This window comes from Pleurodeles waltl, chromosome 3_1 (assembly GCF_031143425.1).
Source record: "Pleurodeles waltl isolate 20211129_DDA chromosome 3_1, aPleWal1.hap1.20221129, whole genome shotgun sequence".
NCBI classification, from domain to species: Eukaryota; Metazoa; Chordata; class Amphibia; order Caudata; family Salamandridae; genus Pleurodeles; species Pleurodeles waltl.
In genome coordinates, this window is record NC_090440.1 from 983,976,815 (window position 1) to 984,265,172 (window position 288,358).

A 288,358-nucleotide genomic window follows, 5' to 3' on the forward strand; every position below is an offset into this window, starting at 1 on the left:
TGGAGGTACTGAAGTCCTTTATTAATGTTGATAACCGTAGCACAGCAAGAGATGAAGTAAACAAAGATGTAGAGGTCTGAACAGTGAGGACAGGCACGAGTAAAACAAGTCATCCACTCACTTGCCAAATGTTCAGCGCACATTTAGAATGAATAAAAGTAAAGTCATTAAGAAATTTGAAACACTGCTGGGTGATTCATCAGCAGTGCTGCAGATGGCTTCGGGGCTGACCTTTGTTCAATTAAAGTTCAGCAGGCCAATTCTTTGGTGCTTGCCAACCCTTAAGTGAAAATACAACATTCAGTAGAAACAGGTCCAATCAGGCAAGCAGGCACACACTTCTGACTTGAGTAGACTACAGGCTGTCAGAAGGGCTGTCCATCTCCTGCTTTGACAGAGATGTCAGAAGGCTCTGGATGGATGTGATGAAAAGAAACATGAATGCCCCAGACTGCAGGCTCTCAGATGGGCTGTCCATCTCCTGCATTAATTAAGATGTCAGATGGTTCAGAATGAATTTGATAAAAAGAAGCATGAATGCCCCAGACCGCAGGTTGTCAGCTTTTAAAGATACTGGTGGGCCCTTTAGGGTGTTTCAGTTCCTTCAGGTTGCACTAGTATAAGTTTAGTTTTCGGGGGTCATTATGACCCTGGCGGAAGGCGGAGAAGCGGCAGTAAGACCGCCAACAGGCTGGAGGTCTTATTTTTTGTATTATGACCATGGCGGTTACCGCCATGGTCATCCGCCGGTTCTCCGTTCTGCCCGCCAGGGTGTAGACGACCGCCGGGCTGGAGACCTGGGTCTCCAGCCCGGCGGCCGTCACTATACCACCGGCGGTATTTTGACCCGGCTTACCGCCGTGGATTTCCTGTGGTTGAAACCGCCATGAAATCCATGGCGGTAAGCACTATCAGTGCCATGGAATTCCTTCCCTGGCACTGATAGGGGTCTCTCCCACCCCCCACCCCCACCCCGACTCCCTCCCCTACACCCCCCACCACCCCTGCCACCCCCCAAAGGTGGCAGTGCCTCCCTCCCCATCCCGACCCCCAACATCACAGAACTCACACACACACGACACGCACGCAGGCACCACAAACACACACATGCACACACACCGACATACATGCCAACATCCACACACACAGTCAGACACGCACACCCACATACAAACATACACGCACACATCCATATAGACATACCCACAGACATACACGCACTCATTCCCAAAACACACAACACCCCCGCAAGCATACACGCACTCACACACCCCCTCTACATACACAGATGCACACCCCCATGCACCCACACAACACACAACACTCCCCCACCCCCCTCCCCTAAAGGACGATGACTTACCTGTTCCGTCGATCCTCCGGGAGGGGATGGGAGCCATGGGGGCTGCTCCGCCGATGCCACTCTGCCAACAGAATACCGCCATGCCGAATCACAGGACGTGATTCGGTGGGCGGTGTTCTGTTGGCGTGGCGGTGAAGGTGGAGCAACCTCCACTTCCCCGCCGCCCGCAAGTATGTTGTTACAGTCATAATACGCCAAGCGGCAAACCGCCACTACTGGCGGTCTTCGGGAAGGCGGTCCCTCAGCGGTCTTGTAAAAAGACCGCCAAGGTTGTAATGACCACCTTAGTGTTAGGTCTTGTGTATAGTTTCAGGTAATGTTCAGTTTGTATCTCCTTTCCTCTCATGTTCCTGCAGTAGCGCTGTACTCTTCACTCTAGGTAATTTTCCACTCATTGCCATTGTGGTAAACGATGGCGCACAGTAAACAGTAGTATTGGTGAAAGAGGATAAGATTTATTCACAAGGTAGGAGTCTCAGGTTGAGCCCTCACTCACACTGGCTGAGCAGCAGGGGACATATAACTAGGGAAAAAATTCATGGCATAGAAATGAGGATACCACGCAGATGTCAGATGAAAGTACCTGTACAAAGAATAAAAACAAGGAGTATAGGCGTGCAACCATACCTATGACTCAAGTCACATAGCAAGCAACTGGAAAAGAAGTAAATTGCAAGGAAACTGACACAAGCATAGCAAAATCATCAAGGTGGGGATGTGTCAAAAGTTATCTAATTCAGCAGCCTTTGGCTGCATATTGCAATCAGCTGCCTAGCTTTTTCCAAAACACTCAACTCCACGCATTCTCACAATTACAGTTCATTGGATAGTCTCAGTCATTGCATCACATGACATACTTACACTCATGAGAAGTAGTTGTTGATTATGTTCTCGCAAGTCAGCTCCTTCCTCTTCACCACTGTCATCCTCACTTGGCATTTCAGGATTCTCCCCCGGTGGCACTGCTGGCTCCCCCTCCTCTAGGATGCACCGGGTATTCCTCCGCAGGGCAATCTTCTGGTGCATGCAGCATGCCACAGCGATCTCACACACTTTCCAGGGTAAGTAGAGGAGGGATCTACCAGTCATGTCCAGACAGTGAAATCTGGTCTTCAAGTGCCCAAAAGCCCGCTCCACTGGCCACCATGTTCTTCCATGGGCCTCATTGAAACGGACTTCCCGTGGCGTCGTTGGATTCCTCACCGGAGTCAACAACCAAGGATTGTTTGGATATGCAGAGTCTCCTGTTAAGGAATGTGCATAAGTGCAATAATGAGTCACTCACTTCATGATTATAGCACCTGACATTGCACACACACAATAAGGACAGATGTGTCTTACCAACCAGCTAGGCCTTCTCTGGATGCAGTTGTGACATCAGCCTGGGTATGTGCTGTTCCACATTATGAAGGAATCATGGGCTGATCCTGGATAATGGGCACAGACGTTTAAGATGTAGAGATCCCCCAAAAAGGCAACTTGCAAGTTGATAGAATACCATTTTTTTCTGTTACAGTACACTTGTTCAGTGGCCTACGGTGGCACCAAGCCAACATGTATGCCATTAATGGCCTCCACCACATGTGGTAGTTGGACAAAATCATAAAAGTCAGCCTTCACATTGGCTAAATCCTAAAGTTGGGGGAAACTGATATAGCTGTCAATGTTTCAACATTGCTGAGAGGAAATCCTTCAACACCTGACTGAACATAGACTGAGACATTCGAAAAGATAGGGCCACTCTATGTTGGAAGGACCAAATAACCAGTAAGTGAAATACTGACATGACTTGTATAATGAGTGGTATGCAGGTTGGATAACTAATAGCTGGCGTCATATCTGGCTCCAACTGATAGTATAAGTCCACTATGTTTTACCTATCCAGGTATTTATAACTTAATTATATGCTGTTGCTCCATAATCTGAAGGTCTGGCAGAGGATGGTAGACAGTAGGTTGTAGCATCCTCCCTCTCCCAGGGTACCTATGTGTGACAAGTCATGATTTGTAACATTAATTAGCGTGCCTACAGCAACATACATGATGCATGCCACTAATATCATGTGACAACCCATTACTGACTGAATAGACATGACACCCACTAGACATCACAGCTGGCAACTGCACAAGGGTCACATGTGACTCTCATGGCTGTCAACACATGTGTCTACAACATGGATTTGGTCACAACTCAAAGATGTGCTACACAATTGCCCCTTGAAATGTAATTGTATTTTCTGACTGCCAAAAAGACAGTTGGCTGTGGTGTACCATGCACTCCCATCAAATGCCATCTGTGCCCTGTAACACATTACACTGGTGGTTGTGTAAAAGGACCTACACGACAAGATAAAATAAGGATGCTTGTGATGCTACAACATATATATTGTTGGTGTGAAACAGTTTACAAAGACAAATACAGTATTTCAGGCTGCCAAAATGGCAGATGCCTGACCACCAGTGGAAATCATCTGGACAGTAGGCAGTTCCAACCACGGTGGACACAGCCATAGGCTAACGTTGCCTGTGGTGGTCTCGGCCCAATGCCTGTGTCTGCCAGTGGTGATGACCGCATATATGGCAGACGTGAATTCTATGTTATGCACATTAACTCACTTGACTCCTGACACTGCTGTCAGCAACACCTCCAGTACATAAGCTGCTATGTGCCACCTCTGAAAGCAATCATATCACATCCAGCAGGTGAAAGGGCCCCTGCCATCTCTCCAAAGGAGTTGGAGAGGCTTTTTAATGAGTTCCTTCCTCTGTATGAACAGCTCTATGGCTCACCAGAGGTGCAGGAAAGTACCTAATTAGCACAATTGACTCTGTTTGACACAATCCTTTCCCTCCTCACAGGCTACAATGTGTCCGTGTGTGCTAGTTAGGCTTCTTGTGTGCCTGTTGTTGCAGTATGTGTAGTATCAACAGGATGTACATTGAGTAGGTATCATTGGCCAGTACTATATGTTACGTTCAGTCACATTGTGTTGTGTGAGGTTTTGGGGTCCTAGATCCTCCTGGTTTTGGATGTGTATAACTGGGTAAGGAGAATTTACAGCCATCCAATGACATCTCTTTCTTCATGATTATTGTAAATGTTGGACAACATGTATGTGCATGACAGCATGAGCTGTATATGCATCTTGTATGAGTCAATTGAGGAGCTTGTGAGCAATGTGTATAGTACCACAGATCTTTCAAACACATCTGGACTTGCAAAACTGTTCTCTGGAATCCATATCCTGACTCCCTTTGCCCTCCAAGTTACCATACAAACCACATGCTAAATTGCTGATGGTCACATGAGGTACTGTCATGCATGGAAGTGATGGAAATGTAGGTTCTGTCTGCTCAGGCTGCAGAGACCAGGGCCTGCCATTTGTGTTTCCCAGTAGGGGACCTAGTCCAGGCTGTGGGAGAGTTACTGTGGCTATGCAACTGTGGCACTGTGCCCACTCCCTGTACACCAACAGATCCTGGCATGTAGATGTTCTAATGTCAAAACTTGCTCTGAATCTCTCAGTCCATTAACGACATTAGGAATGGGTACTGAGGTACATCCCAGAAGTAGTCCATATGTGCATTTTGCATTGTTGTTAATGTGTGTCTTTGGAGTATGATAGACCCCTTAATCCCAGAGCTCTGTTGTCACTTTCACATAAATTATAGTTGTCCTGTATAGGTGTATTGCACTAATGACAGTCCTACAGTGCAGACAGTGTGTTGATTCCTCGGAGGCCATGATATGTGAATCAGTAGCTTGGTCACGTAGCAGAAACTGTATGCTTTTGTATGCTGGATGCCATCTCCGACACATATGTCCCATTGAGGTTTTGTGGAACACGTACATACCACAGAACCCACCCCCTGAAGTGGCATGACTCTGCATTTGTTAGACCACATGTCCACACATGCAAAAGGAATACACTTTCAGTACCCACATTGCCAGCGTCTCCATTGCCACTCAAGTGTAATGGTGAAGTCTAAACTATGGAAGTTGCCTGTAGGGACTCTATGCAGTGAGTCAATCTCGTAGAGTGTGAATATGGTGGTCCATTCAGGCCTAAGGAGTTTACCCTTCAGAAGCCACATTGGTGTGTAGTGTTTTATTTTGGCTTGAATCAGAGTATATGTTGCTGGTGCATGGCCTACCTGATGTGAGTAGGCTTGCTTAGTCATTGTAAGCCCTGAGCAAAATAGTGGGTTAGTCTGCTAATGGATACAAATGTCTGTAGTTATGTCCCTTTACTTATTGGCTTGTGTGCTTTACTCTTGTGATGTGCTGACAAATTGAGAAATTCTAGCTTAGTGTTTCTCACATGTGTGTGACTCAACCATTTGTGCAATAACTTGTTAATTATAATGTCTTGATTTGTCTCTTGCATTTATGCAGGTAAACACTCATCAGAAGAAGGAGATATGGAGAGCCATCTCCCAGAAGATGCAGACCCTGAGGGTCCACAACTGGCGGAGCGCTCACTGTTGCAAGAGGTGGGAGGACCTGAGGCGCTGGGCTCGGAAGATCGCAGAGGTCCTGCTGGGGCTGTCCTCCCAATGTGGGCGGGGTGTACGTCAGACCATGACCCCCCTAATGTCCTGCATCCTAGTGGTGGGGTGCCCAGACCTTGACGGGCATTTGAGGGGAGCACATCAGCCACAAGAGGGTGAGTACAGGGCATTGTCCTGCCTGTCACATTGCCAAGTTATTGTGTTAGTTTCTGACATCTCCCCCTGGTGATTAGGGATGAGCCATGTGTGACACAGGAGATGAGTGACTATTTGTATAGATATGTAATGTTGTGCATACTGATATGCCTTGCCCATTGGCCCAGCGAGCTGGAACACAAATGTGTGCAACCCACAAAGAATTTGTTCTCCAGGGACAACACTTGGCTGTGTGCATTGATCAATCAAGTAATCTTTCTTGTTGTAGTGGGTGTAAATTCTATGCAACAGACCGCTACTCCTCAAGTGTTACAAGCCAAAGGAAAGGAAATGATGGATCATTGTCCTCAGCCATGTGTCTGGTCAAATGAGTATATTGGCATCTGCCACCCAGAGGCTACTTATCTTCAGTGTGTGACAGGTGCTGGTGCCTCACTGCTGTCTGTATTATGAAGATGGCCATCATAAATGAAACAGAGCATACATTGTTCTTTGGGTGCAACTACAGATCAATACTTTCCCTTGGTAAGTGGGAAATGTCCATTGACATGATTTGTGTGCCATCCCTGTTGCCAACATTCCTTGTGCCTACATGTTAGCAGGTGTCCCTTTCTCTTTTGACAAAATATGGACACTGATGTTTCATGCATGTCTTCCTGTGTTAACGGGATGATTCCTGTATTCCGTTACATATATGTGCATGACAACCTGGGTGTGGAATAGGACATCGGCAATGGGGATACATTTTATGTGGTGCCACAGCCAGGAGTGTGTCACCCTTGACTGATGGCTGACACATACCCTTAACCTTCATTGCTTGTGATTTGGCATGTACAACTGCAGTAGCAATAAAGGACAAGAAGCGTGTGACTAGATCTTTTAGCCACAATGTGTAATTCTAGGCCATTTATTTGTCACCATGTAGCAAAGTGAAATGCACATGTGTAATTGGGAAGGTTTGTAAGCTGACTGTAGGCATGCATCATGGAGAGACTTGCAGTTATGTTGGAATCATATATGGTTGGGTACAACCATTCATCCACAGGCATCTTGGTTTGCAGGACCAAAATGGAGACAGTGATGTAACTTCCCATTGGGCAACATGTTGAGGGCCTTCTACAAGTACTTGTAAATCTCTGCACCTCTCTAACATACAAAAGACTAATGGTGCCTACTGATGCAATCTGAGTATGTCATAGTAAGAGGTGCCAGACATGAGTGGTGATTTCCCTGTGACTTGCTGTTTATTGTGTTGTGGATTTTAGGGACATATCTCCCTATCAATTTGCACATTATGTCTACGTGTACATTTCCATGACAAATGTTCGTCGTATCTGAGCAACATTAGTATTACCTCCATGGCTCCATTGGGACAAATTTCACTTGGTGAAGTGTGCATTGTTGAAATGTTTCCAGTGTGACATGAGTAAATTCCATGTCACCTTCTATAGGGTACTGTACTGTGTCAGCTACATGGCATGTTCTTGAAGCATCAATTCATATTGTTGTGTTTTTGTGTATGTGACAAATAAATGTCTGCGTGACCTTGTGTGGGATCTGTGGGAATTAACTTGGCATTGGTCTACTATTGTATGACAACAGGTAATTGAGGTATGCTCCACGAGGCAAAGCATTGAGGGTGATGTGGTCTCCTACTGGTTCAATAATTGCTGTGATTTCACAACTTCAGCCATGCAATTGTAGTTATATGAGATCCTGATTTTCCTGTGGGCAACTGTTGACAGTTCAGATGGCAAGCAGGCCTATGGCATGGTACATGTAGGGACCACTTTGGTGGAGGTTGTTGCTGGGGCCTGCTTGACATCATGATAATGTTTGCTAATCAGAGCTGTTCTTCATGTGTGATCGGGAACATGTGGGGACCTTTTTCCTCTTTGTATTTGCAGCATCATCCCAGGCAAGCGAAGGAGACAGGGGACAACCAAGTGGGGAAGCATCTAGCCACTGTATCTCTGGTCAAAACACCACCAAAACAGAGGGACCCACTGACCCAGAGGGTGAGTGGAGTGCCTCCATCCTCATCATCGGATTCAACTTCAGTGGCCACTCTCTAGGGGTGGTGGGCCCATTGCAACTCCTGTACATCCATGTCCACCACCCCCAGTTCTATCGCCACCCTCCCCGTTGCTTTCCACCAGTTGGCTGTGCCCGCCCACCCAAGAGGGTGGGCTTCTCCTTTGCCGCAGATATCTCCGCACCAACTCCTGGTGCCCCTACTGCTTTGAGTCAGGAGGTTATTGGCCTCCTGAAGAACATCTCTGTGGCTCAGACTGCCATTATGAATGGCATCCAGGGGTTGGCATGTCAACTTCAGCAGACCAGTGCTTTCCTGGAAGGCATTCATAGTGCCATGTCTGGCCTACAGAGGTCTTTCCAAGCTCTGCCCTCCTCACTGATGGCAGGCAGTCACTCCTCACATTCCGTTCCCTTTTCACCTCCCTCTTCCCAATCCAAATCCCCGTATCCCCTACCTACCCCAAGCACGCAGACATATCCAAATGAACCCACCTCAGCACACACAACCAGCGCACATGAGCAAACACCACAAGGCACACCGGCATGCAGGAACTCAACATATACCCACAAACATAACATCAACCACCACTTCCTCAGACACCCTCAACACCCCCACTGACCCACACACCACATCCAGCATACCCATAGGCACCACCACAACAGCCATTGACACATCCACCACACCCACCATACCCGCAGACACCACCCCAACAGACATACCGACATCCACCACATCCACCGTACCCACAGACACCACCGCAACAGACACACAAACATCCAACACTCCCATATCACCCAGCACCTCTACCTCCCAGCCCCTCAAGACATGCAAATGCCCACACTCACACATGCAACAGACACCACCCAAACAGGAGCATACCTCACACATGCACATACCCAAGACATCTGCACCCACAAACCAACCACTCCCTCAACCTCCAAATCCCCAAGCCCTTCTGATGACCATCCATGTGTTCCAACGGAGAGTTTCCTTTTCAAACTCTTAATTTCCCCTCTAACCTCTAAACCCCCCTCCCAAATCCAACGCCCCCACACACATCCCATCCCTTCCACATTGAAGTCCTAGCCTGCCTCACCTACTCCTACAAGCACCCATACTCCTCCCTCCAAGAAGAAGCCTACCCTTTCTAAGAAACAGTCCACCCCTCCCAAACCCATCCATCCTAAATCTGACCCCTCAAAGATGATCTCTGAGGTGTCTGCCTGCCCTCTTGATGCCCCTTCTTGTGGTGGTTCCCTGGCAGTGATTGGAGTCAAATGTGGGCCCAAGCATGTGCATGGATATTACTTGGACTGACCAATGGCCCTTGTTCTTATGCATTTTGCATTAATAAACCCAAGTAGTTGTTTTGTTGAGTGAACATTTGTCCTGCAATTTCCTTTCTACCTTTTTGTTGTTCATGGATAATGTGTGTTGTCTGCCTACGGTTGTGTGTGTTTTACTCTGAATGCTGATCCATTTGCTGTTGTTTGCAAAATCTGACTTTGGGGCAGCCCTGATGTCACCCAGGACAAGGGTAGATGTTGACTGTATGGATATGAGTTTGTTAATGGAATTGTGGTGTCATTGCATAGTGACATGTTTGGTATGGTTAAGTATTTCATCTTGTGTTTTCCAATATCAGCATTTATGGTGTTGGACTTGTTTCTCTGATATAGATTATAGATTTATCTCATGTGTGGCAGAATGAGTTTTGTTTGTCCAGATGTGGAGGGTGTTCAAATGTGCTAGCCTCATTTGCATTTGACTGTGCATGTGTCCATTCTGCTATGTGTACCTTGAAGCTACTTCATCTAGATGCATGTCCCATCCTGTTGCAGTTGCATTTGCTTTCTTGACTTGCACTTCCAAATTCTGAAGATAGGCATGCCACTTGGCTGTAGTATTTTTGTCCCTGAGATACATTTATGGCAGTTCCTGTGTAAATGTTGTTTTAGGGGTGTGAGAAAAGTGATATGTGTCATACTGCAGCATCTTTCCCTGAGTGCTCCCGATGCCCCTATCCCTATTGTGCACGTATTGTTTGCATAGTGAACTTTGGATATTAGTCTCTCTGACTGTTTTGCATCCCATTGTCTTTCCATTGTGTTGCAATGTGGGTGACGTGTGGTTCCATTACAGGGATGTTTAATCGGAGGGCTGTTTGTGTTCCATAACACATCCACACATATGTGTGTTGACTCTGTTGACAGTCCATGGCATGTGCGCAATGTGAGGGTGTCAGTTGTATTGGTAGGTGTGATGTTGCTGTGTTATTGCTGTTGTGTGACACAATGTTCTGTACACTACAATGTCCCTGTGTCCAAGATGTACAGATGTGTGGTTTGTCTGTTGTGGCAGTGTAGTGTGTGTAACCAGCCCAAAGGGGGGGTTTAATGTATGTGAATGTGTCATTTTTTGTGAATGACTCTGAGTGTGTACACAATGACAGGTGTACTTGGTGCCCATAGCATGACCCCCATATCATGTGTATGATGGCGCAATGATCTTTTGTTAAGGTTTATGACACAGGAAGGTGTGTATACTTACCATTGTTTGCATCCATGGCTGCGTGATTTTGTGCACCTTCGATGAGCAGCGGCAGGACATGTGTGATGGGCTCATGGCGGCACAGTGCGTGCAACACTGCCTCCAGTTTCGATGTTCCCTTTATACTCTCCGTTTCCACCTCCTAGGGCATGGTGGTTGGTCCATCATGGTCATATTGGCGGTGTGCAACATCATAATGTGTCCAATGGAAAGACAGGCTCTGCCGGCCTGTTTGTCCTGCCTTGTCACCACGGCGGTCTGCGCTGTCTGGCGGTGCTGGTGGAACCGCAGCAGGTTTTGCTCCATAGGGCCGCAAGGCTCATAATACAGTGGTCTGACCACCAAACCGATGGCGGTTGGACCACCGCCATGGCGGTGCACGAATCACCAAACTCGTAATGAGGTCCATAGAATCACGTATGAGATTGAAGTAGTGGAATCTGTGTAACATAAATTTACCACTCTTACTCTTCCAACTAGACTCTGAGTCATAACATATGCTTATGAATCTACTTGAAATGTGCAGATTGGGAAAAAACAAATTGAAGTAGACTGCAGATGTGGAAAAAGATGCTTTGTACATTTGGAAAGGTTATATGACACATAAAATTGTGTTCCCATATTTTAAAGCTGTCTGTAACACCTACAGTTCTTAAAACATTTTTAGAGAAATTTTGCTCAAACGTAGCATCGCCTATTTCTCACATATTTCTTGTTGAAGGTTAACTGCCAAGAACCCAGGGCAAAGTCAGTTTTGCTTTTCACACCACGAACATGTTAGACAATTGAATGAGTGCCACTTTAAGAAACTATGCACTTTTTGCCAATGTATTCGCAATTTGTGCTTTACAATGAACCTTTTTTAGCCTCATATTTGCAAAAATTTCTTGAGGTGGGAAGTCTTCCTCGGAAACACGAGGAACATTACACCTGCTTCTTTCTCTCACTCGCTTGGGACATCTTGGGCTGATATTAGCGCCTCACTACTTTCAAAGTTCAACAGCCATCACTCACTATTTGGCACCCTTGAAGAACCTTTCACAAGGCTCGTCTGCCCTCTTCCCTGCTCACCAGCACAGACGGCAGCCACTGCCAGGCACTTCCTGCAATCCCCTTTCCATTCACTTCAGGATAGCATGGAAATATTGTTGCCAGATCAGCTGTAGATTCAATAAGTCTTGAGCGTGTTAATAATGCAGACTGTGTCTCTCCTGTGGCTTTGAAACTGGAGATCAAGCAACACGATGAAACAAGAGTTCTTGACGTGCAAGCGAAGCGCCCCACGGAAGTGAGGCTGGCGCAGCTATCAACTCCGGAAAACACACAAACCGCTAAATGCTCCCCTTCCAGCTCTCTTCAGTACAAAGATGTAAGGGATGTGGGAGCCAGCAGAGAGTGGACCAGGAGCTCTGCTGGCCCAAACCTCGGGGGATCACTCGCAAACTTTAAATAATTTCACAAAATAAAACAAACACATTGGCAAAATCTTCCGCTGCCTCCTGTGTTCCCTCCGGCATCGGAGCATTAACAGTCCCGAAACACCACATGCCGGGCGGCTCCTCCATTAGGGTGGAGGAGCTTCACCCCCAAACCAGCAGCAGCAGAACAGAAGCTGCAACGCTTTCACCACCACCAAAGAATAATAAACCAGGGCCCATATTTATACTTTTTGACTCAAACCTGTGTTAGTGAAGGTTTGTGTCAAAAAGTATAGTGCCAGCTAGCGCCACTCCAAGACGCTGGCTGGGCGCCATATTTATGGAATGGTGCTAGTTGGTGCTAAGGCCCTGTTAGCGTCCTTGGAAAGGACGCTAACAGGGCTGGGAGGCGCAGGGGGAACCGGAGCTTGTGCACCAAATTATGGCGCTGCACTGTTTAGAGGCAAAAAAAATTGCCTCTAAGGAGTGTAGTGCCATTTTCTGGAACACAGCCCCCACGGACATGGATCCTGTCTTACTAAAGACAGGAGGAATCAAAAATCCCCAGTCGGCGGATGGTGGACTTCACCGATCTGGCAAAAGCACTTGTCTGTGATCTTTGTGGATGTGTTGTGTCCAGAACCGAGTCCCAAACCAGGTTGAAGTCTCCCATTAAAATTATTTCGCCCTCTGCATAGCCCTCCAGTTCTCTCAGGAACTGTAACAGAAATTGGGTTTGACCGCTGTTAGGTGCGTAAATAGTAGATATCGTACACATTTTCCCTTCTAGGCTGCCTTTTACCATTAAGTATCTTCCCTCTTTATCTTTTTTGGAACCTGTTTCCCTGAACTGGACTGATCTGTGAAACATCAAAGCCACCCCACAGTGCTTCATTGGTGCTGAAGCTAAAGAAATCTGAGTGTAGTGTTTGTGATGGAGACGATGTCCCTCCCCCCCTTCAAATGTGTTTCTTGTAGGGCCACAATGTCATAATGGTGATCATCAAAGTACTTTCTCAATTGTGACCACTTATTGGGGGGATTAAGTCCTTTCACATTCCATGAAAGTAGTTCCAGCATTATCTACCCGAAACAGAAACGCTCTCACCTAGACCCCTGATATTATCTCTAATACCATGCACCTTGACTCCAATCCTCCCCCCCTCGGAACTCCAAGCCTGCTTTGGGCTTTCCACATGACTTTTTGAATATCGAAAGGGATGGTAAACAATGAACAAACCTAAGGAACATCTCAGAAGAGATATAGAATCATAGACTTGACAGTATAGAACAACAAACTTCCTTACATACTTCATTTCGTGGACAGGGTCCAAATCTACCTCCTCTCCCCCCCAGGCCTCGTCAAACCAGAATACATTTCAGTGGAGGAGCCCCCTCAAACCTCCAGAGACCAAAAGGAGCAGAGTATGTCCGAATGTCAAGTAGAGCTGAGGCCTTTATCGTGCTTCTCACGTCCACACCTTCTCCCCAGGGGAAGGAGCTCCCCGTCATTCCATCTCCATCGAAGCCCCCATCTGGGGTTGCACCCCAGCTCTCTCCAGTGAACCGCCGGGGCCCTCCCCTAGGCCAGACCTCCAGGCAACATTATCTTCTGGGGGTCTTCCTACCCCTCCTCTGTTGTTTCCATTGGCCCGTTGACGTGGAAGGGATATCCTCTCCTCACCCAGCTCCAACCACGATGCCGGCGTCACCCCTCTCTCCTCCAGATTCTAGGCCCAACGCGGCTGCCGCATCATCCACAGCTGTGAAATGGCACACCCTATTGTGGAGTTCGAACGCCACACCAAAGGGAAAGGTCAAATGATATCTTATGTTCTTCTCTCTCAGAGCCTCGGTCACCGGGCTGAACTGTTGCCATCGTGCCAGGGTTGCTGGAGCTATATCCTGATAGAGGGAGCATCTTGCACCCTGGAAGGAGATAACATCTTGTTGTCTTGCCTTTAATAGAATTAGTTCCTTCACCTTGAACGAGCTAAGTTTAGCCAGAATGTCTCTAGGTCTTCTCCCTTCGCCTGCAGCTCTACTGCCTACGCGGTGCACTTGTTCCACCTGCACCTCTGGTTGATCCTCTCCCAGAAGGGTGGAAAATAGCCCAATCACAAAGGCCTCCAGATCAGTCCCCTCGGCTCCCTCCTCCTGACCTCCCACCCTTATGTTGTCTCTGCGTGCACAATTTTCCAAATCTTCACACTTTAATGTGGCGAGGTGTAGCTGCGCCTTAATATTCGTAATCTCATTCTCCACCGGGGCAACTTTCTGCAGTAAGTCCTGCAAATGCGTTTCCAAATCCATAGTACGGGCCCCTACCGAGTCTACATCTGTTTGAATTGCAGATAATTTCCCATTGACATCTGCTTGGAAAGCATCTAGCGTCGCTCTAATATCCGTCGTAAGCTCATCTCGCAGCTCAGCTTTGAAAGTGCGAAGGGAGGACAGAAGTTCCTCCTTTGTGAGCGTCATCTCTCCCCCCTGTGCCTGGTTAGCGCTCTCCACTCTGGCCAGAGAAAAGTAGCTGGAAACTCTGTTGGCCTGTAACATTCGCCACGGCATAGGTGTCTGTCAGGGACCGGGCCCCAGTGCTTGTTTGTAGGCTTTCTCTCCCCCACAGAACTGCTCTCCTTCTCATAAGGGCCCTCCTCTAGGCCTTTGCCCTCGTCTCACTGCCCACTTCTCAAGGGGGAGTTATGTGTCTCTCCTCTCCCCCCGCATCTCATTTGCTCCCACTCATTCCAGGTGTCTCTCGCCCCCTTGCGGGTGTGGCCCCCTCTTTGGAGTGCCCCGCCGCCAGTCGCCTGTGGTCGCACCGTTGGGCCCTATTGTCTCAGGACCCCGCTCGGTCGGATCTCCCCAGCTCAGCGCTCTTCAAATTGGCCTCCCTCTCCCTGTCTCGCCTCTTCATGCGCGGAGCTGCACCGTCCAAAAATGGACTTGCTCCAAAAATATTTTCCAGGGGAGACCGTCCAGTTGGTTCCCCGATTTCACCGGTGGACAAGGGGGTTATTTGTGGGGGGCAGCCGCCCTCTCCATTTCGGGCCGCCGCCCCAAGCTCTGCAAAAACGGTCCTTCCTGGGCCCAGCCTCGCCGCCGCTGTGCGCATTGGCGCTCCTCTTAATGGAGCTCTTCCTAGCTCCCACGCAGCTCTGCAGGGGGAGACACCTCTCTCCCCTGCTCCTCGGGGCCCGCAGCTCTCATCTCCATGTCGGGGCTCCAGCCCCCCGTCGTCTCCACTCGGCTCCGTCCCGGCTACCCCTAGGCCGCAAGGCCGCACTCCGAAGCGAGCCACGCACTCGGCCGGCGTGCTCCGCTTCGTGCAACACACCTCTCACGGCCCGCAATCTCGCCGGATTCTCCCCCTCCGGGGGCTTGGAGGCACACCACCAGGTCAGGGGGAATTCTTTTGCACCCCTTCACCTCCTCAATACATCGGGCCTAGGGGGGTTTAGACGGAGCCGACGGAGCTCACGTCCGATCGGCCATGTTGGTTGGCCCCCCCCCATTTTACAATTTTAAGATGAAGTCTTCTAGAGAGAGGATTTCTCAGGGTTATAAGTCACAACAGAGCTCAGTTTACTTCCAATACCATAAAAGCTTTTAATAATAGGAATGAGATTGTTCATAAATTCACTTCTTTTCATCATTACACTGGAAAAGGAGCTGGAAAATACTTAATTTATATGTTACTAGGTGGTATGTCGGTAGCCAATGGATGTAGGAAATGTTGGGAAAGAGAAATAAGGAAATTTATCTGGTCATGCGCATTACTCCTGCAGTAGCAGGGTATAGTCCTTTCAAAATTTTGTAAGAAAAGGATCCATTTACGAAAGATGTCACATCTTAGATGTTAGGTTAGAGGCTGAGTGTTTTTCTGAGGGTATGAAGGTGAACATAACTAAGGCTAAAATAGCTGTTAGGAGGTATTTTGATCATACATGTTGTACAGGTAGTAGTTAATCTTCAAGTAGGCCTTTGGTGAAAATAAAGAACAGTACCAAAACAAAAAATGATAGTACATTTATTCACCTCTTCAAGTGGTTAAGTTATACACTATAGTCATAGTTGAGTGATGTAATGCGTTGGCATTTTAATTGCATGACTAGTCAGTGTGATCACAGTGCTATGGCTGCTGGTTAAAATTCAGATAAATGTAGATCCCACTGTGAGTTTGTTCTAGGAAGGTCGTGAGTGTTGCAAGTAATCTAATTTTCAGAATGACATTGGTAGTAATTCTAGGAGTGAAAAACTTCCTAGTGGACAGGACTTAGAAGCTGTAGCTGTTAGCACTGAACTCTTAATTACTTGTGATGGAGGTTGTGATAACATCATCAGTTCAGTTGCTATCAAATCTGGATAGGTAATTTAACTTCCCAGAAAACTAGGTGTTATTATTGTGGGTTGATTGTTTTTGTAATCTACCGCTAAATTATGCTGTCCTCTTTGTGAGGAAAGAGTTTTTAAGAGAATATGGTATTGCTGCTCCTTATGGGAAAATAATAATATTAGGATGTGTTGTAATTTAAATATGTTTAACAACAGAATTGTCATAATGTTTTTTGTTGTGAAACTTGTGAAGGATCGGGATATGTTCTGTGTGCAGCTTTGTGTTAATATTTTATGTAACATATTGGAACAATAGTTAGTGGAGAGCTCTGTATGTTTGGCTGTCTAGATTAGAATAAAGCAGTAGAGCCTGCCGTAGCCAGCTATACCGGCCATTAAAGGTCCGCTCCAGCGTTAAAGGCCCGAGCCGAAGGCGACAACCTTTAACAAGGTAGCTGGACTTTAATGGCCGGTATAGCCCAGCTACAAGGGCTATAAGGCTATTAGAACATTCTGCCACTAGATGACAGAATGTTCTAATACATAAAAAAAAGTCTTAACGGAGCCCGAGGGGATTATAATCTGTTGCTGTGAACAAAGAACATTGGAATATTGATGATCCGGGCTTTTACCAACCAGTAAAAGCCCGTAGCACTCCATTATCTCCAATGGAGCCCCAACTATTCCAATGTTCTAATTTGAGTTAGATTCTGTTTTGTAAAGGTTGAAAACAGTATAACATGTACATACATTGATACCATTCTGTACATTATTTGTAATGTCATCAGTGCTGTCATCAATTACATTATTTAACATGTCATGAGTGATGTGATGTGTGAGGTCATAAGCAGTGCATGATGGGTGCATGTTATGGTTAATTTACTGAATCATAATTAGCAAATTTCAATCGTACTTAGGTTCTGTTTATAATCATAATTACACTTTAGCTGTGTTTTTTCCACTGAATTTCGCAGGATTTTTTAACATACATTATGGTGTTATAAGCAAAACTAACCATAACTTCACTTTAACACTCTAACCATTGTTTTTTTCAGTGAACTTCTGTTTTTTTTAACTATCTTGAATGTGCAAGTGTTTTTTCACCTCAACCTCAGTTAATATCTAACCACTGCTGTGGACACATTTTGGCTGCCACTAGTAGGGAATAGCTGCAGTCTCTACAGAAAACTTTAGTTGACAATTATCCAATACAGGATATGGGTTGTAGATAAATTCAGCAATGACTACATATCATGTTTTATTATAAGCCCTTGTATCCTAACCATACCAGGAACTGTGCATTCAAAAGCTGCTGTAAAACCTTCCAATTAGCTAATCTACATTACATATTTCTTTATATTGCACACACAAGTGGTAGAATGCAGGGTCTTGCAGGCTAGGCCCTGGGCACCAATTTTAAGGGATGGCCTTTGTGTGCAGTGGAGCATGAGGTTGATGGGTTTTGGGAAGTAATGAAATGTACCTAGGGATAGAATGTTCCTGGGGAATCTTGGGGGTGGCAATGGGATGTGAGGTTCCTGGATGGCAGTTGCTGCCTGAAGTCTGCAGTCGATGGTCCCAAGAAGCATCTGCTTCTACCTGTATTATTTCTTCATCTTTTCATGTGGCAACAAGCACCATCGATGCTGGACTCAACCACTGCACACTTCAGCCTTAATCAGTTGGAGACATTAGACACCTCGCAGACCAGTGTGAGTCTTTATGGGACAGTATGACGTCTGTAGCAGTGGATCGTGGGGGGTCACCAAAGCTGTTGAGGCAGGCAGCCAGCACATTGACAACTTGCAGAAGGCAGCATCAGCCAGAAGAGCAGGGGAGGGCAGCAGACGGTGACCAGGAGATCAGTGCAGTTGCCCTCTCACAGCGCTGCAGCCGCCATTAACCAGGGGAGGGGGCCGGGTGGAGGAGTCAGCTGGGTGGTGGGAGGGTGAGAAAGGTGTTTCACAGGGCAGGGGGGTGGGGCCACAGGGGCCGGAGCAGGGCAGGAGGGGGGCAGAGGAAAATGAAGAGAGACTGAAGATAGGAAAACAAAGTGAAAAAAGGCAGAGAAAGCAAGAGTGAAAAGAGAGTCAGGGAGAAAATACTTACTTGTGATGGCCACTAGATCACCAGGGATGAGGTGCAGGGACGGGCCTGCGGGTGGAGGAGGGCCTCGAACTGAGAGTCGAGAGGCTCTCAGTTCGTCCCACGCAGAAGGCAGCAGCCGCCAGAGGAGCTGGGGAGGGCTGCAGTTTATAGAGTGTGCACCAGTGTTCCTTACTTAGAATCTACAGAGTCGAAATGGTCCATGGGAGAAAATATTTCTTTGGCCAGTTTTTTTGTTTTTTTTGTTTTGGGATTCAGGGACATCCGCAGATCTTCAACTGTCAATATATCTCTAATATTTTCTGAGGGTTAACGCCTTCATGCCAAACCCAAGGCTCTTTTTAAATGCAAATTCCTCGAAAACTTCTGAAGGGACTTAGCCTTAACCAATAAAAGCACAAACCTTAAGAAATGTTTCATGCAATTCCGTCAACCTGTTTTTTCTATATCATAGAGCAAAAACTTCCTATGGGAATTAAAATGGATCCCTCCTACTTTTTCCCGTCCCCTCCTTGACAGATCAGACCAAAACTTTCCATGACTGAGCCACAGTGAATGAATCACTTGAAAGGTTTCCCTTCAGATTCCTCAAACAGCTGCAAAGTAATTAAGAAAATAAAACATACAAATTAATATCATGCTTTCCGACTTCATTTCCCCTGCTTCTCCCGACGTTTTATTTTCCTAATTGTTTCCTTGCTAGGTGTCCTTCTTGTACAGAAAAACATTTGTCATATTTTAAACTTGGAACAATGTTATATTTGAAAAATTATGAGTTTATGGTCAATATGGTCAGCGTTCGTATACAGGACTATCATGAAGGCACTTTGCGGTTGTTCATATAGGTTACATATATTAAGGTGAGCCATGCAAGATGGTTTTAGCCTTTTGCTGTTTCCATTCAATAAAAAGATTTAAACCTAAAAAATATAGGAAACGTGTTGGGGGATAGATGAAAGGTTCAGGGTAAGATTATGGTGAGGTGAAAAACATCATGCTGCAAGAGATAGTAGTCAGAAAAACGTGTCATAAAAAGACTCGACATGGAATATTCTTGTAGACGGATTCTCAATTGAGATAACTCTACACCTACGAACCGTGCAAGCGGGGGGGGGAGGGGGGGGGAATAGGCCCCGATAACTCAATTTTCAACCACTACCATCTCAGCAGACTTTGGCCCTGGCTGGCTGCAGCACAGAACGCACCTGCCCCGCTGACCCATCTAGCTGCCCTCGAACTGGCGCACAGTGGATGGCGCTCCCTCGAGCCAGGCGGACACTGGGCAGAGGAGCACAGCCTCGCAGGCCCTGAGTTGCACTTAGGGCGAGAAGCCTGGAAGGAAATTAATGGCTGTGAATCTCCCTTTCTGCCGCAGTAACGATGCCTGCCTGGAGGGCGAGCAAAAAGCATTCTCATGCACATTATTGAATCTTTACACAAATTCTATTTGAGCATAAAAGGCCCCGGGGCCGCGGCTCTGCGGGCTGCTGGCAGCGGCGGTTGGGGCTTGTGTCATTAGCAGGACTAAAAGCCCCGTATTCGAGGTGAGGCACAACCGGTTCTGATATTTTATGAAGGGCGGGTGGTGCTGCTTGACGATGTGCGAAATACTGAGCCTTGGTGGAGGTCAGACAGAGAAGGGGGATATGCATTGTTGTGTTGGCGACCACCTGCAGAGTAGACTCCTGATAGCCTCTTCGGGGCACCGACTGATGTGCTAACATTCCCTGCAATTTTTTAGGCGATATTCTGTTTTTAAGTAGTAGTATAAAATTAATTGATTGCATAAACGTCCTGTAACGATCCTATTCGCAGCTCTGCGATATATGTGAAAAAACATGATTTGGGTGCAGCCGGGCTAAAATTGCTAGCACTGGCACGGGGACTCAAGTTATTCCAGCCATTAGCTTTCCTTGTTTTAAGTCATTGTTTTCAGATGTGTTAGTCCACTGGGTTAAAATAATGTATATGCTTTCATGTAATAGAAGCACAATCATGGACATGAAACAAAATGAGTATTTTTAGGGGAATACGAAATACTGTAAATTTATACAAAATCCCATAATTTGTTAAATGAAAGCACAGAATGGGAGACAATTGGTCATCTGTTTACCCTAACGCAGGTAGACACACCCTGATTTATAATTTTTGGTGCAAAACTGCACTAACGCAGTTTTGCACCAAAAAGTTTAGCACTGGCTTGCACCATTTGTGTGTACCAGCCTGGCACCATATTTATGGAATAGTGCAAGCCGGTGCAAAGGGTAGGCTAGCGTAAAACAAATGAGGTTAGTCGGGTCAGGCTGGCGGTATGGAAGAAGGGGGATTTGCACCAAAAAATGACATTAGGCAGGTTAGAGTAAAAAAAAATGACTGTAACCTGCCTAGAGTCATTTTCTGATGCAAAACCATCCATACCACATGACTCCTGTCTTAGAAAAGACAGAAGTCATGCCTACCATCCCAATGGCCAGCACAGGCGACCAGGGTCCCCTCGGCATGGCCATGTAGGGAGCCCATTTCAGGGCCCACTTAAAAAAAATACTTACCTGTACTTACTTATACTTACCTGAGATGGGGGTCCCCCATCCTCTGCTGTCCGTCTATTGTGGGTGGGGGTGTCACTGGGGCCTGGGGAGGGCACCTGTGGGCTTATTCCATGGTGTTCCACCATGCAAATAGGCCCATAGGTCCCCTAACGCCTGCCCTGACCCAGGTGTCAAAAAATGGTGCAAAGCAGGCTTTGCACCATTTTTTGACCCCTACTCCCCCGTGCGTGAATTTGCACGGGAGGATACATAAGGCGCTAGGGCCTTAGACTCATTTTTTGCCTGGGAATGCCTACCTTGCATCTCATTGATGCAAGGTAGATTTCGACAAGCAAAAAATGACTTTAACTCCAATATGTTGGCGCTAGACATGTCTAGCGCCAAAATATAAATATGGAGTTAAGTTTGTGCTGGATTTGCATAAAAAAGTGACGCAAATCCTGTGCAAACAGAGTATAAATATGCCCCTAAGCTGTACTGTAAAAGTTGTAAACTTTTGTGTCTTATTTAGAATATAAAGATGTCATCCCTGCTCTCAGTATCCTCTTTCTCATAAAAATGTGTGGGTACTCTGAAGGAGGTGTCAACCTTGGAAGAACAGGGACCAGTCTGCTGTCCAAGATGGGTTAAAACAGCTTGTGGCTGTGACTCATTGGGAGCCAAGCAGCAGATTTTTACAAGCCCCTGCGGGGAGGGTGGGTGAAAGAATACCTAAAATTCAGGGGAGTGGGTCTAACAGGCAACTGGGTGTCATTTAAGGTTCATTCACACCCAATGTATGTCCCGGGGACATTTGTGTTTCTAGTATCTTGCAGGATAAACTGCCCGCACGGAGACGTCCAACAGAATACTTAGCTAAATACTATATGGCCATATTCCCTAAAATATTTAGGGGGTCATTCTGACCCTGGCGGCCGGTGACCGCCAGGGTCACCGACCACGGGAGCACCGGCAACAGGCTGGCGGTGCTCCCGAGGGCATTCTGACCGCAGCGGTTCAGCCGCGGCCAGAAAGGGTAAACCGGCGGTCTCCCGCCGGTTTACCACTGCCCTTGTGAATCCTCCATGGCTGCGGAGCGCGCTCCGCAGCCATGGGGATTCTGACACCCCCTACCGCCATCCTGTTCCTGGCGGGTCTCCCGCCAGGAACAGGATGGCGCGGGGCCCCCGTAAGAGGGCCCCGCAAAGTATTTCAGTGTCTGCTAAGCAGACACTGAAATACGCGACGGGTGCAACTGCACCCGTCGCACCCCTGCAACTACGCCGGCTCAATTCTGAGCCGGCGTCCTCGTTGCAGGGGCATTTCCTCTGGGCCGGCGGGCGCTCTTTTGGAGAGCGCCCGCCGGCCCAGAGGAAATGTCTGAATGGCCGCCGCGGTCTTTTGACCGCGGTGCGGTCATTCAGCGGCGGTACCTTGGCGGACGGCCTCCGCCGTCCGCCAAGGTCAAAATGACCCCCTTAGTTTCAATGTTCTATATATCATTTAGGGGGTCATTCCGACCCTGGCGGTTACCGCGGATGCACCGCCAACAGGCTGGCGGTGCATCCTTGGGCATTCTGACCTCTGCGGTACAGCCGCGGTCAGAATTGGGAAACCGGCGGTGTCCCGCCGGTTTCCTCCGCCCTAGGGAATCCTCCATGGCGGCGCTGCAGGCAGCGCCGCCATGGGGATTCCGACCCCCTTACCGCCAGCCTGGCTCTGGCGGTTTTGACCGCCAGAACCTGGCTGGCGGGTAACGGGTGTCGTGGGGCCCCTGGGGGGCCCTGCGGTGCCCATGCCAATGGCATGGGCACTGCAGGGGCCCCCTAACAGGGCCCCACCAAGATTTTCAGTGTCTGCCAAGCAGACACTGAAAATCGCAACGGGTGCAACTGCACCCGTCGCACCCCTTCCACTCCGCCGGCTCCATTCGGAGCCGGCATCCTCATGGAAGGGGGTTTCCCGCTGGGCTGGAGGGCGGCCTTCTGGCGGTCGCCCGCCAGCCCAGCGGGAAACTCAGAATTACCGCGGCGGTCTTTTGACCGCGCAACGGTATTCTGACGGCGGGACTTTGGCGGGCGGCCTCCGCCGCCCGCCAAAGTCAGAATGACCCCCTTAGTGTTAAAGACAAGTGATGAACAAATCCAGTTGACCGTTCACCTTTTTAATTTATCGTACACATTATTGCCACATTTGCAAACATTGGACATAACCTCGGTTTGTGTATGTGATCGTCTGATTAGGGTCTTGCCCATAAACACCTGGGCAGACTCCTTTAATAATAAAAACAGGAGGCATAGAATGCACAGCTGAGAGCGCATAGACCAGTGACATCCAAACTGCTCAGGAACTGGCCTCCAGCCCCCTGCTAGGTCTGTGAGGTTCAAACTTCATTAACCCTCCTGCGACTTTCAGGCCCCTCTCTAGGAATGGGGTGGAAATAAGGGTAACAAATCCAGTAGGCCTTTTCTGATTTAGGTTACATTCTTGACAAGACGGGATATATGTTAGTGGAGGTCAATGCTTCATTGCTCATTGCAGCAGTTTCACTGACCTATTTAGCCATTTCTGCGTTTTGTTTTGCAGGGAAAGCTGGGCTCAAAAGATGTCTGACTCAGTAGCGGCTAGGGAAATTTGAAACGAGTGGGGCATAAATCTTTGTCTAAAGTTGGACTGAGTGAGGGTCGTGGGGGAGGGGAAGGTCTTTCCTGAGAAAAAAAATAGTAAAAAAAGAAGTCAAATGATGCGTTTTAAACAGAGATGGGTGTATCTGAAGTATCCCTTGCCAGTGTAATTACTCGTAATTACCACAAAATTACTCATAATTATGCATAATTACATGAGAAGCAAATTCCAACACTTAGCACTATTTTCTTAGTGTCCGAGGATACACTTTGCAGTAAGAAAATAACACTAACAACCTCATTACGAGGCTGGCAGTCCTAGGACTGCCAGCCCTACAGTGGCGGTTGGACTGCAGCGGCTGTGGTGCTCCGACCGCCACATTACAAGATAGGTTGGTGGACCCGCCTACAGACCGCTGTCCTTGTCAGGATCAAAGATACCAGCGAGCTGACGACGGTCTTGGTTGTAGTCAGTCCCCGGCAGTGCAGGAATTCAGCAACGTTGTGCGGATTAAAACCTTGTTCTCTGCCAGCATTTTCATGGCAGTTTCCCCATCACGAAAAGCCTGGCAGGGGAACATGTGCATGGGGCCACAGGGAGGGTCCCTGCACTGCCTATGGCCATGGCATGGGCATTGCAGGGGTTCGCCTGCCCTGCACCCTTAAAATGCTGTGCAGACAGCGCTGGTGTACTCTTCGTGCGACGGCATTGCCGCCGACTCTGTTATGAGCCCGTAACAATGCTGCAGCACCTTTCTGACTGGGCTGATGAGTGGGAATCTTGGTCAGCCCAGTGGGAAAGATGTAATAGGCCCGTTGAGAAGCTCTCCATGTACGCAGTGGTCTTCTCACCAAAAGGCTGAAGGGCCGACAGTCAGTCTGTCAGTCACGTACTGAGGCCCTAAATGTTACAGCACATGAACAGCAGGAGCCAGCAGCAGCTTGCACTCTCTTAGTTCATTGTTCCTGTGTATCTGCAGTGGGACTTTTGCCCCAAATTTCTCTAAATTGCTCAAGCTGGAATAATTGTATAATTTCGGTAATTTCACATCACAAGAGTAATGTGCAATTATTGAAATTACTCCCATTACTCCGGCACCATTACATTTTTATTCAGGCCTGTTTTTAAAGCACAATTTTTCCACTAATTGAGTAAAACACAGAGAATCTAAGGATCCCTGACATAATATCGGACTCAACAATATTGCACAACAAAAATATTGTGTCATAAATATTGATTACAACAATGTGCATTCCCTATACTTATAATGGTAAATACAAAAATATGAAAACATAATTTTACACTAATATCATTAAAAACACACATAAATATCAGTTTTTTTTATATATATTGAGTTTAAAATAGTAAATCTTACGTATTTTATTATAAAACATTATTATAATGTAAATTAAATACATTTAAATAATTTTTTATATTATATAAAAATATATACTTATATAAACATAGACACACATATGTGTGCGTATATATTTATATATACATATATAAAGTAAAAATATAATGTAAAACATATATTTAATTATTTTACATTTTGTGAGTTATTTCTTTAAATGTCATACTATATAAGCATAGACTTTCAAAGAGGTTAAATTTGCTATTCCCAATCCAGTGTCTGCAATAGATGGGAAAGGGTTGGTCTTCAGAGGGATTACATTTACTATTCACCCTGCAGTCTATGCAACAGTAGGAAAAGCATTGGTTTTCAGAGGAGTTACATTTACTATTGCCACATTGCCACTCCAGTCTGTGCAACTGTATGGAAAATGTTAGACTTCAGAGGGGTAACATTTACTATTCCCATTCCAGTGTGTGTAACAGTAGGGAAAGTGTTGGACTTTGGAAGGGTAAAATTTACTATTCCCATTCCAGTGTGCATAACAGTGGGGAAAGTGTTGGACTTCGGAGGAGTAAAATGTACTATTCCCACTCCAGTCTGTGCAACGCTCAAGAAAACCTTAGACTTTGGAGGAATTACATTTACTATTCTCACTGAAGTCTGTGCAACAGTAGGGAAAGCGTTGAACTCTAGAGGAGTTAAATTTACTATGCCCATTCCAGTCTGTGCAACCGTAGGGTAAGTGTTGGACTTCGCAGGGGTAACATTTAGTAATTCCACTTCGATCTGTGCAACAGTAGGGAAGGTGTTGGACTTCAGAGGGGTAAAATTCCCACTCCAATGTGTTCAACAGTAAAGAAAACGTTGGACTTTGGGGGGATTACATTTACTATTCTCACTCCAGACTGTGAAACAGAAGGGAAAGTGTTGGACTTCGAAGAGGTTAAATTTACTATTCTTATTCCATTCTGTGCAACAGTAGCGAAAGCACTGGTTTCCAAAAGGGTTACATTTACTATTCCAACTCCAGACTGTGAAACAGAAGGGAAAGTGTTGGACTTCAAAGGGGTTAAATTTACTATCCCCAACAGTAGAGAAAGCATTGGACCTCGCGCTTCATCTAGGAAGGGACTCTGTGTCCCAGAATGCTGTGAGGAGGCAGAGGGCGGAGCCATCAACCGGTGAGCGCTTGAAAGCGCTGGACTGTTTACCACCGCGTGGGAAGTGCGCTGCATCTAGGAAGGGACTCTGTGTTCCAGAACGCTGAGAGGAGGTAGGGGGCGGAGCCATGAACCAGCGAGCGCTTGAAAGTGCTGGACTGTTTACCGCCGCGCGGGACGTGCGCTGGCTGCACCCAGGCAAAGCCCGGGCCAAGGGCGGGCCCGTCCTTTGCCCGTCATTGACCGGATGAGGCTGGGATGGGCCACCCCTCTTCGCTCCGGTATGGCGGGTGAGTGTTCTGACTCTAATAAGTGTTGTACAGTTTATTACTGGTTTTGACTCCTACACCCCATGAGAACCTACTATTTTTAAATCTGGTTGTAGTTGACCTGTTTCCTAGAGAGGCCCCCGGTATACTGTGAGGATGGGCAGGAGAAGGGCACTGCAAACGGGGGACCAGCATGGAGGAGGGAAGGGAAGTTCAAATACAACGCTGGACCCCTTTCTTGCCAGAGCAGTTGGGGTAGTCACAAAGGAGACTGACTTGGCAGAGAGGAGACCTTCACTGGGGATGGGTGACTGGCAGCCAGTCTCTCCAGAAAATGAGGCTCTGGGATCATAGGAAGATCATGGTGGACCCCATATGGAGAGAGCTGGGAGGGCTGCCCGAAACCCCACTACCAGCAGAAACAGGGGCAAGTGGTCTGACTGGGACAATGAGGAAGAATAAGAGGCTTCTGATGGTTTCCCCCCGGTTAGGAGCAGCCCTCCCTTGAAAAAGAAAAAGGCATCGAAGAGAGCTGGGATTACATCAAAACCGCCTTTGCCCGCATATTTGAATCCTATGGGTTTGGTGGATGGCACTGGCCTCAGTCAGACCCCGCGTTTCGGTGTTGATACCATACTGGTGAAGCTGAGGGAGTTGACTGAGGCTAGTTTGGCCCCGGTTTTGGAGAAATTGCAGGCGCTTGAAAATGCAGTTTTCCTGCTGTGTGGGCAGGAGAGGCCCAGCCCAGTCATAGCTGAGGGTGGCCCTTTGGATCTCAGTCATCAAAATCAACCATCCGCAGGGACGTTCCTATCTGAGGGACACCCTAGGGCCCTGGGTAGAGACTTGCGGTAACCCACAAGTTTCTCAATTTTGGGGGCTCCTGGAAACTGTAGCGAGGCTGCCTTGGCTGCCCTGGTTGTTTCATCAGCAGATGCAAGGGCAATTAACAGGCTGGGAGATGGAAGGATAACTGGTAGCAGACATATGGGGAATGGGAGGGAGCCTCAACAAAGTGGAGCCCAAGATCTGTATTCTCAGAAAAGCTCCCCACTTGTTTGTTTGGAGCTCCCTCCGGCCTGTTCCCCCTATGTGGTGGTGCTTACTGACGTTCCTTCTTTAGCACCAGATGCAAGTGAATCCAAGGACCAACTAAAAAACAAGACTTGTCACTGGCTGAGTGAAAACTGCGACTTTGCTTGTAAGGATCTTATGGATATTTTGTTTGTCAGAAGAATTGATTGGGTTGGGCCTTGAGAAAAAGTGGGAAACGGGGATTGTGTTATTGTAAATTGCAGATATCCATGTCTGGCCCAGCGGTTCCTATTCACACAAAGCCTGGCTTCCCAGAGGAAGGGAAAGATTGGTATGGTCCCCTTGGGCTTCTTTATAATCACACCCTGCCATCTGATGACTCTCCAATTAGGAATCCTAGAAATCCCCATCTAGAGCAGGGAGTCTTACAGCCAACTAGTACTGGGAATGGTTCTATTAGTATTCCTGATCTGGAGGGGGTGGACTGATTCTATGCAGGGAGATTCATAGTGGGCACGGTAGAACCCCCAAATGCTATTAGGATCATGGAAGATCAGGGCAGAAAGACCACAAAGTGTTGTCTTATTTCATGGAATGTAGCAGGGTATGACACTAAGCTATCAGATTATGAATGGATAAGGTTTTTGGCACAGTATGATTTTATTCTACTTCAAGAAACCTGGTCGGATGGGCTGGCAGCGTGGGATGGTTATCATAGGTTTGCAGTCCCGGCTGCTCGGCCCCAAGGAGGTCGCCCTAAAGGGGGTCTAGTTACCCTAATTCGATTCTCTAAAATAGCGAGAGCGTATCACATTATCTGCAACCATCAGGGTATATTGATTGTTTGGGTAGTTTTTCCAAACAAATTTAATGTCCTGTTGGTAAAAATTTTTAATACTGTCTGGGACTCCGGTTGCCAAATCACGGTCCTTTTTTCAGTTCTTCAGATTTTAAAGTGTAGATTGGAGGGGTTTGGTCTGGAGTTCTGTGCTGTCGTGTCAGGGGACCTTAATGCCAAAATAGGGCAGCATAGCACAATGGTGAATCCTTTTGAGGTGGATCATGAGGTATTTATAGCTGAGGGACCACAGGACCCAAAGGGCAAGGACCTGATTAAGGGCTTACGGAGCTTGGGCCTCTTGAATACTTGCGATATGGAAGATGCAGGTTTACATCAGGCCCCCAACTTTTGTAGGTAGAGGGGCTGAAACAACAATTGATTACATATCTGTGTCCCCATCTTTAAAAAATGTGGTTATACATGGTAAGGTGGTGGAGAAACACTTTAGTGACCATAACTCACTGTCAACATCAGGGCATTGCACACTCTACGGGCGACTAAAATGCAAAAACTCAGTCTTTATGCAAGAGCATAATTCATGCATTGTTTTAATATGCAGTTTGTTAACCTTTTGCATTGCAGAGTTTTACCTTGAAACCACTATTAATGATGTTTGCAAATAATTTTAATTTGAGAAAGTATTGCTGCAGGCTTACAGAGTGTATCAGGGTTTGGTCCCTTTCTAGGACCTTCTAGAAGATTTCCCTGCAGCATGACTGGGTGTGATTTGTGGGCTGGGCCAGACTCTATATAAGGGAGCCAGCCCAGCTTCACATGCTCACTATTCAGAGGTCCCGGTGCAGAGCAGCAGCAATTTCCTGAACTCCTGTTCCGGAGGCCTACCTTGACCTTCCAGGCCCTTGCCCTTCATTGTATTGGTGATCCTTGATCAGGGTGGTAAGAAGGAGTTCGGGCTGGGCCCCCAATCCCGTTTTCGAAGGCATTCAAGTTTTTGGGCCTAGTTTTCATGTTGAAAGATTTTTCCTTGTGCATGTGAATGTGCTTGTGGTTTCTGGCATTTACATGTTGATATTCGAATCGGCAAGACGCGCGATTCATTCTTGCCATTTGACTTTTGAGATTCGGGTCAGCAACAGTGTGCAAGACCATTTCTAAACATTTGCATATTGGCATTCGAATCGGCAAGACGCGCGATTCATTCCTTGCATTTAACTCTTGATACTCATTGTGCGCTACCATTTCTTGGCATTTACATGGTGGCATTCGAATCGGCAAGACGCGCAGTTCATTCCTTGCATTTAACTCTTGATACTCATTGTGCGCTACCATTTCTTGGCATTTGCATGGTGGCATTCGAATCGGCAAGACGCGCGATTCATTCCTTGCATTTAACTCTTGATATTAATTGTGCGCAACCATTTCTTGGCATCTGCATGGTGGCATTCGAATCGGCAAGACGCACGATTCATTCCTTGCATTTAACTCTTGATATTCTTTGTGCGAAACCATTTCTTGGCATTTGCATGGTGGCATTCGAATCGGCAAGACACGCAATTCATTTCCCGCATTTAAACCTTGATGTTCAGATCGCTTACAGAGTGCGCGATCATTCCGAGGAATTTGCATATACTTGTTGAAATCGGCAGTGTGTGCAGTTCATTTCCCACATTTAAATCTAGGTGTTCAGATCGCTTACAGTGTTCGCGATCATTTCATGGCAATTAAAAAACTTTTGATGTGTAGTGTTTCCTGAAGTGCACAAAACTATCCAGGGCTTTTGAATTTTCTGCAAAGGTGTTAAAATTCAAGATGTTACATTATATGTGCATATTAAGTCCTTAGTACAATTCCTATTGTTTTCCAGGAAATGTTCAGATTACTTTTTGTCCTCATGTAAAAGGACCATGTTTGTTCTGAAAACATAGGTGGTCATTACAACCCTGGCGGTCGATGTTAAAGCGGCGGTAAGACCGCCAACAGGCCGGCGGTAAAAATGTTGCCAACAAAGACAGCCACTTTAACACTCCGACCGCCACAGCGGTACATAAAAACAGCGCGGCGGTCACCGCCAACAGACAGGCGGAGGAAAAAGTACCGCCCACAGTATCACAACCTACCAATCCGCCACATTTTCCGGGGCGGATTCACCACAGACAAAAACACGGCGGAAACAGGATTCCAAAGGGAAAACACTCACCTCTACACCCCCCACGAGGAACTAGGACACCATGGAGCCGGAACTCCAAATTCTCCCTGCGATAGCTTCCTGCTCCTCTACCAGGAGCACGAACGCCGTCGGCGAAGACCACTGTGAGTACTGCGCCTACGACACAGGGGAAGGGGGAGGGAAGAAACAGGGACACACACACGCAACACCACCACCCCCACCCTCACCCACTACAACACACCCACTAATAATACATCATGATACATTATAGTTACACCCCTCAACCCCCCGGAAGAATGCAAAGACAAAAGAAAATGAGTGTAACCATTGTAATATATTAAAAGCAAGTAGGCAAAAATATATATATACACCATTAACAAAATATACACCAAGCATAGTAGTCCAGGTAGTGCTCCAATTAAGTCCCTGGAACACTGGGCCCACACGGTATGGGCGAGGCCCACACAAGATCCCTGACCATGACAGAGAGAACACTGCAGGGGCATTGGAGAGCAAGAAAACAGGCACCTCAGGGGGAGGGAAAGGGGGGCACCTCAACTGGTTGAGTGCACGACGCCAAATCCACGAGAAGGCCACATGCCCACTGTTACATCCTGGGGAGTGCAAAGCCACAGTCTCTCAAGTCTATACAGTGGGTGGTTTGCCCACTGTTTCATCCTGGGGAGTGCAAAGCCACAGTCTCTCAACTCTCTTCAGTGGGTGGTTTGCCCACTGTTCAATCCTGGGGAGTGCAAAGCCACAGTCTCTCAAGTCTCTACAGTGGGTGGTTTGCCCACTGTTCCATCCTGGGGAATGCAAAGCCACAGTCTCACAAGTCTCTCCAGTGGGTGGTTTGCCCACTGTTCAATCCTGGGGGTTGCAAAGCCACAGTCTCTCAAGTCTCTACAGTGGGTGGTTTGCCCACTGTTCCTTCCTGGGGAGTACAAAGCCACCGTCTCACAAGTCTCTCCAGTGGATGGTTTATCCACTGTTCAATACTGGGAAGTGCAAAGCCACAGTCTCTCAAGTGGATAACAGTCTCCACTGGTTCTGGAGGGGGCATTGTGCCTAGAGTGCTTCATCCTGCTAAGGACAGAGGTAGTGGATGGATCTCTCCACTGGTTCTGGAGGGGGCATTGTACCCAGAGTGCTTCATCCTGCTAAGGACAGAGGTAGTGGATGGATCTCTTCACTGGTTCTGGAGGGGGCATTGTGCCCAGAGTGCGTCATCCTGCTAAGGACAGAGGTAGTGGCTGGATCTCTCCACTGGTTCTGGAGGGGGCATGGTGCCCAGAGTGCTTCATTCTGCCCTTGACGGACTCAGTAGCGTCAGTGCCCTTGGCACTCATGGGCCAGCGGTGTTTGAGACGGCGGGTGCCCTGTTCAATGGTGCTTGATACGGCGGTGCCAGTTCAGCGGTGCTTCAGACGGCGGTGCCCTGTTCAGCGGTGCTTGAGACGGCGGTGCCCTGTTCAGCGGTGCTTGAGACGGCGGTGCCCTGTTCAGCGTTGCTTGAGACGGCAGTGCCCTGTTCAGCGGTGCTTGAGACGGCGGTGCCCTGTTCAGCGGTGCTTGAGATGGCGGTGCTGTGTTCAGTGGTGCTTGAGACGGCGCTGCCCTGTTCAGTGGTGCTTGGAGCGGCGGGCTCCTTTGCAGTGACTCAGCTGCTGGCGGTCTTTCATGGAACAGCGGGGCTTGTGCAGGCGGTCCTCCCTGTCCCAGCGGGGCTTGTGCTGGCGGTCCTCTCTGTCCCAGAGGGGCTTGTGCTGGCGGTCCTCTCTGTCCCAGGGGGGCTTGTGCTGGCGGTCCTCTCTAGCCCAGCGGGGCTTGTGCTTGGGGTCCTCTCTGTCCCAGCGGGGCTTGTGCTGGCGGTCCTCTCTAGCCCAGCGGGGCTTGTGCTGGCGGTCCTCTCTAGCCCAGCGGGGCTTGTGCTTGGGGTCCTCTCTGTCCCAGCGGGGCTTGTGCTGGCGGTCCTCTCTAGCCCAGCGGGGCTTGTGCTGGCGGTCCTCTCTAGCCCAGCGGGGCTTGTGCTGGCGGTCCTCTCTGTCCCAGCGGGACTTGTGCTGGCGGTCCTCTCTAGCCCAGCGGGGCTTGTGCTGGCGGTCCTCTCTGTGTCAGCGGGGATGATGGCTGTGGCCTCCTGGTCAGTGGGGATGATGGCTGTGGCCTCCTCGGCAGCGGGGATGATGACGGTCTCCTCCGCCGTGCTGCTCTTCCCAGACTTTCCTGGTTTCTTGTGGCCCTTCCCCACCTTGGAAGGTGTCGCAGCTGACTCCACACTCCCACCGGGACCCCTGGGAGCGGCTTTGGTGGCTCGAGTCTTCCCCCTCTCCCGCCGGTCACTGGCCAACTTCTGATGCTTCACAGGTGGCCGACTGTCTGTGCTGTGGCTCCGTGGCACACTGGCTGCCCTGGTGCCGGTGCACTCCAGATTCTGGTGACTACAGGCACCACTGATCCCAGAGATGTTGTGGCTGAGGTGCTAGTTCGGGACCTAGGAGACGGACGGGGTGGGGGAGGTGTGGGAAATAGGTCAAGGTTGGACAGGAAAAGTTTTTGGGAGACACTGGGACAGGTAGCTGGAGGGGGTTTGGGAGTGGTGGAAGAGGTTGTGGTTGTAGGAGGTGTTCGTTTGCTGACTTCGGGTGAAGGTGCATGCGCTGGAGGCTGTCATGAGGTGGATGGCTGTTGGGTGGGTGTGTGCCTGCGTTTGTGTATCTTGGGAGGGGGCGTCACAGACACACTGGGAGAGGACACAGGGGACGTGTGAATGGTAGTGGGGGTGGGGACTGCACGTGAGCGGGGTGTGGTGGTGGGTGTGCTGGTGATGGTAGTAGTGGCTGTAGAGGTAGTGCATGCAGGTGTGAGTGTAGACGAGACTGGGAGGGAGGAGGGAGACAAGGAGGAGGGGGACACAGTGGAGGCAGTGGATGTTGGTGTGTCTGCATGTGTGTGATGCTTGCATGAGTGTCTGTGGGATGTGTGGTGCTTATGTTTGCCTGAGTTTCCCTTGTGTGTTGACGTGTGTGCATGCTGGTCTAGAGGTGTGCTTGGGAGAGGCTGGGGTACAGGGGATTGGGTCTGGGTGGAGGAAGTTGGAGGGGGGAGGCTAGACACAGGGACAATGGCTGCCATCAGTGCTGAGGCCAGAGTCTGAAAAACTCGCTGAAGGGCCGCCTGACCAGAATGAATGCCCTCCAGGAATGCATTTGTTTGTTGCAACTGCCTTTCTACACCCTGGATGGCATTCAAAATGGTAGACTGCCCAACAGTGAGGGACCTGAGGAGGTCAATGGCCTCCTCACTGAGGGCAGCAGGGGTGACAGGGGCAGGGCCTGAGGTGCCTGGGGCGAAGGTGATGCCCACTCTCCCGGGTGAGCAGGCAGGGGGCAAAGGCTGAGGGGCTGCTGGGAGGGCGGTGCAGGAAGGGGGGGTGGCAGCTGTACCTGTAGATGGGGGGGGCACAGATGTTGCTGCCACCACAAGGGAGCTCCCATCAGAAGACGAGTCAGTGTCGCTGGTCTCAGCTCCTGTCCCCGCCGTGGAGCTCCCCTCGCCCTCCGTCCCACTGGTGAAGTCCGATTCCGTAGTGTGGCCCTCCATGGCCATGTGGGATGCAGTCCCCTTGTGCTCCGGTGCCACTGCTCCTCCGCATGATGATGTTAATGCACACAAGAACAGGGAGACCACAAAAAGGGTGGGACGACAGAAGAAAGACATGTTGAGTGCATGCATTACCGCTACCGTTGGCGGACACAACAGACACACAAGCCCCCTGCACTACGCCGCGCTCTTGGGCTCCACTGTTCAATTCCTGGGAAATGGCCTACTAGGCTATGGACCACATCTGCACACATGGATGACACAGGGGCATGACTAGGTGTACTTGACACTCTACAGAGGTGCGGTGGGGTGCCACATGGCCTGCCTTACGGAGGGACATTGCCTACGGAACTCGCCCTGGCCTAGGGAAACCCACAGCCCACCTCCCCCACCCAGACACCTCCACTGCACACAAAATCAGCAGAATGAGAGTGTACTCATCCCCTTGTGGCTGCTGTGATGCCCTCAAGTGCCCATCCAACTCCGGGTACGCCACCGCCAGGATCCTGAACATCAGGGGGACCATGGTGCGACGGGCACCCCTCCCACGTTGGGAGGCCATCCCCAGCTGAGCCTCCGCAGTCTTCTTGCTCCAGCGGCGAATGTCCTCCCATCTTTTCCGGCAGTGGGTGCTCCGTCTGTGGTAGACCCCCAAGGTCCGGACTTCCTTGGCGATGGCACGCCAAATATATTTTTTCTGTTCTGATGTGCGCTGACCTACATGATTTGTACAGGGGAAGAGAAACTTATTACCAACTGCACCGTCACAGTCATTGGCCCCCATCCCTACCCTTGTCATGTGGCACATGCACTCACCGTCGTTTCATGCACGCCGCACTCTCCCCCCTTCCTTCTTCCATCCACACGTCTCCACACAGGCATAGCCCATACAGCATGCTCCCAGTGTACTTACCTGTTTGTCTGGAGGACCGTAGAGTAGCGTGTACTGGGGGAGGACCACATCCACAAGTTTCTCCAACTCCTCCGATGTGAAGGCAGGGGCCCTTTCCCCAGACACTCCAGCCATTGTCTCTTCCAGACCGAGGTCACAGCAGCACTTGCAGTGTAGGTCCTCTCCTGTCAAAGATCAGGTATTGAGTGATTAAACAGATAGAAAATGGCGGTCACGTCCGCGGCGGTGCGTACCGTCACCGCCGGCGTACATCGTCATTGGCTCCTGGGACCCATAGGGTCCAATGTTAACCAATGCAGCATTGCACCGCGGTCTTAGACCGATTTTCGCGATGGTGTACAACGCCAGCGCAGTTACCTCACATCCCATTATCCCACTTTAGAGGTCAGGCAGCCGCCATTTCAGGGGCCCACATGGCTTAATTTTCAACTGCGTCACACATACCTAGGCCTAGACTCTACACACATACAGGCCACTTTTTAGATTATGATTTGTGTTCTGTGTAAGCTGTGGGTACGTTCCTCTGAGTTGTTTCACTCTGTGCTTGCTGTTGTCCTTCATAGGCACCGTCCACTGGGACCTGTGAGGAGATGGCGGCATCCTCCGATGTACCGACCATTGGTGGACCTGTCAACAAGGAGGAAAGACATGTGATCATCACATATAGGCTTGACTGCGCCACAATCCAGGAACTGTGTACCCAGTTGGAGCCAGACCTGATGTCAGCTATCCGCCATCCCACAGGAATCCCCCCTCAAGTGCAGGTGCTGTCAGTGCTCCATTTCCTAGCAAGTGGGTCATTTCAAACAACAGTGGCCATAGCATCAGGGATGTCCCAGCCTATGTTTTCCAACGTGTTGTCCAGAGTGTTGTCTGCCCTGCTGAAACACATGCGGAGCCACATCGTTTCCCTCAGGTCGAGGATTTGCCTACAGTGAAAGGTGATTTCTATGCCCTGGGACATATCCCCAACATCATAAGTGCCATTGATGGGACACATGTGGCTTTGGTCCCCCCCCCACAGGAGTGAACAGGTGTACAGAAACCGGAAGAGTTATCATTCTATGAATGTACAGATGGTATGTTTGGCAGACCAGTACATCTCCCATGTGAATGCCAAGTTCCCTGGCTCAGTGCATGACGCCTACATCCTGCGGAATAGCAGCATCCCTTATGTGATGGGTCATCTCCAGAGCCACTGTGTGTGGCTATTAGGTGAGCACCTGGAAGCAAGTCAGCGGGAATGGTTATGTGGGTCTGGGGATATCCCTACAGGTTAATGTGTGTCTAACAGTTGTCCCTCGCCATTTGCAGGTGACTCTGGTTACCCCAACCTGTCATGGCTACTGACCCCATTGAGGAATCCCAGGACAAGGGCAGAGGAATGCTACAATGAGGCCCATGGGCGAACTAGGAGGGTGATCGAGCGGACCTTCGGCCTCCTGAAGGCCAGGTTCAGGTGCCTCCATATGACAGGTGGATCCCTATTCTACTCACCAAAGAAGGTGTGCCAGATCATCGTGGCCTGCTGTATGTTTCACAACTTGGCTTTGGGACGACAGGTGCCTTTTCTGCAGGAGGATGGTCCAGATGGCGGTGTTGTTGCAGCTGTGGAGCCTGTGGACAGTGAAGACGAGGAAGCAGAAGAAGAAGACATGGACAACAGGGACTCAGTGATCCAGCAATATTTCCAGTGAAACACAGGTAAGAATACAAACCTGCCTACCACATGTACTTAAACAATACTACCTCTCTACTGTCCGTCGTTTTCACCCTGTGTATGGTCACTGAGTTGTCACTTTCCCTTACGATTTCACAGATGTGGGTCCCACAGTGTGACATCTGCTTTGATTCCTCATGGACTAGAGCTGTGTGACATAGGTATGTTGACATTACAAATGAAACAGCTTTTTGCCACAGTGACTGCTAATACAGTATTCCGAAATCACAGACTGACTCCAGATTGTTTTGTGCTTTAAGGGTGTTTATTTAAGTGCTCAATATTGGAGGGGGTAGCAAAATGGTGAGGGTTGATGGTGGAGGAATGTCCATGGCAGAGTCCAGTCTATTAGTCACACAGGTGCATTGCCCTAATGGGCATAGGAAGTGGAGCTGGGGCAGTTTAAGGATGGACAGGGTGACAAAGTGGGACAGTAGGATGACAAATCAGGGTGGTCTCATTTCTTGGCGGGGGTCTTGGCATCGTTCTCTGTCTTTGTCCTGGATCTCAGGGACCGTTTGCGAGGTTGTTCTCCCTCTGCAGGGGGTGGGGTGCTGGTGTGGTGGTCCTGTGGCGATGCCTCCTGTCCACTAGCGCCGGCTGAGGTGGTGGGCAGTTCATCGTCCATGCTAGTGTCAGGGGCCCCTTGTAGTGCCACAGTGTCCCTCCTAGTGTTGAGTACTTCCTTCAGCACCCCTACGATGGTGCCCAGGGTGGAATTGATGGCTCTGAGTTCCTCCCTGAATCCAGAATACTGTTCCTCCTGCAGGCGCTGGGTCTCCTGAAACTTGGCCAGTACCGTTGCCATCGTCTCCTGGGAGTGGTGGTAGGCTCCCATGATGTTGGAGAGGGCCTTGTGGAGAGTGGGTTCCCTGGGCCAGTCCTCCCCCTGTCGCACAGCAGCCCTCCCAGTTCCCCTGTGTTCCTGGGCCTCCGTCCCCTGGACCGTGTGCCCACTACCACTGCCCCCAGGTCCCTGTTGTTGTTGGGGTGGTGGGTTAGCCTGGGTTCCCTGTAGTGGTGGACACACTGCTGATTGATGTGTCCTGGGGGCGGAGGTATGGGCCCGCTGGGTGGGTGCTGTGCTGGTGTTTCCAGAGTGGGGAAGGTCTGTGGTGGCCTGTGACTGGGTGAAGGGAACCAACTGTCCAGAGGTCCCCGATGGGCCGGGCTGGTCATCTAGATCCAGTTGGACAGAGGTGCTGTCAATACTGTGGGCTTCTTCTGTTGGTGGTGTGGACCCTCCTGCCCGGTGACGTTGGGTAGGGGTCCCGCAGGGGTATAAAAGGATGTTTATTACATCTGTGTGTGGCATGGTGTGCAATGGGTGGGTGACCGTGTACCTCAGTGCTTGCATTCCTGTGTGGGACCTTGTGTGATGGTGGTTAAAGGGGGTGTGTGGGTATCTGTAGTGGACGTGCTTTGGTGATGGGTGTTCATGCTTTGTTGTTGCATGCAGGGCTTGGTGTTAGGATGTGTGGTTTGTGATGTTGGGACATTTGTGAGGAGTAAGAGTGATGGGGGTGAGGGTGAGGGTGGGGGTATGTGCTGGCATGCAGGTAGGGTGGGGGATGTAATAGTTAAGATTTGACTTACCAGAGTCCATTCCTCCACCTATTCCTGCGAGGCCCTCAGGACGCAGAATCGCCAAGACCTGCTCCTCCCATGTTGTTAGTTGTGGGGGAGGGGGTGGGGGTCCGCCGCCAGTCCGCTGAACCGCCAGGTGGTGTCTTGAGACCACGGAACGCACCTTCCCCCGTAGGTCGTTCCACCTCTTCCTGATGTCTTCCCGATTTCTTGGGTGCTGTCCCACTGCGTTCACCCTGTCCACTATTCTTCGCCATAGCTCCATCTTCCTAGCTATGGAGGTGTGCTGCACCTGTGCTCCGAATAGCTGTGGCTCTACCCGGACGATTTCCTCCACCATGACCCTGAGCTCCTCCTACGAGAACCTGGGGTGTCTTTGCCGTGCCATGGGGTGGTGTAGGTGATGTGTGGGGTGGTGTGTGGGGTGATAAGTGTGCTGATATGTAGTGGTGTGTAGTGTGAGGTGCGTAGAAGTTATGTGGGTGATGGTGTTGTGTGCCTGTGGATGCTAGTATTGTTGATGGTGGTGGCTCTCTCTGGCCTTCTCTCAGTAATTGTTGTCATAGGGGTTTGTGGGTGATGTGGGTTTGTGTTTTATATTGTATTGGGTGTGTGGGAGTGGTGTGTGTATGCGTATCAGGTGTCTGTATTTTGAATTGTCCAATGTGGTAGTGTTTTGTATATGTGTGTGTATTTTGAGCGCAGAGGTGTGTACCGCCAATGGAATACCGCGGTTGAAAGACCGGTGCGTGGATTCGTGTGTCGTGATAGTGTGGGCGTATTTCTGTTGGCGTGGCGGTGGAGGATTTGTTTTCGCCAGTTTATCACTGACCTTTGGTGTGGCGTACTGTGTGGCGTACTTGTGTGGGTGTCTGAATTTTGGCAGATTCCGTGCTGTGGGTCATAATAGCTGTGGCGGATTTCCGCTGCTGCGGCGATGTGTTGGCAGTCTTCTGCACGGCGGTAAGCGGCTTTTACCGCCAATGTTGTAATGAGGGCCATAATTCTAGAAGGTTCTTATATTCCTAGACAATATGTAACATTTCATGAAAAGTTTCATATGAGAAGTTGCATTAATCATTCTTGATTCCTTCCCAGGTACCCAGACATCTTGAGGCCTAGTTATTAGTAATTTCTTAAGTTATCCATGGTTACAGTATGACAATGCTTAGAATCATAGTCTAGTGAAAATCAATGTGATATAATCTTGATATTGTGTGGTTTAACCTTTTGCTTCCTACAGTTCTCCTTCCCAGCTGTTCCCATCCTAATCCCCTTTTCCCCCGCTTGGACTCTCTCAGGCTCTGTGATTTTATCTATCAGAGTCTTGGAGCTGTCTAGTGGTGGACATGTTGGGAACGTGCGCAGACCACGAGGATCTGGTCTCCCTGACACCCACTCACGATTTTCCTTGATTTTCCTGAGATTTTCCGCAAACCAGGGTGGGGAGGACCTGCTTCGGTGAGGACTAAAGATCAGGGTAGGAGACTTGTTTGGAGACAGGTAAATATTCGCAAGTAGTAGAGAAGGTGGTGGGTGAAAATCTAAATTTGATTACAGGCATACTTCTTGTCAGAAACACCCAGATCAGGGGAAGTCATGGATGCTATGCTTAGAGTAAACATAACTTTTAAAGATTGTTTGATGGTAGTGGCTCAGTCCTCCTGTAAGTATAAGAGTATAAGGGTGAATGGTTTAGTAAGCCCTGTTACGAGGCACAATTGACATAATAATCAAGTAAATAACTAATTAGTAACTAATTATTCATTAATTGTCACTTAAATAACTTCCCAGCCTATGTCCCAACAATCCTGGAAGCCCACATCTAATATATAACTAAAAATATATAAATATTACACAGTTGGCATAATTAATAATAAACTAAATAAATAATAATAAAATAATAATTCATGCTAATTATTACCTAATTAAATTCCCAGCCTACACCCCTACAAACCAAGCAGAGCACACCTATTATATAACAAAAAAATATAATTGTTACCCAGTATACATAATTAATAATCAATGAAATAGGTATTAATATATTTATAATTACTTGTTAATAAATATTACTTAATCAACTCCTCACCACATACCCTGACAAACTCAGCAGTCCACACCTAGTATATACATTAATAAATATCTTTTTACACACTTTACATTACTATTATTTAATTAAATAATAAACTAATAATTCATTGTCAATTAGACAAAGTTAAGTTCCCAACCTATACCCCTATAAACCTAGCAACTCACTACAACACTATACATTACTATTGGTAATTAAATTAAAATTAAAAATCACTTAAAATTACAAACTATATGTAGGAATACCATTAACAATTATACAAACAACAATAACACATATAATGAATATATGAACTAAACCCAAAGATAATAAAAAAACAATATTTTTATAACTAAAATATTGAAAACTATATAAAAAAAACCAACAAAAACAATACTCCTGACAATGATATTACTTACTTGAAAAAAATTAAATATTCTTCACAGATAGTGAATGAGATGGTGGATGCGATTCCCCTGGGGTACATGATACTGTATGACATGATCGAGAAAACAGACTAGGTAGAGGTCTTGCAATTATCCACAAAATAAGGTATCACTGTTTTATGGAACCTATACAGGCTTTGATTCTCTTTGACGCTTTACCCTTCACACTAAAAGTCCAGGTCACAAAATCCTTCTCTGGCATTCTAGTCTATAGACCGCCAGGCCCTAAATAGGTTTTCATACTCAAAATTGGCCAATTTATTAAACCATACCTAGAGAAAGGTAGTTTCACAATATTTAGGGATTTTAATTTTAAGTTAGAGGATGCCACATGCAAACAATCTGTGTCATTTCTTGACACTATGAGCCCTATCATGAGTTGGCGGTCTGAGGATCGCCAAGACTGAGGTGGCAGTCGGCCTGCTGCACTCTTGGCGGTCCCATCACCAGATTACAACCCTGGTGGTCGGACCACCAGGGTAATGCCACCACCACCACCACCACCACCAGGATCATGGATCCTTGCGGGGTGGCGACGGTCGGTCTTGTAACCAGCCATGGCGGCGCTGAACTCAGCGCCACCTGGCTGATTATAACCCTACTTTCCGCCAGCCTTTTCATGGTGTGGACTCCACCATGAAAAGACTGGTGGAAAGCCACTTCCGGGGGTCACAGGAGGCCCCTGCACTGCCCATGCCCAGGGCAGGGGCCCCCTGACCAGCATCATCCGAATGCTCACTGTCTGCACTGCAGGGGGGGGCCCCCTGTGTGACGACATTGCCTCGGCTCCAATGCCGCCACACAGTTTCCACTGGGTTGACAGGCCGAAACCTTGGTTTCCGCCGATCAGCCCAGTGGAAACCTTGTAATGGATCTTTTGGGGAGACAACCAACTCCTTGGCGGTCTCCTTACCGCGAGTCTAGCGGTCAGCTTTTCTGACTGGCTCAGGCAGCTTAGACAAGCATGTCAGTGGCAAGAGCGAGCCTGGCAAAAAAACTATGATGCCCACGAAAAAATTACACACAAAGCCCTAATTATGGATTAGAAATTAGCAGCCATAGAGGATAAATGGAAATTTTGCAGCAACAAAATTACCACCTACAACTCCACTAAAGAACTATTCAAAGTGGTAAACCTTATGTCCTCACCTAAAGATCCTATCAACCTGAACGGATCCCAGGAGTTGTGTGATGAACTGGCAAATTATTTTCAATCAAAGGTCCTTACCATCTATTCAGAATTTGATTCTCCTACTCATGATTCACAGAAATCTGCAAACTCTGATTCACAGGTGCAGTTAAACCCTAGAAAAAGTACGCTTTTGTAAATGTAACCAATTTTAATATGATTTCCTTAAAAAAATATTTTCCAGTCTGCTGGATTTGTAGACTTGTTTTCAATATTTAAACAGCACTTAAGGTAGATAATAAGCCTTGGGTTCCTGTCACCAATTTCGAACCATAAGTTATGATTGTGTTCTTTTCTAGAATATATAGATTTAATGAAAGGATCTCTGTGTCAAAGGAAATGAAACAACTGATTTGGCCTGGCCATAGAATTTCCATTTTGGTAGGTTTTGTAAAGCCTAAAATTTCTAAACTTGATACCTTTCTTAAAACAAATGAATGCCTGCTACAGTCTGATACACCTGTTAAATAATGCATACTAAGAAACCATTACATAACTTGACGTTGCTAAGTTTAAAGAATGCATTAAGAGATTGCAAAGGAAGTTAAGGGTACAAGATATGTTCTCAGCCTTTGTTTTATTTCCTTCGCAAAATTAGATTTCTGCTAAATTTTGTCAATTATTTATTTTCCTTTGATTTAAGTGGTAATAATCAGCTCTTAAACTCTTCTCATAAATTTGTCTTTAATATTATAGGTCTGTTCTTTTATGTGGATTTTCCTAAGATTTATCAGTCACAATGGGCCTTATTACAAGTGTGGTGGTCCATAGACCACCACACTCGCAGTGATGGTCTGGACCACTGCCAATGCAGCGCACCGACCACCACATTACAACCCTGGCGATCGGACCGCCAGGGAATCTTGAGCTCCACCAGGATCTTGGATCCCTGTGGTCTGGCGGTGGCGGAGATCCTAATCTGCCAGGGCAGTGCTGTAAGCAGCGCTGCCCTGAGGATTATGACCTTGTTCTCTGCCAGCAGTTTTATGGCAGAAAGGCTAGCGGAGAATAGGTGCAGGGGGCCACAGGGCAGCCCCTGCTGCACTGGCCATGCGCTAGGCATGGGCAGTGACGAGTCCCCCCTGGCTAGCACCATCACAAAGTTCACTGGCTAATCCCGGCAAAGACGGCGGTAGGTTGGCAGGGCTGCCCACCAACCTCGTAATGTGGCAGTCGGACCGCCACAACCACGGCGGTCCGACAGCCACTGGGAGTGTGGCAATCGGAGGACCGCCACACTCGTAATCAGGCCCTTGATCTTTGTCAGTGTATCCTTAATTAATAATCTAACCATTTCTGAAATATGAGCAATTTAAATTATTGATCATTCTCCAGTCATTTCTGATTTTTATACCCAGGTGGCATACGTTAGGAAGATAAGACAGACATTTCCCAGAATATTACAGGCAATGATAAATGTACTGACGCATATAGTAATTGCACGAATATTAATTTTTGTTAAATCCCATTACTGTGACATTCATACAGATCATCTGTATGCCTTTAAATCAATCTCTAGGGATTTTATTATGAATTAATTCTCTTTAAAGAAGAAGCTGAATGAAAAAAATATCAATTTGGTTGTGTTAACAATTAAAAGATTAGACACATTTGTTTCACATTCAAATGATAAAATCCTCCCTAATAACTAATCAGTGTCAACTTGTAATTTAATAAATGCTACATTTTTATGGTGGAATTAATAAAATAGGTACATTGTTACTAATTGTTTCTAACAATTAAAATGAAAAATATGCATACATGATTGAATACATGGCATAAAAGGAAAAGCAGTTCACACTAACTCCGAAATTATATCACTTTTCAAATGTTTATCAACATGTAGAGGTTTCAAATATTTGTACTTCCCAAGATAATTTTTATAAATCCTTTTCAGCAATACAACAACATACTGATTTAAACTGTGATTTGTTATCACTGAAAACTATTTCTCTACAAAATAAATTGCTGGTGCTATTATTATAAAAAAATCCAAACTCTCCATGTGCTGATGGACTTCTGAAGTTTTATTCCCACTTTGTTCATTTATTAATTCCAAAATACGTTCAAGTAACTTTTTGGAGGTTATAAATTGTGTAACTCCCATGATGGTAAATATCTAACCCCTTATACAATTTATCATTGTTGTGATAAAATTAGATTACAGAATTTTTGCTAAAATGATGCCAGCTAGCTTGAAATCACTTCTTTACAAATTAATTGATAATGAGCACTCTGAATTCATAAAGGGGCGTGTGTGTTTGCATGTAATTAGGAAAGCTTTTTTAAATTAGAATCCAATGGCTGCTGTTGATTTAAAGGCTCAAAAAGCCATAATAAAGTTGAATTTGATTTTATATTTAAAACTCTGAAGTGGTTTGGTCCAGTTCCTCAATTTTATGAGCTATGGTTCTCATAAATCCTTAGTTTTATGAATTGTGTTTCTTCTTCTAACTTCTTCTTTGAACTTTTCTCTCACTTGGGGGTATGAGGCAAGGCTTTCTTCATCACCATTGGAGTTTGTGTGGTGTTGAAACTTTGTATATTGTATTTTTAAAAGAATGCTGACATTTAAAGTTAAATGAATGCCATTTGCTGTAATCGTAGAATCTATATGGTTAACCATCTTCATCTAGTGATTAAAATAAAATTAAAATATAAAATAAAATCTAAGGCTAAATTATGGACCCCGTTCACAATGTTTCATTTAGGTACAAATAAACTTTTAGTCAAGTTCTCTTTGTTATTTTTAATTTTTTTGTCATAAAATCTATGTTATTGTTAACAGACCCAGAGTATTCAATTTTTGTAACTAATTGTACATAACGTACTAACATAACGTTGCCTTGTTATATTTTTTGATGTGTGCTGTTGTTTATTGGCATTTTATTATTTCTCAGATATTGAATTTTAAATCATATATTGAACCTTGCTAGTTGTCTTTATATTAAACTCAAGTAAAGCTTTTTAAACAGAAAGATACAACTCAGTGTTCTGGACATATATTTTATTAAAAAGAAAACTAGTCATCATATTTGTAGAAATTGATCATTCAAACGTATTCTTCATTGAGGACCATTCAAGGAGATCAGCAAATGCTGAAGAGAGTATTGCAATGTGACACAGGTTATTGTTTTGCATGTATTTTCATTTAGTCTATCTTCACATACATTATGAAAGACTATACCAAACATTCTTCCAACTTGTATGATTTGTGGGTTAGGAATGCTAGTTAGATAGTCCTGCTGACTAATGCATCCATTGTAGTAATCTGTGTGTAACCTCCATGTCACAGTTTCTATTTCCAGTTGGTTCACTCATCCTTTCATTTGTCTGAGATAGAAATATTGTGTCAATGAGATGGGTAATAATTAGCTACTGATATCAGGACCTAGATAAATATAAATGAAAGTGCACTATTGAAGCAAACTGGTTATTATATTTAGGAGTGTGTGCAGATGCAATGCCAGGAAACCTTTGATGGCTTATAGGGGTTCCAACTTTTTTGTCATTAATATTTGATAAAATGTCAGTGAGGAACATACCATCTTGAAGGAACAGCATAATCAATGTCCAAGCATTTAAGTTTAAAGACAATGACTACACACTTGCTCTGGGCTCATTTAACAACTTTACATCTTGGCCAAAAGTCTTGTAGAAGCTGTCTCAAAAAGATTAAATAATGAGTAGGATAATGAAAATGAAAAATGTATAGTGGATACATGTGTAGAAGACACACTGTTTTGGCTTTCTAATGCATTTGGTACACCAGATTAGTGGGTTAATGTGTACAGCCCTTATCCGAATACTTGTGAGGCAAAGAGGACTGGCAGGGATTGCTGTCTCCTATGTGTTTATCTTGACTGAGAGGAAATGGCATGAGAAGGACATTTGCCAGAGACTCTCTTGTTTCTGTTTTCGCACCACAAGCCCAGATTTAAGCCTACAAACTTAAATCTGCTTTGGTGCATTAAACTGCTTGGTGGAGAAAGCTGTAGTTTCTCACATGAACAGGAGCAAGCCCCTGACCGGGTAGATAGAAAAGCCAGTCCTGTTTACTTGAAGCCTTTGCAAAAGACATCTTGAAGAAGTGAGCCACAATGTAGCCATAAGAACTTTCCAGCTCCGTTTGCTGGCTAAAGGTGATCCCAGAATTGCTGCGCCGAGTGGAAAGCCTAATACTGCAACCTTTAATCCATTTCACAGCCATCTTTGGCGTTTCGAGACCCTGTTTTTTCCCATTTCAAATCTAAGGAGAGAGAGACTGTGACTCTTTGCCTTAAGTCCAAAGGTGGCATCATGCTGGCTGGGGCTGGTTGCCCTTATTTCGGAAACGGTGAACGACTTCCTTTGCCCTAGCGGATCTGGAGATATCCCAGGCTGGTATGCTGATTCGATCATAACCCTAAATCTGTTTTTTCTGTTCTGAGATGTGATTTTGTGGGTTGAGTGGCTGCAAAAGGCCATGTGATATCCCCACTCACCAAATATCCCATCTATGACTGGACAGTTTTGAAATATAGGGCCTGATTTAAACTTTGGTGGATGTGTTTCTCCATTACAAACATGACAGATATCCTGCTGGCCTTGTTATAAGTGACATAGGCTATAATGTGCTTAGAATGAGACAAAAAGGACGTCTGCTACTTCTGTGATAGAGTAATCTATCTGCCAAACTCTAAACCAGGCACAAAACCACTTAATACTTGGTACTCTTCGAAGACCTTTTGTTTGGGTGTCAGTGAAGCAGGATACTAGCTGTCCTTATTCGAAAATATTAGATTTCACATAGGAATGTGGAGACCAGCTAGGTGATTCTATGTGGTCATCTGAACTGTGCTCAGTACCCCTGGTCACCTTGTCAAGGAGACTTTGACCATTTCTGATGTAGCCCTAGCATCATGAAAGCGAATTGCATGGGACCTCCTGTTCCCAATGAATGTTGGATTTTCCCTTGATTTTCTTTTTGGACAGTTTATGGATTTGCAGAGAAGGAGCAGTAGATTCTTTCACAAGGGTAGTGGCAACAAGGTCCATGAATGAACCATTAGGTTGCCATCAACAATCAGTCATGATATGGCCAGGCGATGGCGAACAGTTTCCCTCCACTGTTGGTGGTAGTGAAATTTAAAGGTACTCTTTGTTGAACACAGCCTTGTGTTCTAGTAGAAAATTAAGATAAAAGCTAGGAACACCTCAGTAAATTTGAGCTTCTCTTGGTGAGCCAGGCAGTGGGAGTTCACAAAGAATGCCAAAAACAAAATATAAGACAACTTCCCTATCACTATAGGGGACTGTAGTGGATTTTGTCCCTGTAAAGTTGTTACTTATAATTACCTTTAACAATTGAACAATTTATCATGCTCCTCAAAAGACACAGGGCCTGATTCACAAAAACATGTAATAAATCTGCAGGTGGAGATATATGTCTACTTGTGGATGCAGATTTACTAACTTTTGCTATTCATCGTTATTCCCATGAGTACAGGCACAGGTTTTCAAGTACTCTACTGTGAATGTCAGATGACCCTTCTAATGGTGGCCTATTCCAGCTGTGAAGAGTACTGCATAAAGGGGAAGTGTGCACAAGGAGTTGGAGACCCCTCTGCATATGCATGTACCTTTTATTTTCCTCTACATAGAAAGGGTTTTCTCCATGGAGAAAGCCCTTCCCCTAGATCCACAACAGATGTTGGGATCATCCATTTCCCTTCCTGTCTTGAAGAGGAGTTAGTTCAAAACTTGAGTAGAGTAGATTTGTCACCATTTCAAGGATGGGTCAATGTGAAAGAGGAATTTGAGAATGGCCACAGACATCCATTTTATGGGGGTTCCCAAACTTCAAAGGTAAAACTCCTTTTGAAATGCTCTTCTCATCCCTTAAAGAGAATGTGTAGGCGATTATATTGCAACACGTGGTAAATATATAATTCTTGTAAATGCATATATGCCTGCCAGGAATTCCTCTATAAATTCCTGGTGGGCATTAAAAGCTGTGGTCAATCACAAACGTATGTTTAGGACTGGATTTACCTTTGTGAATTGGGTTCATTATTACTGCTCTCAAAGGCCCTCAAGTAAATTAAAGATAGTTCAGAATCAAAATAATTTACTTGTTCACAGAAGCAATGCACAGTGTCAGATTCAAGCATGAAACAAAAAGGCAAACCTTTTGTGCATTTTGTTTCAGGTTTTCTGCTAAATCTTTTCTATTTTATAGGTCAGCAGCACAGTGTTTTGGGAAAAATATGAGTCTGTTCATGTAGCTTACTATTGTCACAATACAATGCATATTCTAAAGTTATTTATTCGATCTTCTTTGTAGTTGTAGGCCATCTCACAATTACATTTCTAAAGTATACACCAATTAATGTCTTTAGTGTGGCTCTGTAACATTTATTCCCTTATTACTTTTTTTTAAATTGACAATGATGCATCAATTCACTTTGTCCTGAGGAACTGCAACATGGGCTGCCATTACCAGTTTGAATACTAGTTTCCCTCCTTTTTATTATCCTTTTTGTTTCACTCTTTTTTGGTACTGGGTTGCTTAAAGACATGTTTCTATTACGAGAGTGAAGTATTGCATAGATTACTATTATTGGGGAATCCATAGTTCATGAAGTGCCGTATGTATGAAAACTGGAGCTTGCGAATCGCAAATAGCGATTTTTAAGAAATCGCTATTTCCGAGTCGCAATTGGCCATGTAACAAAATTGCGATTCGGAAATAGCGATTTCTTAAAAATCGCTATTTGTGATTTGCGCGGCCCATTTGCTGAATCGTAATCTGCATTATCGCAAATTACAATTTTTTTGCGATTCGGTAAAAAATCGCAAATTGCAAGAAAGTTCGAGAATGCACACCTGGAGGAGCCTGATGACATCACCAGCAGGAAATGAATCATCCCAGGCAGTTTCAGGTGCCACACCCAAACCAGCATCCTGAGAGAGAGCAGCCCAGCCACACAGAGCAGCACTCAGAAGGATCAAGAACACCTGAGCAAGGATGGATACCCCAGGCCAAGCACAGGAGAAGGGTGAAAGGAAGCCAAGCTGCAATTCAGCGAGCAGGAGCTTGAGGTACTAACTGAGGAGGTGGTGAGGAGCCATGACCGCCTGTTTGGAAAAAGCTCACTCCAGGTGCCTGAGAGTGAAAAGAGGAGACTATGGTTGGACATACAGTCCAAAATCTGCGCAATTGGAGTGGCACAGCGCTCCATTGAAGAGATCAAAAAAAGGTGGTATGACCTGCGGTCCCGTGCAAAGGAGAGGGTGGCAAGGAGACGTGCGGAGGCCAGGGGCACAGGAGGCGGTCCACCCACAGAGGCACTATCAACGCTATTGGAGGACCTAGTGGAGTCCACACTCCTCCCTGAAGCTGTGACTGGGGTCACAGACATCGACACCTCCGGCACACCAAGTACCAGCCAAGGTAAGTGCAATATTGATTTGTAACCCTATATGTGTATGCACAAAAGCCCCTTAGGAATTAGCAAGTAATGTGAAACAGTGTGAGAAGTAGTCCAGTCCACATCTTAGAAGCAGCACTACAATGCATTATGGGAGTGGCAGTCCACAACCCAGAACTGAAAGTAGCACAACAATGTATTTAAGTAGAGTGACACCCAGAGGAACACAACACACACAACACCGTGTAGTACCTGTACCTTTATTGCCATTGTCTGACCGAAAATGTAACATACAGAACTGACATGCTGCATATTGTTGTTGCAGGTGGGCCAGGCCCAGCAGCCACAGCATCTGCAAAGGTAGGCGTCACAGACACCCATCTGGCTTCAGATTCGAACACCAGTGGGTCCCTCAACATAGCAACTGTACGACACAGGCCCAGGGCACTGCCACTGCCAGAGCTCAGCAACGACTCCAATGAGCAGCAGGAAGGGCCAAGTACGCCATCAGCACCAGACAGGCACAGCCAGATTCAGGAGGGCAGGTGTCATCCAACCACAGCACCACGCAGGATTGCGACAGAGTCCTGGGCACAGCAGCATGGGGCAGGTGAGGGTCCCTCCTTATTTGGTGGCCTGGAAGCTGCTATGTTACAGAAGCAGCGTCTGCAAAATAAGCGGATCCTTGCATTAGACAAAAACCTGCGCAAACATAACCGCAACATGATGGGCCTGCATCGCCAACTTGACTCCCTCAATAGTAACATTGTACAGCTGCGTCACGGACAGGTGCAGGCATCACAGGACACCAGGGACCTTACAAGTGCTGTCCGTGAACTCTGCCAGGAGCTGCGCCATGAGAGGGTGAGCCAGCGCAGACAGGAGCGCAGATTCTGTACCATGTTTGGCAGCTTCTGTCGTTCCTCTAACAGGATGGCAACTTCTACAGCACTGATTGCCCGTCATGCAGTGGCTGCGCAAGTGGAGGCAGCACACAGCAGCAGGGACGTTGTCAATGGACTTGTGCAGATCACAAATGTGATCGAACACATTATGGGACCAAGATCAGCCACTCTGAGTGAGCTAGCACTGGGGGACACTGAGGACAGTTCCAGCCTCAGCAGTGTTGCCGTACCTGCAGCAGACACCATACGGCGCAGTGCCAGGCACAGCACTGCCACTGAGGTTGACAATAGGGGTGCCAGTGACGTAACTGGGCACCCGAGTAGTGTGCGTGGGCAAAAAAAATGACTCTTGCTGCCACTGAACTGCTGTTGACACTATGAAATAATAGTGCATAACTCTGGTTCTTCATTGGTTTGCGTTTGTCACATTACGGGGTCATTCTGACCCTGACGGGCGGCGGAGGCCGCCCGCCAGAGTTCCTCCCTCCGAAAGACCGCGGAGGGTATTCTAAGTTTTTGCCTGGGCTGGCGGGCGGTCGCCAAAAGACCGCCCGCCAGCCCAGGGAAAAACTCCCTTCCCACGAGGATGCCGGCTCGTAATCGAGCCGGCGGAGTGGGAAGGTGCGACGGGTGCTGTTGCACCCGTCGCGTATTTCACTGTCTGCCAAGCAGACAGTGAAATACTTGTAGGGGCCCTCTTACGGGGGCCCCTGCAGTGCCCATGCCAGTGGCATGGGCACTGCAGGGGCCCCCAGGGGCCCCGCGACCCCCCCTACCGCCATCCGGTTCCCGGCGGGCGGACCGCCGGGAACTGGATGGCGGTAGGGGGGGTCGGAATCCCCTCGGCGGCGCAGCCAGCTGCGCCGCCTTGGAGGATTCCAAAGGGCGGCGGTAGACTGGCGGGAGACCGCCAGTGTTGCCAGTCCGACCGCGGCTTTACCGCCGCGGTCAGAATGCCCTGCGGGGCACCGCCGGCCTGTCGGCGGTGCTCCCGCCGACCCTGGCCCCGGCGGTCTAAGACCGCCGGGGTCAGAATGACCCCCTACATGTTTTGTTTATTACTCACATGTACATTACCTGATTTAAGGTAATCATTTTTTTCACTACAGGTACAGTTGTCAGGGGATTTGTGTCATTAATACTCACGTCTGAAATGGTTGTGTGTGATGTCGTCACGCCTTTGTCGTTCCTCTGCTGCACTGGTCCTATCTGCTGGCTGCAGAGGTGGTATGGGATCGTCATCCTCATCTGATTCAGTATCACTGATTTCTACAGGTATGCCCCTGGCGGTAGCTATATTGTGTAGGATTGCACAAGTAGCCACTATTCTACATGTTGGCTCTGGACTGTACTGTAGTGCCCCTCCACTTTTGTGGAGGCACCAGAAGCGACTCTTCAGCAGTCCAAATGTGCGCTCCACCACGTTGCGGGTTGCCCTGTGTGCTTCATTGTATCTCCGTTCAGCTGGTGTTGTTGGATTGAGGTAGGGCGTCATCATGTAGGTGCGCACTGCGTAAGCACTGTCTCCTGGAAGGGACAGAGGGTGTGATGAGTAACTGAGCCATCTGACATCAGTACGCCATCAATGCAGCACTGTACAGAGGGAAATTACCTAGTAGATATCCTTCTCCAAACTCCCCAGCTAGCAGTCTTGTGTGAATGCCGCTATGGCGAAAGATGTAAGAATCATGTGTGCTCCCTGGGTACCTGGCCACGAGATCAGTAATGATGTAGGAGGCATTGCATATCACCTGTATATTCATGGAATGTTGGTATTTACGGTTGCGGTACACATACTCTGTGGCTGATGGTGGACAGATTGCTACATGTGTCCCATCTATGGCACCTAGGACGTGGGGGAACTGTGCTATCTGATAAAACTCTATTTTTGTCTGCTGCAATTCCTGTGGGGCGTGGGGGAATCTGATATACTGGTGTAGTTTGCTCAGCATGGCGTTGATGAATGCATTGAAAAATCTGGAGAGGGTACTCTGTGTGACCCCTCCAGCTGCTGCTATGACCCCTTGATAGTTCCCTGAGGCGAGTAGGTGGAGGGAGCAAAATACCTGCACATGGGTGGGTATGCTGTGACTCCTTAGTGTTCTGCGCTGCAGTATGGGTTGTAGCTCAGCTATCAGATCAAGTATCATGGCTGAGTTCAACCTATACCTCTCAAATATTTCCTCCTCAGTCTGGTCAAAAAGTGTAATGCGCACTCTGAAAATGCGCTCCTGTCTCCTCCTCCCTCTCCTCAAACCTGCCAAGATCCTCATTCTCCTCGCCATGACGTAGAGTGCAGCCATTGTGGAAAAGAGTCTGAGGCATTCTGGGCCTCTTTATATAGGTTGCACCTGGTTACCACCTAGTTTCAGTTCATGGTATTTTGCATGTGCAAAATGCCATTCTGCGAAAAATCACAATTTGCGATTTTTTGATGCATCTCTTTGCGAATTGGATTTTGCGAATCGCAATTTGCGACTCGCAATTTCCTACTGGACATACCGAATCGCAAAATGCGACTCGCAAAACCAGGTCGCAACGCAAAAAAACGTAATTTTTGCAATTTCTTATTTTTGGTCTACGAATGCCTTTCAAGCATCGCAGACCACGTTTTTGCACTCGCAAACGGCCAAATTTTGCAATTCGCACCGTTTGCGAGTGCAAAAATATTTCATATATCTGGCCCGAAGTTTCCTGTGTTTAGTCTTCAACCTGGTATTTCCCGAAAAACTGGCAATATTTATTTGCCATTGTTGAAAATAAATGTGCCATTTTCTTGCATGTTAATGTTAAAGAAAATGTCATCATGATTTTGAAAAAGGACGAATGTTGGCAATTTATTTTTTCTCAAATCATGTTATAAGGGTCTTTTATGGAAAACACCAAAAGCACAAAACTCTACCGTTAGTAGAGGTAGGGCTGATGAGCATTACGGGACGTTCCCAAGAAAATAGCTTTTCACCATTGCATATACCTATTTACAAGATGTGGTTATTCCTTCAAAATTAGAAATGCTCTTGAATTTTGATAATGCCCTCGATAATGATACATTAACAACTGCAAAGTTAAAATAACGTAGCAAAATTAATTTCGATGCCTACAGTAAGAAGTTGACTATTTATGTGACATCTCTTCCTCATAGCTTTACGGTTACAGAAATGTTAGGGTTGCAGATCGCTCTGTAAAGGTGTACTCCTAATGAGCTTTTGCTCTTGACTCAAGTTCTGCTCCACGTTCAAGTAAGTTGGGTGATGTGAGAAGAAGCCAAAATGTTCATTTAATTAAAATTGACCTTACAGACACTCTCTGCCCTCAGGTACAACTTGATTTTCCTCTGGTAAGGATTTTCCTACAAACATTTTTGTTCTGTAGTTTGATATAGTGTGAAACTGGCCTGAGGGTATTAAAGCACTTTACACAAGCACCAGAATTTGTCACATATTTCGGACCAGATTTATTAAGATTTTGCATTAGAGTTTAATCAATTGTGTGGTGCAACCCCTGCGCAAAATCCATTTTAGCATTTACTAAGCAGCACAAAGTTGTTTTGCATGGCTCTTCATGGTTTAGTAAATACACAGTAACGCAATAAACGCTGCCTTGAGTTAGCATAGGGAAGTCATTACATGGGTGGAGAATGAGTGTTCCCATGCATGCACCCATGTATTTTAATGCAAACCCAGATGTACAAAGACTTGTAAACCCGGGCTTGCGCCAAAATGGTGTGCCTACTTAGCAGAGGGTGAAGAGGAGAAATATCTTTATTCCTCCTTATTACTTTCTCTTTTCATGTGTCTTGTATTCTTCAGCACACATAGAATGAGAAATATGTCTTCTTGGAATGTGGAGTATTGGCTGTAATTCAGGCACCCTTGGAGCAAGGGACGAGGCTGCGTGCACTGGCATTAATGGAGCATGCAGTATGATAGAGCCAGTGCCTAATTTGAGCCCGTGGTTTCATTTAATTGGCAGCACCGGCACTTATGACGGACTTCCGCATGGTGGCATTGTCTGTCTAGTTTTGGAATGAGTACAGCAACATTTGTTTTATAATTCGATTTACAAAACAAAGGGGCATATTTATACTTTGTTTGCCCTGAATTTCATCATTTTTAAAGCAAATTTAGCACAAACTTAACTCCATATTTATATTTTTATGCTAGACCCGTCCAGCGTTAAAATATCGGAGTTAATGTTATTTTTGGATGCATGAAGCCACCTTGGGTCAATGAGATGCAAGGTGGGCATTCCCGTCCGAAAAATAACTAAAGGTCCCTAGCGCCTTATTTATCTTCCCGTGCTAAAATGGTGCACAGGGGGGAGGCGGGCCTAAATAAGCAGGCTTAGCGCCATTATTTAACGCCTGGGTTAGGGCAGGCATTAGGGGACCTGTGGACCCATTGTCATGGTCAAATACCATGGAAGGAGTCCATAGGTGCCAACTCCAAGCCCCAGGAACACCCCCACCCACACCAGAGAGACACCAGAGAATGGGGGGACCCCATTCCAGGTAAGTAGGGTAAGTATAGGTAAATATTTTTTTTTTAATTAAAGTGCCATCGGAGGCCCAACTTGGGGCCCCCTGCATGGCACAGGGTGCAATGGCCATGCTCAGGGAACACTGGTCCCCTCAGCTGGCCATTGGGGTGGTGGGCATGACTCCTGTCTTCTGGAAGACAGGAGTCGTGATATGGATGGTTTTGACACAGAAAAAGAAGCTACGCTGGTTAGAGGCATTTTTTTGCCTCTAACCAGCCTAATGTCATTTTTGGGTGCAAAACACCCTCCTCCCATACCACTACCCCCACCGGGTTAACGTAATCTTTTTTTACACTAACGCACCCTTTGCGCCGTCTTGCGCCATTCCATAAATATGGTGCCTGGCTGGCACTCAGGAATGGTGCAAGCCGGTGCTGAACTTTTTGACTGCAGTTTTGCATTGAAAAGTATAAATATGCCCCTTATTCTTTTACAAATTAAGGACTGGATAGCGCTAGGAGAGAGCAGGAGTACACCATATCTTAGAGGTTATGGAGAATTTTCTGCTCTCTCCCTTTCATGCAATGCAGCAAGTTTTCTTGCTCTGCTGCATGAAATATTAGCAATTAGCACATTAGAATGTTGGAAGCTCCATTGAAAACAATGGAGTGCTCCAGGCTTCTACCCGCCATTAGAAGCGTGGAGCTCCAACATTCCAATGTGTGTTTTTCACAGTTCTTGCTGTAAATAAATGCCTAATTGAGCCCAGGGGATTTCATTCCCCTCAGGCTCCGTGAGTCCTTTGTTTTATTTATTAGATCATTCTGCCCTCTAATGGCAGAATGTTCTATTAGCCTTATAGCCCTCTGTAACTGGGCCATGCTGGTATTAAAGACCCGCTTCCTTGTTTAAAGCCCTCGCCTTCTGCTTGGGGCTTTAATGCTGGAACTGGCCTTTAACAGCCAGTATCGCCCACTGTGGCAGACTATAAGGCTATAATGTGCCCTTCCGTTTGCTTTTTTTCAGGAACCGGGTGATTAAGTGATTTGCCCAGAATCCCCAGATGTTGAGCTGATTCCAACCTGAGATCCCAGGTGCAAGGTTTACAGCTCTTGAGGCAAGGCCACATCTCCTGTAACAGAAGAAGAGCTGGTGTCTAATTTCCACTCTTTGTATGAAAAAAACTCCTTTTAATGCACTGGGCACTCCCATTAATATCTCGTTGACATGCGAACAGTCCCATTATTTATAGACTCTTTAAGAAACTGTCCTGCTTGCCAAGCGTATGTCGCAGGGCCACTTTTTTGGTGAGTGGGCCGTGTAAAAGGAAGTGCTTCCCTGTGTGTGTTTTTTTATGAACTATGGGAAGATTAGAAAGTCAAACTAAGGTATGCGAAGTTGTCTGCCTGCCGCCTCCCCTGCTGGCACATTTTAAATGGTTTGCAAAGCTTGTAAATCATCTACTTTATCCTCAGGTGATTCTTGTAAAATTAATCAAGCACTGACTCTTTACATTGTAAACGTTTCAATCAAGTGAGAAAGGCAGAGAGATGTGGAGAAGCTGGGGAGGTGAGCAAGTGAGGGGACATGAGAGGCTGAAATAGGACGCAAGAGAGTGATGGTGACAGTGTTCAACAGCGAAGGACTGCAGTATTGTGAAAGACTGCGGGAGCAAGGGAGGGAGCTATTGTGAGTGTGTAAACAAGTGATTGTGAGTCAGCTAGGAATAATGAAACGTTTCTGTGATGGTAGACGTGGGGATCAGTGAAAGACCAGATTAATGGGATAGTAAGTGGGCTGAGGGAAGGTGAGAAGTGAGCAAGTAATGGGGATGTTTGACAACAAAAATCTGAACAAGGTTTCAGTAGTTAATTGCTGTGCTGCCTGCTACATGGACTCAGGCCCAGCAGTGTAATGCAGGCACCTGTGACGTGGAGAAAGGTGGGCGTGAGGGGTCAACCCTTCGGAGGACCCCATTCAGCCCAAGGCCAATGAACATCTGTGAGATATAGGAGAGCCAGGGGACCTCAGCGGCCCCTCATCACATTCTGCAGCAGTCCCAACATTTTGTACACAGCACAGCTAAGGCCTTGTTGTCAGGCTTCTGTGTTGCAGAAACTACGGCATAGATCTGGCACCACCAGATCAACGGAAACTGATGATATAAACACATTTCCCCACCACCGGTTGCGCTTTACTGGTTCACTGCACGCCAATTATTTATCTTCAGTCCATGTGTGTAGTGCACAGTCCAGTCTATACTAAAGGTCCAGCTTTCTTCTAAACTCTGAATAAATTGGGACGGTTGAGGGCAGATGTGGTGTTGTTCATGCAGAAGGACTTCATGTGAAATATCATTGTCCTTTCAAAAAATATGCCAGCGTTATCAGCCAACAGAAAACGTGTTTCCTCTCAATAAACATGCCTTCCATATTAGCAGACACATTGTTATATCTGTTCTCATGTTACTTAGCACTGCCCTCTGTACATATTCTGTCACATGTCTTGTGTAGGAAAGTGCCACTGTTGGCATGGTTACTCCCCCACTTTTTGCCTAGTCCTGATGCCAGCTTTGATTGAAAGTGTGCTGGGACCCTGCTAACCAGGCCCCAGCACCAGTGTTCTTTCCCTAAAACTGTACCTTTGCCTCCACAATTGGCACAGCTCTGGTACACAGGTAAGTCCCTTGTAAAAGGTACCCATGGTCCCAAGAGCCCTGTAGCCAGGGAAGGTTCCTAAGGGCTGCAGAATATATTATGCCACCCTAGGGAACCCCTCACTCAGCACATGCACACTGCCTGGCAGCTTGTTTGTGCTAGTGGGGAGAAAAAGACAAAGTCGACATGGCACCCCACTCAGGGTGCCATGCCCACAAACCACTGCCTGTGGCATAGATAAATCACCCCTCTAGCAGGCCTTACAGCCATGAGGCAGAGTACACTATACCACTGGTGAGGGTATAGCTGCTTGAGCAATATGCCCCTACACTATCTAAGTCCATTCTTACACATTGTAAGTACAGTGTAGCCATATTGAGTATATGGTCTGGGAGTTTGTCATTACGAACTCCTCAGCACCATAATGGCTTCACTGAATACTGGGAAGTTTGGTATCAAACTCCTCAGCACAATAAACCCACAATGATGTCAGTGTGGGATTTATTGAAAAGCGCAGACAGAGGGTATCTTAGAGATGCCCCCTGTTTGTTGGCCCAACTGGTAGTGTAGGACTGACCGGTCTGTGCCAGCTTGACACTTTCAATCGAGTTTCTGACCACATGGGGTGAGTGCCTTTGTGCACTCTGTGGTCAGAAACAAAGCCTGTCCTGGGTGGAGGTGCTTCACACCTCCCTCTGCAGGGACTGTAACACCTGGCGGTGAGCCTTAAAGGCTCAAGCCTCGAGTTACAGTGCCCCAGGGCACTTCAGCTAGTGAAGATACCTACCCCCTTGACAAAGCCCCACTTATGGTGGCAAGTCTGGTGGGAATATTAAGAAAAACAGGGAGGAGTGACCACCCCAGGCAGGACCACCCCGAAGGTGTCCAGAGCTGAGGTGACCCCCCTCCCTGCAGAATCCTCCATCTTGTTTTGGAGGACAGGGACCAATAGGGATAGGAATGTGCCCCCCCTCTGCAAAGGGAGTGGGCACAAGGAGGGTGTAGGCACCCTCAGGGGCAGTAGCCATCGGCTATTGCCCCCTGACCCCTAACACGCCCCTAAATCTAGGATTTAAGGGCCTCCCTTCACCCAGCTCACAAGATTCCTGGGGACCTATGAGAAGAAGAAGGACTGCTAAGCTGAAACCCCAGCAGAGAAGAAAAGGAGACAAACATTGCTTTGGCCCCAAGCCTTACCTGCCTGTCTGCTGCTTCAGAGAACCTGCAAACCAACAGCAACGCATCGAGCGGGACCAGCCGCCCCTGTCCGAATACAGAGGACTGCCCTGCACCTAGATGGAACAAGAGCTCCCGAAGACAGCGGCACTGTCTACAAAAGAAGAACAGAAGACTCTGCTTCTAAGGATTTCCATCTTACTCCAAATGCGTGAGTCCTAACCACTCTGCACCCGAATCCCACGGGCTGTATCCAGGTGGCCCAACTATCCAGAGAGGATCCCCTGGTAATTCCGACCGAGTGTCCACCATGGGCTGACCTCTCCTCCCCTCCACAATGATGCCTGCAGAGGGAATCCCGAGGACCACCTGACCGCGGCTGCCCGGGACGAAGATATCCGGCGCCTGGAGAAGCACCGCACCCAGACTCAAGAGAAACCGACTACCGGTACAGCAACAATCAGCAGGTGGCCCTCCTCCCTATCCAGTCGATGGCTTGCCTGAGGAGCTCCCTTGTGCCTTGCCGGCAGCACCTGAGTGACCCCCGGGGCCCCCTCATAGAGTTTAATTGGAAACCCGATGCCCTCTTTGCACCCTGCACCCGGCTGCCCCTGTGCCGCTGAGGGTGTGGAATTGGTGTCTACTTGGGGACCTGCCAGTACTCCTCTAAACCCCCCTGGTCTGCCCTCCGACAACGCGGGTACTTACCTGCCAGCAGACCGCAATCAGAGTACTTCCCTGTCTCTACAGGGACCCACGTTATTTCGGCTCCTGTTTGACCTGCGCACCTAACCGGCTCCGTGTTGCTGGTGCTGGATGTTTGGGGTTATCTTGAACTCCCAACTGTGGCCTACCTATGCCCCAGAGACTAAATATGTCAGTTTGTTACTTACCTCAAAAACTGTACTTTATTTACCTCCCCCAGGAACTGTTGAAAATTGCACTGCCTACTTTTAAAATAGCTTTTTGTCATTTTAAAGAAAACTGTATGTACTGTCGATTTGATTAAAGGTCCTGAACTTACCTGTGCAAAGTACCTTTAATTTAATGTACTTACCTGCAAACGGAATCTTGTGGTTCTAGAAATAAATTAACAAAATATATTTTTCTATATAAAATCCTATTCGTCTGGAGTTAAGTCCTTGCGTGTGTGTTTCTTCTAATGTTTGTTTGCGTACAACAAATGCTTAACACTACCGTCTGATAAGCCTAACCGACCACACTACCACAAATAGAGCATTAGTATTATCTATTATTGCCTCTATCAAGCCTCTGTGCACACTATATCTCACTTTGATATAGTATATACAGAGCCAGCTTCCTACACCTTGTTATGCTATAAGTGGTGTTCTGCATTCTATTGAGAGGTTACCAATGGAATGCAGAGGGCCAGTCAGTTATAGCTGTACATCGTGTATGACGGTCGCTGTGCTGCTATAAATAAACCACTTTCACTAACTCTTTGGAATTGGAGTATATTAGAATGGTGAGGAGTAGAAGAGGGGAGTCTAACCACACCTAGCAGCATAGGAGTGGATTCACCTCTTAGGATGTTATGTTTTCTCGAGTGCCAGAGTGAGGATCCACAGGATTTGGTCACTGTCTGACACCAAGATTAATTGCTGCTAGATTTTCACCCTTGTTATTCACTTTTTACAGCAAGTTTGTGCCAGCGACTGCTTCGTTTTACTGCCTCTAGTGAGAAGTATCACGCTGCACGCTTCTATGGTTCAGCCTTCAGCTCACAACCCTGAAGAGAATTTCAAGTTATTGATGTACTTTTGTGAGGACATCGGTATGTAGAAGTCTTACGTTGTGTTCCTGCAATGCCATTTCAAAAATAAAGACTGCATGTGACTCACCTCGTGCCCGCTGCCTCTCTGCCCACGTGACCTTTTCTTCCCTACCGGAGGATTCTGATTTCCCCTGCGCTTTGTTATGCATAAATGTGCCGTATCTTCATCACAGTGTTGCTGCACTACCACGTAGTACGTAGTGGCCATTTTGGAGCAGGTCAATTTCGGCAGACTATGTAGTGCAGTGGTTCCCAACCTGTGGTCCGGGGACCCCTCGGGGTCCGCGAAGCCTTCTCAGGTGCTCCGCGAGAGCCTAGAAAATTAAAAAATATTAACAAATATTGACAAAATAGGTCCCCAGCTTTCAGTAATGATTCAGGCGGGGGTCCCCGGATTCCCATGATGATTCAGTGGGGGTCCCTGGGTTCCATTAATGTTAAAGTGGGAGTCCACAGAAATCAAAAGGTTGGGAACCACTGATGTAGTGAATTATTCTAGATGTCAATATACAGCACTTATGCTGCAGAAGAGTATTTACCTCTATTTATAACAATTGAAATTATTTTACCATTGTTGCAAAGTAGGTAATTGCATATAACTTTTATCTTCTATGTAACAGTTGTCTAAAGAGTACAATACATTATACCATTTATTCTACTGTACGTCCTACATTTTTCATATATTTAGCTGGCATTTGACAATGCAATTAGATCCATCAGCTAAGTCTCTACAAAGTAAAGGGGAATCACCTATACCGTGGGTAAGATGGAAAGGGGAATTTGTTACATAAATGTAGGAAATAGATGGCGAACGTATGGGGGCAGAGCGAAAAAAATATATATTTTTACATTGTCTGGGGTCAGAAGGACAAGTAATTTTCAGAACACTGCCCCAAGTTATGGCTCTGAAAGGTCAAGGTGACAACGATGTGTGTAAGGAAACACTTTTACAGAAGGAACTAAGGGCCAGATGTAGCAAAGGATTTGCGCTTCGCAAACGGCGAAAATCGCCGTTTGCGAGGCGCAAATGCCTCTTTGCTATGCAGAAATGCATATTGCGAGTCGGGACCGACTCGCAATATGCATTTCAGAATCGCAAATAGGAAGGGGTGTTCCCTTCCTATTTGCAATTCGGAGTGGCATGCAATACCATTTGCCACCGCATATGCGGTCGCCAAGGGTGTCGCAGTTACCATCCACTTCAAGTGGATGGTAACCCACTCGCAAATTGGAAGGGGTCCCCATGGGACCCCTTCCCCTTTGCGAATGGACCCAATACTATTTTTTCAGGGCAGATAGTGGTCCAAGGGACCACTACCTGCCCTGAAAAAATACCGAAACTAAAGGTTTCGGTTTTTTTTTAAGTGCAGCTCGTTTTCCTTTAAGGAAAACGGGCTACATTTTTTTAAAAAAACTGCTTTATTGAGAAAGCAGTCACGAACATGGAGGTCTGCTGACGACAGCAGGCCTCCATGTTTGCGAGTGCCTAGACTCGCTATGGGGCCGCAATTTGCGACCCACCTCATTAATATTAATGAGGTGGGTCATTGCGACCCCATAGCGACTCGCAGGCGGTGTCTGAGACACCGTACTGCATACCAATTTGCGAGTTGCAAATTGCGAGTCGCATGGACTCGCAATTTGCAACTCGCAAATTTTCTTTTTGCTACATCTGGCCCTAAGGTTCAAATCTACCACTAACATTGCACTTACCAGATTCAAGGTCTTCACCAGGGCACAGATTGAAGAAGAAACTTTTGACACATTTTTAGCAGCATTAAGAGCATTATCGATGAATTGCAATTTTGGTGACAGATGAAATGATTAGGGACCAAATTAAAGTGCATGTAAAGAATTAAAAAAAACAAGAGCAGTTATAAGATGCTATAGTCAATGAAAAGCTTTAGAACAATCTGAAAAGTGGGTGGCGATGGTGAAAAGCACCACTATGCACACTGAATCAGCTGAAGAAGTGTGTTTAATAAAACGTAGTGAAGGCCTTCAAAATGATGGGCCAAAATCTAGTAATGCACAGAGTGGTGAGAAGTCTGAAAGACGTGAAAAGAGTGGTGCATGCTACAGATGTGGAAGCACAGCGCATATTGCTTCATACGCATGGTGTCCTACCATTAAGAAAGAATGCAAAAAGTGTGGTCATATGGGGCATTTTGCCAGAGTGTGCAGAAAAATCTAAAGAAACTCTACTGTGGCAGCAAGGAAAGTATTGTGCATCACGGAAGTGAGTGAACATAAGTGTGAGTGTAACAATAGTAAAGGTAATGACATCAGGAGAGGATTTGTTGTATCTATTCTGGAAGGAAGACAGGGAGAAGTTGAACAAATAGTAAAGGTAGTCCCAGATGCAAAGCATGTATCATGGGAATTGAGTTAGATCTAATGGCAGACTCAGAATCTCCCTGGACTACTGTTACAAGAGAGTATTTCAATGAAAAATTAAGAGGGGTTTTGGAGGTTGATAATTTACAACCTTCTGATATCATTCCAGGGAGTTTTGGTGGGTCAACCATTGACATAGAGGAATACATAGAGGTGAGCATTGAATTCAAAGGGAGAAGTGCTAATATAAAATTATATGTAACTGTAAAAGGAGTAAAGGAACTAGGCTGAAGGGACCAGTGGACATTAGGCATAATTTTAAATCCCAGAGGGAAGGAACAAGTGTTGTTGTGCAATGAAATAAACACAGAACAAATAATGTATGTTGATAAAAGTCAGGGAGAAGACTGGATTAAAAAAAAGTTTTCCTACTGTGTTCACAGATAATCTTTGGAAATTGAGAGATTTTTTGCATCAAATTAAGATAAAAAATGCGGTACCATAGAAGCAGAAATTGAGAGGTGTACCCATCAATATTCTGAATAAACTAAAAGAAATGTTGAGTGAGTTGGTCAAAGATGGCATTATTGAAGAGAAGAGTCAGCAGAATGGGTATCTCCCATTGTTTTAGCACGGAAACCTGACAAAAAACTGAGGTTATGTGTTGATCGAAGGGCATTGATTTCCAAAATACTGGTAGACTGCCACCCATTACCCAACATTAACAAGGTTATAACTGTGTTGGAGGGAGCTAAAGTATTATCCACTCTAGACCGCAGGTTGGCTTACTTTCAAATTGTGCTAGCCTAAGAACCTAAACAATTGACAGCATTTATTACACCACTAGATTTATACTAGTTTACAAGAATGCCATTTGGTTTAGCTTCAGCGACCTCTGTTTTTCAGAGAGTGATGTTTCATATGTTCAGGGATATTGATTATTATGTAAAATGCTTTCAGGATGACATACTAGTACACTCGAAAAACTAAGAAGAACACTTACAGCATATAGGTGATGTGTGCAAAAGATTAGAAGACCATAGCCCTAACCTTAAGGCACACAAGTGCAAAATGTTTAGAAAATCAGTGGAATACTTGGGGCACATGTTATCGGGTGATGGGGTGGTACCAAAGAAATCAAATGTTGAGGCGATCACCAATGAAACAGCACCTGAGAACAAGGAACAATTGCTTTCTTTTGCTGGTATCTGTGAGTACTATTGCAAACTCACTATAAATTTTGGTGATAAAATGGATATACTAAGAGAATTGTTGAGGGAAATATTTACATATGTGTGGTCAGAAAGACAACAGAGAGCATTCGAGAATATGAAACAAGAGATTGTAAAGGCACCCACGTTTAGGCCTTTCTGCATACAAAAGAATGTGTGATCACTGTTGATGCTAGTATGTATGGAGTTGGTGCTGTATTGTCTCAAAAAAGTGGGAAGGGCGATTGGAACATTTCATTTGCATCTTGCACGTTGAACGAAACCAAGGAATTTGAAAATATTTCAGAAGAAACCTGGAAGAAAAGTGAAGTAATGGATGAAATGTTGCAAATCACTAAAAGGTGTATTTTAGAGGGGTGGCGAAAACTGAGAGAAGTCAAGTGTAGGAAGTTGGCTCTGTATATACTATTTCAAAGTAAGAAATAGTGTGCACCGAGTCCAAGGGTTCCCCTTAGAGATAAGATAGTGGCAAAATTAGATAATTCTAATGTTCTATTTTGTGGTAGTGTGGTCCAGCAGTAGGCTTATCAGAGAGTAGTGTTAAGCATTTGTTGTACACACACAGGCAATAAATGAGGAACACATACTCAAAGACTTACTGCAGGCCAATAGGTTTTTATATTGAAAAATATATTTTCTTAGTTTATTTTAAGAACCACAGGTTCAAGATTTACATTAAACACTTTAAATGCAAGGTACTTCACTCACTTAGATACTTTAGGAACTTTGAATAAAAGCAATATCATATACAGTCTTTGTAAAAATGGCAATAAGCTATTTTCAAAGTGGACATAGTGCAAAAATCAACAGTTCCTGGGGGATGGTAAGTAAAGGTTAGATTAGGAGGTAAGTAAAACACTTACAAGTCTCAGTTCTGGGGCATAGGCAGCCCAACGTTGGGGGTTCAAGGCAACTCCAAAGTTACCACACCAGCAGCTCAGGGCCGGTCAGGTGCAGAGGTCAAAGAGGTGCCTAAAACACATAGGCACCTATGGAGAACAGGGGTGCTCCGGTTCCAGTCTGCCAGCAAGTAAGTACCTGCGTCCTTGGGGGCAGACCAGGGGGGGTTTTGTAGAGCACTGGGGGGGACACAAGTAAGCACACAAAACACATCCTCAGCGGCACAGGCGCGGCTGGGTGCTGTGTGAAAAGCAGGCGTCGGGTTTCAGGTAGGAAACAATGGAGGAACCCAGGGGTCACTCTAGCGGTGCAGGCAGGCACGGGGTGGCTTCTTGGGACAGCCACCACCTGGGCAAGGCAGAGGGTCGCCTGGGGGTCAAGCGCTGAGGTTCGGTTCCTTCAGATCCTGGGGGCTGCGGGTGCAGTGTTGGTTCCAGGCATCAGGTCCCTTGTTAAAGGCAGTCGCGGTCAGGGGGAGCCTCTGGATTCTCTCTGCAGGCGTCGCTGTGAGAGCTCAGGGGGGTCGTTACTCATGGGCTCGCAGTCACCGGGGAGTCCTCCCTGAGGTGTTGGTTCTCTGAATTTCGAGCCGGGGGCGTCGGGTGCAGAGTGAGAAGTCTCACGCTTCCGGCGGGAAATGTGCAGTCTTTGGAAGTTTCTTCTTTGTTGCAAACAAGTAGCCGGTTTTGAACAGGGCCGCTGTTCACTGGAGTTTCTTGGTCCTTTAGTCCAGGGCCGTCCTCTAAAGCTTCAGAGGTCGCTGGTCCCTGTCGGATGCATCGCTGGTTGCAGGTTTTCGAAGTTGGAGACAGGCCGGTAGGGCTGGAGCCAAAGCAGTTGTCGTCTTCCTCTTTCTCTTCAGGCTTGTAGGTCAGCAGTCCTTCTTGTTTCTTCAGGTTGTAGGAATCTGAATTCCTGGGATCTGGGGAGCCCCTAAATACTGAATTTAGGGATGTGTTTAGGCCTGGGAGGGCAGTAGCCAATGGCTACTGTCCTTGAGGGTGGCTACACACTCTTTGTGCCTCCTCCCTGTGGGGAGGGGGGCACATCCCTAATCCTATTGGGGGAATCCTCCAAACTCAAGATGGAGGATTTCTCAAGGCAGGGGTCACCTCAGCTCAGGACACCTTAGGGGCTGTCTTGACTGGTGGGTGACTCCTCATGGTTTTTCTCATTATCTCCTCCAGCCTTGCCGCCAAAAGTTGGGGCAGTGGCCTGAGGGGCGGGCATCTCCACTAGCTGGGATACCCTGGGGCGCTGTAACAAAAGGGGTGAGCCTTTGAGGCTCACCGCCAGGTGTTACAGTTCCTGCAGGGGGAGAAGAGAAGCACCTCCACCCAGTACAGGCTTTGTTCCTGGCCACAAAGTGACAAGGGCACTCTCCCCATGTTGCCAGCAACATTTCTGGTGTGTGGCAGGCTGGCAGAAACTGGTCATCCTACACTAGAAGTCGGATTGGTATTCAGGGGGCATCTCTAAGATGCCCTCTGGGTGTATGTTACAATAAATTGCACACTGGCATCAGTGTGCATTTATTGTGCTGAGAAGTTTGATACCAAACTTCCCAGATTTCAGTGTATCCATTATGGAACTGTGGAGTTGGTGTTTGACAAACTCCGAGACTATATACTCTTATGCCTACCCTGCACCTACAATGTCTAAGGTTTTGCTTAGACACTGTAGGGGCATAGTACTCATGCACATATGCCCTCACCTGTGGTATAGTGCACCCTGCCTTAGGGCTGTAAGGCCTGCTAGAGGGGTGACTTACCTATGCCACAAGCAGTGTGAGGTTGGCATGGCACTCTGAGGGGAGTGCCATGTCGACTTAGTCATTTTCTCCCCACCAGCACACACAAGCTGTGAGGCAGTTTGCATGTGCTGAGTGAGGGATCCCCAGGGTGGCATAAGACATGCTGCAGCCCTTAGAGACCTTCCCTGGCATCAGGGCCCTTGGTACCAGGGGTACCAGTTACAAGGGACTCACCTGAGTGCCAGGGTTGTGCCAATTGTGGAGACAAAGGTACAGTTTTAGGGAAAGAACACTGGGGCTGGGGCCTGGTTAGAAGGGTCCCAGCACACTTTCAAATCATAACTTAGCATCAGCAAAGGCAAAAAGTTAGGGGGTAACCATGCCAAGGAGGCATTTCCTTACATCAAGTCAGAATGGTTAAGTATGTATAAAGTGGCAGATGAGTTGGAAGTAGAAGGGGACTGAAGAAAGTTCCCTTGTTGGCATGGTTACTCCCCCCCCCACTTTGTGCCTGATATTGATGCCAACTTTGACTGAGAGTGTGCTGGGATTCTGCTAAAGAGGCTCCAGCACCAGTGTTCTTTCCCGAAACCTGAGAGACAAGTTTCTGACCACATGGAGTCAGAGCCTTTGTGCTCTCGGTGGCCAGAAACAAAGCCTGCACTGGGTGGAGGCGCTTCACATCTTCCCCTGCAGGAACTGTAACACCTGGCAGTGAGCCTCAAAGGCTCGAGCCTCTTGTTAAAATGCCCCAGGGCACTCCAGCTAGCGATGATGCCCGCCTATCGAACAAAGCCCCCCTTTTGGTGGCAAGTCCAGTGGGAAGATTAGGGAAAGCAGGGAGGAGTGACCACCTCAGCTGGGACCACCCCTAAGGTGTCCAGAGTTAAGGTGACCCCCTCCTTGCCAAATCCACAATCTTAGTTTGGAGGACAGGGACCAATAGGGTTAGGTCTGTGTCCCCCTCCCCAAAGGGAGTGGACACAGGAAGGGTGGAGCCACCCTCAGGGCCATTGGCCATTGGCTACTGCCCTTTGACCCCTTTAACGCCCCTAAATCCAGGATTTAAGGGCTCCCCTGACCTCAATTTGTCAGATTCCTGTCACAAGAAGAAAGAAGAAGGACTGCCAAGCTGAAACCCCAGCAGAGAAGACAGAAGACGAAAACTGACTTGGTCTGAGCCCTTCCAGCCTTTCTCCAGCTTCAAAAAGCCCTACAAAAAGAAAGCAAAGCATCCTTTGGGTCCAGAGACCTTTGAGAAGCCTCCAGAGGACTGTCTGCATCACAGAGGACCAAGGACTCCTGTGGACAGGGGCCCTGTCCAAGAAGAAACTCCATCTAAGGACTCCAGAACCACCCCGGATCTGCTAGTCCGGCCCACTCTGCACCCGATGCACACGGATTAAGACCGGGTGGCCCAACTGACTAGAGCCGGTCCCCAGGTGATTCTGATCAAGTGCCCATCCTGGGTTAACCCCTCCAGTCCACTACGATGATGCCTGCAGCCTGAATCCGGAGGACCCCCCTGACCTCCACAGAACCGGACGAAGATTCCCGATGCCAAAAGGTACCCCTGCACCCGCAGCTCCCTGGCCTTGGCCAATCCGACCTTCGGTGCAGCAATGTCCAGCAGGTGGCCATCCTCCTTGTCAAGCCTTTGATTTCCAAGAACCAACCCTGTGGACTTCACCTGCAGCATCTTTGTGGCTCTTGGGGTCCCCCTATAGGAAAACATTGGGAGCCCAATGCTGTGTTTCCACCTTGCACCTGGTGGCCCCTGTGCCGCTGAGGGTGTATGTTTGGTGCTGACCTGTGCCCCCCCGGTGCACCTCTAAACACCCCAGATCTACCCTCCAAAGATGCAGGTACTTATCTGCAAGCAGGCCTGATTCTGAGTGCCCCCAGTCTCCATAGGAGCCCATGTTAAATTTGCCTCATCTTTGACCTCTGCACACGGCCGGCCCCTTGTTGCTGGTGGTGGGTGTTTGGGGTTAACTTAAATCCCAACCTGTGGACTTCCTAACCCCCGGAGATTGAAACTGTAAGTCTTGTACTTACCTTCAAATCGTACTAACTTTTCTTCCCCCAGGAACTGTTTCTGAAAATTGCAGTGTCAAGTTTTAAACAGATTATTGCCATTTACTCGAAAACTGTACAATTTGCCAATTCTAGCCAAACTGGTATTGTTACATATGTGGAATACTTATTTATTCATGTACTTACCTGCAACTTGAATCTTGTGGTCCTAGAAATAAAATAACAAAAAATATTTTTGCTGTATAAAAAACATTAGTGTGGAGTTAGTCATTGAGTGTGTGTTTCCCTTATTTTCCGTGTGTGTGCAACAATTGCTTTGCTCTACCCTCTGATAAGCCTTACTGCTCAACCACACTACCACAAAAGAGAGTATTAATATTATCTACTTTAGCCTATGTTAAGCCTCTGGGGAACCTCTTGACTATGTGCACACTATGGCCCTCATTTTGACAATGGCAGTAAAAACCGCCTACTGCAGCGGCGACGGCCGCCAAAAGACCGTTGCTGTGGCTATCAGCCATTCCCAGTATTATGACCACAGCCGGATTTCCGCCAGAAGAATGGTGGAAATCTGGCTGTGGCCATGCGGGCGGATGGCAGTAAGGTGGCACTGCTGCCACCAGCAGCGCTACCCCAGTAGACCGCCGCCAGCTGTATTATGACCGATAATACGGCCTGGTGGTGTTCTGCTGGCCGACGCTGCTGGTGGCAGCTGCGCCCCGTCCCTTTTCCTGCTGGAGGGCCTCCTGAACACAGGTAAGTCGGGTCTCCGACAGGGGAGGTGGGTGGGGGGGTTTGGGTGTGTGTGTATGTTTGTATGTGCGTGGATGCGGGTGTGTGTTGCGTGTTGGATTCGAGTGCGCATGTATGGGGGTGTGAGTACATGTATGTTGTGTTTTGTGACTGCGTGTGTGCGTGTATATTTGAAAGTGTATGCGGGTGTGTGTGAATGGATGTATGCATGTGTGGATGTTTGTGGGAAAATGGTGTGTGTATGTGTGTGTGTGTGTCAAGGGGGGCGTGAATGTAGCAGGGTGGAGGGGGGCTTTGGAGAGGTGGGGGGGTAACTGGAGAAGGGGAGACCCCTATCAGTGACAGGGAAGGAATTCCCTGTCACTGATAGTGCCTACCGCCATGGTTTTCATGGCGGTAAGGAAGCCACGAAAACCATGGTGGTAGGCGGGGTCATAATCCAGCAGGTGGAAGAGTGATGGCCGCAGGGCTGGAGATGGATATCTCCAGCTCGGCGGCTGTTACCACCATGGCGGTCGGAGTGGTACATTGGCGGGTTGGCTTCTGCCAACCCACCAATGTCATAATATGGCGGTAAGTACCGCCAGCCTGTTGGCAGTACTTACCACCATGTTACCACCGACGGCCGGGGTCGAAATGACCCCCTATATCTCATTTTGATATAGTACATACAGAGCCAGCTTCCTACATTGGTGGATCAGCTGTGGGGTCTACGACTTTGTATCTGCTCAACTACTCAGCCAATATCTGACCACACAACTAAATTCCAGAATTGCCTTTGGAATCTGGTTTTTGAATTTGGCAAATTTTTTAAACAAATTAAAAAGTCTTGCTAAGACCTTGGTTAAGTCCCCTTAGCATTTATTTTTAGATAAAGGTTATTGTACATTAGGGGTTATTAACTAGAACTAGTTTTTAGTTCTTAAAAGTAACCCCCAACGTTAGTAACCTAATGAGCAGCTCAGAGGAAATGGTTGTGCTACACAACCTCACCCTTTACCTCCATCTAGGGATGGGAGAGTTAAGGTTCCCTCGGCAAGCTGAAAAAGATTAAAACAGGTTCCAACCCTATCAAGGTCAAGCTTCAGGAGCTCTTAGCATTGTACACAAGGGACCACCCTGCTGAGGAGGAGGACCTCCCCTCCGACAGGGAAGATGTTAGAGATGAGGAGGACAACCTCCCCCCTCATCACCTAACTAGGGAGACCAGGGCTCAAGGGCCCTATCTGCAAGGATAGTACTCACAGGATATGGATTTTCCACAGGGAACCCCAGCATCTCTGGGAATATTGAGGGCAGCCTCAGTGAGGAGGACCTCCTTTTAGGAAGGATGACAAAAAGATTAGCTTTGGAGCAACACCTCCTAGCTATAGAGAGGGAGAGAGCAGAAATGGGCTTAACACCCATTAATGGTGGCAGCAACCTAAATAGGGTCAGAGAGTATGCTCATATCCTAAAAATCCCCAAGGGGATTGTCTCTTAATATGAAGAAGGTGATGATATCACCAAATGGTTTACAGCTTTTGAGAGAGACTGTGCAACCAGAAAGCTAAACAGAGCTCATTGGGGAGCTCTCCTTTGGGAACTGTTTACTGGTAAGTGTAGGGATAGACTCCTCACACTCACTGGTGCAGATGCTGAATCCTATCACCACATGAAGGCTACCTTGTTTGAGGGTTTTGGATTCACAATTGAGGAGTATAGAACTAGGTTTAGGGGGGCTCACAAAATCTCAAGCCAGTCCTGGGTTGATTTTGTAGACTACTCAGTGAAAATACTAGATGGTTGGATAAATGGCAGTGGAGAGCATGACTATGATGGTCTTTATAATTTGTTTATGAAAGAACATCTTTTAAGTAACTGCTTCAATGACAAGTTGCATCAATATCTGGTAGACCTAGGTCCAATTTCTCCCCAAGAATTGGGAAAGAAGGCAGACCATTGGGTCAAGAAAAGGATGACCAATACTTCCACTGGGGGTGATGAAAAATAAGTGGTCACAAAGCCTCCCCAAGGGAAGGGTGGTGAGACATTGAAGTACAAAGAAAAGAGTCTTCACAAGGGTCCCAAAACCCTGCACAGTAGGGTGAGCCTGAGCCTCTTCACAGTCCACAAGTGGGTACAAGGGTAAAAACTTTGATCCCAAGAAGTCCTGGTGTTACAGCTGTAAACAGCATGAACACTAAACTGGAGACTTGGCCTTTCCCAAAAAGAATCCCTCTAGCATAGCTCCCGTTAGTACTGGTATAGCCCGTCTTCAGGTGGGATCAACAGTGTGCCCAGAGCAAATCAGGGTCCACACAGAAGCAACTCTAGTCTCTGAGGATGGGGTGGATGTAGCTACTCTTGCTGTCTGGCCACCTAACATGCAAAAATACAGGCAGCACCTCTTAATTTCTTGGACAAAAGTACAAGCCCTGAGGGATACAGGTGCCAGTGTTACCCTGGTGACACAGAGATACTGGTTTTTCCAGGATAGTATTTGGCTGGACAAACTTATCTAGTCACCAATGCTGAAAATGTAACTAAAGTCCATCCTATGGCTACGATGACTTTAGAATGAAGAGGGGTTATTGGCCTGAAACAGGCAGTGGTCTCTTCTTCAATCCCAGTAGAATGCTTGCTAGGGAATGATCTGGAGACCTCAGCTTGGGCTGAGGTAGAGATCAAAACCCATGCTGCCATGCTAGGAATCCCTGAACTGGTGTGTGTAAAAACAAGAGCACAGAGCAGAGCACAGGGTGAAAAAGAAGTGTTGGAGTCTGGAATAATGGCCCACCCTTCCAGGAGAAAAGGCAAGAAGACTGGGGGACCAGCTTCTGAACAGCAAAAGAAGCAAGACCTCTCTTCTCAGAAAGATATCTTATCTCCTGAGGGAACTGAGTCCATGGAGTTGGATCCTTACCAGGTAGAGCTCTTGGGCCCAGGGGGACCCTTAGTGAACAGCTGTGCCAGGGACAAAAGACTTGTCCCACACTTGAAGGCCTGAGACAGCATGCAGCTGCCCAGGAAAAGGGAGATGTCAGTGGCTCCAACGGGGTCTATTAGGAAGATGGACTCCTATACACCGAGGCCAGAGACCCCAAACCTGGTGCAACCAGGAGAGTGGTAGTGCCACAGCAGTTTCAGGAGTTCACCCTAACTTTAGCCCATGACATCCCCCTTGCTGGACATTTGGGACAAACAAAAACATGGAGTAGGCTTGTCATCTGCTTCTATTGGCTCAATATGTTAGAAAAGGTGAAGGAGCTTTGTAGCTCCTGTGTAATCTGCCAAGCCAGTGGGGAGGCAGGTGGCCACCCAAAGGCCCCCCTCATTCCACTTCCTGTAGTGGGGGTTCCCTTTGAAAAGGTTGGTGTGGGCATTATGGGTCCACTTGAGCCACACGCAGCCTCGGGGAATCAGTATATACTGGTAGAGTGGATCATGCTACCAGATAATCTTATGCACTTCCCCTTAGGATACCACAGCTCCTACAGTAGCCAAAGCCATGACTGGTATTTTTACCAGAGTGGGGTTTCCCAAGGAGGTAGTTTCTGACAGACGTACAAACTTCATGCCAGCTTACCTGAAACACATATGGAATGAGTTTGGGGTGACTTACAAATTCATCATACATTCCACAGACCAGTAGACCTGTTGAAAGATTCAACAAGACATTGAAGGGCAAGATCATGGTGCTCCCTGAAAAACTCTAAAGAATATTGGATACCCTCCTGCCATGCCTGCTTTTCTCTTACTAAGAAGTGCCTCAGAGGGAGTAGGGTTTCCCCCTTTGAACTTCTGTTTGGCCACCCTGCAAGAGGACCACTGGCACTTGTAAAAGAAGGCTGGGAGAGACCTCTCCATGAGCGCAAACAAGGTGTGGTGAACTATGTGCTTGGCCTCCCCTCAAGGATGGCTGAGTACATGGAAAAACAAACAAACACAAATGATGGACGGAATGCGGAACCAATCAAACATTCTTCCCCAGTCACAGATCTGGGTTTAATCCATAAATTCTTTTGCTCATCGTGCCACTCCAGTTTGGACCCAGCCATATGCAAATCAGTCTTGACCCTGTTCCCCATGGAAACAGTCCAGCCCAAACTACCAGGCCAGGTCCTCCCTGGACCTGAAACAAGCATTCTGGGACTGGTTTCAGGGTATCACCCTTCATCAGCCAGGCATGCTTGAATCCAGTGGCACAGTGAGCCCGGGACCCACATCTGGGCAACCCTGGTGCACTTATGGCAACAAAAGCAAATAAAAACAAATGATGAATGGAATGCAGAACCAATCAAACATTCACCCCCAGTCACAGATCTGGATCTAATCCATCAATTCTTTCGCTCTCCATGCCACTCCAGTTTGGACCCAGCCATATGCAAATCAGTTTTGACCCTTTTTCCCCATGGGAACAGTCCAGCCCGAACTGCCAGGCCAGGTCCTCCCTGGAAAGGAAACAAGCATCCTGGGACCAGTTTCAGAGAATAACCCTTCATCATCCAAACTAGCTTGAATCCAGTAGCACAGTGAGCCCGGGACCCATGTATGGGCATACCCAGGACACTTCTGACAACAAAAGCAAACAAACATAAAGGATGGGCGGAATGTGGAACCAATAAAACATTCACCCCAGTCACAGATATGGGTTTAATACATCAGTTCTTTTGCTCACCATGCCATATGCAAATCAGTCTTGACGCTCTTCCCCATGGGAACAGTCCAGACAAAACTGCCAGGCCAGGCCCTCCCTGGACCAGAAACAAGCATCCTAGGATTACTTTCAGGGTGCCACCCATCTTCCGCCAGGCTAGCTCAGATCCAGTAGCACAGTGAGTCCGGAAACCACATCGCACTTATACCAGCAAAAGCAAACAAACATAAATGATGGACAGAATGCAGAACCAATCAAACATTCACCCCAGTTGCAGATCTGAGTTTAATCCATCAATTCTTTTGTTCAGCATGCCACCCCAGTTTGGACCCAACCATATGCAAATCAGTCTTGACCCTGTTCCCCATGGGAACAGTCCAGCCTGAACAACCAGGCCAGGTCATGTCTTGACTGGAAACAGGCATCCTGGGACTGGTTTCAGGGTATCTCCCTTCATCAGCCAGGCTAGCTTGAATCCAGTGGCACAGTGAGCCCAGGACCCACGTCTGAGCATAACCGTAGCACTTATGGCTGCAAAAGCAAACAATCACAAATGATAGACAGAATGTGGAACCAATCAAACATTTACCCCAGTCACAGATCTGGGTTTAATTTATCAATTATTTTGCTCACCATACAACCCCAGTTCGGACTGGACTGTTCCCATGGAGAACAGGGTCAAGGCTGATTTGCATGTGGCTGGGTCCAAACTGGAATGGCATGGTAGGCAAAGAACTGATGGATTAAACTCAGATCTGTGACTGGGGGAGAATGTTTGATTTGTTCAATTTTCCATGTATCATCTATTGTTTTTGCATTTGTCACCCTAGGTGGTAAGGGTATACCCAGATGGGGGTCTCGTGCTTGTTATACCACCAGACTCAAGCCACCTTGCTGATGAAGGGTGATAACCTGAAACTGGTCCCAGGATTCTTGTTTCTGGTTCAGGGAGAACCTGGCCTTGTAGTTTGGGCTAGAATGTTCCCATGGGGAACAGGGTCAAGACTGATTTGCATTTGGCTGGGTGCAAACTGGAATGGCATGGCAAGCAAAATCACTATGGGATTAAACCCAGATCTGTGACTGGGGTACATGTTTGATTTGTTCTGCATTCAGTATATCATCTATTGGTTTTGGGTGAGTACATGGAAAAGTCATCCGAAGACCTTGAGGGCAACTAACAGCTCTAGAAGCTGTGGGATGACCAAAAGTCTGCACTGGTAGAATTCAAACCAGGGCAAAAGTTATGGGTTCTAGAGCCTGTGATTCCCAGGGCACTTCAGGACAGATGGAGTGGCCCTTACCCTATTCTAGAGAAAAAGAGTGAGGTCACCTACTTGGTGGACCTGGACACTAGCAGGACAGATAAGGGTGATCCATGTGAACCACCTAAAGCTCTATTGTGACAGGGCAGATGTAACCATGCTGATGGTCACTGATGAGAAGCAGAAAGCAGAGAGTGAACCTCTCCCTGACCTCCTCTCAAATGACCCTTAAGATGGGTCAGTTGATGAAGTTGTCTATTCAGACATCCTCATTGCCCAATAGCAAGCTGACTGCAGGCAAGTCCTACAACAGTTTGCTGTGCACTTCTCTTTGACCCCTGGACAGACTCACCTGTGTACCCATGATGTGGACACAGGAGACAGTTTACCTGTCAAAACCAAGATATGCAGACGGTCTGACCAAGTAAAAGAGAGCATCAAAGTGTAAGTGCAGAATATGATGAAATTAGGGGTCATTGAGCACTCTGACAGTCCCTGGGCTAGCCCAGTGGTCTTAGTCCCCAAACCTCATTCCAAAGATGGAAAGAGAGAAATTAGGGTCTGTGTGGACTATATAGGTCTCAACTATACCACCAAGACAGATACTCACCCTATACCAAGAGCAGACAAATTGATTGACAAATTAGGTGCAACCAAATTCCTTAGTACCTTTGACTTAACTGCAGGGTACTGGCAAAATAGGATGTCACTTTGAGCAAAAGAAGATACAGCATTCTTTACACCTGATGGACATTATCAGTTTTCTGTTATGCCCTTTGGCTTAAAGAATGCCCCTGCCACCTTCTAAAGGTTGGTGAATCAAGTCCTTGCTGGCTTGGGGTCCTTTGGTGCAGCATATTTACATTATATTGCTGTCTTTAGCTCCTCCTGGCAGGATCACCTGATCCACCGGGGGAAGGTTTTGCAGGCCTTGCAATCAGCAGGCCTCACTAAGGTGCCAGATAGGGCAGGACACAGTTGTATACTTGGGCCACCTCGTAGGTGGAGGCCAAGTGCAACCCTTATAGCCCAAGATCCAGACAATTCTGGACTGGAAGCTCCAAAAACCGAGACTAGAGTTAGGGCATTCCTTGGCTTGACTAGTTACTTCAGGAGGTTTGTGAAAGGGTATGGATCCATTGTGACCCCCCTCACAGAAGTGACCTCAAAGAAGATGCCCAAAAAGGTAAACTGGACTCTTGACTGTCAAAAGGCCTTTGACACCCAGAAGGAGGCAATGCGCTTAAAGCCAGTTCTCAAAGCTCCAGATTATTCTAGGCAGTTTATTGTGCAGACAGGTGCCTATGAACATGGGATAGGAACAGTCCTGTCCCAAACCAATGATAATGGCCTTGACCAGCCTGTTGCTTTCATTAGCAGAAGGTTACTCCCATTGAAACAATGTTGGAGTGCCATTGAGAGGGAGGCCTTTGCTGTGGGTTGGTCACTGAAAAAGCTGAGCCCATACTTGCTTGCTACTCACTTTTCTGTTCAAACTGACCACAGATCTCTCAGATGGCTAATGCAAATGAAAGGTGAGAACCCTAAACTTTTGAGGTGGTCTATATTCGTACAGGGAATGGACTTTTCAGTGGAACACAGACCAAGGACTGCCCATGCTAATGCAGATGGTCTTTCCAGGTTCTTCCACTTAGACAATGAAGACTCTCTTGGGAAAAGTTTGTCTCATCCTCTTTAGTTTCGGAGTGGGTTGTGTAGGAAAGTGTCCTTGTTGACATGGTCGCCCACACACACTTTCTGCCTGATTGGTGCCAACTTTGACTGAGAGTGTGCTGGAATCTTGTTAACCAGGCCCCAGCACCAGTGTTCTTTCCCACAGTCTGTACCATTGTTTCCACAATTGGCACGCCCTGGCACACAGTTAAGTCCCTTGTAAAAGGTACCCATGGGACCAAGGGTCCTGTGGCCAGGGAAGGTCCCCAACTGCTGCAGCATGTATTATGCCATCTTGGGAGGCCCCTCACTAAGTACATGCACACTGACACGGCAGCTTGTGCGTGCTGGTGGGGAGAAAAAGACAAAGGCCCTCATTACCACCCTGGTGGTCGGTGGTAAAGCGGCGGTAAGACCGCAAACAGGCCGGCGGAAAAAAAATGGAATTATGACCGCGGCGGTGTCATTCGCCACTTCACCATTCCGACCGCCATGGCGGTGATGACCGCTGGGCTGGAGATTTCGGTCTCCAGCCCGGCGGCCGTCACGACACCGCCAACGGTATCAGGACCCTGCATACCGCCATGGATTTAGGGTGATTGGGAACCGCCATGAGATCCATGGCGGTAGGCACTATCAGTGCAAGGGAATTCCTTCCCTAGCACTGATAGGGGTCTCCCCCACCCCCCACTACTTGCCACGAGTCCTCCCCTCACTCCCCTGTCACCCCCCAAAGGTGGCACAACCCCCCTCCCCACCCTCACCCCAAATTGCACATTTACACATATACACACCCCTACACGCACACACACCCAACATGCACATACATGCACCCCTACACGCACACATACATCGCGACACATACAAACAGACATGCACACCGACCGACCCGCACACATTACCCATACACACACCACCACCCTGCACGCATACACGCACTCACACACACCCTCTACACACTCACACGCATACCCCCATGCACGCAAACACACATCACCCCCCAACCCCCTCCCCTAACGGATGATCAACTTACCTTGTCCGTTGGCCCTCCGGGAGGGGACGGGATCCATGGGGGCAGCTCTGTCACCAGAACACTGTCACCAGAACACTGCCACACAGAATCATGGGACGTGATTCTGTGGGCGGTGTTCTGTTGACGTGGCGGTGGAGGTTGAGCAGCCTCCACTTTCCCGCCGACCGCCAGTATGGCTGCTGGCTGCTTTCCATACGGAAAATGACGGAGGGCTGCCAGCGGTCATAATACGTGGCGCGGAAGACCGCAACCACTGGCGGTCTTCAGCACGGCGGTATCTCAGCGGTCTTGCAAAAAGACCGCCGAGGTCGTAATGAGGGCCAAAGTCTACATGGCAGCCCTCTCAGGGTGCCATACCCACAAACCACTGCCTGTGGCACAGGTAAGTCATGCCTCTAGCCCTAAGCCAGGGTGCACTATACCACAGGTGAGGGCGTAGCTGCATGAGCAATATGCCCCTACAGTGTCTACAATGTCTAAGACAATTCTTCAGCCATATTGAGTATATGATCTGTGAGTTTGTCATTACGAATTCCACAGCTCCTTAATGGCCTCACTGAATACTGGGAAGTTTGGTATCAAACTTCTCAGCACAATAAACCCACACTGATGCCAGTGTTGGATTTAGTGAACAATGCACCCAGAGGGCATCTAAGAGATGTCCCCTGTATTTTACCCAATCCTTTATTGCAGGATTGACCGGTCTGTGCCAGCCTGCCACTAGGAGAAGAGTTTCTGACCACATGGTGAGTGCTTTTGTGCTCTCAGTGGCCAGAAACAAAGCCTGCACTGGGTGGAGGTGCTTCATACCTCTCCCCTTCAGGAACTCTAACAACTGGCGGTGAGCCTCAAAGCCTCAGGCCCGTTGTTACAGTACCCAAGGGCACATCAGCTAGTGGAGATGCCGGCCCCCTGGACAAAGTCCCACTTTTGCGGCAAGTCCGGTGGGAAAATTAGAGAAAACATAGAGAAGTGACCACCTCAGCTGGGACCACCCCTAAGGTGTCCAGAGCTGAGGTGACCCCCTACTTGCAAAATCCTCCATCTCAGTTTGAAGGATAGGGGCCAATAGGGTTAGGTCTGCGTCCCCCTCCCCAAAGGAGGTGGACAAAGGAAGGGTGTAGCCACCCTCAGGGACAGTAGCCATTATCTACGGCCCTATGACCCCTGTAATGCCCCTAAATCCAGGAATTAAGGGCTCCTCTGAACCCAAGTCATCAAATTCCTGGTGACCTCACAAGAAGAAAGAAGGACTGCTAAGCTGAAACCCCAGCAGAGAAGACGGGAGATGAAAACTGACCTGGCCCCAGCCTTACCAGCCTGTCTCTAGCTTCAAAAAGCCCTGCAAAAGAAAGTGATGCATCCTGGGGTCCAGCGACCTCTGAGAAGCCTATGGAGGACTGCCTGCATCACAGAGGACCAAGAACTCCTGTGGACAGTGGCCATGTCCAAGAAGAAACTCCATCTAAGGACCCTAGAATCACCCCAGATTCACAAGCCCTGCCCACTCTGCACCCAACGCCCACAACCCAAATCCAGGTGGCCCAACTGACTAGAGCTGGTCCCAAAGCAATTCTGAGCAAGTGCCCACCCTGGGCTGACCCCTCCAGTCCACCATGACAAAGCCTGCAGCCTGAATCCAGAGGACCCCCCCTGACCGCGACAGAACCGGACGAAGATTCCTGACGCAAACTAAAAGGTACTCCTGCACCCGCAGCCCCTTGGCGAATCCGCCCTTTGGTGCAGCAATGTCCAGCAGGTGGCCGTCCTCCTTGTCCAGCCTTTGGTTTCCCACAACCAACCCCCTGGGCTTCACCTGCAACATCTTCGTGCCCCCCAGGGTCCCGCTATAGGAAAGTATTGTGAGCCCAATGCTGTGATTGCACCCTGCACCCGTTCGCCCCTGTGCCGCTGAGGGTGTGTGTTTGGTGCTGACCTGTGCCCCCTGTCCCCCAGTGCTCCTCTAAACCCTCCAGGTCTGCCCTCCGAAGAGAGGGGAACTTACCTGCAAGCAGGCCTGATTCCAAGTGCCCCCATCCTCCATAGGAGCCCATGTTAAATTTGCCTCATCTTTGACCTTTGCACCCTGCTCGCCCCTTGTTGCTGGTGGTGGGTGTTTGCGGTTAATTGAACCCCATTCTGTCCACTTCCTAACCCCCGGAGACTGGAACTGTAAGTCTTGTACTTACCTTCCAATGGTACTAACTTTTCTAACCTCTAGGAACTGTTTCTGAAAATTGCATGTGTCAACTTTTAAAACAGCTTATTGTCATTTACTCGAAAGCTGTACAACTTGCCAATTCTAACCAAAGTGGTATTGTTACATATGTGGAATACTTATTTATTCATGTGCTTACCTGCAACTTGAATCTTGTGGTTCTAGAAATAAATTAACAAAAGATATTTTTGATACATAAAAACCATTGGTCTCGAGTTAGTCATTGAGTGTGTGCTTCCCTTATTGTCTGTGTGTGTACAACAAATGCTTTGCACTACCCTCTGATAAGCCTAACTGCTTGACCACACTACCACAAAAGAGAGAATTAGTATTATCTACTTTAGCCTCCGTTAAGCCTCTGGGGAACCCCTAAGCTCTGTGCACACTATATCTCAGTTTGATATAGTATATACAGAGCCAGCATCCTACAGGGACTTGCTGCTTAAGGGAGGAAAGTGTATGCTCCCGAATGTAGTGGAAGAAACAATCCTCAAGTTAGCCTACAAAGGACATCCAGGTATTTCTGTTGTGAAACCCCTTGTGCGTATATATTTCTGGTGGCCTGGCATAGATAGAATGGTAGACAGGACTGTCAGGGAGTGTGAGTTATGTGCTGGAGGTGAAAAAAGGTTGAAGGTTTCCTTAGCACCGTTAAAGAGTGTGGAGTGGCTGGAACATCCCTGCCAAAAGGTAGCATTTGACATTTCTGGCCCTTTTAATTGCTTACCCAGGGATAGTAGATTTGCTTTGGTTCTTGTAGATTATCTCCAAATGGCCTAAAGTGAAGTTTGTTCCACAAACCACTAATAACAATGTGATCAGGTTTTTCTGAGAGGAGTTGGCTAGAGACGATTGCCCATCGGTGTAACCGATAATGGGGTACAGTTGACTTCAACAGAAATGAGGGACTTTCTAAAACATTGTAAGGTCAAACATATAACCACAGCATTATATAGCCCACATGAAAATGGTCAGGTAGAGAGATTCAAACGTGTTTTAAAGGGCTATGTCACAGAAGAACGTAATCAGGGTAATGATTGGAAGGATATTTTGAGGAAAAACTTGTGGATGTACAAAATAACACCCCATAGAACTACTGAGGTTAGTCCATTTAAATTACTGAAGGGGCGAGAGCCGGCTTCAGAAATGTGTCCATGTTGGCTAGAAAAAAATGGGGAACAGTGGAGGAGAAATGTGATGTAAAAAGATTGCTGAAATGGTGAAAAGGAAGCAAGATAAATCCAAAGAGTGGAATGATGCCAAATGAAACACTAAAGCACATGGAATTAAGGTTGGAGTTTGGGTAAGGACATTAAAACCAGGTTCTTTTAACAAAGAGTTTTTAAAATTTGGAATAGCCATGAAAGTAGTCAAGGTATTCACAAATTGTGTTGCTACCGAAGATGCTAGAGTGTGGAATGTAAAGAGAGTTGCCAAATGCAGGATGAAAGAAGGTTATGAGGAGACACAAAAGGTAAACAGCTAGGAACCAAAGGCATGAAACAATGACAATTTTATGGTGCGATTGGAATACAAGGAACAATTGTTGTTTATATTCTTATTCTATTGCTCTGTAACCAATGGTCCATTTCCCTTTGAGGTAGATGTGTTATATCTGTTCTCATGTTACTCAGCACTGTCTTCTGTACATATTCTGGCACATGCCTTGTTATGCTATGAGTGCTGTTCTACATTCCATTGAGGGGTGATTAGTGGAACGCAGGAAGCCAATCAGTTAAGCTGTGCATCCTGGATGAAGGTCACTGTGTTGTGCTGCTATAAATAAACCACTTTCGCCAATTCTTTGGAAATCGGAGTATCTTACACACCTTTATGACCTAATCCACTCCTGAAAAACCCTCACCTGCACAGTTGATGAGATTAAAATGAATAGGTCAAACGACTGTCATGAATACCGATGGCACGGGCTTGGGAAAGTACCCATTTCAGCAGTAGTTCTCGGTACTCAATCACCAGCACCCATTCCTCCCAATCAGAGGCTGACGACAAGACATCATCACAGTTAGGTCAACTGCACTCACTTTATTGAAAAAGACAATTTTATCCAATACAGAAATGTCAGAAAATTCTCCTGTCAAAGGCCGGAACAATAAATATTTAATCAAACACGAGAAATAGATGAAAGGACAGCTATTTAATAATGTTGGGAGAGAAAGCTGTTAATATACCGCACCTGTGTCTGGCCGGAATTCTCTGTAGTCCTTTTAGCTTTAGTTCTTCTGCTTGCACTGATCATTATCAACCGATCGTTATCTCCTGCGTTTTACTCTGGGCGAGTTCTTGTTTTCATTAAAAAATAAACTTGCTACTTAAGTGTTTCCAATCCAGAAAATATATTATTCATGTTAAAAGGATTCGCAGCACAGATGTCAGGAAAGCATTCAAAGTGTTCACTCTGCTCTTTAATTTCAAGGAAATTATGGTATTTGTAGAATGCGTACAGTCGTTGACGGCCATTTTAAGCCTAAACTCCACAGTGTTATCTTCCTTGTGTTAGTCGTCACGCCTTGACATCCATTTAAACCATTTATGCAATGCCAACCCTTGAAGATCAGAATTTTCAATTTGTCAGCCATCTTGTATTGTAATCAGTTGACCACCTGTGACCGATGTAGGGTTGATACGTCATTTTTTAGCACATTTTTAGATTTATTGTGGCAGCCACCTTTGATTTCACATGCTTCCCTGTGCTTCACTCGGTAGAAAAGCAAAATACTATCCTATATTTAAAAAACCTGCTGAATTCTCCTGCCATTGTTCCTTTGTTTAAAACCACAAGTACAACCATATATTCAATATAGACGCATTTGCCCTAAGGGTTTATTCACTTTCAGTTAAATGCAATAAATTCGGAATTGTTAATTTGTGAAACGCTCTCATATTGTGTTGAGTCAATTTAATATTTAATAGAATTGCAAAGTTCCAAACATTATATAGCTGTGATTTTTTTCTCAGGTGCACTCCTGAGTTGTACTTGATAATGATCACTAGCAGAGAGTTCTTGCAGACTATTTTCCTTCGAGGCAACCGTGGGTGTTCCCTTAGAAGGCTCATGTGCTTACTGGCTGCCTTCTTTACTCGAAATCCCTGTAATTGTCTCGTTCGTGTGCAACAACAGGTCCGTTCCTGCTGCACGGTCATCTTAGTTCATTTTAATGGAATGCACACTTGCAGAATCACCATTTCTAAAAGTAGATATTTTGCTGCTAGCAGAATAAACTGTTCTTTCAGCCCAAACATATTGCTGCATGACATGTATATTGAACTACACATGCGTTTCCTACCAGGAGACGCAAAATGGCAGGACAGATGTTAACAGAAACGTGAGTGTTTGTCGGAGAGGCTGCATTTGACCAACAGGAGAGTAAGAAAAGATGTAGTTATTACGTTTTTTTTTAAACGCTGTAGAGCTACAATCAAAATCAGGTGCCCAACCTAGGTTCAAGTGACAGAATATAATATCTTTTCTTATGGGCCCTACAAAATTGAAGGCATATGGATTCCAGGTTTTATTCACTGTATTAAAGATTGGAACGATTTATAGAATACATATATGTAAAGTAGCAAGTGCTTGCGAATTACGATAATTACAGTAATTGAATTATTTTACGTTTATATGATCCAAGGTTGATATTGTGCCTCTGAAATATCTCCGTGCTTTTCTGAGTTTGCTGAAGCAAGCCAGGTGGGTGCTTATCTAAAATTGCAATTCAAAATAAATGCATTTTTTGAGACAGTAGTGAAGGTTGTCTGTAGTCACTCACTGCAGAATATGCAATTATGAACGTCTGTGTGACTTTAGGGCCATATTTATACTTTCTTAGCGCCGCATTTGCGTCATTTTTTGACGCAAAAGCAGCGCAAACTTACAAAATACAATTGTATTTTGCAAGTTTGCGCCGCTTTTGCGTCAAAAAGCAGCGCAAATGCAGCGCTAAAAAAGTATAAATATCGGTCTAGGTGTTTCACATCTGATGTCAATAAAAGGTGACACATCCACTTCATCACAGTCCTCTATTGTTCGTAAAATCATTGCTACTCTGAAATCAAACTAAAGTCATGATTAGCCACAGTGTTTCCCCCTGTTGTTTTGTCACATAATGCTGCGCAGGCATCCTGCTTCAGGCTCCTGGAGAACAGCAGCTGGGTATCAAGATCGAGTTACAGACACATTATATAATTCTTGTGAGTTAATTTTAAAATGTTCCATCTTAGTAGAATGCCTGACAGAGCTGAGTATCCCCCATCATGACAAACAATTGGTGTAGCAATCACTCTACATCTGGAAGCCATCTCAGGATGATCAGCTGGTGTTGCCCATAATGTTTCATCTCAGGAGGCTAGGGGTAGTTCAACGATGAGAAGTTCAGGAAGATTGGTGGCCACTGATCTCCTGGTCAGATGGATCCAGCAGGTACAGAGGTAGAAAGAGCTTTACCTCGTATGAGATGTGTTAGCCAAAGAGTCAGTCAATGTACAAGCATGGACATCCACAGTTGTCCGCAAGGTCCAGATCTATGCCAGGGTTCCAGGTTACACATGTAGGATATGTGCAAACACTATTCATCTAAATGCAATTCACTTTTATAGGTGTTATCCTCAAAACCTGCATGGATCTTGCCTTCCTGAGCTCACTCGGAGCACCGACTGCATTAAGAGTTGCCTGGAGTTGTCTCTTTTTACTTGAGCAAATGGTATTCTGTACTTCCCCCTACCTGCCACTGTTATGCTTAACTATGAGCAGGGGCACAACAGTGATTCTCCGAGGCAAAATCGATTTTCAGACTGTCTTTACAATTTTTCCTAGCATTATCTATATATAACTAGAATACCCAGATAAATATATTGTTTTCAGTCATCCATTGTCCCTGAGATTAGCTCTGTAGGTACACTTTTGAACCCAGCGGCAGCACCTATTCTGCTTCCTCGCTGAATAACATCTGACTTCATAAACAGAACTGTCACCAAAAAATCCTAGGAACAATTTATATTTCCTAAGGGCATGATTGAGGGGAAGCTTTTCATTATACCTTCAGCTGTTCACTTCAGTGATGTAAACAAAATGGAGCACTCCCTCGGGCCTCTTTGGCATTTCAATAACTCCTTTATCATAAAGTCTAGATTTCTGCAGCATTTCTGTTGCTTTGTTATTTGCTAGCATACACAGCTGCACTGGATGGAAAGCAGGATTATTTGCTGCATCACCTTTCTAATAAGGCCGGGATCTAAAACCATCTTAGTCTAGTTGAGAGTTGATCTAAAGATGGTATTTTGACTATTACAAAGTGCCTTCTAATAACAATACCTTCCCTGAAAGATCAAATTGTTTGTGTCTTTAAGCGACTGTTGGACCAGCAACCAATTACTGTTCATATCCCTCAGTGATGATGACAAAGATTTTCTTCCTCAGTACCTTGTTAAGACCAGAGGAGTCCTGAGGGAGATTCTCCAATCGACTGCTTATCTCACTGAACAACTAGAAAAAATGTTGACTCCGCCCTTTCAACGCTTCCTGATCATCTTGATACACTGTTTCTCCTTTGGTGGCGCCATATTTAAACTTTGTTGTAAGAGGAAAGCAGCCAGACCACATATTCAGAAAATTCACATGATATAAAGAATAAATGGCATGGGAATCATCCTCAGTTTCATTAGTTATCCCAAAAATGTGACATTAGTCTGACCATCCAGGATTAAGGTTGGAAACCTGTTTTCCCCAATAGAAAATCTCGCTAACCACTAGAAAATCAACAAGAAAAAAAGCACAATTGAGCACATATTTAAGGTTGTTCATGGTTTTTGCCTAAACTTTGTAACTCTCTTCCTGGAACTGTTTCCCCAGTATGCATTCTACCATTTCAAACTCCTCTTGAATTTCCATTATGTCAGTTAACCTAGCAGTTTATTTGTCAAGTGAATGTGTTCTAATGACTTGTGCTTAAGTGCTTTTAGTGCACCCACTATGAACTATTACTCTCTGTTGCCCCACCCTTAACGTGTGTTCTGCCAGCTTATATACATCATGGTGCTTTTGACACTTGGGGGTCGATTACGAGTTTGGCAAATGGGAACACCCATCTGCTAAACTCCCGACGGGGTGGTTGCTGCCCTGCTGGTGACCTCCCTGCCAGCCGAATTATGACTTTCCCACTGGGCTGACCGGCGGAAACCAAGGTTGAGCCCGCGGCAATGCTGCCACACACAGTGCGTATTATGAGGGTGCTGACCAGTGCAGGGGTCACCCTGTGTCTCCCTGCACCTGTTCTATGTCAGCCTTTTCATGGCACTGGTACCACCATGAAAAGCCTGACGGGGAACAAGGTTGTAATCAGCAGAGCGGTGCTGACTTCAGCGCCCACCTGGCTGATTACAACCTGCACCCTCTGTCAGCCCATCGGGATCAAAGATCCTGGTGGGGACGGTGGTAGGTTGGCGGGTCTGCTCACCAACCTCATAATGTGGCAAGAGACCACCACAGCGGTCCGACCGCGAATGTCATAATAAGGTCCAAAGTCTAGTTGTGCCATTGTACCTCTTAGAATACATTATTTGCTTGTCCCATGCACCCAAACTCCCTGATCATTGTGTATACAGTCTGGTTTAGTGGAAGGGACCACTATGGTTTTCACAGTGGAAGGTGCTGAAGGCCTTTATGAAGTAGACGAGCGGCAGTAACTGATGTGAAATGGGAGCCCCAAGACACTCCGGATTGTAGTCAGTAAGGAAATCAGTTCAGGCATAAAGGTGCTCTTTACCTTCTTTGATGCCAGCACTTTGGTACCATATTGCACCTTACGCAGTATTTCTAGTGCCTGAACTGCAGCTCTTTAACTTGTTGAGCTTGGCATTGCCTTTGCTGTCTGCCACCGTGAATTCGGAGGTCACGAGGGGGAGGGTCAACTTCAGTTATTTTAGAACACCATTTGCTACACACATAGTTCATGTCTAGCCTCATGTTTGCTCAATTGGTCTTCCCTCTGCCTCTACCAGTGCTACAAGGTTTTCTCTACATACTTCAAATGTCGATAGAATACACTGGAATTCTGCTCTCATGGCACAGTCGCTTGCCTATTGCATGTGAATGATACTGTAGAATATACCAGCATCTTGGGTAATTCTCAACTACTTCAACTTCAAGAGAGCATCCTTTGCTGCTGTTCTTAGTACGTACCCTGTTATCACACCAGAGCTGAAATTAAGGCTTTGAAATGGCCTTAAATGCACCTTAGCATTTTGAAAACCTTTTCGCACAGTGACCTGAGGATTGCCTTTCTTTTAATCCTATAGCCTATGCGAGGTCACTGAAATCATTGTGGAGAGGAGAACCAATTTACGTGGCAGGGTAGACAAGATTATGCAGCAAGAAAAGGCAAATAATGTGGCGTAATGCTGCGCACTTTGTGACAGCATTACTTAATTTATTTGTTATTTTTACTCATGCTACAGTATAGGTGAAGGTGTCACCTCATTTGTACCAGGGCTTAGCAACACCTGTCGCTGCATTTTTAGTAACTTTCGATCTGTTTGTGGAATAAAAAAAAAATTGTTACAACCTGCAGGTTATGCAGCAGATGATGGATTATGTGTCAAATGTGTCAAATCCATAATTATGCAGAAAATGCTGTGGTCTCAAAATCGCATAATTCCACCGTCCCTGAGTATAGGTAGTGCTTCAGTTTAGCTCACTTTAGAGGCTATTTTTGTCCAGAACAAGAATCAAGGTTTAAAATATGACACAGAAATTCTAAAACATTTGCATAGCAACAATTTGTTCAAATTATGTTTTCTAGATTTAGAGCCTCAGAGGTATTCTGAAACTGGCGAATGACAGACGACCCCCTTCTATTTCTCACTGAAGCCTTTTTTTCACCCACTGGGCCTAGATCTGGCCTGATCACATGGGATGCGAAGCCTCCAGCTTTACTCTCAGAATTAAAAAACGTAACCCAGGATAATTATGCATGTCACATCACCTAGATAGTGACTTTCCTTTTCTGTATTGTGTAAATCGCATACCCCAAAAGCCCTAAACTACCAAAAAATGTGGACTGACTTGCATGTTTTTTTACTGAGGGTCAGCAGGGTGCTGGGCAAATATTCGAGTAGTCTATTCTGTGTAGACTCTCTTGGAGAGAGAGAACATCTTCCTTAAGCAGCTCTAGGTGGTCATTATTCTACTTGGAACTGGATTATCTCCCGGTTTTAGATGAGATGAAAGGGCTGCCCATCTCGTATGCGCCGAAATACTGGCTAAATCCAAATGAAGCATTGTTGCACTATGTAGTTTTCAGCATTTTGGACCCCGATCTGCAAGGGAAGACCCCATGGCTGGAATAGTAGTGACCCTGGAGCTGCTCCTCCTTTGGTAATGTCCAGAGGTGTTAACTATGCTGGCACAGTTTGTGATAAAGGAAACCTTGCTTTCCAGGATCTTTGTCGTGAGACTTCGACCTATGCTGAAGCACTATTTGAGAAACTGCTTAAGTGTGAAAGAGTCCATGGGCTTGGATTTCTGCCTAGACTCGGTTAATGACGTGTATTGAGAGTCACTGCTTGCTCGTCTGCCTGTGAGTGTTTTGCCTGCATGATCCAGGACGGACAAATGGTTGGTTTCTGATGGTATCAGTCTTCGTGATTAGCAGTAGAAGGATTCTCTAAAATATATGTATGTTTAGTTATACGTCATTTAAAGCCACTATTTATAAGCTATAACATTCAGACTGCCATAAAACAACTAAGGTCATTTTGAACGCATAGGCTCGTTTTGTTGTTTCTGTTTTGTCTGAATTTAAAAACTAATTTTTAAAATTCTGAGGCACTTCATTAGACTTGCATGCAAGGATGGTATTTCTTCCTAAGATATTGGCTTAGATTTTATGCACCTTGTGGTGTCGAATTGTTAAGTTGACTATTGTGTCCTAGAAGTTAAGTGCTTCTTTGTGAAGAGGAAACGGACAGCAGGCTTTATCTCATGGTGGAGGAAATGAAGGTCTGGGGGAAAGAATATGAAAATAACTGTGGGACCCACTGTAGTCTAATTCCTCTAGTCTGTGAGCTGCTGTATCTTGTCTTATATTTTGTTATAGGAGGGTGATGTGAAGACTGTAACAGACCCTTCGAAGTGTTGAATAATAGACACTCCTGCAGTGTCATCCAAACTTCGCAAGAGTTGAAATCCAGTTGGATTTGAATCTTCTAAAAACGTTTTATTCCTTTTGCATGGTTTCATTGACAAATCTAAGGTAAACGTAAGAAACACTGAGACTCTATCCTTAAATGGGGCATAATCAAGAGAAGCAAGTCTTTATGAAACAACCAATATGCTCCTAATGTTTTGAATCGTTCTGCAACAGTGCCTAGTTTTGTTGCATTACGGAGGTGAAAGGGCAGCTACCTTTACATATTTGGGTAAGGCAAGGGGTAAACAGAACCACAGCATATTACGACTAATGATACAATACAAGAGGTATTTGCAACTCCCGGGAAGGGAACAAGACCATCAAACATAAAGGCAGAACAGATCCTGGGAAGTCATTTCTGCTGAAGGACTAACACATCCACTTCCACTTCAAGCCTTGAGTCACAGTGGCTAACACTTGATGTCCGTAACTAAAACATCTTGTGAACCATGGTGGAAAGTGCGAGGAAATAAGTGGTGGGGATACCTTAATCTTCCATTTACACCTTGGAGTCACCAACATCTTGTGATGCAAAAATTGACAAAAATCCTGATTGTTTTGGTAAAAAGCCTGCCCCACTTCCTTCAATAATGGGCCTTCACTTCAGTGCAGCACTCTGAGGAGGAGAGGATTCTCCTTTGGTGGGAAACAGTGCCAGTGTTGAGTAGAGAGTCACAGTTCTAAGACCGGCAGGAACATCTCAGAAGCAGGCCACCTTATTTTATCTTCACTAACTTTTTATTTTCTTAAGTTGCTTGGTGCCAGAGACAGAATTGCGTTTTCCCAGTCTGGGACGTTGGGAGACCAGCATGTCTTATTGGTGGTCCTTAGCTTGCACTAATATTAATGCAGTTCTGTTGTGACAATGCAAAACAAGCTTGCAAATGTTGCTACTTTGCATTTCCTCAAAGAGCAACAATGGCAGAAGCAGTTCTACTAGTATGAAAAATAAGTCTCATGGGCCACTGAATTTTCTTTTGCTTGTCTCATGTTTCCATCATGCACACTTTGGAGGTAAAAGTCAACAGTCCCAGCAGTTCCGGCAGTTTGCCAGTAAGTTGTTTTTTTGGCACTCAAAATAAGGCCATTTTGTTTTATTACTTAAAAAATGAACCCTAAATGTATAACTTAAATTATTTAGATATATATTATTTATGTAAATCTACAGATTTTAAAAGCCTTAATTCTTCTAGCAACTTCGAGAGATACATCTCTCATTGGGCAACTCTGCTTTTAGACACGTCCTGTCTTTAAGTTATCCACTCTGGGGTGTAAAAGCTAGAACTGTGGGTGTTATGGACCCCAGTAGAACCCCCAGTCTTGAGGCACAGGGCTGCTTTTAGAGCTGGGTCACAGTTTAAAACTTGGTTGAATACTTGAGTACTCTGTTCTCTGTCCCATCAGTTCCGACGCATGTGGCAGCAGCTTGGATTCCTCCACTTTCCCTCCAGCCCCAGCTCCTTACGCTAGAATTCTGTGGTCGAGATTTGAGTCACTTCTGATTGCAGCTCTTCTCTCCTGCCGCGTGAGCCACGTCTGCGGTTCTCCATGTCTAGTCATACCGGCTTGTTCATAACCTCTGATGGGGCGCAGGTAGACACACGCTCCCGGGTGGCATTCTTGGCCCGTGTGAAGCTACTCTGCTCCATCCTGGCACGGAAGGGCAGGCAGAAGTCACGGAAGCAGCGTTTGAAGTTCTCATCCAGGAAGGCGTAGAGGACAGGATTGAGGCTGCTGTTGGTGTAGCCAAGGGCAATGCAGAAGTGCCAACTGGCAATCACGAAGGGGTTCTTCTTGTCGATGTCCACCATGGTCCAGACTATGACGAAGATGTGGATGGGTGTCCAGCAGATGATGAAGGCTGCTACTACAACCAAGACCATGCGGGTGATCCTTCTCATATTGCGGTCTTTCTCTTTGGAGCCAGAGAGCAGACGCACACTCCTCAGGCGGAGGATCATGAGACCGTAGCAGATGGTGATCACCAGGACAGGAACCAGGAAAGCAAATATAAAGACACAGATCTTGGTGACTGTGTCCCAGTAACCTTCGGGACCTGGGAACTGCAGGGTACAGTAAATGGTGCCAGCTGCAAGAGGAGAAACAATACACAGATGAGTATCAGTTTCTTAATAACATTATTTATATGCCTATTAAGCATCAACAGTGGGCTCACTATTTCTCAATGGAAAACTACTAAGGAGTCCTTTGGAGACTTGGAAAGGATGTTTTGGAATAACTGGTCTATTGTAGTGTTTGGCGATAGCTTTAGGCATCTCTGGAAAATGAGGCCCCAGTAATAACCTTTTCTATTTTGTCAATGGGTAAATATCCACCTTTAGTGAAAAGGGTATTCTAGTGATGGATATTTGGATGAGATATTACTCACAGTTTTTCAGTCGTATAATGGTAGGCACATTAATAAGTCAGAGGTAACCACTTTTCCCTTGTAAGCATAAATTATGATACCAGCGAATAATGAGCTCTCGCTAGTTCCTAGTATAGGATTCTTGTGATTTATGGTATCTTTTTATCTATCTGTGGAATAGAAAGATCCATGTGTTCGATGTACTCTCTTCCCTCTCTCTCTGTATTTCTCATTACTGTAAAAATATAAAAGCATTTTGTGAGATCTCTTTTATGGCTTAGGTATCAGCTGGGGAGGATTTCCCTATGGTGTTTGGAGAACAAACTAACTTAGTGATGAGCTCTCTCTAGTGGTTCAAAAAGAATAATATTGTATGAAAAAGGACATCTAGTGGCCACAATCGAAAGTGGTGAGGAGTTTTTATAGTGGCTGAAAAATAGCATCAATTTGTGATGCTGCCCTTAGCCACTACCAAATTGAGTGACTGTGTGGCTGTCCTAGGATAGTGGTGTAGGTAAAGATGAGCTGCTTATAGAATGTGACCAAGACATTAGTCTGCAATTAGATCAGAATGTAATGATGAACTCCTTCCAGAGATGGAATCAATCTTAATTAAGGCTTTATTTAGAGTTTGGTGGACTGGATTGGTGGAGGGTAATCAGTCAAAACAGGTAAGCTATCGCATCCACCATATGAAAAGAGCCATTGACTATAACGCACTTAAGAACCCTAAAATGGGATGTTTGTGAAGAAATATCCCATCTGCCGAACTTTATGTCAGGCCTTTGGTATAGTATATGGTAACATGGTATTTGTATAGCATGAATCTGTGGTTGATGTGCTTTCACTGCACTCTTCAATTGTCCAGTACATTATCAGAGGAGTGCATGCCTGAAGAGTGGCATAACTGGGAAGTATTTGAAATTGTGTATTTGGATTCCCCCACCCCTCCCCTCAAACAGTCCTACCCTGACCCCCTACTCCTGAACCCTAAAGACAATCCTACCCCGACCCTCCTAAAAACCAACCATCTCCGAACCCCCAGCCCCTAAAACTAAAACTACCCGGACCCCCACCCCTAAAAATGAAAATTACCCAACCCCCACCCCTAAAGCTACCGCGACCCCCCAACTCTGCCCCTAAAACGTAAACTATCCTGATCCCCCGCCACCCCTAAAAACTAAAACTACCCCGATCCCCACCTCGCCCCTAAAAACAAAAACTACCTTGACCCCCACCCTGCTGCTAAAAACTTAAATTATCCTAACCCCCCACCCTGCCCCTACAACTACCGTGACCTCCCACCCTGCCCCTAAAAACTAAAACTACCCCGACCCCCCACTCGGCCACAAAAACTTAAACTACTCCTACTCCCCACCCTGCCCCCAAAAACTAAAGCTACCCGGACCCCCCACCCCGCCACTAAAACTACCACAACCCCCCACCCCTGCCCCTAAAACCTAAAACTACCCCCACCCCTCCCCTTAAACGTAAACTACTCTGAGCCCCCGCCCCATAAAACTAAAATTACCCGATCCACCACCCCTGCCCCTAAAACTACTGTGACCACCCACCCCTAAAAACTAAAATTATCCCAACCCCCGCCCCTAAAAACTAAAACTACCCCACCCTCATGCCCGCCCCCAAAAACTAAAACTGCTCCAACTCCCCACCCCCGCCCCTAAAACTAAAACTACCCCGACCTGCACCCCGCCCCTAAAACAACCGTGACCTCCCAGCCCTGCCCCTAAAACTTAAACTACCGCGAATCCCACCCCAAAAAACTTAAACTACCCCAACCCCCACCCCACCCCTAAAAAACTAAAAGTACCCCGACCCCCCGCCCTGCCCCTAAAAAACAAAATTACCCCCAAACCTACCCCAGCCCCACTTACCTGACCGCGTCCTCTCCCGATCCTGAGTCTGTTTCCCTCTGCCTTAACCACGCATGTTCGTTGTTCAGGACATGCGTGGTTAAGGCCGAGAAAGACAGAGTCGTTGTTAACTAAATCATTGTTCCACCTTCGTGGACAACGCATCTCCTTGTTCAGCAGTCTTTGTTTAGGCTATTGCCTATTTCATAGTATATTACAGTGTGATGGACTCTCTGTAGAGTTGTATGCCAGAACAAGCAAAAATATCCCAGCCAAAATATCAACTAGCACAAGAATGTGAAGAAGTTAAGTATATGTGGGCATGAATGTATTTACTATACTTAAGCTCACATGTAAATAGATTGAACATATAATTAGGGTGCCATTTTAAGCAGGATGGAATAATCCTTAACACCTACCCTTGTCCGTCTTGGTAACTGCCATCACCATAATGGGAACTCCAATGATGGAGGACAGAATCCAGATGCAGACATTGATGAATTTTGCCTTGACGGGAGTGCGAAAGTCCAACGCCCGTACTGGGTGGCAGACAGCCACATAGCGGTCCACGCTCATCATGGTGAGGGTAAATATGCTGGTGAACATATTGTAGTAGTCAATGGATAGCACAACCTTACAGAGCAGCTCTCCAAAAGGCCAGGTCTCCATCAGGTATTTGGCGCTCTGGAAGGGTAGGGTGCTCGTGGCGAGAGCATCTGCTAGTGCCAGGTTAAAGATGTAGATATTGGTGGCTGTCTTCATTTTTGTATATCTGGGGAAAGAAAGACAATCCTTTAAAAAATATATATATATAGTTAGATATTTTTATTTTAAAAGTGCAGCATTGGACAAAACTGTAACATTTATAAAGTGAAAACCCGAAGCTGCAGATCGTTTTAAACATGGTACCTCTGCACGTTACAAATCCTAGCCAAGTATAAAAAACTGTAAAAATTACAAAAAGTCTCGGAGATAAAAGACAAACAAGTAATCATCGTAGAGATTTAAGAAATTGATGAATCTGTGTTGAAAACTTTTTCAGGACCAAAATCCACAGAGACTCAAGAAACATATTTAAAATACATATATGTATATATATGTATTTTGTTCTGCTTTATGCAGTAAGTTAGTAGAAAAGAAGATTAATGAACACAAATGAGTTGACTGGTTCAGAGTTTTGATAAATTCTGCATTGAGAAATTCCAACCAATTTGCTGAGGGTAAGATTAGGGCCCTCAACACAACCAAAACTGTACATGTGAAGCTTTTTTTCAAAGATAACAGGCTAAGAGATTGTTTGTCCCTAATAGGTGCTATACAAATAATTTGACTTTGGTATGGTACCAGAATACTGTAAGCATATTGCTCACCACGATATCAACATCTTGAAATTAATAAAGGAACATTTAGCAAACAATATACCTGTCAGGTGATGTTTTGCTAGCAATATGCTAGCATTCACCCTTGACTTTTTCATTTCAAAGTGTTATCAGCCCAGTTATAGAAGCCTTCCATGAGACCCAATGCAAAGAGTCACAAACAGGTTATATATTTTAGTTAAAATTCTCCAAAGAAATAGCAGGAAAGGTGCTCTGTGCAGGATTAGGAAGCATTACTGAAACTGTAAAAGAACACCCTCTCATCAATATGGGTAAATCAATTCTGCCATCTTCAAAACAAATGTCAATGTGTGGGAGGAGGGGTGGAGCCGTGGAGGAAGTGAGACTTTAGGCTGATACCTGTAGAAGAGGGATTTCTAGACCCGCCCACACCAACTCCTACCTCACCTCAAAGCAAGCAAAGGCTTGCTGGGGCTGCCTCCAATGTCCTGATGTGTATCTAAATGCTGTAATGAACATCTTCTCTTCAGAGACTCCAAAGACAAGTTACAAAGGGGTTTTCACCTTGCCTTCCTGTCACTCTTTAATATCGGTTCTTCACCAGGCGACCATGTGAAGTGAGTTGATATAATTTGACACGTTGTAGCGCCGTGTGAGTTGGCAGGTGTGAGAAATGCTAACACTCAGCTCCCCATCTACAAGTCCACTTTCCTTCAACCGTACAAGCCAATCTTATTTACAAAGATGCGTGCAGATGCTCATGGCTGAAATGCTACATGTGCCACGAGCCAAGAAAGGCTCCAGGGAGATCGGCTATTATTTCAGCCGCCTGTTTTTTAATCCTGTTCATGAACTCAATTATCCGGCATATGAACACAGGCAGATTTGCTGGCCTTGTAGGGCTGTGATGAAGAAATCCACAATATGAATTACCATACAAAATGTGAGGTGGGTGGGCAAGCATCAGGGACGGCACACTACATTTGCTTGATTGTTCCCCGTGATGTAAACAGCGATCAGCAGCCACTAAGTGTCCCCACGTCATATGTGGCATCTTCACATAGGTATGAGAGGGTATCCCAGAGTATAAAGTGATATTGGCTCAAAAGCTACAGCAGGCTGAGGATGTTTAAACTGATACGTGGCCATTTAGTGGCCACATCCCAGCCACAAGTAAAAGCACACAAGGAATGTAGAGCAACAGGAATTGTCCACAAAGGCGTGACGAAAGATATATTGTTTCTTTACGTCTTTCTTTAGAGAGATTTATCTCTTGCTGCTAGAGTAATACATCTACAAAACCTGGGCTTCATGCTAATGCAAACGCAAATGAGGATTTGATTCATGTTCATTCTTGACTTTCAAACGTGCTTAGAATGAACATTAGTTAGAATTCACCTTTTCTGCATTTTGATGTGGCTGGAATGTGTACACTGGAGGATTTTGGATTGTGTAGTGCTCCTCTTTGTGTCTTCATTTAGGGAACACTATTGCATCCCACTGCCCTGCATCCCAGGGAAACTAACCAGCCACACTGAGCTGCATCCTATGGACGTCATGCTCCACTGCTTCTAAAGGACACTGACCCACTTCAGCATATTACACAGTCCTCCCCAATGATATTGCGATTCAACAATTTGCAAAATAAAAATGCAAAATTGTCACTTGTATAAAACCCACGAGTTTTACAAAAGTGCACGCAGAATTAGAATTAAAGTAAACGCTAGATTGGCCATCTCTTTACTGGCTGTGTCTTGCCGTTGAGACAGTAAAAGGAGGTTGACCAATAGGAAAGCAGGCTACAGAGATGCTTACTTCCTCTGTTGCTTGCCTTTGACAACGGACATCCAGGGAAGTCTGATTTACTCTCCTATTTACAGAACATTAACTGTAAAGCCGACACTTGCAATATATAATCACCTGCCCTTAGGGTTTGGCAGCAAGTGCACAAAATGTCTCTGAGAGAATATAATTGGCATGTTATTTATGTTTTAATTTATTGTCTCCTCAAGCAAGACATCTAGTTTCAGGAAAATACAAGAGCCCATTCAGAATTACAGTCTGCTCTTTTGATGTATGGGAGGGGAGCCAGGACACTGTGCCCTCTTCCAGGAAAAACTGCTGTCTCCGCTGCTTGAAAGATGTTCCTTATTTGACATGTGTGAGCAGCACAAAACTGAGGTGGGCGGGCTAAGGAAACTTTATCTAGTTGATACCGTGAAATTCCCGTAGCGCGAGGTGTATTTGCAATTCTGCATTGAGAGAGCACGAGGTGGGGTATTTTTGTGGCAAGAACAGTGCTTGAAATGGGAGGTACTGTCCAGTACTGAGTGCCTGCACTTCTTTCATTTGTAAGGGGCAGCACCTGCACTTCTGAGCACTGCTGCAGTACACATAATGGGAGAGTACCAGCACTTCTCAGAAGCAAACAGGTACTCTAAATACTGAGTACCTGCACATCTATAGTCCCAGCTAAATCACTGGACAGGTACACTTTCTGCCTACCGCAGAAATAGCACATATTTTGAGGTTACGAGGCCGCAAATTTTGCTTTTTTTGTCTGCAAATTTTGCCACCCTAAGCTGCAAAATCCTGTGAGTTCTGATTACATCCTATGAGCTCTAGATCATCTGATTGAACTGCACTCTGACCCCACACTGCACATTAAGGATGCTTACACATGCTAGTGCATGTCATCTTAAGAAACTAACCCAAGGCACCGCATCATATCCTAGGTGCAATAGCCCACCACAGTGTGTCACATCGTAGGGCACAGATGACCATACCAAAGTTCTTAGGTATCTTACTCGCCACTCTATGCTGTAAGTTAAGAATAGTAACCCACCACACTGCACTGCATGCTAGGGTTTGGAATCCATTGTCCCTAATCCGAGAGAGAACTTCATCACCCTGTATAGCATCCTTAGGACATGAGCCCCTTGCATGGCACTGCACCCTGTAGACACCCCCGCAGCTGTGCACTACAATGCAGAAACATAAAATCACCACACTGCAATGTGTCCTAGGCTCACCTTACACGACACTGCACTGCACCCTATAGACATTCACTCACTGTTATACAATGTAGGGGCACTAAGCCACCACATTGCAGTGCATCTTAGGGACACCACCACCACGTCTGCACTGTATCTAAGACGCTGTTTGACTTGCCATGCCTCATACGGTGGACACCAGCTTTTCTTTCATCTAAAGACCATGCAAGCGCCTTTCTCTCACTTGAAAACCTGCCTGATAGAGGAGGAGTCCTCCCACACAGCAAGGAATAAAGGAAATTGCAGAACTTGGTTTTACAATTTTCCCGGAGTTCTATAGAACATTTTGCGAAAACTATTAAATCCACAAACATTTTTATACATTTTGAGTCAAGCCTGTAGAAATAGGCTTTTCGAGAGAAAATAGTTTTTTAAACTATTTTATTGACAACACCCAAGCAAATCACTTTTTGCATATTGTTTCTCTCAGAATTGCAAGAAATCTACCAGTGATTGAACTGACAAATAATTCACGATTTTGAGATTTGTTAAAATTACATTATGATTTTCACATAGAGATTGCAGCAGAAGTATGATTATGCACAGTGCTACAGTGCCCCTCTTCACTGAACTTTGTGAGGTGGAATGTGTGAAACAGGGGTTGCCAATGGCGCAGGGTTGTCCCTCACCGCCCTCAGACTCATCTTGTACCATAAAGGAGTGAAGCAATGTTAGGAGTTACCCAATAGTCCAGAGTTTGATGCAACTGTTATAGCAAGCATGTATTTTATGATTCTCTGAAAGTCATCCTCTTGGGAAGATAGGTGGCGTCTAACAAAATTAGAGGGTAAAGCTCAAGGTCGCAAAGCAGTACTCCTACACTAAACTCAAGAAGACACAGACAAATGCCCTAACTGGCCCATGAGTACACGCACCTTCAGACATGGACATCGTTCGTGCTACAAAAGGCCATGATGGCAGCTGCCTTATAGCACTACCACAAATGGCCACCGGGGCGCCTGAAAATCCTTGCAAGATAGCTGCTCAGGTGTATGTAATTTAGCGTGTCACAGCCCAGGAGCTCAAAAAGCCATCTAAAATACACATTAAGAACTTAATGGTTAAATAGGGTCAAGATGTTCGCCCATTCCTGAGACCTACTCACTCGAGAACTTACTCAGATGCAAAGAAAGTCTATGGTGAAACTGATTGACTGATTACACTGAAATCAAAGTACACTTACAATGGCAATAATGTGCACTCCAGTGCTAAGTGCTCCGGAGCAGATGAAATGATGGGAAAATGCAGCAGTGGCGCAGAACAGGTTGAGGAAATTCAGACTTGAGTTTAAAAATATCCACCGTTCTGTCGTGGTTATAGCAACCAGGGGCAAGGTTTCAGGTAGCGGTGAGCAAAGCAGTGATATTACAAAGATTTATTTTTACATAAATGAGGGGCAAAGTACATTGTCAGCAATCGGTTATTAACAGTTTGCTGAGTTGTCATCCAAATATATCACACTCACTATTCTGCAATTAATGTTCTAGACATAAAACTTGAAAATTAGCTTTCTGGGGCAGAACTGTGTCAAAAAAGATGTTGTGTATGAGGGTTCAGAAAAAGAATAATTGGTCAGTTATTAATCATTCCTTAAGCTTCATGGTATGTAAAAATGTTGAACTTCATTCAAGCGTACCAGAGGGGCATAAAGATTCGTCATTGCAAATGTGAATCAGTCCTAGATATAGGGGGAGTCTATTGGACATTTTCAAGAAATATGTACTTTTTATATAGAAAGGCTCCACAAACAGAACCGTCTTGAGTTGCTGAGGTAGACGGTATTTCGTCTGTAGAATTACATAAGTATGAATATGCAAATATTGGCTACCTGAAATATGATCAATATCCCTCATTGTTTAGACCCATTGTCGGGGCCTGACACATTTAGTAAGACTAGCGAATATGTTTCAAAGCAAGTATGGTCAAGATGCTTTCTCTTTCTAAACGTATAGTTACAGTGAATTTGCATTTTTATGATAAAACATAAAATTAGCCTGTTCTGTAATTGCTCAATTCAAGGATGCTGATCTGTAAGCGCTCAGAAGTGTGAAAGGCTGCATTTGCTCGCGGCGTACACTACGCACAGATATCTGGAGCAGGTGCGCAAGACGCTGAATTGTTTTAGCTGGTTCAGGGCACATTGGATCACATCATCTCTGTGAAGAGCCTACCAAGGCCCACATGTCCGGAGCTTGCTTCAGACCACGTGCTGACAGCTTACCTAGTCTGATACCGCGTCGGTTAAATGCACTAAAGTAGCAGCTGACAGAGAGTTTCCTCTAAAATGCAACAATCAATGTCAAATCTGCAAATGGCAGCTGAGGTCATGAGCTCATTTCCCCGCGGAAGGATAGCACTGTCTTCTGCTGGAAGACGGTTTACCGCACACATAATGTCGGTAGCCTTGCAAGCAGGCCGCTGTCTCTTGCTGTAGTTTCCATCTCGTTTTGGAGGGGTAAGGCAGGTCTTTGACCGCTGCCCTCCAGCACCCCTGATCTGTGCAGTACTGCCACCCGCACCTGTTTCCAGCCACGTCCATTGAGCTTGAACGTGAATGGCTCTTTTCTGGATCACTGTCAAGTCATGCTCTATTTGTCTCGGGCGGCGTAGAGCTCTCTGGGGCATGGCTGCCACTACACCATTTTGTTAACTAGTGTCAGAATGCGGCATCCTCTGGGCCCTCAAGGGCTGTGGGAGCCTACCTGTCTATGATTGGCAACCGGTGTGCATCTGATGAGCCGCCTGTGGCCAGTCTCCAGACTCCTGTATCCTTTTTAAAGCATGGCAGTATTAAGTTGTGGACAAAAAGGCATCCTTCAGAAGCTCATGACTGCTGGTGGCACACATTTGCCGAAACTCATTGAAAAGTTGTTTAGTGCATCAGTCACCACCCGGCGGCGGAGACACCCTTTCACACCACAGGCCATCAAAGAACACTCAGCAGCAGTCTTCATGGAGAGTCATAAGGATGTGTCCTAGCAGCCAGAAATAAGATTCCAGACTTTTCTGTCCTTTGCATCTGTCTGTTGGGCTCGTTAGAAAAATACCATCCCAGCAATTTACCCTTCTTTTTCATGCTCTCTTTATGAGACCAAGAACCTCTCCGGAAATTTCTGTCCCTACAGCACATTGTATTGGTGTACGGAATAGAGGCCCTGATGTACACAAGGCAAACACAGTGGGTTCAGATTGCTCTGACTTATGTGACCCGTCTGTCATATTGCAATAGTGGCCTTAATGGAGTCGGAGACCATACCATCCTTGACTTTGCTTTTCTGAACCGAAAAGATCTTTCAAGAAACGAGCCAATTTTCGTTGAAGGACAACTGTCAGTTTTAAAAAGCAATGTTTACTGTTTGGAACACATCGGTAGTGTCAGACCGCAGGTGGGAGAACACCTGAGGCTACCAGGCAAGATTAAAAAAGGAATAGCTGTCCCATAGATACAGATTCTTAGAGTGCTTCCCCTTTGTGAAAATGATAGCACCACTTTTGAGGTATCAATGTCTGATTCATAATTTGCAGGTGCAATTTCAAAGATTTTTAGGACACTAGGCAAAATCACATTTTCCCGGCTGGGTGCTCCTGTTCCGTCCCCTTCGCACCATGGTCACGTCTGAGACCATTTGTTGTGTTCAAGTGCCCCTTCTAGCCAATTGTGGTGGTGCCATTAGGCAGCAACGTACATTGGTTCTTAATGTAACCACAGCCATATACTTGTTTGCAGGTAATTTGCAGCACATGTATTAACAATTCAATTCCAACCCACAGCTGTATATTTGAGTGTAGTGTAGGCATATTATTTGTGATCTTTAGCTTTATCCAGAGTTTTTGCTGCGGACACCCATCTTGCCTCGAAGACGACTTCCCCAGAATAATAAAATACTTGCTTACTATAAGAGTAGCATGAAAAAGTGAACTATTAGGGGACAGGTACGTTTGCTTCACGTCTTGTGCTATAGCACAAGATGGACTTGAAGGTAGTGGAATAATGCTCCACACTGCACCACACATTTCATCTCAGAAAATATGTGGGACTGAATAAACACCGTATTACAGTGAGTAAAACACACACCAATACTATATTAATATTCTGCTACAGTTCATGAAACATGCACCCATGCCCCAGAGATACGTTGCTATGGTGTTCCACGTTCATTCCGTTACCACTGGAATAGTGCACTGTTGCATTCAAAGCACACACCATTACCATAGAAATGCTGTGCTATAATTAGCCAAACGCACCACCACAAGAGGAATACAGCTCTACAGTGTGCCAAAAAAACACCAACACCACAGCAATATGCTGATGGTAACTGGATACAACATATTCACCCCCCTGCCGCCCCTGACTGTGATTTTAGGCTGTTACTGAATCCTGTCACTACTGACTCGATCACGCACTCTTATGGTCCCCGCCTCTATCCCTCCCTTCCCCCGTTTGATCCCCACTCCTGGGAATCCCCCTCGCCCCCCTCTAGATCAGAGTCTGTGCCTTCCGATACTTGCCAAATGTTGCATACCTCTGTTTATTCGGGTTTGCTGTTTTTTTTCCTTCTCTTTTTTTCTCTGATGATTATATACTGGTGCACACAGTATAAAGTTTTTACGCTCCCAATGCGTGTACCACATTACAAACTGAGGGCCTGATTTAGATCTTGACTGTAACTGTCCCGCAGTCGACTTTTTGACTGGAAAGCCATCTGTCGCTGTAGCAGTCTGCTCACTGTATTCGGATGTTGACTGTCCCATAGACTGAATCCTGCATTTGAACTGCCATCTCTGCCAAGAAGTGTCACCCGCTTTGATGGTGGAAGAGGGAAAAGGGGATGCCGGCAGGACCCCAGTCACCCTTTCCGCCGTGCAGATTTGGATGTGCCTTAATGCCAAGAAAAAAGAGGCGGACCGACCACCATGTCTGAGTTTATAATTGGATGGTAAAAGATGTGAAAACACATATTTTTATCCCAATTCCACCCCAGTCTTTGACTGGATAACACCTGCTGTCACTGCTGCCCCTGACCCACAGAGAAACCAGAATCCCCTGATGCCGGACTCATAGGTAGGGTACGTTGGGAGGACACTGCACGGAAAGTTGGGACCACTGCAGATATATATATGTCACAGTAAATTTGTAAAATTACTGTGACATGCATATGTCAGGGACACCAGTGGGTCAGACAAGGATGGTGACACACTGGTACACAACACATATTGCACACATACACAAGTGTCAATGCAGTTTGCTGGGTGTGGTGGAGTGAGCTGAACTGGGTTCTGTGGTTGTGTCAGTATGTGTGCCACCTGCATATGACTGTGATGTTGTGTATGTGTTATGTGTTGTGTTGATGCATGCAACAATCAGGAGAGTGGTGTTGTGTGGTTGTTTTCATGATGTGTGTAGTTGTTCTTGTGTGTGAGTGTGTTTCTGTAGATGAGTATGTAGCTGTGTTAGTTATTGTGGTTGTGTGTGGGTGCAGTGTCAATGATGTATGTATGTTGTGTTGTGGATGTCCGTCAATGTTTGTCACAGCATGTACGTGTTGTGGTGGAATGGCAATGGATACAGGTGCTTTGTTTTGTCATGTGTAGTGCATGGGGGACACATATGGCAAAGGTACAGTGTGTGCGTAACTTACCTCTATTCCACAGCTACTGTTGTTGTCTGCTGTCCATTGGGTCCAGCAAAGTCCTCCCTCCGTCAGCTAACCGCTGCCAGTCCCCCACTTGCAGAGCTGTAACATCTAAATACGGCCTTCTCGGGTCCACCACCGACACGACTTAGTGGTGCGGCCGCTAAGATATAAACCAGGCCCTAAGGGCCTGATTTAGATCTTAAAAATTCTACTGAAGAACAGCAGATGCAGATACAGGGCCTAATTTAGATACTGGAGGATGAATTACTCCATAACTACGGTGATAGACATCCTGTCCGCCAATATCTAAATCCCATAGGATATAATGGGATTTAGATAATGGCAGATGGGTTATCCGTCGCCATTGTGACGAAGTAACTCGTCCTCCAGTATCTAAATTAGGCCCTGTCTCTGCATTTGCTGTTCTGCAGAAGAATGTTTCATGGACTGTTCGGCATATGGGATATTCCATGTTTTTTTCTATTGGCAATCAGTGCATGTATACATTTTTTGCATACTTATAAAGAATTATGTTAAAAAATACAGTGAATGCTAAACTATGTCAAATATTCACTACCACCATAGGAATACATTGGCAGGGAAATACATAGTACTGTGTGTAAACGTATAAAAATTCTATAGCACCAGTAGGGCAGCACACACTCCTACCAAATCAATACTGTTCTATTGTGTGTCAGACACCCTAAATGCTGGTGGATTGCTCTGCTCTTGTACCTAACATACACCAGTATCAGAGAAACACTGTGAACATGCACAGGTATCACTGGAATATTGTGTCATAGTGTGCCAACACACACCAATCCCAGAAAAATACTGTACCATAATGTACTAACAGACACACTCCAGTCCCAAAGTAATACTGTACTATAGTGTACCAAATACACACCAGTTCTAGAGTAATTATGTACTGTAGTGTGCCTAGCATACACCAATATCAATAAACACCAGGCTATTGTGTTCTAAAAACACAGAGACTATTGGGATTATGTGCAATAGTTTGCCAAACAGTCACCAATACAAGAGAAATACTGGGTCACAATGTTCCATACTGTGCTATGAAGTGGCAAACAAGCACCAGTACCAGAGTTATAGTGTGATATTGTGTTCCAAACACACACCAATACCAGAAGAATATTGGCAATAATATAACGCATACACCAATACCACAGGAAACCTACCCTATGGTGTGCCAAACACAAACCAATACCACGGATGTACTGTGCTTTGGTGTTCCAAATCCAGAGTATTATCATAAAAAGGACACATTATGGTTTGTCCAACGCACAATGTTATCAATGAAATACTGAATTACTGCTTACCAAATACACAGCGTTGCCATAGGATTACCCCAATACATTTCACCAAGTGACAGAATTACCAAAGACCTGGATGTGGCTTTAGGGGGAGTGGTTGGGGTTTTACATCCCCTAATAAATTGATAAATAGGTGGGTGCACATGCTTTCAGTCGAGTGTGGTGAGATGTCTGTTGGATTTCCCCAGAAATGTTTACCTACACACAGGCAAAAACGCACATATACTCTCTCCCTACCTGTTTTGAAAGTCCTCAAAAATGTTGGTTATTTTCAGTCGTGGCTCACTGCCCTCACAAGGGGTGGGGGGGTGCGGTGTGCAGGGGTGAGGGGTTGGGTCTGGGAGGAAATAACATTTAATTAATTTAAAAAACGTATCTGATCTGCCGCCACGCCCCTTCTCTTTTTCCTGTTGCTGTAGGCCAGGCTCCCAGCCTGCCCTGCAGCCAATCCTGACGCTGCTCAGAGCAGCATCAGGATTGGCTGGGAGCATCCAGCCAGGGTGTTCCCAGGCAGACTGGAAGCCTGTACCTGCTCTCTCCAGCACAGCAACACAGAGCCAGGCTGAAGAGAGCCAACTGCGCATGTGTGTTTGGCCGGCCCAACACACATGCGCACTGAGGGGAGTGCCCAGTGCACTCCTCTCATCCTTGTCATCCCCAATGCCCCAGCCCTTCAACAAACGAAACAATAATGAACTATGTTTATTATTATTTTGTTTGTTAAAGGATTTGCAGAGGCTGCTGCTGGTGGCAGAGCAATGCTCCTGTGCCCTAATGGAGGAGCCGCCTCTGGTTATTTTGCAGAATATTGTGTTTTCTCTCTTAGTACTCCTACCAATCCGTATTCCTCTCCTTTTCCACTACCCTTAGGCCCATTTAATGCACCCTGCTTGTTGTATAATGTATTTTAACATTTTATGCCAGCCTCATTGTTGGAAAATCTGAAGCTTACCCCCCAATCTAACTGAACAAGCTAAGCCCCTGACGGTGCCAGCCCTGTAGGGCACCAAATGCAAAGTGTTATTAAATGAATACCACCCAATAGTGTCACACGCACACATACACAATCGCCATGGGCTACAGCACTATTATGTTTCACCCTGATTTCATTAGCAAGGACCAAATTTACAGCATTGCCGTAAGAATATTATGAATTATCTTGACACATTCTTGGTACCACCTTTGTAATACATTGATTAAAGGGCACACTCTTTACTCATGTGCGAATATTGGACTAAAGTGTGCCATTTTCACAGCATCATCAAAAGAATAATGGAAAATCACGCTAAACATCAGGTCATTTCTGACCAATGACATACCCCAGCTTGACCATTCTGTATACTTTAGTAAAAATGTTATAGTTGGACAATCAGCAGTAATTCTGTGAGAAAATTGCATGACTCTGTGACACAATCCTGGAGGCCTGCGTGATTACAACTTATACAGAAAATGAAAGTGGTCAGAATAGATACTTCTTGTCTACCTGCAAGTAGCTGTACCTTTTTACGGTCGAGCCTGTGAGTGCATGTGCTAGTGCATGCGTCTCGCTTACAAGAGACTGCTGTGTTCAGTACAGGGCTCGAAGCCCGCCTGTCACTCACCGTTTGGTGGTTTGCAAGGCACTCATCTTTACAGCCTCATAATTCGTCAAGGCACTCCTGGCATCACTTCAGTTTCTCTGTGTGGGGCAGGGATCAAGCACTGATTAATGCTCCCGACGTAATTGAGGTGCTATTTGTTGTTTTTAACTTCCAGTGCACAGCAAACAGAAGGCTTGTGGCTGGCAAAAACGTGCCCAGCAGGCACAAAATTGCAAAGCTTTATTTTTTAAAGCTAACTTTACTTCATGTTGCCAAGTCCTCTTTTCTCAGTTTCTTCTCATGTTTTCTTTTTGTTTTTGTTCCTGGGCGCTGTTGTCAAAAGATGACAATTAACTTGTTCGATATATGCGAGACCTATAGCATTGAAAATTCTTGTATTTAATTACAGCTAGAAGGAAAGCTAAAAGGCAATGTTTGTAGTCCTTAAATTGCTGCAGCGGCAGCCAGCTTGGCCCTTTTCTCTAATTACATAAGTATCAGTGTCACATACACTCCTGTGGGTCCTCTGCAATAATACTTTTGTAGCTGCCTGGGGGCCTAGGGGGCCTCAGCGCTATTTATCTCCAGTGAGCTATTAAGCTTTTTCTCTGACTTTTCAAAAAAGTGTTTTTACTTCTTTCTTGGTCAGTCAGAGTAAGTGAAAATATGCCACACTTTCTTCACAATATTCAGTGGTGTAATGCTCCCATTCTCAGGGCCAAGGGAATTATGACGCAGATGGTGAAAGCTCCGATTCGCTAAATCACCTGAAAAAAACCCTTTTCTAATGTGCTAAGCCCATTCAGCTACTCTGAAAAGCTTCTCTGAATCGCAGTTTGGAAGGGGCATCTGTGAGGCATCCTTTCAGCCCATGTATCAGTGGTTTGCGACCATAAGTCCAATGGCAAACCATTGGCCAGTTTTAGACACCCAACTTGGAATGTTTTTTAAAGCAGACATGTTTCATTGAAGAAACTGAGGTTTCTGTAAAATAAAATCAATTTTGAAGTTTTTTTACAGGAATGATGATCTACTGTCCCTTGCAGGCCACCATCCCTGTGAAGATAGCCAATGGGCTGGAGTCACAATTTGTGACCTGCCTAATGAATATTAGCTTGGCATGTCATTCTAGGACCCCCTGTTATTCCTTATTTTGCAAACCTACCTTCTACTTTGGAAAATAAGTTACTGATCACAAAAAGTCTGGGTGCATTTTGGAACTGCTTTTTGTGACTAGTATAGGGGCACATCTGGCCCCATGCCCCTTCCTAAGGTGTAACGTTCTTGCTTTTGAATCTTTATGCTCCTCAGTTTATACTCAGCACCCATCATTAAACAAAATCTGCTTCAGCCCAGATGATGTTTAACTCTTCATTAATAGGGCAGAAATGGGACCCTAAAATGTAAACCTTATATGGTGCTATGATAAGGTATTATATAATGTGCAACGTAAATGGTCTAAGCTTTAAGGGGCAGACTTAAAAGCCCCTAGTGCCTCCCAGCACTGCTGAGGTGGCGCAAAAGTGGCATTTTCCCTGTGCCATATTTAAAAAGTGGTGCAATGCATGCATTGCGCCACTTTGTAAACCCTTGTGTCACACTATGCCTGCGCCAGGCATGATGTATGCAGGTGGGAGGTTTCCCATTAATGGGGCTGAAAAAAAGCACCATTTATTTCGGCACTTTTAATGCCTGTTCAGAGCAGGCATTAAAAGGGGGCACACCATGATTAATAACAGGCCCATATGTACTCTGCATGAGTAGCGCCAAAGGTTTGGTGCTGCTCCTGCGGAGTATTTCAATAGCGTAAAAAAAACAAGGCATTTGCAATGCAATAGGTCTCGCATTTGCTCAAATTAGTTATTAGCGTTGTAAACTCCTACCGCACCTTGCTTGCCACATAAATTTAAAATGAAAAGTAAAACAGTTTCACATAAGCGAGCAGATTCAAAGTGCCACAGCTGCCATGAGCATCAGCGTGAAAAGACACAAAAGGAAATAGAAGTTCACTCGCAGTCAAACTTATTGGCAAAAGTGCAATTAGCCATGTAACAGGGGCAATGGCCAAGGTGGTAAAAATCCTCCCCAAGGAGGGACAAAAGTAGACCATCTACCAATGTCATAGATGGATTTTTGAGGGGAAAGCTCACGAACGAGTGGTAGTGATGGGCGTGAGGTGGGCGTTGTTAAAAGCCCAGATACATACCAACACGTCAGAAAAGCAGCGCTTGCGCGCTGTTATGCTCGACCTAATGAAGCTGGTGCCCCCTAACCTGCATCATGGTGCACCGTATTTCAAATACGGCGCACACATGATGGCGGTAGGGGGGCGCTAAGGGACACAGGGAAAGTGGTGCTGCACTAGGTGCAGCACCACTTTCCTTAAATCTGCTTCTCAGTGTTTCAGAGAAGGAAGATAGAGATCTGCAGGGCCTACACATCCTGGTGTTTGCACTGGGGATCACATTATCTTGAATGGGATTGGTGTCTATGATAACTTGAGATTAAATCACTAATGAAGATATTATGCATAGCAATGTTGTTGCTAAAGAAGAAAGATGTGTGCCTTGTTTCTGGTAGTCTTTCAACACGATGATGCCAGCTTGTCTCACAAGGCCTGCTCTGCAGCTGTCCCATCTAGAGGGAAGTTTGCAATGCTGCTGCCACCTCTGCTCTTCCTCTTCTAAAGGTTGCCTGCTCCTGAGGCCAATAGTATGGGGTATGGTTGTGTCTGTGACAATAAGAGGGTGGCACGCCGAAATAAATCACATCAAAGAAACATGATCAGAGAAAACTCCCAGTGATTTGTTGAGGGCCCTTTATGACCTCATAAAATTACAAAGAGATTTCATTAATGACATTCACTGCTGAACCAGTTTAGGGAATGTGCCAGAAACTTGTACAACCTGGCTGTAAAGAACATTTGAAGTCAACTTTGATATGATATAATGGGTACAAACACTATGGTGGTCATTATGACCCCGGCGGTGAGCGGTAATGGATGGCAGTACCACCTACAGGCTGGCAGTACATACCGCCACATTATGAGAATGGCGGGTTGGCTGCAGCCAACCTGCCACTTCTCCACTCAGACCACCATGGCGGTAGCAGCCGCCAGGGCCGGAGAAATCAATCTCCAGCCCGGCGGCCGCTATAGTACTGCCGGTGGTATTTTGAGCAAGCCTACGAAAATCATGGCGGTAGTCCCTACCAGTGACAGAAAACTGCTTCCCTGTCACTGGTAGGAGGCTCACCCAACACCCAAACACTCCCCAGCCCCCCACCCTCCTCCATCCGTGCTTCCCCCTTCTGATCTCCCACCCCCCATACAAGCACACACCCACAGACACGCACCATGCATACACCCACTCACACTGGCATACACACATTCATACATCCAATCTTGCTTGCACACATTCGTACACACATTCACATTGACATGCAGACATGCATTCACATTTTCATTCTTACACGCATTCACAAACATGCATACACCCACGCAAACAACACTATACACACAGATGCATTCACGCACACCCTCACACATTCATGCACCCAACCCCCCACCCCTCACACACACACACAACCCCTCCACCCCCCGGCCCCTGTCAGAAGCCCAACTTACCTTCATCTAGGTGGTATTCCATCAAGAAACGGGACGAGGCGCTGCTACCGCCAGCAGCGCCAGCCAGCAGAACACCACCAGGCCATATCACAAGTCATTATACGGCTGGCGGCAGTCTACTGGCGTGGCGGTGCTGGTGGTAGTAGTACCACCTTACCACCACCTGGCAGTATGGCCACGGACGCATTTCTGTCCTTCTTGTGGCAGAAGTTCAGCTGTGGTCATAATCTGGAGGACGGATGGTAGTCGCAGTGACGGTCTTTTGGCGGCCGTCACTGCGGCGGAAGGCGGTTTTTAACGCCAATGTCATCATGTGGGCCAATGTCTCAAAAAAACATATTTGCTTTTTGATTGCACTTACTACCCTGAGGATGCACTGAAGTGCTTAACAGTGAGCAGTATGCTACTGTGGATCACGGGGTTAAAGCTTAATCCTGTGGTCAAGTCTCTCCATTTTAAGCATCTGTTCAGAAGGTTGTTGCCTGTGAAAAGGTGTTGATCAGAATAGTGCAGCATTTGTCTAAAAAAGACAGCACATCACACACGTGTGTACAATACCTGTATGCAGCATGCTCAGACTTGTTTCAAATTGCTTTCTTTCTTCCGCAGGAGGCAGGCTGCTATGCAGAGACCGAAACTATGGGTCTGATTTAGAGTTTGGTGAATAGGGTACTCTGTCACAAACATCACGCAGTAGCCTGTCCACCAAATCCTCGGTCCACCTGCTCTATTCTGATACAGTTTTCCAACGGGGATTCCCCAGCTAGCTCTGTTGTCGCACAATTACGTTTATATCCTCACAGAGAAGAGGACATCAGACCCCCCGGCTATTTAGAGCTGAAGGTTTGATGTCATTTTGTTTGTTCATAATAAACAGAAAAAGTAATGACCCCGCACCATGGGGGAGGGGCATTAGTGTTTAGGCCCTCATTATGAACATGGCAGTTCAGACCGCCATGCTGGCAGTGGCAGAAAATACCGGCATGGTGGGCGGCCCTCCGCCACCGCCAGGCTACCGCCGAAAGGCAGCCTGACGATGTCGGATATCATCATCTGACAGGGCAGCGCTGCAAGCAGCGCCGCACTCTGGATAATGAACCCTTTTTCCTCCAGCCTTTCGCTGGCGGGTTCCCCTGCCAGGGTAAGGCTGGCAGAAGGGGTGCTCCGGGGCCACCATGCAGTGCCCCGTCGCGCAGGTCACTGCCCGATTTACGGCGGCTCCATGTGGAGCCTTCGGCAATGTCCCAGCCCAGCAGAATGTTTGCCATACAGCCGGCGGGGTCTCAAGGGGGCTGGCGGTCTATAAAAAGACCGCCAGCATGAACACGACGGGGTTTCCCGCCGTGTTCATAATGAGCTCCTTTGTTTTTCAGAATGAAACTCCCATTTTGAAAGTTTGTTTCTGAAAAACAAGGAAGCCTGGTGCCTAAAACATGATGACGGCCGCCAACCAAACTTACATGCCGGTGGTTCCTTTGTACACACACAGATCACCGACGGTCGGGGGTGCAATCAGAACAGGGCACCCTTCTGTTTATCAGGGTGGCAGGTGTAAGGTCCTCCACCACACTGATGAATAGAGTGAGACTTTTCACAACAGGGTCCTAGGTTCGTCATGTGGGTCAGTGTTGAAAGGTATATATCAGTTTTCACGGTGGTTGACTGAAAGGAATGTCACAGTAGATCATATTGCAGTTATCACATTGTGATTACTTTAACAGTGTAACATCTCACCTTGGGAAACCTTTACACCACAGCTTAGATGGTAAGTATTATTTCTTAGTCTCTATGTATTTCCTTTTATACATGAGTGCATGGCGGTCTGAGCATTGCCTAAAGAGACAAATCAGTGGCCAGCAAAGTGTAGCTATATTCGTACATTTCACAGTCTGCAGAAATTTAAGGTCTGGAAAAGTCACTTGGTTAAAGTACTCCTTAATGATGTTATCCACTTCGAAAGAAAGAACACAGACTCCAGGATTGCAGCATCATGCCACCTTTATTGAAACATGGTTAATCACTTTACAGCGTTTCAGGTCAAAAGAACTGTCAGTATAAAAAGGCAGCATTGTCTGGGAAGCCGAGGTAAAGGAGTTTAGGAAGCTGTAGGTGTGTGGAAAGTCCTTCACCTCTACTTTTTCAACTCAAGGTGGTCATCAGAGGTCAATGCATCCAGGTGGTGGTGGGGGCTAGGCCGGTCCTGCACAGGGACCTGATGCAAAATGAGGAGTCCCTAGAGCCGCTGGAAGTAGCGGCCATGTCGAACCCTGCTGAGGGATGCGCCCTAACAGAGGCCCAGGAGCACTATGCATGCTTGATTGAGCAGCTGCACTGCCTAGATTTTAAGGCCTACCAGGCCAAAATGCACGCAGAGGGTAATAAATCATGCTGCTCAGAGAATCTCTGACTCATATGATCATGGCTCAACCGAACGTCCACTTAGCATTTGTAACACATTATAAAGCACTATTTGCCCACCCCCGTTGATTGGCAGGCACAGATTGAGAGTTTCTCCACGATATAGGACTGCCCGTTTTAGCCCCCTAGATAGTGAGTCCCTGAATGCCCCCTCAGGCTCCAAGAAATCCAGGGAGCTATCAGGGGCACTGCCACACACAAGACACCAGGTCTTGACAGTTCTACAAAGCATATGAGCCCCAGCTAGCCCCCAAACTTCTAGAGATGAACCAGGCCGCACTCATGAAAGGCTGTCACCCACAATCACTCCGGGAATCGTTATTAGTGTCCTTGCCTAAACCAGACAGAGACCCACTGGAAGTCACCTCTTACTGCCCGTTGTCCATTCTGGGAATGGATTATAAAATCCTTGGGAAGGTTATAATGGTACATCTGCTAGAGCACATGCCACCCCTGGTCCACCCCAACCAAAATAGTTTCATTCCCGGGAGGTCCGCCACCCTCAACATTCAACGCCTTCATAGATCTTGGAGCAAGTGCCAGCCCAGTGGCCATACGTGGCTTGCCGAGTAGTAGATCTGGAAAAGGTGTTTGACACAGTGGACTCGGTTAGCTTTTTGCCATCCTGGATTCTGCAGGCATCACTGGCCGGCTGCAGTGCCTCATCTGTCTCCTATATAGTGCACTCATGGCCTGAGTAAACATTCAGCAACTCATTTCACCCTCATTTGTTGTGAACAGAGGAACCTGTCAGGGTTGCCCCCTCTCACTGCTGTTATGCACTCTAGCAATGAAGCCACTAGCTCAATGGCTCCATCAACGTGGCAAAGAATGGGGGATCTCCCTGACTGGGGGGACACAGTCTCGCTTTATGAAGATGACTTACTCATTTACATCCAAGACATCGGAGAGGGGATCACCGGGATAGCGGAGACTCTCGAGGATTATCGTAGGGCCTCAGGACTAAAGGTGAATTGGGCAAAGTTGTGCGCCTTCCCAGTGCGAGCAAGTTGCCCCCCACAGCAACTAATGGTGGAGACTGACCTGTTAAAATGGGAGCCTAGCACAGTCCGGTACCTAGGGTTCCGAACGTACCATAACACACAAGATATTATTGACGGAAATCTTACCGGAGCCATATCCTCCCTGCACCCCCAGATGACGTTCTGGAGCACCCTCCCTCTCACGGTTCAAGGGAGAATATCACTGTTGAAAATGGTGATTCTCCCATGCCTACTGTACTTCCCCCATATTCTTGCAGTGCGCATCCCACAGTCCACCTTCTGGTATATACATGTTGCACTGGGTACCTTTATATGGAACAAGGGGAGCAGACGAGGGGCATTGAGGAAGTTATTGCTGCCTGTGAATAAGGAAGGGCTGGGGCACCCAACTTTGAGCACTATTACCAGGCAGTGCATCTACAGTGGCCTCTGCGATGGTTAACAGGGCCCCTGATGGAAGAACTGGGCCTGCCAGATCTGAACTGAGCACAAGCCTTAGTTGGCGGTGCACTACTCCCACAGGCGCGGCCTCCCCGAGGGGTCACCAACTTGCTGAGCATGGCCTATGAAAGCTACCAGAGGGGACTACAAATTATGCCAACAATCGCACCTTACTCCCCGGAAATCCCACTGAGCACCATATCTTCCTTTTGTGAGGCTCTTGGGCGGGAAGGAGTGCTGACATGGACCGAGGCCGGAGTGAGAACATTGGGGAACCTGTTTTGAGATGCCGTGCTCATCCCCTTTGCCCCACTGCAGGAAGAGTATCACCTACCAGTTTGACATTTCTTAGCTCATGGCAGGCTGTTGGCTGAACTGGGGAGATTGTGGGATATCACAGACTCGGAACCGGAGCAACATTGACTTGTGCACACCCTCCATATCATGGGAAATGGGCGGAGGCTCATTGCCTGGTTTGCACGAGCATTAACACACATCACACTCGACCCTTTACAAGCGACGTGTCAATGTTGGGAAAGAGGTGTGGCTGGGATTTAACATCAATGGAGTGGGAGAAAGCTCTGCACTATCTGAGGAAAGTGTCTAAGAATGCGAAATTCCAGTACATTCAACACAACATTCTGCACCAAGCCTACCGTATGCTCGCAGAACTGCATAACATTTTCAGATCCTCCCATCTATGTCCCCGGTGCTATGCACCATGTGCAGATATAGCACACATGTACTGGAGCTGCCCAGTGGCTAGAGACCCTCGGCAGGGGGTGGCCGGGGGACTGGTGGAGTTACAGGCCGCGAGGGGTTTCTCACCATAGAAGAGGTGTTGCTGAGTAGATTCAAACGGAAAAAAACACAGGTGGCGACCACCCGATTCCTTGACCTGGCTTTTCTCATTGCACGACTCTCCATAGTTTTGCACTGTAAGGCGCATCCCATCCAACCTTGCAGCACTGGTGCACAGCAATGCTTACGTGGGGGTAAAGCAGAGGCAATTGCACTGTGGAGAGAAGAGGTTAAGGAACTGCGCAAGATTCCAATTGACGCCTGCTGGGATGGTCTTCTCAATGACCTCCAGACATTCCAAGAATTACTTGTAGAATAGGTAAGGGAGGTCTCCCTGCTTCCTTCCCCTCCACCAGTTTGACCACTACCCATAGACCCCCTCGACTGAAAGATCTTTGGGTCTCCCCCTCCATGGACTAGGATCCCACTACCTGGAGCACCTGAATCTGCATACGGTCCTGAGTGAAGGGGGAATATGCTGCATATTTCCTTACGTAGTATAGCGCATCAACCAGCAGAGAGTGTGGTGAGAGGCTCATGTGTAATAGCATAGACTGGGCCGTTGACCTGACCCGGGAGGGCATGACTTTCATTGTTGTGATCTGTGAAGTTCTAATGTTAGTGTTTAATCATTTATAATTTGAATGGGCAGCTCTTTCACTATGTATCATCTATCCATAAACACTTTCTGAATGTGCATATTGTCATTCATAAAGGAAACGTATTATGCATCATAATGAAAACTAATAAAATGTGTTCAAAAAACAAAACTTTACCTTTCGAAAACACTTACTAAATTTCATAAAAGGAGAAGCTTGTGAAACTTAAAAAGAGAGGGTGGAGGTTAAGTTAGCTGCTAATTGTGGCCTCAAAAGGAGGCAAAGGGCCCACGGGGTAGTGATTGGACTGCCACTGTTGGGTGTGAGTTTCCTATTCCTGTTCAAGGCCTTCACCTGTAGGCAATACCGCCCCTTTGCACTCTTCTCTGCATGGCATCGCTTGCTTCAACTCCCTTGCGATCAACACTCAAGTTGTCCTGCCTGCTGGGCAACACGTGCCTCGGTTACAAAACCATTCTTAAAATCATGCTTGATTGGCCTCTCCTTTAAACGAGTCAGTAGTACATTGGTCAGGAATCAATGTAAAATAGGTCTGAACGTGCTGCTTATAGCTGCTGGTCGAAACACTTACAATGTTGTATTCTGTCCCACAAAGTTTGTATTTCACCATCATTACATTTCTGTGGTCATGAAAGTCTCTGAACAGAGAATCAATTCTTGTTTCTGGTTATGTGTTAAGGATGTGACAGGATGTAGTGTATAATCTAAAAATGGCAACTCAAAGGCAACACTTCACAAGCTTTTATGGTCTGACTGACCCATAAATTATTCACTTTTCCTGTCATATTTCTGAAACTAGTTCAACAATACCTATTGGAAATTATTATAGTCAAATATGCTTATTTATGGGTATAATTATTCGTGACATGTATACAAAAGTGTTAGGACCCGCTGTCACAGATTACAGGGCAGACTGTGAAAATAATTCCGATTTCATGAGCAAGAGTGTGCCGGAGGAGGAGTGACCGAATAGCATTTTTAAACATAGGTCCGTATTTAATGGAAAATGACGGAGCGAGATTCTGTGCCAAAATTGGCAGCGCTGTGCTCTGTCTGTTCACAATGCAGGGATGCGCCGTATTTAATTGAATACGGTGGACCCCTGCGTTGTCTCCTGTGCTGGTGCTAAATTGAGCTGCCTAGCGCCACCGTGCAAGGATGTCTGCGTTGAGGGGTTTGATTGTTTATGTGAGGGAAGGTATCCCTTCCTGCACATAAACAATCACTAATGGCGATTTCTGCAGCACACACAGAAGTGCCAAAGTGTCATTTTGTAAAGATTGTTTATGTGCAGGAAGGGACACCATCTCACACATATACAATCATGGCTGGCATTATGCTCTTTCTATGCATGCTGTAGAATGCAGTACACATAAAAAAGCAAAAAACGAGGAGGAATAAAAGTATTCCGTGACTCGTAAAAGTATTCCGTAACTCGTAAATCGGAGGCAGCGTCAAAATGCAATGGGTGTTCGTGTGTCACGCCCACAGCAACAAATATTGCACACTCGTTCCATGCAAAGGACTGCGTGTGAAGGGGCCGTATTTACAAGGTGGCGTTAAGCCACAAAAAGTGGCTTAATACCACCTCGTAAATACAGCGCAGGACATTGTGTCACCGGAGCGTCAGGAAAAGTGATGCTCCGGTGGGGCTAGGGGTCATAAATATGCCCCATAATTCCTAAAGGTGTCAATGTGGGCTAAGCAGTCACAGAAATTTCTGTTCATGAGACGAAGGCCCAGAACTACTGGGCTTTGGGAAGAGAACAATAACCTTCCCTGTTTGTTCAACTGTGGCTGCCTCTGTGGAATAGCACACTGCGCCTAACGTTTCCCTAAATGTCAGGGTAAAATATTGGGAAATGGGGATGAGGACCCTTCAGGTCCTCCCTGAATTGTGCGGAAATGGAACATGCCCTTTGAGCTATCTCTCTGTAATAGCAGTGTTTTGTGAATCCCCAAACATATCAGGGTTCCCGTACAAAATTGTGGGGATATGAATTAGTGTTCTTTGCAACCGTGTCCCATAAATACTTTGGATAATGAGGAAGGGTGTGTGTGCTCTTTTGACTCATCTAATGTCACCGAACTCCTAAAATATATCTGGGTTCAATGTACCATCCCTAAATCCTTACAGTAAACACTATCCATTCTACCAATGGGGTACATCAATCACCAGGACATCTATAAATATAGTAACAACGGTGATGAATGCAACCTGCACAAAATTAAGGCCTTGAGAGAGGTTAGCTTGAAGGTATCCTAAAGGTGAACGAATAGCGGGTTGGTACGTAGAATGGAAGAGGTGGGGGCTGCAGAGGAAAGATAGGACCTGATTCACACCAGGTGGAAATGGTGTGGAAACTGCTACCTGCCCATGTTGTGGGCATAGCAATTAATTGACAGTGTGGAATCTCACTACTTTGGGTACTAATGGACTGTGATTCGGGTCGATTTAGAGTTAGTTTTTGATGATGTGTGTAGTGCTAGCCGTTTGTTTAGCAGTCGGCGTATGGCTAGTGTTAGAGTTTATATTTGAGATAGAGGTAGTGTGGAGGCTTGTGATATTATTAATGTTAGAGTTGGTATAGAGGGCTACTCTCAGTGTTGGGGTTTTAAGTTATCATGTACGGGTTAATGTAGCCTTGGAGCCCGCTGTAGAGGGCTATACTGGCCATTAAACGCCCGCTTCAGCGTTAAAGGCCCGAGCTGAAGGCAAGGGCCTTTAACAAGGAAGCAGGGCTTTAATTGCTGGTATAGCCCAGCTACGAAGGGCTATAAGTCTATTAGAACATTCCGTCACTAGAGGGCAGAATGCTCTAATAAATTAAACAAAGGCCTCATGGAGCCTGAGGGTATTGAAATCCCCTTGGGTGCGGTGAGGCCTATGTTCACAGCTCTTTCTGTGAACAAAGAACATTGGAATGTTGAGGCTTCTGGTGTCTACCAGCTATTAGAAGCCCAGAACACTCCATTGTCTCCAATGGAGCTCCCAACATTGCAATGTTCTAATTATGTTCAAAGTTAATGTTTATGTCACCAGTGGTTTTGGGATTTAGGCTAGCTTCTGTCTACAGCTAGAAATAGATTTTGTGTGTAGGTCAGTGACAGTAATGCGGTTTGCATTAGCATTTCCATTACAGAAGGATGTATTGTTTAAGGTATTTAAGTGTCGCCGCTTGGGGATTTCGAATAGGGTTTTGGTTGGGTTAATTTGGCTGCTGGTTTTGGGTCAGGCTAGTTGTTAATGTTCGGGTTGTTATTGATAGGGTTACAGTTACTATCTAGATTAGATGCAGTGATTGGGGTAGTGCTTGTGAATTGGTGTCATTGTGTCACTGCAGCACTTTGATCACATGCTATACAAATGTCTTTGTGACACATGCAATCTAATATGGCACATTCAATTCATTTTCATAATATACTAACAGAAATCCTCATGCCATTGCATAATATCTCCGAGTGAATTGAAGAAGCATAAAGAGATGCTGCTGGATCTCTTTTATTCCGAATTACTTCACGCTTTTGCCAAACCAAGTGCGGCTCATAGTCCCTGAGAAGCAGGAGTACAGAATCCTATGCCAATAAATATGCAATAACTACCGCACAACATTGTCACAGGGCACCATTCAGTGCATCACACAAGGAAACGAGATCTTTACTAATGCTCTCTGCTTAAAATGAGGTTTTACTAAGTAGATTAGTTGCCCTGGTTCAGGATGTAAAGGAAAGGGGACCGATGCAGAGAGGGGGTGACCAAAGCTCCAGAGACGGCTCCTTCACAGTGGCTGAGGAGCGTATCCCCCCTTCTAAGCAAGCAGCTGAAAAATAAAATGATAGTTCACTGTCCTTTTATTTTTCAGCTGCTGGCTCAGCCAGCAAGTGCAGGGGGGGGCGGGCTGGGCCATGGGAGGAGGGAGGGAGGAGGAGGAGTGGAGTGCACTAAGTGTGCATGTGTGCTTGGCCGGCCGTCTTATGCCAGTCAAGCACACATGAGCACTTAGGTTTCTCCAACCCGGCTGTGTACGCACAAAAAATGGTCTCTCTAGCAACCGTACATAAATACCCCCACCAACTGCACAGCTGTCTCTAGAGGGATAGTCAATGTCTGCAAGGGGAAGCATTTGTGTTGTTCGACTTCCCCCACAAGCAGACTGCTGCTCCTCTGGAGCAGGAGTAGAGGTGATATCAGGGTGGTCCCTTTGAACAAGAGCAGACTACGTATGATACAATAAGGTGAACTTTGGAGAGAAGAACAAAAAATCTGAATGGGAGAGGATTGACGTACTACTATGGCCTTTAATCTGTCCGTTCCTCATGCAATATGTCAAGACACACTTTATAAAAAATCTATATATTATGCCCCACCACCAAACCAGACCATCCCCCTTTCATTACTGAAATTTGAGAATGGATCTTACCCTCAGTATACTTAAACCATAAACAAATGTTTCTACCATGCCTTCCCATCATAAGGATCGTTGACTGTCTTGGAGTTACATTAGTGGGAGCATGGAACTAGATGAGCAGAAGCATTATTTTGACCTTAGTACCAAATCTAGGGCCTCATGGGTCTGCAATCATGAGAATCCTTGTTCTTGGTCTTTTCATCTATAGTCAAATGTATCACAGTGTGCTGTATCTTAATATTTGGAATATGACTTTATAAATATCTAAAAAACATTTTGTTCTAGTTTCTTTTTCATGAATGGGCAAGACATAGCTGGAAGTGCTTGGACCATTTTTTTTAACCGATGGAAAATCCACTGCAGAAGTGGCCTGATTATGTGCTAATATATTTTTTACATCCTCAGCAAAAGTTCTTTCTGGTGCAAATATACAAGCTGTATCACCTTTCAAGCAGGGGCAGCTCCTTCGCAATGACGGAGAAGTGTTTCCCCACTGAGTAAGAGCCAGAAGCTGAAAAATAAAATGAAATTTCATTATTGTTTTATTTTTCAGCTGCTGACTCAGCCAGCATGTGCAGGGAGGGGCGGGACAGGGCCATGGGAGGAGGAGTGGAGTCCACTAAGTGCATATGTCCGTTTGGCCGGCCATCTTAGGCTGGCCAAAGTGATATGCGCACTTAGGTTTCCCCAACCCAGATGTGTTACACAGCCAGGATGGAGAAACTGCACAGACCCCAGTGCACTGTCTGAGCGGCAGACCAAGCCACTCAGGCCATTCCTGGTGCTGCTGTCATGCTAGGTATAGCATGACAGCAGCACCAGGATTGTGTGGGGAGACTGTGCTGGTTTCCTAGGGTCTGCTGGGGCACCAGGAGAGCAGAGGAGCGAGGTGGCAGACGGTGGTGGCATCAGAACAGTAAGTTAAAAAAAAAAAAATTGCGTTTCCCCCAGTCACGCCCCCTTCCTTGACATGGGCAGTGGCCACCACTACTTTCAAGAAAACTGTAGGAACTCAGAGGTGTATTTGGCCTAGTTGTGTCTCCTCAGAGAGGTGCAGATTCGGAAGAAATGTGAAGTTCCCTGCTGTCCAGTGTCCTGCTGTGGGCCTTTCAGCAGCATGGAGAGGAGGTGGGCTGCAGCGTGGCAGAGAATAAGGGGCGCGGCTGCCGAAGAATGCTCTTCAAGGGTTGTGTCATTTATGATCCTGCTGTCTGTGCTACGTGACGCAGAAAGGGTCTGGGCCATTCTCTTTTTCCGTCTTCAGTGCATACATTAACTCTGAACCTCCAAGCTAACGCATGGGCTGCAGAGAGCAGAGCTCAGAAACAGGATAGTAATTGCTGTGGTGGTTCCGAGCTCTCCTGTAAGCAGAACATTTAATAAATCTGATATTATGTGTTATAAGATCTAGAAGGTGATGGGAGGTGAAAAAAAAGTCCTCTGCAGGATAGATCCTCACAGCAGAACCTCTTTTTGTCCACATTTTTGTTTCAAGCTATTCCATCTTTGATGTTCGATAAGTTGTTTAGTTAAAAAACAAACTGCACAACGTTGGAATGCCAGGTTATTTCTAGTTTTTCTTACTCCAGTCTTACCTGCTGGGGATGAAGGTAGGCATAGGGTGAAAATCAACTTTACACAGAGTCCAGCTGTCAATGCTTTGCGTTTCAGTGGGGTCAAATATCTTCAGGTCAGTTGTCTATCCTCACCTAGCTGTACAGAGTCAGGGCCCCATAGTATACAGTGCTGCTTACTGTGGTATTTTCAGAATAATTATGGATTTGCTGTACTTGACACATAAACTACAATATGCTATATAATTTTCATTTTCTTGTCATGTGACTTAGTCATGCTGATGCATAATCGCAGTTGCTCTGATTATACTTAGACTACATATGTGACTCCCAACATTACCAGCTTGGGAACTTAGACACAGTTGGAAAACAATGTGGCGGCATTCTCAGGAATGTATTCTATGTAATTATCACACTGAATCCATTTGTCATTTAATATGCTGTTGCCCGGGTTTGACCTCAGAGAGACATCAACTTTTAAAACCTCTTTTTCTGAAATATGGTCTAAGGACATGTAAAGAAGCTGTTAAATATGTATTTACTGCAGAGACTCCCATGGAGCTGGCCCCCTTTGGAAAATTCTTCATCATCATGAGGAAAAACCTATTGCAAGCACATGCCCATCAACTTACAGAAATTAAAAAGCGGGAGGCAGCACCAAAAGCCACGTTGCTAACCAAGTGGCTGACGCACCCCCCAAATGTTGACTATGAGTAGTCTTTAAAAAGGGCAATTGTGCGCACCATCGGCACTTACATATGAGACCCACAACAAACCCTAAACATTAGTCCTCCAGAACAGGTGGTCGGACCGGTACGGAGGTGGATCATGCATTGTAGGAGATATGTATTTCCGTTTCAGCAGTCTTCTAGTGAATTTTATACACACTGTTATAGATTTGCTTTATTTCACTTTTTTAATATTTTCATGACACTTTTCTCAGGCAACAATTTTATTTGTATGCTTATAATCATTTTGCTTTATTGATATTGTGTAGGCTTGCACACTCCATACCATTGTGGCGACTTCTACATAATTTCCTCTAAAAAACTTGCAAAAGCGTACCCAGATTTTACAATTTTAATCGGTGCAGGGAATCATTCCTGTGTAATAAGTAACTAACATGCATTGCAAGATGTGCTATGTTATATTTTTAATAGATTATTTACATGCCATTTAATATTCTATCATTACAACCAAGTTCAGTGATTTAAGTCCACTCTAGTCCAAGAGAACTTCAGATAATGGCACGTCGATAGAAGTCGTGAACGATACATTGTTTTACTATGAAGTGTAATTTTAGTTTGGTTGCTGTTTTATTATACTTTCTACTATTGTGATCTTTGCAAAGGTTTTAAATAATTATACAGATAAAGTTTCATTATACGTAGAACACAAAAGAATCCTTGCTTGATGGAATGAAGGTCGAGGCTGGACTGTTCATTTATCCCGTCCCATTTCCCCAGAGGAGTAGAGCCTTTGGAGGTCAGTTTTGAAAGTGGAGGTCTCCAGCTCCCAGGGATTTATGGCAGCAGGCAGAGTTGGTAGCAAGGACAGAAGCAGAGAAAGGCAGAGAGGATTTTTTTTTTTTAAAGACATTGACTGAATGGAAAACGGGAGAGCAAGGGAGCAGGGCCAATCTGAAGATTTTTGCTAGGGACTGATTTCCATTTTTAGGTTGACCGCACAAGCACTCTGATGTCTTGTAATCAATCTGTTGGCTTTTAACCACGCCCACCACATGCCCATCATACCACTCGTTCATGGGCTTGCCTTTCAAAAATGCTTTGCTATAATTGGTAAATGCTTTATATTTGTCCCTCCCTGGGGCAGTTTTGTTACTGTCTTGGTCATCGACCCTGTTACATGGATGATTGCACGTTTGTCATATGTTTGATTGCGAGCTAACTTCTTTTTCCTTTTGTGTCTCTCCTTCGCGCTCATTGCAGCTTTGGCGCTTTCAATCAGTGCGCTTATGTCAACTGTTTTACTTTTCATTTTCAATTTATGTGGCAAGAAAAGTCCAGTTAGGAATTTACAACACTAACAGCTCTCACTCGGGCAAACATGAGACCCATTGAATTGCAAATGTTTGTTTTCATTTTCAGTGCGGACCTGGCGATGCTTTGCTTCGGCAGTCTTACAGTTTCCTTTCGAGGCCTCCAATCTACCTCGTTCCACCGCCCCAGCCCTCAAATCCATCAGCTCTAATATCTTGTGCTGGGAATAAATTGGACGAGAGGGAAATCCGGGAAGATTGGAATCAAAAAGGGAGACAAGAAAGAGGTGAACAGATGGCTGCATTATTATAGAAGCCCCTAGGAATTCCAGCATGTGACATATGCGGTGACTGTAGAAGTGGATAGAAAGGGGGGTAGGGGGAGGCGAAGAAGAGAAAATAGAAAATATAGTTGGGATGGGAAAAGGGAAGGAGAGTTAGAAGTATGGAAACAGATGGGCTGAGGAAGGGAGGTAAAAACTGGTGAGCAGGAAGAGGCGTGAAGGATGTATAGTTTAAATGGATGTAGATTAAAAGGTGATAGGAAAGAGGAGGCAAAAGGGAGAGGTTCTGAGGCGAGATCTATGATGAGGGGAAAGAAAATTAAAGCGACAGTGGGAAGGAAAAATGGCTCAGAAAGAAAAATGGGGGACAAGAAAGAGGTAGAGACTGAGATAATCGAGAGACGGGTAGGATACAGAAACGAGAGAGGCAGAGGGACAGAGATAAAGAGAGAACGAGGCAGAACGAGAATGAGGAGATAGGGTGGAGGCCGAGCACAGAGATAGAGAGAAGAGTGGAAGGAAGGAATACACCAGGATAGGGGAAAGGGAATAATGTAAATACTTGGCAAGTCGGGAAAGGGACGAGTCGGTGTGGAAGCCGCGGCATGCAGCCCGACCGTGAGAGCTCGAGGGTCTACCTTTTCTGCAGAATTAATCATCAGTGAAAGAGTTCACGAATGCTTGCTACTGGATGCATTACTAACCCCAGTCTCGGTAGTCTCAGCATATTTCCCCCAGGGCTTGGCTTGTTCAACTGCATTTGTTAATAATGCAAGACGCTATGCCCTTTCTGTCTTCTGTCTCTACCAATAGGAATCGGCTCCGAGTCCAGAACCTGCACTAGTCCTTCCTTCTGGCGTTTGCTCTGGTTTACAGAATAATACCTTTCAGGGACACCCACATACCCCGCAGTTTCTGCTTTAGCTTTCAGATATGTGGAAAGTGGATGTAAGACGCCTAGACGTATTAGATCTATAATTGAAAATATCGTGGAGAAGAAAAAGCGAAAGACTATGGAGTTGGGCCTCGTGTTTAAGTCACTGTTGTGTTTTGGAACATGCAAGGGCTCGAGTGCCATACTGGTCGGTCCCTCCCAAAGCTGAAATACCGCAGTGAAATAAGGAGTGACACTGGGCACCAGTTGCGAGGATAACTAACTTCCTGGAGGGAAGTTCAACTCTTTTATTTACTAGGTCCTGACGTCATGGTCGGGACCAACAGGTTCCAAATGGGGCAGGGTTTTCGTCCCGAAGACCCCTGGGTTACATGGGGAACATGGACCTAGCCATGAGTTAACAACATAACATTCCTCCCATCAAAATAATAAAGGACTCTACAGGGATAAACCAAAATCAACACTTAATAAACGAGTCAGGCAAACAAAAAAAGATTTACAGAACACACAGACATGGGTTAGGAGGACACCACAGGGTTGGGGTGAAGGCTGTATCTTAGATTGCAGAAGCTCAGATTTCCTCGGCATCTGTGGATCAACTTCTGCATTCCCTTGAGGAGTGAGATATGTCCTTTGTCCTGGAGCACCATTGGTTTCGGTCACATCTGCCTTTGGATGAGGGGGATCTTGTATCACCATTCCAGGAAAACCCGATTTATTATCCATGTCATCTGTCACATCTGGCAGCTATGAGTTTTTGTCGGTGTGATTGCCTGAGGGTTTGTAGTGTTTGAAGAACACCGCATTTCTCGTGGCTGTCTAGATGCCTTTTGTGGCTGTGACCATTGTGCCTTTCACCTGGACAACCTTCCACTGAGTGGGTTTGAACAGAACATGGAATTTGCTTCCAGGCTGTCTGTTTCTGATGAGTATCAGGTCTCCCACCCGCAGGTGTTGGTGCCGTGCCTTCCTCCTGGAGTACACCTTGTCATTCTTGACCTTTTGCTGCTGTAGGGCACTTGACCCTTTGTCTCTGAGAGCTGATGATGATCTGTATGAGGAAGGGTATCACTCACAGGTCGATTAAGGCACAAATCATTTGGGCTAACTGCGGTTGTGGAGTGAGGCGTTAGCAGGTACTCTCTGAGGAACAGGTGAAGGACACAGTCTAAATTCCACCCTTCCGCTACAGCGCTGCAAAGTGTTTTGTTGATACTCCTCATTAGGTGCTCCACTTCTCCATTCATTTGGGGCCAACTGGCTGTGATCTTTTAGTGATTAATGTTTCTGGATTTCATGTATTCGGTGAAGTCCTCACTGAAAAACCAAGGTCCATTATCAGTGAGTAGTTCTCAAATGAGCCCATAGTTCGCCATGATTTTTTTGAGCCGAGGAATGGTCTGGGTTGTTGTCGTGGCATCGACAATCTCCACTTCACAATATTTGGAAAAATCGTCAACCACGACCAGCATGTGGCGACCATTGCGAAGGGTGCCAATGTCCGCACTGGCCTGGTGCCAGGGGATCGACAGAATGAGTGTTGTGAGGATGGGTGCAGGAGGTTCAGCAGGGCTGGCTGCTTGGCACATTGAGCAGCGGCTAACTGTCTGCTCCACAGTGTTATCCATCACAGGAAACCGCACTTTACTCCGTAACCTGTCTTTTGTCTTCACAACGCCTTGATATGCTCAGTGAGCTAGGTCTACCACTCCTTGCTGTAAGGCTTGTGGGACCACTATGCAAGACCCCCTTAGCAGGCACCCCTATGGAGTTACCCACCAGTTCATCTCGGACATGCCATAGAGATGTGATGGTTTGCTCTGCTTCATGTGTCCGGTAAGACAGGTTACGAATTACCTCATCCCAGTTGCCGGATGATATGGCGGTCATTGCTAACTGGAGGCAGTCATCCTTTTGGGTTTCTCTGACAATGTCAGCCAGTGAGATTGGCAATGGACTCAATATTTCTACCACCAGCTTCACATACTCTTCCACTTCTTCTGCTTCAGATTCTATCCCCACGATGGCTGGTCACCATGTTGGGACAGATAGTCGGCTGGGTTCTGAGCACCGGGCCGGTAGACATCAGAGAAGCAATATTCTTGGAGCTGAAGGATCCACTTCTCGATGCTTGGTGGTGGCTTGGATGAGGATCCAGAAAATAGTGGATTGAGGGACTTATGGTCCATGTGAATTGTACATGGGTGCCTATAGAGGTACAGGTGAAAGTGCCAACACCCGCGGTGGATTGCAGTGGCCTCCTTCCCGATATGAGAGTATCTTTACTCTGTGTTGGTTAACCCTCTGCTGGCGTACGCCACAGAGACCCATTCCTCATTGTTTTGCTTCTGTGAGAGCACAGCTCCTAGTCCAGTGGGGCTGGCGTCTACTGACAATTCAGACTCCAGCCTTGGATCGAAGTATGCCAGTGTTGTGTTAACTGATAGGGTGTCATTTGTTGCTTAGAATGTCTGTTCTTGTGCAGAGCCCCACTCCTAGATGGTGTTGGACTTTGTTAGCTCATGGAGATGGGCTGTCACGGAAGTGAGGTGGGGGAAAAACATCCACAGTAGGTCACCATCACTAGAAAACTCCGCACTCCAGTGATGCTGGTGGGTGCGGGTGCAGAGCGGATGTCTTGGACCTTGGCCAGGTCACGCTGCGTTCTGAGAATTTGTATCCAAAGAAACTGACTTCCCTCTTGAGGAATGCACACTTCTCTCATTGCAAGGTGAGTCCGTGGCCAGGAGTTGGTGAAACATTGCTCTAAGCCTCTCAAGGTGTTCCTCCAAGGTTGGACGTGTATCAAAATGTCGTCCCTGACATTGAGAACTCTGGGGAGTCCCGCTGAGACTCCTCAGATATTGTCCTGAAACACCTCAGCAGAACTTGACACCCCAAAGGTGAGACACTTGTATCTTCTGAGGCCTATATGAGTGGAGAAGGTGGTGATCGTTCTCAATTCTGGTGTCAACATTAACGGATGGTAACCTGCTCAGAGTTCTTCCTTCAAAAACTATTTAGAGCCACTCACTTCGGCCACCATGTAATCCACAGTTAGTGTCAGGTGCCTTTCTCGAAGAATTGCCATGTTGGGAATTCACATGTCCACACATATCCAGATGTTTGGGCTTGCAGGCTACAATGATTGGGGACACCCATGGAGTAGGGTCGTCTAACTTTTCGATGATGTCTGCCTCTTCCAGCTTTTATAGTTCAGCCTCCACATTTGGGTGGAGATGGAAGACCACCCGGCGATGGCAAAGGGCAACAGGTTGAACTGATTTGTCAACGTGAAGGTCTACCATTCAATCTTTTAGACACCTAATTCTTTTGAAAGCTTGTGAGGACCGTTATACTAAAGCGTCCATGGCAGACAGCTGTACGCTGAAAGCAAAAGTGACTAGTGGGAGACGCTGGCCGGTCTTGCAGCTTAGAAGCATTCCAGACCCCTTCAGGTGACGTAGACTCTTGCTCTGGTGATGTGCGGATGAGCCAAATGCGTACACCTAAGTGGTTGTGAGTCGAAGTGATGGTTGACATGGGAGAGTCCGGAAACGTGCTGCACCATAATGTTGATAGAGGCAGAAGTATCAATCAGCGCTGAAATTGGTTGTCCTTCTCCCATGACTTCGCACTTGTGGATGTGATGTCCCCTCCTGTCTTCCGGTTACATGGTGTGGATGATGTGCATAGCGCCTTCAATGTCGCTGTCATCCATGTCTTGCATGTCCGGCATTCCCATGATGTGCGTGACTTTTGCTTTCTGTATGGGCTTGTTGGTTGTGGATTTGCAGACTTTGGCAAAGTGGTTTAGTTTGTTGCATGCTGAATACCTTTTCCTCTGTGCCAGGCAGACACTTTGGTGTGGATAGAAGCCACCACACCAGTGACAGGTCCTTTGCACTGTGGATGACTTGTGGTGAGCCTTTTTTGTCTCTCTGGATGAGTGCTGATGATTGTGTTGACTGCTTGTGTTTTGATGGGTCGCTGAAGGGCAGCTTCCATATGTGCCTCTCGCACTTTGGACAGTTACTTTAGGTGACCTAATGTCAGTATGTTGGCCATTTACATACCCCACACATAGAGGATGTTTTCTTGCAGTTTGGTGGAGGAGCACCCTGGAATGAATTGCGCTCTGACCTCGTCCTCTGCGTTTGGCAACACCTTAAGTCGAGTGTAGAATGCATTGACCTACTCCTCATGTTGTTGCCTGGCTTGCGTAGTAAGATTCACTCATAGTCAGGATTGGTGAGCAGTTCAAAATGGGTTCTGAGGGCTTTTTTTAGTGTGCTGTAGGTTTATGGCGGTCCTGTTTCCACAAGATCTTATGTATGGCAGCACCTCTTAGATATAGGAGCATGGGTCGCTTCCTGTGGTTTTCAATGGCCACTGCGGCTAAATATATTTCTAGACGGTCTTGCTGCAAGGGAGGATGAGGTCCATCGCATCCGAAAGGCTCAGGAGTGGGAATTAATGCCATCTTTTTGTGTTGCTTGCTGGGGATAATTGGTGTGATTGCTGCCGGTCCAAAAATGTACTAACCCCCCCTATGTTAATCTAATATGCGCACAACTGCTTATGCATAGCCTGCATTTGTTTTGGTTGTTGATTGGAGGGGGCAATTTGCCGCCCTAACCTGGTGTGTAATGTTTTTTACTTTCTTTTTCCCTCTTTTTGTATATTTTGTTTTTGATTGCCTTGTGAAGGTGCTAGCTGTAACACTCGCGAGAAGCAGGCGATCTGTCAGTGCAGATAGGTTGGGCCTGTACTCACAACCAGTTCTTGGTTGCACACGGCATGTGGTGTTAGAAAGGGGAGGCCTCCATGTGTTTACGACATCAGACTTGGGATTTCAGTCTGCTTGTTCATGTGGAGGAGGAAGAAAAAGGGCCCGTAGAGGAGCAGGGGGCATGGGCAACTCGCTGACAGTTTGTAGCTCCAGAAGGTGTGTCAGAAGCTCATGGAGCCTGGAGCCTCTTCACACCAGCAGCGGTGAGGCTCAGTGATGCGGTGGACACAGTGTAGCGGTTGTACTGGGTGCAGGCAGTCACGCTGCAACAGGGTGCAGGATGGCAGTGAGTTTTCCCAGCAAGGAAAAACTGTGTGTTGGGACCTTGGCAGGTCTCACCCGAGTTGGGGTAGGCCTCATAAGTTGTGCCGTACAGTGGGTGGACAGTGCAGTCAGGCAGGTGTTCAAGTGGGTGCTAGCAAGCCCCTGCTCGTCGTGAGTTGTCGTGTTTTGGAACGTGCAGGGGCTCGAGTGCCATTAGGGGTTGGCCCCCTCCATAGTTGAAATACCGCAGTGAAATAAGGCGTCATACTGGTCACCAGTTGCAAGGATAACTAACTTCCTGGAGGGAAGTTCAACTCTTATTTACTAGGTCCTGATGTCATGGTCAAGACCAAAAGGTTCCAAGGGGGCAGGGGTTTCGTCCCGAAGAACCCTGGGTTACATTGGGCACATAGACTGACCCATGAGTTGACAACATAACAGTCATGTACGCTCTGGAATGACAGTGGTTGTGAATATGACTCGGGTCTGTCAGTCATCACATATCTACGCTGAAATAGCAGGGCTGTGGAGAAGGACTGGTGGTGCACAGTGGGGATGGGAGGAAGCTTCTTGGTGAAATGAGCCTACCACCCTTTCACTCCATGGCGGGTGAGGACCGCCACCATTTCCCTCAGGCAGTGAACACGTAGTCCAATGTCGCGTGAATTATGGGTAGGTGATCTCCTTGGCGAGGCTTTAACATCAGGGCAGCCTCTATGGTGCTAGCACTGCATAGTAGGGCTGGGTTTTCCACCACCTATTACACAATCCATCCTGTTTCTCTTCTCAGGTGAAGGGCTTCATGAGTGCTCAGTTGGAATGCAGAAATCCTTGCTACCATCCTTCATGAAGCACTAAGGTTCCGAGCGGGGAAGGCGAATCGGAACCCGCCGGAGCTGCAGAGGACGCGCGCCCAGGTGAGCTTGGTGGGTGGCCGCCCGGAGGCCGTCGGGGCCAGAGACAAGTGACCCCGGGGCTGGCGTGTTCCTGGGGCAGCCGCGGCCGAGCTTCGGGGGGCCGCCGGCCTGTACACGGCTCCGGCCGAGGAGGGGGAGGACCGGGAAGACGGTCCCCAGGGACCCGCGCCCCTCCGGGGCATTGAAGAGACCACGCGGCGCGCCGCTTTCCGGCGGAGGAGCGGGCCCGGCTCCGGGAGCCCCGGAGTTCGCCGACCCGGGTGCTGGCGGAGGACCGCTTAGGCCGCGGGGCATCCGGGCCGCCCCACCCGAGGCCATGAACAGGAACAAAAAGAAACAGAGAGCCGGGAGGTGAGAGAGGGCGGCAGGGGCCCACGACAGCAAGTGAATCCGCGCCCTGAGACTCCGGGCCTGGCGGTTGGACAGGGCCCCGGGCGACTAGTGGACACCAAAATGGCCCCAGCCCCGCAGGGTGAAGAACACCGAGGAGGAGATATGGGGGGCTCCCTTGCCCTGGGACGGCAGAGGCATGGTCCCAGGCATTTGGAAGAGGTGGGGCCTGGAACGGCCGGGGGCTCCCCGAAGCCACAACCAGCAGGAGAACGAGGGCCTTAATTCGCCTCATGGTGTATAAGGAGAGCACCGGAGCGGCCGCCCCAGAGGGGTGCGACGATTGAACGCCCCCCCTTGCGTCCGGCTTTTGATGCGACAAATTTGACTCCTGGAGCCAACGGATCTGGAAGGGGTCGACTCCTGGCCGCTCTCGGGCTGACCCCCCCCCTCCCGGAGTGTAGCGAAGATGTAGCGAAGAGTGACTAGTGAATTATATGACCTGGAGCCACCCGGGAAAAACAAAGAAATAAGAGGCCAAGAGACACAAGACCCCCAGTGGCGGCCGGACCTTACCCCCACGGGGACGTGGCTGTGCCTCCCCAACCCCCCGAGAACCATGGGCAAGGACAGAGCCTCTAGACAGACACAGCCGTCCCAGTCGAGAATTGATCAATTTACCACACCAACGGTCCCTCGAGCTAGCGTAAACCCCCCCCTTCTGAGGACCAGGCCACGGACGGGGTCAACGCGATCCTCCTTGCCATCCAAACCTCGCAACGGGCAGTGGAAACCAGGATCGGGGAAGTGAAAGAAGAGATGGGCCTGGTGAGACAAGACCTCAGAAACGCCATGGGCCGAATTACAGAGGTGGAGAGCCGCGTCTCACAGACAGAGGAAGACCTGATCGACCTTAGAACCAAGGTGGCCCAGCTGCAGACCCGGGCTGGCGAACTCCACCGTAGAGCGGAAGATGCCGAGAACCGCTCCAGACGCAACAATTTGCGCTTCGTGGGCATCCTGGAAGATGCTGAGGAAGGTAAAGCTGCTGAGTTTCTGGAGAAGTGGATTAAGTCATGGATGCCAGAACGGGTTTGCGATAGAACGGGCACACAGGGCACTGGCCCCACGCCCCCCGCCGGGCGGCCCTCGTAGACCTGTGATAGCACGCTTCTTCAATTTCAAGGACCGGGACACTATCCTAAGAGAAACCAGGCGCTCCCCTGACCTCCTTTGGGACAATCAAAAAATTCTGGTCTTCCCAGACTACACCCGTGAAGTCCAAACTAAGCGTCGATCGTATGAGCAGGTGAAACAGAAGCTAAGAGAGATGCAACTCTCTTATATGCTCCTCTTCCCAGCACGCCTAAAGGTAATCCTTGCTGGTAAGGCGCACTTCTTCGAGACACCTGAAGAGGCGTGGGACTGGTTGACAGAAGAAGGCATCAGCATCCGGAAAGGTCCACCTAGTACATCTGAAGGTCTCCATGAGCCACGAACAGGCACACGAACAGGCACACGGAGGGGTCGGAAACGCACCAGATCCAGATGGGGAGGACAAAAGGACTCCAACGCCTGTACTGATGAAGATGCCCACCCGGTCCTGGTCCCGCCGCCTCGGGAGGGACCGATGGACCAGCCTGGAGACCAAGCCTCTGGAGATGATCAAAGAAAATATCACATGAGCCAATCCCCCAAACTTGGCTGACACCAGCCCTACATACACTGAACCCCAGTCTGCTGGGTCGCACCAACTGAACTGGGTGCCACCCCACGTAAGCAGAACGGGGCTATGCCCATGACAACACCACGTTGTGCACTCTGATGACTTTGCTAAGGGCAGTGGGTTTCACCCTAGTTAACTGCAATTGATCCGGCGTACAGGAGGGGTCCACCACCCCAATCGATGGCCGTCTCCACGGCTGTGTTGCCCCCGTTGGGCACTAGGGCGACAGATGCTTCAGGGGTAGAAGTATGGGGCGGGGGGAAGTTGAGGGGTTCAAAGCTCACGTTAGGGCTTAGTGAAATGGTTATGTTAAGTTATTACTGCAATACCTACACCTGTCACATAGATCGCTCCCAGTACATGTGCCCATCTATGGGTCCCTGCTCAGATCCCCGACCACCCACCACACAACCATGACACAAACAGTTCACTCACCGACACAGATCCTCTCCTGGAATGTCAACGGCCTCCTAGATAAAATTAAAAGATCCGCCGTGTTTAACACCCTGTGCAGGTATGCCCCCTCAGTGGTCCTACTGCAGGAGACACACCTACTAGGAACCAAGTGCCCCATCCTAGCGCGAGGGGGGTTTGACAAAGTTTTCCACGCAGGCTTCACGAGGGGCTCCAGAGGAGTAGCTATCCTACTCCACCGTTCGCTACCCATGGTGGTCACCTCCACACACTCAGACCCACAAGGTAGATTTGTAACAGTGACCGGCACGCTACACGGGCCACCGGACAATTTTGTATGTGCATATGCCCCCCCCAGCTGGCTTCAATGCCTTCCTACTAACCCTCCGCAAGGCACTCATAAACCTCCCGCAGGGACTCACGTTTATCGGTGGGGACTTCAACGCGGTCCTAGACCCTAAACTAGATGTAACTGGACCTATTTCCTCCACCCGAACCGGGAGAGCAAGCAACTTAAACGGTTGGACATCGGGACTGGGACTGTGTGAGGTATGGAGGACATGGCACCCCAAAACCCGGCAATACACACACACCTCAGCAGCCCACCACTCTCAGGCAAGAATTGACCTCAAGTTTATGCCTGCTCTAGACATCTCTAAAGTCACTGGCGCAGAGATACTACCATGAGGGGTCTCAGATCATTCCCCAGTGCAGATACGTCTGGGGGACGCACCCCCGCCCAACGTCCAACGTGGCGCCTAAACGCCTGGTACCTGCAGAATAAGGAGTACACCCTCGAAATTAGGGATCACCTCACTCAATACTTCGATCAAAATCTGGGATCTGTTCGCTCCCCGGGCACAGTATGGGCGGCATGTAAAGCCACACTCAGAGGCTATGCCAAATACCTCGTACGTGCCCGTGAACGAGCGCGAGACCTGCAGGTGACAGCCCTCGAGTCCAAAGCCTTAGCACTGGAGCAGTCTGAGACTACCGCCACATCAGCATCCACCTTAAGACGTTTAACAATGATTAGGGAGGAGATTCAATTTTTTTTCAATTCAAAGAAGCTTTATTGCGGCTACAAGAGCCAAAAAAGCGCGAGCAGTAATAAATACAAATAAATGCACATGATAAAATAAAATTGCAGGTAAATATGGTGATAAGAGGGAATAAAATATAAATAAAAATTAAAATGGAATAAAAATGAGATAGAATAAAATGGAATGAAATTAGATAAAATGAAATGAAGTGAAATGCACTCTGCAGGATGTTGGGACAGTCTTATTTGGAGTCTTTGTCCAGGAGAGTTTTCCCTCTAATAAGCCAACTAGCTCCGAGGAATTTGGCGATAGCGATCACTAGCGTTGGCCTGGTGTCTGATCTAAGGATTCGCAGAGCTAGCGCAGAGCAGCGTGCTCCCAGTAGTCTGCATGCCGGGGCCAGCCATTTCCTACGGGGGGCAGTATACGCGGGGCATGCAAAAAGGAGGTGAGGGAGATTCTCCACGGGGGCTTTGCAAGCAGGGCATGCGGTGGATTCGTTGTGTGACCAGCTGCTGGTGAAAAGTCTTAATGGGAGTGTTCCAATGCGGAGCTGGAAGTACAGTTTCCTTTCCCTTGGGGCCGTGATTAGGTCCCAAAAAGTTTCGTACTTGCATGACTCTTTTAGGTTGGCAAAGTCACAAGATAATGTAGTGTGGAGTGCAGCCCGAGTGTCTTCGTTGTTGGCCCTTTGACAGTAAAGTTTCTTTAGTTCGCTTTTCGAGGGAAAGACTGACGTGGCTGGTGAGTTCCAGAGATCATCGAGCCCGATAGAGTGGAGTAAATCCTTGATGGATCGTAGCCAGGGGATTCTGTGCAGGTGGTCGGCTTTTAGGATGACCTGTAGAGCTTCGGTGAAGATGACAAGTTCCGGAGTGGTCCAGAGACGCCGCCAGTACAGCAGAGGTCGCAGGCGGGCTTTGTGACCAATGCGTTTGATGCCGAGGTCCTTGAAAAGAGGGAACAGTGGGGTGCTTAGCGGAAGGGACACAAGGTTTCTTAAGAAGTTGTTTTCAGCGGTGGTTAGGTCTTGGGTTTTGGTATAACCCCAAAGTTCAGCCCCGTAGAGCGCTGAGGAAACTGCCTGGGCTTCGTATAATTGTAATGCTGGGCGAATTGGTTTTGTGTGTGAGAGGTGGAAGTTTTTTAGTAGAGCCCCAGTTGTTTGTCTTAATTTAAGGGCTTGTTTTCCTATGTGTGGCTTCCAGGACATGTTGTCAGTGAGTGTTATGCCCAGGTAGCTGAAAATGCCCACCTTCTCGAGTGAGGAGCCCTCTAAAGTAAATTTCCCTTTGAAAGATCTGTGGGGATTAAGGGTCATTAGTTTGGTTTTCGTTGCGTTGATTTCGAGTCCCTGGGATGAACAGAAATGCTCGAAGCACGCAAGGAGTTTCCTTAGACCACTAGGGGTTTTAGATATCAAAAGAGTGTCATCGGCAAAGAGTAAGACTGGGATTTTTTGTGTGCCAAGTGAAGGTGCGTCAGCCTGCAGTCTGAGGAGGGAGGGGACAATTTCGTTGATGTACAGGGAAAAGAGGGTCGGGGCAAGTACGCAGCCTTGCCGCACACCCCTAGAGACGTGAATTCTATCGGTAAGTTGGCCCTTGTTGCCCCACCTGACTTGTGCGTAGTTGTCCTCGTGGAGTCGTATCAAAATGGCAAGGATGTGTTCCGGGATTCCCATCCGAGAGAGAGTGACCCACAGTTTGTTGCGAGGTACTAGGTCAAAAGCAGATTTGGGGTCCACGAAAGCTACATAAAGGCTGCCTTTACCGATGAACACTGTTTTCCAATATAGTAATAGGAATCTGAGGGCTTGATCAGTGGTGGAAATCTTCTTTCGGAAACCGGCTTGGAGGGGGCTAAGGATATCGTGGTCAATTATCCATTCTTCTATCTTCCCTAGGAGGCAGTGGCAGAAGACTTTTTGGACACAGTCAATTAGACTAATGGGTCTATAGTTACAGGGAAGAGATCTGTCGCCCTTTTTAAAGATTGGAATAACAATGGCCGCTTTCCAAGAGTCGGGAATTGGCGCCCCAGATGCTATTGCGTTAGCTAGAATGGTGAGATATCTTGACCAGGATGCTAGGTCTGTTGAGAATAGGTCTGCTGGGACGCAGTCTGAACCAGGGGCCCTGCCGCGTTTTAGAGTGCTTAGAGAGTAAGTTATATCACTTTGGGAGAACAACAGGGGTGCTGCGGTGGTTGGTGCTAACGAGTGAAATAGGAGGGGGCCCGTACAAACAGAGGTGGGGCTATCATGATCAGGGGAGTACAGACTACTAAAGTGGGCTATCCAGTCTCTTGGGGCAATATTGGTTGTGATGTCCAAACCACTGGTTTCTGGGCCTCGCGCTGCCAGGGACCAGAACAGACTATAATTTCTCTCACGCACAGCGTCGCTGAGTGATGTCCACCATTTGCTATCTTGATCACGCTTGGCTATGCATATTGCAGATTTATAGGACTTCCTAGCTACGCGGATGGCGATGGGGTCCTTGGATTTAATGGCTTGAACTAGGCGCTTGTTTAGGGACCGGCACGTTTTGTTGAACCAGCGGTGCCTGGCTTTGGGTCGTTTGTCGTCGTGGGCTGGGGGTGCTGAGAAGTGGGTTGCGATATCCCTAAAGCAGGAGGTGTGGATTGAGCTAATTTCCTGGTGGGGTGTTGCAGAACCTGCCTCTAGGTCCCTTAGTGTGGATTTTAGGGTGTTGTTGGCAGCATTGATGAGTGCGGGCCGGGCCACAATATTGACCCATTTTAGGTGTCTTTTGTTGTTGGCCAGGTTAATACCCTCGGGTGCTACTGCTGCGGGGTTAGACGTGGCTGGGAGGTTACCTAGGGCTAATGTGTGGACAGAAAGAGGGTTGTGATCACTTTCGGTCCGTTCGATGATTGTCATATCAATGACTAGAGGCCATAATTTATATCGAATAGGCAATAATCGATTCTGCTGGTGTGGTTCGTTTTGTTGTATGTGTGACTACCGTTGGTGTCTGAATTAGTTCTGCCATTTAGCGCCCTGAGTCCAAACTCCATGGTCATTGATTTTACCTGAATCGCGACCGACGTCCACCTTTTGATGGGTGCAATGGACAGGGCGGGGATAGACCAGACTTGATCTTCCTCGCGGGTGGACCTGAGATCGTCCCAGTCGAGGGGTTCGAATGTGACGTTGAAGTCCCCAGCCACAGGGAGGAGATTAAACAGTTGGTGCTCGAGGCCGCAAAACACACCTGGAGGGCGTCGGCGGCCTGCGTGTACGGATGGGGCGACAAAAATGGCAAACTCCTACGCCAATAGAATTATCCCCGAAGTCACGGACGAGGCGGGCTCGGTCGCGAAGACTCCCAGAGATATCGCGGCGAGCTTTGCCTCGTATTACACTCACCTATACGCGGCGCGCCCCCGCCCACTAGCGGAAAGGGAGTCTCCCCTACTAGATGACATGACCCTCCCTGCTATCTCACATGCAACCAGAGAGATCCTGGATGAGGCCCTTACTCTGGCCGAAATCACAGCAGACATATCCGGACTGGCACTAGGAAAAACACCCTGTCCAGACGGTTTCCCGTCAGAGCTCTATAGTAGATGCGGAGACATTCTAAGCCCCAACCTGCTCAACATGTTGGAGGAAGCGGAGAGGGTCGGCCGATTCCCCACTGGATTAGACCAAGCCACAATAGTGGTGATCCCAAAGACCCAACCACCATCACGGGACCGATCGGCTTACAGACCTATCTCCCTGTTGAACGCCGAGATTAGGGTACTCTTGACAATACTTGCTACCAGATTAAAAGTAGTGCTCCCCTCACTGGTACACCCAGACCAGTGTGGTTTCATGCCTTCTCGCAGCACCAGGCACTGCATTAGGAGACTACACGTTGCCCTGGCCCAATGCGGCACCCTGACCGGGTCCCCCCTCGCCCTTCTTCTGATAGACTTTGAAAAAGCCTTTGACACAGTGGAAAGAACATATCTAGAACACGTTCTAATAAAGAACGGATTTGGACCCAAATTTCGGGGTCTTGTAAAACTGCTTTACTCTAATCCCTCTGCTTGTGTCCAAGTGAATGGGGTGGCCTCTGACCCATTCCCCATTCGTCGTGGGACCCGTCAGGGATGCCCACTATCACCGTTACTCTTCGCCCTCGCTATTGAACCTCTGGCCAAACTGCTGAGGGAAGACCCACTAGTAGCAGGTTGGACATGGCCCACAGGCCCGGAAGACCGGGTAGCGCTGTACGCGGATGATGTCCTCCTTTATCTATCCAACCCAGCAAAGAGTGGCCCACGTGTCCTAGAACTCATGGACCTTTTCTCGCAGGCCTCCGGACTAACACTTAACCCCCGAAAATCCCTACTGATCCCTCTACTCCCCTCTAGAGACTGTATAAACTGGCAAAAAAGCATCTCAATCCGCCGCAACAGTTTTAAATACTTGGGGGTCTACATAACTCTACTTCCCGAGCTAACATGGGAACTGAACGTCACACCGCTCCTTAAGAAGTCCAAAAAAGATCTCAAACGCTGGCAAAACCTTCCACTTAACACACTGGGGAGAATAGCATTATACAAAATGATACTCCCCAGATTCTTATACATACTGCAGAACTTTCCATGCCCAATCCCACGGAAATGGTTCAACGAGATCGAGACAATGACACGGCAATTCATATGGCGAGGCTCCCGCCCCAAACTCTCCCTTGTTACATGTCAGAGAGATATTTACGAAGGGGGACTGGGTATGTCCAACTTATACTTTTACTATTTGGCTATGCAACCACAGACGAATGCCCCCGGTGTTCCCAACCAGGAGCCGACTTTTTTCATATGGTCTGGACATGTCCAACTATAGAGTCGTATTGGAGGTCAATTATAAAGGAAGTCTCCGAGGCACTGCAATTAACAGTAGAGATCTCCCCGACATCACTCTTACTAGGGGCCCTAGGCGAGACAGGGCTAAACAGGGTGAGTCGTACATTCCTGGGAGTGGCCTGCCTTGTGGCAAAAAGAGATATCATGTCAGAATGGAAGGCTACAAAAGCACCGTCCCTCACCAAATGGAGACGAGGTGTAGATTGGTGCGCAGGGTGCGAAAAACTAGTATAGGATGCAAGAGGATGCCCCGACAAATATACTAGAGTGTGGGGACCATGGGTGAATCTACTAACCACTTAACCATCCTAAGACAACAGAACTCCCCAAACAATTCCCCGAAACCAAAATCACCCGAGGGGCAAGGGGCACTACTACCTACAATCCCAACTCGGCTACGATTAAGGGTCACACTCACACCACATGAGACAACAAGCGAACCGGTTTCCTTTTAAACCATGAACATAGGAGTTTCCAATCCCGGGCTGTAGAGGTGGGACCAAACTCAAACTCAAATTCTAATTGCAATATTAGTCTTCATAGAGTATACCGGGGCCGGAGACAGGGACGAGCAAGAGGGAAATGACAGACAATATATCTCGGAAGGTGCTAGAGTATTGGTATTTGTGTTTGCAATCACTGTTACAATACATTTTTATTTTATTATGTTTTTGCAAATATTTGTTCGTTTCTAAAAATAAATAAAAACTCTTTATAAAAAATAGAAATAAAAGCTTATTTTCCAAGATGCGTTTTGAGGGAAAGAAGCTTTGTGGTGATCAACTAGATGAACAATAACAACATCTTTTAGGATTCAAAAACACACACTTCATTACAAAGGAGTTTCCTGCAGAAATAGGAAGTCAAAGGGTTCTTCAAGAAGATATTCCAAACCTTGCTCTTTTCGTGAAAGGAGATTTCAACCCAATAAATCTTGAAAGCCCATGATACTTGTTTTAACGTCAGTATGGATCGTCCAAGCATCTCTCTTGACCATTGTCCTCTTCCTACCAATCCAGAGCCTTTGGAGGAAGACTTTTGGATATCTAAATAATGTGAAAGATGTCTATTCAGGATCAGTGGGAGATGAGTTTGACCAGGCAAGGATAGTTTATCAAATCTGATGCAAAGTACTAACACCTTACATGGCCATTCTTCAGCAGGAGGGAGTGGCATTCTTCCTTTCATCGATGTCTCCCTGATGAAAAGAAATTCATGGGAGACAACGCAAACTCAGGTCAAAATAATTATTTGTCTAATATGCCAAAATAGACCCCTAGTGAACCGAAATAATCACAGCTAACTTTTTTTGTGGGTACAAGTTCTTTATTGCACCAGATTCAGGACTGACAGGGATATTGTCACCTTGCCTGAGAAGAGAATCCATAAGAACCAACATCATCTTGCAGAGATCATGGTTCAGGACAATCCAATGACTGCCATATGGTTAGAGGTCTAGGGCAACTTGGCTGAAAAAATCTTCTTGGTCCCCTGGGCCACATTTCATTTGAAAACAATAATTTGACACATCTTGAATCATTAATTTCCTCTCTATCATGTCAGGACCCGACACAGTTCATTCTTATGAATCAGGAGATGGGGACAGAATTATCTTGGTGGATACTTCCCTCAACCTTTCCAAGAGGTATTCCATTGATTCCTAAATGTTTTGTGGTGTTGACAACAGATGCCAGTGCAACTGGTTGGGAACCTAGGATGGGGTGGGGTCCCGTCAAATTCTAACAATCACCAGAAAACGTCTTAGAATTGAAAGGAGTGGAGGCAGTATGATTAGCTTTCCTTTCATTCTCTTATGTCCTTCTGGCCAAACCAATACATAAAAGTTGTACATCAACAGACAGGGAGGAACTAGATCCCCAGCCCTGTTATGAATCTTAAACCAGATTTTTGTTTAGGTACATGATAATATCACTTCTTTAGTTGCGATTTACACTTAGGGTGCAGTAAATTAATTGGCAGACAGTTTGAGCAGTGAGATTGTCTTTTCAGGTAAGTTCTGCCTGTGTTCTGGCTGAGTCAACAGATCTTTGCAAAAATATTTTGTAAGAGAGGAGCACCAATGCTGGATCTGTTTGTCTCAGCAGGGAATGCTCTACTTCCTCATTTCTGTTCGAGGACAAGAGATGCAGGTTCTCAGGCCCTGGATGCTCTTTCATGTCCTTGGCTGAAGGATCTCCTTTACACTTTCCCCCATTGCCCCAATCTTAAAGTACCTAGTCAGGCTAACAAGAGAGAAAGAGAGTGACTGTGCTGTTGATAGTTTCACCATAGACCCACACTTCTTCATTTCCTCTGATAGTCTCAGTGATGACTAGCAGGGAGTGGCTCCTGACAATAATTCCCTCCTCTCTCTTGTTTCACTCTCTATGGGTCACCTCCTTGAGGAAACTCAAGTTAGTGGGATAGAGATTGGGAGGTAATGGTTAGTCAGGGTCATGATTTCTAAAATACTAGCCATCTTTTTCAGGCATCTAGAAGAGGTGCTACTCTTTCTTCTCACTGACAACATTGACCATACTTTAGGAAATGGCACTCTTCCAATCTTCTAGTTCGACACACTCTAGATGATGTACAGGTCATAAAATTTTTGCAGCGTGGTTTTACCCTGGGCCTAGAAATATCCACCCTTAGAATTCCACCGGCAGCTATTAGAGCTTTCACAGCCTCCTGGGGTAATATACATGATGATCAGGATTAGTACAGAGACTTTTTTAGAGGATCTAATGACAGCAGACCCCTCTTTGTATGCCCTGTTCACCATGGAATCTTCTTTTGGTGCTTCAGTCTTTGATGAATCCTCCTTTCAAGCCTCAATTAACTTTACATTCCTAATGCCTCAAGTCTTTGTCGGGGTTGCTATTACCACAGGAAGTAGGTTGGGGAATTAGGCTATCTTGCAAACATTCTTTCCTTAGTGTTTTTGATGATAGATTTGTTCTATGTCATGAACCATCTTTTATCCCAAAAGTAAATACTCTATTTCATAACAAGCAGAAAGCAATCCTGACAGTATTTTTCTCAAATCTAGAGATTTCTGAGGAGGTGTACCTTCGCTTCCTTGACGATCTGTATTAATATATCTGGACACGGTCTCTGAATTTCAAATTTCATCATCCTTATTTGTTTAGTTTGGTCCTGCTAATAAAGATTTCAACCTCTTAGCTGCTGGGCCTTTCCCGCCCCCCCAGTGCTGTGCCCTTTTTTGGCTATTTGGGGTAGTTTGCGCTTAGGCCTTCATAACTTTTTGCCACATAAGCTATCCACGCTAAATTTGTGTCCTTTTTTCCAACATCCTAGGGATTCTAAAGGTACACAGAGTTTCTGGGTTCCCCTGGAGGAGACCAAGAAATTAGCCAAAATACACCTAAAATATTTTTTTTTTCAAAAAATGGAAAAAAAGGGCTGCCGAAGAAGGCTTGTGTTTTTTTCCCTGAAAATGGCACCAACAAAGGGTTTGCGGTGCTAAAATCACCATCTTCCCAGCTTTCAGGAACAAGCAGAGTTGAATCAAAAAAACACCTTTTTTAACACAATTGTGGCATTTTACTGGGACATTCTTCATTTTTACTATTTTTGGTCCTTTCAGCCTCCTTCCAGTTAGCGACAGGAATGGGTGTGAAACCAATACTGGATCCCTGAAAGGGAAATCATTTCTGCAAAGAAGGCAAAATTATGAATTCCGCAAGGGGTCATTTGTGTAGATCCTACAAGGTTTTCCTACAGAAATTAACAGCTGAAATAAAACAATATTGAAATTGAGCTAAAAAAACAGCCATTTTTCTCCACGTTTTACTCTGTAACTTTTTCCTGCAATGTCAGATTTTTTAAAGCAATATATCGTTACGTGTGCTGGACTCTTCTGGTTGCAGGGATATATAGGGCTTGTAGGTTCATCAAGATCCCTAGGTACCCAGAGCCAATAAATGAGCTGCACCTTGCAATGGGTTTTCATTCTATTCCGGGTATACAGCAATTCATTTGCTGAAATATAAAGACTGAAAAATAGGCATCAACAAAACCTTTGTATTTCCAAAATGGCCACAAGATAAGGTGTTGAGAAGCAGTGGTTATTTGCACACCTCTGAATTCCGGGGTGCCCATACTAGCATGTGCATTACGGGCCATTTCTTAAATAGAGGTATTTTTTACACACTGTCTTGCATTTGGAAGGAAAAAATGTAGAGAAAGAAAAGGGGCAAGAACACTTGTTGTGCTATTCTGTGTTCCCCCAAGTCTCCCAATAAAAATGGTACCTCACTTGCGTGGTAGCCTAATACTCGCGACAGGAAAGGCAATATGGACACATCACATTTTTACACTGAAATCTGACGTGTTTTTTGCAAAGTGCCTACCTGTAGATTTTGGCCTCTAGCTCAGCCGGCACCTAGGGAAACCTACCAAACCTGCACATTTTTTCAAACTAGACACCTAGGGGAATCTAGGATGGGTTGACTTGTGGGGCTCTCACCATGTTTTGTTACCCAGAATCCTTTGCAAACCTCAAAATGTGGCCAAAGAAACACTTTTTCCTCACATTACGGTGACAGAAAGTTCTGGAATCTGAGAGGAGCCACAAATTTCATTCTACCCAGCATTCCCCCAAGTCTCCCGATAAAAATGGTACCTCAATTGTGTGGGTAGGCCTAGCGCCCGCGCAGGAAATGCCACAAAACACAATGTGGAGACATCACATTTTCCTAAAGAAAACAGCTGTTTTTTACAAAGTGCCTAGCAGTGGATTTTGGCCTCTAGCTCAGCCGGCACCTAGGGAAACCTACCAAACCTGTGCATTTTTTAAAACTAGACACCTAGGGGAATCCAGGATGGGCTGACTTGTGGGGTCTCACCATGTTCTGTTACCCAGAATCCTTTGCAAACCTCAAAATGTGACGAAAGAAACACTTATTCCTCACAGTTTGGTGACAGAAAGTTCTGGAATCTGAGAGGATCCACAAATTTCCTACTACCCAGCATTCCCCCAAGACTCCCGATAAAAATCGTACTTCACTTGTGTGAGTAGGCCTAGCGCCTGCAACAGCAAATGCCACAAAGCACAACGTGGACACATCACATTTTCCTGAAAAAAAGAAGAGCAGTTTTTTGCGAAGTGCCTAGCTGTGGATTTTGGCCTGTAGCTCAGCCGGCACCTAGGGAAACCTACCAAACCTGCACATTTGTTAAAACTAGACACCTAGGGGAATACAGAATGGGCTGACTTGTGGGGCTCTCACCAGGTTCTTTTACCCAGAATCCTTTGCAAACCTCAAAATGTGGCCAAAAAAACACTTTTCCCTCACATTACGGTGACAGAAAGTTCTGGAATCTGAGAGGAGCCACAAATTTCCTTCCACCCAGCATTCGCCCAAGTCTCCCGATAAAAATGGTACCTCACTTGTGTGGGTAGGCCTATTGCCCGCGACAGGAATAGATCACACAACGGTCAATGTTGGTCATTACATGAGGCAACTGTTGACCCTGCGGTGATCCATTCCTGATGCAGGCACTAGGTATAGGCCCTCAAGTGTGGTAGTGTTTTTATCAGGACAGGTGAGGAATCACTGAGTGGTAGGAATTTTGTGGATCCCAACATATTCCTGTAGTTTATGTGACAGAAATGCAAGAAAAATTGAGTTTTTATTCATCATTTCAGCTTTGTAGGGTATTCTGGGTAAGAAAACTTTGGGGAATCCGCACAAGTCACACCTCTGTGGACTCTCCCAGATGTCTAGTTTCCAGAAATGTTTGGATTATTTCGTTTCCTTATATGGCCACCGAACCAAGGACCAAAACACAGGTGCCTGCCTTACAAAACCAGTTTGTTTTGTGATAGATAATTCTGATTTCTCCATAATACGATTTGGGCGGTGGAATTTGGGGCTGAACTAAATTGGGGAGCTCCCAAGAGAGCACTCTCTCTTTGTGCTTGCTGCCGCATTTACCTGCTCTCTGGGTTGGGCTAACCCACTATTGCCCCATTGCACAGACTGTGCTTGCGAAGGGACAGCGGGACTGTCCTCATCACCTCCCTCATAATTTACTGGAAGAGGAGTTATCCAATGGGACTTCGCTGACTGAAAAATCACTCCCAGGGTCTGCGCCATTGTCCTATCCCTCAGATGCTGTCTCAGTATCTGCTGTCTCAGTCTCTGAACCTATGTCAGAGCTGTCCTATATAACCAGAGTGACGGCGTCAGCAGCAGTCATCCATCAAGATGCCTTCTCTGCTATTAGCTAAACTGTTGCTCTAAAACACTAGCCTACGTAGACAGTGACAATATTGCTGGTGTGTGTGTGATACGTGCAACAGTGGATGCCACCTTACCTGCGCTTCATCCCTCAATCAGCATGTTCGTTCAAGACACTCAAAAAACACCTTGTCACATACCATTCGTCACAGTCTTTAGCACCTCCTGCACCCAGTCCAACAATCATTATTGGTCCTCCCACTCCCATGTCCTCCTCCTCGGATTCCCTCATTACCATCCAGCAAAAGTGCCTTTCATCTCTCCATAGCCGCCCCCCATCCTGCACATACATTTCATTTGTTTTATAGTGCAGGAAATGGCTGACTTTACTAATGTACTCAGCTATTTACATGAAATACAGATTTGCTCTTTGCAGTAGGCATATAAACCTTCGGAGCTTCTTTATGGCACTAAAACTGCCACTATACAAAAGTCTGATCCTTTTGTAGCAGAAACTTAATCACAAGACTTACTTGACTTTTTTTATTGCTGCCTAAAAGCTACAGTTGAAATGCGTCAGTTGAAGTATGTGCATTGCTTTCAAGACGCAAGCTGCAACTGCAAGACAACTACACATGCATTGACAAAAGTGATCTATATATATATATTTCTAGATAGATATATCTATCTATGTAAATAGATATATCTATAGATAGATCTATATAAATATATATATAGATCTATCTATAGATATATCCATGTAGATAGATAGATCTATCTACATATATATATATATATATATATATAGATCTATATATATATTTAGATCTATATTTTTTTTAGTAGTTGTATGGCCTCCAGGGAAACCCTACAACTACCAAAAAAAAGTATTGCCCCCACAGGGGGTCGCCCTACCTACAGGCGACCCCCTGTCAAATTCTTTTTTTTTGTTTTTTTTTTTTTAAATTAACCCCTGGGGTGGCACGAACTAGCGCAATCACACCCCCCCCCCAGGGGACACTTACCTCATTATAAAAAAAAGTATGCCCGGGGGGGGCATTTTCCAAGGGGGCCGATCCCCCCAAGTGAAATCCCTGGTGTCTAGGGACGTTTCCTGGCCTTCGATAGCAGCTGTGCTGCGATCGAGGACCAAGAAACGCTTTCAGGAATGCCTCGTATGAAAGGGGAGAGTCTCCCCTTTCATACGAGGCCTTCCCGAACGTGATGAAGGATGTTTGGGGCCATTTTCCCCATCGGAGCAGGAAGCAGCCATACGTCAGCACGCATCGCAGCGCAAAGGGGCGGGTGGAGGGGCGGAGGAGACATGGAAAAGCTTCCGTCTCTCACGGGAAGTTTAAAAAATAATAATCCTCGGGTGCAATACACCAGGGGATTTTCTAACCCTCTACTTGGTGTCGGCCACTGGTTGTGACCCGCACCAGGGAGGTAGTGCCCGCACTCAACGGGTTAAATATTTGATCCAGACAGCAGATGGATTCATTCACTAATAGCCTTAGCCTATTGAGAGGCCGTGTTCCTCTTCCAGCGGGAACTGAGGCTCATGGAGCTTCCACAGCAGAAATTTGTAGGGCAGCAACTTTGGTTACTCCTGTCCGTACCGGAAACGTTAGAGGATGATGAAATAGTGGAGGTAGATGACATTTGGGTTCAGAAGTTCTATCGTCCATGAAGAAAAGAGATTGCAAACTATTATTTAGGCAATCAATCATTAGCTTGTAAAGCGTGGCTTATCACTCCAAGGGTATCCAGGTGCTGAGATTAGTCAATGCGAACTGGAATCAATTCCTTAAAAATCCATGTCTTGAGCTTCCTTCTGAAGTCAAGGAGGGTGTGCGTGGTGTGCAGGTTGGGTGGCAGGTCATTCCAAGTCTTAGCTGCGAGGTAGGAGAAGGAGCACCCTCTGCTGTGGCTGCATCAAATTCTCAGGACTTGGGTGAGGGCTATTGAACGGATTAACCTGGTGGGTTGATGGAAGGAAAGTCTGTGGTTGAAGAGATTGGGGGGCATATTTATACTCTGTTGGCGCTGAATTAGCATCAAACTTTTTGATGCTACTTCAGCGCAAATTTAACTCCATATTTATATTTTGGAGCTAGACATGTCTAGCACCAAAATATTGGAGGTAAAGTCATTTTTTGCCTGCAGAAAACTACCTTGTGTCAATGAGATGCAAGGTAGGCATTCCTGGGCAAAAATGACTAAGGCCCATGCACCTTATTTATCTTCCAGTGCAAAAATTGTGCACGGGAGGGAGGTGGGCCTAAATAATGGTGCTAAGCTTGCTTAGCACCCTTATTTAACGCCTGGGTCAGGGCAGGCGTTACGGGACCTGTGGCCAATTGCCATGGTGCAATACCATGGAATAAGCCCACAGGTGCCCTCAGCAAGCCGCAGGGACACTCCTACCCACACCAAAGGGACAGCGGAGGGTGGGAGCCCCATCCCAGGTAAGTAGAGGTAAGTAGAGGTAAGTATTTATGTATTTTCTTAAAAGTGCCATTGGTGGTATGGTAGGTTTAGCAATAAAAGATGCTAGGCTAGTTATAGTCATCTCTTTTTACTCTAACCTGCCTAATGTCATTTTGTAACGCTAAACCCACTACTCCCATACTGCCACCCCCACCCGGCTAAAGTCATCCTCTTTCATGTTAGCCCACCCTTTGCGCCGGATTGCGCCATTCCATAAATAAGAAGCCCGGCTGGCGTCTTGGAATGGCGCTAGCCCGCGGTATACTTTTTTACGATAAACTGCGCTAATGTAGATGATGTAGTTATGGCATGAATTTTACTACTAACCACTTTGAATGGATGACAATCAAAACCAATGCAAATCAGGGTTCATGTTTGACACCATGAATGGGACTGTTGAAGTCCCCACATACTGTATGACATACCTGTCCTGGATCTCCTATGTAACCAAACACTGATTGTTTCCCCACTTTTAACCTCTTTTCACTGTGCATGCACATGTCACATCTCTCCACCCACTGCACCACATCACCATCCATACCCGGCCACCAGAAATCTTCTCTGAGTCTCCTCTTGGTCAGTGTTTGCCCCAGGTGTCCCTCATGAGCAATATTGAACAATTTCTTCCTTACTCCAAAAGGAGGTATAATCTTATCACCTCGTACCATTATGCTGTCTCTCTCCAAAGACAATTCATCTATCACCTTACCATATGTCCATAAAGCCTTTGGTAAAGTGCTTTCTCTTCATCCTCCTCATACTATCAACCTAATCACCTCACTCACCACCTCATCACGTAACATGGCCTCACTCCACTCCTCCTTGCTTATTGCTTCTGATGACCACTGCACAATATCACCAACAATGGCGACAGCATCCTCACTATCTCTTTTGGTCAAAGCTTCCTTGTCAACTATTTCCCAGTCTTGTGATGTACATGAAAGACAGTCAGCTTTCACGTTCCTCCATCCTGATATATATTCAACATTGTAGTTGTACTGCAAGCCGAGCCAACCTAGCAGAACTGTTACTGGCTCCTCCTGAAGACAACACGTTTACCATCGGCTTGTGGTCAGTACATAACCTGAGCTGACTTCCCCAAAGGTACGTCCTGAAGTGTTCCGTGCCCCATGCTGTTGCCAAAGCTTCCTTTTCTATCACAGAATAGTTGAGTTCTGTTGGTGTCCGAGATCGTGAAGCAAACGCAACTGATCTCTCACTGGTCCCATAAATCTGTGACAACACTGTGCCAACACCTGTGGCAAGGGCATCCACTGTGACCAAGATTTGTTTTTTACATCAAATGGAACTAGAATGCCTGCCTCTCATACCTCTTTCTTTATCGATTCAAAACTTTGTTCTTGTGCTGTACCACTTACAAAGCTTACTCCTTTCGTTAACAAATTCTTCAAAACTTCAGTTTTTGATGCAAAATTCTTTACAAATTTGGAATAGCACTCAACCAAACCCAAGAAAGACATCAACTGGTCTTTGCTGTCAGGTGATGGTGACAACTTGATAGCGTCCAATAGGTCCCTCATGGGTTTGACTCCATCCTGCGATAAGGTATGACCCAAATACTCCACCTCCCCAGCTAAGAATACACATTTCCCCTTTCTTAAAGTCAAACCTGATTTCAAAATTGTGTCCAAAATCTGCTTCATCATCAAATAGTGATTTTCCACTGGGTCTCCAAAAACTAAGATATCAACCTGAAAGTAGATGACATTTTGAATCCCCTTAAACAAATTATTCATCATTCTCTGGAAAACACTAGCCACAGAACATAGCCCAAACGGCATCCTAATAAATTGAAATGTGCCTTCCATAGTTATGAATGTTCTTAATGCTTTAGAATCGGAATGTAATTTTATCTGATGGTAGGCATGTTTCAGGTCTAGTTTCGAGAAAACCTTTTCTCCTTTTAACATCAAAACAAGTTCATTGATGTTTGGAGGAGGAATACTGTCCATTACCACATTTTGATAAAGGCTTCTCAAGTCAACACAGAATCTAAGCTTGCCATCAGCTTTCCTTGTGATTACCGCGGGGGAAACCCAATTTGATGCTTTGACTGGTTCTATCACCCCACCAGCCAATATTTTATCAATCAATTTAGTAACTTGGTCCATGGCCAAGATCGGTACCCTCCTCACTTTGTGCTGAACTGGGATTGCACCTTCCTTTACCTTAATCCTATGACAATAACCCCTCTGTTGACCCATTCCTTCATGGAAGACATCACTTGGATCCCTGAGAATGTCTTCCAAAGTTACTTTTTCAACTACTAAGACTTGAGTACGTGCTCAGGGATTAATAACGATGTGAAGGTCATACTGATGAATCCATCCCAGGATCAGTGGACCCGATTCTGCTACATAAACCTTTCCTTTCTTACTCCTTCCCCCAAATTCAATTTCTGCAATCATGTTCCTTATGATGTCTAATTTTTCAGCTTGGTAACTACCTGGGTTTATGTCTTTAGGCAGCAGTCTCACTTGTGGCCATTCTGACCTGAACAATTTCCTCGGAATAATAGTATATAGAGACCCAGAATCCACCATTAACTCGATAGGTCTTCCGTGAACCACAAATTTAGCTTTTGGCCTTTGTTCCCTTGAACTAGGCATCCTTATCTTCAATACACAGAATCCTGTCTACTCCTTCCTTTTGGTTATTTGGGATATCATCTCCATCTTCTTCCGACAACACAGCTATACTCCCTTTACTTAAATTTCGACACATCCTAGCAAAGTGTCCCTTCAACCTACACTCCTTCCCTATTGGAAAGCAATACTTCGCTTCAGACGCATGGTTGTAACGTCCACATCTCATACATCTTTTATTTGTAGATTTGTTCATTGCTTCTCTTGCTGATTTGTTATTGATATACCTTGTCATACTGGATGCATCGTAGCACTTGCCTATTGCTGCTACCTCATCTTTTACTTCTTTTTTTTTCCATCGCCTTCATGCAATATTTTGACTCTTCTACCACCTTTTCTATTTCGGTAGAGTCTTTTAATGTGGGATTATTTGCTGCCCACAACCTCTCCTGCATTTTTGTATTCCTACATTGAACAATCAGTTGATCTCGTATCATCTCATCTGCCATTTGCCCAAACTTGCTCTTCACTGACAGTTCCCTAAATCGTGATATAAAATTGTCAACTGATTCCCCTTCCCTCTGAGGATGATTATAAAACTTATGCTGCCTCATGACCACATTTTGAGTTCTAGCAAATCTCAATTCAATTTTTTTCCATGCATCTAGATACACATTCATGTCTGCTTCTTTCCCTTGAACAAGTAGGTCTGGTAGGTATTTGAAAATATGCTGACCCTCATTTCTTAAAGCATTTAATAATGTAGCTTTTTTCCTGCTGGGACGAAATCTTTGACCATCCAACGCCTCAAGATAGTTGTAAAAAATGTCCAGCCACCCCTCCCATTCTATTAGTGGTTCTCCTGGTTGTGATAAAAAAGGAGGTGCTGCAATTGACGGATCATCCATTTTAGAAGTACAAGTAAATACCTGTATATGGTTTATATATTTTCCTTCACTGTAGTGATCACAGGATGTTCATGAAACTATATCTCTCAGTCCTTCCTCAGTGAAGCGTGAAAAAGACCTTATAAGTGCCTTTTCTCTAATGCCAAAACACAGTCCTTCCTCGATTTCACATTACCTCCACAAGCGTAAGCTGCAAAGACAAGAAATGTCTGAAGAGAACTGCTGGATCAGATGACCAGCTAAGAACGTGTGCTTAACTCTGTGCACACTTGTCCTGTAATGCGCTTCTATATGAGTATCAGTTTCACAGTTGAATTTCAGCACAGAAAATACTCATGCGCGTTCAGTGTTTCGCGCACAGCACGTTCCATGCCACGCGCACACAAGTATCGCTGCAGCCCTAACATTGTACAAACAACAGTTTCTGCTAATAACTCACTCTCCGGTCCCTACTTTGAAACGCGTCCTTCAGTGGGGAAATATCTCTGTGAAATCCACTCCTGCCTTGAGTCGAGTGTGTTGAATTCTGCTGACCTTCAAAGTAAATATGGTCTTAGTTTGCAGTGCACACATGTAGTCCAGTCAGGCTGCGACCTTGCTAAGGAACTAGCAACTCGTTGCCATAAATATGTTGTAAATAGACTCCAGGGCAACTCTTAACGTTATTTATCAGGTTTAATCCAACGCACAGGTCAACGTGACTTCCCTATTTGCAAGTTCCTAACAACTGTCCATGAATGGAAATGACAACAGAATGTTCCATCCATAGAGCAGCCTATTGCTCGCTCTCACGCTAACATAAAATGATAGCAGATTACAACAGAGTACCTAGCACACACTTCCCTAGAACAGGAGGGACTGTGAATAGAGGCTGGATGCTCCTCTCACATTCCTGGACCTGGAGGAGCTGTGGGCAGCCAGTCAGTGTTCCGCTGTACACCTTCCAGGACCAGTGACGTCTATGGAGAGCAGCTAAGTGTTCTTGTCACACACTTGGCTGCTCTCCACAGAAATAGAGGGAGTGTGGAGAGGCGGTGTGAGACCCTGTCACACTCCTACCCCATAGCAGGAGGTTTTGTAGAGAGAAGTTGTGTGATCCTGTCACCTAGCTGCCCTGGAACAAGAGGGACTGTAAAAAGAGGGCTCAGCATTCCTGTCACACCTTCCCTGTAACATGCTTTTACTGTGGGGATGAGTTTATTTTCCCCTTTGAACAGCAGACCTGGAATTGGAGGAACTGCGTGTCAACTCAGCTGAATGGTACTCTTACACACCTGTCCTGGAATTGGAGGGTCTGTGGAAATAAAATAAGAATTCCTTTCACACGCCTGCCTGGACCTTTGGGGTCTATGTAGAACAGCTAAGCATTCCTGTCACTCAACTGACTCGGAACAAGAGGGATGGTAAAGAGGCGCTTAGGTTTCCTGTTGCAAAACTTGCCTCTATGAGGTTGGACTGTGGAAATGATCACATGTTTCATGTCATACATCTCCCCGGAACAACAGGGGCTGTGGCAAGGAGTTTGGTATTCCTGTCACACACCTCCCAATCAACAACAATGGCATGGTCTATCAAGATGTGAGTTTCCCTCTCACGCACCTGCCCTAGAACAGAGAGAATGTGTTGAAAAGTTCAGGCCCAAATTTACAAGAATCTGTCGCATCAGTAGTGATACGCCAGATTTCTTGCTACTCCCTCCCCACGAAACCTAATGACACCATGGGTGCACCATATGTACAATACAGTGCACCATAGCGCACATTAGACCAATAGCGTCAACATTTTGACACTATTATGGCACTTTGCTACAGCAGCATAAAAAATTACGATGCTAGTGCCGCAAAGTGCAAGGAGGCCCATTGACTTTGCGGGTGCGTGCTTTTAATGTCTGCTGTCAGCAGGCATTAAAAATGACTTCTTGTAGATTTCATTGCACCATTTTTGTGGGCCTCACAAACACCGGAACGCCCCCCCCTTGCAAAGATTATGCCTGATGCATGCATTGCTCAACTTTGTAAATATGGAGTGGTGATTTTTGCCTTGTTGAGCCACATTATCATTAAAAAAAATTACTCTATTGTGGCACAAGGAGGCGGTAGGGCCTCGTAACTATGGCCCTCGTGTCTCTTTTGAAAAGGTAATGTCAATGGAAGGAGAAACAATACTCTCTGAAGCTGAATTCAGCAGGGTCGATTGATTTGTTCCCAAGCGCCGACATGCCACAAGATGTGTATCACCCTCTCTGTCTGTTGTTGATAACTTGCATCCCGGTATTATCTGGTGCCTGTTTAAATCTTATCTGACAAGCAGCACGAAGGGAGACCGCTGCTGTCAATAAGATTTGTTTGCAGACTGATGGGCAGGCCCATCCTTTCCATGACTCCAGGAGCTAGGAAGGACGCCGACTGGTGTAGAGAGGAGTTTAGCTAAAACTATCTAGAAATATCTGTCCCTTCTAGGAATAGCTTTTGGATTACTATAGACGGTGTCTAGCTCACAGTTCTCCTGTTGTACCTATGTGGTGTCTGGCTGAGATGCCTCGGCAAACTAGCGCCATGCACGGCTAAAGGCCTATGAAGATTTGGTTGAGTGGTTAGGTGGAGTTGACTGCAGGGTTTGGTTTTGCGGGCAACCACCAGAGTGTGCATGTGAAGGCCTTGCACGTACAGGTTTTGGTGCTTAGAGGGAATTGGGTTCAGGGCCTGGCCGGAAGCCAATGACCGTGCGTAGCAGTGGTTGGATTAACATATAGTAATGAAAATTATTAGATGTTAAAAAAAACATATACATTTACTGAAAAAAACAAAGGCTATAGGTGTGTCATAGTTAGGAAATAGATTTAAAAAGAAAAACATTGAAATTCACTGAAATAAACCAAGGTTAGAGAAACGTTATAGTTAGGAAATCGATTTAAAAAAAACCTAGAAATTCACTGAAAAATGGAGGCATTGAATTTCACTGGTTTTGTAAGTTTGAAGTGTTAACCTAACTATAACGTCCATCCATATATATACAAAATGCATTAATAATTATTAAAAGTGATGTAAAGAAATAAGGTAAAGTAATCTACTTATGCTTTAGAATATTTATTGTTACATTCTTTTTTAAATGCAAAAAGATAACATTTTATACCTAATTTAAAAATATGTACTATTTTTGTATATTGTTTAAAGCATAATTATAATTTACATCACACTCCATTTATTTTATGCGAACCACTTGTCCTCAGTCAACAACCAACAATGAAAGAAGTATAACCATCAGGTAACTGTAAAATCTCTGATATGAGTGGCCAACCAATGCCAAAAAATGATTTGGTTTGATTTACATCTAAATTATCCGCCACCTATGTTCCTTTTTTCAATGTTTATTTTTTGTTAATACCAAATGTCTCCTCATATTCTGAAAATCAGTAGTTCTCAGTGTTTACATATTTTGGCTTCACCAAAATTCCTACATGCCATTTTTTTCAGTGTTTACAAAATTCACAGATAACATTCAGTGCAAAAGATTATGGGGGTCATTCTGACCCCAGCGGTCTCTGACCGCCGGGGCCAGGGTCGGCGGGAGCACCGCCGACAGACCGGCGGTGCCCCGCAGGGCATTCTGACCGCGGCGGTTCGGCCGCGGTCAGATGCGGGAAACCGGCGGTCTCCCGCCGGTTTCCCGCTGCCCTGCAGAATCCTCCATGGCGGCGGAGCGCGCTCCGCCGCCATGGGGATTCTGACACCCCCTACCGCCATCCTGTTCCTGGCGGGTCTCCCGCCAGGAACAGGATGGCGGTAGGGGGTGCTGCGGGGCCCCTGGGGGCCCCTGCAGTGCCCATGCCAATGGCATGGGCACTGCAGGGGCCCCCGTAAGAGGGCCCCACAAAGTATTTCAGTGTCTGCTATGCAGACACTGAAATACGCGACGGGTGCAACAGCACCCGTCGCACCTTCCCACTCCGCCGGCTCAATTCTGAGCCGGCGTCCTCGTGGGAAGGTTGATTTGCCCTGGGCTGGCGGGCGGCCTTTTGGCGGCCGCCCGCCAGCCCAGGGCAAATCCCAAAATACCCTCAGCGGTCTTTCGACCGCGGAGCGGTATTTTGGTGGGGGAACTTTGGCGGGCGGCCTCCGCCGCCCGCCGAAGTAAGAATCACCCCCTATGTGTAACATCCGGTGATGTAGAAATACGTTTTTATGTGCTTTTTTTAGTAATGTTCCTGGATTTTCACAGACAAAGATAAAATGTGTTTACTATCATATGTTATCTAGTTGGATAATGACTCATCTACTGCTCCATGTGCTGTATGAATATAGTACACACAGCACAGTGAGCAGCACAAGAAACTTCACTGCTCATGGTGCTTCCTGGTCAGTATTTGCAGGGTGTTTTAATCAGCACTAATTGAGTCTCTGAAGACACTGCTGACAAACAAGCAAATAATTGTTGGAGGTACTGGACTGAGAGCAAATGAAGCTAGGCAAACTGACGGGATGAATAATACACTTGAGAATGTGACAAGACAAAGCAGCATGAGGGCTTCTGATCGATGTTCCCTCTAATTATTGTTCTTGGTGTGCGGCAGTGTACTCTCTGTGTTCATTCTTTTCTAAACTGTGTATGCAACCGAAACATACTTCATTCCATAAAGGTGATCAAGATGCAACACTTCCTTTTGTTTTTTGAAAGAATCGAAATAAAAAGTGAACTTTAAGCAGTGGGGTTCCAAGTCTAATGGTTAGAAAGGAAATAGCGTATAAAATGATTTTGAGAGGTAATTAGACTCAACATAATCCAGTAATTCGTGGTCTGACACAGCATCTAGAAGCTCCTAGGACAAAAATGTCCTCATGTTATCTTGCTGCACTTTTGCTCCCAGCAAAGTAGGGATTTGAGGCCATCCTGCTTAGTCTGGGGCATGGTACGGCATTCAGAAGCCCTTCATAAATTATCTGTAAATAATTCCACTGTCTTGGGGTATACATTCAGGAAGGTAACAACTGCGTCCATTTTAGTAGGTAAGGGTTGTTGGTCAATGTGTGCAATATGGTGGCGTGATGAAAGGGGTATCCTTGCTATTCCAGGATGGGGCTTGTGACAAGCAAAGAACAGATGATCAACAATGCAGATGGAGCCATTATGTTGGACTTTACAGATCAACACTCAGGATACGTTTCCTGCTTTGTAATGGCAGAAAGTTTTGTTCCCGGTTTTATACCCTCTGGCACTCTTTTGGGACATGCCAGCATAAAGGGTCTGCTATTGTTGTCAAGTTAGCTAGGCCAGCTGCTTGATTAAGGGTTGATGGGCACTGAGGAGGTGCCGGGTGTGTGTTGCCAGCAGTTTTTTGTGTGTAAAAAATCAATGCTAGGAAGAAAGATGCCATCTGTGACTCGAGACTTTCTGACCCAGGATCTGATGCTGTGTTAGACCGCCATAAGTTTGTTTGTGAAAGTTACTTTCTGAAACATGCTACTGGCCCTCACTAACACCTGATCGCTGCTATTGGTTGTATTTGGTATGTCTGCCCCCCACACCCAATAAGCTGGTGTTGAGCCTATGTTTCAGAGAGGCATTGCGGAGACCAGGCCATACTGCAAGCAGACCTTGCCTTCACATTGCATAAAGTTGTCACTTACACACTGGTTTATCCCATGATCGAGTGGCTCTGTTAAGGGTATTTCTTGATAGTGATGACCATGAACATAGCAAAGCATCCAGCCAATTTGTGATGTTTTCCTCAGTCCTCAGCACCTCTTTCTTTATATTCTGAAATGCTCGGGTGCCCCGCCTTGGAGACTTTGGAGTGTTTTAAAAAGTCTCAGAATGTCCCCTTACTTGTTTTCTTTTTCACATAATTGGGGATATGTCATGCAAGAGATAGTTTGGCAACCTCCCCAAAAAGCACTAGTTGTTTATGTTAGCACTTTCTTGTGCTGGTGCCATACTTCATCTTACTCCCACAGTAAAGTATACATGCATCATTTTTGTCATCTATTTATTTGTTTATGTTAAATGTCCCCTCTTTGAAACACTTAGGGCCTCATTATGAGTTTGGTGGTCATGAGACTGCCAAACCCCTGGTCGGACCACTGCACTCCTGGCGGTCTAACTGACAGATTACGGCCCTGGTGGTTGCACCACCAGGAGACTGCCAGGATCATGGATTCCAAGTGGTTAGTGGCAGTCGAAGTTGGGGTCAGCTACGGTGCTGATCACAACTTCCCTTTCTGCCAGCCTTTTCATGGTGGGGTCTCCACCATGAAAAGGCTGGTGAAAAAGCAGTGCTGGGGGCCTCAGTGGGGCCCCTGCACTGCCCACGAGCAGGCCATGGGCAGTGTAGGGACCCCCAGCACTCTCAGAATGCACACTGTCTGCTACAGCAGGCAGTGTGCATTCTGAGAGTGCTGGGCAGATCCTCTGTGCGACTGCATTGGCCTCAGCTCACTGAGGAGCTGAGGCTGATGCTGTTGCACTGTTTCCACCGGACTGACCAGCCGAAATCTCCTAATACAGAGGTTTCTGCTGGTCAGCCCGGTGGAAACCCTGTAATGGGGCCGAGGGAAGACCTCCAGCTTTGGGGAGGTCTCCTCCCCACGCGTCTGGCCAGCCAATGATCGGCTAGACAAACTCATAATGAGGCTCTTAGTTATTCAGTTCTACACCAGCAGCCTAGTGCTGTAGTGTGGACTGTTGTTTTTGCCCTAAGATCATAGTTGCTGACATTTCACCCAGACTCCTGACTATTGGTAACTAATGCCTTTCGCTGCACTTAAAAAAAAATGATTGTGATGATGACAGTAATGAGATTGTTGACTTTGAATACATGTGAAGCTCCATAGGCCGATAGGAGATCCTACATATTTCCACAAAAATTATTTGAATACAATTAAATTACCTCCAAGGCAATGTGCATGCATGTGAAAAAACAGTAAAAGACGGTATTCGTTCTCCTCGAAGTATAATCATAGACATCAAATACAAGGAATCACTTCTAAAGTACTTTAGAGCTGTGCAAATGGCTCCAAAATTAATATTGTAGAAAACAATACAGACATGGTGTTTTTCAAATAACACGCTTTGCAATGCAAAGGCAAGGCTTTTCCAGAATCCTAAAACATGGATACATAGGCATCTCAAAAAAGTAGAGACCTTGCATACAGGCTGGTATACAATTAATTTCCGTTACAAACTTGACTGACTGAGGTGAATAGAAATTATAGAGGTATGGTCAACATTGTGTTGCACTATATCATATTGTAATTATATAGCACTTATCATACACCTTGTAAGGCCTGAAGTACTAAAGTAGTTCACAAAATATGTAGAACTGTGAAATAATGGGCAGTGCTGACCCTTTTAAGTTATGGAATAAGACAGAAAACTATGATGGTTTTCAAGAAAGTCTGTAAAATACATGCTCAAATAGATTGCATATGCACGCTACCTTTAAAAGAGTCAATAACCTCTATTAATTTATAAACACTAGACAAAAAATAAAGGCATGCATGGTGATTTAATCAAAAATACGTTTATGCACTTACTTAACCATGAACAACTTTCAGTTATAAATGTTAGAGAAACAGATGACTGCCTACACATAAATGCCTATGGATTAAAGAATGCAGCAGGAAACAAACTGTGCAGCAATTCCTAGCTAAAACACAAACATTTCAAATTTCAGCCACAACAAGCAGTGCCCCTAAAAAAGTTTGTAAAAATCAGCTAATGGATTTTAAAAAACAAAATGGAAATTTCTGGGGAGTAATAGTAAGAATTGTTTCAGGATACCAGATAAAAAAAAGATTGCAAAAAAACATCAGGGACAACAGTATCGACTCTATATACTTTGTATGTAAGGTCAAGATATTGCTAGCAAAATTATAGAAGACCACAATATCATTAACAATGGGTACATGTATCTAATTGTAACTATTATACAGTGTTTTAAATGTAAACCAAAGATTCACTTTATAAATAATAATGTAATATAATAATTATATTGAAAATATACTACTTACATAAAATAAACAAATAATAAACATACAATTTACAGGTATATTAATTATTTAAACATAAATAATAAAACAACCAAGAACAATTAATTATAACTAAAACTAGGTAACCATTAAAAAAATATAGAAATGTATACAAAAAAAAAAAAAAATAACAAAATAATTACCACAAAAATAAATAATAGTTAATACTTTACATCAAACTAACATTTCCAATCAAAACAAAAATATATGTAAAACAACATTAAAAAACTTAGATAAAAAAAATCAGACTAAGGTGGAGGTCCTTAAATTTAAAACTCCAACTCCAACGTAAGCTATATGAGGGAACATATCGGACGTTCGAGACTTGGGCAAGTGCGGAGGGGGTGGCATTAAGACGTGAGGATGCACTGGGATTGCGCAGGTATCTGTTGTCAGACAGCTGGGAGTTGATGATGGTGCACAAACAGGGCTCAGGAACGGACCCAGGTGTGGAGGAATTAGACTAGCAACTGAGCCGGGAATGCACCCAATACAAACATGGGAGCGCGAGGCGGAGTGTGCCGGAGCGCAGGTTGCTGGTTCAGTCTCTGTTTTAGGGGTGCAGCGGGTCCTATACAGGCAGCAGGTGTCTGAAGTTTGGATGTCTTCCCGTCATGTATTAGTACGCAGGTGCGCTGCAGGGGGGTTTCCACACACACGAAGACACGATCAATTAAATGTCTATTACCTGAAGATATAGTACTCCATTGTTTGAAACTGTTATTATTGTTATCTGTTGTTTGACTTAAGATCAATATCCGCATGCATAACTCTGTACGAACGCATTGATCTACGTGTGAGGATTAGAGAGGCACTGTGGCATCTATTGCCCTGCAGGTTATCCACGAGTCTAAAAATTTCATTGCATGGACATTTGTTTTTTTTTTTTGCATTCATGTGTCAATAAATCCTGCTGTATGTAAGTTCCAGTGGAGCGCATTTGAGAACTCCGCTTGGAGGTCTAGCTGTCGACTGTTTCGATGTCTACTTTCTCCTGGTGCAATTACATGCATGACTGGCAATTACATAGATTTGCTGTACTAGTGTTGCTGTGAAAGTCTAAATGTTACAACATGGTTGAAAAATAATAATAAACAGATTGAAAAAAAAATGAGGGAAGGTATTGGACTTTGGAGGGGATAGATTTACACATCCTACTCTAATGTAAGCAAAAGCAGGGGAAGCGTTGGACCCATCTCATCCTATTCCTCTACAGATCAAAACACACACCAAAAAATAAAATTGACATAAAGTAAAAAATAAACCTAAAATACATTACAAACTTAAACAGAATTAAACATACTTAACATAATAAACAATAACAGCTTTTAACATAAAGATTAATAAAACATAACTAAATACTTGACCAACAATATCATGTACAACTGCATTTTTAAATGATATAAATGACAAATGAAAATTAAAATGATATTTGTAACAACTTAGAAGGGTACATAAAAGCAATCTTTTATGGCCCAAGAAAAGTCAAAGATATCTTATTTAGTTGTGCAGTTCTCTTTTTTAATATTTATAGTTTACTTGAATCTTGTGTTGCATTTCACATGCTGGTGTCTATGTTTGCCATTCGTTTTCTTTTCTGGTCAGCTTTCCCCAGTGAGCAGATAAAGAGATCTCCTGCCGCTCTGCGGGAGCACCCTTTGAAATGTACACTTATGAAGCCTCACTGAGCAGACACAAATTACACAGTGTGCATCTGTCCAGGCAACCAACTTAGAGGAAATTGTGCTTGTGATCTGTAATTGATTGCTTCTGAAATGCTGACATCAACGAACTCCGCGCCTTCAACCCCGGCCCCTCCACTGAATGCTACCGGGCATCCCCGAAGCACACTAAAGGACCTTTTTCCTGCCGTACCTGCAACTTCTCCTGCATCAGAACGACCAATCCAACTACGAAAACATCCAACCCCAACCACCTGAACTGCATCCTCATCAACACCCGCTCCGCACGAAAACACGCCATTGAGCTCTGGGATTTGCTCGACACCACTGCTCCTGACGTGGCTTTCCTGACCGAAACCTGGTGGAACGACTCCTCGTCTCCGGACATCGCCATCGCCATACCGGACGGCTACAAAATCACCAGAAGAGATCGAACCAACGGAATCGGCGGCGGAATAGCCATCGCTCACAAAGCTACCCTCAAAATCCACACCCACTCGGACGACACCCTCAGGACAGCCGAACACCTCCACTTCCAGATCCACACGGACCCCAACACGACCCTCAGAGGAACCCTCATTTACCGCCCTCCAGGACCAAGAGCCCCCTTCAACGACACCATCGCCGACCTTGCAAGCACCCACGCCCTCGCTTCCCCGGATTACATCCTCCTGGGAGATCTGAACTACCATCTGGAAAATGCCAACGACGTCAACACCGCGTCACTGACCTCCAACCTCCTCAACCTCGGTCTCCGCCAGCTAGTCAACACACCTACCCACATCGCCGGTCACACCCTTGACCCCCTCTTCACCTCTAGCAACCACATTTCCTTCAGCCACACCTCCGAACTCCACTGGACTGACCATCACTGTGTCCATTTCACCTATAAGAAAACCACAGAGCAACACCGCATCCAGCTACCTCCCCACCGCCGCTGGGGCAAAGTCACCCAAGAACAACTGACCAGCACCCTCATCAACAACCTTCCACCCGACGCAATCGACCCGAGCACAGCCGCCAACAACCTCCATCAATGGATCCTCGACTGCGCCAACACCCTTGCCCCTCTCAAGAAACCCACCACCATCCAAGGAAAGAAAAAACCAGCCTGGTTCACAGACGATCTCACCACCTCCAAAAGCAACTGCCAGAAGCTCAAAAAGAAATGGATCCAAGAACGCACACCCGACAACCTCGCCGCCCTCAAAAACGCCAACCGCGAACACCACCAACGGATCCGCACCGCCAAGCGCGCCCACTTCACCGAACGCATCAACAACAACGCCCACGACTGCAAAGAACTCTTCGGCATCGTGAAGGAACTCTCCAATCCGAAAGCCAACTCCAACGACATCCCGCCCTCCCAGAAACTCTGCGACGACCTCTCCACCTTCTTCCACCAGAAAATCACCACCATCCACGACAGCTTCCTCACCGGTCCACCGCCAGACCCCACCCCCGACGTCTCCTCCCGCGACTGCTGCCTCACCGCCTGGACCCACGTGGACGAGGCAGAAACCATAGCAACCATGAACACCATCCACTCAGGCTCCCCCACGGACCCCTGCCCCCATCATGTTTTCAACTCAGCCAACGCCACCATCGCCCCCGAACTCCGCAAGATCATCAACCTCTCCTTCACTTCTGCCACCTTCCCGGACAGCTGGAAACACGCAGAAATCCAACCCCTCCTCAAAAAACCCAAGGCTGACCCCAACGACCTCAAAAACTTCCGTCCGATCTCTCTCCTCCCTTTTCCAGCGAAAGTCATCGAGAAGATCGTCAACACTCAGCTCACCCACTTCCTCGAAGACAATTCCATCCTGGACCCCTCACAATCCGGATTCAGACGAAACCACAGCACTGAGACCGCCCTCCTCGCCGCCACAGATGACATCAGACATCAAATGGACAACGGCGAAACTTCAGCCCTCATCCTCCTCGACCTATCAGCCGCTTTTGACACCGTCTGCCACCGCACCCTACTGACCCGCCTCCAGGAAGCCGGCATCCAAGATAAAGCCCTCCACTGGATCTCATCCTTCCTCTCCGACAGAACGCAGAGAGTCCGTCTCTCCCCTTTCCGCTCCAAAGCCACCAACCTCATCTGCGGCATCCCCCAAGGATCCTCCCTCAGCCCCACGTTGTTCAACGTCTACATGGCCCCCCTCGCTCAACTGGCCCGCCAACATCATCTCAGCATCATCTCCTACGCCGACGATACCCAGCTCGTCCTCTCCCTGACCAAAGACCCGCTCACCGCCAAAACAAACCTCCACGAGGGACTAAAATCCATCGCCGATTGGATGAACAACAGTCGCCTGAAACTCAACTCCGACAAGACGGAAGTCCTCATCCTCGGACGCACTCCCTCGGCCTGGAACGACTCATGGTGGCCCTCCGTCCTCGGACCCCCACCCACCCCTGCCAGCCACGCAAGAAACCTCAGCTTCATCCAGGACTCCGCCCTCACCATGTCCAAACAGGTCAGCGCCGTCTCCTCCTCCTGTTTCAACACCCTTCGAATGCTCCGCAGAATCTTCAAGTGGATTCCAACAGAAACCAGAAAGACGGTGACCCAGGCCCTCGTCAGCAGCAGACTTGACTACGGCAACGCACTCTACACAGGCATCCCAACCAAAGACATCAAACGCCTCCAACGTATCCAAAATGCCTCCGCCCGACTGATCCTCAACATACCCCGCCGAAGTCACATCTCCCCTCACCTAAAGGAACTCCACTGGCTCCCGGTAGACAAGAGGATCACCTTCAAACTCCTGACCCACGCTCACAAGGCACTTCACAACACCGGACCCTCCTACCTCAACACCAGACTCAACTTCTACACTCCAACACGTCAACTCCGATCTGCCAACCTCGCCCTCGCCATCGTACCCCGAATCCAGCGCAAGACATCCGGCGGCAGATCCTTCTCCTTCCTCGCCGCCAAGATCTGGAACTCTCTCCCCACATCTCTTCGCCAGACCCAGGACCTCCTCGCATTCTGAAGGCTCCTCAAGACCTGGCTCTTCGACCGCTAAACCAGCAGCGCTCCCCCCCCCCCCCCCCTCAGCGCCTCGAAACCCTGACGGGTACATAGCGCGCTTTATAAATACTATGATTGATTGATTGATTGATTGACATTCACTGTTAAGCTTCATTCTACTGGTACTGGAATGGCTAGTGAATTCCACAAGGTCCTTACATTTGATGTATCATGTCAGACTTGTTCCTTTCTGTAGAGTCATCCCCAATGCCTTGCCTTTACATTCCTATTTTCCAAACCCTTTTGTTGGCTTTAAATACTCTACACACTTTTCTACTTTCCACCAGTGCTAAAGTGCTTGTGCACTCTCCTTAAACAAGGTATAATTGGCTTATGATTAATTGGCATGTTTTGTTTACTTATAAGTCCCTAGTAAAATGGCACTGCATGAACCCAGTGCCTGCAAATGATATGCTACTGGTGGACCTGAAGCACTGATTGTGCCATCCATCTAAGTAGCCAGTCCTTTCAAACATGTCTCAGGCTTGCCATCGCAGCCTATGTGTGCATTTGTAAACATCCATTTCGACCTGGCAAAATAAGCCGTTAGTCAGGCCCAAACCTTCCTTTTTCATACATATAAGTCAATCCAGGATAGGCCCTGGATAGCCTAGAGAGCAGGTTGTGGTATATTTAAAAAGTAGGACATGTACTTGTAAGTCTTACATGACCTGGTAGTGAAAAACCCTCAAATTATTTTTTCACTACAGCAAGGCCTGTCTCTCCCATAGGATAAGAGTTACCTATTACATCTAATTAGTGATAATATCCACATGGGAACAAGTAACCAGTTCACGTTAGGTGTCCTTGGAACTGTAATGAACTTGCCTCTCTCATGGTGAAGTCAGATTTTAAATTACAATTTTGAAAAGGCCGTTTTAAGAAAGTTGGTATTTTCCTGCATCAGCCATTTAGTACCTGCAGCCTGTATCTGGGTCACAAAACCGGATGTAGCTAACAGTTGGGCTTTGTGTATTCCCTCTAGATAGCCACACAATATAGAGTTTAGGTGTGGCTGGATCGGGCGTCACAGGCAGGATCAGAGGGTAGATATGGACCCAGCTCTACTTACCCTTGAATAGGCTGTTTTCCTGCCTCCACATAAAGGGCTGCATATGCCCTGTAGGGAGTCTGCAGTCATAGCAGGGAAGGCAGGAAACATGTGCACATCAAAGAGAAACCTCTAGAAGCTTCCCCCACTTCAAAGGAGGCATCCAGTATAAATATTGGATCATAGACACCAATTCTTCAGTACACTTCTGTACCAGTAAAGACTCTGCCAGGAAGAAGGACTGCCACTCTGCTAGACGTTTGCTTTGCTGGACTGCTGGCATGCTGGATTGCTGCCCTGCTGCCCTCCTGCCTGAGGGACTGGATCTGCACCTGAACCCAGGGCTTTCAGAGTAATTCCAAGGGCTATTCTTCAGGCCTCCTGTTCAGAGCCACAGGGACATAACAGGCTCCCAACTACCTACATCAGCACCCAGGTCCAGCTGGGGCACGTCCCTGACCCCCAAGTGGTGCCCCTCAGGTCCTGATCCCTTGGTGTGGTCTCAGAGAAGCTGAATTGAAGTTTTTGGGTTCTTGTCAACAGGGAATAGGCCTTTTGGTGCCAAAAACTTGCCACTCACACAGCTCATCAAGGCAAAGATGCGTAGGCTGACCCTTTGTGCTACAGCATCGATTGCTCACAGGAAGCACCACTGAGGACAACCAGTCTGACTGTTTGCGACGACAACAGGAACTTTGAGCTACAGTGACATCTCTCCACCACGTCAGGCCTGCTCTTCGTGTTACCTCAACAACCGTCTGTACTTCCCTCCTCCTAGCAGCCCCTCCCATGCGAACAGGACTCTTTTCAAAGGACTGAGAAGGCTACTTCTCAATGAGACTAACCTGGGTCTCTGTATCCGACCGGTGCTCCATTGTGTTCAGCTTGAACTTATGACTTTCTCCCGTTCCTGCACGACCAGATAGCTATGAGTGGCACTTTGGGCTTTTTGGTGCTGTTTTCACTTAAATCTTTAAAATTTTGTATCTCCGGATCAACTGATTGAAGTTTTGCTGATTTGGTCTTGATTTATTTATTTAAATTGGCTCTGTCATTCTAAACTGTTGTAGGGTAATCTTATGTTGTGTTTTCACTTTATTACTGTTTGAATTACTTCATAAATTCTTTATACATTTCCCTAACTTAAGCCCAACTGCGAGCTGTGCCATGCTACTAAAATGTTAAGCACATGTTAATTTGGGGTTTGCTTGTGCCTCACCCTGACAAGGATTGTGGTTGCTGCTGAACAGGGTTTCACCCAATCAGTTACCCAATTTGTCATATATCATTTAAAACGTCTCACTGTAGAAGGCATAGTACTTGTTTTGCACATCTTCCGCAACCTCTACTCCCATAGAACCCAAAATTTGAAAAGCAATAAAGAGCAATAAAAATACTTAAATAATATACACTGCAATGAATGCCTTACAGCGAATGCTATTTATTATCTTTTATTACAGAGACAAAAAACACTGCAATATTTTCTTCTGTTCCACTTCTGTTTCCGCCGTTGTACATCAAATTCATAAGGCGTCCGTAATTACTGTGTGACCCCCTTACCATATTTTCTTAAACTATCCCTCACAGTTAAATGTCATCCACATATTTATAATTACGCACATTGAATGTATCATGAATACCGCTTGCTTAATTTGTTTATACCTAAAGCTCCAGTGGATCCAGGGCAGCTGTGACAATAACTAATGCATTCAAACGAAAGAGGGTGCATAAAAGGAAGTTTTCCCTCTTATTGGTTTCAATTGGGTTTAATTGGTTAAACCAAAAGCCAGAAATCCTAAGTATAACTAAATGCCTTCAAAGATGGTCACCCATGCATGCGCACAAGTACAGTCACGCATGTAGCCATTGGGTAGAATGTTTGGTGTACATTTCACAAACCATTGGAAGATGGGTGCACATATGTGCGTACTCATACGTAAGCATATGCAGTCATCTTCCAATGGTTTTTGTTAAACTATGACAAAAACTACTAAGAGATGGCTGCCCATGCACCCACATGTATGTGCATGAAAGGGTGGTATCATTTAATAGTTTTTATTCTACTGCATTTTAAAAACATTCAAAGATGGCTGCCTAAATTGCGCACACTCACACATACTCATGGGCAGCCCTCTTTGAAAGGATTTTATGTATGCCATACTAAAAATTAAAGATATCTGTTCATGTATGTGCATGTGTATGCATGGATGGTCATTTTTGTAACAATTTTAATGACCACTGGCAGGTCGAAGCTGCTGACAGTGCCTACACAGGATGAGGTACATTGAAGAGTCATAGAGTCTGGTAAGAGGAGTTGGTGCCTCGGAAAAAACACAATTAAAAAATGGGAAAGCTATATTTGTTTAATTGCACATTGGCACACCAGTCCCTGGCACTGAAGAGTACTATGCTCTGAGTTGATGGAGACATTTTTCTGTGTGCAGAATACGATGATTTACACAGAAGGAAACCAATGACTTAAGTGGGTATAAACATTGCCGCAGTACTGTGGAGGGCAGAAACAAATGTGAATGGCACTACAACAGACCAGTTAATGAGGAAGACTGGCTAAAATCCTGTATGCGTGCAGTGTATGTAAGTATTTTTAAGGAGCTTTGGCCATCCCAGATTAAACCCAGCTTTATGCAAATCAGCCTTGCTTCTGCTGCAGTAGGCAAAGTCCAGCCTCAACTGAAAAGTCAGCTCCTCTCCAAACTGAAAAACAAGCAACACTAGACAAGTTTCAGCCTATTTAGGCCTCTTTAGTCTGGTGTAGCGTGGCACTAGTGGTCTGACAGCAACAGTAAGACTGTGTGTAATTATGAGCCCTTATAAACAACCCTCCTTGATGGTTGACAAAAACTGAAATGCTATTGGAAAATAAAGAATTGGTCGAAAATTCGACCACAAACTAGGGTCATGCAAATCTACCTTTAAAATGGGGTTAAATCTGCTCCTTTTAAAGAACTGGGGGCTGAACCTTCATGGAATAAAGAAATATTCAGATCTATCAAGGGGCCACTACCTGCACAGCAGTCTTTTGGCCCCCCACTAAAGAGGAATGAAATTGATGTGGTGAAGTTTAGCAGTGAAGAGGCGACTTCTTCCATGAGTGCTATTACTGGAGAAATAATAAAGGCTATAGGCTGTGGGGTGCTGAGCTGTGCAATTGCATTGTATTTTAGTATTTGTCTAGCGCTTACTACCTCATGTGGGGCTCGGAAGCACTTTAACTGTGCGGATGGCAATCTACTACCACTTGTTCAGGTACAGTCGAGGTCGTGGAGCTTTTTTTAAAATATCTGCATTAATTAAACCACTAATGATAATGATTATGTTTGGACGAGATATGAGAGCTGTTGGGTGCATTATTTGAGCAACCATTCAACACAATTGTGCGTGCTGTATTTGAAACATTACTTAACACAAAGCTTAAAGTATATGCTGAGTTTTTTATCTTTACTAATTGTTTACCACAAATATATTTCTGGGTGACGAGCATTGCCGTGAGCTAGATAAACAGTGAAATGCTGTAGTAGAGAACTCCATCATTTTTTTTTTTGCCCTATACCAGAACGTATTCTGTTTTTTTAATTACTTTGTTGAGCTCACACTCATCCTTAAACAAAGCTGAAAGCTCAGGAAGAATGGTTTCTCTCACTTGAGGGAGTTAGATGAAGTAAGGCATGACTATTTTGTACAATAAATGGATTTTTATTGGACCAAACCCCCTTTGCAAGAATCCAAAAGATGTTTAATCAGGCTCTATTAAAACGTCACGAGGAATGTTGTGAGTGGTTCAGTTGAGTCAATTCCGTTTATTAATTTATAGCTCTTGGGTCTAAAGCTGTTGAAAGTAGGTTTAGCAAATGATTAATCCATTGGGGAAATGCTGGTTATGTAATGGGAACTATTTAATTTAATTATCTGGCGTATAGGTTGTGTTAAATAATTCTCTTTCTGAGGATAATATTTCACTCCTGAAAAGAACAATTTGTATTGGAATGCAAAGATTGGTGTTCATGTCTTCAGGAAACGTATACCCTCAGGAAACGAGCACCTTCATAAAAAAAATTAAAAAGGCTCTTCCTGAAGAAAAGATCTCACTTACAGATTAAAAGATTTTGCTCTCGGAAGAAATGATCTCTTTTCCAGAATAAAATAGCTGTCTTTCTGAAGAAAAGATCTTGCTTCCGGAAGAAAACAGAAGAAAACATGTTGCGTGCTGAAGACAATATCTCTGTTCCTGAAGAAAAGAACTGTCATGCTGAAAAAAATATCTTGCTTATTGATGAAAAGATCTTGTTTCCTGAACAAGATATCTCATTTCCAGATAAAAAGATTTCACTTCCAGAAGAAAAGATCATTCTTCTGAGGAATAGAACTTCCTTCCTGAAGGTAAGAAGATTGATCGATTGTAGATCAAGAGTAGAAAAGCAGTCCACAGATTTGTTAAAAGGATATTGGGGCAGATGAATATAAACTAAAACACTTTAACAGGGCGGATCCTTGCTAAACGTGCACCAACAGGTGTTGTATATCTGATGAACATGTGTTTCAGAAAGGAATACAGTCTGAGACTTTTTCCATAACTGTGCTAGAAGGAGATCTGAGTAACCTGCCTAGTAATAAAGTTAACTCTCATTTTAAAGTTTGTAATCTACTGGGAAAGAAGAAGGGTGAAAAATATTAATCAACATAAATGAGCATGGATAAGAAAATCAGAGTGGTTATATCTTTTTAAATAAGGTTCACTAAAAGACATACATTTGTGAACATGGTAAAGTGCTGAAATGTAGGCCTGGGCAGAAAATTTCATTCCGCTCACGGAATTGGCAGCATCTGGGTGACTCATTCTGGCCAAATACTGCCAGTCATGCATGGCATAATTTTTTCTCCCACAAGGCTCTAGAAATAGGAGCAGGCGAGCAAGATTCGGCATTGCCTAACGCGATTGCCGGTTGATAGGAGGACTACTGCCAAGATTTTCTTAGGTGGGCAGGAATGGTCAGAGGGCTGCTTCTCGAGTAGATTTTATATTCGAGCGGCAGCAAAATCAACTTGATTGGCTGCATGCTCTTGCACACCACATGGTATCATTCGCTCTGATTTTTCAGCATGGAACATGCTACTGGCCGAAATTGCTGCACAACATGAATATTTCTGCCCCTTAGTGGAATTCTGCGGAATCTCATTGAGTTTTTGTGTAACTCAGCGGAATTCTGCAGAGTGAAATTCCACAAGTTTCACCCACCACTACCTGAACGAATGTATGCATAGCACAAATGTACATTGACAGGCAGAGCAGGAGGTTCCCTTGGTGGTGGAGGACAGCAGTCCCCATTCTTGTAAGACTGGCCCATTTTATAGTCAAGAAATGGAAATCATGACTTTCGTTACCAAAAATGAAAAATCTACGTTTAGATGGAGTTGGTGTTGGTCTGTTTTGTGAAGTTGTGATGTAAATAGCTTGGCCCTTAGTATAATAAATGCCCCTACCACATGGCTCTGTTTTTGGCTGTCATCCTTCTAGGAATATTCTGAAAAGGGTGGTATTTGATTCTGGTGGGCAAAGAACAAAAGAATGCTAATCACCTCCCACTATATTCACAATATTAGTCAGTGATGTTCAAGTAGTTACTCCCCAAAATATCCATGTATCCACATTTTTCGTCCCTGCATGTTTATCACACTATCCCTAAAAATCACCAAATGCCTTGTGTGCTGCAATACTAAATGTATATTTCTTGTTATTCTGATTCAATAGCGATTGGATATCGCCATTGTTGGCTGTTTATCACTGTTTACAGTTAGCGCCTGTCAGGCATCAATTCTATCAGGAGGGCTCTTCAATTATAGGCGGACTGTAATTGGTAATCAATATTATTAATAATAAACTCGTGTTTGGATCTGAAACTATAGGTGGGTTGTGTGCAACTAGAATATTTGCATGTTCCCAATACTAGGCAACTGGTGTTTTTGGAACTTGTTAAAGATAACAGAGAGCAAAAATCTTCCCTCGTGACTAACAACAAAAATATTGACTGAAGCGTGAGAAAATCGTACAAGGAATCGGCTGTTTCTCTGGTGGTTTTTGACGGATCTTTCTGTTCACTTGCAGAGTCCGCTGTCTATATAACTTTGTTATTTTTCTTTCTGAATTAGTTGGTTGGTCGTTCAATGTATTTCTTTCAGTGACAGCTGTGGATGATTGTTGGTGTGTTTTACTTGGATGCAGCACCCTGTTCAGTTGTAGTATTACGGGTTACTTTTTTTGTACTCTACATAGGTTATTTTAACACCATTGATTAAAAAATAAACAAAATAAAACCAATAAAGTGTGCCGAATGTGGTGTTAGTCTGCTTGATGTGTGTCCTTGTCCTCATGGGTTTCTGTTGAAAGCGTTGTGTGTGTGTGTCTTTTAATTTTTGATTCAGTTTATTTTCTTTTGTAGTGTGTCTTTGTAATTTAATCGCTGATTGTGCCTGACTCAATGAGTCATTTAATCAGTGCTATTGTCATATTAGTGCATGTGTGATTATCAGCCTGTTTGTCACTAGTTATCCCTTTAGGTTTCCACTCGCATGTTTTTAAATATCTGTATATTTACAGGGGGTCTTGATGTTTTGACCTGTGTGAATCAGCTGCACTGACTACATACTTGTATTGCTTTCTGTCTATTTATTTTATTTATTTAGTTTGGGGTATTTATACAGGCAGTGACTAGCCATAATTAGTAGTGGAGTGTTGTATTCTGACCATGGGACTGTATGCCGGGATGTGTGAGTGACAAATGAACACACATTTACATAAGAAATATGGACATGTTAAAAAGTCATGGCTGTGCTGTCAACGGTACAAGCACACAATTGCGTAGACACGGTGGGTCATTTACAGGTTAGGTAAAACACTGTAAAAGCAGATCTGTTCTTTGTTTCTCGCCAGCGGTGTGTGTGTGTGTGTGTGTATTCACTTGGATATTTATGCAGCACATATGTAATGTCAACCACTGGTGTAACTCCATCTTTATTTTTCTTGCATTCATTGATGTTCATGTTTTTGTAGTTGTGGTGGTGCTTGCTGCTTTACAGTTTCTATAAATTTGGAGGCATATTTATGAGCAGTGTGCACTATGCTTGCACCACACAATGTGCAGGGTACAAACCACTATGTCACATTTTTTAAGCCAAGCAAAGCCACTTTGCATGGCTTTGAATGGCTTCAAAAATATGGACTAAGACAAAACAGCGCAAATAGCGGCTTTGCCTTAGTCTGTCCAAGGGATGCATTCCATTGGTGTTGCTAGCGTTTTCCCGCTCAACTCCCCTGTTTTTTTATGCATTTCCAGATTTGTTAGACCTGGGAATGCGCCAAAAAGATATGCTGCCACAGAAGAGCTCCTTAATATAGTTTTTGTGCTGGAAGGGGAACCTTCATGCACAAAAACAATCATGAATGCAACACAGGCACTTTTGCACCATGGTGCAATGGGGCCTGAGTTGGTGATAGGCTGCCAAAAGGGTGCCAGCGCAGCGGGAAAGGACAGGATTGTGCAATTTTGGATAAATATGGCTCATTTCTGCCCTTTCCCTGTAATGCAGGACCCTGTGCAACAAAACCCATAAATATGGGTCTTGGTTTCCTATGTAGCTATTTTTTAGTTTATGTGCTAGTATGGTGAATAGTCATGGTCATTTCATATGTTTTTTTGTCCCTGAAACAAACTTTCTGTCTAATTGTATGCTTATGGTTTTGGCTTTTTTGTGTTTCTGTCAAAATTGTTACTTTTTGCTCTCCGTATGCATGTGTCCGTTTCATTATGTACAACAGTAAGTTTATGTTTACTCCGGGTGTAATCTGCTTGGGCTTCTCTCCTACTTATTTGCCACAATCCACTTTTTTGTGCATGCATCTGTGCTATCATGCCGGCATGTATGCAAATATGTGCCCATGTGCACTTGCTTACACGAGCAGCATGCTACACCATATAGGATGTGTTTCTGGAAGAGTGCTGCCTTTTTTTCAATCCTTTGGCATAGGAAACACCCTGACATCACGCCTGGGTATGTAGAAATGTCCACTTTTGTTTAGGAGCGAGTTAGGCTCACAATTCACACATATTTTGACTATACTGTACACTGTAATAATCTCCAGACAAAGCCGTAACAAACAATCAATAACCCGTTTCACCTCCCCCTAACAATTTCACGAACCTACAAATCCCCACCCTTCTCATGCTCACCAATATTATTTTAACTAATAATCAACCGACTTTAAATCTCAATGTTCCTCTAAACTCTTCATTCTTCCCTACATCCACATCACCTTATTGTCTATCCTGACCACCCAGTCTCACTTTTGACAGATCTTTACTTTCTCGCCTCCTCTGATATTCTCTTTCCTCATCTATCACTCCCTCCTCCACATTTGTTGTGCTTTGAGCCATCATTCTGCCACCAGAAAAAAAATACATTCGCTGAGGTCCTCTTTCTGTCCCATCTAGGTGGTTATTCTGCATCCAGTTCCCCAGTACTTCCATCAATTTTTACAAGCAAATCCTGTTACCCAGTAGGGACAGGTGAAGCATGTTATTGAGCAAAACTTCTTATTAGCCATACCAGGCATATCTCCTTCACACCTGGTGCACTCCTTGCTCTCTGAGCTGTTTTGCACTTAGCACCCTCACACACAATCTGCCAGTCACCACCCTCACATCTTCCCATAAAAAAATACCATTGTGCCATATCACACGCTGAATGCCCTGAAAAACATGAGTGAACATATTGCCCTGAATAACCTGAATTTCCAACCGATGTGCACTTGGATCTCATTCAAGCAATAACCCCACTCAAAATGTTAATAGAAGCTGGCCTCTTTTCATCACCCCTTTCCCTGTCCCGGCATTCCAAAATCCATCTCCCCAGCTTTCCCAAACATAGCTTGTATAACCAAAAACATTTTTCATAAAAGGCATCTGTTAGAAATGGGGTTTCTAGTTGGCAGTCAGTTTACACCCTATTCAAGTAGGGACCCTCACTCTAGTCAGGGTAAGGAGGTCACACACCTAAGATAACCCCTGCTCACCCCCTTGGTAGCTTGGCACGAGCAGTTAGGCTTATCTCAGAGGCAATGTGCAAAGTATTTGTACACACACACACACACACACACACACTAAAAACACTGCAAAAGTACTCCATACCAGTTTAGGGAAAATAGCCAAGATTTATCTAATTAAAACAAGACCTAAATGACAAAAATCCAAAACACACAAGAAAAGATGTACATTTTTAAAGTAAAAAGAGTCTTAAGCTATGGAATCAATGGATGAGTTGTTTTAGCACAAAGTACCTGGTATGCGTCAAAAATTAAAGCTGCAGGAGAGTTGATGCGTCAATTCCTTACTTGCAAGTGAGGCTGTGCATCGATTCTTTCTTCGCCAGGTACGCGGTGCAGCAATTCTTTCCCCCGCAGGAGAACGATGCATCGATTTCTGGATACGCAGCCTCAGGTCCTTGCTGCGATGTTGAAGATTTGACGCTCAGGGTCCTTGCGTGGAAAATTCGACGTGCTGTGCGAAAAGTCCGCGCTGAGAAGAGTCTCTGCGTCGATTCTCCCACTGTAAGGTAGGCGCTTTGTCGAATTTCCAGATGCGGGACAAGCGCTGCATCGATTTTTCTGATGCACACACAGCAGTGCATGGATTTTCCCCTGCAGGTTACCAGCTTCCACTTCTTTGGGCCCAGGGATTGGATTTGACACCACTTAGCAAGTCAGGACTCTCAGCAGAAGACCCAGGCACTGGCTGATGAAGTCTTCGATGTCCCTGAGACTTCACAACAGGAGGAAAGCTCAGTTCATTCCCTTGGAGAACCTTGGAAATCAGAATGTAGAAAGCAAATTCCAGTCCTTTCCCCTCCAGTGCACAAATAGCAGCAGCAGGCCAGCAAAGCAACAGGCAGAGTGGCAGGCCCTCCTCAAGCATCCAGCTCTTCTCCCTGGCAGAATGTCCTCAGGCCTTTAGTGATATTTGTGTTTTGACCACTGACTCCATGTCACACCAATTTGCACTTGGCTTAGTTGTCCACAGTCACATTAGCAGTCACAAGTTACAGACTCCATTTTGTATTCAACTTAGCCTTAGCTTCACCGCCATATTAAAGGTGCAAGTATTGTTCCGTACAAAACATGTTATGCAACGTGTTTTCTATTCTGTGTGTCAACGTGTTCTTTCTCACCGAGGGCTAAGACATAACGTGGAGGAGTCAGTCAGTCAGCAAGATAAGGATGTACTAGAATGATGTTTAAAGTACAGAAGGGAATGGTTTAGTTTTGGGAAGGACACCTTGGGAACTTGGTCATTTCTTATGTGTTTCTTTCAAAGCTGAACATAAAGTAGACAGCATTTTTTAATACCTTTCAAGGAGCGGAAGGGGTTTTCTAGAAATCTTTTTCCTGGTGTGATCAAGGTATATAAGAGGCCCAGGTCGACGGTGGGAGATTCAGAGACCTCAATCAGTATTGAGACGTCGATTGGCTGATATTTCCCGTGAGGATAGAGCTCTCTTTCTCGTTGCAGTCGAACCAGGGTCAACGACTTGCTGGCAGGAGAAAGATAAAGGAGCAACTGTGCTCCATGGTGATGAATGTTTACTAAGTATTTGCTTTGCATTTTGTATGAACATATATGTCAGTATAGGTATTTGTATCTTTGCATGTATATATTTTCTATTTATAGATTGAAGATTCTTTGTACATGTTCTCACTTTATTGTTGCACATTTTAAAGGTACACTTTCGATTGTACTGACCTCCCTACACGAGCCTTGCAAAGTGATTTAATAAATTTCTTTTTTAGACTAAGAAGCGCATTCTAGAGATTCTTTTCAGCATGTGTATTTAGGCTTGGTCAGCAGTAAAGCAAAACAAAGCCAGAAGTGTTCTGAAGGTGTGGGGTCAGCAGTCCAATACTCATGCTTATTTCTGCCTTTGAATTAGGCAAACTTCAAAGGAAAGTCTTTGTAGTGCAAAAGACCCTGCCTCTCCCTGTCCTTGCCCCAAGCACACTCCAGGGGCTTGGAGACTGTATTGTGTAAGGACAGACATAGCCCTATTCAGGTGAACGTGTCAGCTCCTCCCTTCACTATAAACCAGGAAGACGCATCAGGATTTGCAGGACACACCTCAGCTCCCTTTATGTTACTGTCTAGAGTAAATTTGCAAACAGCACCACTGTCACATGTATTCAGCAGCTAGACAGAGGCACAGAATGATTAAGAAAGAAAGTGCCCACTTTCCTAAATTGGCATTTTAAAACTTACAATCTAAAAAACAACTTTACCAAAAGATGCGTTTTTAAATTGTGAGTTCAGAGACCCCAAACTCCAAATCTCTATCTGCTCCCAATGGGAAACTACACTTAAAATATATTTCAAGGCAATCCCCATGTTAACCTATGGGAGGGATAAGTCTTGCAATAGTGAAAAACACATTTGACAGTATTTCACTATCAGGACATATAAAAAACACACTAGTTAATGTCCTGCCTGTTAAATACGTTGCACCCTGCCCCAGGGGCTGCCTTGGGCCTACCTTAGGGGTGACTTACATGTAGTAAAAGGGAAGGTTTGGGCCTGCCAAGTTTGTACACTTGCCAGGTCGAACTGGCAGTTCAAAGCTGCACACACAGACACTGCAGTGGCAGGTCTGAGATGTGTTTATAGGGCTACTCATGTGGGTGACATCATCAGTGCTGCAGGCTCACTAGTAGCATTTTATTTATAGGCCCTGGGCACACACAGTGCACTTTACTAGGGTCTTACTAGTAAATCAAGTATGCCAATCATGGAAAAAACAATCACCAACCCAATTTAGACAGAGAGCACTTGCACTTTAGCACTGTTTGGCAGTGGTAGAAAGCTCAGAGTTCTAAAGCTAGCTAAAATGAAGTTCAGCACAAGATCCTAACTGGTGGTCAGAAGCCAAAAAGACAGGGAAAACCACACCAAGAGCTGACTGGTTTAACAGCACCCCAGGTAACTTCCCCCACATAGTCACTGGGACCAACCTGTTTTCCACCTACATCACCAGAGCATTCATCATGTACCTTTTCCACTCCTTTCACATTTCCTATTTGCTCATGGGTGCACAAATTCTGCCCATGCTGCCCTACATGTTCTCTTTGTTGAATTAGCCAGTGACTTCTCTGCCAAATAGTTTGCTCTCATATACCGATCCTTCACATTGCTGGTCGCACTGGTGTCCCTTACTGGTTTGCCTCTGGATCAAAACCACAAAATATTGTCCACTGTGAATGAGACAGAGGGCCAACTACTCCATTTTCCAGCACTGATATATGCTCTGCCTGAATAACACATTCGACTTTAAGCACATCAACACCAGTTTTTGCAACAGCTTTGCAGTTTTTGCCACAGCTTTGTCGTACACTCCGGAAGACACTCTTTTTTTATTTTTTAAGTTACTATCCCCACAACCTCACAGTCAGCACCACTGCATCCATCCCTTTGGCCATGTTTTCACACATTAGTATTTCCAATAAAATCCAAAGCCTCCACTGTCTGTTGCATCAGAAATTATTTCCACTTCCCAATCCATCGGGTCATCTTGAAGGTATATCGTCACTCCATTGTACTGCTCTACAATCTCAACCACATTCCCATGTCTTTTATCAATTTTTAGGGTCATTCATATACCTTGATGGGGCAGATTTCCCCCTCCATAGTAAAAGCCAACTGCCAGCAAAAGACATCAATTGCTCTACAGGAAAAATTCAAATGTCCTAGTATCTGTAGAATGAACCAAAGCTCACTCTTTCTCCTCCCAGTTCCTTTAACATGGCCATCTATCCTTCCAGAGTGTCTTTTGTCAATGGGTACATCATGTTTACAGAGACCAACCCAATTCCTAAAAACATCAGTCAGGTATTCAGGCCCTTCATCTTTTCCTGGAGCAAAGTTACCTATAGATTTTCTGCCACCTCCTGAAACTTTTCTATCTAGTTCTTTCATTCCCCTGTCATTTCTGACCTGTCCTCAAAGAAAAAAGCATTACGCTAGTACAGCACCTTGACCTTGCCAGTGCAACTTGCCTCGCCACCCACTCTAAAAACATATTTAATTTTTGAAAGAGTGCACAAGTTACTGAGCGCCCTATTGACATGGCCTTGCCCATAAAGTGCTGGCCATCTAACTGAATGATCAACAGCTGCTCTCCCAGGTGCACCCACAACAATCGGAAGGCTGATTTTATGGCCACCTTTTCCATTTTCACTACTGTGCATCATTTCCAGATCACTGTTATTGTTGTGTCTATGTTTGAATATTTTGTTCTACACCCTCTTTTGTATATATAGCCATTTACAGATCCTCTTTCTGGCTATGATAGAAGGTGTATCAGGTGAAGGTCACCTGCAGACTTCTTCAGTACTGTAGTCAAAGGGGTTATCATCAAGAATTACATCAGAAGGGCCTGAATTGTATCCCTTCAACACTTTTGTCATCAGTTTGTCAAACGTCAGCCCCACCTGTCCCCTGGAAGATTTACATTTTTTTTTGTCCAGCTTCCCACTCACAAGCCCACATACAGTACCCAGAAACTCTGAAACAACTACCCTAAAGCACCTCAATGGCTCCCTAATTCAAAAACTATGGCCAACCTCTCAACCTTGTCACCTTAACTGGCATAGCTGCTCTTTCCAATATCCCTTGGCTGTCGCCTCTGAACCACCCCCCCCCCCAAACCTGCTCTACACTGCACCACTGGATGTCTGCCCCACAACTGCCCATTCATGCAGGAACCTTCAATGGTAGTGATAGCATTTCACTTTGTTAAATTTTTATTCCAACATACTTCTGCTGACCAGTGCCTGTTTGCTCTTCCCCCATCCCCCTCTTTCAGGGTGGGTTACCTTAGAAAGGGGGAGTACAGTAGTGGCAACTTACTTACCTTGTTTATACCTAGCATGGCATTTCTTGGAGGTGTATCTTGTAACCATAGCTTGGTGTCATATTCCACCATTACTTGGATTAAGGCATCTCTACTACCTGAATTCTTAGTCATGTCTCAGCCATGGCAAACCACCAAAGCTAAGTCTCGACATCCCTATTACATTCATAAACTTAAAAAATGTCAAGCTACTCTAATGTGACTTTTCACAAATTATACTGGTGTATATTTTAAATGCCGCTTTTCAAGCATCAATATTGGTTGGCACTCTTGGATGCCTTATCATTTTTCCCTTTGCTTTAGATTCTACTTTACACCTCATCTTTTAGTGGAATAGTTTAAATAAGTCCATGAATTAATTTTCCCTTATTTTCTCTTTTGCACTGTGTAATAAATGAATAACTGATGTGTCTGCCTCCCCATGTATAGCACCTTTACCTATTTCTCTGCTTCTGTCCCTACCACTTTTTGTACAGTGCTCCTCCCTTTTGTCTTTTCTCCTCTTTCAACTCATGTTACCCCTACTACCTCTACAACTGTAGGGGCCATGACAGCCCCTATTCCCCATCCCCTTCTGGTTCCATGGCATCCTTCCTCCTGTCAACCCTTTTATTTTTCTTACCATCCTCTTCTATTATCCCAAGCTCCCTTTGCCGCCTTTCCAGAAACATGTCCCACAAATCCCACCATGCTCTCTGGAACTTCTTGAAATCCAGACTCTCTTCTTGCCTGTTATGCCTGCCCAATCTTTCCATTATACTTTTGCTCATCCGCTCACTCTAACGCACTTCTTTGTTCCAAGCATTCCATCAACCTCCTCTGTACTTAGAGTCAACATCCACACTTCTCATACTCTTGTTCTTTGATCTCTAAGGCCTTTTGTCCATGGCGCCTTACCTCTCCTGTGCTCTACCACTAGACAAATGTATCTTGATGTGACTTGGTTCCACACAAACTTCTCTTTGGGCTAACACCGGTTGCCCCTGTTGGCCTTACTCTATCCTGATCCTCAACAGACTCAAAACCTGAAGATGACCAACATAACTACTCCCTGCTTTGTCTACTACTGCTTTTGCCATGGCTTGGTCTCTTCTAATACCTCATGTCCTCTCCAACTGGTCCTCTCCTGATCCAGGGCTAATTGACTCCTCCTCCTTTTTCAACCCTTCATCCTTGCCACGGATCCTCTTGTTCATCCCATCAGTGTCTCTTTGCTTCTGGGTCCCCTGTGCCCTTCCTCAGACTCCTGTTCTGAGCACCAACACTACTGTTGATCTGCGATCAGCTCTGTGCCCCATCACTGTGTCATATCCCTCGCTGTTAGAAATGGGGTCTTTGGTTGGCAGTCAGGTTTCCCTCTGTCCAAGCAAGGACCCTCACTCTAGTCAGGGTAAGTCACACACAATCCAAATTATCCTGTACCCACCCTCTGGTAGCTTGGCACTGAGCAGTCAGGCTTAACTTAGAAGGCAATGTGTAAAGTATTTGTGCAGTAAATCATACAATAACACAATATAGCACCACAAAAATACACCACACAGTGTTTAGAAAAATATATAATATTTATCTGGATATTTGTAGGCCAAAACGAATAAAGATGCAATATGAAATTGTAGAGATATCACTGAAAAGTGATATAAAGTGTCTTAAGTCTTTAAAAAGCAAACAAAGTCTCTTTCAAGCACAAAGTACCTGGTTTAAAGTGGAAAATCTCCGCAAAGGGCCGCAGAGGAGGAGATACGTCGAAAAATGGTGTGTGTGTCGGTTTCGCCCCTTCACACACGGACTTGCGTCGTTATTTTTCAGGCGGGGAAGTCATGCGTCATTTACCGGCGTGCGGACAGTCTCCTTCTGTGGTTCGCGGGGTTACCAGATGTCCCAGGGTCTGTGCGTGGAATCCTAGGCTTGTTATCCGGCTGCGCGTCGTTCCGGTGGGCTGTACGTGGAATCTTCTCCCTCATGGCAGGCGTCGCGTCAATTTCCTCTCTGAAGTCGGGCGCCGTTGTCCAGACGAGGCCGTGCGTCGAAGTTCCGGTCGCACCGCAGGCGTCGCGTCGAGCGGCGTCTTTCTGGATCAGCGTGCGGTGAATTTTTCACCGCGGAGCAAGCTGTGCATCGAATTTTTGGGCGCACAAGGCGTCCAGTTGAAAAAGAGAAGGCTTTTTGGTCCTGAGACTCCAGGGAACAGGAGGCAAGCTCTATCCAAGCCCTTGGAGAGCACTTCAACAGCAAGGCAAGAGTCCAGCAAGGCAGCAGGGCAACAGCACAGCAGCAGTCCTTTGTAGAAAGCAGTCAGGTGAGTCCTTTAGGCAGCCAGGCAGTTCTTCTTGGCAGGATGAAGGTTCTGGTTTCTTCTCCAGCAAGTGTCTGATGTGGTAGGGCAGAGGCCCTGTTTTATACCCAAATGTGCCTTTGAAGTGGGGGAGACTTCAAAGAGTGGCTTAGAAGTGCACCAGGTCCCCTTTCAGTTCAATCCTGTCTGCCAGGGTCCCAGTAGGGGGTGTGGCAGTCCTTTGTGTCAGAGCAGGCCCTCCACCCTCCCAACCCAGGAAGACCTATTCAAAATGCAGATGTATGCAAGTGAGGCAGAGTACCCTGTGTTTGGGGTGTGTCTGAGTGAATGCACAAGGAGCTGTCAACTAAACCCAGCCAGACGTGAATTGTAAGGCACAGAAAGATTTAAGTGCAAAGAAATGCTCACTTTCTAAAAGTGGCATTTCTAGAATAGTAATATTAGATCCAACTTTACCAGCCAGCAGGATTTTGTATTACCATTCTGGCCATACTAAATATGACCTCCGTACTCCTAACAGATCAGCAGCTACCACTTCAATAATGTATGAGGGGAGCCCCAATGTTAGCCTATGAAGGGAGCAGGCCTCACAGAAGTGTAAAAACAAATTTAGGAGTTTTACACTACCAGGACATGTAAACTACACAGGTACATGTCCTGCCTTTTACCCACACAGCACCCTGCTCTAGGGGTTACCTAGGGCACACCTTAGAGGTGACTTATATGTAGAAAAGGGGGAGTTTTAGGCTTGGCAAGTACTTTTAAATGCCAAGTCGAGGTGACAGTGAAACTGCACACACAGGCCTTGCAATGGCAGGCCTGAGACAAGGTAAAGGGGCTACTGAAGTGGGTGGCACAACCAGTGCTGCAGGCCCACTAGTAGCATTTAATCTACAGGCCCTGGGCACATATAGTGCACATTGCTAGGGACTTATAAGTATATTAAATAGTCCAATCAGGTATGATCCAAGGTTACCATGTTTAAAGGGAGAGAGCATATGCACTTTAGCACTGGTTAGCAGTGGTAAAGTGCGCAGAGTCTAAAAGCCAGCAAAAACAGTGTCCAAAAAGTAGAGGGAGGCAGGCAAAAAGTTAGGGGTGACCACCCTAAGGATGTCAGGTCTAACATGTGTCCCCCCCAGCTGAAAGTGGGGAGAGTTACCCAACCTCCTGGGAGCTCTCATCGCTAAGGCGGAAGTATCTGGAGAGACCATCACCATTGGCGTGGTCAACCCCTGGGCGATGCTCCACCGTAAAGTCCATCCCCTGTAGGGAAATGGACCACCTTAAGAGTTTTGGATTTTCACCCCTCATCTGCATGCGCCATCTGAGGGGCCTGTGGTCTGTCTGAACCAGGAAGTGAGTCCCAAACAGGTATGGCCTCAGCTTCTTCAGTGCCCAGACCACAGCAAAAGCTTCTCTCTCAATAGCACTCCACCTCTGTTCCCGTGGTAATAGCCTTCTGCTAATAAAGACTACTGGTTGGTCTAGGCCCTCCTCATTTAGTTGTGCTAGGACCGCCCCTATGCCATGCTCTGAAGCGTCTGTCTGCACGATAAATTCCTTGGAGTAGACAGGGGCCTTGAGCACGGGGGCCGTGCACATGGCTTCCTTCAGAGAGTCAAAGGCTTTCTGACAAGCCTCTGTCCAATTCACCAACCTAGTTTGTTTCTTGGAAGTGAGTTCTGTCAAGGGGGACACAATGGTACCATAGCCCTTGACGAATCTGCAATAGTATCCAGTGAGGCCTAAAAAGGCTCTCACCTAAGTCTGTGTTCTAGGTGGTTGCCAGGCCTTGATAGTTTCAATCTTGGCCTGGAGTGGCTGCACCTTGCCACCACCTACTAGGTGTCCTAAGTACACCACGGAACCCTGCCCAATCTGGCACTTACTAGCCTTGATGGTCAGGCCTGCATTTTGCAGAGCCTGAAGCACCTCCTTGAGATGGAGCAGGTGTTCCTCCCAGCTGGAACTGTAGACAGCTATGTCGTCCAGGTAGGCTTCACAGAAGGCATCCTTGCCAGCTAGGACCCCGTTAACCAACCGTTGGAAGGTAGCGGGGGCATTTTTCAACCCAAATGGCATCACCCGTAACTGGTAATGGCCATCAGGTGTTGAAAATGCTGATCTCTCTTTAGCCCCCTCAGTCAGGGTGATCTGCCAGTACCCTGAAGTAAGATCAAACGTACTCAGGAACTTGGCAGAGCATAGTCTGTCAACGAGCTCATCAGCTCGGGGGATGGGGTGAACATCAGTCCGTGTGACTGAGTTGAGACCCCGGTAGTCCACACAGAACCCGAGTTCTGGCTTTGCACCTGGGGCAGTAGCCTTAGGGACCAACACCACAGGGCTGGCCCAGGGACTACTGGATTTCTCAATAACCCTTAAAGCTAACATCTTGGAGACCTCCTCCTTGATGCTGGCCTTCACCTTATCTGATAACCTGTAAATTGTGTTCATCACACAGGGACTGTCACCTGTGTCAATGTCATGAACACAGAGGTGGGTCAGTCCAGGAGTAAGGGAGAACAGGGGGGAGAACTGCTCCAACAGCTCATAGCAGCCTCCTTTCTGGTTTAGAGTCAGGAAGTCAGAGAGAATGACACCTCTCACTGACCCATCACCTTCTTGGGCAGAGAGGAGGTCGGGGAGAGGTTCACTCTCCTCTTCCATTCCTTAATCTGTGACCAGAAGCATGTTAACTTCAGACCTCTCAAAATGAGGCTTCAGTCGGTTGACATGGAGCACCCTTAGGGGGTTCCTAGGGGATTGGAGGTCCACTAGGTAAGTGGCCTCCGCTTTCCGCTCCTTTACTTCAAATGGGCCAGACCAGGGGTCCTGGAGAGCTCTAGGCTCTACTAGCTCCATTACCCACACTTTGTCTCCAGGTTGAAACTCTACCAGGGTGGCCTTTTGGTCATACCAACGTTTCATTACCTCTTGACTGGCCTCAAGGTTACTTTTGGCCTCTTTCCAGAAGCGGTTCATCTGGTTGCGGAGGGCCAACATGTAGCTGACCACATCCTGAGGGGGTGCCTTTGGAGCTTTCTCCAACCCCTACGTGACAATGCTTAAGGGTCCCCTGACAGGGTACCATAGAGAAGCTCAAAGGGACTGAACCCTACCCCCTTCTGGGGTACTTCTCTGTAAGCAAAGAGGAGGCATGGTAAGAGGACGTCCCACTTATGCCTCAGGGCCTCAGGGAGGCCACCAATCATGCCTTTCAAGGTCTTGTCGAATCTCTCCACAAGACAATTAGATTGGGGGTGATAGGGTGTGGTGAACTTGTAGGTTACAACACATGCATCCCACATAGACTTCATGTATGCAGACATGAAGTTAGTGCCTCTGTCAGACACTATCTCCTTTGGGAATCCCACACGGGTAAATATCCCCATCAGAGTTCTGGTCACCACCGGTGCAGTTACGGTCCTCAGAGGGATGGCCTCTGGGTAACGGATGGCATGGTCCACCAAAACCAGGATGAACATGTTGCCTAGGGCAGTTTTGGGGTCCAATGGACCAACAATGTCGATGCCCACCCTTTCAAAGAGGGTGCCAACGACAGGGAGTGGAATCAGGGGGGCCTTAACCCTTTTTCCTGTTTTACCACTGGCCTGGCAGGTAGGACAGGATCTACAGAATGTATCTGAGTTTGTCCTCATTCTGGGCCAATAAAAGTGGGTGACAAGCCTGTTAAAGGTCTTGTCTTGCCCCAAATGTAACACTGGGGGACCACCAGCGCACGCGCTGCCCCAATGGCCGGAACCTCAGGCTCACTGTAGAGAAGATCATTCTCCCAATATATGTGATGATCGCCAGAGGCTTCACCTGCTGCTTGGGCTGAGGCTTGCTGCCTCATGCCCTCTAGAGTGGGACATTCCTTCCTCAACTTGCCAGCCAGCAAGCTCAGGTAGGTCACCTAGGGCAGCAATATCTTCCCCAGTTGGCTCGGGCCTCCTCCTCAGGAACCCCGTCAACCACTGCGGGAACTTCTGGGACCGGTTTCCCGCGCCCCTTGCCCCTCCTCTTGGCAGTTGTGGGCCATTGTTCCAGGCTCCAGACGCCCTTGACTTCCCTCTCGGTCAGCCATGGACGTGTGGTCATGCAGACCCACTCAGGCAATCCTAACATTTCCAAGTGAGACCTTAGCTCTACCTCCTTCCAGGTAGTGTGCTCAAGGTCGTTGCCTAACAGACAATCTACAGGCATGGCAGGACTCACAGCTACTTTCAGACTACCAGAGACCCCCCCACTCAAAGGGAACCAGAGCTACCGGTAGGTGGCTCTCACGATTGTCAGCGACTATGACCTGGTGAAATGTATTTGGGATGACCTGCTCTGCTGACACCAGCTTACCCTTGACAGTAGTCATGCTGGCTCCTGTGTCACGCAGAGCCTCCACCCTTTGCCCATTGATGGTGACCCACTGTCTATACTTGGAAGTATTGGCAGGCATGTGGGCTTTAGGTACCATCTCTACATCCCCCATGGACACTAGGGTTACCTCTGTCTGCACCCCAAAACTGTCTGGGACCATCTCCTCCCTGAGTGCTACGCTAACCAACCCAGGTGTCTGCCCTTCTTTGGGGGGCTGTACCCTCTTAGGACACTTGGAGTTGCCCTCAGAGTGCCCATACTTATTGCACTCTGAACAGTGGGGTACAAACCTCCCTGTCTTATGGTCAGTGAAACCTTTCTTTTGAGAATCAGACTGGGACTGGTCACCATTACTCCCTTGGGAACTATTTTGGGGGTCTTTGAGAACTCCTTGTTTTTAAGTTTTTCTCCCCCCTCTTTCTTCTGATGGGAACCTTGACCACCTTTGTGGGTGTCCCCCCCAGATACCTCTTTGGGCACTCAGGTACTAGTCCAGAGGTCCGCCTCCTCAGCAAGCTTCCTGGGATCAGTCAGCTTACTGTCAACTAGGTGCTGGAGCAACTCTGTAAAACAAAATATTGAGCATATGCTCTCTCAGAATCAGATTATACAATCCTGTGTAATCATCTACTTTGCAGCCCCGCACCCATCCCATTCAGTGCCTTACTGGAAAAGTCAAAGAAATCTACCCGTGTTTGTGTGGATAGTTTGGTGCTGTCCCTAAACCTCTGACGGTATTTCTCAGGGGTCAGTCCAAACTTGGCAATTAAAATGGCTTTCTGACATGGGTGTTTTGATCTGGTTTGTCCAATGTGAGAAGTGTGTCCCTCCCCAAAGGCTGTACATAACTCCACATAGCTGTACCCCATTGCCCTTCAGGAACCTCATGAGCCCTTAGAGCAACTTCATAAGCAGCTAACCATTTATCTATGTCATCTCCCACCACAAAATTGGGCACCACATTTTTGGGTATACGAACCTTCTTTTCTCCAGCAGGTCCTGTCTGTATGCTGCCACCATTACTGCTGGATTCAGACTGCTTTGCCTTGAGATCTAGCTCCTTGAGACTCAGTTCATGAGCCAACAAAAGTTTATTTTCAGCCAAGGCTTTCTCAGCTGCTTGGGCTTCTCTTTCTGCCCTTCTTTCCTACTGTTGAGCCTCAATTTTCAATCTTGCCATTTGCAATTGGAACTCCCTCTCTTCTCTCCTTTCCTCTGCGGTCAGGCCTTGCTCAGAGACACTGCTCCCTGGTCTGGAAGGGGGCACAATTGCAGTGGTAACATCACCCACTGATAGCAACAAATCCTCTCAGGGGCCATTTTCTGGCTCCTCTTCCTCATCACCCTCCTCTAAATGGGCTTCTGCCCAGGCCCTCTGCACCACTTGAAAGTCCTCCTTTTTGGAGGCCCCTTGGGTGGGTACTCTCATCACCCTGCAGAACCCTTTTAGCTGTTTGACAGTATATGTATCCAACAGGGCTAGGTCAAAATCTCCTGCTTGAGACCCAGCCAGAGACATGTTGAATGAGGATTTAGATTTAGAAAATTGTCAGGAAAAAACAAATTTGCAAAAGAGATAAAAATCAAGTTGACCTTCAGTTGTGGGTAGGTAGTGAAATACTTAGCTACTGTATGTCACTGCACAAATACAAGTCCTATCCTCACCGCTGATCACCAATGTTAGAAATGGGGTATTTGGTTGGCAGTCAGGTTTCCCTCTGTCCAAGCAAGGACCCTCACTCTAGTCAGGGTAAATCACACACAATCCAAATTATCCTGTACCCACCCTCTGGTAGCTTGGCACTGAGCAGTCAGGCTTAACTAAGAAGGCAATGTGTAAAGTATTTGTGCAATAAATCATACAATAACACAATATAGCACCACAAAAATACACCACACAGTGTTTAAAAAAATATATAATATTTATCTGGATATTTGTAGGCCAAAACGAATAAAGATGCAATATGAAATTGTAGAGATATCACTGAAAAGTGATATAAAGGGCCTGATTCTGACTATGGCGGACGGCGGAGGCCGTCCGCCATAGTCCCGCCGCCAAATGACCGCACCGCGGTCAAAAGACCGCGGCGGCCATTCACACATTTCCTCTGGGCCGGCGGGCGCTCTCCAAAAGAGCGCCCGCCGGCCCAGAGGAAATGCCCCTGCAACGAGGACGGCGGCTCAGAATTGAGCCGGCGTAGTTGCAGGGGTGCGACGGGTGCAGTTGCACCCGTCGCGTATTTCAGTGTCTGCAAAGCAGACACTGAAATACTTTTTGGGGACCTCTTACGGGGGCCCCTGCAGTGCCCATGCCATTGGCATGGGCACTGCAGGGGCCCCCAGGGGCCCCGCGGCACCCCCTACCGCCATCCTGTTCATGGCGGGTTTCCCGCCATGAACAGGATGGCGGTAGGGGGTGTCTGAATCCTCATGGCGGCGGAGCGCGCTCCGCCGCCATGGAGGATTCCCCCGAGCAGCGGAAAGTCGGCGGGAGACCGCTGACTTTCCGCTTCTGACCGCGGCTGAACCGCCGCGGTCAGAATGCTCGTGGGAGCACCGCCAGCCTGTTGGCGGTGCTCCCGTGGTCGGTGGCCCTGGCGGCCACCGGCCGCCAGGGTCAGAATGACCCCCAAAGTGTCTTAAGTCTTTAAAAAGCAAACAAAGGCTCTTTCAAGCACAAAGTACCTGGTTTAAAGTGGAAAATCTCCGCAAAGGGCCGCAGAGGAGGAAATATGTGGAAAAATGGTGTGTGCGTCGGTTTCGCCCCTTCACACACGGACTTGCGCCGTTATTTTTCAGGCGGGGAAGTCGTGCGTCGTTTTCCGGCGTGCAGACAGTCTCCTTCTGTGGTTCGCGGGATTACCAGATGTCCCGGGGTCTGCGCGTGGAATCCTAGGCTTGTTATCCGGCTGCGCATCGTTCCGGTGGGCTGTGTGTGGAATCTTCTCCCTCATGGCAGGCGTCGCGTCGATTTCCTCTCTGAAGTCGGGGGGCGTTGTCAAGGCGAGGCCGTGCGTCGAAGTTCCGGTCGCACCGCAGGCATCGCGTCGAGCGGTGTCTTTCCGGATCGGCGTGCGGTGAATTTTTCACCGCGGAGCAAGCTGTGCGTCAAATTTTTCGGCGCACAAGGCGTCCATTTGAAAAAGAGAAGTCTTTTTGGTCCTGAGACTTCAGGGAACAGGGGGCAAGCTCTATCCAAGCCCTGGGAGAGCACTTCAGCAGCAAGCCAAGAGTTCAGCAAGGCAGCAGGGCAACAACAAGGCAGCAGTCCTTTGTAGAAAGCAGTCAGGTGAGTCCTTTAGGCAGCCAGGCAGTTCTTCTTGGCAGGATGCGGGTTCTGGTTTCTTCTCCAGCAAGTGTCTGATGTGGTAGGGCAGAGGCCCTGTTTTATACCCACATGTGCCTTTGAAGTGGGGGAGACTTCAAAGAGTGGCTTAGAAGTGCATCAGGTCCCCTTTCAGTTCAATCCTGTCTGCCAGGGTCCCAGTAGGGGGTGTGGCAGTCCTTTGTGTCAGAGCAGGCCCTCCACCCTCCCAGCCCAGGAAGACCTATTCAAAATGCAGGTGTATGCAAGTGAGGCTGAGTACCCTGTGTTTGGGGTGTGTCTGAGTGAATGCACAAGGAGCTGTCAACTAAACCCAGCCAGACGTGGATTGTAAGGCACAGAAAGATTTAAGTGCAAAGAAATGCTCACTTTCTAAAAGTGGCATTTCTAGAACAGTAATATTAAATCCAACTTCACCAGTCAGTAGGATTTTGTATTACCATTCTGGCCATACTAAATATCACTTTCCTACTCCTTTCAGATCAGCAGCTACCACTTCAATAATGTATGAGGGCAGCCCCAATGTTAGCCTCTGAAGGGAGCAGGCCTCACAGTAGTGTAAAAACGGATTTAGGAGTTACACTACCAGGACATGTAAACTACACAGGTACATGTCCTACCTTTTAACCACACAGCACCCTGCTCTAGGGGTTACCTAGGGCACACCTTAGAGGTGACTTATACGTAGAAAAAGGGGAGATTTAGGCTTGGCAAGTACTTTTAATTGCCAAGTCGAGGTGACAGTGAAACTGCACACACAGGCCTTGCTATGGCAGGCCTGAGACAAGGTAAAGAGGCTACTGAAGTGGGTGGCACAACCAGTGCTGCAGGCCCACAAGTAGCATTTAATCCACGGGCCCTGGGCACATATAGTGCACATTACTAGGGACTTATAAGTAAATTAAATAGTCCAATCAGGTATGATCCAAGGTTACCATGTTTAAAGGGAGAGAGCATATGCACTTTAGCACTAGTTAGCAGTGGTAAAGTGCGCAGAGTCTAAAAGCCAGCACAAACAGTGTCCAAAAAGTGGAGGGAGGCAGGCAAAAAGTTAGGGGTGACCACTCTAAGGCTGTCAGGTCTAACACTCGCCATCTCTCTCTTTCCCTAATTTCCATTTTTTGTGCTGAGTCCCTTCCTGAGGTGGGAAGTGCCCTTACATCCCCCACACTCTCTCCTCGCACCAAGCCAACCGTCCCTTGTTGACCCTCTTTTGTTTCTAGTGTTAAAGGCACATGCCAATGGCACTCTGCCCTTCAGTATCAGGACCCTAGATCAGAAGTTCCCATCCTTCACTGTGGGGGTGCCCCCTGCACTTCTGCACCTGCCCCAAATGGGTAGTGGTCCAGCTTCCTCCTCTACTGCACTTCTTGGTGCCTCCACCCTTCCATTAATTTCAGGATTTGTTAGGCCCACGCTACTAGGAGGTCTTGTTTCCACTGTGTCTCTTACCATTTATTGGCCCCGTATTTATTATTGACTCATATTTTGATCCTTGCCCCCCCGTCGGGCGGTCAGAAAGTGATGGTTCACTTTCCACCCTTGTCTTCCCTCTTTCAGGGAAGGAGCTACAAGCAAGCACCACCTCTAGGAAACCTGCCAATGCTGCCGCTCAGGGCCCACCTAGAGCCATATTAGAGAAATTGCATTGGGGGGCACAATCAGCATGTTTCCCCACTTTGAAGACCCCGGGCACTTTGGTATTACAGAAGGGCCAACAGACACTGATGCAGCCCCTTCTGTAATACTGATAGCTGCTGGTGGATATGTAGCACCAGCTATAGCTCAAGGGGCCATTCCCCCATTTGCATGTGGGCATGCTCCCATCCAAATGAGGGAATCTCTCTTCCTCTGTGCCCTCACCATATTATGGACCCATGCACAAAGGCAAAGAAGCTGTCAGGATGTGCACTGAATGTGTGCCTTAAAAAGTTGGTGCACTGTCAGTGTGTCCACAGAGGGCAGCCCTCTGTAGGGGGAAACGGGGTCACATGGACCACCAGACATCCCCCTATAGGCGGGTGCAGTCACTCACTGCCTTCAATAGAATCTCTAACTTCACCTCAAAGTGAAACACGGAGCAGCTTTGAAGTAGGTGCTTCGTATTTCACTTGAATGCCCTGCCCCCAGGGCAGCACGAGTTTGTGGCTGCACTAGGGCAGTGCATTCTCTGTAATAGGGCCCACTTTCCTGGTTTGCACACAATGCACCTATTTAAATGTAAGCCATGGCACAAACAGAAAAAGTGCCCCTATTTGTAATAAGAGCCCTATTGTCTGCTGCATCACAGGGGGTTGCAGCAGTGTCAGTGGAAGGCTGCCCACCTCTCTTAGGAGTACAGTGGTGGCCACTATGTTGGCTGCAGATGAAGAAGCACGAGCTAACATCATTTTGCGTCTTGATGGAGAATGGGGAAACCGAAAGTTACTGCTGAAACATGATGACCTCATGCAGTGGCCGACTGCTTTGAGCATCATCACTCTGTGCCCAATCCTCTATGAGATTATGACCCCAAGCACCCCAGGTAGAGAGGGCAGATTCCTCCCTCCGCCTAGGGCTCGTGATGTAGGAAGTATTTCCATGCGGTCTGTGATGACCACAGAGGTGAGTTATTGTGTTATGGGACACAATACTTAGCAGTGTAATGCATTGGCGGCTTGTGGGAGGGAAAAGGGGCAGGGTGGCACAGCACGGCGCATGGGGGGAATAAAATAAAAATATATAAAAAATAAAAACTTACCTTAATTATGCGCTGCGCTCCTCCTGTGTTGTTCCAGGCTGCAGGCACAGGCTCCCAGCCTGCCATGCGGCCAGTCCTGACACTGCTGAGCAGCCTCAGGATTGGGTGGGAGCGTCTAGCCAGGGCTCTCCCAGGCAGACTGGGAGCCTGTGCGGGCTCTCTCCAGCCCGGGAACACAGTGCTGGGCTGGAGAGAGCCCTGTGCGCATGTGTGTTTGGTCGGCCCGAGATGCCCGGCCAACCATACATGCACACTGAGGGGAGTGCTCTGTGCACTCTCTCAGGGCTCATCACCCCCAATGCTCCACCCCTTTTAATATAAAACGATAATAAACATAGTTTATTATCGTTTTGTATTAAAAGTTTGCAGCTGCCGCTGCTGACAGACAACAACACTCCTCCGCCCTAGCGGTGGAGCCCCGCCTGGTGTGATGAGTGAGGAAGTGTGAACGTAAGGTGCGCACTTTAAGAATGTTAGTAAATTGACAGCTTTGAACAGATCTGCTATATTACAAGCACGCGCTTCTGAGTACTAATCTTCCTACCTCCTCTAAATTGTTTTACTAAATTAGAGAGTTTCAGATGTAGGGCTACCACAGTACCAGGACACTCATATCGCACTCATGCTTTAGATATAGCAACTCACTCAAATTAGTATTATCAGGGAAGACAACTTAATAAAGATCAGCATTTAAGTTGTCTGATTGCTTTCCTGGTGAGGATTGCTACAAGATGTACAATTATGTAATTTAAGGTGTTTTATTTACTGACACAAAAGTTAAAATAAAAGACATAATTTCGGTGAGGTTTTGATTGGGGTGGGAAGCAAACTATTGACTTGGCCTGCAAAGTCTGGCTAAATCCGGAAATGTCACCCTTCTTGAATACACGTGAAGATTCTTAACTTCGCCCGATTTTAGTTAGTTATATACAGTATTTGTTCCTGCAGAAAGCTGTCAGGCTGCAGAGAATAACCTTCCAATTTCCCTGATTCCAGTCAAGGCTGCATTTTACTCTGAGTACCAGCGTGTAACTCAGCAGTTGTGACGTTGCAATGTTCGTGCGTGGCAAGGAGTCCAGTGGAAAAAGGTTTTGGCAAGATGATTATACCACAGAAATGTTTACAAGAGATTTTTTTTCTTTGGGGAATGCAAATCTGGTATCGTTTTCCTCCTGCAAATCCTACTTTTAGAAATGTTATTTACCTACATTAAAAAAAAACTTCAACAATAGTTTATGATGTTGGTACAGAAAAAGTTGTCTAGATGAGTGCTTCCTAAACTTTTCAGAATCACAACCCAATTTTTACAGCCACAAACGTTCACAACCCACTTAGCTTTAAGGGACACAAGACGTGATTTTTTAATACAACTAATGCAGCGTTTGGTAGGACGCTGTCTTTTACAGACATCACATTTTCCATTGAAATTACCACTACCTTTGCACAGACACACAGTTTTACTGATAAATCTATAGTGCACACAAATGATAATGTGTGGAAATCGGGTCCTAGTGAATATATATAATTTGTGCATCACCATGTAAAATGTCCTGGTTAGTTTTGCTCCTATTATAATCTTTGTTGCAAGCAGCACACTTCAGAATTACAAAAAAATGTGCTTCATTTTTTATTTTCTAACTGCTGAATGTGTACAGTTCCTTTACAGGTATTTATAGATTGTTGTGTGTTACAGAAAAATGACATCCTACAGCCTTTCCTTTCACACTCTCTTTACCTCAGCAATATAGCCATTGGCTGACAGCAAAGTGAGAGGAATTTGTTAATCCCCAGTCTCCATGTTAAAAACAAAAACAGAAATTTATCAGATGACATAACCTGACATTCGACCTCTGTTGTTGAAGTGTAGCAGATGTGACAAGATAAATACAAAATTTAAAGGCATCTTTATTTATTGCATGGGCTTTTGCGACCCACCCAAAAATTGTCTCCCGACCCATCAGTGGGCCTGGACCTACACTGTGGGAAATTCTGTTCTAGAGTGAGCATTTCTGAAAGGCCAACAGGTAAACTTGTACTGTAAAGCAAAATACTAATCTAAAGTTATCAGCATTGTAGTGATTGTACCACCCCACATCCCATTAATAGAGACCAGAAGACAGTTGCACCCTCAAGCTCAATCTTTGGCTTAGAACTCACAGATTGGAAACAACCCAACCAGCAAAATGCTTTTGATATGCAGGTAAGTTAAGAAGGGTTGGCCTACGGTTTGTCCAGGCATTATATAATTATATAATTCCATATATAACATTAATGGCACCAAATTACTAAAACCATAACACTCAGTGGTCAGCAGACAGTTGCAATTTATACCTCTTACATCCACATAACACATATTTGCTATGAGGGTAGTCCATGACCAGTATTCTGGAGCAAAATAAAAATCAGACATCACCAAATGAAGAGGCACAGTATAGCTGAAGAGATCTGTCAGACACTTCTGGACAATTTGGAAAACGTTAATCTAACCCACCACTTGTGAAATATCTATACACTCCAACCACTACTTTACATCTCAGGATGACACTCAGATGTGGGATCATAGTAAAAATGTCCATCCCAGCAGGTCTCTCCACTGCGCTCTTCCTCTAACATCCCAGCTCAGGGCCACAACTATACAAAACATGTCAGATTAAACAAACCAGTTGAGTAACCAGCTAAGCAGACTATAATCATAAGAAATACCACAAAAGCACCTCCATAACTGTTCAAAGCTGTGAGCACACTGCAAACCATAAAACTGTCTCTCACACCTCATTGTCCACCAAACTGCCATGCACTGCACCTTGGTGGTCCTTACTCACGATATGAAAATACTTCTCACATATGACCACAAAAGACAGACAGCACCCTTCCAAGCAGACACCCTACATGGAGTAGTTTGCTATACATGTTGGTAAGTGATTCAGTGCTCCACATAGAGGTAGTAAGTACTACATAAATGCTGCAATACAATACAATAAAAGCAAGTATGCACACATGCATCTATGCATATGTGTTTCGTAAATTAATACATGTAGGCTATAAATAGGTTTACATTTATACCTATGTATAAAAAAACTGTGAGCCTTACTCACATGGTTTATTGACGTCAGATTATGTGATGGAAGCAATCGAGCCATCCCTTTATGTACCTGAAAACGTCATTGTGCATCTTTGGAGCAGTATTGCGTTGGATTTGTACAGCACAATCTAGGCTATGAAAGGTGGTACCCTAGCTCTTTGCATTACCTATTCATGTAAGAGAGGTATGCTGAGACAGCACATTCCAGGAAGGGTAAAATTTTATATTAAGATAAACAGCTTTTTTTCAAGTTCTTTGCTTCTGATTGTAATCTTAAATGTTCTGGCATCTTATTCCAAATATTTCTGAACAATTGCCGATATCATGCCACATTCAGTTCTTGATGTTTTTTTTTTAACTTAGATATCCTCAAATGATGTTTGAGTGAGGCTCTAAGGGTTGCATACCTTGTGAGTAAGAAAGTCATGTAGTCTCCTTGTCTATTATTGTAAAGTGCCTATGACATAAGGCGGGGCCTAAATAGACACTTCTTCCCAACTGGTAGACAGTGGACTTTATGGAGGTGACTAGATATTGAAGCTCTCCTGTTTATTCCTAGGACTAATCTTTGCCACGGTGTCACATACTGTTTGCAGTTTTTGAACTAAGTACTTCAGAAGACCCATTAGCAGGGTGTTACAATACTTTTTGCATGAGAGCGTAAGTGCCATAATCATAGTTTTTTTTAGAGGAGGTTAGTGATAGTGGTTAAGTCTTTCGAATCACCATTAATAGGTACATGTACGTGGAGACTAGCCTATTTATATGATGTTTGAAGGTGTCTGTTCAAATATAACTTCCAGGTTCCTACTGTGGGGACAGGCACAGGGAGTGGTCCCATTTTGGCTGACCACCATGTCTGTATCCACGGGGAGTGGTTGCCAAAAACGCCACCTCGGTTTTCCTCCATTTAGTGTGAGGGTGTTGTATTTCATCCAGTTTGAGATGTTTTCTAGACGTGTTGAAAATTGCTGGTGCTGTCTCTCAAGTCTGAGAATCCGTTGGGTATGGTCTGTGTAGGCAAAAATTGTTTGCTTTCTTTTCTTATCTCGTCTGTGTGATTACAGAGGTCAGTAACCATGCCAAAGTAGGTCCTGACCTGACCCTAAAGAAGGGGACCAGCACAAACTGCCTGGACGCACCCCTATCATGAAACAAAACACATATGTTGGCGTTTAGGCTTTGCTGTGACTTGTCAGTGAAGTGCCGTTTCAAGGCCCAGAGAGCAAGGGGTGAGGGTCAGGAGGGCCAACAGAGACTAGAGAATGCAGCGGCAGAGACACGTCAAAAGAATGGATGAAATTCTGCTTCCGTGTTACTAGAGTGATAATGTGAGTACAAAACTTCCAACCATTCACATTGTTGACTTTATTTGATATTGTTTGAGTCTTTATATTTTGCACATCATTCATTTTTTTGGCGGCAGGCTAGAAATAGAAGGGGAATAAATTGTCATGTCCCGTGGAGACAAGGGACGTGTCCCTTGAAGACAAGACATCTTGAGGAGAGTTCAATTTCACGATCGCCCCTGTCGCCCTGTTCAAGCCTTAATCAAGACACTGTTTTGCGCTGGCGTCTGCACACTTTATTTTGAGGGGTGTAGAAGCCAAGGACTCAGCGACACATAAAATGAACCCACGAATACGTATAAATGCCTAATCGGTCCCTTTTAGACGCCATTTTGCCATCTGCTTCATGATAGCCCCTCGCGGGCTTCCTTTTGCACAGCTTCGATGCGTTCAGTCACCCATTCCACGCCACCCTCCATCCTCTCCTTCAGTCGCACTGCTGCGTTCCAGCAGCACTCGGTTACTCTGGGCCGTGATACAGCAGTGTCGCAGGTCAGATCCAGGCTCATTTTCAGGGCTGGATTGCAATACAGACAGCGGGGGACGGGGTTCCCAACCGGCTGCTGCCCACTAAAGCTCAGTTAGGTTGAGGTAAATTCAACCGCAAATTTAGATTTACACGTTTAGAAAGTAAGGAACTCTATCCTGCCGTTCTATTGACATATAGTTTCGCTGAACTTCGAACGATTTACATTCACTCCTGTTCTCGGACACAGTCTTTCATTGCAAGTGTTGCAGAAAAAGGCATCAGTAATACCGCACACATAATTATCTGTGTTATGTTGTAATAAAATGTCTTGGAGTATCACGAGGTTTACTTTCAGGAATGGGGAATAATCTAAACTACCTGCTGCTATCTGTTCTCCATAAGATTTTTTTTTCTCAGAAAACCAATCGTTTGGGTGGTTTTATACTTTTTTAACAAGTGGAAATCAGACGCTTGCTGCTAAATAAGAAATACAGGTAAGATGTAGTAACCAAGCCCAGGTGTGCTTACAAATAAATCATAGATATGTAAAGAGGCAAGTGCCATTGAACGATAACTAAAGGTTGGGTCATTTATTTGCCCAGTGGATCTTGAGTATACAGTTCTAATACTGTGCCTCTCCCTCACAGCACTTGTGGTTTTGGCTATGCACCATTAATTGCCATAATATGAACAGTATTCAGTGTATCTTTACTTCCCCAGAGATTTGGCCTCTGGGACTGTACTCAATACCAAGGATATGATTTACAACTCTCCAGACGTAGTGGACGCAATGCATCAGAGAAGACCTCTACGATTGGGTACTGTATTCTAGTGTGACCTCTTGAAGTGGAGACAATATTACATATGTGTTTTTCAGAAGTGGACATATTATCGTAGACATAACCAGCAGAACTGTAGAAATCTGGGTAAAATATTCAAGATCACATTACCATAATTTAGCACAATGCTCAGGATGTGACTTCCACAAATGCACCGCGGCCCATTGCATCACATCCACAACCGTGGTACCAAGTAAATTCACGGTTTAAGCAAAGGGAGTATTTCCGGTTACCCAAAATTTTGGACTTGTTACTGGACAGTGAATGCCGTGTGGCCCCTTTTCGCCTTCACTGTGACCCTTTCCCCGTCATTCTATGCTTTCATAAGAGGCATGTATTTAATGTAGGCTGTATGCTGAACTGTTTCTAAGCATTGAAATAATAAGTTTACTATTTCTCAGTTCAACTCTACTTAGATGTCTCTAGCTCCTTATTACAGATGTCAGACTCTGACATTTTTAATAGTAATGCAAATGTTCAACCCTGTTCGTTTTTACACCCTGTGATCTACTAACTCAGAAATCACCCCAGGTGCCCACTCTGTGTGTTTATCAGCCTGGCTTGTGATGGGGCTCCCAAGCACCCACACCCCTTAGATTTTACAGGCCCGGCCTCTCTTGCCTACATTTGGTTACACTGAATGCTTGGTGGCAGTCTGTCTTTAGATTACAGGTGTACAGCCCTGTTACATTATTCCTAGGGTAAGGTGTACTGACCCCTTCCCCCCATATAGCCCTTAAATGGTATTTTCCTTGAGTTATCGGTATTTCATGGTAAGACTGTGATTAGGACTGGCGGAGATCCCTGCTTGAAGGCGGTCCGTTTCTGGTATAGTGACTCCATCCAAAAGGGCAGTTCTTTAGACATGAGCCATGTTTTCAAGATGTTTGGCTCTGGTTCTGGATCCCACATTAGCCAGCCCTAGCCAGCTTTCCTAATTGGCTGAAAAAAAGAGATAAAGAGAATGTTCCTTCTCTGGGTGTCTTCCAAATTTTAAAACAGAATTTTCAGATTAGGAGCAGGCTTCCTGTGCATCTCATTGGTTCTTATAAGCATTTGGGTTCTTCAACCCCCTGAAAGATCATCACGGAACTAACAAGTGCGTCCTGGATTACAGAGTTGCATACTGCCCATTCCCCTACAACTGGGACTAAGCTTTGAGAACCATTTCTTCCCTAGACCTAACTTTATTTCCCAATTGTACTAAAAAATAATGGGCTGCCTTTGGAATGGAGCATGCTTTCAACGTGTAGGGAGTAATATATTAGAATCAACCACATGTGAAGGGGATGTGACTAGTTAAACCCACGTGCACAGGCATGTCCTAAATATATGTTTCATACATGTTTCAAACTAAGCACATTTTTCGTAATTTATAAAGTGTGTGGAAAACAAATACTTTAACATGCTCAAAACAAATCATTGCACTAAGTGATGCAATTTATACACATTATCGTCTGTACACTGTATAGTTTTATTAGTAAAACTGTATGTCTGTGCAAATGTAAGGGTCATTTCAACTGAAAATGTGTTGTCTGTAATGGCAGTGTGCTACCACACCATGAATACTCCACTGTACACCACTCCACACCACTCTGCACGAGTCCACATTATACCATTCCACGACACTGAACTCTGCACCACTTCACTCTATGACACTGCACTCTGAGCCACGTCATGCTATGCTTCTCTACTCTACCCTGTACCACTCTACCCTATGCCAATGCACTCTTCCCAATTCTACTCTACACCACTGCACTGTTCGCTGTTGCAGTCTACACCACTCCAGTTTAAGCCACAACAAGCTCCTCTTTACAACTCTACACCACTGAATTATATGCCACTCTGCAACACTGCACTCTACACTACTGCACTCTAGGCCAATATACTCTATGCACTTTACTCTGTAACACTCAACTCTATGCCCCTGTGCTCTACGCCAATCCACTTTATGCTACTCTAATATACTTTGCACCACTGCAGTCTATGCCACTGAAGTCTACACCACTTGAGTCCACCCCATTCCACTGCCATTCTACACAACTGCACTCCACCCTGCACCACACCATTCTATGCCACTTCACTCTACTCTGAAACAATCTACTCTTCGCCACTACACTCACTCCACTGCATGCTATTCCAATCTAAGTCACTGTACCCTCAACCACTGCAGTCTGTGCCCAGACACAGGTCCTGTGCTCACTGTGCCACTGAATTCAAGCTAGCCTGGCTGATGAGGGGTGATACCCCAAAACCGGTTCCACAATGCTTGCTTCCAGTTCAGGGAGGAAACCACCACTTCTTAGACAGTGCCTGGTGTGGGATCCTGTACTTCAACTTAGCAGATAATCAAAATATAAAACTCCAGAAGTGTGCTGTAGGCCAGCTTCCTTGTTTGTTAAGGATAGTGGTCTCACCTGTTGCAACTTCACTTTTATAATTTCACCTCTGTCACCTGCAAACAACTTTGTGAGCCAACTTTTGGTACTGATTCCGTTCTGAAGCAGCTTACATTATCACAGTGCCTGATTCACAAAAACCTGCTGCACTTGTGAAGCCCTCGCAGTAGTTGCAGGATCTCCACACTACAGTTTCTCATTGTGGAGATCCCACCACAATTGCAGAGCCTCTGCCGCAAACTCTTTGCGAATCAGGCCCAGGGTGTTCAGGAGTTACCATTTGCGAAAATGCACAATAAACTATGAAAAAAACACATTTTGAAATGTTTTCATCATTCACCTGCTTCTTTCCTGATGTGACCTTAAACCAGACTGTTACCTTGGAAAACAAAATATACTGCTGGGTATATAGTCCTCATAGTTCATGCAGTGTGGAATATGTGGCACAGCCCGAGATAGTAACACTGTGGTAGGATCATTTCCGAAAAGTCTTGACTCGGCACGACAAGAATGATTAGAACCTCACACTCTCACACGACAACCACAGAGTAGAGAAGGAAGCTCTATCCCTTGCACCCAGAGCCTCCTTTTCAGGTAGTGTCATGTCAGCCTCTGCATCCCTGAAGTAAAGGGGTTGCAAAATGCGTCTTGCAAACGGAGAATACCGTGCAAGGTAACTTCAATGGCAATTGATTCACTGTCTAAAATTAATGAAATCGTTGTTTATTCAGCAGTGTATTTTGTGCAAAAAATGTCACTCACGTACTTGTTCTCAGATTTTTCTTAGACTGTGCAGACTCTCACTCGGTGAAAAAGAGCCAACCCTGCCCCTCACTGACAGATTCCACCCTATCTTTGCGCTCCCTACCTCTTGCTGGGAAGCCTGTCCTACATGGTGCCTAGCTTTGGTCTTTTAAACCAAGATGGAGACCATGCAGGACAAGCTCCTCAGCAAGAGGCACGGAGTTCACAGATGGGATGCACTCTGTAAGGGAGGGGCAGACCCAACTTACTTTAGGCTTCAGGCTTCAGGCTCCAAGAGTACCTGAAGAAAAGAGCGAGCAGGGGGCCGGTATTCAGCTGCTCGCCCACCTCCACTCTTGAATACCAATGAGATAGGGCAGATTGCAACCCACTTCGAATAGGGATTTTACAAATCCAATTTTCGTACATTTGCTTTATTTGTCGGTTAACGGAAACCACAATAAATACCATCATGACAATCAAAATATAATGATTCGACCCTATCAAAGAAATAAAAAACAATCACTAATCAAAGAATGAGAACCATTGATCAACCTATAGAAATGCATTATAACCAAATGTGCCCCAACCCTGAATTCGAGGTCATATCTCTGGGAGGGTAAGTGATTGGCCTTTTTCTCACCATTATTGTTATATTAATAGCTCTATTATTCTAATTATACATTAAACACATGCTTATTTTAAAAGTAGTGCCTCTTAACGTTCATACTCTGTAAATAAGTGTATAAAGTATGTGTTAAATTGCATTTGAACCATCCCTCCACCAATGCCTTTTTGAGAAAGGCTAGACTGTTGGACCACACTTGTCATTAAAGAGTCAAAGAAAGACAAGGGGTCCTGACTAGTGATGTTATGATATCCAGCATCATGGGGCTTGGGAAGAACCAGCAGTTCTGAGTTTTGTACTGACCAGTTAAAACTTCCAAACCCCAAGGTCCGGAGAAAAGGCCTGACTGCTATTCCGCCCTGCCTCAGACATATTTAACTGTGCCATGTATTGTATCTGTAACAAAGTGTGCTGCTTCCTCACTGAAAGCCCTGAGTAGAGTTTATCCTCCATTAAGGCTCTGCATAATATCCAGGGTGCGGCAAGTGTGCTTACTTCCATCGGTAAGAATAGAAAGCTTTTAGGGAACCAAGCTCATTTATATGCTCCTTTTTGCAAATAATAATCTCATGGTATTCATAACAAAATGTACTCTTGTGGGCGACATTTTTTTTTTACAAAACATGGAAATGGATGACAGGTAAGTGCTGCAGACTCATCGAGTACGTCTACTTTTCCACCTCCCCTTCACAAAGTGCTGTAAAAGGTTTCTTTGTGTCATTTTATTAGCCTTGAGCAATCAAACATGGTTGATAATGCATCAAGGGCTTGTGCACCACGATAGGGATGCATGTGTGTGTATGCATCTGTGTGAATGTGTACATGCATGTGTGTGCATGCATGTCTATATTTGTGTGTGTGTTGGACTGCTGTGTGCCTTAGTGTTATGTGTGTGGGGATGTGTCTCTAGCTGTACATGTAGGTGCATGTATATGTAGGTATATTTGTATGTGGTATATCTGTAACGTGAGCATTGCCAAAAGGCAGCAGAACACTTTACAGTGTCATAAACAAGCATACAGTCAATGAGTGATAGGCGAGATAGCTTGCTTGTGGACTGTTAAAGCATTGTGATGTAGAGTTCTTTAAAGAGGTGCATCTGCAACTCTTTAGTGAATTGAAGCAGTGTTTGGGAATTTCTGATGGTTTGGGGATGCTGTACTAGATCCTGGGTGCATAGATGAAAAAATCCTGCTGTCTTGTGTTTTCTTCCTCTCCCTAGTCTGCAGTTTGATGGTGTCCTGGATGTGGGTGTGTCAAGAACCAACAGAGACGGTGAGCTTGCCTTCAAGATAAGCCGGGAAATTGGCTGTGAAGGCTATTGTAAATGATCATGAAGGAGGTAAGAGAAGCAAATGGAGTTCCATCAGAATCGGGGTGATGTAATCATGTTTCTTCAAGTCCTGGATGAGACATGCTCTTGAAGGGTGCCAGTGTGGAGTCTGGGGTGACATGGAACAGTGATTTACCCCCATTCAGATGCAAGAGTAAGAGGGCTTGAACAGTAGTTCTGAAGTCTCTTTAAGAAAGAAGCAGTTTCACTTTTTTTAGAAGATGTAGTTGGTACCAGGTAGTTTTTGTTTTTTGACAAAGTGTTCTTTGAGGGTGAGTTTGGTTTCTAGAGTGAATGCAAGTAACCACATTCAGTGAAAGTTTGGGTTTGAAATCATCAAGGTTCATGTCATTCTGCTGGGTGTGTAGTGTTTCTTGTTTGCTGTTCTTGGGAAATATTAGGAACTCTGTCCTGGTTGCATTGAGCTTCACGCAGGAGCTGGACGCCCAGGTCTGGACAATGTGCAGGCAGTGTTTAGGGCGTTGTAAATAAGAAGTAACTGACACTTTCATTTGGAGTTGTGCATGATCCGCATGTTGGTGTATCTTGCTGCTGTTATCTATAAATAGAGCACCAAGTGGCTCCATACAGGGGTTGAAGATGACAGGGTGCAGTATGGGACCCTGGGGGACTCTGCAGATAATAAGAATCTCTGTGACCGAGAGTTGCCCAAATCAACAAACCAGAGTTAGTTGAAAAGGTAGTAGAATCAGTGAAGGACATTGTTGGTGAATTCCATTTGAGACTCCAGGGTGCATATGAGGGTGGGACTGTGTCAAAGACAACTTAGATGTTCATCAATATCTGGATATATGGGTCATCTTCATCTGTGATCAGGAGGCTATCATTTATGATGTGCAAGGTTGCCATCTCTGAACTGCAGCTTGATCTGAAACCATACTGGTAGTTGTGCATGAAGTTGTTAGCGTTATTGCGATCTTGGAGTTGAACATAGACTGCTTTTTCAATAATATTGCTGATAAACAATAGGTGAGTGATGACCCGGTAGGTGACAAGGTCATCAGGGTCTAGTGTAGGTTTCTTTAGGATTGGGAGGATCTGTCCTATCGTGATAGATTCTGTGAATATGTCTTGCATGTGGAAGGCATTAACAATGAAGAGTAGGAGTGAGAGTGCTTCTCTCGAGAGGCCTTTGATGAAGGACATTGGCAAGGCATCCTCTTCATAAGAAGTGGCTTGAGGGAGAGAGGGAAATGAGTATGGAGCTGAGATCTTTGAAACGTAGGACTTCAAAAGATGACCAATGTGTTCTTCTAAGAAAAGGGGTTGGAGTAAGAGATGAAGCCTGCTTGGTGCTGTTGATGTGCAGATGGATCTTCTGTACTTTTTCACTAAAGAAGAGATTGATGGTGTTGCACTATTCTGTGGACTGAGGAATAGGTGTGTATGTTAGAAAGTTGATGTAGCACTTAAATGTCTTGAATAGTGTTTGCTTCTTTGGTGGCTTAAGTGATGGTTTGGGTGTAGTACTTTGCCTTGGCTGATGTGAAGAGCTGCCTGTGTGTTCCACAGAGGAACTTCAGTGTCATGAGGCCATCAGGAGTTCTGATTCACTTCCATGTTCTTACCTTACTTCAAGAGTCAGGGAAGAAGTGCAGAAAGGGAGCAGGGAGGTCAATGCCACAAAAAGTTCATAAATTGGGTGCAGTATCAAGCTGCTGTCTGGTCACTCTCTTGGTAAGGAAGAGTAACCTGTGACACCGATATTAAGTTCATATGTGTGCTTTTCATTATTGGATAAAGCAGACAAGTAAAACAGGTTATTTGTAAAAGGCAACTAGGGTGGGATCGTAAAGGGGACATAAACATGACAAAGATATGCTTGCAATTTTACCTTCTGCCAGACACAAATAAAAACATTCCAACCTATCTTATGCATAACCTTTTTTGAAGTTGTTTGTCAACACTTTCAATCATTTTGTCTAAGGCCTTGAAACTTTAAAACAGGGCGTAACACCAGACAAAGGAAGCAATTGAGATCTAATGATCTACTCCACCAGTAAAGGTGCAAAACAAAGGATTCCATTTCCTCCAACCCAACTAGAAAACACAGCCTTTTACTGTGCTCCTTAGCATCTTCAATAGACCGTTAGACTGTAATTTCGGTCCACCACTGACGTCATTTCTTATTTCAGGTGTCAAACTTAGTTCAGAGAGCAGGCTGTGGGGGTTGTTTAGAGTTTGGAAGGACAGGATTTTTGCCCTAGTTTGGAAATCCTCCTGCCCCAACAAACTCTGCTTCATTAGGTGGGATCACTGGTTAATCACCAACAGCCAATCAAAGTCGGCAGCCTCTCGGCATTGAGATCCTCCGTATTTAAGGCTGTCCTCCTGTTCTGCTCGGTGTGACATGTAAGGCATACCCCAACATGGCAGGTAGAACAAAATGTTTAACTTTAAAGTAAAGATTGTAGGTTATTAATTTCTGATTTAGGGATGTGTCTTTGGTTAGCCTTGAAATTAAGATTGTAACTGGGGTCATGGTAAAAGACAGGGTTAGGACTGGTGTTAGAGCCAAGGGTATGGCTAAGGTTTTTGTCAAGGATTTTCTTCATGCGGGTACTTGCCATAATGACTTCATCATAACTGTCAATGAAACGTACAATTCAAATTTCATAATTATTGCTGCCTCATAGTCGCTGCTTCAAAAAGTTATTCCCCATTGTTCCATTCTTCATGACCAAACAGGAAACAAGAAGATGTGAATACACACTTTTTTACCTTTTTTGTGCATATTACAGTAAAAGTGATTTGTTAAGTGATTAAAACACACACACACTATAATCCTACAATCCATGATCCATTGATGTGAGAATACAAAAAATGGCAGTCATGCTATCAGGATGCATCCATATCGCAAAACGCCAAAAGTTATAACTTCAGTATTTCCTAAGTGTTTCTTAACAGCGTTATTGTAGACACTTCATACTGCTGTCATAATCGTAGAATGTGCTTTGGCTATATCACTGCAATCAAAATCTTAAATGCAATTTTCAAAAACCCAGCAAGGGTTGCCTAAGGGAACCACATACCTGATTACATTGTTACGGTTCTCATTGTTTACTCATCATCTTAAAGATTGTTTTTTCTACCTTGATGTGACTAAAAGTCCTGAATAAAAAGGGACCATTTTCTATTTTCTTACCTTTTTATACAACCTAGCATCATCTAGCTTTCGGTTTTTGTTTGACTCTTTGCCACTCCAATACTGGTGCGCACAAAACATTTCATAATTCCTCCACTTCTCTTCAGTACCTTCCTTGGCTCTTTCCAGAACCTCCAACGGTCCCTTCTCACCTGCTACAACTACAAAGATGATACTCAAACCATCCACAAGCTCAAAAATGCTCTGGATGGGCTATGTGTCAGGCCAAAGGCCTCAAGCAGTGGACTAGTGGGTAATAATTAACTACCACTAAGTCAACTCATCAAAAAACAGATTGTCAAGTGCAGAAGTAGGACAAACTATTACCCTTCTACCATGTGGCACCAGGAAATTGAATGATTTGCAACCACCTCAATGAAAGCACGAAATCTGCGAGTGATCATGGAATCCGACATGTTGTGAGCACCACAAGCAAATATAGCAAACATCATTTTACACAATAGCAATTTTACACCAGATTTAGGCTGTTCTAGGCTTTCCTCTCAGGAGTGGAGGCTACTATCAACTATCGCATCTATACCTAGTTCTTTCTACTTTCTATGAAAACTGTAAAAACTCGAAAAAGTGTTCAAAAGACACCTGCTCCATCTATGCTATGCCTGCATTCACTCTACTGGTTACCTATGGTTAGACACTACACATTTAAGGTGCAGTGCATTTCCCACAGACATAGCTAAAGTATCAGAACAACCGTACTCCAACTAACATTTTGAAGATATTCCCAAAGAGACTCAATTCGACAGTTTCTTCTCCCAACGACCCTGCAGTTAAAAAAATGACGTGGTGGCAATTCTTCTCTCTCTGTGCAGACAGTAAAGATCTGGAACTTTATACTGGCAAGAATAGGGGCCGTCCACGATCACTTTGTGATCAGACATGCTGTATGAACCTTCGTGTTCCAACAGATGACTTACTCATTCACCTTTCGCATTCAATAATCTACAGCACTCACAGCATGGAAGTATCTGTAGGACTACATGGCACAAATGATCCCCCTCAAATCCCATAGAAGTCGTCTAATTCTTCTCACTTCTTCGAGAATACCAGTCATTTCTCTGTAAACCAAATACCTAGCTCAGGATGCCTACTTACCCGTCCAGTGCAAAAAACCCAAGTGGGCAAAGGGCTATCCTACTTCTCTTACCTCTTGTTGCATAACTCCATCCTTAAGTGCAGCACGTAGTTCACTTCATCACCTTTGGAGCAGCCCTCCAGACATTACATTTAACCAAAAGTCTTCCAACATGCCCAGCTCAATAAACCTACAACCTTTCAACCCCTCACAATAAACTGAGTAGCGTCCTACACTGAGACTTCAACTATACACAAGATGTGCCTCTCTTGCTTACACTCTAATTCTCTTCTTTGCTTTACTTCATGCTTAAGCTGCTTAGTTCTTCCTACACAGACCCTCTATCAACCCACAAGCTACAAATGAAGCACAAGCAAGGGCGCCTCTTACCTGTTCACCCAAACGTACCTCAGGATCTTACCAGGGGCTCTATGCAAATTCTATAGTGCAATATTATGCAATGCCTTAAGCTTGGCAATGTGTGGAGCGAGAGCAGAGAGTTTGGTACCACCAATAATGACAAACTATAGAGGTTGCTGCACAGGACTGCGCTGGTAAGCATCATCCCTGGTAGAGCTGGTGTTTCTCTTTTGCAGATAATGGAACCTCATTTGCAAAGGGGTGTTCTGGCACTTCTGACCTCCTACACATCACGCCGCTGGTTTGGATTGGCTAGTAGCATTGCTGACCCTGTAGTTGTAGGTTGCTCACTGATGAAAACTAAACCAGGGCTCTCAAGGTTCAATGTCTAACAGTGTGAATAGGGGTGGGTCTCTCCGAGGTGCAGCAGAATATGTGGTTGACCTGAGGATCCCACTACTCCACAGAAGAGACTCAGATGAATTCTACTTTGTCTTCTCTGACAAGATGACTTCCTCGAAAAAACATATGCAGATTGAGAGAGAAATGGGATGTTTCCTGTCCCACAAGTACACACAGACAGAACTTCGTGAATGCTTTGAATGACAGAAATTCCAGAACACTGAAGAAGAAACTATGAAACACACATCTTGACATTGATAAATCATTTTGCCAAATTATGTTGTAAACTGTAATGAATTAGTCACTGGCTAGCAGTTACCCTGACTGAAAGTCTTCTGACAGTTATCACTTGCTACTTGTTTCAAGGGTTTGAAGCTTTGAAAGAAGCATGTTGCCACTGTAGGAGCTGCTTTCCTGCAACACTTGTTCTCCAGAATTTTCCTTGGCTTCCTCCCAATTACACCAAGGGACAAAAGCACATGAGAGAGTGAAATAACTGTTAGACATGATGGCTTCGTGAAGGGTCAGTCAACTGTGTCAAAGTCAAGAGGATCCTTTAGTTTGTGCCAAAGTCACTACCCTCTAATTATGTCATAGCCAATGAGATTCTCTGGTTCCCAGTTGCGTCATCTGTGTCTAACTAAAAGGTATTACTTGCTACTTGATACAATCATTGCAATAAATGAAAGATCAATATTGCCGCTAGTGAGAGCATTTTTTTACAACCCAGATCTTCATCTTAGTAAGCATACTATTTGATATCCACCACCCTTAACTCTTTTTAGAGCAAATGGTGATGGGTAGGAGGAGCGGCTTTCTAGGTATGATATCTAGACAAAGAGTCAAGTAATCACTGTCAGCAAAAGCTATGTTTCTTTTTAAAAAAATCTTTAAAGGGTCTTATAGCCCACTTACTTCTACCTACCACTGTTTGGGTCCCACGTCACTTGTGTTTCTATACTTACCATCGATCAGCACCTCTTCCTCGCCTCAGCTTCCTCCTGGGTCTCTGCTTGCCCATGCCATGGAGCATGGACTAAGTACAGCTTCCTGTGGCCAGTGTTGCTCCACTGGCCACAGGTTCCTACAGGTAATCTTTTGTTTCTTTTGGATGTCCACTCTTATTGAGTGCCATTTCAAAAGTAACTCTCCTTCATCCCGCACATGTTCTGTCATCACCCCGGCTCCCCTTGTTTTTCTCCCAGTCTGTCGCATCGCAGTCTCCAATGTGTTGCCCTACCAGGTAATCCCCTGCACTGCTGTGCAGCACGGCTTAAAGGGGGAAAAAAGTGCTAGGACACGGTCAACCCTGGCCACATCGTGTTTTTGTTTTACTTTTTAGCCATGTCGCACAGCAGTTCATGCTGCTGTGCAATATGTAAAAAAAAATAGGAAAAGCCTAAAGATTTTGCATAGGTGAAACCTGTTGGCTTTGCCAATGTTTGATTTATGTTGGTGTCCTCTGAGTCTAACTAAAGAAACTATTGGGCATATTTATGAGGGCCCTGAACTGCCATTGCATCACTTTTAGTGACGCAGCAGTGCATAAACCTCTCAACCATATCTATGAGGTCATGCAAAGCCAATTTGTGTGGCTTAGAATTACTTTATAAATATGGCGTTAGGCAAGGTAGTTCACATTGCTGCATTGCCTTACTCTGCACCAGGGAGGCATTCCAAAACCTTACGCAGATGCAGCACACATAGAAAGAGTTAAAAAGCATTCCAGGATTGTTTTTGTGAAGGAAGGTGACCCGTCCTGAACAAAAACAACCCTGCCTACAACGCTGACACCCTTGCACCATACTACAAGGGTGCCTGCATTGGAGCTAGACTGCTGAAACGGCATAAACGCAGGGGGAAGTCACCTTGCTGCGCTGCCCTGCATCAAAGTGAAAGAGCAGGAATACGCCATAGCTATGGCATACAGCGCATTCGTGCCCTTTCACTTTGACGCAGGGAAGCGCAGCAAGGTGACTTGCTGCTCTGCCCTGTGCCAAATCCCCATAAATTTGGGCCTGGGTGTTGCTCAATGATAAAAATGTTAATTAAAAGACGACGCTGTAGATGGAAAAGCTGTTTGCCTGTAAGGCTACTCATTCGCCTTGGCGGTATTCATTGACGTACATTACGGGCTCTAAACAACCTAGGAGAAAAAGGAAACGTAGAAAATGAGCTGATTGCTAGACACAAGAACTCCACAGAGCCAGTGAAGTCAAAATATGTTTCTGACTTCTGCCCACATCACAGGATCTCTTTACAAGTCCTACTTACAAGTTCAACCTGACAATCTATGAAAGATCCTTATTGCTGATGAGAAAAACCTTTTCGTCACAAAGGCTCTGCATCTTTCCTGTGTTTTTATTCAGAGGCTCACATACAGTTTCCAACTCTGCGGCTGAAAAAATCGGTGTGCAGAGATCTGACGGCTCAACAGAAGCCTCCATTATGAATACCATGTAATATTCGGATACCTAGGGGCTTATTTATATGGGGAAAAGTGACGCACAGGTGGCGCGAGGAGCTTGCAAATAAGCCCCCTAGTTTGCAAGCATGTCGGAATGATGAGTTTGTCAGTAGTATCCAAATGCCAGATTCTCCACCCCCTTCCCCAATAAATGTCTGCAGGGCAAACCTGACGAAATTTACTGGGTGAAAAATGCCTATTAAATCCTCAGTCATGCAGATGCACCAAAATACGCATGTTATTTTCCAGGTCAATGGGAAATCCTGAAAAACATAACATTTTTATCACATTAAATAACTACCCCCAGGATATCGTTATCTTTATTTACCGGGAGTGCTAAATGACACCCGGGCACCTAGGCACTACTAATCGGGGCCTCTAAAAACGTCACTAGAGTCTAATTAGGATCAACACTACAACTGATGATGCCTTCAGGGTATTTTTATATTTTGAAGAACTATTATGAAGCCGTCACAGCAGAATTATTGGTGTACAGTGCTAGATAATTAAGATGCTCAGTGAGACAAAGGCAATGTGTGCGTTCTTCCTCGTGCCAGCGCCACAAAAACCGCAGCACTGACGTCATTATTTCCCATTTCTGCATCTGCATAATCCGAAGGCGTAGATAAGTAGGAGTACAAACGTAAATGTATTCTAGTAAAAGAGATGCTTGTGATAAAATGGAGTTGCTAGGCATCCGCTCATAATAACAAAAACAGAGAGATGTATGCAACAGTGACCAGAATCATAGAATTAGGCTGCCAGTGACCATTCAATGGAAGAAAAGGAACTATGAAATATCGCGAGATGCCGTTGGAATCTTGAAAGTGGGAAAAAACGAGAGCTGTAGTAAGATCGACGGGGCTAAGGAAAGATAGCATGTGAGCATCAGTTTGCATTCAGTTTCCAAAAGAGTCACTTTGTGAACCCCCAAAAGAGCCTGATTTTGGCACGGTATGCGTTCTAAGGCCTCGATTACGAATGCTCATTTTCTGGGCCAGGTTTAGCGTGGTGATGCCTGGTGCAACAATCCTTTCCACCGCCCAGTCCCTTCCCCAAACAACTTCTTCTCCATGGATTCCCTCGCTACCACCCTCCAACAGAGCCCCTCATCTCTCAATAGCTCCCTATTACACGTATTTCATTTCTTTTATAGGCAGGGCTCCAAAAATCCACTGGACCAGGAGTCAGGTCTAGCTATTCCAAATACATAATGGTCCCTTCTGGCAAGTTGACACTGAACAGGTGTTCTGTTCAGTTGATAAGTGGGGGGCCAATAAAAGATGCCTTTAAATCTTGTTCTTATGTCACAAATGCTCTGTGTTCACAGACAGAGGTCAAAAGTCAGTTTTTCTTTTACATTTAGGCCCGTATTTATACTTTTTGACGCTAAACTGCGCTAACGCAGTTTAGCGTCAAAAAATTTTGCGCCTGCTAACGCCATTCTGAAGCGCCATGCGGGCGCCGTATTTATTGAATGCCGTTAGCCGGCGCAAGCAGACCGGCGCTGCCTGGTGTGCGTGGAAAAAAACCACGTACACCAGGCAGCGCCGGCGTAGGGAAAAATGGCATTAGGGCGTCTTAAAAATGGCGCAAGTCAGGTTGACGCTAAAAAATCGTCTTAACCCGATTTGCGCCATTTTAAACGACGCCCAGACGCCATTTACATGACTCCTGTCTTAGTAAAGACAGGAGTCATGCCCCCTTGCCCAATGGCCATGCCCAGGGGACTTATGTCCCCTGGGCATGGTCATTGGGCATAGTGGCATGTAGGGGGGCACAAATAAGGCCCCCCTATGCCACCCAAAAAAAAATGTATACTTACCTGAACTTACCTGAATGTCCCTGGGATGGGTCCCTCCATCCTTGGGTGTCCTCCTGGGGTGGGCAAGGGTGGCAGGGGGGGTCCCTGGGGGCAGGGGAGGGCACCTGTGGGCTCATTTTGAGCCCACAGGCCCCTTAACGCCTACCCTGACCCAGGCGTTAAAAAGTGGCGCAAATGTGGGTTTTTTTGACCCGACCACTCCCGGGCGTGATTTTTGCCCGGGAGTATAAATACGACGCATTTGCGTCGCCGTCATTTTTTTAGACGGGAACGCCTTCCTTGCATCTCATTAACGCAAGGAAGGCGTTCACGCAAAAAAATGACGCTATTTGCCCATACTTTGGCGCTAGACGCGTCTAACGCCAAAGTATAAATATGGCGTTAGTTTTGCGCCGAATTTGCGTCGAAAAAAACGACGCTAATTCGGCGCAAACGGAGTATAAATATGCCCCTTAATTTTCCTTCTGAGTTCAGAGTTCCAGGAATTTTTAAGGTGAACTGTGTGACCTGCTGCTTAGAATGAAAAATACAAGGATATAGAGTGTATGATGTTCCTAAAACACATTTCAATGACTAAGTCAACTGTGCAAACATTTCAAAATATATTTCAGTAGTTGTGAAAGCCCCTTTTCCATATTTGGGTGATGAAAAAATATTTTAATAGGATGAGAAAAAACCCGAATACTTTACATGTTGATGTGCAAAGGATATGTTTTCTGAAACCCAATTTTCACAGATTGTTAATACACTATATACTAATACATTTAATATTAGTAAAGCTACAAGTTAGTGGATAGGTTTTTGAACATTTTTTGGAAAGTTTCTGTGTGTAGATGACAATATGTTACCACATCATGGTTTAGTAATATATTTATTAAAATTGTGTGTTTAAACAAACTGAGAAACACTACTGCCCTGATGGCAATGTTGTTAGTAAACTAAATTAAGTCCTTGGTTATGTGGGGTAGACCTCATGGGTATGTGGGCTAGATTTGTGTGATGCATGCAGCAAACTTTAGTCTATTTAATCAAACAAAAGAGGTTTTTTTGTACTGCAGAAATGCCGAGCTCACATATTTGAAGGTGCAATCATATGTGAGAATTAAGAAAAAGGCAACTCTGTAAACTATTTGCCTAGGATCACACAATTTGAGACCAATTTACGGGTCAAGTACATTACAGTTAAGTTGAGTAGATTATTTAAGTTACTTGACATGCAAGTCTAGTAACATTTTTATGATTTTTTGATCCCTGTTACTAGTATAGTGTGTCAGAACACTTTTATCACACACACATTATACAGAGACAATGAAACATATGTGTGTAGATCAGAGGTCAAAGTGCATTGAAAAGTATGGGAACTGTGATTCTGCCTGCAGTGGGGGCAGAGTCAGTGAGCATGGGGAAGGAGTCAAAGGTGTGCTAAAAAAAAATAATATATTTGCTACTTTTTTAGGTCTTTCACCATCAGGTGGCTACATATAAAATAACATGCAACTTAAATTAAAAACAAATAAAGTTGTTACTCATTGGGAAATGCACTATAGTACGATGTGAAACCTCCAGAGTTACGTGTGTAACCAGACAGCCACAGAATTAAGTCTTGTATGCTGCAGTGGAGAAAAGTGACGTGAGTATTGTTAGTGGTACAAGGGCACCACCGCCTGTGACAGAACTGTGAATATGTAATTCATCATCTTAAACTTGCATTACACCCAGTATAAAATTGACAGCTACAAAATGTTTCAGATAACATGATTCTTCCAAAACGTACTGCTAAAAAAAAAAACCTTTGTCATCACAAAGCTTAGAGTGATTAGGTCAATTAAAATCAGTACCGGCTCCAAAGCATCCTTTACACTTGCAGAATAACTTGTAGTGCACATTTGCATTTCTTTCAGACAAGCAGGTACCCTAGCAAGAAGCCTTGTTTAGCTGTCTGTCAGGCTTCAGTTTCACCACACAGGAGGCTAACTGAATAACATTCAACTAAAGCATTTAAACTGTCAGAATTAACCATCCAGAGAGGTTTACTTTTTACAAAATATAGGGGCACGGTGTTTCATTAATCATCAAAGTATGGGAGGTCTTGCCCCTCCGATCCCTCCCACTTCGACCACTGGTGTAGGTCAGTCTAGAGAAAGGTTTACATAAGACAATGAGGATTACAAGGTGAAGGAATCACATCATCCATGATAGTAGGCAGTATATTTTAGAATTGTTTGGTCTGGAGAAGCACAAACTCAGAATTTAAAACGTACCATAGTGGTTGGGTTTGGCTTTACTAATAAAAATGCATTTATACCCAAACAAACCAACCCATATTAGCAACTTTAGGATAATGAAAAACTGAGGAAGAAGATAATATTCAAACCTATACCATGCAGTTTCATATAACTCTTTGATGATAGTTTATAGGTCACTGTGCTATATTAGGATTAAATATTACCTATGAACTGCATGTTTTAAGAATATCTCTGTGACAAAAGTAGTAACCCACTGAGCTATCCACATAAAATACAGTCCTATGATCTGTATAGTACACATTCTTTGGAACAGGCATATTAATCCAGTGTGCTACTCATGGTGAGTCAAACCACCACTAGACAAAACTCCAATCCCTCTCTTGCATGAATTTTAATCACCAGAGTTATCTTGACAATTTCAATGTTTCCTGAAAACTGCTTGATATACAAGGAACTCTGCAGCAGGTCCTTTTAAACCCATAAGATATTTCTAAAACAGTGTCCCCCCCCACCCTGCTCAGCACCAGGCGCAGCTGCTCCACCCTAAAGATAGTCCTGTCCTGTTTTTAACAATCCCTGTCAAAACATCAGTCGGTGCAGGAATCACAAGTACAAGTTGGGAGGAATTTACCACAATCTGTAAATTTCTTGTGCGATAAGTACTGACCACTGTCTACATTACAGCAGATCAAAATTGATGTAGTTTACCAGAAGAGAAATTCAAGGTAAAAAATGGGAAGTGCTGATTTGGTATGGAAAGCACCAAAATACACATTATGCCCAGTGTTTTGGGATGATCCCGGAACAGGTAATATTTGTACAGATTGTACATTCTAAACCCAGGGGAATCGGATTTTATAGAATGTAATAAGTAAAACAATACCCTCCAGAGCACTAGTAATCAAAGCCTAAAAATGTCAGCTGAAAGCATTGATTCAAACTGAAGCTGATTAGCAAATGATGATCTTAAGTAATATGTTATTTAGTGTTACTCTTTTATTGATACTCAATGTATTGGACTAGGAAGGATGTAAAGCTTAGCTGGCCATGCTGAGAGTCCATTCTTGATCCGTGCTCTCCACAAGTGTCAGCATCAGGAAGCACTTCTTGTAGGACTAGCAGTCTGGAGGTACAGACCGGATGGTACTGTGTTGGACAAGTCAAACACTGAGGGCTTAGAAGAGCTGCATGAGAAATGGCAGTGGGACATATCGATCCAACTCGTGGAAGCAGAATGGGCCACGATTCTGGCAAACATATCTACAGTATCTTGAAACACTAGATTCAAACCGATCAATCTAGTTTTTGCATAGGGCTCAGATCACCCCGATAAAAAAATTAGGCTCTACCAAATGGCTGAGTTATCCTGCCCCACGTGTGGAGAGCATGGTGCTGAAATGCTCCATGTGCTGTGGACCTGCCCATCTTTGATCGATTTTTGGAGGGAAGTGGTAGATTGTACTAATTAGACCACCAACAAATGATACCTTGTACTCCTAAGATCTGCTTGCTTGGTGGCTCCCACACCCAAACAAAAGTAAAATCACTACTAGATTTGTGGACTTGGCTCTGATCCTTGTGAAGCGAGAAATAATGATGCTTTGGAAGGCCACTTGGGGTCCTACACTGACCAAATGGACGTATGACCTTATTAGGTGGGCTGGATATGAAAGTATGGTATTATTCCAAGAGCTGAGGAGGGGGCACGGTTCGCTTGATGGAGGCCAGGTGTGGGACCACTTAGTCGGTTGCCTTAAAGAACCTGAGCCAGATGCTCCTGACCGTTCCCCACTGCCAGTAGATGAAGCAGAGGAGAGGCTTGACTAAACACTTCTGATTGTCATTCAACACGGGAAATGAGAATCTTTGTAAATGTGGGAATAATGAATGATCATGAAGCATGTGTGGGAAACTAAGTTTTGTAGGACATATAAGGCAAAGGCAGGGGTTTAGAAGGGTTATGGTGGGGAGAGTTTATGCTATGACTGGGAAGGACTGATCTTGTTTTTGTGTTATGTGCAGTATATAGATATCCTTATAAATGTATATTGCAATTATATCATGATTAATGTACGGCACATATCAGTGTGTACATTTTCCTGACGTAGAGCCCAGAACTCTGTTGAGTGAAATGTTGAAACTTTCAATAAAACTGTTGTTTAAAAAAAAAACTCAGGCACTGAGGGCCAGGTGTAGGTGTTCAAGCCTGGAAAAGCACAGTCTAGGTAACCACAGCCCAGAAGGGCCTAGCACCAGTGGCACAGCCTGGTGAGCGAAGTCTGGGAAGGCACAATTTGGGAAGGTTTAACCTGAGATGTTCACTGTCTGGAGGGCGCACACATTCTGACAAGTCTCTATTTGGAAGAACATAGTCTAACTTGATTTGTGCACATTTAGGAGGCAGAGTCATTCTCATGGTAACATTCATGGGTTTATTACCACAGAAGCATAATATAAGAAGCTTAAAACTGGAGGTCACATTTTGGACATATTTGGACAACAGAGTTTAGAGGCACATATCGTTGGAGATCACGTTTAGGGAAAATAGTCTGGCTAGCAAATTCGTAGAGGACTAAGGTTGAACAACACTGGTTTGAGTAGCAGGTGCAATCCAAAAGAGCATAGTTTTCATCTGGGCACTGTGAAAACGTAATACATATGATTTATTGATTGTTTTATGTATTTGTTCATATGTATGTATTATGGGAGAAGTGGTGGTGCTGGCGGTCTGACTGTTGCGCAACCGCCACGATCGTAATTGTGGATATCGGACCGCTACATTGGCGGCAGTCTGACCACCACCGCAGCCTTGGCAGTTTTAAGACCACCAGGATAGTAATGAGGGACTAAGCCTGAGATCTACATTTTTTTACTGAAATGCTGTTGTCCAGAATGGTGAATTTTCCTTTGCAAGTTAACATAATGAAATACAGGGGTGTGCCGCAATGGCAGGCCCGGCTACAGGGAGGGGCAATGCCTGACCGCAGGGGGTCAGTTGATTTTAAATTTTGCACGCTAGCTCCTACCGTGCTTAGCGTATATTGGCTCATCAGGGCAGTGGTGACCTCAAGCATGACATACTCACCTCGCTGAGGTGAGTGCTGTGCCCCTGCTGACCTCCAACATGACCCCCTTTTTCTTGGAGGAGCCTCTATTTGTTGTTTCCCTCATTGCGTGTTGCTGGAGGTCCCTTCCTGCTGGCCCCCTGGGAACCGGGCACACCGTGTCCACTGCCAATGAGGATGGCATCAGCCAACTTTCACGTTTTTGCACCGCAGTCCAGGGGAGCAGAGTCGAGGAGTCGGTCCTTTGGAGGTAAGCTGGATGGGATCAAGGGCTGGCGGTGAGGCCATTGGGCGGGGAGGCCTTCTGGGATCTTTTTGATCCAGTCATAGGTAATTTTGCTCCATGTCCATTTTTGCCTTGCATTTATCCCCAAAACAAAACTGCGCATGATTCAGTGCTCTCCCAGCTGCATCATTTGGGGGCACATTTGTCAGTGGAGGTGAAAGATAAGACCAAGAGGGGAGAATATGTGGATCTGTTTGAACTGACTGTCGTGAAATCAGAGTCTGATAAGCAAAAATCTCATAGAGAATGTTCACACAAGGACAAAAAACCTAAGGTTGAAGAAACTCTTACAAACTGGATAAAAGGGTTCGCTATTTATCAATCGGTGATGTTGAAAAAGTCACCAGAATTAAGTCCTCAAAAGACTTTTTACTTGAGCAAAATTGTTGGGGCTTATGAGGAATTTGGGGGCACTTGTTGAAAGGATTTTGACAAGGCCTTTTGGGCCACCAACCCGGACATGTTTTGGGATAGGACACATGTGAATGCGTGGTGAAGGTGTATGATGCTCAAGAAAAGTGATGGGAATAGCCAGTCGCCCATTCATTTGGTGGCCGGGGGGAGTGACCGGAAAGGGGCTTGCTGTGCATTTAATAAGAAGGCATGCACCAGAACTCAGGGGTCCTGCAGGTTCAAACACTGTTGTTCCTTTTGTGGTATCTCAGGGCACACAGAGTTTAAGTGCTTCAAAAAGTCCAAAGAGAAAGGTGGTCAAAAGTGATGTGGGGTCCACACGTGCTGGTGGACTCCCATCTCCGACTTCCTTATTGGCTTTGACCCCTGGTTCAATGCTTACCCAAGACATAACAAGGCTTATCAACTTTATTGTGGTTATTGCTTTGGTTTCCAAATCCTGGCCCAGGCAGTCCAGGGCCCTCAATACTCTAAAAATCATCAATCATTGAATCTAAGTATTGGGGTGGCATGCAGAAAGATAGAAAAGGAAGTCCGCCTGGGGAGGGTGTCAGGTCCTTTTTCAGTCCCTCCATTTCAGGATTTTGTGTGCTTTCTTCTCGGTTTGGTCCCCAAAAAAGAGCCGGGCAAGTTTAGACTCATACATAACTTATTGGCTCCCAAAGATATGTCTGTGAATGATGCCATTGACCCATTGCTTTGCTCAGTAAGGTATGCATTGCTTGGTGGGGCCCTCCAAAAATTGAGGCAATTGGGCCCAGGCCCTTATGGCGAAAGCGGATATCGAGTCAGCCTTTCGCCTCCGTTCACCCAGATGACTTCCATTTGCTTGATTTTCAATTTGAGGGATGGTTCTACTATGACAAATGCATGGCTATGAGTTATTCAGTGTCTTGTGCATACTTCGAGACCTTTAGCACCTTCTTAGAATGGTTATTTTCCCAGGTCTCTGGATCAGATGGAGTAATTCATTATCTGGACGATTTTTTGCTCTTGGGCCCAAAAAAATCTGAAACACGTGCCCACTCTTTGCACACCTGATGCTGATGGAGGAATTTGGGCTTCCTCTAGCCCATGAAAAGACAGCTGGCCCAGCTATGAATCTCATATTCCTAGGCATTGAAATTGACTCATTAAAGGGTGAATGCAGGTTACCACCGGAGAAGGTCCAGGCATTCCAGACTTCACAGCAATCTTGCCTCCAGGGACAGAAAGTGACCTTGGAACAGTTGCAGGCATTGGTGGGACAGCTTAATTTTGCATTGCGCATTATCCCCATGGGTCACCCCTTTTCACGTTCCATCACGGAGGCCATGTCAGTTCTAAGGCACAAGCATAATAGAACCCGTCTTTCTGCAGATCAGAAGCAAGACATAAGAGTCTGGTTGGCATTCTTAGAACAGTTCAACAGATGCATGGTCTGGCCGGCACCTATGCGGTCCAGCCAAGAGGTTGGCCTCTATACCGATGCAGCTGGGAGCATAGGTTTTGGTGCTATATTTGGTGCCAAGTGATGCGCGCAGCCATGGCTTCAGCAGTGGTTTGATCAGTATGGTCAGAAATGTAACCTTCTTAGAGTTATTCCCCATAGTGGTGGCCTTGCATTTATGGGAAGATCAGTTCCGTAATTAGTCAGTAACATTTTGGTCGGATAGCATGTCAGTAGTGTAGTCCATTAACTCTCAGCATGTAAAATGTAGGAAGGTGCTGGGGCTGCTGAAGGAATTGGTACTGATTTGTTTGAAGAATCAGATTTTGTTCAGAGCTGAACATGTCCCTGGCATTCAGGATAACACAGCTGATAAATAGTCTTGTTTCAAGTTGCAGGATTTTCAGCATCTACATCCGGAGGTGGAAGCAGTGGCCACTCCTTTCCAAGCATCTCTATGGATTCCTGGTGCCCGGACTTACCACAGCTAATCACTACCAGTCTTGCACCCAAAACGAGGAGGGCCTATGAGAGGGCCTTTCAGACCTATCTGGCATGCACTGCAGGACATGCACAGCCAATTTGAAAACAGTTCCCCGTGGCTGCCTTAGGTGGGGAGGCCTTTTTACACAAAGATGGAGTTCACCTTTGTGCTCAGGGCAATGAACTGTTCATCAAAACCTTGTTGGCATTTGCAATGCACATCTTGTCCAAATCCCAGGTCAGTCCAGAGGTGGGGAAGATCTGGTCGGTCAGTTAACCAACCATGTCTGTGTCGGTGAAGGGGTTAGAGTTGGGTTTGGCCACATATCTGGTAAGCACCTTGGCAGCCGGGGACAAGAAGACAGGCGAATTCCTGAGGCATTTGGTTTTCAACTACAGGCTGAAGTACTACGGATTTTAAGGCAGGACACGGACACCCACTACAGCGATTGTCTTTGGCTCTACAGGTACTTTAGGACACTGCCCTGACATAATGGGGAGTGGGACCTTGTGTTCAGGAACAGTTGCCCAAGCCCATCTCCCAAAGGGTGCCAGGGGGTTCCTCTGGCATGGCTGATTTTGGGCTCAGCTGGCTTGCTGGCCCGTGAGTCCTCTCTCTCAGTGAGGGGGCTGGGGGATTGTTCATTTTCCATACAAATTGATGGTAGAGCCCAGTGGGTAGCACTCGGACTCACTAGTCTTTTAGTGCGCTAATGACCAGGGGGTGGCCAAACTTGGCCTATAATCTGATGTTAGTTAATTTATGTTAGTTGATTTATGTCTAGTCTAATTTTGTAAAAAACATTTTGTAATTTTTCTCAATGTTGATTGATTCAAAAGTGTGTTATACTAATATGTCATTATTTGTAATTAATACGGCCGGAGAATTGTTTCTCAAAATGCAAACTTATCTGTCTGAGGTCATTTTCTGTCAGGTGTTGTTGGGGGGAGGAGTGAGTGACACAGGCATGGCATGGCAACGGAACCACAGATTTCATGGTCAAAGAATCTGGGCCTAGGCACGGTCCCCAGCCTGTATTAGGGTCATATGATGTTGGACTCCAGCCTCTGTGCTACTTGCGAAGAACCTCAGTGTTGGAATCTCAATTGACAAATAACACGTTTTTTATCGGAGGAGGGTTTAGTGACAGAGAGTTTAAGATGTCAATCTAAGTGACACCTTTGTTCGCTTAAACTGTCTATGACATGTCTACTGATTGCATCTGCAGACTTCAAGACACAAGGGATTTTTCTGGCACATAGTACCTGCTGCATGGCGTATGTTGATGACTGATGCTTTCCATGGTGAGCGAACACCAGAAATAATTCATGACCTAACTACGGTGAACACAGTTCAGGTAGACCACTCGGAGAAGACTTCGGGGAACACTACTGCTCCTCATCAAGGAAATACCCGTTGTGGCTTTCTGTCCACGGTTTGGGTTCACCACTCTGGGGCGCTCTTTGCTGTTTGTGGACAAGCTTCATTTCTATCCTTCATGGCTCTGCCTTCTCATTCATCGGCAGCACAACCACAAGAGCATGGCGTGACCCATTTTTACTTTTCCCACCCAAAAAATATCTCTAGTGGTGGCTGTTTGATGCAATGCCAATTAAAGGTCTGTATATTGTAAAGAAACTGGTCCGGGGCAGATGAAACAACAAGCTCCTGGTGAGAGTGCAGCAGGCCCAAAGAAACAGTTTTCGGAAGGTCGCCATTAGCTCTTCTTCCTGGCCATCCCCATCAGGCCCCACACACCTGTCCTAGCCCGCAACAGAAGGCTTTGGAGGAGCCATAGAGGCAGTGCTTCTTGTATGTTAACTTCTTGCTTTGTATGTGTGTGAGGGGGGTATGCGCCTGTGTGTTTGTGGCCGTAAGTATCTCTTTGAACCAAATAAAGCATGATTTGTGTGTGCGTGTGTTGAGAGAGTGTGTGTTTTTTTCTGTGTTTGAAAGAGAGTGTGCTTCTCTGTGGTGTATGTATATCTGCATGTGTCTGTGTATCTGTGTGTGTTCGTCTGTGTGCTCCCATTAGTTATGTAGCGTGGTGACTGCAACCCATGCAGCCTCACAATGTTCAGCCTAGCTATTAGCCTAGCTATTACCCATCAGCTCTGGGTTGTAAAAAACAGTATCAGGTTTTTGAAGGAACAGTTACAGTGTGTACCTGCACAGCATTATTAACAGGTTATCTCAAGCTGCCTCACTTTGAGGGATGAGTTTGGGGAATCAAGGACGCATCATAGATTCTACTCGCAGAGAGACTCACCTATCCAAGACTATAATACCCCAAAACAATTTGTGAAACTTATGTTCTATTTGACAGAACAACAAAAGATGTTTTGCCCTCATTCAATATGACATTCCGACAACATAGAATTCCAACCCTTATACATTTTAACTGACTTTAAAAAACCTAACAAGAACCTCAAAGTCTCAACCTTATTGACCCTGAACTCTGACATTCACGCGTAAGTTGTGACATCAAAATACTGAGCCAATCAGCTTGGCATCACGGAGTCATGCATATCCAGCACCTTTTGAAGTTGCATTAGCCATTATCACATTACAAAGCTGAAAACCTCATGCATTCTGCTACCCCAGAAAACTACCCAATTATCTATTGTGTAACATCAGAATCTGCCACATCCCCGTGCATTATGGGATCAAAGCTCTTAGGGTGATATATAATTAACATTCGCGCATCAGCTGTCACTTCACTCATATTTTCTGACCTTCAACAGGCCACATTTCATAGTCATAGACATTAAAAAGTCCAATTTGATAGGCTCCTGTCCTGAAGCTTCAACCGCTCAATAAATCTGCCGTCACAGTTATTCTTCACACATTCTGGCCTCAAATCCCAAAAAAGCTTAACGTCGTACACTCTGACACCCATGCGGACGAACCTGACCGACTGCCATCACATTCCATAGACGTGCCCCCACTCCTGATAAGACAAGGTGCCCATCCTCCTTCTAGTGTTAGCTTTACGTTCTGACGTAACAACGCCTTTTCAGCCATGCAGCCCGATATGAAACTGGTGGGAAATCTTTGGGTCTGCAGTCATAGAACTCGCACCCTTAGACACTTTGATAATACATCGTTTGCTTCTCTTCGGTTCTGACACCGAAAAGCTAAATTCCTACCGTCCTAACCTCAGTAACCTACACCCCTCGTACATCATGATGCTGGATGGTCTTGGCCTGTAATGTCACAAACCCGCATTTCCTAACATGTGAACGTCTCAATTCCCCACCCTCATTCACCCTGGCAGGGAATGGTTAGATTCTCTTAAGTTCCCAAACCACAGAGGCTTCACGTTTAAACACTCCATGCCCCCAGCTGCTCAGTCGATCGCCGGAGGCCCTCCTGCTGTTCACCTACCCATCACTAAAGGATACCAAGAGACCAGATTGGTTATGGTGGTAGAATGGGCACAGTTTATTAGCATCAAAATCTGGTACATAGATCGTCACAATATATATGGTCATTACCATGTCCAGCATGAATATCTTATGTGGTAATAAAAGCGTTCATTCTTAATACTATGTGTATCCATTCAACTTTAATGTACAGTAACATTCAAATCAGTTCAATATGTCATGTCTCATTCAAACAGTCATAAATCATTTCGCTTGTCATGACAGCTCTCCTTTAGCTGCTACTCGGTGCGCCGGTTTGCAATTTCAAGGCTTCCCCTGCTACTGGATGGATGGCTCTAGTGGTCATGAGGCCGTGCCTGGGCCACAGGTGCCATGACTGACCGCATCTTACCCTTTGTTTGCCTTCATGTGTCCCTGCCATGCGGCATTCCAAGGACCCTGTTTGGGTAATTGCGCATCCCTGCTGTGAGGCATACAAAGGACCTCGTCCGGGGCCATTTCCCCCTTTCACCTTTAGTGTGAGGATGTTTGTTGTTACAATCTTGCAACTCCCATCACGGTTGTGGTGTTTTATTGACCTGCGACAGCTCCCCCCAAGATTTAGTAAAAACACAACAATGTGACTGCCCTGACGATGTTTAGTATGAACATATCCACTCCTACAATGGATAGTTGAACCCCACCCCCAGCATGAAAAACTGGCATCCTCATGTTGATGAGACCGTGCCTTACGAAGCCCCAGCCCATGACTCTGCAGAACTTGTTCATGGCTTTGTTTAACTTCCTCCTATATCTGTTTACCGCTCTTTGGTTCTCCTCCCCTCACCACTGAAATCTCATGATAATTTATGACCAAACCGTTGACTGGGCGAATCAGTCTGGATAAGAGGGCTAAATCCACCTTGACGGCTTCCAATAGCACCTTGTGGCCCATTGCAGCAAGGCTGTTGCTCCCCATATGGTAGGAAACCTCATCCAGGTGCTTGTGACCCCACTACTCCCCCCGTACCATCGGAGAAGTTCCTTCTACCTCATGCCTCATCTCCCCAGCCATATCACCTTGGTGTTGCGCAGGCCTTTGGTGTCACCAAGTTCTTGCCACTGGCTCCCCATTGTGCTCTTGTGACGTATAAATGTCCTTTTATCCAGACTGACCACTCATTAGTACTGCTCCCTGCAACAAGAGAGTATGCCTAAGTTAGCAAGCTGCCAGCCTAATGGAGGACTTAAATACTGAGGACCTCATTCTCCCTAAGCGTTGAATCCCTACCTCCGCCATGTTAGGTGCTGCCAGGTGCTGCTGCTGTTGTGGCCACCCCAATGCAAAATGAGTGTGAACCAAAGTGGGTGGGAGGTAAGCCTGCCTTTGCCAGGGCCAGGCGTAAAACTGTCATGAACTGAAACCTGCTGAGGAAGCTGCCATCCTTGTGCATTAACAATGCCCCCCCGATCTGTATGTAGCTGGGATTTATACATACTGGACAGTACTCACTGGTCGCAAGGCAATCCAGCCGTGTGACCTGCCCTTTCCCATCCTGGTCAGTCTTTGACCTCCTCAGGTACAACACCAAATGCTTGTTCCCCTTCTGTGGGTCTGCCAACCACAAACATGTTTAGACTGGTTTCCACCTAGCAGGTGCCACTATTTCACTAACTCTAAATGTCCCAAAGAATGCAACTGCAAAGGCCGCCTTGAACAATTGAGTACCTTCGGTGGACCTACATACCCCAGGGAAGGTATTTAGTATCGCCTTTAACCACTCAGACTTGATCAGTGCCTGGTGTAGTGGCCCCTTGGCTGCACGTGGCACCAGCCCTTCATTGCCACATGGCAGTAAAATATGCTGGTCAGCTCCACCCCCTATGTAGTTTTGAGCGATATGCTACTGTGCTGAGGTGTGCTTGCACCCAAGATCTGGGTTTGGCCCACTCCTCAACCTCAGTGGCAGCTTCTCGAATTCCCCCAGTCACCTTCCTGAACTGCTCTATACACTTATGATAGGTTATTGTAGTTATGGGGGCTAATGCCTTGTCGACAAGCACTGGTAGGTCAGCTCCACTGCCCCCCACGTCTGCCGGTAGAGGTGTCATCTGCTTGTCTACATATGGAGCCAGTTGGCTGAACTTTTGCAACGGAAAAAAAGAGAGGGTGTCAGGGATATCAATGTCACATCCTAACATGTGTCTAGCCCTAACTTCTATCTTGTTCCCCAGCTGACAGCAACAAGTGACAGCAGGAGCTTTAACACCCTTAGGCAGCCCACTGTCCCCAGGTTTATTGCCTGTACTACTGCAAGGTTATCAGACTACAGTGTCACTTGCTTGTTTGCCAGCCATGCCGTCCATATAGTGAAGGTCAATACTATTGGGAATAACCCTAATAGTGCCACATTCCTGGTTAGCCCCTTCTCAAGCCAACTGATGGGCCATTTGGCAGAACACCACACTGATCATAGTATGCCTCCAAATTCCTCACTGTCTGCTGTAGCTGTGTGGAGGCATAACTGCACAGCTGTCACCCAAGATTCACCCCAGTCTAGGGTCCCACTGAAGTTCTCCAAGAATCTGAACAATTGCTGTAGATCTCCCTTGACCCCATTTGTCAGCCTGACACTGTGCAGCTTTTGTGTGATTCCTTATGTTAGCCATGCCAGGGGTCTCACAAATGTGCGCCCCACTGGGAATACCCTGACTGCAGAACTGAGCTTCCCTGGTAATTATTGTAGTTCATTAAGTTTTGCTTTTCCCTGTCCAAGAGTTTCTTGATGTCATCTCTTATGGACACTACTTTTTGGGAAAGGTCTCTGTGTACCCTTTCAACTGAATACAGCTTTATCCCCAAAAAGGTAAGGAATGAGGAGGAGCCCTCTTATCCTGTGCTAGCAGGACCCACAACTGCTCCGGCAATGCCTGGAACTGCTCCTTCATGCTTCTGCACTGGTCAGAGCCAGGTGCTCCTATAAAGAGGAAGTCATCTAGATAGTGCAGCTTCCTTCCCCCTGGGCACCTCTCCTCTAATGCCCATTCAAAGAATGTGCTGAAGGCCTTAAAGTAGGCACACAATATCGAGCAGGGCATGGGCAGGCATTTGTCATAGTAAAAGTCCCCATCCAGGAAGAAGCCCAGGAGATGACAGCTATCCAGATGCACTGGGAGGAGGTGGAAGGGCGACTCTATGTCTTCTTTGGCCATAAGGGCACCTCTACTTCTCCCCCTTAGCATATCAATCACATTGTCCAGTGTGGGATATAAAATTGAGCATTTTTATTGATCTAACCCATCATTCACCAAATTAGGTAACACAGGTGGTAAACGAGCCTAAATTGTCCTGGCTCTTTTTTTGGGGACTACCCCAGGGGAAAAACTATGAAATCTCTTAGTGGTAGAAAGGTCGCCCCACACAGCCTAATCCATGCTCCTTGACCTCCTTTCTTCTCTATATTCTCTGCCACAGATTTAGGGGTTTTACCTAGCCTTTCCTTTACCAGCCCCTCATATGATATGCGAAAACCACTCCTAAAGCCTTCCTCTATGAATTGTGCTGATTCTCCCTGGCAACTGTGTTGCTTGTCCACGTCGCCTTTTGTTCCCACATGTGGACATGCCCCTCCCCTTGTGATGGAGCGGTTTAAAGCCTGAATGTCCTGGTCACTGAGTGACTACTCACTCCCTTCCCACTTTGGCGGGGTTTCTCCCACCATTTGATGTTGCGCCCTTTCTGACTGCTGACCTGAGGGTGGGGGTTAACCGCCATGTGTCCTAGGTCGACTCTGCCTCTGGTAAGGCGGTTGTACATCCTGAGTGGAAATTGTTTGGTTGAGCTGCTTTCACATCAAGCACGCATCAATTAACCCCAGAAAGTGACGTCAATGTGCCTTGAAAGTAACAATCTGGACGTCCAGAGCATATTGAGGTTTTGAAGTAGCTTACCTCATTGCATCCAAGAATCGAAAATCTCTGCCAGAAGATTAATAGGGCAGAGGGTGGCAAAGGGAAGTAGACTCAAGAGAGAGAGAGCAAACATTTAACCAGGCATTGGGCGAAAGGACCTGGCATTTTTTACAGTGGTTTGAGATTCCACATTTTTTTTCATTAATTACACATGGGATGGTATTGCAAAATGTATATGTGTTCTCTAGTCTCTTTCTATTTACTGATCATTCATTCCAGGGAACCCATTTATCTGTCCGTGCATCTATCTATCTATGAGGGAAGGCAGCAGTCCCAACCCTCCTGGGACCTGGAGGCCGAAGGTAAGTGTGTGTGTGTGTATGTGTGTGATGTTTTAAATTGAATGTTTGGTGCATGCGTGCATGTCTGAATGGTATGAATGTTGTTAATGGATGTGCGTGCGTGCATGTGTGAAAGAATGAGTGTGTGTGATGTTTTAAAATGAATGTTTGGTGCGTGCGTGCATGTTTGAATGGTATGAGTGTTGTTAATGGATGTGCGTGCGTGCGTGTCTGTGTGAGAAAGAATGAGTGTGTGTGCCCCGCCCACCCCCTCCCTCCTAAAGCTGCATGCCGCCACTGCTATCTATCTATCTATCTATCTATCTATCTATCTATCTATCTATCTATCTATCTATCTATCTATCTATCTATCTATCTATCTATCTGGGCCACATCGCCGCCTCTCTATATCTTAATCCCCGCCTGTCTATTTGCATGCTATGCATTGTGAGTTCCTGAGCTCATTTGTCGATGACAGGCACGGGCCTCTGAGACAGCATATTACAGGAGTTACCCACAACTGGTCAGGCGGCAACAGCTGCTATTTAATACCGTCGAATGTTTCTGCCATCTGTTGGATTCGACATCCCTCTATCACTGTCGCAATGGTAGCCCAGGGTCAAACAGTCATCGCCCGAGTAACGAGGGCAATGCCAGAGTGGCACTCATTCGCAAAGGCCAAGGCCTTGGTGCCCACTTTTCACGTGAACCCATGGCTAGGTAGATTTATTTCAATGCGCATTAAAAAGAAACAGTTGGAAGGCTTGTTGAGCGTGGGAATATATGTGATATTTCATGGTCTGTTGGAATTGCTGTAAAAAAATTACAATACGATAAATTACTGGGGTAAATCTGATCAGAATAAAATGGCATATTTAATTACGTGTGTGTTCTTCAGTGCCTCTGCAGTTACTGTTGTCATGGTCAGTACATAGGCAAAACATGCTTCCTTTTTTATTCTTTCTGGGGAAGGTTGACCTTAATGTAAAGAAATCTTATGAAAATCCTGTAGATCCAAGCCGGACAGGGGTATTTAATATATGAAAGACAAGGTCCAACTAGGCAAAATTCACTGCAACCTTAAAGTCGGAGGGGGGGGTTACAACAATTCTATCCCTCAAGACCAAATGCAAGAACAATTGAAATTAGTCCATGTAATGAACAAAAAGTTTTATTGATATTAGATAAAAGATGTGGGGGTTAAACCAGGGATGTGAGCTGGTCCAAAAAGTAGTACTCACACACCAAGGTGACCACACAGTACTAGCATTATCATTAAAATGTATAGGCCGAAATATGTGATCCAAGTAACTAGATGACAACTGTACAAAGAAAGGGAAAATATTATCAGAGCTTTCAATATGTCTTTGTAGCCCTGCTGCGGGTCATGTAACCTGTAAAAACAACAAGGTGATGGAAGGAATGCTTGAATCAATCTCAGCCACCGGCTATTGCGTGGGCCACATTTCAGACCATGTTTTTTGCCCAATGTACCTTTCTAAGCAAAGTTGTGCCCAATGCAAATCTATTTGGGTCCTGCTCCATGATGAACAGTCCAGTCCGAACTACCAGATCAGGCCCCTCTAGATGGGAATACAAGCAACCCCATACTGTCTACCTACCTAGGCCTCATTAGTGAAGTATAGCTTGAGTCCTATGGCACAGTGAGCATGTTTACTACATCTGGGCATTGTGCAGCCCCCAGCATGGCTACAAAACCACATTGAATTAATATACTTTATACAAAGCTTAAGAAGCTTAACCTGGATTTCATATTACCTCAAGATCTGATAATCTTTTAATATGATAAACTTGGATCGACACTGCCCTCTTGGACCACATTGGACACTAGTACTCCACGTGATTCCTTTACGCTAACTATGACATAATCCCTAAATCTGCACTGATGCCAGAATGCATTAGGCTTTGCAAAAATCCCCAAATTAACTTTGTATATAAGGTTAAGTGTCATGTAGTTCAAGAAGAAAGTGTCTTCCAGCAAGATATTTTCTGGTCAAACCAGTGTCTCGAAAAGCAAAAATGACACACAATTTTGAGTCACGCAAAATAGTGAAAAGTTCTGAAGTGTTTTGCTTAATTTGAAATTACAGAATTACACAAGTTTAATGGAAGCCTAGTATATACCCAGCATACACTGAATTTAATGCTTGGCCAAGGGCCATGCTCAGCCCTCATTATCAGTTGGCACTGGGACACAATGGTACAGAGCGTAGCCATGAAGAAGTATTCATTGCATTGCTTATAATTTTACCCCATATAATTCGCATATGGAGTCCATTTAAAGTCTGCGAGGATTACTGTTACTTCAGAATATATAAATGCAGCAGACTTTACATATACTTTATGAGGTTTTTTAGTTGCTGACAGTGGTACAACAGGTTTACATCTATCTGTGTTTAATATTTGTGCATATATCTATTACATGTGAATGAAACTGAAGTAATCTTTCTTTGATATAAACTCAGGGCACCAACTGGCTCGCATTGATACTACAGGGTTTATCATACAGGCAATTTCCTTGGGGACAGTTAGGGGGTTTGGAGATTTGTAGACCTACACTTCTATATTCTGACATTTCTTACTGGCCATCGTACCTCACTTTTTAATTAGGTCTGAGTGAAATTCACATTATGCCTGTGTAATTCTCATAATTGATGTAATTTTGTGTTGTCTGTTACACGAATTTCTCAAAATGACACTATTATGCAACTTTGTGTAATTAAATAGCACTCACTGTAAATGTTTGCCACATATGTGCCATCACAGTAACAATTTACAGTGCTCTCATGGGAACAACAGAACACCAGCAACTGTATTTTATGGTGCTTTTGTTTAACTGCGCCCTAGCACCAAAAATTGATGAGAGGTCACATTTCATTTTAAAATATAGCACAAAATGATGGATTTGCATTTCATGAAATTATATGTAATTATGCAAAAATGTTGTGTAAATTTGCCACAATTTTGTGTAATTACATGAATTTCATACACCCCTATTTCTAATCTTGCAATCTCTTATAGTGCCTTTTTCTATGGTGTAGTTACTTTTCTTCTCTAATTGGTATCCATCTATACATTGATTCATGTATTCATCCATCCAATCACCCACCCATATCTGTCTATCTATCTATCCATCTATCTATCTATCTATCTAACTAGCTAGCTTACTATATATTTATCTTTTCTTTCTTATCATTTTAACAGCGTCCTTTTTTTTCTTTTCATGTTACGTAGTTATCTTTCTTCTGTATCTAATTGCTATGGAAGCATCTACATTCAGACTGCAGTAGTGAATCTTTTATTCGCATGAAGTCTTTATTAGGTCATCTCATTAATAGCATAGCCGGTGGAAATATTTTTTTCCATGTAACTTCAGTAGGAAAGTAAGGGGCAGATTTAAGAGCCCCTAGCGCCTCTGTACTGCCGCCATAACATCATTTTTTTACGCTAAGGCGGCGCTAAATTGGCATTTTCCCCACACCATATTTACAAAGAGGTGCAATGCCTACATTGAGCCACTTTGTAAACCCTTGCATCACACATTATGCCTGCGCCAGGCATAATGTATGCAAGGGGGGGTGTTTCCCCGTTGGGGGGGTTGAAAAAATGGCGCAAAGAAATCTAAGCGATTTCCTAGCGCCATATTTTTCGACACTTTTAATGCCTGCTCAGAGCAGGCGCTAAAAGGGGGCACACCATTATTTATAATGGACCCCTATGTACTCTGCAGGAGTAGCACCAATATTTTGGGCCTACTCCTGCAGAGTACATCAATAGCATCAAAAATAATTAGGATAGTGCCCCCTACCCTGCACCATGGTGCGCCGTATTTTAAATACGGCACACACATGGTGGCTGTAGGGGGGCAGTAAGGGGTGCAAGGAAAGTGGTGCTGCATTGGGTGCAGCCCCACTTTCCGTAAATCTGCCCCTAAGTCTTTAAACTCTTGATGTCTCAGTTGTCTTTGTATGTAGTGAATATTTATGATGGCATCTGCTGTCTGTAAATTAATTTATACCATTCGTTCTTCCAGTATCTGCACAAATTGAGCCTTTCAGTTCCATGTGATCTCTTTGATGGCATTTGTTGGATTTCATTGGAAGTATTCCATCTTTTTCATATTCATCTATGTAGGTACATATGTTGGCCTACAGTGGCAATGCAATCTTTCATCAGCATATAAACTAATAGTTAATGCTGTACCAGTGATCATGCCTGATGCCATTGGTGATGTCATATTTGACTCAACTATCGATTTCATTGCTTATCCCAGAATTCTCGTGGATTTTAGTTTCCCAGCCAATGGTAACAAGTGTTTTCATCCTAAAGAGTTTTCATAAATTTGTTGATGTTAATTGATGATTACCCTTGTGGTTTATCATATGACCTGATCCCCAAGAAGGCGTTGTAGGGCCATAATGTATGACCAAACGTTATCTTATGTGTAATATCTTGCACTGTGCTGCAGGGTTAACAAGTATGTTTGAAATCCATGACACAGCAACACGGTATCGGAAAACTCAAAAAAGCTTGATGTTTGATAGTGGGTTATGTTGATGGGTTTCTTGTTGTGGTTGTTGCTGCTGTGTGTGTTGCGTGTGTGTGTGCGTGCGTGCGTGTTTGCGTGTTTGTGTATGTGCGCGTGTGTGCCTGTGTATGTCTGCGCGCGCGTGTTTGAGCGCGTGTGTGATGGTGCGTGTGTGAAAGGGAGTACTGGAGCTGTAGTTTGAAGCTCTAGTAAGCCTCTGTTTATGTGCCATGTTTAGCTGATTGGCGTGTGTTGGTGGGTTTCTGAGCTGTTTTTTTATGTAACATAATGTTGGGACTTGAGCTAGTTTATGTTGCTAAATGGCTGCATGCTTTATTTATGTTGTCTGCGCTGGTCTTTGCGTTTGTTTGTGGGGGGACGCATTATGTCCGTATGTTGATAGGTCTACCTTTAGTTCATACAACCTACAGTGGTTGCATATAACGCCAGGATGTGTATCAGTAAACATATATACGTTTCTATGCAGTGCTCACCCACAATCGTATTAGTCAGCGTCCAGTCTTATATATACAGTTAACCTCTAAATTGTAAATTGTCTGACTGTAAGCACCTGTGTTCTGGTTTGTGTATGTTTGAGTGTTGGTGATTACACTGTGCTCTACTAGAAAGGTTCTTGCATACCTGTATTAGCACTGTATGTGTATATGAGCCGGAATGTTGTTGCATGTTGTTGTGCCGGATCATGTCTCAATGTGTTTGTTATTGGTGCCTGTACGGATGTGCTGTGTCTGCTGTTCTATATATTTAAGTGCGTGCGTATGTGTGTGTACGCGTGCGCGTAGGCACACACGTTTATGTGTGTGCACAAGCAGGTGCTTAATAAATATCTGTTCTGCAAGCTCTGTGTATTGTGCACTGCATATTGTGTATGTAGGTGCCTATATCCTTGATGTTTCAGTAGGACTGTGCTGTGGCCCTGTGCGTTGGGAAGGGGCACATGTTTTTAGAGTCTTCATTTCTACCTGCGCTGGTGTCTGGGTGAGTTAACTATTGGTGTCCTATTGTAGGTATGCCTAGGTGTTTGTGCTGGTGGGCCTGCCTCTGTTTGGTGATCCCTGTCTGTTTCAAACGTGCTCTCGGGTCTGTATTTTGTGTGCACATGATTCTATCTACTCGCAGATCACAATAGCCATAGTTGCTGTCCTCATTCAGTGGACTTTGCTATTTGCTTCAGCCTATCCTAGTTACAACCAATGCACGATTCATTCATGCCTGGAAATGGAGGCCCTGTGATCCTGGCCAGGTGCGGCTCAAAGTATGAATGGGGAGTGCCATGCTGCACAGATCTGAGCACCCCAGCCCTGCCGGACCCTCCACTTCTCGCAGTCCACCAACCTCTGGAGACTCTGGCCTGAGCACGATATATTGGCTGCCCTGCCCCCTCTCGGGAGACGATGGGATAGCTTGCTGAGTGAATGCACCTACTGCAGAAATCCGCGTGCATCCCACAGGTTCAAAAACTTTGAAAACCGGGATGGAGAAACTACTGGACAGACCCCGTACTAGTAAGCCCCTGCTTCTCGGCGCTCCTACATACCCTACTGTTCCCCAGTTCTTCCACGACCCCTTGTGCGCTAACAATGATTCTCTGTGGTGAGCTGTAACTGCACGATGCAGCAAGAGGCATGCTGTGCATGCACCGCACATACACTTTCGGGCCCACACTTACCTGACGATGCCGTACATGACCAGGATGTTGCCGAGCAGCCCCACCACGCACACCACGGAGTACAGCGCAGTGATGGCGATAGCGATCACGATGGACGTGATGTTCTTCACCGGGTATGGTCTGGTTTCATTTAGGCTCCCGTTGAAGGTGAAGCCCGTGGCGTTGTAGAAAAGGGAGTCGGGGTAGAGTCCAGCACCGGACATGGTGGACAGCTCCATACTGCCCCGCGCTCTCCTTTCGTAGCCTGGCACTGCAGAGGCTGTTCAGCCAAGCCTCATCCGAGGCCACGGGAGAACCCTGCCCTTCCCGCGGGCTGGGATTCTTCCTGCGGTCCTCCCGGGGTGAAGGGGCAGCTCACGGACCTTCTGGGAGAAGGGGTGAGTGCAGTGCCTCCGAGTCTCTGTGCAGGAGGCACGGGCCCGTCTGTGAGAAGGGGTCAGATCGGAGTGCTGTCCCTCTGAGTCTTGTGCAGGAGGAGGCAGTGGCCCTTGGAGGAGAAGGGGGGAAGCCAGGGGTGCTGTGCCTCCTAATCTGTCTTTAGGAGAAGGCAGGGGTCCTATGAGAAGAAGTGAGCAGACAGTGCTGTACCTCAGGGTCTTGTGCAGGAGGAGGCAGTGGCCCTTTCAGGAGAAGGGAGAAGCAAGGGGTGATGTGACTTCGGGTCTGTGCTTAGGAGAAGGCAGGGTCCCTATGCGGAGAAGGGAGCAGACCGCGGTGCTGTGCCTTCGAGTCTGTGCGCAGGAGGAGGCTTGTGTCCCGTGATGGGATGGGAGTGCAGTGCCTCAGAGTCTGTGTGTGTAAAAATTAGGCACTATCCTGTGGTGAGAATGAGATCCGTACCTCGGTGTGCGCAGGATGAGACACGGGTTCTTTGGTGAGGAGGGAGTGGTCCTGTGGTGTGATGCCTCAGAGCATGTGCCGGGGGAGACGCGGGGCTTCCTGTGACGCGAAGGGAGCACTGCTGTGGTGCTGTGCTCCAGAGTGGGTCTCTACAGAGGTGGATCCGTCCATTCAGCAAGAACGAAGCAACCCGGCGCTGCTGTGTTTCAGAGTGTGTCTGTGCAGGGGGAGGCTTTGTACTGTGCTTAGAAGGGAGCAGCCCCGCGGTGCTGTTTCTTGGAGTCTGTGTGCAGGAGGAGGCACTGTCGTATAGTAAGAAGTCAACAGTTTGGTCGTGTTCTGCCTCAGATTGTGTCTGTGCAGGGTGAGACACAGGTCCAGAGATGAAAAAGAAACAGTGATGTGGTGCTGCGCCTCGGTGCAGGGTGAGACACAGGTCCAGTGGTGAGGAAGTCGTAGTGCTGTGGTGCTGTGCCTGAGGCGCCTCAGTGTTTGTTTCTGCAGGGTGAGACACATACAGTTCCAGTAGTGAGAAAGGAGTAGGGCTGTGGTGCTGTGCTCCAGAGTGTGTCTGTGCAGGGAGATACACAAGAGCAGTGGCGAGAAATGAGCAGTGCTGTGGTGTTGTGCGTCGGTGTGTGTCTGTGCAGGTTAAGGGGTGAGAAAGGAGCAGTGCTGTGGTGTTGTGCCTCAGGGTGGTGTCTGCGCAGGGTGAGGCACAGGTCGTTGGGTGAGACGTCAGTAGTGCTGTGGTGCAGTGTCTCAGGGCGGTGTCTGCGCAGGGTGAGGCACAGGTCCTTGGCTGAGAATTCAGCAGTGCTGTGGTGCTGTACCCCAGGGCGGTGTCTGCGCTGTCTGCGCAGGCTGAGACACAGGTCCTGGGGTGAGAAGACAGCTTTGCTGTGGTGCTGTGTCTGAGGGCGGTGTCTGCGCAGGCTGAGACACAGGTCCTTGGGAGAACGGGTCAGTCCCGGCTATCTCCCAGCTGCTGTGTTCCCGACAAGGTAGCTTTCATCGATACAGTCATTGTGCACTCAGCTGGTGCAAGAGTGCTGCGGGCTCGGGGTTCAGAGAAACAGTCTATAGTTCATGTCGACTGGCTCAATGGTGCCGTCTACCTCCCCGCAGACAGCTGCTTGCTGTTGTCGTCCCATGCCCTCGATACTGCTGCCTCCGTCTGGTGCTGCCTCTTATGCCTCCTCTGGTAGCTCGTCCCACACTCCCTGCCTGCTCCTGCGTGCTGCTCTGCCTGGTACCTCCACCTAACCTGGTTGTTGAATCTTCTGCCTGCTTCTCACACCTCTAACACCTGCTTCTTCCCTGGCTGCTGCCTCCTCGTGTGCTTCACATCCAAGACCCTTTCTCTCTCTGGTGCTGTGTCCTCTTCTGGCTGCGTCTGTGCTTACACCTCCCGTGACTGCGCCGCTCTGCCTGCTGCTGCTCCCAGTCTTGCTGCTACCACTAGCCTGGGAATGGGACGCCTGTTCTAGGGTTCCTCGGCAGCTTCCTGTGTGCTCACGCTGCCGTCTGTGCTTGCTACTGTTCTGATTGCTGCATGTCTGCCTGTTGCTACCTGTCCTGGCTGAGGCTCCTTCCTCTCTCTTGTGTGGCCTGCTCTTTACTCCTCTCTAGGCCGTTGCCTGCTCGGCTCGGGTACTGACTCCTTTTTTGGATGCAGCGCTTAGGTTTCTAAGTTACTCTTCTCTGTTTCTGGCTGCTGCTGCCAGATGTTGCCTTCGCTTGCTTCCTCTCCCTATTGCTTTTTTCTGTTTGGTGCTGTTTCCTATTCTACCTTTTTCTTTTCTCCTGATACCTGCCTTCTGTGCTTGTTCTTCTCCTGAACGCTGCCCACCTGCCTACTCTTGCCTCTTCTGGGGAAGGTTGCTTCCCCTGCCTACTCTTGCATCCCCCTTGGCCGCTTCCGACTCCTGCTTTTGCCTGTCAGGTGGGTCAGCTCCGGCCGCTGATATTATGGGATGCTGCAATATCCGTCCTGCGCCCGAAACACGTGCAGGCGGGCTTCAACGGCGCCATCTGTCAATCAAGCACAGGGAGGGCACCCACAGAACGCCCCTCACACAGCACAGCAAGCGGCGGGAAGAGCACGCACACCCCTCTCATAGTGCACGCAAGCGGCGCGAGGAGCACGCACACCCCTCTCATATCACACGCACGCACCCGAAGGAGCACACGCACACCCCTCTCACAGCACGCAAGCGGCGCAGGAACAGGCACACCCCTCTCACAGTGCACGCAAGCGACGCGAGGAACACACGTAAGCACCCACGGGAGCACACGCACACCCCTCTCATGTGAAATGCAAGCAGACACACACAAATGCACAGAGGAGGACACGCAAGCGTCCATATGGAAGCACACCCCTCTCATAGCGCACGCATTGTGAGGAAACACTCACAGGAGCCGACACGCTTCCCTCTAACACCATACACAAAAAACATCGGAGCGCACCCAAATTACCTTTTCAAACTCAGCACCTCTCCTGGGACATACAGAACACAGTTTGTGTATATACCGACCACTGCTCCGAACACATACTGAGTACCCTCCAGAGAGTACAGTGACCGCCCCTCCAAACACACACTGAGCACCTCTCGGAAAGCACACCGAGCAGCCTTACAACCACACACTAAGCACCCTTCAAGGGGTACACTGATCACCCCTCCGAGCACACACTGAGCGCAGGAGAGCACACTGACTGTCCCTCCAAACACACTCTGAGCACCTCTCAAATGAGCACCCCTCCCAACCTTTGAGCATTTCTTAGAGTTCGCAATACGCACCTCACAGAATCCACATTGAACACCATTCAGGGGGTACACTGACCACTCCTCCAATCACACACTAAGCACCTCTCACAGCATCCACTGAACACCTCTTAGAATACGCACTGAGCACCTATCAGAGCACGTATGTGTACCGATCAGTGCACACAGTGAGCATAATTCCAAGCACACACTAGACCTCTGTGTAGATCTTCGGAACACACACTGATTTTTCGTCGGGGTACACACTAAACATCTCTTGTAGCAAACACTCAGCAATGTTAGGACCCACAGTGTACCCGACAATGTATACACTAGTGCCCATAGGTGAACACACTGAGCTTCCTTCAGAACACACTGAACATTTCTCACGTCGCACAGTGAGTGCCTGTCACAGCACATGCTGTACACTCCTCTGACCATAAATTGACCCCACTCACAGCATACACCCGGCACCCATCACAGCACACATCAGACACTCTGATAGCATACGCCAGCATCCTTCAGGACACATACTAAACACTCCTCAACGCACACACTGAGCACTCCTGAGGAGGCACATTCCGCACCCTTCAGAACACGCACTAAGCACATGTCACAAACCAAGCACCTTTCACACTACATACAGAGCAAGGATTGAAACACACACCTAGCCCCAAAGGACACACACTGAGCACCTCTTAAAGTACACACTGAGCTTCTCTCACGTCACACACTAGTGGCGCACACATTCAAGACGTATTTTTATTTGGAGTGGGCGGAACTCACAAAGTTTCACTCTGTGGAATTCCACGGTTAGCTAAAAACTGCGAGAATCCATGGAGTTCCGCCAGTGGTGGATTTCGGTATGCTGTGCTGTTTGAGCTCATTTTTAGCACCAGGAGCTTGTTCTGTGCTGTAAATGAGCGTGAACAGCACCGCACAGCATGCCAGAGGGCACTGCTGCTTTCTGCCTCTCAAGTAGATTTTCTACCCCAGTGACAGCTTTTTCTATGCGAGCAGCAGCTTTCTCAATGTGAGCAGTAGCAACTTATAGAGCTTAGTAGGGGTAGTAGGAACAGCTGCAACTCTTTAATGGAAGGAGGAGGTATTAGTAGGAATGCAGGAGCAGCTGCAGCTGTGTAAGGGGAGGGGGGCATGTTAGGGAGAGTGCAGGAGCTGCAGCAGTTATGTAGTGGGATGAGGTGTTAGGAAGGATGTAGGAGCTGCAGCAACTGTACTGCGAGGCAAGGAATTGTTAGGAAGAGAGCTGGAGCAGCTACAACCGTGTAACGCGAGGAAAGGAAGGGTTAGGACGAGTACAGGAACAGCTGCAGCTGTTTAATGGGAGGAGGGGACAGGTTATGAAGAATGCGGGAGCTGCTGCAGACTTTGCAATGGGAGGAGGGAAGTGCTAGGGAGAATGCAGGAGCTGATGCAACTGTGTAAATGGAAGTGAACAAGGTTAGAGACCAGCTGCAGCTGTGCAAGGGGAGGAGGGGCAGGGGTGGGGAGAATGTACGACCAGCCGTATGTGCACTGTGGGAGGAAGGGAAAGGCCCGGGTGCAAAAATGCAGAAGATGTGCTATGGAAGTAGGGAAGGGCAACCCGAATCCTCCCCCCTCGCCTCTCCCTGGTGTCGGAGGGAATGTTTCACAAACGTGTTAGTTCCGCCACCGATGCAGTGGCCATGATGTGCCTGTCCGTCTGCTCCCACCGCTCTTCCCGCTCTCTCGCGACCTGCAGATAGCGCTCTCTCCTCTCCCGCTTTCTGTCCACCCCTCCTCTCCACACTTGTTCCCACGCCGGAGACCTCTGCCGCGCGGTACTCTTTTCTTCTTATTCCGCAGGCATACTTTTTATTTTCCCTCCTTCTCTGCCCCTCGTCCCTCACCACGGGAGCTTCCTTCACCCCCAGCTTGTTTCGGTCTTCCCCCGCACACTCATTTCATTCTCCTTGTCTGTTAGTTCCCACCGCTCTCTGTACCTCGGTTCTCTCTCACTCTCCTTCCCTTATTTCATTATGTGCTCCGTTTCTTCACTGCTTACCCCCCTCTCTCTAACTTCCTTTATCCCAACAATCTCGATTTTCTTCATCTTTCACTTCCTTGCGCGCATTTCTTACAGTTCCAAGTCCTTCGGCCCTCGCGCCCCCTTCTTTCCATTGCCCCTCTCAGCCTGTCCTCCCTTTACTGCTTCCCCTCTGAGGTTCTTTACCTTCCCAGCCCCCTCTCCTGACTCCCATCTCCCATCCCCTCTAGCCGGCTCTTATCCTTGTCCCTTCTTTATCCCCAGTTCCCACATACTCTCTCGCTTGCCCCCTCCAGTCCCCCTCTTTCCACGAAATTCAAACCATCCACATAAACCTAACCGTTCTCCATTCCTCCGCTCGTGCTCCCGAGCCCTTTGAGACCCTCCCCTGCCCGCGCCTCTCTTCCATTTGAGCCCCTTCTCTCGCGCGCTCCCTTCGCCCGTGCTTGTCTTTGTCTCCATTCTCTGGCACCAGAGTTCCGTACTTATATGAGCAGGGTGCGGAGGGGGGTTGGACATTAACACCCCCCGCCCCACCACCACCACAACCACCCAAAAAAAACGAGATTATCGGATGCAGCACGTTTATAGGATCCTCAGTATTAAGGATCTGACACTAATTCATGGCGGGAGACTAGACCCGTCCCCCCGGGGGTGAGGAGGGCGGTGCCGGGAGGGGGACTGCGGGAGAGCGGTACAGTGACTGTACCACGAATCTGTGCAGCTGGAATACTTAATTTGAGCCGGTGGTTGCAGGTGGGGCACACCGCCACTGATTCTAGGGGAACTGAACTTAATTTTCATCATCAGACTACACCCCAGAACAAAAGAGGGAGTGCAGGACACAAAAGGGTTAAAGGAGGGAGAAGGGGCAGATTGAAAGCAGCGCAAAGGAAGGAAGCAGAGGTGGAAACAGCCTAGACGTGTATAACAAAGGGGCAGAGAGTGTAGGGTGGTGGTAAAAGAGGCTTGTGGTGGAATCAAGACCAGGCAACTTGTGTATTTAGCGTCTACTGTTAAGCAGCAGTGTCGACGGGCTGCTAAGAAAACTTCGTTACTCGGACGTTTGTTTCAGAAGTTAAGCACTAGCAGCGGGCAATCTGAGCATGTGCGGGATGCACCACAACACTGTTCGGCGGACACCCCGAAAGCGTTCATATGAAGTCTGCCAAGACCACCCACTCAAACCCAAATATCTATTTCTGAACCCTCAAAGAATAGTTGCCTTTCGGCCTATTTACCTACGTAGGTTATTGTATCTATCTGTCTAACATTCCTTCGATACTTAGGTTTCTTAACGCATAGAGCTGTCGATCATTCTGTAGTACTAGGAGTTCTGCTTGGTGTGCAGCGCACAGAGCTCTGCGCACTCAGCTGCTCGGGGCCTCTGTTTTTTCTGTAGCTTGTGCTCTTTTTGCCCCGATCAACCCCATGGCCTTTTTTTGCTACAATACCGGAATCAGTCCAGCCCATCCCTGGCTGACATGCTGTGAGTGGATCGCAAAGAGCAGTCCCGTTCTCTCCCACCAGACGGCGCCAAAGGGCGCTCGGAGCTGTCCAGCAGGGACATGATGCTAAGTTCAGAAGACGTTGAAAGATGCTGCGCCGAGGGCAGATCTGCTCACACCCCTTTTCGCTTGATTTAACTTGGATTTGCACCGAAAATGACATTTGGGGATAGTCCACACATCATCTGGAGTGTGCTCTGCCTGCGCGTAACCCCAATATGGAGTCAGGCCCTCCTGTTGGGAGATGGCGGCCAGACACGAGTTTAGAGGGAGGCATCTGCTCGTTTCTAATATAGGGCCAGAATGGGGCCTCGGGGAGGGGGGGGGGAGGGGGGGGGGGGGGGGGGTTTGGGGAGGAAGAGGAGGAACGAGGAGTTCCCCCCCCCCGGGGTTTTTGGGACAGGTGGCACGACCGGGACGCGTTTGGACGTCCGGGGTGCCAATTATAAGGGGGTGGGTTGGGTATTTATGCAGCCATTTTGCGGTTACAGGCACCATTTTGGGAAGGTGACCTGGTGGCCAGGGTGTAGGCAGGCGGGCTCTGTGTTTTTCTTTCCCCTCCCTCCCTCCCTCCCTCATGTTATGGAGGATTTAGGGGTCTTTCTTGGAGCAGGTGTCCTGGGGGGGGAGGTTTAAGTAGGCGTCGCTTGGACAGGTGCTTGCCAAGGCGGGGACAGCTGCAGGGCAGCTATTAAGCTTGGGGGTAGGACGGAGATGGCAGGGAAAGACAGGTATTAGGACGGGAGGGAACATTAATTAGACAAGGACAGGCAGGAGACTGCTCAGGAGCGGACAGGTTCAGAGAAGTAGGTAGGGCGAGAAGAAGGAAAAGACAGGTCCAGAAGAAGGGGGGGAGGGATCGGGGTAGGGGAGGGGGAGGGGCGGGGTCAGGTGACTCGATGTCTAGTGAGGTTTTAGTTTTGTAAGGCAAAGGCCAAGGGGGTAGGTCAAGGGGCACCTGTTCCAATAAAGCGGCCTTTTACACACACAAACGAGTCTCGGTGGTCACTCTGTCCCAATGTCTTGTTTCTTTTTTTGGGTGAGGTGACTCACTTCCTTTACCTTTCTCAAGCCGTCTTTCTCTTTGTAGCCTTGGAGCCTACATAGTGCCTAGATAAGATATGCAGTATATGAACTCTAATAACATGATTTGTATGTGGGCATGTGTATACGTAGTGGTATGCAGTGGCGTAGCGTGGGTTGTCAGCACCCGGGGCAAGGCAAGTAATTTGCGCCCCCTAACCCGTGGATTTTAGCACTCGCGAGTGCTAGCGCGGCCCCCCCTGCACCCCCCACGCTACGCCACTGGTGGTATGTCTATAGTGCATACCTGACTGGGAAGCACTTCAGTATGGGCACAGGGGAACTTGACAGAGTGGGAATTAGAAACTCAAGGAAATATACAGAGGGGACATGGGCATGGCTGGATTCCTGGGGGTAGTGGGTAGTAGAGAGCGCTAAATTGATCTTGCTTGGTGGGGGGTAACTACAAGAACGGGATATGATGCAAAGGGGATGGGTTAGGATTGATAGGGGCTGCGGCTACCACTGCGAATGGCTGTCAAAGTCCAGTGATGTTGGCCTTTGAAGCTTTCCTTGTAGCCCTTTCCAAGTCCACTTACTACCCTAGTAGCAGGAGGAACTGTTTCCTGTTGCTGTTAATGTCTGCTGAAGCTGCCACTTTTTTTTTAAACTTCGCAAGATTTAAATTTCAATAAGCTCAAAAGATTTTTGTTTTACATCTGTGAAGTTGTGAGTCACTCAAATTTGCATATTTTCCCTATCATAATGCAGATCTATGCGTGTTGCTCTCAAATACATAGATACAAGGACTTACATTTGTTTTTTTGCCATGAGATGCTGATTCCCCGTGAACGAGCAGCAAAATTAAAAAATCCTAGGGGGTACGATATCCCTACCATGCCCCTTATATTTTTTTCTTTTTCTCAGGACAGGGGACTGAGTCCCCGAGTCCTAAGATGGCTGTCGCCATACCTTTGTTTATGTGGTGGCGGCTAATTAGATCTCGTCTCAAGATCTGTTGGCTCATCTGATCCTCCGTGGGATGAAATATCTGTTTTTTTTAACCTCAGTTTCTCGAAAACTACTGAATGGATTTACATCACATCACAAAAATGCTTTCTGGAATAAGACCTTGCTTTCTGACAAATCTGATGTAATTCTGTTCAGCAGATTTAGCAGTATCTCTGTTCAATTATGCTATTGATAAAATAATTGGGAAAACATGTTTTAGGCCTTCCAGCTTGATGGATCACCCCCAAACTTTCTAGGTAGGAGTTGAGGTAGATGAGATTTTTTCTGGAAAGTTTTGTGAACATTTGTCAAAGTGCACAGAATTTATAAGCAAACCAAAAAATGCCTTTCCTATCGAAATACAGATCTAATTATAACTACTCAGTGGGTGGAGCCCACTTCCTATGAAAACGCAGATCTAAGTGGGTGGTGCCTGTCACTCACTGGGATATATATATATTTTTTTAACCCAGTGACGGGCACCTGACATGGGCAAGTCAAAGAATGCCTTGTCTATGGAAACATGGTCCTAACTATAACTAATATAATATATATATATATAAATATATATATATATGACACTGGTTTAAAAAGTGTAATAAATTTAAGCTCATTAAAATGTTAATTTTGGCATGACACTAAGATAATGATGATAGATTTACGTGCAAGGATTTTGTTGCACACTAGGCAAATATATTAATGAGATATAGAATTATTTGTTTAATTTCCTACAAATTATTGGCATGTATTACAAATTAATGAAATATGTGCGGGATACATAATGACTGAATGTCTAGATTACCGAAAGTAGTTTATGTTAATGTTGTTGAGTTAAAACTGGGTATTTATATGCTGATCGACCTTAGTTTCTTGCATGTTTAAAGATGTCCGCTGCATTAGATCACACTAGAATGTAATGAAAACAAATGATGGAGTTTAACTTGTATATATGGTACCGGTTTTATGGCCGAGTTTGTCCAGTAGAAGGCGTTTTGCCGAAACGCGTTGACATTCACTGCAGGATTCTGTGAAACCATTATATGGAATAAACTCGATACAATTTAACTCTGAACTGTTGATCTTTACTTCGTCCTAATGATCTGGATTTGACTAAGGGATTAGTGCAGCCGTCGGATGGATATTGTTCCATCTGTTGAGGATTATATATATATATATATATATATATATATATATATATATATCACTAAAAAACCAAAGCTTACAGCAGAGTTATATTTAGGTTCAGATTTTACATGTGCCAAAACCATAGAAATTCATCTGTTATAGCCTAGTGGTTAAGGTCTCAAATGGGCACACTAAAGGTTAAGGCTTCTAGTCTAGGCGACTCTGTGGTAATTTCCTGCTTTAGTTTCTTTACAACTATAACTATTTAAGTTAAATACGGAAAGGGGATCTCATTCTTTTTAATGGACACAAACATTTTTCTTTTAAATTTGGCCAGAAATATCTAATTTTATGTACAAAGTACATCATTCATCAAAGCCGAAACCTCTAAATCTCTCTCACTCTCTCACTTTCTCTCTCTCTGTCAGGGTTGGGTGGTTAGGAGGGTTGGCCACAGGGACTGGCTGCAAGTAACTATAACTTGTGCCCTAAGGTAATTATAACATGCGCCCTTGCCACGCACTGCTAATTACCCCACAAATTACGGCACTCATGAATCCTTTGATAACCTCATTGATAGTATCAATGCAATATTTGTAGTAAAATGTTTGATGAAAAAACTGTGTATGGCGGGGGTATGAGTTATTGTTACCTGAGATAACTCTAACAGGTGAATTTCTATGGTTTTGTACATTTAAAATGTGAGCCTAACTATAACGTCCCTGTAACCTTTGCTTTTTGCAGTGAATGTGTATGCTTAAAAAAAAATCTATTTCCTAACTGTAACGTCCTTGTAACCTTTGTTTTTTTTCAGTGAATATATATACATGTATATATATATATATATATATTTATGTATGTAGATACATATATACAATTATATATTTATGTATATTTATATATACATATATGCAACATATATACATATATGCACACACATGTGTATATATATATATATATATATATATATATATATATATATATATATATATATATACATGCTCGCAATGGTCCGCTGTTGGGGGCGTTTTGGCACTCTTGGTTAGGTGGTGCGTTCAGTGATGCAGCAGGACCACACTGCTTGAAATGCCATTATACATCACACTGTTCACAGTATAACACGAGTCCCACTGCCAAGAGGAGGTACAATTCCATTTATTTAATTCGTCAGAACGGTATTGACAACGCAACTGGGCCTTCTCGTGACCTAGCTCATGGGATAATGTTTGACAGTCCTTCGTCTATTTTATGCACATTAAAATTATTTTCTCATACGATACATCCTGTTACATGGGAATTGTAGCCTCTGAAAAAAGTGCTAGTGCTTCTATAAAATCGTGCTTAGACAAAGTGATACAAGATTAAAATATGGCGAGTGCATATTATGAAGAGAAACCTGTAATACGGCTGGCGCTTGGGCCTATAAATGAAATGACAATTTGAAGAAACATTGCGATTCAGCGATTTAAACTAGTTCATGAAACAGAACAGGGCAGTGGAACTACTCTGTTGAATCTCAGTCAAACGGGGAGGAACAATGAAGTAAAGAGAGGCAAAACGGAACACAATGTCAGTTTTGGGCCTAGAGATTAATTATAAGAAATCACATTTTATAGTTTGTGGTAGACCCTTGAGTAGGGTGGGGGAGCTAAGGATTGATGATCAAATTATCAGCAGGGATCATGAATTCCCATATTTAGGGGTCATCTTTGATGATAAAAGTTCTTAGAAACCCTGTATTGCCAGAAGGGGTACGCTTTTCCATGCTACAGTTGGTGCTACATTTGATTTTGCTGTAAGAGTAGGAAGTAAACCTATTAAGCCTTTGCTTGAAATCTACAGGCAGAAATATCTCCCTATTCTGTTGTATGGTGCAGCACTTTGGGGGTATATGGATATCCAAGCCCCTATTGTAGAAGAAAACCGTTTCAGTAGAAGGCTATTGGGAGTTGGCCAAAACACTTCTGGTTTTTGCCTTCACTTGGAACTAGATTTAGAGTTTGTTCAAGACACCATCAAGCTGGCTCCCCTTTTGTTATGGATCTCTATTTGGAGTAATGAACTTGCCACTTTTAATAGGGAGATTTTAAGGGATTGTTTGGCCTGTGACAATGTAAAGAATATTCCCTGGCTGATGTATATAAGAAAGATGGCCCATGATTTGGGGCGGCCTGACTTGTTTGATGTTCCTGAGGGTCTGACTAGCCGTGATAAAAATTGGGTTAAGGATAACTTTTTGAGAAACCAGGGGGCCAAAAGAGAGGGGGAGGTTTCAGGGAAAAAATCGGTCAGGGATTTTATTATGTTAAAGATGGGGGCAGGGCCTGAGCGTTATCTTTTAGAGATAAATGATGTGAGGGAAAGGTCACTCATTACTCAATTTTGTTTAGGGATTATTAGAAGTAATCTATGTTTCCCGTTAGGCCAGTATGGGGAAAAATCTATTAGACCTTGCCCCTGTGATGGGGTGTCCCTGCAGACCTTGTCTCATTTTACATTATTTTGTGTTTTTTATGCACCTTTTAGATCTCGTTTTTTATTACCTTTGTTGAGGCACAAGGGTTTTGTGCAATATCACCCTGCTTTTATGTGGTTGCAAATGGCTTCAGATGCATTGGTGTGGAGGGGGTTGGGATCGTTCTTTAAGGGGGCTACTACTTGGCGTAACACTGTAGAGTTTTTTTAATGAAATTATTTTATTTTAATTTTTTAATAATGAGGTTTGATCTGTCTGTATTTTTGATGGATATTTTTTATGTATTGTTCTATTGCTATTTTGGCTTATGTATTGTTGTTTATTTGTCTTAATGGTTGAATTATTTCATACGGAATAAAGTCTTCTTCTATCATGCAAAGAGATAAACTAACACTCAGAAAGTACATGGAAGCCCAGAGGGCACCCCATGGCCTCAGAATTCTATGCAAGTATGGTCCAAACCGTTTAGAAGATTTAAATAAATGGAATTGTACCTTCCCTTGGCAGTGCGACTCGTGTTCTACTTTGTCTTTATTATTAAACATTCATTTAGAATTCTTTTTACTTCTTTCTTTTTTTTGCTACAATTGCAAACATTTAAAAAAGTTTTATTGAAATATCACATTCTATTGGTGGTTGCAAGAGCTTACCTACCTAATCTGCTGATCTTGCTTTGACAGTTAATAAATTGCCTTCCAAAAGAACTTGAAAGAGGTTTTTTGTTTTGGCTTCAAGGAGTTCATAGCACAAGGATTGTGACTGGTCAAACTGCAGAGACATATGTCAACTGGTAGCACGATTTACAAGCGTCATTCAACATCACTGCTTCCAACCTTGCTGCCAATGGAGGTTGCTGTGTGACTGTTGATTCTCGCACTGCTTGTAGGCGAAAAGCGACAGTGCCTCGAGGGAGTCGGTGTGGAGTGGAACAGGGATGATGGAGCTTTGGCACTCAGAGACCTGAGCGGGACAGCAGAGGGCCAGGAAGTGGCCTACAATGCTGGTGGTGGCAGAAAGTAAGGCTGAAGCGGTGAACTCTTGACAGCCAACAAACAGTGCTGATTGCAGAAGATGGTGATCTCTTAGATTCTTCCCTGCAAACAAAGATGCTTCTGTGTGATAAGTGAGTTCTCCCGTCCTCTCAGTGAGCAGCATTAGGTCCCAGGTTGTACAACGTAGAGTCTGTTCTGACAGGAATGCCAATGATTTCTACCAAGGAGAGAGCTCAGAATTGATTTGTTTGCCTGTCAGAACAGCAACTTTGTTACCTGCAATAGCCCAATGCTTAAACTGTGCATGACTCACCCAGTAGCAGAACAAAGTCTGACTAGCTCACTGGAGTGCTGTAGACACAAACAAGCTGTACTGTATTCATGAACAGGGATCTGTTCTACCAGCGCAGCTGCACAGTCTGTGAGAGAAGGTGTACACCCGCACTTACACGTGAGCACATTATTAAATAATCAGGAAGTATTGTGTTGTTTAGAAGGCAGCCTAGCAGAGGGTGCTACTGAGAGGGAAGATAAAACAATGGATGAAAAAAATGACATATTGGCAAAAGGGGCTGTTGCTAAAAAGGAGACTGATCTTGTGAAGAAGAAGGGTTCTCATTCTGACCCTCACTTGGAAAATAAGTGCCAATACGCTTCATTGAATATGTGACATTGCAATCCCTAAGACCGTGAAAACTGATAATAATACTACTAATAGTGACTGAAATGAGGTGAATCAACAAACCTAAGAGAATAACTCTGACAATAATCTGGCTCATGATGATGTATGTCCCTGTTGCTAACAATCGATTAATCCCGATACAAGGGACGTGGATTAGAACTGTGGTGCATTAGGAATGCTAGAAATGATAAGGGGAAAGAAAAAGAGTTCTAAGAATACTAGAGAGAGTTCAGTACCTACTCAAGCAAAGCAAAATAGGAATTTCTGACCTAGACTCAATGCAGAACGATAATTGCCTAACATTGCCAATGAGGATACTATGACAAACATTCCCACTGTTTCTGGTGACCTACTCCAGCAATCAAAGTTGCAGTAGTTGCTTCTGGGGCAAAGAAGCAATGGCGGCCAGCTAGAAAAAACCTGGATCCTTGGTAATCCTCATTTATGTAGGAAGACAGTGACTAGTGAGATAACTAGCAGTGGTAACAGACTAAGAGGGTCATTCTGACCCTGGCGGCCGGTGGCCGCCAGGGCCACCGACCACGGGAGCACCGCCAACAGGCTGGCGGTGCTCCAATGAGCATTCTGACCGCGGCGGTTCAGCCGCGGTCAGAAGCGGAAAGTCAGCGGTCTCCCACTGACTTTCCGCTGCTCTTTGGAATCCTCCATGGCTGCGGAGCGCGCTCCGCAGCCATGAGGATTCTGACCCCCCCTACCGCCATCCAGTTCATGGCGGGAAAGCCTTGCAGACACTGAAATACGCGACGGGTGCCACTGCACCCGTCGCACCTTCCCACTCCGCCGGCTCGATTACGAGCTGGCATCCTCGTGGGAAGGTCGTTTTCCCCTGGGCTGGCGGGCGGTTTTACTGGAACCGCCCGCCAGCCCAGGGGAAAACTCGTAATACCCGCCGCGGTCTTTTGACCGCGGCGCGGTAATTTGGAGGGCGGGATCCTGGCGGGCGGCCTCCGCCGCCCGCCAGGGTCATAATGAGGCCCTAAAGCTAATTCAGAGATCATTAAGAATAATATACAGGACCACCCAAGGCTACTCTCTGAGAGATCTACCAGTTGTTACAAACACATAGGGAAGATACTATGGCCCTGATTCTAACCCCGGCGGTCTTCGACCGCCGGGGCGAGGGTCGGCGGGAGCACCGCCGACAGACCGGCGGTGCCCCGCAGGGCATTCTGACCGCGGCGCTTTGGCCGCGGTCAGAAAGGGTAAACCGGCGGTCTCCCGCCGGTTTACCGCTGCCCTCAGAATCCCCCATGGCGGCGCAGCTTGCTGCGCCGCCATGGGGGATTCTGACCCCCCCCTACCGCCATCCTGTTCATGGCGGGAAAGCCGCCATGAACAGGATGGCGGTAGGGGGGGGTCGCGGGGCCCCTGGGGCCCCCTGCCGTGCCCATGCCAAGAGGGCCCCGCAAGGTATTTCAGTGTCTGCCTTGCAGACACTGAAATACGCGACGGGTGCTACTGCACCCGTCGCACCTTCCCACTCTGCCGGCTCGATTACGAGCCGGCATCCTCGTGGGAAGGGAGTTTTTCCCTGGGCTGGCGGGCGGTCTTTTGGAGACCGCCCGCCAGCCCAGGGAAAAACTCATAATACCCTCCGCGGTCTTCTGACCGCGGAGCGGTATTATGGGGGCGGAATTCTGGCGGGCGGCCTCCGCCGCCCGCCAGAATTAGAATGACCCCCTATATCTCATTATGCTGGAGTTGAACAAGAACAGGTCAAGTGTCATGCATCTGTGCAAACCACTTTGGAGTGAATTGGGAATATTGAAGGGTGTATGTTACTCCCTAAGCTTTGAACTGTTAAAACGGAAGTGGTCACTGGTGAAGTGGAGGATTTGGAAAACAGACAGCATAAAAATAATTTACGCTAATGTGGTGCAAGGATGCGCTAGGCCCTCTTAAATCTGGACCTATCTATTTCTTTACTGAACATTGTTAGAGTATAATAAGCATGTGTGTTCTTGGCATTAGAGAAGGAATGGAAGAGAGGGATACAAGGCAATTTAGTGTGCAATTATTTTGTAAAGAACATTACTAAGTTGGTTGTTAAACTAACAGCAATCATGATGTGTATAAACAACGTTACCTTAAGGCAGGATAATCCCCAAAGCTAAAACAACTGCCCTAACAACAGCAGGGGATATTATTGCTTGGGTGATCAGATTTTTGTAGTTGAACTGTTGAGTGTAGACAGAAACTTCAACGATGTACTGTACTACTTCAAGAGCTGGGGGAAGTGGTTCACTTAGAGAAACTTTCCAGGTTGAAAAGAATCATGAATGGAAGAAAATATTTCTTAAATGAAGAATTTGAGGTTCACAATATTATCTTGCAACGGACAATTAGTCCTAAAGGCAACATGGTAAAAAGTATAATGTAGCATAACAAAGAAAAAATTGTGGTTTAATGATCAGGTATTGACAAGCGACACCTATATTAATTATGATTTGTATTTGTGAATTTGATTTGTGGATAAAAAGAGAGGGGGGCGGAGGGTGATAAGGATGCATCAGCCTTTTAAGCTGTGTTATTTCCTATACAGTTTGGGTGGTGCGGAGGGTGGGGTTGCTCTAACGATGTTCTTTTCCAGGGGTGTGAGGGGCACATTTGGTGGGACATGTTGTTCAATTGGGATGTTGTGAGGGAAGAGGGAGTTTTATTTAAAAACTGGAAAGGACATACACATCCTCTCTGGGAGTCAAAGTTATGAGCATAGGTATGAACATAGCAGACCTAATTTCAGAACAGAAACAGGTATAGATAAATCTCAGATAATCAGTGCAGGGAATGATTTAACTATAGTTAATTGGAATGTTTGCAGTTTGAATGACACCCACAAACCCTGGCAGGTGTGACAACATTTATGTTTATATAGAGCAGATATTATTTATCTTAAATAAACACATTTTGCCTATAAAGATAGATCCTGCATTAAACATTGTGGGCCTGATTCTAACTTTGGAGGACGGTGTTAAACCGTCCCAAAAGTGGCGGATATACCACCTACCGTATTACGAGTCCATTATATCCTATGGAACTCGTAATATGGTAGGTGGTATATCCGCCACTTTTGGGACGGTTTAACACCGTCCTCCAAAGTTAGAATCAGGCCCTGTGTTTTTTTTTAGTAATCATAAACATCTCTCAGCATCTACCCATGGGAGAGTTAGTGTTTATAGGTGCCAGGGAGTTTCATGTAAAATACTCAAGGATGAAAATCACTCTGAAGGAAAGTGGGCAGTTGTACAGATTTGCCATTGCATCATTTTATGAATAGTGGTGTCTTTGATCCGAACACAGATTACCATAATATTTTTCAACTGACTTGTGAGTTGACAGTATGGCAGTAAGGGATCATTTTGTTGGGTGTATTTAATGGTATTATCAATCCCAAAAAATTATACTACTGATAATAGGGCACCACTTCACATGACCAAACCAAGGAACACTATTAGGAGGCTCTGTAGTTTGTTTGGTCTTGGAGATGTGTGCATACTATTAAATCCTAAAGAACCTGGTTACATATTTTTTCAGAAGTACATAAACAGTACTCACCAATATATATGGCATTTATCTCAAGATGACTGATTTCGAATGCAAAATGCAAGCTGTGTCCAATGATCATTTCAGACCATAACCCACTATTAATTAAAATTAGAATAGGGCACGAGGGCTGGATATAAATAAGATTGGTTTTTGATTTAATGTATTGTTCGACTCAGGGTTTTAGGAGCACCTGGGAAAATCTATCAGATAGTTTTTAGATATATACATTTTAAAACTGCACATTTGATATTTGTGTGGGATGCCCATAAATCATATTTAGGAGGTTTTCATCTTCAATATGTTGCTAATGGAAAGAGACAAATTAGAGAAAGCGAAGCAGAGAAAGCCACTAAATTGAGGTCTCTTATAAAGCTCAATGCCTTACTCATTCACTATTCTTCATACAACGAGAATACTATATTTTTTAGCATAAAAATAGTGATTCTGATTTTCAGTTTTTATTTGTTGTGCATTGTTTCTGGGGGGATCAGTGTTTTGTAATATTTTCAGAGATTGTAAAAATCAGTGGTTATCACTGATTGCACATTTTTGTGCAGTAAAAATTCACTGACACTATTTTGTTCGGTGCCCTAAGAGAATTTTCTTTTTTTCTTTTTTTCGTTGCTGTTTTTTGTGCATTTCCTGCATATATATATATATATATATATATATATATACTCCATAAGAAATTCAAACTCTGGCACTCCATGCAGATTACTGGCCTTTGTTTATTCCAAAAATTCCATTAAATAAAATAATCTGAAACTGTTACAATTTTCACATGCCTCTATACCATCGGACTAATCAATATGAATAAAAAGTTCTTCATCCTTGTTTAATCCCCAAGGATGACGGCTATTCAGCTGAATAATGTATTCTAACTCCAATGTCCTTAATTGTTTTTCTCTGTCCCCTCCCCTCGGAGTACCCAGAACCCTGTCAATACCAAAGAATTTCATCTTTTCTACTTTGCCATCGTGTTTCAGATTGCAGTGTCGCGCTACTGGATAAGCAGCATCCTTATTCAATATTGCTCTCCAATGCTAAAGGATATGTTTTTTCAGAGGAAAAATTGTGCTTCCAACATATTGCAATCCACACGGACATTCAATTACATAAACAGCGAAGTCTGAGTTGCAATTTATATATTTCTTAATATTCACTTGCCTACCCGTAGGTAGCTCATATTGCTTACGATTTGGACTATATCTACACGCTTTGCACTTGGTACATTTGTAAAAAGCTTGATGTTTATCTAAGAAGGTTCCTTTTTTCTTCCTTATGTAACTATGTACGAGAATATCTCTCAGAGAGCTGCTTCTTTTGTAAGTTATCATTGGAGTAGGAGCGACTAACCGATTATTCTGTCAGCCTTAATGAGATGCCAATATTTCATAAGGATCTTCTTAACTTCTGAAGAATATGCATTAAATATTGTCACAAATCTCAGGGCATTGATGCCTTTTTCTCTCTTTCTAGGAACCAATAATTCAGCCCTTTGAACTTCTTCTGTCTTCCGGCATGCATTCTTCACTATTTTATGTGGATATCCCCTGGATCTAAATCTCTGTATCATTATCAATTGTTTTCTTTCAAAGCTTTGTGGGGTACTACAATTTCTCTTGGCTCTCAACAATTCCCCATAGGGTATACTCCATTTAACATTGGGTGGGTGGTGACTTGAGGCGTGTAGGATACTGTTTCCAGATGTGCTTTTTCTGAACAGTTTAGTGTGAAGCGTGCCTTTTTCTACACTAACCTCAACATCTAAAAATTCCATAACCTGTTTATGTGTTTTGTACGAAAAATGCAAATTCAAATCCTTGTTTGGTAACGAATTTAGAAAATCACTAAGGGGGTTATTACAACTTTGGAGGAGGAGTTAATCCGTCCCAAAAGTGACGGTAAAGTGACGGATATACCACCAGCCGTATTACGAGTTCCATAGGATATAATGGACTCGTAATACGGCTGGTGGTATATCCGTAACTTTACCGTCACTTTTGGGACGGATTAACACCTCCTCCAAAGTTGTAATAACCCCCATAATGTTGATTCAGGACCATCCCATATCATGAATATATCATCAATATATCGTGTCCAAAAATAATATGTTGGAACCATTACACATTCTCATCTGACATCACCAATTGTGTTTCCCACCACCCCATAAACAGACAGGCATAACTGGGAGCAAAGCAGCTTCTCATCGCAGTCCCGGTTGTTTGTCTATACCATTGATCCTCATATATAAAGAAATTGTTTTCTAGACAAAACCTTAACATACTCAGAAGCAGTTCAGAGTGTTCCAAAAATCTAATCGGTTTGTCCCCAAAGAAGTGTCGACATGCCTGAATTCCCTTCTCATGTGGGATACAAATATATAGCGATACTACATCTATAGTTACCATGATATAATTGGTTTGCCAAGGAATGTCCTGTATTTTTGTCAGAAAATCTGTGGTATCTCTGCAATATGAATTTAAATTGAATACATACAGACTCAAAAAGTAATCTAAATAAATGGAAGCGTTCTCCAATAAGCTACCTCTTGCTGACTCAATAGGTCGACCTGGAGGGTTCACAATATCCTCATGAATCTTAGGTAACAGATAGAAGCAAGGTGCTACTGGTTTCCGTACCAGTAAAAACTTATACTCATCATCTGAAAACAGACCTCTGCTGACACCTTCAAAGAGTAAATCATGGAACCTATTTATAGAATGTTGCTAAGCTGACATTGTTGATACCTCATAACAGCCTGGATTGAGCAATTGTCTCTTAACTTCCTGTTGATACTTAGTAGCGTCCCACAGCACTACATTGCCCCCCTTATTCGCTGGTTTTATAACAAATGAGGTTGCTTTCTTGAGGGATGCTAATGCAGTTCGTTGGCCTGCTGTTAGATTTTGTGCAAAAACATCCTTTGTCATCTTCCTCAATTTAAACGACTCAAAGGTCACTGCTTCGTGAAAAGCGTCAATGTTGTCATGCGGTAAAACTGGATTACATCTTGATTTAGCTTTGAAACTACTACCGCTGGCACAGTCTGTTTGTAAGTCTAGATCATCCAATAATTCAATATCTGTTGCCTTTGTCCTTTCCCCTATTTCCAATTCTCGTAGGGCAGCTAAACCTTCTATATCGCTTATCGTTAATACCGGAGCAACCTCTGAAATGTCAGCTTTTGTTGTGTGTGTTCCGGTTCCATCCTTCTGTTGTGCAAAGATTTTCATTAACTTCAATTTTCTTATTAAATGAAAAATATAAATTCGCGTTTTTGTATAATTGAAGTTGGCTGTCGGGCAGAACGATAACCCTAATTCCAATACCGATTGTTCATCCTGTGATAGAGTATGAGATGAAATGTTGACTACTGTCAACTCTCTATCCTTCATTATTTCTTCCTCCTGTTCTGTCGTGCACTTTTGCCAGCCAACTTCTCGCTTTCTTGTTGACCTACCCCCTCTCCTGGTCTTTTTATTTCTCCGCTTTCGCCCCTACCTCTTGGAGGTTTCCTATTCCTGTTATTGACAGGGTTCTGGGTACTCTGAGGGGAGGGGACAGAGAAAAACAATTAAGGAGATTGGGGTCAGAATACATTATTCAGCTGAATAGCCGTCATCCTTGGGGATTAAACAAGGATGAAGAACTTTTTATTAATATTGGTTAGTCAGATGGTATAGAGGCATGTGAAAATTGTAACAGTTTCAGATTATTTTGTTTAATGGAATTTTTGGAATAAACAAAGGCCAGTAATCTGCATGGAGTGCCAGAGTTTGAATTTCTTATGGAGTAGATATGAAATGGGTCCTGGGCCCATTTACTGAGCACCAACCTCGACAGGCAAGCGCTGGAAGAAACACAGGACTGTTCATTTGTATATATATATATATATATATATATATATATATATATATATATATATATATATATATATATATATAAAAAACACACACACACACACATTTATTTATTTACTGAGTCTGTACAGTGGGCACTGTATGTATTTCAGATGTATATGTAAACTGAGAAAATGATCATGGAGTAAGAAAGTGGGCAAGGCCTGGACAGGACTAGTCCAGCTGGGTACCACTGAAAGGGATCCAGAAATAGATGGTCATGTGATTTATAGTAGTCTGCTGAGGTAATCACCGGTAGACTAGGGAGCTCAACTGTATCGTCTGGCAGCTCAAGGTGGACAAATGGACTCTGGATGGGAATCAGCTACAGAGGCTAGAATTGGCCTAGTGGGAATGCCATTGTCTTTTGTCTTTGTGCAGTTCTGATGGAGATTAAATTTGAATGAGACTACTAGAACTGGAGCCTGTAGAGCTAGATTGGGTTTAATTTGAGAGGTGTTGATATGCTGCAGTTCGGCAAAACTAACACTCAAGGCCAGGTCTTTGATTCCAGTATCCACACTCAACAGCAGTGAGTTTGTGCTTCTGATATCTGGTGTAATCCATAAGCCATGACATCAAATCCTATCAATGTTTACTCAGACTCTCATCTTTTTGAGTTTTTATAAAATGAGCGTCATTAAATTGGGTAGCAGTAACAGTCTGTGATGGAGATCGTGCACAGTGTCCTCAGCTAGACCATGCATGGCCCCACGGGGACTTACACAGAATGGTGCCCATGCATGGTACAAAACACATGCTATATTTGCTGGGTCAATATGTAGTCAAAGCAGATAACTTGTGCGAACACTTTGCACTGCTGAATACATTTGTTAATATTTCTGTGATCGCATGCAGTAATTACAGTACCATGTACAGGCATACACATTATACTCTTCACATGCGTATTATACTCTAACAACTTTCAGTAAAGAAATACGTAGGTCCAGGTTTAGGAGGGCCTAGCACTTCCTTGCCCCACATTAGCGTAATGTTTTTACACTAATGTGGCCCAACAAGGCCAAACTCGTAGCTCCAATGTTACAAAGTGGCACAATGCATGCATTTCACCAATTTGTAACCCCTTGCGCCACATTATGCCTTCATCAGGCATAATGTGTGCGAGGGGGCATTCCCCCGTTTGGAGGGGGGGGGGGGTGGAAAAATGGCACAAAGAAATCTAAAAGATTTTTTGGGCCATTTATTGCAGCATTTTTAACACCTTCACAGAGCAGGAGTTAAAAGGAGGCACACAATGTTTTATAATGGGCCTCAATGTGCTTTGCAGGATTATTGTCAAATTTTTGACACTAATCCTGCAAAGCGCCAAACTAGCATAAAAAATGTTGACACTAGTTCCCTAGCTACCGCCATGGTGCACCATATCTTAAATACGGCACACAGATGGTAGCGTTAGGGGGGCGCTAAGGGGCGCAAGAAAAGTGGAGCTGCATTGAATGCAGCACCACTTTTCTTAAATCTGCCCCAAAATATTTCTAACTAAATATTACACTGACCCTGCATCATTATGTCATACATACAAGTCCTACTAATATGTTTGGGTTCTGGTCTGACGTCAATGAGTTATTTTATGTAGGCCACAACATGGCCGCTGTGTAGGATTGAGTTTTAGATTCACACTTCAGGTCACATTCCTGAACTTGTAGTTATAGCATTACAGGATGGTATGGAATATTTTAGTATGCAGAGCAGTGTGGCAAATTACAACTTGTGTGGCCGTTTTTATTGGATTGCGATAAAATATATTGATGTGATGTCCTAGCGTATTTTTCCTTTGCAAAAATCCTTGTGGCACCGCTCTGTGCCAAAGCCTTTTAAATGAGGCCTTTGTGTGTTAAATAATAACTCCCACCCCAAATCAGTGCTGGTCAGCGACTGACTCTACTTTAACTCTACCATCTTTTATAGGCATTGACTTCTCAAGGAAACGAATCCCAAAGCCTCAGTGTTGTGAAGTGCCCCTGTTGGATGGTCACACCCTCACTTTTTGCTGCTTGATGCTGTTGTTTTTGACCTGTTGTGTACTGAGACCTGCAAACCAGTACTCAGTACTTATGCTCTTCTCTTAAACTGTTTGTAGAATTGCATACACCAATTGGCAAGGACTTTATCACCCCTGTAAGTCACTAGTAGTTATCCAGTGTCTCTAGTGGCACCCATGACAAAGGTGGTAAAGGGGTTACCAGGGCTGCAGCACTGATTGTGCCACCCTGTGTGACCTGAGTAAAAGTGAGAATGCAGAGCTGCCATGTCAGCCTGCATGAGCAGTCTGCTGCTCGAGTCCGACTCTGTCCACACCAGGTGCTGGCAGACCCCCTTTAGTGCCCATAGTACAGGTCAGTCACCCCTAAGGGAAGCTTCCTATAGTCCAGGAGGCAGGGTGCACTGTATCAAGAGTGAGGACATATATGCATGAGCATTAAAAATGTAATGCTACCATGAGTAAACGGGGGTCCATAGGATAACATGATCTGGCATCTGGGCAGTTCTCAGATGTCCAGCTCTGTGATAGCCAGGCTTTTTCCCCCTGAGTTTCATATCAAACACCTTGCTTTTTAACCCTGAGCATGACGCCCATGCTCAGGATTAACTAGCATGGGCCCTGCTGGCACCCTTGGAGGGTGCCCACCAAGTTACCAAGCTCCCTGCTGTTTAGGAGGGCCCTCTCAAGCCTCTGCCACCACAGACAAGGGTCTGCCCTCCTGCTGGTTGGGATAGTATTTCCACAGGACAGAGACAAAGGGTCTGGGCAGACAGGAGGTCACACCTTCTCCCTCCCAGGCTGGCTAGTGTGAAAGGTAATCAAGGTAGTGAGCCTCAGAGGCTTCACCTGCCCTTGAAGTGCAATTACTTGTCCCTCACTTCAGGACAAAGCCCTTTCTGCGCTGTCCTGCCTGACAGGTGGGAAATTAGGTATGCAGGCAGTGCACAACTCCGAAGGGCTAGCCACACCTCTAGGGTGGGCTAGGAGGTCTGTACAGCCATGAGAGGGTTATGCCATCTTAGCAATCCTTAGGTTTAGTGGAGTTTGGGTTGGAAAGTGACCCACTCCCACAGGAAGTGGTCACTACAGACCATTGGCCATTGTCCCCCTCACCTTTAATGCCCCCTAAACCAGGATTTAAGGGTCTCCCCTGGCACCAAAACCTTGGTTCTAATTTGCATAGAAGAAGAGGCACAAAGAAGACGTTGTCACCAACAACAGGACCTGCACTCCAGCTGCAGCACAAAGAGGACACAGAAGTGACATAAGGATACCACCACTTTCACTGAGTGATCGACATGTGCCCATGGTGAAAGCTCGTTGGTCCCAGCAAGAGGGACCACAGTGGGCACCGAGAAGCCAAGAAACACTCCCTTGACTGGTGGTACCAGTCCCCTGTCAACTGCAGGAGTTACCGCTGTGCTGAAGTCGAACAAGTGCAACCCAACAGGCTCCGTGTGAGTGAGCTTGAAGAAACTCAGTGTCCAGCATCTAAACAGTGGGAGAGAGTTATCTGCCAAGTTTCAAGCTACTCCCTCCTGGACAACCTCCGGCCGTCAAAGTGACAGTGGACAACCTTTGAAGCTACAAAGGCTTGTCTGTCACCAATTCGGAAACTGACAGGCATTCGGACATTACTGACTCCTGAGCAGACTACTAGCGTAGAGACAAGTGTCGGCAGTGACTTCGAGAGGAGCAGCAAAGCAACTTTTGCGCGACCAGCTCATGATTGACAGCTAGAAGCCACCTCTGCACCTGGAGCTACCAGACGTGGTGGCAAAGTTCCAACTGTTGATTCTTGGTTCCGGCTACCTAAAGACCTCTACATCCATGGGGAAGAGCGTGTATCAACTCCCAAGTACCTGTTTGCCAAGTAGTGAAAATGTGGTAGCAGCCTCAGATCCGTCAGCACCAAGGACAGCCAAAGCACCTCCTCACCTGGACTCCCTGGGCAAGGAAACAAGAAAGTCACTGTTGACTCTTGGTCTAGGGCCCTGCAGAACCTTAAGTTCAGATGGGCTACCCGGAACTCACCCAGCAAGTGCCTGAGCGCACACTTTGATTTTCTCCATTGACTTCAATGGAAGCCATTTAGACAGTGAAAATTCCCTAAATTCCCAGGCTTCTAAAATTAATAACTCCGGTTGTGTGTAACATAAAGAGGTCATTATGGTGCCTAAATTTATATAAAAATCTGCTTTATTTTTACAAACTGGTGTTGGATTTCTTTTGAGTCTTGCCATTTACTTATCATCCATGTTGGTTTTGTGAAATGTTTTACACATGTTCCTCTAAGTAGCCTAATGCTCTTTGCCACACTACCAGGACTGAGCTAAGGTTTACTAGTGTGAACACGAGCTCCACTACTGAGTAATGTGCTAGTATTACATGGTCAGACTCCCCAGTCGTACCACATAATACTGCCACCTTGCTAAACTCAACATCCTTTCAAATGAGTATGTTATGTACATGACTTTTGATCCAATCCTAATGGCCTATTAGAGACTCTTGCCTGACTTGTAGCTTAGTCTATCTAACCATTGGCCTTTTAGAGACACCAGTTTAACACAACTGGCTGTATGCCAACCCTACCAGCCTTTAGGAGGCATCAGCTTGAAATTTGTCTGACTCTGCCTCTGGTCTGTCATCATTTTAGAAGTGTCAAGCTATAACCTAGAAGATTGAAGCCCCTCTTTTTCAATGTGCCTCATCCGGGTGAGTGTTAGCAGTTTCATCCTCTGGGTATGTGCTTCTCCTTCCAAATTAAGGTTGCTTCTTCCTAATCCCTTCTCTTATTAATGATGCCAGTCAGTGTGTTTACTGGTTATTGTTTTGCTCCCAAAGCCTTGTTCAGCAGCCTCACTCATCCTAACGCCCTCAGTGCATGCTCCCTGCTATTCCAGGCTACGTGGCTTCCCTTTCTGCCCATCTAAACCTGTCCAGGTATCCTGCCAACTGTCTGTCTTGATTCTGCTTCCAACAGCCTCTAAGAGCTAGCAGCTTCTAACAGCTTTTCACACAGCTCACTGCTCATCCTGTGAAACTGCAAGCACCATTAGAGACACTAAAGTTTGCCTGCAAAGAACACTTCATGGGGACCAATGCGGTGTAGTGTCGTCCAAGAAAATAAGGGCAAATGAATGCTTTCTGGGAAACTATTTTCCTTTTCTTTTCGACAATTCTGGGATGCACTTATACTGTTTTGACACCATGTAGCTCCAAGACGTGTAGCACAATTCAGTATTTTTTCAGTTTCAAACATTGAAGGAAATGTTGCAGTCATTGAAGACCCCACATACAAAGCAAAGGAACTAGAGCAGTGGTTGTTAACCTGGGCTCCATGGACCCCTGAGGGTCCGCAATGTCTACTCAGGGTGTCCACAATGGTCTAGAAAATCAAATAATATTAGTAGACGTTGGACTTTTTTTGCTTATGCAGGGTCATCCCCAATCTTTTTGCCTCCTGCCTCCTATTTCTTCTGACCTGTTGCTGTCGGCTTTTGAAACTCTGAGCACTTTACCACTGCTAACCAGTGCTAAAGTGCATATGCTTTCGGTGTAAATTGTATGTAATTGGTTTTTCCATGATTGGCATATTTGATTTACTAGTAAGTCCCTAGTAAAGTGCACTAGAGGCGCCAGGGCCTGTAAATCAAATGCTACTAGTGGGTCTGCAGCACTGATTTTGCCACCCACATAAGTAGCTCTGTAATCATGTCTCAGACCTGTCATTGCAGTGTCTGTGTGTGCAGTTTTAACTGTAAATCCAACTTGGCAAGTGTACCCACTTGCCAGGCCTAAACCTTCCATTTTCTTACATGTCAGACACCCCTAAAGTAGGCCCTAGGTAGCCCCAAGGGCAGGGTGCAGTGTATGGTTAAGGTAGGACATATAGTAATGTGTTTTATATGTCATGACAGTGAAATATTGCTAAATTCGTTTTTCACTGTTGCAAGGCCTGTCCCTCTCATAGGTTAACATGGTGGCTACCTTTAAATGTGATTAACGTGTAGATTCCCTTTGGGAGCGGATGGACATGTGGAGTTTGGGGTCTCTGAGCTCACAATTTAAAAATACATCTTTTAGTAAAGTTGATTTTAAGATTGTGAGTTTGAAAATGCCACTTTTAGAAAGTGAGCATTTTCTTGCCTATACCATTTCTGTGACTCTGCCTGTTTGTGGATTCCCTGTCTGGGTCAGTTTGACAGCTGGGCTGATTGCACCTCACACTAGACAGTGACACAAAGGGAGCTGGGGTTTAGCCTGCATATCCTGATGGGCCATCTGTGCTAGGAGGGAGGGGAGGAGTGGTCACTTACCCCTGAAAGGGCTGTGCCTGCCCTCACACAATGCAGTCTCCAACCCCCTGGTGAGTATCTGAGGCCTGGCCTGGGCAAGGCAGAATTTCACCTTCAAAAGAGACTTTACTTTGAAGTAGGCCTACTTCAAAGGAGAAATTGGGTATAAGAAGGGCACCCAAAACCACAGACCTTAGAAACACTTCTGGAAACAAGAGGAACCTCTGCCTGGAGAAGAGCTGAAGAGCTGAGGAAGAAGAGCTGCCCTGCCTGTGACTGTGCTTTGTGGAGCTATCCTGCGGTTGCTGCTTCTGCCAGAGTAAGATTGGACTCTGTGTGCCTTCCATCTTGAGAAGAAATCTCCAAGGGCTTGGTTTAGAGCTTGCCTCCTGTTGTTTGAAGTCTCAGGGACAGCAAAGACTTCTCTCTGCCAGCACCTGGAATCTCTGGAGAGACTCCTACTCTGCACTGTGGTGCCCATCCAGTTCCTGGGACTCTGAAAGGAGAAGCTGGCAGCCTAAGAGGAAGAAATCCTCGCACAGAGCTCCGTGCAGGAAAGGGAAAAACAACATAAGGCCTGCCCGGACCCGAGAGTGCTGACCGGATCGATGCATCGCTCTCCTTCGGAGAGAAGAAACGACACGCCCTGCCTGGCGAAAGGAGAAACGACGCACGGTCCCGCTCGTGAGTGGAATCAACGCTTTGCAAGCCCTTTTTGACATGCACTCGCCTGTGTGGGGTTGTTTTTGCATTTGATGTCATAAGTGCACTGGATAAGCCCAAACATGGGTACTGAGCACACTTTGCACACACCTCCACACACCGTGTAGTAAATTCAGTAGCCACAGTACATTAACTAAAACTCTTGCCTTCCCCATGCACTGCTTACATCCTTTCATATCACATCACTTATACCACCTAAAATCCTAGCTTTCATAGCAACACCTATGACACTGCAAATCACATCATTTGTGAGAACACAGTGCCTAGTACAGTGGAGAAATATTTAATACAGTGTGGGTAGTGAGTTTGCTATCCTCTCTGTGGAGATGAGCGAGTTATAATAATTGCAGAGTAAATTAGAAATGTGAGGTATAACTCTAACTTTAGAATTTCTAATGTCTGTGTAGTTGAAGTTTGATTTGTATACAAAGAATAAATACAGTTGTAGTAATGTAAAGGTGGTGCCTACATTATAAATTTAAGGTATAACTAACTTTAGAATTTCTAATGCTTGTGTAGTTAAATTTGGTTTGTATAGAAAGAATAAATAATGTTATAGTAATTTAAAGGTGGTGTATAAATTAGAAATTTAAGGTATAACCATAACTGTAGAGTTTCTAATGTTTGTGTAATTAAATTTAGTTTGTGAAGAAACCTTTAAAAAGGTTTTGGTAACTATAGCAAAGCTTTAACCATTGTTTTTTCCACTGAATTTCAATGTTTTATAATTTTTAATAAAAAAGTGATTAAAATCAGAGTAAAGTTTCGTAGCATTTAATAGTGTAGGCTTGACTTGAGTGGTGTAGAGTGAAGTGGCATAGAGTCAAATAGCTTAGAGTGGTGTGGCATAGGGTGGAGTGGCATAGAGTTGAGTGGCGTAGAGTGGAGTGGCACAGAGTGGAAAAGCATAAAGTGCAGTAGCGTACAGTGGAGTGGCATAGAGTAGAACAGCATAAAATGGAGTAGAGTGCCACACAGTCGAATGCCATACAGTGGAATAGCCTAGTATGGATTAGCATACAGTGGAGTGGCATACAGAGGAATAGCAAAGAGTGAAGTGGCATACAGTTGAGTGGCTTAGAGTGGAGTGGCATACAATTGAGTGACATAGAGCTGCATTATGAGTTTGGGGGTCCCATTAAGGGACCGCCAAAATTAATGGGAAGGACGCCACCACCATAGCGGTGACATCCCCCCCGAGCGTCTAACAATGTTCCCGCCGGGCTGACCGACGGGAACATTGTAATAAGTTTTTCTGTCGGGCTGACCGGTGGTAAAAGTAGTCTCAGCTCCTTAAAGGGGGTCTGAAGCCAATATCTGAACACTCCAGCACTCTCAAAATGCACACTGTCTGCAAAGCAAAGCAGAAAGTGCTCATTCCGAAGGTGCTGTGCAGGGGGGACCCTGCACTGTCCATGCCATTGGCATGGGTAGTGCAGGGCCCCCGCCTGTGATCCCTAGCCCAGGCTTTCTGCCAGCCTTTTCATGGCGGGGTCCCTGCCATGGAAAGGCTGGCAGAAAGAAGGGTTGTAATCAGCCAGGCAGTGCTGAGTTCAGCGGCGCCCTGGCTGGTTACAAGCCCGACCACCATCATGCCATCAGGAACCATGTTCCAGGCTGGGACTGCCATCTCCTGGTGATTCCACCCACCAGGGTTGTAATTGGGCGGTCAGACCACCAAAGTTGCAGCAGTCTGACTGTAAACATGAGTGTGGCGGTCCTCGGATGTCACACTTGTAATGAGGCCCATAGAGGGGAATAGTGATTAGTGGAGTGGCGTAGAGGGGAGTGGTGTTGAGTGGATTGGCATACAGTAGAGTGGCGTGGGGTGGGGTGGTGTAGAGTGGAACAGCATAAGGTGGAGTGGAGTGGAGTGGTGTGGTATAGAGTGGATTACCATACAATGGTTTTGCATTGAGTGTTGTAGAGTTGAGTTGGGTACAGCGGTATGACATAAAGTGGAGTAGCACACACTAAAGTAGCACAGAGCAGGGTGGCTTAGAGTGGAGTGGTATAGAGTGGGTTGTCATAGAGTGGAGTGGAATAGAGCAGAGTGCCCTGCAGTGGAGTGGCACAGAGTGGAGTGCCATAGAGTGGAATGGCATACAGTGGAATAGCATTCAGTAGAGTGGAGCAGTGTAAAATGAAATAGCATACAGTGGAAGTGCATACACTGGAGTTGCAGTCAATGGAGTGGTGTCAACTGGAGTGTCCTAAAGTGGAGTGGCATAGAGTGGAATATAGTAGAGTGGGATGGTGCACACTGGAGTGGCATAGAGTGGAGTGGTATGGAGTGGATTAGCATAGTGTGCAGCAGTGGCATAGCGTGGGGGATGCAGGGGGGGCCGGCCGCACCGGGCGCAACATCTGGGGGGGCGCGCTCGCACTCGCGAGTGCTAAAATCCACGGGTTAGGGGGCGCAAATTACTTGCCTTGCCCCGGGTGCTGACAACCCACGCTACACCACTGGTGTGCAGTGGCATAGAGTGGCATGCTGTAGAGAACAGTGGCTTAGTGTGGAGTAGTGTATAAAGGAATGGTGTAGAGTGGAGTCGCATAAAGTGGAGTGGCATAGAGTGGACTTGGGTACTGTGGAATAATGTACAATTGAGTGGTAGAGAGGGGAGTGTCATGGAGGGGAATAGCATAGAAAGAGTGGCATAGAGTGGAGATGCATACAGTGGAATAGAATTGAGAGGAATGGCGCACAGTTAAGTAGGGTTGAGTGGCATAGAGTGGAATAATGTACAGTGGGGTGGCGTAGAGTGGAGTGGAATAGAGTGGAGAGGAGTTGGATACATTGGAATAGCATACATTGTAGTGGCATACAGTGGACTGGCATACAGTGGAGTGGCATACCCTGGAGTGGCCTTGAGTCGAGTGTGTGAAGTGGATTTGCAGAGTAGAGTGCTGTAGAGTGGAATACCGTACAATGGAGTGCTTAGAGTGGAGCGGTGTACAGTGGAGAGATGCTGTAGAGGAGAGTGGGGTGGAATACAGTATGGTAGTGTAGACTGGAGTGCCTTAGAGTTGAGTAGCATTGTAGAGTGGAATGCTGTAGAGTGGAGTGGTGTACAGAGAGATAGTGTAGAGTGGAGTGACATAAGGTGGAGTGGTGTAGACTGGAGTGGCACAGAGTGGAGTGGGGTACTGTGTAATTGTGCACAGTGGAGTGGCGTACAGTGGAGAGGTAGAGAGTGGAGTGGCATAGAGTGGAATAGCACAGAGTGAAGTGGCATAGAGTGGAATTGCATACAGTGGAATAGAGTAGAGTGGAGTGGCGTACAGAAGAGTGATGTACAATGGAGTGGGATAGAGTAAAATGGCATGCAGTGGAATAGAGTAGAGTTGGGTGGTGTACAGTAGATTGGTGTACAGTGGATGGGCATAGAGTGGGGTGGCATAAAGTGGAATATCATACAGTGGAAATCTGTACAGCATAGTGGCATAGAGAGGTGTACAGTAGAACAGTGTAGAGAGGAGTGCCGTAGAGTTGAGTGGTATACAGGGGAGATGATTAGAGCGACATACAGTGAATAGCATAGATTAGAGTGGAGTAGAGTGGAGTAGCATGCAATTGAATTATGACATTTGCGGTCAGCTGACCGCCACGCCGGCAATGGCGGTAGGTCTGTCGCCAGGTTGGCAATGAAGACAGCCAAATTATGACCATGGTGGTGATCCCTCCTACATACAGCCAATGTACCACCTGAACCGCCAGTACAGTCCGTCCACTGATCACTGTGGTTGCCATCTTCAGGCTGGCGGAACATCATTCACCGCCCACCGTATTATGACATAGCAGACCGCCAGGATTTCCAGGGAGGGACCACCGCCAACAAAAGCATGGCGGAAATGAATCATATAAAAGGAGACACTCACCTCCAGAGACACAGAGGAGTCCGCGGCCGCAATGGAACCCGAACTGGAAGCTCTGCTTATGCTCTACATTGCGATGGCAGTCCAGGAGCAGCAACGCCGATGAAGGTGAAGACAGTGAGTACAGCTGCCTAGCACACAAGGGAGGGAGGGGAGAGTGACGCACCCACACGCACAACACACACCATACACACATACCACACACCAAGAACTATATGCAGAGAAATCCAACAACAACATAAGGCAGGAGCAAAGAAAGCCAGGACACATACCTTTGGTCCAACCACTGTAATTCAGTGGGAACAGCGACCCCAATAAAAAAATTAAATATATTTACAGAAAAAGGCAATTGGCCAGACCAATGTCCTTTTAAAGCCACAGGGCACTGTCCAAGGCCCAACATGACTCCTGACAGCCTGAGTCACTCTACTGAGAAGGGGCATCATGCTGATGGTAGGCAGACTCCTCAGGGGGAAAGGGGGGTTGGGGGGTTTGAGGGGTTGGAGGGGCTTTCTCTTGCGAGGGGGACCTTGGACGTGGGTTTGGGAGGGGGTGGGTCCTTGATCCATTGCTTAGGGGGCAGAGGTGTCGACTTGGAACGTGGGGACAGAGTGCACCTTTTGTGCCCCTTAGTGGCAGATTTAGCTGCAGGGGGAGGGGCATGAGTGGACTGGGAGCTGGAGGTACTGGGCTGGGGAGAGGGAGCTTCTTCTTAGGGGCAGGACATGAGGGAGGAGGACGGAAGAGGGCAAGGTGGGAAAGAAACATTTTCTAAGGTCCACTGGGGCAGGTTGTGGGAGGAGGTTCGGGATTGGAGGTAGAGGTGGTGGTTGTAGGAGGAGTAGATGTGCTGGACTGGGTTGCAGGTGCATGTAGAGTGTGCGTGTGTGAGGTGGATGGCTGTTGATTGTCTGAGTGGTAGAGTTTATGTGCTTTTGGAGGGGGGGCACACAGGGTGGGAGAGGACAAACAGGATATGTGTATGTATGTTGTAGTGGTGCCTGCAAGTGAGGTGGGTGTGCTGCATGAGGTTGTGATGGTGGTGGTGGTGACTGTGCAAGTGGTGAATAGGTGCTAGTCTACATGTCTGCTGTTGTGGTGGCTGTGGGCAAGGCTGTAATGGTGGCAGGATCTGTGACTGAAGATGCAGTGCTTGCAGGTGTGAGTGTTGATGTGACTGTGAGAGAGGAGGAGGAGGGAGAGACGGTGGAGGCAGTGGGTGATGTTGTGTGTTCTTCTGTGTTTTGGCTGTGTGTGTGTGTGCTTTTGGAGTGAAGTGTGGTGCCTGTGCTTGTCTGTGCGAGTCCTGTCTGTTGTCTCGGGTGCATGCTGGTCTGAATGTGTGCATGTGATGGGTGGGGGGAGAAGGATTTGGGACTGGGAACAGGTAGTTGGAGGGGAGACAGAAGAACCAAGGACACTGGCTGCCGTCAAAGAGGAGGCCAGAGCCTGAAACGATCCCTGTAGAGCAGCCAAGCCACCGTGAATGCCCTCCAGGTATGCATTGCATTGCTACATCTGGGATTCCTTCCCTGGATGGCGTTCACTATGGTTGACTGCCCTACAGAAATGGATCTCAGGAGTTCAATAGCCTCCTCAGTGAGGGCAGCAGGGCTGACTGGGGAAGGGCCTGAGGTGCCTGGGGCGAAGGAGACACCCACCCTCTTCAGTGAGCGGGCTCGGGCAGCTGAGTGGAGGGCTCCTGGTAGGGCTGTGCTGGTACAGGGGGTTGCGGAAGATGTTGTAGCTGGGGTGGTCCCAGACGGGTCCACCACCAAAAGGGAGCTTCCATCAGAGGAGGAATCTGGGTCAGATGTCATAGCTCCTCTCTCTCCTGTGGTGCTCCCCTCGCCCCCCAACCCACTGATCCTCTCGACGTTGGTGGACTCTGCCTCCTGGGTCCGGTGGGCTGCAGCACATATGGCATACACAATCACTCACTGGGACTAACACTGTGCAGTATGAACCACAATGACAACCATTACCTGGGAACAAAGGTAGAAATTAACCCAAACACTACCTTCTACACACCTACTGGGACTCACTCAGCCAATGTCTGCCATGATATTCCAGGTACCTGACAATACCAAATTAATATACCCCTCTACATTGCTAAGCAGGACTCTACAAGAATAGCTAAACCGGCATATTGGGGCATCCACTGACTAGAACCTTGCACCCAAACACCAAGGCAGGCAACAAAAAATAATACCACACAGTGTGTACTCACCCCCTTGTGGCTGTTGTGCTGCCCTCAAGCACCCATCCAACTCAGGATTGGCCACCGCCAGTATACTGGCCATTAGGGTGGTTAGGGTCCAATGGACACCCCTCCCTCGTTGGGAGGCCATCCCCAGCTGGGCCTCCGCTGTCTTCCGGGCCCAGCGTCTCAGGTCTCCTGCAGTGGGTGCCCCGGCGGCTATGGACCCCCAGGGTCCACACTTCCTCGGCGATGGCATACCACAAGCCTCTCTTCTGATGGGCGCTGACCTGCATAGGGAACTCAGACAGAAGGAAACCATGAACTCAACACTCTATTCTGTAACAGAAGTGGCTTACATACTGCATAGATCCCATATAAAGCCCCAACATGACCTGTGCCTCTGCATACACATTGCATGCAGCAAAAATTCACTCCCCAAATGACACACTGCCAGCACACACATACATCTTCATACAGCCATGTTGCATCCAACGTACCAATGAGGTACTCACCTAAAGGTCTGGAGGCCCATACAACTGCTCATACAAGGGTAGGACCCCATTCACAAGCTTCTCCAACTCCTCTGATGTGAAGGCTGAAAATGGCAGTCACGTCCGCAGCGGTAAACACCATCACCACTGGCGTTGATCATCATTGGATCCTGTGCTCAATAGACCTTCATGTTAACCAATAAGGAGTTGCATGGCCGTGCTGACCGCCTTCCCCCATGACGACAAACACCAGCAGAGTGAGGTCACTTACACCTGTCCCTGCATACAGGACAGGGGGTTGCCAATTCCCAATGCTAGTCCTCATGGCGGACAATTTAAAGTGTGTCATAGATCCCGATGGTACACACCATGACAATTCCAGTCTGCTACATAGTCAGTGTACACTTATATTGTGTGTTCATACTTCCTGTAGTCACACATATCTCATGTTTGGTTTACTTAGATACCTACCACTGCGTAGGAGGAGGCAAGCCCCCGTGTACAGACCCCTAGTGGACTTGGCTACACTGGAGGAACGGCACATCATTATCAACTATCATCTGGACAGGATGGTTCCTTCCAGGTGACTGTGGGCTTGGCTGCAGGAATGTCATACCCAATGTTTTTGAATGTGCTTGGAAGAGTTTTGGCTGCCTTGCTCAAACACATGGGCAGCTACATCTCATTCCCCCAGAGTGGAGATCTGCCCACTGTGAAGGCTTGATTCTTTGCCATGGGACACATACCACATGTGATTGGGGCCATTGACGGGACCCATATTGCCTTGGTCCTAACCAGGACAAATGAGCAGTTGTACAGGGATAGGAAGAGTTACCACTCTATAAATGTCCATATGGTGTGCCTTGTTGATCAAAACATCTCCTACGTCACTGCCAAGTTTCCTGTATCTGTGCATGATGCCTATGTGTTGAGGAATAGCAGCATCCCACAGGATGCCACAGAGGCAGAGAGTGTGGCTCATTGGTGAGCTTGAGCCTTCACCCAATGTATGTCAATGTATGCCACCTGAACCTGTCCTGGCTGTTGACACCAGTCAGGAATCTGAGGACAGGGGCAGAAATTCAGTACAATGAGGCACATGTGCACATGTACATGGGTTATTGAACGTACATTTGGGCTAATGAAAGCCAAGTTGCGGTGCCTCCATTTATCTGGTGGATCCCTATACTACATCCACAAGAAGGTCTGCTAGGTAGTGGTGGCTTGCTGCATGCTGCACAACTTGGCACTCAGACGCCATGTGCCCTGCCTGCAGGAGGAGGGGGAGGACAATGCACCTGTGGCAGCATAGGACACTGAAGATAGTGAGCAGGAGGAGGAGGATGGGGCCAACAGGTCACATATTATACAGCAGTATTTCCACTGACACTCAGGTAAGACTACAATTTTCATACCTCCATTATAGTTAAGTGCTGTGTGGCTGCTGTATTGTACCAAGCACTACTTTTACTCCTCAATTTATGCTTTCCCTTTTTGCAGATGTTGGTATGGTCACAACTGTGTACTGATGCGATGACTACAGACTGCTTACACACATAAGTTGGATGGATTCACACATTACAAGACATTTACACTGGATAATACAGTTTAAGACATTGCAGTTTGTTGTATGATAAAGCACTGAAACTTCAGTTCGGTTCAAGGGAGTTATCGTAGTGAGATAAATTATGGGATAGTGCAATAGGGTGGGGTGATTGTGGTTGGTTTGTTGCACAGGTCCAGTATCCATGGGCCCATAGGAAAAGGACCACTGGCAGTCCAAAGTAAAAACGGTGTCTCAGGTGTCCACAAGTGAGACATTCAGGAAGGGCTCATTTCCTGGCGGTGGTTTGGGTTTTGGCAACAGTCTCTGGTGTGTGTCTGGGTCGCAGGGAATGTTTTCGGGGTGGTTCACCTTCTGCAGGAGGAGGGGTGCTGGTAGCCTGTGTGTGATGTGGCAGGACGTCCTGTGGAATAGCTGCAGCAGACGTTGCTGGCTGGTGTGTAGACTGGATAATGCAGGGTTCTGTAAAGTCGGTCCTGGAGAGCCAGATGCATACCATATTTTTAGCATATCCACATTTAGAAACATGTAGATTTCTGAAACATCTTTTTTCTAAATGTGGATATGCAAAAAATCTGGCATGGACCCGGCTCTCCAGGACCGACTTTGCAGAACCCTGGGCTAGTGGAAGGGGCCTGTTGTTGTGTTGTGTACTCTTGCATGATGGTAGCCATGTCACCCAGCACCCCTGCAATGGTGGTCATGTTAGCATTTAAGGCCTGCAACGGCTGCCTGACCTCCTGGTGGTGTACCCCCTGCAGCCGCTGGTTCTCCTGCAAGATGGTAAGTACCTGGCTCATCCTGTCCTGGGATTGTTGGTAGGCCACAAGGACATGTCTGAGTGCCTCCTGGGCAGTCGGTTCCCTGGGCTGGGCCTCCCCCTGGCACACAGTTAACCTCCCACTGGCCCCCTGTGCCTGTGTCCCCTGAACGGTGTGCCCATTCCCACTTACATCAGGGCCTTCGTGTTGCCTGTGTGGTGTCGGGTCCCTGTACAGGTGGGCACACAAGTGATTGACGTGTCCTGGGGATAGCGGTTTGGGGATGTTGAATGGCTGCTGTGGTGTTGAAGTCGGATGGGGGGGTGCCTGTGGTAGACTGGGTACGGAATGTGGAAGCTGACTGACCAGTGGTGCCAGATGGGCCAGGAAGATCATCCAGATTGGGACATCCAGAGTTGCTGTCATCACTGAAAGCATCTTCTGGTGGGGGACTGGGTTGCCGTGGCACATGCTTGCGGCTGATATTGGCTGGGGTACCTGTGGACATGTGAAAGATTTGTTACAGTCATTGTCTGTCACATATTCAGCATTTCTTGCTTTCTCTGTGCGTTGGGTGTTGTCCCTCCACCTTTGGTTGTTGTATGCTGGTAGATTGTGGGATTGATAATGCTACATGCAGGCCATGCATTACTGTTATGTGTGCATGCTGAGCTGGCAGGGGTGTGCTTGCAGTGGATAGGGCATGCAGGGGTACACAATAGAGGGTGGTTATGGGGCTGGTTCTCTGTATGGGATGGAGTGGGGTGAAGGGAGTCATTGTGAGGGGGTGACATGCCATGCAGGTATCAATGGTGGTAGGGTAGTAATGGTGACTTACTAGTGTCCAGCCCTCTAGTGACTCCAGTGAGGCCCTCTAGATGCAGGATTGCCAAGGCTTTCTCCTCCCATACTGTGAACTGTGGTGGAGGAGGTGGAGGTCCACCGCCAGTCTTCATGATGGCAATTTGGTGTCTGGAGGCAACTGCACGTACCTTCTCCCATAGGTCGTTCCACATCTTCTGAATGTTGCCCCTTGTGCATGGATATGGTCCCATGGAGTTCACCCTTTCCACGATCTTCTTCCATAGATTCATCTTCCAGGCAATGGGTATCTGCTGGATCTGTGCACTGAACAGCTGTGGCTCTACCCTGACCATTTCCTCCACCATCACCCGCAACTCCTCATCTGTGAAATGGGGGATTCTTCTATGGGACATGCCTATTGTCTGGTGGGTGCAGTGTGGGTTGTGCAGAGTGTGATAGGTATTGGGGCATGGCATGTGGTGTGTGATGTGTGTAAAGGTGAATAGGTGGCTGTGGTTTGTGTGTGCAGTTCTTGTATAATCTTTTGCTGGCAAGGTGTAGTTATTTTTTCTTGTTTGCAAAGGCTTGTGGGTCGTGTGGGGGGTGTTTTATAGTGCTGTTGGTGGGTGTGTATGGTGTGCGTTTATGTGTCAGGTGTGGGTTATTCAATCGGGCCAATGTTGTCATCTGTTGGTTTTGGGTGGCCAATTCTACCACGGCAGTGTGATCCCCAATGGCTGACAGCCGTTGAGTGTCTGCTGTGGCGATTCGTGATCCGTAATTTGGAGGGCAGTGTATTGATGGCATAGCAGGGAGGGTGTTAGGTCAGACAGTTTTTCACCTCCGTTGGGTCTTGCGGAATTATTGTTGTGGCTGGTTTCTGTCGGTTTTGTGTTTGTGTCTCATAATCTGGCAGGCAGATTGGCGCCTCCGCGGTTTTCTGGTGGCGGTCGCCACCACAGTGATCTTCTGAAAAGACCGCCAATGTCATAATGAGGGCCCAAATTTGAGAAATATAATGTAGTAGAGTGTATTTTTTTTTCAATTAAATGCCATGGCATTTATTGCGGTACTTCTTAGGTAGTACTGCAGTACTCTGTAACTTTGCAATAATATATATAGAGAAACATAATTATTTTTCCCTACCTATTACAACATAATAAAGTGGTATGTGGTAGTATGTAGTGCAAAAATATTAAAGGTACTACTTATCTTTATATAAGTCCCTGACCCAGAACACAGTAATGGTGTCCTTAAAAGAACATGGGTACCTTTAACTTTAGCAAAGTCAGCCATTAGCCAATCATATAATGCCTTCCCATCACTATGTATCACAGTAGTTTTGCAGAAATGTGTGAAATTTAGCTAATCTACTGCAATATTCTACAGCCTGAGATATCACTAAGATTTAGTACCTTATAATTTGAAAATGGCTGAACGTATTTTCATGAAACCTCAAAAAATCCTTCCCACATCATAATCTATATTCTTGACAAATTTCATGAAAATATGTTCAGTGGTTTGGCACTATGGGCCTCATTAGGAGTTTGGTGGTCTGAGGACTGCCAAACCTGCAGTGGCGGTCAGACTGCCACTCCCCGTTGCAAGTTTTCAGCTGGCCTGACCGGGCTGACCGGTCGAAACCTTGAAATAGAATGTTCCAGCCAGTCTGATCGGCAGGAACAGTGCTACGAAATAGCACTCAGCTCCATTAAAGGAACCGAGTGCTATCTCGTAGCACATAGGGGGCTGTCTACCACCCTCAGAATGCGCACTCATTGCAGTGGTGCAAATCATGGGGGCCCCTGCACTGCCTGTGCTACAGGCATGGGCAGTGCAGAGGCCCCCTTGTGGCCTCCTGTACTTGATCTCCGCCAGCCTTTTCATGGTGGGGAAACCGCCATGAAAAAGCTGGTGGAGAACAAGGTTGTAATCAGCAGGGCGGGCTGAGTTCAGCACTGCCCTGCCTGATTGCAACCAAGACCTCCATCACCTCATCGGGATCTAGGATCCTCATGGAGACGGCGGTCAGATGGTGGTCCGAATGCCAAACTTATAATGTGGCAGGCGGACCTCCACAGCTGCGGCAGTCTGACCACTGCCACTGCGAGGCTGGCGGTCTTGTGACTGCCAGCCTTGTAATAAGGCCCATAGTGTTAGATGTGGTAGGACACTAGGATTGTGATGGTATACTCCCTACACACACCCCCAGCCCTCAAAGCTCAAGTGTATTGCAGCAGAAGAGTTTTGTCATCTTTTAAATGCTTAAAGTGGGTAGGCTTGGCTCTGGAACATTTACCCCATTGGTTAGGGTATTGCCAGAAATAATTCCCACCCACCATCATGTGCAATGCATAAATGTGGCATCTCTAAGCACCTACTTCAGATCACCCCTGGACCGGAGGAAGAACAGAAGAGGACTGGACCTGTTTTATGAGACCCTAAGGTTAGGGCCTGCTCCTTATTGCACCCAGGCCAAGGACGTGAGCTCCAAGGATCATAAGGCTGACCACCTGTTAACGCTACAGGGACACAACAAGCTAGAAGAGGCCTTTCCAGTCAATTCTGAGCTGAATAGTGGCAACTTGTCCTGGCCTTGGCTCTGCTATTGGCATCTGTCTGACACCCTTTGAATATATAACTTCTTCTGAGTGCCTAGGGGGCTTTAGAAATGTACTCCTGTGGTGGGTTGGAACTTAAAGGTCTAGGTCAGAAGGTACAATCTTTGACCAGGAAAAACATGGTTGGTGTATGCTACCAGTACACTATCATGGTCAGCGTCAAATTGTACCTAAGTCCTGGTCTACCATGACTATTGGCTTTCATTGCCACTTCTTGCCACAATTCCTACTAAAAACAAAATAAATATCTTAATTTCCCTTTATTGGATTTTTGTGATTTTAATGTAATTTTGTTTATTAAATTTTACTCTCTGTTAGGTTTGAGATTCTTTTTGATTAGCATTTCAACACATCACCCCACACACCCTCACCCACACCACTCACACTACACCCATGGCACCACAACAACACCCCACATTCTCTGAGGAGGAGCTGAGGGTCATGGTGGATGAAATCATCAGGGTAGAGACACAGCTATTTGGAGCACAGGTGCAGCAGACATCCATTGCTAGGAAGATGGAGCTACGACGGAGAATTGTTGACAGGGTCAATGCTATGGGACAGCACTCCAGAACAAGGGACAACATCAGGAAGAGGTGGAACGACATTCGGGGAAGGTACGTTCCACAGCAGCAAGACACCAACTAGCTGTACAGAAGACTGGCGGTGGACCCCCACCTCCTCCCCCACAACTAACAACATGGGAGGAGCAAGTCTTGGCAATCATGTATCCTGAGGGCCTGACAGGAGTAGGAGGACTGGACTCTGGTAAGTCAAATCTCTATTACCATCACCCCCCCTACCTGCATGACATCACAAACCCCCACCCTCACCCTCACTCCCATCACTTCACCACCTCCTACATACCCCACCATCACAACCCACTCATCCCAATACTAAGTCCTGCATAACACCAATGCATGGACACCACTCACAGACCTGCATGGACACCTATCACCACTGCATGAACACTGGAGAGAATCACCTAGCCCACCAAAAAGCTAGTTACTCAAAGACAAATCTGCCAGAGCAACACACCCATGCACAAAATGTCACACACAGAAACAATAACACTGCATTTACATCCCCACAGGTCCCCCAGCCAATGTCACCAGAGAAGAGGTGCCAGCAACATCCAGTCCCCCCACAGAAAAGGCCCACAGTGATGACAGCAGCTCTGCTCGCCTGGATCTGGATGACCAACCTGGCCCATCAGGGGGCTCCGGATAGTCGGTTACCCAGGCACACTCTCACACTACCACAGACCCCCTCAGGAAACACAACCACAACTCCCACCCAGCAGGCCCATACCTCTGTCCCCAGGACACGTCAATCAGCAGTGTGTCCACCACTACAGGGACCCCAGGCCACCCCACAAACACAGGATGATCAGGGACCTGGGGTCAGTGGCAGTGGGCACACAGTTCAGGGGACAGAGGCACAGGACAACAGGGAAGCTGGGAGGACTGCTGTGCGATAGGGGGAGGACAGGCTCAGGGAACCGACTCTCCAGGAGGTACTCGCTGCGATCCTGGGAGTATACCACCATTCCCAGGAGATGATGCGCCAGATACTGGACAAGTTGCAGGAGAACATGCGGCTGCAGGAGGGACAGTACCTGGGGGATCAGGGAGGACTTGAAGGGCATCAGCACCACCCTGGTCTCCATTGCAGGGGTACTGGCAGACATGGCCAATACTATGAGGGAGGCAGTGGCACCCCACCGGGCCTCTGCCAATAGCCAAACCAATGAACAGCCCTCCACCTCCGCTGCCACTAGTGGACAGGAGGCCCCGCCACAGGACCAAAAGGCCACCAGCACTCCTCCCCCTGCAGAAGGTGAACCAACCTGCAAATGTTCCCTGCTATCTAGGCAGAAGCCAGAGGCTATTGCCAAGACCCCCGCCTGGAAATAAGACTCTCCTGATTGTCACCCTTATGTCCCAATCTGTCACCCTGTCCTTCTTGAACTGCCATTGCTCCCCTTCCGATGCCCCCTCGGACAATGTAGCTGTGAAACAAATAGACTGGACTCCAACCTGGACTTTCCTCCATCATCCCCCCAGCCCATTGCACATCCCCCTCTACAGGTTAGCACTTAAATAAACACCCTTTGAAAAAATACAAGTATGGAGTATGTCAACTGATTTAAATATGTATTCGTTAAACAAGGTTTAAACATTGAAAATCAACTGTACAGAAATGTATACATAGAAATGACCTGTAGTTGGCTGCAGTCAACACACCCGGAGTGATAGTGGGGCTCAAATATCTGCAAATAGAGATGCAAAAGGCTACAGTGAGTGGCCATAGAAGTGGGAAAATCAGCCTGCCAGTGACAATGTCAAACACAAAGCTGTCAATTAAATGTGAAGTTACACTGTCTTACCTGTGTGTCATTGGAAGTATTGACGAATTATTGCATTTCTGTTGTCCTCATCCTCTACCTCCTCATCTTCACTGTGCACAGGGTCCACCGCTTCCACACTGCCAACTCCAGCCTCATACTCCTGCAGAAAATGCACCTGGCAACGTAAGGCAAGGCTGTGCAACATACAGCATGCCACGATGATCTGGCAGACCTTCTTGGGTGAGTAGTACAGGGATCCACCTGTTAGGTGGAGGCAATGAAACCAGGCCTTCAGGAGGCCAAAGGTCCTCTCTATAATTCTTCTTGTTCACCCATGTACCTCATTGTAATGTTCCTCTGCCCTTGTCCTGGGATTCCTCACAGGGGTCAGTAGCCATGAGAGGTTGGGGTAACCAGAGTCACCTGCAAATATCGAGGGACAACTGTTAGCCACACACCAACCCTTAGGGCCAACACCATACCCATACACCAACATCCACTGGGTTGGAACCAGGTCTCACGTATTAGCCACACCCTGTGCCTCTGGAGTTGAGCCATCACATATGGGATGCAATGTTCCTCAGGATAAAGGCATCATGCACAGACCTAGGATATTTTACATTGACGTGGGAGATGTACTGGTCTGCCAGGCACACCATCTGCACATTCATTGAGTGAAAGCTCTTTTGATTTCTGAACACCTGCTCATTTCGCTGGGGGGGGAGCAAATGCTATATGTGTACCATAAATTGCCCCAGTAATGTTGGGGATATGTCCCATTGCATAGAAATCAGCTTTCACTGTGGCCAAATCCTCCACCTGGGGAAAAACGATGCAGCTGCACATGTGTTTAATCAGGGCAGACAACACTCTGGTCAGCACTATTGAGAACATTGGCTGAGCCATTCCTGCTGCCAAGCCCACTGTCACTTGGAAGGCGCCAGTTTCCAGGAAATGGGGCACTGATAGCACTTGCACAGTACACTTAAATACATGTCGTGATTGTACCAATATTTTGTTGGAGAGGTCCAAATGATGCATATGTGTACTGTGACGCAGTTAGGAGCCATGGCCTGCAAACCCCCCCGCTGAACTAGCGTCCGCCTGTCCTGTTTGGAAGGACAGGTGAAAATTAGGTAATTCCGCTGACATTGTGCGCCATGCCGGGAGGCGGGTGAAAACTGCCGTGCAACTCCTCTTTGGTTAAAATTGGACTCTATGGGGTACAGTGGCCAATGGTGAAGTATGCCGGCGGTGACGGTATGCACTGCCGCAGACGTTACTGCCATTTTCTATCTGTTCACTCACTTGCTACCTGACCTGCAACAGGAGAGGACCTACACTACAAAAGCTGTGACCTGTGTCTGGAACTGACCATGGCTCGTGTTAATGGGGAAAGGGCCCCTGCTTTCACCTCGGCGGAGATTGAGCGACTGGTGGATGAGGTCCTATCCCAGTACCGAATGCTGTATGGGCCTCCAGACAAACAGGTGAGTACACCGTGAGTATGATGCATGGGGCATGATTGCATGGAGTGCTGTGTGTGAAGGCCTCATGTGGGGGGGTTGATGGATGAGCCCTGGGCAGCATGCGTCATGTATGGAGGGCCATGTCTGTGTTAATGGGGATAGGAAAGAGCCTGGTGGGCCATGAGTGTAACAGGCAGGACGGTTGGACTAATATCTTTCCCAGTGTCCATTTCCCTGCAGGTCAGCGCCCATCAGAAAAAAGGTATATGGCGTGCCATCACCAAGGACGTGCGGACCCTGGGGGTCTATGGCAGGCGGAGCACCCACTGTCACAAACGGTGGGAGGACCTGAGACGCTGGGCATGGAAGACGGCGGAGGCCCAGCTGGGGATGGCCTCCCAATGAGGAAGGGGTACCTGCCGAACCCTGACCCTCCCACCGATGGCCCGCATACTGGAGGTGGCCTATCCGGAGCTGGATAGGCACTTGGGGGCATCATAGCACAAGGGGGTGAGTACAGTGCCCCAATATACAACTTGCGCCTGGTAGGGTGGTATCCGGGTGGGGGATGTGGGCCTGTGGGGGCCCTAGGCCAGGCCTGACATTGCAGAGAAGGTCCTTTGTTGGGCAGGGTTCTGATGTAAAATACCTCCAACCAAGATAGTAGCATACACTACTGGGCAGGGGTCTGTGAGTCTCAGGTATGCTTCAATTGGCATTAGGTGTCCCTATCCATGGGCTGGTGACTACCATTGTGACTGGTAGTGCATTGCCTAGTGCGTAGGGCTGTTCCCTGTGTGTGTGTATGTCCTGTACGCCAACAGTGGTGTTGTTGCCACCATTGACCAAGTGTATCCTTTGTCTCTATCCCCCCTTTTTGTTTTGTCACCCTGTCCTTATGTGCATTAGCATCATCTGGGGGGGGGGCTGAGGCACCGGTGACCAAGGGAGCTGCATCCTACTGGGCCCAGGAGACCGAATCCACTGATGGTGAGGGCACCAGTGGGACAGAGGGCGAGAGGAGCACCACGGCAGAGACGGGAGGGGGCAGTTCGTAGATGGATTCTTCCTCTGATGGAAGCTCCCTGCTGGTGGCGGACACCTCTGTGCCCACCCCAGCTAAGGTACATCTGCCACCCCTGTACCAGAACCGCCCTCCCAGCAGCCCCTCAGTGTGTTTCCTGTGCCCGCTCACCCAGGAGGGTGGGCATCTCCTTCGTCCCAAGCACCTCAGGCCCTGCCCCAGTGAGCCCTGCTGCCCTGAGTGAGGAGGCTATTGACCTCCTGCGATCCATCTTTGTTGGGCAGTCAACCATTGTGAATGCCATCCAGGGGCTGGCAGCCCAAATGCGACAGACAAATGCATTCCTGGAGGGCATTCACACTGGCATGGCAGCCCAATAGAGACCAATTTCTAGTCTCCCCCTCCAACTAGACAACCAGGCACCCACGACAAAACACAAGAGTGGACATGGCAAACACAAGCACCACACTTCATCCCACAGGCACTCATACAAACAGCATCCAGATGCAGACACACCAACATCCACTGCCTCCACTGTGGTCCCCTTCTCCTCGCCATCCACCTCCCTCCCAGTTGCGTCTACACTCACACCTGCATGCACTACATTCTCATCCACTACACCCATCACCAACACACCTATCAGCACACGACACTCACTGGCAGTCACCACTCCCACTTCCATGCACACGTCCCCTGTGTCCTCTCCTACTGTGTCTGTGCCCCTCCTCCTAAAGTACACTAACGCAAGCACTTAGACCCCCAACAGCCATCCACCTCGCAACATCATCCATCCCGTGCACCTCCAACCAAACACAGGAGACAGACACCTCCTACAACCAGCCCCTCTACCTCCACTCCCAAACCATCTCCCTCTTCCGCCACAATGTCCCTAAGAAGATTTTCCTCTCCCCCTTTGGCCTCTTCCCTAGCCCTCCCCCCATCCCTCACATCAGGCCAGGGTGGTCAGAACCCACCCCGGCACCCCAGAAGCCCAGTCCAGGGGCACAGTAGTGTCCACAGCTACACCAGGTGGGAGAGGATCCCGGGCACCAGACATCCACACTGATATGGTGCCTGCAACAAGTGTTGCAAGGAGGCACCCATAGCTGCTGCAAAGAAGGGCATGCAGGCACCCCCAGCTGGTAAAAGGAAGGGGAAGGAGCAATCCCCATCTGCTACCAAAAGGAGCAAGGAGCCATCCCAAACTGCTGGCAGGAAGGGCAAGGGGCCTGCAGCAGCAGGCGAAAAGGGACTCGGTCAGAGCCCCCACCACCAACTGTGGTTGTTCAGCTGTCCGAGGCTGCAGGGGATGGGCTGGAGCCTCCCCCCACCACTGCTAGAACCACCACCAACACCACTGCCAGCAGCAGCAGCCCCAGTGGGCAACAGTCTGAGGCTGCAGGGGAAGGGCTGGAGCCTCCCCCCACCACTGCCAGAACCCCCACCAGCACCACTGCAGCAGCCCCAGTGGACAGCCATCCGAGGCTGCAGGGGATGGGCTTGAGCCTCCCCCCACCACTGCCAGCACCGCCACTCGCCATCAGCACCGCCACCATCACCATTGCCAGCAGCAGCAGACCCAGTGGGCAGCCGTCCAAGGCTGCAGGGGAAGAGTTGGAGCCTCCCCCCACCACTGCCAGCACCGCCACCAGCACCACTGCCAGCAGTGCCAGTGGGAAGCCGTCCGAGGCTGCAGGGGAACGGCTGAAGCCTCCCCCACCACTGCCAGCACCGCCATCAGCACTACTGCCAGCAGCAGCAGGCCCAGTGGGCAGCCGTCTGAGGCTGCAGGGAAAGGGCTGGAGCCTCCCCCCACCACTGCCAGCACTGACACCTGCACCGCCACTGCCACCACTGAGCAGCCATCACCGCCAGCAGATAGTGTGTAGTCCTGTGTCCATGGGCTGTTGTGCGGCCTGGTCCCTGCAAATCCTGTGGGTTTGACACCCAGCTGAGAGACTGCGACCTTGCACTACCCAAGACCTGCATCACAGAGCACGATGCCCCCTCCAGAACCAGTGGAGAAGCCATCCACTCACCCCATCCTTCCCAGGAAGAAGCACAGTGGGCACAATGCCCCTTCCAGAACCAGTGGAGAAACCATCCACCCACCCCATCCTTCCCAGGAAGAAACACACTGGGCACAATGCCCCCTCCAGAACCAGTGGAAGTAGTCACCCACTAGAGAGACTGTGGCCTTGCACTCCCCAGGACAAGTCAGTAGGCAAATCATCCACTTGAGAGACTGTGGCCTTGCACTCCCCAGGACCAAGCACAGGGCATGTTGTCCCCTCCAGAGCATGTGGGCAAGTCACCCACTTGAGAGACTGCGGCCTTGCACTCCCCAGGACCAAGCACAGGGCTTTTTGCCCCCTCCAGAGCATGTGGGGAAGTCATCCACTTGAGAGACTATGGCCTTGCACTCTCCAGGACCAAGCACAGGGCATGTTGCTCCCTTCAGAGCATGTGGGCAAGTCACCCACTTGAGAGACTGTGGCCTTGCACTCCCAGGACCAAGTACAGGGCATGTGCCCCCTCCAGAGCATGTGGGCAAGTCACCCACTTGAGAGACTGCGGCCTTGCACTCCCCAGGACAGAGTGATGGGCTTGTTGCCCCCTCCAGGACCAGCAGCGCTGTACCATCTTCCAACTGAGGTGCCCCCCCATTTCTTGTCACCCTGAGGTGCCTGTCTATTTCCGACTAGGTGCCCCTGCAGTGTTCTCTCCGTGTTGTTGTAGGAGTGAGGTTGGGCCTTGGACTTTGTGATGTGGACCTGTGGCCCACGGACATTGAGGACTGGGCAGTGTCCCTTGCATTGTAAATATGTATATACTTTTTGATTTGGATGCACAAATTTCACCTATATTTATTTTATTACAGCCTTTTTACACTATAGTAGTTGTCCTTGCATTATTCCTGAGGGGTATGGGGTGTATACATTATGTTATCACATCTGGTTGTATGGGTGGTGTTGGGGGTGGGGGTGTTGTGTGTTGCATCTGTGTGTGTCACTCTCTTTTTCCTCCCCTATTCCCTCTCCCCTGTGTGCTAGTCGGCTGTACTCACTGTGGTTGTCTTTCCCGGCGTTGGTATTGATAATGGAGCAGAAGGCAGAAGAGGTAGAAGAGCATGGGGAAGACATGCAACTCGGGCTCCATGGCGGCATGGATTATCCTTGAGTGTCCAGAGGTGAGTCGTTTCCCTTCTGTGCAGTGTTTCTGCCAGGCTTTTGATGTCGTTGGTACTGCCCCGGAAGGTAGTGGATAGGTGTGTCATATTACTGTGGGCAGTACATTGCCTTCCACCTGGCTGTTGGCGGTTACCGCCGTGGTGCCTGTTGATTTCGCCCCGGCGATCGGTGTGTTAAAGTGGCTGTCTGTCTGAGCACTTTCCGCTAAGGTCATTATTTCATGTTTATTACTGCTGGCCTGTTGGCAGTATTACCGCCGCTTTATCACCGACCGCCAGGGTTGTAATGAGGGCCTTAATGATTTCTAGCGCATAGAAGCAAATAGCACTCAAAAGGTTTGAAATAAGGTCACATTGGACAGGGACAAAGTCTAAAGTTCAGGCCACCCACAATGTAACACTGTTACACTTACTTTCAGAAGCTAAGGGAAGTGGTCCACAGCACCAGCCAAGGATTCAGAGGCTCTGGTTTGCCTGTTGGTGTATGGGACTACCACTCCCACAATCTACCTCTTCAACTTGTGGAGCTGTTTACAACAGTTGCTCCAAATGGTTCCAAACTTCTGGATCTTCTTCCAAAGGTCCTTTTTGGGTCCTTAAGGTGTCCACAACTTGATCCAAGGTTCCAGAAGCTATGAGGTGCTCCTTGGGAGTTGGGACTACAATTCACAGAATACACCTGGTTAGAATCCTCAAATGGCCACTGGTCGCTGGTCAGCTGGGCTCTTATTGCAGGACTTGATGCAGGGGTCTCTGGGCAGCTCCTTTGTACCCGTAGCTTACAGAGCATCCCTTCATGAAGCAGTTGAAGACAGGCAAAGTCCTTTTAGTGATTAAGCCCAAGTGTGCAGCTGGCGCAGTCCTTCAGAGTGCAGTGTTCAGGACAGGGGTCCAGCAGGACAGTCCTTTTTCTCTTTTATCTTGTGCCTGTAGGGATCTGAGGTGTGAGTGCAGCTCTGCCATATTTATCCTTGCTCCTGGGGTGGAAAGCTGGGATGGGGGATGGATGTCCTATCACAGGCAGGCTCCTTCCTCCTTTGATGACCACTTCCTGGGAAGTGCGGCAAAAGTCAATCTCAGGGAGCAACATTCTTCAAAAATCCAACATGGCAGAAACTGATTTTTAGAGGTTAGATCTAGTTGAGCACACCCACTGGTATGGCTAAAAATCCTAAACATACCCCTCTCCTGCCCTCTCCTGATCTAATCGAGAGGACAAATAATTTGCTGGGATTGTCCTGCTGCAAATGTGCTTCCCAGTCTTTGAAGACTAGTTTGGCTGCTCTTCCCCGATCCTGTTTTACCATCTGCAGAGACAGATCTTCTCCCCCAGGCACATCCTTTGTGTTCATCCCAGGCCATTTCACACCTCAACAAGGCAGTCTGGCCTGGCTGCCAGAGGCTGGCCAATCAGAGAAGGGCACTACAGAGCTGAAGTTGGCAAATTTCAGGCAGAGGATTTAAACTCTTTACCTGAACTAGTTATATTAAAACCAACAATGGCAAGTTGTGGGATTTATTATAACAATTAATTTGATACCAAACTCAAGATATCTGGCTCTTTTAGGGACTTTGTTAATTAAAATAAAGTCTCACCATTTTAGCCTATGGATGCTATCCACTACAGGGAAAAACGAATTTGGGTATTTTACATGACCAGGGCTTCTAAAACATTTTTTATAAGGGCCCTGTTTATAGTTACATGGCACCCAATCCTAGGGGCACTTTAGTACAACTTAGGGGTGTCTTATATGTAAAAATAAGGTAGTTTAAGACTTTGGAAGTACTTTTAATTACAAAGTCGAATTTGCATATAACTTTAGTTTAAAAGCAGCCAGCAAAGCAGGCCTGCCTTTACAATGACACTGAGCACCTCAGCAGTTCACCTCTGGGTGTACTACCTATGCTGGGGTCCCTAAACCTACATGCCCTATCATATACTAGGGACTTATAGGTAGGTTGATCCTGTCAATTATGATTAGCATAATTTGCATACTCGTTTTACACAGAACAGAAGCCATAGGACTGGTTAGCAGTACCCAGGGCACCATCAGAGTCATGAAAACACCAGGAAGAAGTGAAAAATGGAGGCAAAAAGTTGGGGGCCTATGCAATCAGCCTAGTTTTCTCACAAGGAGAAAGTCCTGGTGCTGAAAATCAGTGTGAACAGCGCGACTTACCCAAATTACGCCGCTCCTGGAACTTAAGGTAGCGCAGCAGAGCTTTTTTGGCATTTTGCAGCGTTCCACATAGCAGACCTACCCTTGCCACCCAAATCCCAAACCCACCCTAAATCCTAAAAAACACTTGCCACCTAAAAACCCATACCCACCCTAAACCTTAACATTACCTTTGCCACTCAAAAACCCATACCCACCCTAAACCTTATAATCCCCCTTGGCAGTCAAAAACATATACTCTCCTTAAATCCTAAAATTACCCTTGCTACCCAAAAACCCATACCCACCCTAAACCCTAAAATTACCATTGCCATCTAAAAACCCATACCCACCCTAACCCGTAAAATTACCATTGCCACCTAAAACCTGTACCCACCCTAAGCTCTAAAAATTCCATTGCCTCCCAAAAACCCATATCTACCCTAAACCATAAAAAATTATCTTGCCACCCAAATATATATGTGTGTTTGTAGCAAAAGTAATTCACCGCACTCCATAATATCCCAATTTAATTTCTTTATTTAAATATTTGAGCAACCACCAATGTGTTTCAACTCCTTGAGAGTCTTGCCCATGGTCAGTGAGCCACTCTACTGTTGTCTTTAAGTAGTGAAAAGTCTGTCTTGCCTATAATGGGGTCTTCTGGGCTTCACAGTTTTATTAAAAACCAAAACAAACATATAATGTGAGTATAAGATAAGATTTTAACAAAACATGATGGTTATATTTATAACATATTCGTAAATGTAACTGGAATCACTGGCAAACGATGCTCAACACTGTATTATTCACGATGTGACTGGACGCTACCAGTACCCATTGAGTAATATCTCTAAGTGATTATACTCAATTTAACTAGAGTTCAAGTTGTGCACACAATGATATCCTTTCAATAGAGTATAATTCTTAGTACGATTATCTAGCCAGTGTGGGCTGAGTGCCAATTGGATATCGTACTAAGTGAGATCCCATCTCATTGATTCTCTTGAATTCTAACTGAAATCTAGGCTAAGTGTCTTTTGTTAGTGCAACTATGATACTCAACAAGAAACAGAATATCAGTTGCAAATATAAAACGTATTTGTATGTTTTCTTAACTAAATGGTAACCCAGCTAATTCCATGTTAGTGTCATATACCTAATGGTAATGAAGTCTAGGTAGAGCTGGCTCCTATGCCTCTTCTTTTCAACCTGTGATATGCTGTATCTTATAAATAAACAAAAAGTTCTTCATCCATGTTCAGTCCATAAGGTATCTTGGTTCGGAGCCAAATTATATATCTACTCTCAAGTTGTCACAGTGTGGAAACTGGCTAAAGAATCCATTTTATTATTTCTCCAGGCCTGACTTCATCCTGTGATACTCAATGATAAACAGGCCTGAAAAACATATGCAAAAGGTTGGATGACCTTTACTAAATTAACCCTTACAGACAGCTTGTAATGCAAGGCTTGCTTAAAAGAGACACCTCACGTGACATGCATTGCTTCATTCAGCCAGCAACAGACAGACATATGGATGTCCACCTAGGTCTGAGGAGAGGGTATGAGGAAACCTATTTGGTGGGGGCGTGGCCAAGATGGCGACCGGAGCGGACGGCTAAATCCGTCTCCGCTCCAGGCCCTGCAATGATCCTGCAATAAATACGCCAGCCAGGCCCAAAAAATTGAATGGTGCATGGGCCCGATGCTTGCTGCGGTCGCTCAGCAAGCCGACAAGTGACGAGCATCCGCAGTGGAGAGAGCAGCCGTACAGATGGACATGGGCCTGCCTGCTAGTGAGGATTCGCGCTGCAAACTCGGTCGGCCCAACGATCAGGCTGCGGATAAGCCCGAGCATACAAACTCCCGCCCATGAAAGAAAGAACGGACAATCCTGGCTCCAGGAGGAGCGTTCATGAGAAGCTGAAGACCAAGACATGTCGCAGGAGGAGGCGGCCTCCCCCCCGGTGAGTGTGTGGAGCACAGCGAAGCAGCATGAGAGACGCAGGAGGGCAGAGGCTGCCCAGGATGTGACCTGGGCCTCAATAGGAGATTCCGGCCCAGAGATTACCCGCCAGGAGCTGCGGTGACAGATACGAAGGAGGGGACAACCATCTCCTCGTGATATCATCGGTGGAGCCAGACATTTTGGCAGGCAGACTCCGGACAAGGGGAGCGGATTAGGGACACACAGATAGCTGCTCCCCTTGCGAATACCATCTCAAGCAGCGGCCCTCGCTCAGAGCGAACTAAAAAACTAGATATCGGTCTACAGTAGTGAGGTCGAACGGTGGGAAGGGCTGCAGAGTTCCTGTCTGGGCACACGTGCAGTGGACTTATCTCGCGCCAACACCCCGAGAGTGGTGTTGGAAGGAAGGCTAAAGTGTGGAAGTTCTTCAGTGCAGGCTGGGTATGAACAATACTGTCTGGTGATCCGTATATGCGCAGGCTGTGCCAGATACTTGCCGGACACCCCCTACTCACACTAAAGACATCAAAATACAGCCCGAGGACATACTTACAGTAAAAAAGATGGGTCGCACCAAAACGGACAAGCACGGGGCAGCCGGAACAGGAGCGCAGGAGGAGGTGGTGCTAGGAGAATGAAGAAACTCTTCAGACACCTCGCTGGCGGTCACACTGGCAGAACACACTCAAAAATGTAAAGACATACTAAACGCTGTGCTGGACATTAAGACTACATTGGAACCCAAGATGGATGCCTTGCGGATACACAAGATCATGAGAAACTGAAGGAACGTGTTGAAGCCACCGAAAATACAGTATCTGATATGCGCTCGTCGGTGGCAGATGCTGGCTTTCACATCAGCGATTTACAAAAGAAGTAACGCAACTACAGCAGCAGATAGAAGACCAGGAAGGAAGGTCTCAAAACAATAATATACGCATGGTGGGGCTGCCGGAACAAGAGGAGGGCACCTGCAAGGATCTCTACATGGAAGATTGGCTATTCCAAACAGTTCTGCAAGGCAAACATTCGTTCTTCTTCTCAGTTGAAAGAGCCCACAGGGTACTGGGTAGGGCCCCTCGCCCAGGCGCCCCTCCACGTCCGGTGGTGGTCCACCTCTTTAATTATCGAGACAGAAACCATATCCTACAGATGGCAGGTGCCCGAGGCCCCTGGAGAACATCAAATGGGCACGTACACATTTACCCCGACTACACTCTGGAAATGCAGCAGAAACAA

General features: G+C 46.2%; 1 protein-coding gene across 1 annotated transcript; it reads right to left on the reverse strand.

Moving 5' to 3' along the window:
* Positions 1-90,159: 90,159 nt before the first annotated feature.
* On the reverse strand, positions 90,160-236,072 carry OPRD1 (opioid receptor delta 1). The gene is made up of 3 exons (XM_069224113.1): positions 233,687-236,072; positions 94,073-94,425; positions 90,160-91,500 (listed from the first exon to the last, which is right to left on the reverse strand). The coding sequence occupies exons 1-3, from the start codon at positions 233,902-233,904 to the stop codon at positions 90,968-90,970; spliced, it is 1,104 nt and encodes a 367-aa protein (XP_069080214.1). The 5' UTR covers positions 233,905-236,072; the 3' UTR covers positions 90,160-90,967.
* Positions 236,073-288,358: the final 52,286 nt, after the last annotated feature.

What these genes read in the sequence shown, in the direction of transcription:
- OPRD1 (XM_069224113.1), bottom strand. Translation starts at nt 233,904, where the DNA reads ATGGAGCTGTCCACCATGTCCGGTGCTGGACTCTACCCCGACTCCCTT. An exon ending in GTCATGTACGGCATCGTCAG is followed by an intron (nt 94,426 to 233,686) that starts GTAAGTGTGGGC and finishes TTCTTTCCCCAG; the next exon opens with ATATACAAAAATGAAGACAG. An exon ending in AGTTACCAAGACGGACAAGG is followed by an intron (nt 91,501 to 94,072) that starts GTAGGTGTTAAG and finishes CTCCTCTTGCAG; the next exon opens with CTGGCACCATTTACTGTACC.